Consider the following 246,418-nt stretch of genomic DNA (forward strand, 5'->3'; position numbering starts at 1 on the left):
AAGGTGAGGAAATAGTATTTCCTTTAGCACAGGATTCTTGTGAGATTAATTGAGATAATTCATATTACCTGCTGAGCATAGTGGCTGACACATTTTAAGAGAGTGATCAATATCAATGGATGATTATCCCTACTGCCTTTACTGTTGCTCAATTTACAAGACTTTCAATTGAAAGTCTTGCTCACTGATGGTTCCATCAAATGCAGATGTCACTCAGAGCAATCGGCTCTGTAAACCTCTCCCACAGTAAATTTCATTGGATTTTTTTTCACATAAAAGGTCTGTAAGAGAGAGTTTTCTTTAGTCTATTTTGTTTTCCCAAGCTCAATGGACAAACACATTTTAAAGATATTATGACACAGCTTTTAGAGAAGGAAACAGCAACACACTCCAGTACTCCTGCCTGGAGAATCCAATGGACAGAGGAGCCCGGTGGGCTACAGTCCATGGGATCACAAGAGTTGGATAAGACTTAGCAACTAAATGGGTTTCCCTGGTGGCTAAGCTGGTAAAGAATCCACCTGCAATGCAGGAGACCTGGGTTTGATCCCTGGGTTGGGAAGATCCGCTGGAGAAGGGAAAGGCCCACTCCACTATTCTGGCCTGGAAAATTCCATGGACCGTATATTCCAAGAAGTCACAAACAGTCAGACACAACTGAGTGACTTTCACTTTTGCTACTAAACCAACATCTTAAAACTTCAGGAGTGAGCCAAACTTGGAGTCAGTTATTTGTTCCGTTTCCCACTCATGTAAAAGTGTCAGCAAAATACTAACCTCTGACAACAGAGAGTCTGTCAATTCATATTCAGTTCCACCAACTCACACGGTGAGTCTCAAATGGGGTTTTTCTTAATGATCAGGCTTCATGCTGCAAATCACCTGCTTCACATCTAAAACTGCCTACCTCCAAATACACCTCATGTGGGAATCTTTATTTTTATACTCAACTCTTTCCTAAAATGCAGGACTGACTGCTTTATTTATTTCCCCCCAGTGTCTGGATGAAGAATAAGTCAGTTATCTGCCTGAACCCTCAAGCCAAATGGACACAAACACTAATGAAAGTGTTAAGGTGAGTCAGGCATATCCACGGTTTGCAGGTTTCAATTGTACCGAAGGGTTTCCTTTTTCCAGATAGTCAAAATGGGGAGCACTTTAAATTTATGAAACATTACTAAGACAAATACCTATTCTTCACTGTTATTACTTATCATATGGAGTTGAGATGGCCCATTCTGGCAGCTCAGTAAACTAAACTGGAAACCAGTGGGCACAAAATTCCTTATTTGAAATCTCCAGAGGAAAGCCATAGCTTCTGGCAAATCTAAGCCTGACTCTCTTGTTTTATTTTTATTTTCTCACAGCAAACGTATTTTGTCAACTTCACCAGCTCCAGTGGTTAAGAAAAGGAGTGCCTGATGCCAATATTCCCATCAAGGGCACCTGTGTTCCCCCGTCATTCCTGCTCTGGGTTTTAGTTTTGTGTTTGGTTGAATCTTTTCCAGAAAAAGATCTTCCCCATCTGCTTTACTTTAAAAACACAGTACCCTACAAACTCAGACTTTGGAGGAGGAGTCATTAAGGAGGAAAGTTTCTTTAAGGCTAATTCCTTCATTGTAAATGATAAAGGTTACTTTCAATAATATATCTGTTGTCGAATGCTGAATTTTCCTACAAAACAAGTGGCTTGAATTAAGGAGGAAATGATAGAATGTGTTTCAATCATTTTACACTCTAAGAATAGCAAGCTTCCATAAGAGATTTAAAACTCTGCCTGGGAAACCCATGGAATTTTAGCATTACAAGAAACAGTTCGCGTAATAGACATCCTTCGTTTAAAAGCTCACTGTTGAGAGAAAAAAGGTCCTTCTACTTTTAAAGATTTTCTTTATAAGATTTACTCTCACAGATAAAGCTAAGAACACTCAAAGACCCCCAGACTTAAATTCACAAAATTTTCAGGAAAAGCATTTAAAGGGTGATATTTAGATGTATTCTTTCATGCATTTCCTTTGATGAACTTTTTTAAAAATCACATCTTGCACGGACTTTTTTTCTTTTTTTGGTCTTCGGTGTTCAATTCTTTAATGCTTTCTATTAATCTAATGCTGTTCAATAAACTTAAACAAATGTTTTATTTAATTATGAGCAATTCGTTCTTAATGGAACATTTTTTCAGAAGTTAGCTCCTGAAACCATTTACCCCCAATTAGGACTTGAAGCCATGTGCTGGAACTCAAACTCATCCAAAACCCAGCTTGGGAGTGGAATTCACATGGCCAAGGCTTGAACCCAGACAAAATCCATAGTCTTCCAACAGAGATCACAGACCTGGTTTTAGGACCTAATGAAGTTCAGGTTCTTGATGTCTTATCGCAGAAAGAATTCTGTGAGAGACAAAGTGATAGCTAAGAAGTGGATTTATTCAGAGAGAAACACACTCCATAGACAGAGTTTCGGCCATGGCAGAGGGTGAGTCAGTGGTCCCAAAATGTGTGTTTTATGGGATGGGTAATTTCATAGGCTAATGAGTGGGAGGATTATTCCAACTGTTTTGGGGAAGGGATGGAGATTTCCAGGAATTCAGCCACTGCCCACTTTTTGGTCTTTTGATGGTGCCTTGGAACTGTCATGGTCATTTAGCTTGCTGATTGAGGATCAAGATTTAGTCGAAGTTGACTTGTCTGCCATTTTGGACCCATGTAATTCTAATTGGTTTGTGTTGTGTCCTCTGGCTATATAATTCTTTCAAAAGTTGTTCCCTGCCCCCTTCCCTGCTGTTTCACTCCCAGCATGCTCAGGTTCCAAGCTATATTTGGTTCCCTCTTTCAGTTTTTGCTTTTAATTTTTAGATTTATTTTTACTAAAGGTTTCTTGGGAGGGAGTAAAGAGTATCTATAAATGCTACATTTTCTGTTGTCCACAGTTCAGTGTTTACTTCCTTCTTTATTCCCAGCACACACACACGCACAAGGATTATAAAATGCCATCAAAATCCTGCATTCATTCTTTAGTTTGATTTTGATCTTTTTGAGAATGTAGCTAGCATTCAGGGCACTCAAAAAAAAAAACAAAACAAAACAAAAACAACTTACTCTTGCAATATTAGGTGGGTTAACACCCTGGGTTTGCATATGTAGAAGCTGAGACAAGAGGGGTTAAGTTACATGCTCAAGGCCTTACAGCTACTAAACAGCAAGTCAAAATTTGAACCCAGGCAGTCTGGTGCCAGAATCCCTGCTTCTAACACCTCCACTAAGCTGATTCCATATGGGGTAGGGTACCATCAGCTCCATTTTACAGAAGCAGGAACTAAGTCCAAGAGATATTCTTGAGTCCCAGGTCACATAATTAGTAAGAGACAAAGCCAGAATTTGAACACAGGGCCACCTGACTCCTAAGCTAATGCTCCTAATTGTGACACTACACTGCTAAAGTCTTCTTGCCCCTAAATGTATTTTTTACTCCAACTCCTCACCTCCTCCCCTCCTTTCCAGGACCAATCAAAGCCAGAAGAAGGATGGGAGTTCCAGAATGTTCAGGCCTCCACCTGAGTTGGCACATCTATTGAGCATGATCCAGGGGGATTGGACAAGTGGGAGGGCAAATGCAGAATGAAAGGCAAAAATCAGGGCCCTTGAGGACTTCTCAACTTGCTTTAAAGAAACAAAAACCGAAGCACCCATTCCTCAAAAGTCACAGTAGATTAGGGGTATTTGGCCTGATTTAGAACTCATAGTTAGATGCAGGATAACTTGTTGAGTCAGTTAACTGGGTGAGGAAAAGGGATCCTTAGCTGATCTGAATGGGTTTGGGTCTAGAAGGGAGAATGATGAAACAGTAAGGCAGAATTTAGGCCATTTATGGCTATATACATATGTTGTTGTTGTTGTTTAGTTGCTAAATCATGACCGACTCTTTTGTGACCCCATGTACTGTAGCCCACCAGGTTCCTCTGTCCATGGGATTTCCCAGGCAAGAATACTGGAGTAGGTTGTCATTTCCTTCTCCAGGGGATCACCGCAACCCAGGGATTGAACCCACATCTTCTGCATTAGCAGGTGGATTCTTTACCGCTAAGCCATCAGGGAAGCCCACACACATACATATATACACATGAATTATTTAAAATCCATATAAGATAGAATTGAAGGGAAAATACAAGCTAATCCTGACCAAAGCAGAATGTTCAACTCTGAAAAAATGGAATAAAAAGCTGTAAGGCCAAGCTACACAGGATCTTAGATGGAGAAAACAGGGAACCTTAACAAAGTGAGTTGAGCCCCACTGGCTCTGCCTACACTCCTCTGAGCAGCAGAGGCCCAAGGGTGGAATCATCCTGATTCTCCAAGGGAAGCAGAATTCTCCTTTGTTCCAACTGAAGGCGCTCAGCCCCACCTCACTGGGAAATGGGCTTCCCAAAAGTATGAGTTCTGTCCTAGGGTTTTCCTTTTTCCACTGCCTTCCTTTCTACAATTCTCCCCTCATATGACATTTTACAACTCCCAGCTCTAGGTAAGGATTGGCATACAGCCTAGGCTTTACTTGCTCTGAGATGACATTTGGAGGTACTTTGGAACAGGATAAGTGGTCGACAAAAAACCTGGTAGAACTGAGAAAAAGAGGAAGGCCGTGAATCAGAAAGGTAATATTTGAGAGACATGCCATTTTGTGACCCTCAAGGACAGACACTCTCTTGTATAGTCTCTTTGAAGAGCAGCATCTGGAAACTTTTTAAAATACATATTTCTCAAGCTCTTCTCCAAACCTAATACATAAGACACTCAGAAGTTGGGCCCAGCAATTTGTAGTTAACAAACTGTGGTATAATAAAAATTATATTTGGTCCTTGTCTCTGGTTCCTGGCTCAGAACTCCAAAAACCCTTGGAATTGCCTGACTGATATGAGTGTTTTTGTTATTCATAATAAGCCCTGTTCAAACACATCCAATTTTACCCTAGTGAGGTGACTATTGGTGAACTCCTGAATAACTTCAGGGTCAGGGATGGTTGCCAGAAGAACCAACCATGTGATTAGAGGGTTGGAACTTTCTGGTTGAGTTCAATCATCAATGGTCAATGGTTTAATCAATCATGCCCCATAATGAAACCTCTGTAAAAACTCCTAAACAACAGCATTTGGAGAGCTTCTGGGTTGGTGAACACATTGAGATGCTGGGAGGGTGGTGCACCCAAAGAGGGTATGGAAGTACATCCTCCACTACACCTTATCCTAGGCAACTCTTCTATTTGGTTATTCCTGAATTGTATTCTTTGTAATAAATCTAGAACAGTAACCAAAGCACTTTCCTAAGTTTTGTGTGTCATGCTAGCAAATTATCAAATTGGGGGCAGGGGAGAAGTCATAGGAATCTACAAATTTGTAGTTGGCAAGGCAGAAATGTGGATAGCCTGAATACCCCATTTGCAACTGGTGTCTGAATTGGGGGCAGCCTTGTCAGACTGAGCCATCAGGATGTAGGGTCTATGCTAACTGCAAATGATTAGTGTCAGAATTGAATTGTTGGACACCCAGTTAGTATCAGAGAACTGGAAAGTTGGTTGACGTCAGTAAACACTTGTAAAAAATGTTTGACACACCCTCCAGGTGGTTATGATGCCAGTAAAATTTGAAAAGCACTGTTCTAGGGTGAGCATTTCCAACATTTATAGTATATTAGAGCCATGTAGGGAGCTTTCTTTTTTTAATATTATGTTAATTGTTATAACTTACATACAGTAAAATTCACCCTCTTTAAGTTTTCAGTTCAATGGTTCAGTTTGAATAGTCCCTTAGTCAGCTTGGGCTGTTCTAAAATGTATCACACATAGATTGGATGGCTTATAAACAATAGAAATTTAATGTTCATAGTCTGGAGGTGAGAAGTCCAAGATAAGAGTGCAAGCACGACTGGATTCTGGTGAAAGCAGAGAAGAGAAGTGAGTTCTCTGGTGATCCTTGTAAGGGCACTAATCCTATTCAGGAGGGCTCTACCTTTATGACATCATTATAATACTAATACCTCTCAAAGGTCCCACATCCTAATATTATCACAATGAAAAGCAAAGTTTCAACACATGAATTTGGGATGAGACTACCTGCAATGCAGGAGACCCTGGTTCAGTCCCAGGGTTGGAAGATCTGGAGGAGGATATGGCAACCCACTCCAGTATTCTTGCCTGGTAAATTCCATGGACAGAGGAGCCTGGCGGGCTACAGTCCGTGGAGTCGCAAGAGTCAGACACAATTTAGTGACTAAACCACCACCACAAACATTCAGTTCATTTCAGGCCCAGACCCTGTTCTGTTCCTATAATCTTGTCGTTTCCAGAATGTCATACAAATGGAACCATACAATGTACAGCCTTTTGTCAATTCTCACTTTGCATAATGGTTTTGAGATTCGTCTGTTGTTGAAGGTATCAATAGTTTACTCTTTGTTGCCCCTAGCTGTCCCTGCTGCTCCAATGCATGAATATGCCACAGTGTGCTGGTTCAGTCACCAGCTGATAGCTCAGTTGTTTCCAGTTTTGATCTATTGTGGATAAAACGACTGTAAATATTCATGCACAAGTCTTTATAGAAACATATGATTTTGTTTCTTTCAAGTAAATACTGAGAAGTGAGACTGCTGGGTCATGTGGTATATGCATATTCAACTTAATTAAGAAGATGTTAAACTGTTTTTCAAAATAGAATTCCAGATAATCAATAGGCAACTTTGTGCAAAATAAAGAATATCTTGTACAAGATATCATCTGGAATATTTAGGAAATAATTGTCTTTGTCATATTAGCTGGAATACATGACTAAGAGAAAACAGGACCTAATCACCTATTTTTAACTTCCATTGTGCCCTGAACTTGCCAGTGGGTTTGAATTAACCGATAATTGTTATTAAGATTTAATGGCTTCCCAGGTTGTGCTAGAGGTAAAGAAGCTGTCTGCCAATGCAGGAGATGAAAGAGACCTAGGTTTGATTCCTGGTTCAGGAAGATCCCCTGGAGAAGGAAATGGCAACCCACTCCAGTATTCTTGCCTGGGCAATCCCATGGACAAAGGAGCCTGGCGGGCTATAGACCATGAGGTTGCAAAAAGTCAGACATGACTGACTAAGCACACAACAGCACATTAAGATTGAATATAATTTCAAATTATTAGGATTTTCAAGTTAAATTGCACTAAAATTATTTCATGATATTGATACCGTGCAGGGCCCTGTGGGGTTTCTGGGCACAGAGCCTCTCTGTTTTCCCAATTTCTTTGATTATAGGAAACAGCCTTCATTCAGCCTCCATGACCTCTCAGTCACATCCAACTCTTTGCGACCCGATGGACTGTAGCCCACCAGGCTCCTTTGTCCATGAGGATTCTTGAGGCAGGAATACTGGAGGGGGTTGCCATGCCCTCCTCCAGGGGATCTTCCCAAACCAGGAATCAAACCCAGGTCTCCTGCATTACAGGCAGATTCTTTACCATTTGAGCCACCAGGGAAGCCCTCCATGACCTTTGCTGCATCCCTGTGGGCAGATCCAAGCAGCTGTTAATTAGAGAAGGGAGGGGATGCGAGAACAACGAGAAACAGCCAAGAGCATCTTTGGGGCAAGGCCCCGTTTCCCCATCCATAGATACACACAACAATATCTGAGCTATTTTTCAGATACCAAAACCCCTCCCAGGTGGGAGAAGTGAACAGTTAATGATGGGCTTCCCTGGTGGCTCAGAGGTTAACACTTCTGCCTCCAATGCGGGAGACCCGGGTTCGATTCCTGGGTCGGGAAGATCCCCTGGAGAAGGAAACAGTAACCCACTCCAGTATTCTTGCCTGGAGAATCCCATGGACGGAGAAGCCTGGTAGGCTATACAGTCCACGGGGTCGCAAAGAGTCGGACACGACTGAGCGCCGGAACGGAACGGAATGATGGTATATTGTCCACAAGAATGTAGACCTCAGACCAGTTGGACCTGAAGGCTGATGAAGCTGACTCCTACTTAGCTCACCACCAATCCATCAGAAGAATGTCCATGAGCTGCTCACAACCTCTTTGGAAAAATTACTAAAAAACTTGTTTCTATCTTCCACACATGGCTTTGAGGGCATTACCCCACTGTGTACCCCTTTGCCTGGCAAAGCAGTAAAGCTATCCTTTTCTACTTCACCCAAAACTCTGTCTCCGAGATTTGATTTGGCAGTGGTGTATAGAGAACCTGAACTTTTGGCATCAACATTAGGGCACGAGTATATATTACTGTAAAAAGCAAAACAGGAATGTAAACATTCTCACTGGATGTTTAAGATGACCAGCATTTATTAAATTCTTACCTGTGGTATTATTTAGGGTTCCACTAGGAAACAGTGTCAGACTTTATTTTTGGGGGGCTCCAAAATCACTGCAGATGCTGATTGCAGCCATGAAATTAAAAGACGCTTACTCCTTGGAAGGAAAGTTATGACCAACCTAGATAACATATTAAAAAGCAGAGACATTACTTTGCCAACCAAGGTCCGTCTAGTCAAGGCTATGGTTTTTCCCGTGGTCATGTATGCATGTGAGAGTCGGACTGTGAAGAAAGCTGATCGCTGAAGAATTGATGCTTTTGAACTGTGGTGTTGGAGAAGACTCTTGAGAGTCCCTTGGACTGCAAGGAGATCCAACCAGTCCATTCTAAAGGAGGTCAATCCTGGGTGTTCATTGGAAGGACTGATGCTAAATCTGAAACTCCAATACTTTGGCCACCTCATGCGATGAGTTGACTCACTGGAAAAGACTGATGCTGGGAGGGACTAGGAGCAGGAGGAGAAGGGGACAACAGAGAATGAGATGGCTGGATGGCATCACCGACAGTGTGGACATGAGTTTGAGTGAACTCCGGGAGTTGGTGCTGGACAGGGAGGCCAGGCATGCTGTGATTCATGGGGTCGCAAAGAGTCAGACACGACTGAGCGACTGAACTGAACTGAACTGAGGAAAAGCACAGTCAGCTGGGACTTTGAAGAAAAGTCATGAAGGCACTGTATTAGATGTGTGAAAGGAACCAACAAGGAATGTCAAGGCACCCAAGGACTAGCAGCCATGACTACATCTGAAGGAGAAAGGGAGGAAAGGGTTATGGAAAAGTGTTTGGAGAGCTGCTGCTTGGAAGCTAAATTTCCTGAAAGGAACCTTGGCCACTGAGGGATCAACCCCAACCAGAACTGAGTATAAACAAGGTCAGGAGGGAATAAATTCTTCCATCTCTGTTTCCTCCCACCCTCTCATCTTCTCCCCCGCCCTCGCCCCCAGGACAAGGAAGTGTTTTTAAATGACTGGTTTTTATTTCTCTGCTTGTTTTTGGCCATGCCACAAGGCCAGTAAGATCTTAGTTCCCTGATGAGGGATTGAACCCGGGGCCTCAACAATGAGCACGGAGTCCTAACTGTAACAGGAGGGAAAGGAGCAGGGCACAACTTTTGAAAGAATGACATAGCCCAAGGACACAACATAAACTGATTAGAATCAAACGGGACCAAGGTGGCAGACAAGACTAGACCTTGATCCTGAATCAGCAAGTGAAATGACACATCCAGAGGTACCGTGACAGTTCCAAGCCACTGTTCAAAGACCAAGGAGGGGGCGGTGGCCCAAATCCTGGAAATCTCTGCCCCTTCCCCAAAATAGCTGGGAAAATCCTCCCACTCACCAGCCTATAAATACTAACCATGCCAAACTTCAGGCTGCACTGGCCGTCCACGATGGCCCACACTCTGTTTGTGGAGTGTGCTTCTCTCTGTATTGAATAAATCCACTTCTTACCTATCACTTTGTCTCTCACTGAATTTTTTCTGCAATGAGACATCAAGAACCTGAGCTTCATTAGGTCCAGAAACCAGGTACTGTGGGGTTTCCTGGGTTTGAGTCCCAGCCACGTGGATTCAAGTTCCAAGCAGGGTTTTGGCTGGGTTCGAGTCCCAGTGCATGGATTTGAGTCCCAATCTGTGGTAAATGGTTTCATAACCACTGAACTGTCAGGGAATTCCTAGGAAGCATTTTTTACCAGCAAAACACCTACAGCATAATTTTCTCTTCAAAACAGAGAGCCCTAAAAATACAATCTCTATTTGTATTTACCCAGGGAAATTAGCACCTGGAAGGGGGTTGGATTGGGAGAAAAGCCAAGGCTAATTCTATTTTTGTTCTGTTCCGTCGCTCAGTCATGTCTGACTCTTTGCGACCCCGTGGACTGTAGCCTACCAGGCTTCTCCGTCCATGGGATTCTCCAGGCAAGAATACTGAAGTGGGTTACCGTTTCCTTCTCCAGGGGATCTTCCCAACCCAGGGATCAAACCCAGGTCTCCCGCATTAGAGGCAGACGCTTTAACCTCTGAGCCACCAGGGAAGCCCAATTCTATTTACAACTGTGTATTCTATAGTATTTTTTCATTTGGTGAAATTTTAACTGTTAATGTTTTTGGCATTGTGCTTTGTACCATTTATTAAATAAAAATTTAAAAAATAAATAAATAAAAATAAAAGCAAGGAACTGCCTTTTAAAAGGCAACACTCCATACCCTCATTGACCAAACTCATCCAGATGGGATCAGATGAGGAAACTAAAGGTCAGACAGGTTAAGGAATTTGCCCAGAGTCACAGAGCTAGGAATGCCAACTCTGGTATTTGAATTTCAGCAGGCAAACTCCATGTACTACAGTCTCATTATTTTACTTGCCCAATGAAGGACTGTCCAAATTACAGTTCGTACAATAAAATTAAGGAAGCCTACCTATGTAAATTTTTTTCATATATTACACTATTGGGGAAAAAATAGTTCACTCCTGTGGTAGAAAATCAGTTTGATTTACAAGCATTTTTTTTCTCATCTGGATGACAAAGTCTCCGTTGGAGATCTGAAGATCAAATAAATAAACATCTTGCTATATTTCTAAATTGAGTAGGTCGAATGGCAACCCACTCCAGTGTTCTTGCCTGGAGAATCCCGGGGATGGGGGAGCCTGGTGGGCTGCCGTCTATGGGGTCGCACAGAGTCGGACAAGACTGAAGCGACTTAGCAGCAGCAGGGGCAGCAGAATCTCCAGGATGCATCCCAGATCCAGCCGTCTCTCCTGGTGAAGGAGACAATGGGACTAATATCTTTGTCACTCAAAGGTGAAAGATGAAGAGGGATGGGGACACAAATAATGCCTTCCTGGCCTGATTCTTTCTGGATATCTCTGCGCAGTGCTCCCAGCAGGGGCTCCAGCTCTGATACATCCTCTGCCTGGAGGCCCTTCTGTTTCTCATCCACTCCTGAACAACTGCCCTCGCCATCAATCCAGAGGCCAACCTAGTGCCCTCTGGTGACCTCCCGTGGCTCTGCAGCTTTCAAGGAAGCTCTTCAGCACCTCCAGGTGGCTGGTCCCCAAAAACACCACGTTCAAATTGGAGACTGGGACAATGAGGGTGGTGACATCATGCTGGGTACAAAAGCCCTGCTTCCTTCCCTATTCAGAGTAAGACCCCTAATTGCATCTTCCGGGGGTTGCACCCAAGTGTCAGTGCCCAAACTCGGGACCCTAGGTCTTGCCTCTCAAAGTAGGGTCCCCCAACCAGCAATACTGGCATCATTTGAGAACATGTTAGAAATGCAGAAGCTGAATCGGAACCTGCATTTCAATAAGATTCCTGGATGATTTCTATGCAACTAATATAAATAAGGGTTTCCCTGGTGGCTCTGTGGTAAAGAATTTGCCTGCCAATGCAGGACACCCGGGATCCATCCCTGGGTTGGGAAGATTCCCTGGAAAAGAAAATGGCACCCATTCTGGTATTCTTGCCGGGAAAATTCCATGGGCAAAGAAGCCTGGTGGGCTATAGTCCATGGAGTCACAAAAGAGTCTGACATGATTTAGCAACTAAGTAACAATATAATTAAATTCTTTGGGTCTCATTTTTCTAAGTTTTCAGATGAAAATAGTATCTACCTCTTAAGGAACTAAGAATAAAAACATTTTTCAGATCAGTTACAAATAATTTGGGGTCATTTCTATGCTGTATAAATTCCAGGAAGCTTGGATTTTCCTTCTATTTCTAATGTCACTCCACTAGCCTTCGAGAAATGGTCATGGTTAACCCTCCAAATTTAAGCCAAAGTCCTCTACTGGCATCCAGTGGTCAGTGGTATATAACGTGGCAACATCGACTAACCTCACCCAATATGAGAATCAGTAAACCCTAGAGCTGACCCAGGAAAATGGAGCCCCAAACCAGCAAGTGACTCATCATATGGCCTCCTAAAGAGGGACCAAACAGAGAAATGTGGTTAAACCCATTGTCACCTAAGACCTGTGGCAGGTTTGGACTTATTCTTATGAGCAAGAAAATATATTTTAATTTACTATCAACTGCCAGGTGCCAAGCTAAAGAAAGGTGTGCTCAATCTTCTTTTATGCAGCATCTCAAGTTAGATGTGAAATAACCAAGGAGAGTTCAGTCAAGCTGAGACCCATTAGTCAGTCAATAACATTTCTAAAGTACTTTATCAGTTCAGTTCAGTCACTCAGTCATGTCCGACTCTCTGCGACCCCATGAATCACAGCACGCCAGGCCTCCCTGTCCAGCACCAACTCCTGGAGTTCACTCAAACTCATGTCCATTGAGTCGGTGATGCCATCCAGCCATCTCATTCTCTGTCGTCCCCTTCTCCTCCCGCCCCCAACTTTTCCCAGCATCAGAGTCTTTTCCAGTGAGTCAACTTGTCGCATGAGGTGGCCAAAGTATTGGAGTTTCAGCTTTAGCATCAGTCCTTCCAATGAACACCCAGGATTGATCTCCTTTAAAATGGACTGGCTGGATCTCCTTGCAGTCCAAGGAACTTTCAAGAGTCTTCTCCAGCACCATAGTTCAAAAGCATCAATTCTTCGGCGATCAGCTTTCTTCACAGTCCAACTCTCACATCCATACATGACTATGGGAAAAACCATAGCCTTGACTAGACAGACCTTGGTTGGCAAAGTAATGTCTCTGCTTTTTAATATACTATCTAGGTTGGTCATAACTTTCCTTCCAAGGAGTAAGCGTCTTTTAATTTCATGGCTGCAATCAGCATTTGCAGTGATTTCCGAGCCCCCAAAAATAAAGTCTGACACTGTTTCCACTGTTTTTCCATTTATTTCCCATGAAGTGATGGGATCCGATGCCCTGATCTTTGTTTTCTGAATGTTGAGCTTCAAGCCAACCTTTTCACTCTCCTCTTTCACTTTCATCAAGAGGCTTTTGAGTTCCTCTTCACTTTCTGCCATAAGGGTGGTGTCATCTGCATATCTGAAGTTATTGATATTTCTCCCGGCAATCTTGATTCCAGCTTGTGCTTCTTCCAGCCCAGTGTTCCTCATGATGTACTCTGCATAGAAGTTAAATAAGCAAGGTGACAATATACAGCCTTGACGTACTCCTTTTCCTATTTGGAACCAGTCTGTTGTTCCATGTACAGTTCTGACTGTTGCCTCCTGACCTGCATACAGGTTTCTCAAGAGGCAGGTCAGGTAGTCTGGGATTCCCATCTCTTTCAGAATGCTCCACAGTTTATTGTGATCCACACAGTCAAAGACTTTGGCATGAAGCAGAGATAGATGTTTTTCTGGAACTCTCTTGCTTTCTCCATGATCCAGTGGATGTTGGCAATTTGATCTCTGGTGCCTCTGCCTTTTCTAAAACCTGCTTGAACATCTGGGAGTTCATGGTTCACATATTGCTGAAGCCTGGCTTGGAGAATTTTGAGCATCACTTTACTAGCGTGTGAGATGAGTACAATTGTGCGGTAGTTTGAGCATTCTTTGGCATTGCCTTTCTTTGGGATTGGAATGAAGACTGACCTTTTCCAGTCCTGTGGCCATTGCTGAGTTTTCCAAATTTGCTGGCATATTGAGTGCAGCACTTTCACAGCATCATCTTTCAGGATTTGAAATAGCTCAACTGGAATTCCATCACCTTCACTAGCTTTGTTCGTAGTGATGCTTTCTAAGACCCACTTGACTTCACATTCCAAGATGTCTGGCTCTAGGTCAGTGATCATGTTATCGTGACTATCTTGGTCGTGAAGATCTTTTTCATACAGTTCTTCTGTGTATTCTTGCCACCTCTTCTTAATATCTTCTGCTTCTGTTAGGTCCATACCATTTCTGTCCTTTATCGAGCCCATCTTTACATGAAAAGTTCCCTTGGAATCTCTAATTTTCTTGAAGAGATCTCTTCTTTTTCCTATTCTGTTGTTTTCCTCTATTTCTTTGCATTGATCACTGAGGAAGGCTTTCTTATCTCTCCTTGCTAAATTGTTCACTCAGCTTCCTTGCCTGATTCAGGGACTCCAGCTTTGTGTCTTTCCATTTTCTTTCTTTAGTAGAAGTATAATTGACATATAATATTATATTAGCTTCAAGTGTACAACATAATGATTTGACATTCATATACATAGCTACACATGTACAAAATAATGATTTGACATTCATATACATTGTGGAATGATCACAAGAGGTCTAATTAATTACCATCTGTCACTATACAAAGTTAATACAGTATTGTTGGCTATACTCCCCATGCTTGATTTGCATGCTCTGCCCTTTCTGCCTCCCACTTCCTTAAATTAAAAATGAAGATAAGAAAGAAAGGCACACTAGTTCTCATTTTCAATAAAGCAGGTATTCCATTTATTAGATGTCCATTATCTGTGGATGAAATTCCATAGATACTCCCCTTCTACCATGGTTGATGTCCCTAGTGGACGATCATGATGTCCATCACGACAGAGGGGATTTTTTATTTTCTCTGACATCTAGTTTTGGAGATTGCATTGGGTTTTATCAATATCATTACTTGCAACTTGTAGACTCTCTGCCCAGACGAAACTTCAAAAAATTCCATTTTGGAAATATTCAGCACTTAAAAATTTTTTTATATTGGAGTATAGTTGATTTACAATGTTGTATTAGTTTCTGCTGCACAGCAAAGTGAATCAGGCATATATATACATATATCCACTCTTTTCTAGACTCCATTCCCATATAGGTCATTACAGAGCACTGAATAGAATTCCCTGTTCTATGTAGCTTACCAGGTGGTGCTAGTGGTAAAGTACCGACCTGCCAATGCAGGAGACATAAGTGAAGTCGCTCAGTCATGTCCGACTCTTTGAGACCCCATGGACTGTAGCTTACAGTCCATGTAAATCCCCCATCCATGGGATTTACCAGGCAAGAGTACTGGAGTGGGTTGCCATTTCCTTCTCCAGAGGATCTTCCCAACCCAGAGATCAAACCTGGGTCTCCCACATTGTAGGCAGACACTTTACCATCTGAGCCACCAGGGAAGTCGATAGCTTCCCTCATAGCTCAGTTGGTAAATCTAAATCTGCCTGCAATGCAGGAGACCCTGCTTTGATTTCTGGGTCAGGAAGATCCCCTGGAGAAGGGACAGGCTACCCACTCCAGTATTCTGGCCTGGAGAATTCCATGGACTACAGAGTCCATGGGGTCTCAAAGAGTCAGACATGACTGAGAGATTTTCACCTTCAAAAACCTGTAAAATTAGGATCTCTTATGCCAGGAGACATAAGAGACACAGTTTCAATCCCTGGATCAGGAAGATACCCTGGAGGAGGACATGGCAACTCATTCCAGTACTCATGCCTAGAGAATCCCCATGGACAGAAGAGCCTGGTGAGTTATAGTCCATAGGGTCGCAAAGAGTTGGACACAACTGAAGCGACTCAGCACGCACACATGCTTTAGTTATCTATTCTATATATAGTAGTGCATATATGTCAATACCAATCTCTCAAATTTTTCCTTCCTTTCCCCTTGGTAATCATAAGTTTGTCTTCTACATCTGTGACTCAATTTCTGTTTTGTAAATAGATTCATTTGTACCATTTTTTAAAGATTCTATACATAAAGAGATATCATATGATACCTGTCTTTCTCTGTCTGATTTTAATCAGTATGATAATCTCTAGATCCATTCATGTTGTTGCAAATGGCATTATTTCATTCTTTTTATGACTGAGTAATATTCCATGGTGTATATGTACCACATCTTCTTTATCTATTCCTCCACTGATGGGCATTTAGATTGCTTCCATGTCCTGGCTGTTGTAAACAGTGCAGCAACGAAAACTGGGGTGCATGTATCCATTCAAATTAGAGTTATTGCTGGATAAATGCCCAGAAGTGAAATTGTTGGATTGTTCTGAAAGAGATGGGAATACCAGACCACCTGACATTCCTCTTGAGAAACCTGTATGCAGGTCAGGAAGCAACAGTTAGAACTGGACATGGAACAACAGACTGGTTCCAAGTAGGAAAAGGAGTACGTTAAGTTTGTATATTGTCACCCTGCTTATTTAACATATAAACAGAGTACATCATGAGGAACCCTGGGCTGGAAGTAGCCCAAGCTGGAATCAAGATTGCCAGGAGAAATATCAATAACCTCAGATATGCAGATGACACCACACTTACGGCAGAAAGTGAAGAAGAACTAAAAAGCCTCTCAATGAAAGTGAAAGAGGAGAATGAAAAAGTTGGCTTGAAGCTCAACATTCAGAAAACGAAGATCATGGCATCTGGTCCCATCACTTCATGGGAAATAGATGGGGAAACAGTGTCAGACTTTATTTTTTGGGCTCCAAAATCACTGCAGATGCTGACTGCAGCCATGAAATTAAAATACGCTTACTCCTTGGAAGGAAAGTTATGACCAACCTAGATAGCATATTAAAAAGCAGAGACATTGCTTTGCCAACCAAGGTCCGTCTAGTCAAGGCTATGGTTTTTCCCGTGGTCATGTATGGATGTGAGAGTTGGACTGTGAAGAAAGTTGATCGCCGAAGAATTGATGCTTTTGAACTGTGGTGTTGGAGAAAACTCTTGAGAGTCCCTTGGACTGCAAGGAGATCCAGCCAGTCCATTCTAAAGGAGATCAATCCTGGGTGTTCATTGGAAGGACTGATGCTAAAGCTGAAACTGCAATACTTTGGCCACCTCATGCGACAAGTTGACTCACTGGAAAAGACTGTAATGCTGGGAGGGATTGGGGGCAGGAGGAGACGGGGACGACAGAGAATGAGATAGCTGGATGATGTCACTGACTCGATGGAGGTGAGTTTGAGTGAACTCCGGGAGTTGGTGATGGACAGGGAGGACTGGCGTGCTGTGATTCATGGGGTCGCAAAGAGTCGGACACGACTAAGCAACTGAACTGAACTGATGGTAGCTCTATTTTTAGTTTTTTAAGGAATCTCCATACTGTTCTCCACAGTGGCTACACCAATTTACATTCCCATCAACAGTGTTGGGGTGTTCCCTTTTCTCCACACCCTCTCCAACATTTATTGTTTAGATTTTTTAATGATGGCCATTCTAACCAGTGTGAGGTGATACCTCATAGTTTTGATTGCATTTCTCTAACAAGCAGTGATGTTGAACATCTTTTCCTGTGCCTCTTGGCCATCTGTATGTCTTCTTTGAAGAAATGTCTATTAACGTCTTCTGCCCATTTTTTTGGAGAAGGAAATGGCAACCCACTCCAGTACTCTTGCCTGGAAAATCCCATGACTGGAGGGGCCTGGAGGGCTGCAGTCCATAGGGTCGCTAAGATTTGGACACAACTGAGTGAATTCACTTTCACTTTTCACTTTCATGCATTGGAGAAGGAAATGGCAACCCACTCCAGTGTTCTTGCCTGGAGAATCCCAGGGATGGGGGAGCCTGGTGGGCTGCCGTCTATCGGGTTGCACAGAGTTGGACACGACTGAAGTGATTTAGCAGCAGCAGCAGCCCATTTTTTGATTGGGTTGTATTTTTTGTATTGAGGGGCATGCGCTGTTTGTATACTCTGGAAATTAATCCCTTGTTAGTCACTTCGTTTGCAAATATTTTCTCCATTCAGCGAAGTTTATTTTTTTTGAGTTAAGGCATCTCCCCACCCACATTCTCCCACCTAAGATAACCGTATATGCTGATAAATTTTTCTCTAAAGTCAATGAGAATCTGACAATCTCAATCTCAATGAGGACATAAACTGAGGCTACAATTATTCTAACCTGGGTACAAGTCTTTTTCTTATTGTTAAAAGGAAAAAAAATTTAAATCTTCCTTATTCACGTCCCCTTCTTTACTATCCAACTATGCCTTTAGGATTAACAAAAGAAATTTGTTTCTAAACACTTCTTAGAGCATGTGCGTGATTTGAAATTAGTGCTATTGTGCGGTAGTTTGAGCATATTTTTAGCATTGCCTTTCTATGAGATTGGAATGAAAACTGACCTTTTCCAGTCTTGTGGCCACTGCTGAGTTTTCCAAATTTGCTGGCATATTGAGTGCAGCATTTTCACAGCATCATCTTTTCAGACTTGAAATAGTTCAACTGGAATTCCATCACCTCCACTAGCTTTATTCATAGTGATGCTTCCTAAGGCCCACTTGACTTTGCATTCCAGGATGTCTGGCTCTAGGCGAGTGATCATACCATCGTGATTATCTGGGTTGTGAAGATCTTTTTTGTATAGTTCTTCTGTGTATTCTTGCCATCTCTTCTTAATATTTTCCGCTTATTTTAGGTCCGTACAATTTTTGTCCTTTATTGAGCCCATCTTTGCATGAAATATTTCCTTTGTATCTCTAATTTTCTTGAAGAGATCTCGTCTTTCCCATTCTATTTTTTTCCTCGATTTCTTGGCACTGATCACTGAGCATTTTGAGTAATGCTCAAAATTCTCCAAGCCAAGCTTCAACAGTACGTGAACCGTGAAATTCCAGATGTTCAAGCTGGTTTTAGAAAAGGCAGAGGAACCTGAGATCAAATTGCTAACATCCGTTGGATCATTGAAAAAGCAATAGCATTCCAGAAAAACATCTACTTCTGCTTTATTGACTATGCCAAAGCCTTTGTTTGTGTGGATCACAACAAACTGTGGAAAATTCTGAAAGATATGGGAATACCAGACCACTTGACCTGCCTCCTGAGAAATCTGTATGCAGGTCAAGAAGCAACAGGTAGAACTGGACATGGAACAACAGACTGGTTTCAAATAGGGAAAGGAGTCTGTCAAGGCTGTATACTGTCACCCTGCTTATTTAACTTATATGCAGAGTACATCATGAGAAATGCTGGGCTGGATGAAGCACAAGCTGGAATCAAGATTGCCAGGAGAAATATCAATAACTTCAGATATGCAGATGACACCACCCTTATGAAAGTGAAGAAGAACTAAAAAGCCTCTTGATGAAAGTGAGAGGAGAGTGTAAAAGTTGGCTTAAAACTCAACATTCAGAAAACTAAGATCATGGCATCTGGTCCCATCATTTCATGGCAAATAGATGGGAAAACAGTGGAAACAGTGGATGACTTTATTTTGGGGGCTCCAAAATCACTGCAGTTGGTGATTGCAGCCATGAAATTAAAAGACGATTACTCCTTGGGAGAAAAGTTATGACCAACCTAGACAGCATATTAAAAAGCAGAGACATTACTTGGCCGACAAAGGTCCGTCTAGTCAAGGCTATGGTTTTTCCAGTAGTTGTGTATGGATGTGAGACTTGGACTATAAAGAAAGGTAAGCATTGAAGAATTGATGCTTTTGAACTGTGGTGCTGGAGAAGACTCTTAAGGGTCCCTTGGACTGCAAGGAGATCAAACCAGTCAATCCTAAAGGAAATCAGTCCTGAATATTCATTGGAAGGACTGACATTGAAGCTGAAACTCCAATACTTTGGCCACCTGATGCTAAGAACTGACTCATTTGAAAAGACCCTGATGCTGGGAAAGATTGAAGGCAGGAGGAGAAGAGGACGACAGAGGATGAGATGATTGGATGGCATAACCGACACGATGGACATAAGTTTGAGTACGCTCTGGGAGTTGGTGATGGACACGTAGGCCTCGCATGCTACAGTCCATGGGGTTGCAAAGAGTTGGACACAACTGAGCGACTGAACTGAACTGAACTTATTAGTATGCAATCTGTTGATTCCTCAAAGGAGCACCCCCTAGTGGCTTGTGAGGCAAGTAATTGTGTATTTATCTACCGGTGTGATCAAGGCAAAAGTATTAGTCGCTCAGTGGTGTCCAACTCTTTGGGACCCCATGGACTGTAGCTCACCAGACTCCTTTGTCCATGGAATTCTCCAGGTAGGAATACTGGAGTAGGTAGCCATTTTCTTTTCGTGGGGATCTTTCCAACCCAGGGATTGAACCGTGGTCTCCTGCACTGCAGACAGATTCTTTACCATCTGAGCCACCAGGGAAGCCCAAAAGGCAGGTAGGGGGATTCACTTTCTATAAATACCTGTGGTTCCTGGAAACTCTGGCCGGTTCTAAATCCCACTGACTGATAGGGACCTTGAAGGTCCCTCTAGGTCTCTTGTCATAGTGAGAACTAGAAAGGTGGTTTTTTCCTAGTAAAAACTAAAATTCCAAAGAAGATTGAAATTGAGGAAGTCTCCCCACTCCTTTTAGCTCCCTTCAATTGTCTGTTTGCTCCAGCTCCACACTCTTGAGTTCCTCAGAACAGAACTGGGACCTCAGGATTAGCCCATGACTAATAAGCCCATCCAAACAATTTAAAGTGAAAAGTTTGTATAACTTTGGGAAAACCTTGGCCAAAATCTGTGTTGGTTTTTGGCAGTGCTAAAGTCAACATGCATTAACCACAAAAATACTGTTTTGTGTCCTGCAACTTTGGGATTTTGACATCTAGCATTCGTGTTCATATCTAGCCCGTGAAGTTGGTGGAGTTGGCATCTAACCCAATGCAAAATAACTAGGTTGTTGTGTACCTGCCTGAGTTACAGCTTTAAAAATAAAAATCTCCTTATCTTGATCATATCATCCCAGGCTGTGAGCAAAATCATGGAAGCAATATTTCTACTCTTTGCTTTGTCTGTCAGTGTTCCAGTACTGGCAGGACAAGAACAGTGTCTCCAGGATCCTACTGCATCCTGTCTATTTTTGAGACAGATAAACTGAAAGGAAGTGAATCCAGGAAAAAAAAACATGTTTGTTATTCTCTAGCTACATACACTGGAAAAAATTTTTTTGACTGAAAAAATAAGTTGATTTCTGAGTCTTGGTCTCCTTATTTGTAAATGAGAAGAATAACAACTGCTAAGGCATCTTCCAGTCCTTAGGGTCGTGCTGCTACCCTCCCTGCAGCCTTTCCTCCTCCAACACTGCTGTTGGCACGGCTACTGTTGGCACTACTATTCATTAAAATTAAACCCAAGTGCCATTTTTGACACCTTCTCTCTGCTTAACTTCCCTCTTTCGGTTACTCAGCAAGAGCAACTTCCTTAATACCTCTGGGATCTGGCCACTCCATTTCCACCACTGTGTTTGGCCACGTGAATGAGCTTGTTCCTTGTTTGAATAAGTGACTTTGTAAGTCAGGAAGGCTTAAAATTACATTTAGAGATGATGGAATAAATCAAACTCATGCATTTGTAAAGTCTGAAAGAATTTGGCCTCTCAGAGAAATACAACTTCAATTTGACATGTAGCTATTTTAAGTCTGTGATTTTCAAGCTGAAAAGTTTAGTATCAATTTTAAGCATATTAGAGAATATAAGAAAACTTGGTATGTAAAAATTCATCATTGTATATATTTGATTACAAGATTTTCTTAAGTAGTCAGGAAGACCTGTTAAGGTTGTGATTTTTCTCAAGTATTTGAAATACCTAGAAAAAGTGGAATATGTTAATATTATATTAAGATATTCTACAATCTTAAGAGGAATTTATTCATGTTTGTAAATGAGACTATTGTTTCAGATGAGTTCTATTTATTGGACTGGAGTTGAACATTAAAATCAAGTAAAGTGGATTAATATTTATATGAACATTAGAATAAGATTTAGAGGTTAAACTTGATAAAAATGAAAATTTGAAAACCTAAACTTTAAAACAGCATTAATTTTAAACCCAAGCAACTGTTAATAATAGTCCTCTCTGCTCTCAAAATTCCCCCTCCAGACACTGACTTCACTGACAATAGTTAAAAGAGTTCTTTTATCATGGAACTGCTAATGTATAGGGATTTCATCTGAAACACCATAACATGTATCTTGTCTCAATTAAATACATGAGTGCAAAGTCAAACCAAGTTCCAGAGCAGACACCAATTTAAATACTTTGGTTCCAGTATAACTTTTTGTGATTCATGAAGAGAAAGCCACAAGGGATCTCTAGGGGTCCTACTGAATTGCTGCTCTCCAATGTATTTCAAAAACAGAGAAAATACCTTAGCCACTTGATTCTCTCCAAACTATGACACAGGCTTTACTAAAACTTGTGATTCATTCTACGAAGCTAGAGCAGCATCTAGGCTGCTGCTTTTATCTGGCTGGGACTTGCTACTGGTCAGATGGTAGTCCCTAAAGCACAGCTGTCACAGACGGATAAAATTTGTAATACAAATTTGGTTAACCTATAAGATGTTTGCCAGGTCTCTGGGCAGCATGAGGAAACTTCTCTGTATTCACTTTGCTGATATCCCCACTCTTATCATCAGCATTTTACTTTGCTTCCCCTTGAATGTGCTTTATCATTTTAAACTCAAAATAAATAAGCTGTGAGGGAGTGGGGGTGGGATGAATTGGAAGATTGCGATTGACATATATCCACTATTATGTATAGTGAAAGTCGCTCAGTCGTGTCTAACTCTTTGTGACTCCATGGGCTAACAGTCCATGGAATTCTCCATGCCAGAATACCGGAGTGAGTAGCCTTTCTTTTCTCCAGGGAATCGTCCCAACCCAGGGATCGAACCCAGGTCTCCTGCATTGCAGGTGGATTCTTTACCAGCTGAGCTATCAGGGAAGCCCAACTACTATGTATAAAATAGATTAATGAGAACTGACTGTACAGCACAGGGAACTCTATGCAATGCTCTGTGGTGACCTAGATGGGAAGGAAATCCAAAAAAAGAGGACATATATACATGTACACATATAGCTGATTTACTTTGCTGTACAGCAGAAACTAACACACAATTGCAAAGCAAGTATACTCCAATAAAAATTAATTAAAAAAATAAGCAACAAGAACTGAATGAAGGGTTCTGCTACTTTACAGATTATCTTTTCCTTCGCTTTAAGAAATTTTGGAAGAAATACAGCTTGCTACACTCTGACTCATAGCTGAGTACAACTTTATGAAGCAGGAAAGTTTGTGGGGAGAATTCCAGAGCCAAGTTTTCACAGAGTCCAGTAACCATGTGCTGACCTGAATGTGAACAAATCAAGCATGAATCTATGTAGAAAGAAATCCACAATGTGGATCAGCTCTACTTTCTTACCCCCTCACACAACCTTGCTCCACAGTCCACTGGATGCACCTTTGATACTATTCCTTTATAGAAGGTACAAAGTGAAAAGACTCAAGGATTATCTTCCTTTGGTGTTTCAACAGGAGAACAACTGGCATGTTGAGTCCTGGACTGGGTGTGTCCTGTGCATGGGAGATGCTCTCATCTCATCTCATCCCTGGCCACTAAACACTACTGCTGCTGCTGCTAAGTCGCTTCAGTTGTGTCCGACTCTGTGTGACCCCATAGACAGAAGCCCACCAGGCTCCCCTGTCCCTGGGATTCTCCAGGCAAGAACACTGGAGTGGGTTGCCATTTCTTTCTCCAATGCATGAAAGTGAAAAGTGAAAGTGAAGTCGCTCAGTCGTGTCCGACTCTTCACGACCCCATGGACTGCAGCCTACCAGGCTCCTCCATCCATGGGATTTTCCAGGCAAGACTAGTCACCTGAAATCTATGGGAGTAGACTTGTTTGCCATCAGCATCCCACCTACAAGGGCAATTTTCTTCCCCCATCTCCAAGAACCACTGACCTCAGTAGAACAGAGAAAACTTTCCACCTTATTTTTAACCCTTTGAACTCTATGTAGGGGCCAAGCTCTTTACCATGTCTCTGCTTTAACACAATGAGTAGCTTCACAAACAAAGGAAGAAGTAAGGCTCATCTGTGCAGATATCTCCTACCCCATCCTTCTGCCGCTGGGCACAGAGCCTGGGAACAAGGAGAGGAAGGAACTTACTTTGTGACATGAGCAGAAAAGGAGATGGTAGAACATTCGAATTGGAAGGGAGCTTAGTAATCATCTATTCAAACACCATCACTTTAGAGATGAAGAAAGGTTGTGATTTGTTGCCTGTAATAAATATTCCAAATGTGATTTATTACTGCAATAGCTATCTTAAAATTGTCTAGCCTCCTGCAAGGGTGTTTTAATTCAAAAGTTCTCCAATCCAAGGATTTTTGTGAAGAACAGTAGCTAGAGATGATCCAGGCAGTCAGTGCAGTGAGGGTTGGGGAAGTGATACGGGGTGTTAAGACTGTGCTGGGCTGCCAGATCCACCCTCGGGGCTGAAGCACTTACTTCCCCCAGTTGCAGCTGGCTGCAGCTGACAGTCTTGGAATTGCCTTCACCCAAGACTCCCTTCTCAAGACTGGTCAATACGAGGGCGTATATGTCCCACCCTCACCTCCCTACTCCCATCAAATCTGAATGGTGACCCAGCTTCAAAGCTGGGGTCTCCGATGCCTTTGCTGTAATTGCTACATGTTCAAATCCTCCCACTGCCTAATCTTGCTTCCTTCTCTCCCCCTACCAGGGTTAATCCTAAAACATTCCCAAATCAATGTCCTGCTTGTTAATCTCCTTATCACTATGATTAGCTGGGGAGCCTACCCTGCAAAGGTGGGTACCAGATGTTGTTAGAGAAAGCAGAGGCTAAAAAGGGATTCCCCCAGCGAGCCAGCCTGCAATAAGGACCACAGCCCTGGGAGCCTACCTGGCCCCTGCTGTAGGTACAGTTGTGAATGCTTCGACCTGTTGTGAACTGGGATGCATGGCAAGCTGGTAAAGAAATGTATTAGGAAGTGGATCTGAGAAATATTGGGGAATTATAATTCTAAGAAAAATGGAATTGGATGGCTATGCCTGTAGGCATTAGATAATTTGGAAAAAGATCACAGACGGCACGAAATGATTAATCAGCAAGTAGACTAGATATGAAAGGCAGACAGCCTCCTTGGAGCACATCAGATCTTCCTCTTCCCACTGGCAAAAGGCAGGGAAATCTAAGGCCCACGTCCAGGACTTAATCATAACAGTTGCAGAGCTCCAGAGAAGGTTGAACTCTTAGCCTAGCCAGATCTATAATCTTGGGGACCCTACAAATTGAGATGACCACATCTGGATTGAGGCACTAGAAAATATTAAACTCTCAGAATCCACAGGGGGCCCTGAGCCTGCAGAAGTGGGCAGCACTGTTGAAGGCAGCACATTCCCACTGGCTGTGCATGAGGACAGGGGCCTCCTTTGGTCTCTGCCCCACCCCACCTCCTGCCACCAGATCAGCAAATAGAGATCACAACACAAATGCAAAGGAAGCAAAGGATCAAACCCCAAAGGACCTGCAGCACCAAGAGAGGATATGGGAAAGTCAACTCCAAGATGCCAAATCAAGGGGCTGGCTGGTAGGACACAAGGCAGGGTTAGAAAGAGTTTACCAATATGGGGACACTCTCTTGGTATAAAGGATTTAACACCATGGCAAACACCCCAAGGCAGACACATTTCTGGGATGGTTTAGTCTTGGCCATCACTTTCTCAAGCTCCTAAATGAAATAGAACTACCAGATTTGCTGTAGCAGACAGTAAAACGGGGGATGAAAGGGTTCAGGAAAGTGGGTGTGCTAAAACGGATATGCTATAACACAGGAAACCTCATCACATAACTATGTTTAGTGGGAGGGCCTTCAGTTCACTGAAACAGTAAGGGATACTGCCAAGCAGGCTCCCAGCCTGAGATGCCTCCTCTGAAGGGCAGAGCATTTATAAGATAGGCCACTACACAACTAGTCTCCCTGATAAAAAATAAGGTTGAAAATATATACAGTGGAATATTACTCAGCCATAAAAAGGAATTAAATTGTGCCACTTGCAGAGTATGGATGGACCTAGAGACTCCTAGCGGAGAAGGCAATGGCACCCCACTCCAGTACTCTTGCCTGGAAAACCCCATGGACAGAGGAGCCTGGTAGGCTACAGTCCATAGGGTCGCGAAGAGTCAAGCACAACTGAGCGACTTCACTTTCACTTTTCACTTTCACACATTGGAGAAGGAAATGGCAACCCACTCCAGTGTTCTTGCCTGGAGAATCCCAGGGACGGGGGAGCCTGGTGGGCTGCCGTCTATGGGGTCACACAGAGTCGGACATGACTGAAGTGACTTAGCAGCAGCAGCAGCAGCAACAGCAGTAGGGTCTCCTAGAGTCTCTCATGCAGACTGAAGTAAGTCAGAAAGAAAACAACAAATATCATATGTTAATACATATATGTGGAATCTAGAAAAATGGTACAGATGAACCTATTTGCAAAGTACAAATAGAGAAATAGAGACATAGACATGGACAACAAATGTATGGACACCAAGGGGGTAAATGGGGGTGGGATGAATTGGGGGACTGGGATTGGGATTGACATATATAACTATTGATACTACGTTTAAAATAGATACCTGTTAATAATAAAAACCTACTCTATAGCACAGGAGAGAAAAGAAGGTACAATTTGCTTGTAGGATAAATATTGTTAAGCTTAAAAATTCATTCCAATATATATTAGGTACAGACAAATAACTGTTTGATTCCACTTATACAAGGTACTAGATCTTCCCAGCCCAGGTATTGAACCTAGATCTCCTGCATTGCGGGCGGATTCTTTACCATCTAAGCTACCAGGGAAGCCCAATCCTTGGCCTGTAGGATAAAGCTATTATATCATGAAAACTCAAGTGGAATGCCTGCTTTTTTATAATCAGTCAATATAGTAAATAAAAAAGTAATGTATCATTTGGAAAATGGCAAAGATTAGGACCACTCTTAAAGACCTAAAGGATGCAGGAGTGATGGTCCCTTGAACTCACCAGTGTGGCCTGTCTAAAAGCCAGATGGATCCTGAAAATAGCCTACTACAAGTTTTACCAAATATTTGGGGCTTCCTAGGTGGCGCTAGTGGCAAAGAACCCACCTGCCAATGCAGGAGATATGAGAGATACAGGTTTGATCCCTGGCTTGGGAAGATCCCCTGGAGAAGGAAATGGCAACCCACTCCAGTGTCCTTGCTGGAGAATCCCATGGACAGAGGAGCCTGCCTGGCTAGGCTCCAAATATTTACATTAATTGTATATTGACCAAGGTGTGGTATCTTTTAATAGAGCAGATTAGCAAATCCTCAGCTACATGGTACACAATCATTGACCTGATAAATATTTTGTTTTCCATTTTCATCAAAAAGGAAAATAAGAACAGCTTCTGTTCACTTAGAACAGACTGTAATGTACTATAAATACTATAATTTCAGTCTTGCCCCAGGACTGAATTCAAACTCCAATTCAAACTCCCTTGAGTCTGGATAAGAGGGATTCTTCATTCACAGTCTCGGTGAGGCAGTATGAATAAAACTCAGAAAGCCCGCCCTCTTCCATCTCCCTCCGTTCGCATCCCCGAAGAAATAGGACAAGGCTGTTTTTACTTTCTTGTCCTCTGTCATAATATAATCTCACCCCCCAGCCTAGAATTTCTCCCTGGCCCACACTGTCGATGACATCATGCTAACCTGACTAGATAAGTAAAAAGTGGCAAGTGTGTGAACAACCTTAGTAAGACACACGTTCTCCAGAGAGAGTAAGACAAAACCTATGAAAATTTCAGATTCCTATCAACGAAGTATTTAGGGATTCAGTGGTCTATGGCTTGTCAGGACTTCCCCTCCAGAGTAAATGATGAATTTTTACATCATGCACTTCCTACCATGAAGAAGACGTACAATGCCCAGTGGGCTTCTAGGGTTTCTTTAGGAAGAACAATCCATATCTGGAATACTACTTCAACCAGTAAATTGAGTGAACGAATGGCTGTCAGCTGAACATAAATATCTTCAACAACAGCCTCCTGCTACAGTCACATGGCTTAGATTTTTGCCCATGTGATTTAGCAGAACTTAGGTATTAGCAGTATTCCTGTAGAGTTCATAGCAAGCTTTAGTTTGAGATCATAATGTAGACCTTTAGCGTCCAGGATCAAGGTTATGTCATCTAAAGTGAAAAGTTACCCTTTTTCTGGAAAAAAAACAAAAACAGTTTCTAAATGCTAATGGGTGGCTCAGATGGTAAAGAATCTGCCTGCAATGTGGGAGACCCAGGTTCAATCCCTGGGTTGAGAAGACCCCCTGGAGAAGGGAATGGCAACCCATTCCAGTATTCTTGCCTGGAGAATTCCATGACAGAAGAGCCTGGTGGGCCACAGTCCATGGGATTGGAAAGAATCGGACACAATTGATTGACTTTCACTTCCTGTTAGCAAGGGAGCAACAAGCTATCATATGGCCAGAGCTGTCGTCATTAGTTAGGTTCCATCAGACCCATAGGTTGTAAAGTCAAGCAGCCAAGCAACAATCCACTGTGAGATGAAAGTGTCATATCCGATACTGGGCATGGGTGGGTGGGTGGCACTAGGGGTGGGGAATCAGAAAGCAGTGTGATCAGGTGTCCCAGGCCCCCTTGTCATCCATGGCTAATCCACCAGTACCTCACCCTCAGCTCACACCTATGGCCACACTCAAAGTGGGGAGCTTCCCTTACAAATAGCTCATCAGTTCAGTTGCTCAGTCATGTCTGACTCTTTACAATCCTATGGACTGCAACACGCCAGGCTTCCCTGTCCATCACCAACTCCCAGAGCTTACTCAAACTCATGCCCATCGAGTCGGTGATGCCATCCCAACCATCTCATCCTCTGTCATCCCCTTCTCCTCCTGCCTTCAATCTTTTCCAGCATCAGGGTCTTTTCCAATGAGTCAGTTCTTCGTATCAGGTGGCCAAAGTATTGGAGTTTCAGCTTCAGCATCAGTCCTTCCAATGAATATTCAGGACTGATTTCCTTTAGAATTGACTGGTTTGCTCATGGAGAAGGTCAAAAGCTGAAGTGAGTCCATACATGTGTCAACACAATACACCCAAATTGACAGCAGCTGCACTTAAGCTTGATCTTGGGTGGCTTTGAAAGACAGGAGGAAGGGGAAATCTTCTCAACATCCCAGTGAAGAGAGCTTTAAATGGTGCACTTGATAATTCACTTTGTGTGGAAAGGCAAGTGGCCTGAAGTTAAAATATACATAAACTGCTATAGATTGAATGTGCCCCCACCCTCTCCAAATAATATGCTGAGGTCCTAATCCCCAAGGTTATGGTATTTGGAGACGGGCCTTTGACAGGGATCCAGAGGTAGATTTGGCCATCATAGCTAAGCCCCGGTGTTGTTTTTTATTTTATGTAAAGCAAGTGCCTGACTTAGGCAGCACCACCAACAAGGGCTTATAGAGTATTTGTTCCACATCACATCACACCAGGATGAGTGATTCCCTTCACAGAAAAGATGTGGCGTTGAACACATGACCTCTGGATCTACTGGTACTATCCCACATCACGCCAGGCAGATGCTCCTAGTCTAATATTGTGATGAAAGGCCTTTTGAAGGTACAGCTGAGGTGTCTGCTCAGACAACAGACAGGGGGTGAGGCCCACTCAAGGATCCAGTGTACACTCTAAATCAGTGGCCACTCTACGGTGCTGTGTCCTCTACATGCGAATATGTGGTTCCAGAAACCAAGGGGTAGGAGCAGGTGGGCTGCTATTTATCATTATTTCTAGAGACCCCCTTTGGCATATTTTGCTTCCCATCACCCTGGCATCTCTAGGCCCTACGTGTTGAGGTATACTGGTTCTGGAAAAGAAAAATGTTTCCACTTGGGGATAAATCGGGAATCCCATTAAGTTTTGTGCTATAGCAGCCACCAAGAATTTTGGACTACTCATTCTGAAAGATAAGCAATCAGGAAAAGTCAATCAACCAACCACTCACTCAATCAGAGTCACTTTCCTGGCAGATCACCAGAGGGATATCAGGCTTCCTTTACATGCAGAGAGGCATACAGAAATATGTTAGGCACCCAACCAATTTACTTAGGCATCTCTTGGTGTTATTCCCTTGCCCAATTTTGCCTGTAAATTAATAAGCGCAGCAGCCACAGCTCGAGAATGGAATGGGACCAGACTAAGAGCCCTCAAGAATGAGTTAAGCAGACCTGCCAGCTGAGTGTCCGGGAAATCCACTGTGGATAGTAGAAGAGGGAGGAAATGGGCGTGAGTCACGACTTTGAGATGAGCACCAGTTATGAGGCTGCAGCTCATCCATCTAACTTTCCTCTTAGTTTACCCCCACAGTAAACCAGAGGCACACCAGAATTCTAAAGAGCTTCCCCAGAACATAGATGAAGGGAATCGGAGTGGCGCAAAGGGTACATTGTAGTGAACACTGTGATTGCTGCCCAGATCTGCCTCCATGAAGAAAGGGTCCACTCCCCAAGCTGCTCAGTTCAGTTCAGTTGCTCAGTTGCGTCCAACTCTCTGCAACCCCATGGGCTGCAGCATGCCAGGATTCCCTGTCCATCACCAACTCCCGGAGCTTACTCAAACCCATGTCCATCGAGTCGGTGATGCCATCCAACATCTCATCCTCTGTTGTCCCCTTCTCTTCCCACCTTCAGTCTTTCCCAGCAGCAAGATCTTTTCCAATGAGTCAGTTCTTCGCATCAGGTAGCCAAAGTATTGGGGTTTCAGCTTTAGCATCAGTCCTTCCAATGAATATTCAGAACTGATCTCCTTTCGGATTGACTGGTTGGATCTCCACGTTTCTAGGAGCGCTGGAAAATACCCTCCTCCTCAGCTGCCAGCACACTCCAAATACTGCCCTCAGCTAAAAGGACCTGTTTCACAACAGGTCTCTGTCTCCTAGGGACAGAGTGAATTTGGTAATAACTTGTCCATGCAGGGCTATCGTGGTCTTAGCCCTTTGACCCAACTCAGACAACTTTGAAGACTGATCTCCCTAAGGGGTCGGTGGATGCTTTTCTAAATTACATGACTATTTAACTTCTCCCTTGGCTCAACCCTCCCTCCTTCCTACCTTCCTTCACATGCACTTATCCTGAGAGCACTTTCCAGTAAATTCCCTGAATGCTAATCTCATTCTCACAGTCAGCTTGCTGGGGAGCCCAATCTGCAACAGACAGAAGGAAGGTGAAGAAGCACGTACATGCTGAGAAGTCTACTGTGAAAGCCTGGGGCTCAGACTCCCTTGAGTCCCTTCAGAGACTGTTGAACATGTCTTGGAATTTCCCCATTGAGGAATGAGGGGGTCAGAGTATCTATCCACAAGTTCCTACCCTTCACTGGCTGAGGAGTCTCTCTGGGGGCGTTTAACACTCTGACACTTCCTTCTTGCTGTGTGTGGGCTGAGGAAGCCCCAGCGGCTAGAGGACACCGTCAGGTAGACTATCTTAGGAAGCCAGTAGTCTACAAGGGGACTGTCCACAGGGTAGGTGTAGTGGTTACGAGAGGAACATTGTAACGTCATCTGCAAGAAGTCACATGAAGCCATGCAGTCTATTTCCACTGAGGCAGAAAAAAGCTAAATTATGCTTGTGAATGATGACAGAAATGGACCCAAGATGACTGCTGGAATAAAGCAGCACAGGTTGAGGCCATGAAGAGGGAAAATATGGAACGACTCTCTGTCATCATGTGTCTTCAGGATGGGGTGAGTGAGGCCGCACCAGGAAAGGGTGGGTGTAATGGGGAGGTTGGGAGGGAAAGTCACGTTATGACCACATTTTACAAATCTACAAGCATTTTACTGGCTCCTGTCTTGAAGCAGAGACAAAGCTCTTGAGAGGAACCATCATGTTCATCTTCGACGTGGAGGAATGACAAAGGTTTGGGGGCCACTCTTCCCTCACTGACAAATGTCATAATTGATGTCATAGAGAGAAAAACTGGGCTTAGATATCAGCTCTGCCACTCAACAGCTCTGTGGGCTTAACTATGCTACTGGAACTCTTGAAATCAGTATTATCTCACTTATAAAATGGAGATGATAATATCTATTTCATGGGGCTGTTGAGAGAAGTCAAGGAATATGAAACACCTGACACGACTCTCAGTGGATAAGGATGCCTAATAAATGTCCACTGCCCTTCCTTCAAAAAAATTTGGAAGTGAATGAATGAACAAACCTAAACTTACCTGAAAAGGGAACATTATACAAATCATAAGTTGTCATAAAAGGAGTAATGAAAGACTAATGTCGTGCTGATTGCTGTCATGACGACTCTCGAGTTGTCATGGAAAAGACAAATTTGTGTTAGTTCTGATTTCAGTGAAATTGTCAGAGAGAGTTTCTAAAAGACTCCAATACGGACAGTATTTAATTTTCAAACTACAGTATGTCTAAGTGAAAACAAAGTGACAGCCACAGTGGTGATTGATTAGCTCATTAGGAATCTGTTTATTAATAGAGTCTTTAAAATGCCTTTTTGAACCAAAGCCACTCTACTCAACTTGATCTTTTTATGACAGCTTGAAATTTAAGACAGTATGTTCCATTTCTCCAGAGCTGTTTTTTTAAACTATTTTTTGATGCATTATACCCTAAGTGGGAGAACAAAAAAAACACTTAATACTTAATCCCACTAATTTTTCCTCTGTAGAGTACAATTCATCTTTCTAATCATTCCCCATTCATTTTACCCACTCGTGATACTCAGCGTTACAAAGAATAAAATAACGTATTCAAGATCACTAGGTGAGAGAGTTTCAGGATAAGTTTGGGTGATTTTTATTCATCTTCCTGAAACTTCAAATCCTTACAGTTGCAGCTACATCCCAAATCCCTGAATCTGTCATCACTAGATCTTTAAAAGAGAAAATACAGAAAGATCTTATGCTTTGAGGATTGAAAGAAATAATCTCAACTGTTGGAAGTCTTCAGAAAATCATACACACACCAAAAGAAACGCAGTAGATCTGGGGAAGGATGCCAAGGAAGCCGGGGATGACAAGGCAAGCAAAGGTGATCTGTGGTAAGAACTGAGAGTGGGATTTAGGTTTTGTAATCTGCTAATCGGGCTTCCCTGGTGGCTCAGAGGTTAATGCGTCTGCCTCCAATGCGGGAGACCCGGGTTCGATCCCTGGGTCGGGAAGATCCCCTGGAGAAGGAAATGGTAACCCACTCCAGTATTCTTGCCTGGAGAATCCCATGGATGAAGAAGCCTGGTAGGCTACAGTCCACGGGGTCGCAAAGAGTCGGACACGACTGAGCGACAGAACAGAACAGAACAATCTGCTAATCACTGTTTCAAGTTAATTAACAGTCAGAAGTGGCTTAAAGCCATCTCAATTTATTTGCAAATGGCAAGCAGTAACAATGAAATAATAATAGCTAATTTTGCTGAGTCAGTAGTCAATGCTTTGTGCTAATAGTCAGTATTAATACTTTGTAACATTAATATTTTTGTATCAGTACTCAGTAAACTACTTTGTACTGTGTTGAGTTGAGTTCAGTTCAGTTCAGTCGCTCAGTTGTGTCCGACTCTTTGCGACCCCATGAATCACAGCACGCCAGGCCTCCCTGTCCATCACCAACTCCCGGAGTTCACTCAAACTCATGTCCACAGAGTCGGTGATGCCTCCTTACTAAATATTAAGTACAGTGTCTACTGTGTGTATTGGAGACTGTCAGGTGGCTCAGTGGTAAAGAATCCACCTGCCAATGCAAGAAAACCAGGAGACATGGGTTCAATCCCTGGGCTGGGAGGATCCCCTGGAGTAGTAAATGACAACCCATTCTGGTATTCTTGCCCGAAGAATCCCATGGATAGAGGAGCCTGGAGGGCTACAGTCCATAGGATTTCAAAGAGTCAGACATAACTGACCAACTGAGTGTGCGTGCGCACACACATACACACCCCCACACCCACACATATACACACATTACTGTGTAGTAAGTTCTTTACAAGTGTTATCTCAATCCTACTCTGCTGAATGAATTGAGTTATTTTATTATTGTTGCTGTTTAATTGCTAAGTCATGACCCACTCTTTGCAATCCCATGGACTGTAGCCTGCCAGGCTCTTCTGTCCATGGGACTTTTTCAGGCAAGAATACTGGAGTGGGTTGCCGTTTCCTTCTCCAGGGGATCTTCCCAACCCAGGGATCAAACCTGAGTTTCCTGCAATGGCATGCAGATTCTTTACCACTGAGCCACAGGGAAGTCCCTCTTTTATTAAACCCATATTATAACAGATGAGGAAAATGAGGCTTACAGAGGTCATGTCATTCAGGGTTCTGACAGGGAAAAAATGATCTCCTAATGGGTTTAAATAATGAAGCTTCTCTTTGGCCTTTTTATACAATTGTGTAAGAGCTGACTCTTTGGCAAAGACCTTGATGCTGGAAAAGATTGAGGGCAGGAGGAGAAGGGGATGATAGAGAATGAGCTGGTTGGATGGCATCACTGACTCAATAGACATGAGTTTGAGCAAACTCTGGGAAATAGTGAAGGACAGGGGAAGTCTAGTGCACTACAGTCCTTGGGGTTGAAAAGAGACATGACTTAGCAACTGAACAAGACCACACAATTGTGGGCAGAGCTAAACAAAATCAACAGGGGAACCAGCAAGAGCTGGAACCATGAAAGATGTCCACTGCCAAAATCCTGGCCCCACAGCAGAGGGGAGGCCCTAACTCCTGCCCTCAGATCTATCCAGTCTTCCCATTGGCTAAATCATCCAGACACCAAAGGGCAAGGTAGTCTAATTGCTGCACTTAGTGGAGGTAAGCCTCTCAGGGCACAGAGCAAGAGGGAGAAAGATGGAGAACAGATCCAGGAGGGCAAATGGTGAATAATTTTGCTACATGGCCACATAGTTTGCTCATGGTCACTTGGCAAGAGTGACTTGAAGATTCATGCCATGTGATGTATAGTAGGTCCAAAGGAACTGCTTCATAACTGTTACCAGCACAGGCCCTAGAAATGAAGTTGAATATCTTACCCAGCCATACTCTACCTGGGACAAATTCAACCTCCATTCTTTTCAGCCTGAAGAGAAAGTGGAGACCAGAGAGGGAGCCAGCTGACCCCCAGAGCCCTTAGTGGTAGATGGGCAGGCCTGGCCTATGTGGTTTACCAGCTTGGGGACCGAAGAACAAAAGCGAATATCTCCCTACGTTCTCTCAAGGCAGTGATATCTCGGGTTCAACAGACAAGACAAAGTAATTTCATTAGTGTCACCACCCTCCTAGTTTAAACTTTGTTCCTTCCTAACATCCTCAACAGATGACATAAGGCGTAAATACAACTGCCATCAGCTCCTTTAGACTTGGAAAGCATATTCAGATTAAAATAATAATAACATTACATTTCAACTAAGCCAAGGCTCCTGCAGCCTTTTTAGTTTATTTATATTCAAATGCATTAGTTCAGGGAACTTTTAAAGCAGTCCTATGAAGTGTCAAGGCAAATATTATAAGCCTCCTTTACAGGTGGCCCTTAAGTGGCAGAGATGGGGTAAGACCGATATCATCACTTTTATTGAAATAAATGAATCTCTGTCTGTTTCTGTCTCTATCTGTTCCATGCCCCGCTTAAACTTTAGAGACTCATTAAATATATGTGTACATATACCGCATTATAGAGGTATCCCCATTTTTCAAAAGCTTGCTGTATGTCACTTGGCTTTTATAACATTAGTACCTACTACATTAGTACCCATTCTCACTATCTGAAAGAAATTCAAAGAGAATTTTCACTTTTAGGAAAAATAGCAAAATGTAAAAACAGTGCTCAGCATTTGCTTTGCAGCAGCTAGTATGGAGGCAGCTTCCAGACCAGCAGAGAGGGTGCCACATCCAAGTTTTCTCTCGGGTACTACACTCAGCAACTGAGCATCAGGCTGCCAGAGCTTTGAACTGTGTCTGTGAGCATCTGTGCTTTATTTTGACTTGTTTTGAGCATCCATTAGGAAGATGTGCCTTAAGGTAACTGCTTCTTTGCTTTAACCCATTTCTGCTTACAAAGAGTTTGATACTAACCGTCTGCTTTGGCCTAGCAGGGGAAAGGGGGGTGTGTGTGTGTGTGTCTGTGTCTGTGTAACCTTAGGACTGGACTTCTGTGTGTGTGTAACCTTAGGATTGGACTTTGTCCTCTCTAAAGCTGAAGATGTAGGTACCTTCCACAACCATCAAGGCCAGAATATAGCTATCCCAGTCAGGTGAGAATTTCTATGCGTAAATCCTGGAGGAAGCAGAGAAAGCCTTGTGAGCAGAGGACACGTTTCAGAAGAGAAATGCTGCAAAAGCCACCCATTCCCGGTTCCTCACCACATATATTCCTAAGACACGCCCGAGCTAGGAAGATTTAACTTGGATCAGAGATTTAAAAATTCCAGTCCCTTCTCATACAAGCATTTCAATCTCCTAAAAAAATTCAATCTTCATTAATCCCTGAGAGTAATCAGAAACACTATGGTATCCGCCCAAGACTTTGTAAAAGTTCTGAGAAGGACAAATGGTAACAAGAAAGAAAGCTGCTTTCTGCTCACCCTACAAAGTTCTGTTTATTCCATAAAGGAGACACTGAGGTCAATGGTGACACACGCGGGGCGGGGAGCGGGGGTTGGTTGGGAGAGGTGGTCTGGTAGCAGAGCCAGCTGGACTGGGTTGAGGAATGAGAGGGACTGAGGAAATAGGGATGGTAAGAGAAGTAATGCACCTTTTCAAAAATTCCCATTTGAGAAGTTTGGTTGCAAAGGTAAGAAAAGAGATTAGGCATCAGCTGGAGGTGAATGGGAAATCAGTGAAGCTTCTTTTCTTAAGGACAGAAAAATGGAAACATGTTTAAATACCATGGGGATGACCTAATGGACAGACAAGGGTTGAAAACAGAAGATTAAAAAAAAAAAACAAGAAATAGCATACAATTCCAAATTGGGGGGTGGGGGCATGGGCGGTATCAGGGAGAAACTGACCTTGGATGGGGAGGAAGGACAATCACTCCATTTACCAGAAAGGAAGGAGGAAAGAACAGGTAAAAATAGGAGAGGTTGTATAGATCTGGAAACGGGAATGTAAGGTATTTTTCAAGAATAGTTGCCATTAACATGGATGGACCTAGAGACTGTCATATTGAGTGAAGTAAGTCAGACAGAGAAATATTGCAGACATCGTTCGCATGTGGACTCTAAAGAAAAAGACACCAATGAACTTATTTACAAACTAGAAACAGACTCACAGACTTAGAGAACTTATTGTTACTAGTAGGGTAAAGGGTGTGGGGAAGGAATAGTTAGGGAGTTTGCGATCAACATATACGCACTGCTATATTTAAAGTGGATAACCAACAAGGACCTACTGTATAGCACATGGAACTCTGCTTAATGTGGCAGCCTGGATGACAGGGGAGTTTTGGGAGGATGGATACATGTATATGAGTCCCTTTATTGTTCACTTGAAACTGACAACATTGCTAATCAGTTCAGTTCAGTTGCTCATTCATGTCCGACTCTTTGCAAATCACAGCACGCCAGGCCTCCCTGTCCATCACCAACTCCCAGAGTTCACTCAAACTCATGTCCATCGAGTTGCTAATCAGCTATACTCCAATATAAAGTGTTTTTAAAAAGAAAAGTCATTTTCCTTATGAATTTAAAAATTAGTCCATATTCTCCTCAATTCTTACATACCAGTTGCTAAAAGATATTTGAGAGGTCAATAAATGGATAAACTTGAGGATTCTTTGTGTTTGTATGATTGATTCAGTGTTTAGCAACATTGCTGCAAAGAAGGTTTTAAAAATTCCAGATGATCACTTCCAGCTAGCTTTTTGGACCACCTATAAATGCATCATTTCACAGCAGCTACAGTGAAGTTTGGAAGTCCCCTGCTCAACTGTAAACAGAACACTCTCTCCAATTCACTTTTCTCTTTTCTTTCTTTTTTTAACCTAAGTCAGGAGGGTCCAAAACTCCCTTCACTCTGAGTGTGCAAATTAAAGGGAAGCAGCGCCTATGTGTATAAAAGCCCTGATGCTAGGAAAGATTGAAGGCAAAAGGAGAAGAGGGTGGCAGAAGATGAGATGGTTAGATGGCATCACCAACTCAATGAATATGACTTTGGGCAAACTCTGGGAGAGAGTGAAGGACAGGGAAGCCTGGCCTGCTGCAGTCCATGGGGTCACCAAGTGTTGGACACAACTCAGTGACTGAACAGTGTGCCTATGTGCAGCCCCTGTGTACGGATGCTATTTCGCATTTACAGTCTCTAATCTTCACTGAGTCCATAAAATTGCTCATGATCTTTTTGCTTTTCTGAAGGAAAATAAAGTAGATACAAAAGGTATAGAGGCTAAAATGATAAATTTCCATGTACCCATCACTAGAATCAACACATCTGAACATCAACACATCTGGCATAAAACATAACTGATAAAGCTGAAATTTCCTTGAATGTGGAAACGTCTCAGTACAGCAAGAGGATAATCAGTTGACCAAAGTTCCCAGAAGGGAGATTGGTGGTTCATGGCAGTTTCGAGGAGAAAACTGTGACCGGAAGCACAGGTGAATATATGAACCTAGGACAGCAGGTGCCTCCTCTCGGCTCTAGCAGGAAGGCAGGAGCAAAGCGGGGCTGTCCACTCTGAGCTGGTGGTGGAGAGTCCAGAGAGTTTTCGTCTTACAGCTTTTATTTTTTTTCTGCGGTCGAAGCCCACTTAAGCCCATTCATTCTTTGACAGTGAAGGGAAGTTGTTGTGTTCAGGAATTTGGAAGAAATGGAGACTGGAAAGAGCCTTTGGTGCAGGAGGCAAAATGGGACTTGCAGTTCTAGGTCAGAATATTGCTTCTTCTGGGTCTTGAATCAAATGTCCAGAATTTCTCCTGCCTTGATTTCCATGTAAACTAGCAGCTTTAAAGTAAACGGTTTCTAAGGTCTCTAGGCTGGGACTCATAAGGCCCACCATCACATTGACCCGAACTGTCATTGACCTAGGTTCCTGGTGTGCCTGTGGGTGTGCTCGTGTCCGACTCTTTGCGGCCCCATGGACTGGAGCCCGCCAGGCTCCCTTGTCCATAGGATTTCCCAGGCAAGAATACTGGAGTGAGTTGCCATTTCCTCCTCCAGGGGAATCTTCCTGATCTAGGAATAGAACCCATGTCTCTTGCGTCTCCTGCATTGGCAGGCGGATTCTTTACCACTGTGCCACCTGGGAAGCCTGGACTCTTTAATTAATATAAATTGAGAGGAGGCCAGAGGAGAAATCCAGGGAAGGGTTTACTAGGACTTGTGCTGCAGCACGTGGGAGCGAGAACAGACAACAGGCTCGTTTGTTCCCTGAGACAACAGGCTTTGCTTATTCCCTGAGAAGGGGGTGAGCTGGTCCCTTAAATGGGGTAAGGGTAGGAGCAGGTTCAGGGGTCTGGCAGGAGGGGTGACTTGGGTGGTTTGCCCACCCCCTTGGTGGTGCTGTGTGCAGGGATCATTTTTGCTTTTGCTCCTGGAACCTCAGAAGTGGCAGTTGGATTTTGGTCTTTTTGTATCTTATAGTCCAGAATTTGTCCCAAGTGCACATGCATGCAGTTATTTTTAGGTCCTTATAGTTTGTATTCTGTTGATCCAGGAGAAGTTTATCCAGATGCAAGCACTGTAGTAAAAGGTCCCAAGTCCCAGGTCCCAGCCTGTCTGAAAACAACTGGAAAGGCTTCTAAAGATTTCACCCAGAATTCTGATTACGAATGTTCCAGGGCTCAATTAATCTGCGTAATATGATTGATTCTATTTCATGGGCTGGAAGGCTGGCTGGTTGAAAAATGTCAATATACATCTCTTCCTTTTGAGATAGGCCTTCGGTTAGAAAAACGGCACTTTGCCAGCATTAACTTCATTGTTCACAGAAATCATTTTTTTGAAAAGGAAATGATGACAATCAGTCCAAAGCCTTGAGTATTTTATGCCATATCAAAAAGGCATGAAATCATCAAATATCAAAACTTAAAAGGATTTTAGCAATCATATCATCCTCACATTCATCCAGAGTATAGGGTCATGTAGAATACTGCATGAACTATGTTGACCGGTTTTGCATCCTCTGTGATTTATGTGCAATGTACTGTTTTCTTAACCTATGACAAAATAGACAAAATAGACTTTACTATGACAAGTATAATCTACCAGGAATATTGTGACAATATGAACACTATTACTGTCTTTGTCAGTATGACAGCAGATAGATTTCTTATACATTTTAGAGGCAGCTTAGAACAACACCGACTTTCTTACAAACTTTAACAATGGTAAAAAACTGCTTTGCCAGTTTTCCTTTCCCCAGTTACCTTTTGGATGGCTGAAGTTTGCCCTACAATAGTCTTCTTAAGATAAGGCCCCTGGGAATATTAATTCATGATTTCTTACATGTCTAAAATTTTAATTGCCTTTATCCTTAAATGGCTGTTTGGCCAGCATTACCCAAAACCACACATGACCACAGGCAGGAGTTTCTGATCCTTGCCTCACTGCATCCTTTCTTGCTTTGAAGAAAGGTGGCATAGCCAATTTTTCATGAGGGTAGTTAATATTATTACTTGAAGAGCAAAGAGAATTTTAAATTAACACTCTGGGCAATTATATTCCACACCCTTTCTGAGTATGCCTTTGGGGAAAGTGGTATCTGTTCTTTGAGACCTGGCTGGAAATTACACCTCTAATTTGTTTTATTGTTTGAAAAACAAAATAAACTACTTTGTGAATCTTAAGATTTGACCACTACATATTCGGTTAATGTTCAGCAGTAATTATTAACATTCCACTTCTATTTGCCAGTGAATATTGACTCTAGGTTTTCTATGAAGAACATAAGAAACCCTAGAAGCCCTCTTTACACCATGAAAAAATTTATATGATAATATAGTATTGTTCTGTATTACTGAGGTGATGGTAGAATAGCTCTTTAATTGGGACATTTTTCTTTCGTTTCAGCATGAGTTAAATGAGCAACTAGCTTTGTTTTGTCCAGGCTGAGGATCTTTTTCACAGGAACCTCATATAGGAGAGAAAGTGAAAGTCAATACATTTCAGTGTGTCAAGATGTGTGACTTCAACCAAGATATCTATCATTTTTGATCTTGGGCTCACTCTAGCCTAAGAAATGCTTCCTTCCCCTTATTAACCTTTCTCAGTAGAAACTGAGATACTTAGAAGCTGATCTTAGGTGGGGTGAAGGAAGCATGATGGGATCACAGACTTTCAGAGTCGGAACAGACAGAAGTCATCCAACCAAATTATCTCATTTTCCAGATAGAAAAGAGTAACGCAAGCTAGTTAAGAGCCTTGCCAAAGTCAGGAAACTAGCAGATGTAGAACAGAGTCAAAAAGGGTCATTCAACAGTTCTGTCTGTCACCTGATCCTAAACTTGGGACAGGCAACAAAAAGACACATGACACTAATTAGTTGATTAATTAATAGGGTTTACGATCAAGTGTCTGAAGTGTCTCCATCATTACTGTGCCCACTGGTTGCCTACAGATTACAAGAGTCAGCAAAAGAGAAGTTCCAAGAAAGCTTAGTTGAAAAAATAAACATTAGAGAAAGTACATAATGAATTACATATTTCAGACACCACAGTGAATATACCACTACTACAAGGCAAAGAATTTTTTAAAATTTTGCTTGCATCCCTTTTCACAGATAATAAATAAAGCCCAAAAAAGCTAAGCCCTAAAGAATATCCTTGGCATAGCCAAAAGGAAGAACCAGCGGCACCATATTAAGCAAACCCTTTTTTAACCATTCTCTATACCTCATGCGACGAGTTGACTCACTGGAAAAGGCTCTGATGCTGGGAAAGGTTGGGGGCGGGAGGAGAAGGGGACGACAGAGAATGAGATGGCTGGATGGCATCACCGACTCTGTGGACATGAGTTTGAGTGAACTCCGGGAGTTGCTGATGGACAGGGAGGCCTGGCGTGCTGTGATTCATGGGGTCGCGGAGAGTCGGACACGACTGAGCTACTGAACTGAACTGAACTGAACTGATACCTCATCCTCCTATGAAACAGTTTTATAATAGCACTATCACCCTAAGCTTGTTAAGAGGGTCAAAGCATGAATATGTATTATATACTACTAATAATATAAAAATCCAGATATTATATCATTATATCATATATAGATTCACAAACTGTGTGGCACATAGTGAAACCATATAGGTGTTTGTTATTCTATGTTGTAAATGTATCTGAAAGGATCATTTTCAACATAACTCACTTTGGGGAATGAAAGCCCGAAAGAGAAGTTTGAACTAATACTTACCAGATAGAACTAGGAAAACCAAAAATTCCCTGAGGGTACAGAATTGCACAACTGAGTTTGAGAGTAGGAGGAGGTTAAGGGGGAAAGGCCAGAGTGTGGTTCCAGGAGATCTCAGGGCACAAAGCTTGTCTCCTAAAACTCACCACCTTAGGCACTGATATTTCCAAGAGACACCACCACCCTCTGCCACAATGGTGGCTAAGCTTTAACTGAAACTCTCGCGGTACCAAGAAGATTGAATAATCTCAGGCCTCTTTCTGAATTCTATGACTTTAAGGGACTTACCTGAGGCTACATAGCTACTTAGGAGAAGAAATAGGGTTGAAACTCACATTTCCTGACTCATTTCATTTTCATTTCTTCTCCATTCTTGCTCCTATCACACAGCTATTTTTTGTTTCTACCAGGTCACTCTTTACTCTTTTTAAAGTTGAATATTATTAAATTGGATAAATGTTTTATCCTAATTTAAAATAACACATTCAATTTCAGTCACTTGTCAAAATTTGAAAAGCAGCAGGCTGTGTGTGGTTAATAATGAGTTAAGAGAATGTGTGTACACTCAGTCACTAAGTCATATCTGACTCATTGTAATGCCATGGACTATAGCCGGCCAAGCTCCTCTGTACATGGGATTTTCCAGACAAGAATACGGGAGTGGGTTGCCATTCCCTTCTCCAGGGGATCTTCCCAACCCAGGGATTGAACCCACATCTCCAGCACTGACAGGTAGGTTCTTTACTGCTGAGCCACCAGGGAAGCCCAAGAGTTAGACAGACTTGGTTCAAATTCTGGTTCTGTTATTTAAGAGCCATGTGAGTCTAGCCCAACTACTCACCTTTCCCGATTCTCAGTTTCTTGTTCTAAGTGATGGACTAGACTAGATAATATCCTCTTCTCAGATTTGGGTGAGGATTAAGATAACGTATTTTTAAGGACAGTCTACATCTCCTCCCTTGTGTCAGCCATACTCTCAGTAATGAGTAATAAAGCTTTTTTTTTAGCTGAACTATGAAACACAATTTCATCTGTGCCATGTAACTCAAGGGTGGAAGGCAGAGGTGCGCTGTGTGGACAGGAAGCCGGGTGCAAGCCCACAAGTCAGACTGCTTGCAGGTGAAGGGAGCTGAAGTCAACGCAGAACCAGAATCAGAGACAGCTGAGGACAAGAGATGCTGACATAGGGGTTAAGAGTCCTGCGATCAACGTGGCTCCCCAGGGAGAAAGAGAGAGTAAGAAATGCCATGCAGGCGCCGCAAGTCCACTATTCCCCCCCTGAACACCGCGATCTGATTTGCATCACAGACAGTCTGTTGTGAATTCACGTCTTAGGCCAGATACACAGCATCAAACCAATCCTGGCTCATTTCAGTAATATATATTTCCAATATTATGCCTCACCCACCTTGACCTTATCATCCTAGACTCCGACTTGACTGGCCATAATCTGGCTCACCTGTCTCATTTCCAGCTATTTTTCCCTTTTTCGGTATCTCAATATTCATTGATATGGAGTTCCATTTTGGTCATGTAATCTATTTGATCTTGCCTCCAAAGTTTCATTAGCCTAGAAAAATATCATTTCTCAAAAAGTTTGCACACATGGTTCAGCTATATTTATCCACACATAAATCTTTGAGTGAGTAAACAAACGGTCAAAAACACATCTAATCATATGATTACAGCACATGAAAACAGTTATAAAAATTGCATTGTTTCTGAGAATTTGTTTGCTTAAAGTTCAGAATAGGAAACACATGTTTAACTTAACCTGTGCCAAACACACTAATATTCAGTAAACAATAGTTTACAGGTCTAGGGCATAGGAGCCAAACTTCAGGCACCATATTTGAACCTAGCTCCACCATCTCTCAGCTCTGTCTTACCTTACTCTTCTCTTTAATTCTTAACACAGTTAGAAAAAATTCTCTTCATGTCCTGTACTTGGAAGCTCTGTCTTCACTTGGATCTTCTTCAGATCTTTGTTTCTTTTCCAAATGGCTTATCAATAAATGTCTTCTGAATAAAAATAAAGTGCTCTCAATGAAAGATTCCATGTAATTTGTTCCACCTCATTTCAAACCACGTTCAAATTGACAGAGCAGTATAAAGTGTAAAGCTTTATATTCCAGATATTGATAATAATTGTCATCAGAAAAAATGTAAAATTTCAGGCATTGATCAAAGATGTAGGAAAACTTTTTGGGGGGGCCTCTAAAAAAGTCACACCACTGAGTAAGTAGAATCTACTTTCATGTAAATAACATTGGTCCAGAATTCCCCCTTCATTCATACTTTCTTCAGTGCAATGACTTGGCTCTAGAATCTTTTTCCTGAGTTTCAGATGATGAGATTGTCTTTTCTATGTATTTCCTGGAGTCAGTGGGGTTAGGACTGAAAACTGAGCAGCTTGTTATAATAGGTTTCTGTAGTTTTTAAAAACAGTTGACAGTTTCTACAAAGGATCGCCTAAACAGCATTAGCTACTCCTTCCCTACTTCTTCTGCCAAACTTCAGTGTCTCCATTTTTCCAAGATTTTGATGCACTATGCCCAAGAGTTTGACGACACCCAGCACAACTTTATTTTGCCATCTTTCCCTACTGAAGCATCAGCAGCAACTCTGACTAACCTATCGAAGGTAGCTGAGAGCGTGTCCATAAGCAACTGAGAGTCAGAAAATCATCCTCATGGTTAAAACGCATAGTTTCCTCATCTGAAATCAATGACCTTGGAGATCCCAGCCTAGCATTTCTGAGCTCCTCCTTATGGGACTATAGGAGAAATATAGATCTTAGGAAAACCCAGTCCCTACTTGTCAGTTGCTCATCACTTCACTGGGAAGTAACTATAATGCCAGGCAAAATGTAACAAGAACTGTGACAGCAGTATCAAGAGAAGAACTTGATTCTTAAGTGGACAAGGAAACATCTGCTGAGCTTTGAAGATTAAGCAGCACTTTGGTCACCAGATATGGAGAGCCAGCTCATTAGAAAAGACTCTGATGCTGAGAAAGATTGAAGGCAGGAGGAGAAGGGGAGGACAGGATGAGATGGTTGGATGGCATCACTGACCCAATGGACATGAGTCTGAGTAGGCTCCAGGAGACGGTGAAGGACAGGGAAGCCTGGTATGCTGCAGTCCATGGTGCTGCAAAGAGATGGACGTGACTGAGTGACTGAACAACAACAAATACTTGGAAATATAAGAGAAAATGACATTTCAGGCAGAGGAAAGAACTCGTGCAAGGGCATGGAGACCTACGAGTGTGTTGTAAAGAGATGGAGCTGGGAGAAGTGCCTGTCATAGAAGGGCAAGTCTCCTGGGTAGTCATGTGCTGCTGCTGCTGCTGCTGCTGCTAAGTGGCTTCAGCCGTGTCTGACTCTGTGTAACCCCATAGACGGCAGCCCACCAGGCTCCTCTGTCTCTGGGATTCTCCAGGCAAGAATACTGGAGTGGGTTTCCATTTCCTTCTCCAATGCATGCATGCTAAGGTGCTTCAGTCGTGTCCAACTCTGTGTGACCCCATGGACAGCAGCCCACCAGGCTCCTCTGTTCACAGGATTCTCTAGGCAAGAATACTGGAGTGGGTTGCCATTTCCTTCTCCAAGGTAACCACGTGGAGCCACCCAATAGGCCGTGAAGTGAGTGAAAGTTGCTCAGTTGTGCCCTACTCTTTGTGACCCCATGGACTCTACAGTTCATGGAATTCTCCAGGCAAGAATACTGGAGTGGGTAGTCTTTCTCTTCTCCAGGAGATCTTCCCAACCCAGGAATCAAGCCCAGGTCTCCCACATTGCAGGTGGATTCTTTACCAGCTGAGCCACAAGGGAAGCCCAAGAATACTGGAGTGGGTAGCCTATCCCTTCTCCGGCAGATCTTTCCAATCCAGGAATTGAACTGGGGTCTCCTGCATTGCAGGCAGATTCTTTACCAACTGAGCTATCAGGGGTCCCTGATTCCTTCATAGCACCTACCACAATTAGTATGTAAACATTCATTTATTTACTTGCTTATATTTTCTAATTTTTTTATAGCTGTATGGTTTTCTCACATAGTTAAAGCATCATGTGACGCTAAATGGTCAAAATTAATTTGTGTGTGTGTTCCCATGTGACGCTAGTGGTAAAAAAAACCTGCCTGCCAATGCAGATAGACGTAACAGACACGGATTTGACCCCTGGATTGGGAAGATTCCCTGGAGAAGGTCACAGCAACCCACTCCAGTATTCTTGCCTGGAGAATCCCATGGATGGAGGAGCCTGGTAGGCTATAATCCATAGGGTCGCAAAAGTTGGCCACGACTGAACAATAACAATGAATTCAAAACCTGAAAGAGAGAATGAACATTTATGTTGTCCCACAGGGAAATTTTTCTACAATGTTAAATAATACCCTCTTCACAGTTTCCTTCACTTTTTAAATATTTTTTAATAACTGGTTTTAATTAATGTATTTGTTTTTGGCTGTGCTGGGTCATCATTGCTGCACAGGCTTTTCTCTAACTGTTGAGAGTGGGAGCTACTCTCTAGTTGTGGTGCTCGTGCTTTTCATCACAGGGGACTCTCTTGTTGCGGAGCACTGGCTCTAGGGCACGTGGGCCTTGGTAGTTGCAGCTCCTGGGCTCTAGAGCACAGGTTCAATAGTTGGGGCGCACAGGCTTAGTGGCTCCATGGTATGTGGGATCTTCCCAGACCAGGGGTGGAACCCATGTCTCCTGTATTGGTAGGCGGGTCCTTCACCACTGAGCCACCAGGGAAGCCCAGGATTTCCTTAACTTTTAAAGAAGATTATACTTTCTCTGGTCCACCAAGTCAGTTTTCACTTTTCCACTTGTGATACAGCTTCCTTTTCCTCTCAGCATCTTTGCTCTTGGGATTTTGCCCTTTTAAAAGGTTTTTTAATGTCATTTTAGTGGAAGCTGAAGGTTTTGGCCTCTGCTGATGGATGGGCTCCAGGACAACTGGAAGGGGGTGGTGCTTGTCTTCTGGAGCCCAGACAGACTAGAGAACACCCCTCCACTCTCAGAGCCAGGCTCCCCTTGCTCTATGACTTCTAGTGAGGCCTGAGGCCTCAGAGTTCTGTGAGGCAGAACCAGGACACTCCATTTCCAGGCTGGGAGACAGCCAAGGATGCCCAAGCCAAATCAAATGTTGACTGTTCTTTAGGCATTTCCACCACAATATTGGAATTGAGCACACTGGCCAAATAAAATCGATTTTTTTAAAAGGCAGGATGAGAAAAAGAGGGACCTTGTTCAGTCTTGAAATCTCTGGGTTCAGCCCCCAAAGCGCTGGAATGCCTCTTCCTCAGAGAACTCAAGGCAGCTACAGTTTTTTCTTGGTCAGTGGATCCAAATAGTTTTGTTTCCATGGTCCCCGTTTGTTGTATATATGTCCTCTTGCCACCTGAATTTTTTGCTCCTTTTTTTTTTTTTAATGACTCCATCAGTTTTCCTTTATTTATTTAACTACTCCTCCAAAATCACTGCAGATGCTGATTGCAGCCATGAAATTAAAAGACGCTTGCTCCTTGGAAGGAAAGTTATGACCAACCTTGATAGTATATTGAAAAGCAGAGACATTACTTTGCCGACCAAGGTCCGTCTAGTCAAGGCAATGGTTTTTCCCGTGGTCATGTATGGATGTGAGAGTTGGACTGTGAAGAAAGCTGATCGCTGAAGAATCGATGCTTTTGAACTGTGGTGTTGGAGAAGACTCTTGAGAGTCCCTTATACTGCAAGGAGATCCAACCAGTCCATTCTAAAGGAGATCAATCCTGGATGTTCATTGGAGGGACTGATGCTAAAGCTGAAACTCCAATACTTTGGCCACCTCATGAGACGAGTTGACTCACTGGAAAAGACTCTGATGCTGGGAAAGGTTGGGGGTGGGAGGAGAAGGGGACGACGGAGAATGAGATGGCTGGATGGCATCACCGATTCTGTGGACATGAGTTTGAGTGTACTCCGGGAGTTGGTGATGGACAGGGAGGCCTGGCGTGCTGTGATTCATGGGGTCGCGGAGAGTCGGACACGACTGAGCGACTGAACTGAACTGAACTGAAGCAAAAACAAAAACACCCCTGTATGCTCATTACATTTTTCTATCAGTGTAATCAAACCAAGCTATTAACAAGGTGAAGAGTTGATATACAAAATAATCGATAAAAATTATACAAAGTCACTCCAAAAATACCATTAGTGCAAGTACATTTGTGATTCATATTCCAAATAACTGGTGAAACTCATCAATCAGAACTCTGCAACCATACTAAGGATAGACTAATTGGCAGCGGACTGAAGACTGCGGCGTGCACTAATAGTGGATTTCGGTGAATGGCATATTCATCAGTTTCCCCTGAAGGCTGCTTTTCCCTTGGAACTGTTCTCTCTCCCAGGACAAACGTGCTGCCTGCCTATGTACAGAGAGGGGACCTTCCCAGGTGGCTCAGTTGTAAAGAATCCACCTGCAATGCAGAAGATAGGAGTTCAGTTCCTGGGTTGGGAAGATCCCCTGGAGAAGGAAATGGCAACCCACTAAGCATTCTTGCCTGGGAAATCCCAAGGACAGAGGAGCTGGGTCCTCTGACTCACTGTCTCTCACAGGCTTCATTGAAGGTGTTAGAAAGACTACAGTCACCTGAAGACTTGACTACAGAATAGCCTTCTTTGCAGCTCATGCGTATGGTTGTGAGCAGGATTCAGGTCCTGGCAAGCTGTTGGAGTGAGGGCTGTCAACAACAAATCGGCGCTTGCCAAGAGCATTTGCCATCTGCCTCTGCGGGCATTGAATCCTGTGCTGCTGCAGCTGCTGACCTTTGACAGGCCCTGAAGGGAGCTGAGGATGGAGAACAAGGCACTTTGTGCTCCAAGAAAACTGGCAGAACAGGTCTTCTGATAGTTAGTATTTTCAGGAACCGATTTTATGAGCCCAACCCTTATATCTCCTCATATCTAGAAAAGCACTAAATCCCTTCATGGTGACATAACTCCTTGTGACTAGCAGGAAACCTTTTGTAAGATAAGAGCTTGGTTGTATGAAATCCCCCTTCACCAAAATCACATATATTGACCTTCCCCGTCTTCCTCTTTGGAAATGTTTCTCAGAGCAATCTGAGGTGCTGTCTCCTGGGCTGCAGTCCTCATTTTGCTTCAAATAAAACTTAACTTGCCACTTTCACATTGCGCATCTTTTTTAAGTTGACAGGGTTTCAGTGCCTTACTAGCTGGTGGCCAGAAGACAACCAGTTTCTTGCCATGTGGCCCTCTCTGTAGGGCAGCTCACAACGGCAGTTTGCTTTATCAAATAAACACATGAAAAGAGTCAGAGAGACAGGCAGGGCCAACCAGACAGAACTCACTCTTTTATGACCTTATCTCTGAAGTGACAGCCCATCACATTTTCCATATTCTATTAGTTATAAGTGAAACTGTTGGTAATCATTAGTTAAATCCATTTCAGCCACCTTCACTAAACAAGACTGTTTTAAGACTTGCATGTCCTCTAAGTGGCATGATAGTTAAGCCAGTATTTAAATCCCCGTAGAATGGCTCAGACAGTAAAGCGTCTGCCTGCAATGTGGGAGACCTGGGTTCGATCCCTGGGTCAGGAAGATCCTCTGGAGAAGGAAATGGCAACCCACTCTAGTACCCTTGCCTGGAAAATCCCATGGACAGAGGAGTCTGGTATGCTACAGTCCATGGGGTCGTAAAGAGTCAGATACGACTGAGCGACTTCACTCACTCAGTATGGCTCTATGGACTTCCCAGGTGACACTAGTGGTAAAGAACTCACCTGCAATGCAGGAGATGTAAGAGACACAGGTTTGATTCCTGCGTTGGGAAGATCTCCTGGAGAAGGGCATGGCAACCCACTCCAGTATTCTTGCCTGGAGAATCCCATGGACAGAGGAGTCTGGCGGGCTATAGTTCATAGGGTCACAAAGACTCGGATATGACTGAAGCGACTTAGCAAGCACACAGTATGGCTCTACAGCCTTTAACCATCACAATATTCCCCTTCTTATTAAAAAAAGGTAGGACACTAGACAGCAATAGATTTACAGTTAGATCTAGACATTGTGGAGTGCCCACTAAATAAATAACTCTAGAGAAATTTTCTTTCTTCTGGGCTTTTCATAGTGCTGTTGTAAAAGAGACAGGATAATAAATATCTCTATATTAACTTTAAATTTTCATAAACATTCTTTCCGTGGGAAAAATTATGACTGGTGAGATTTGAGTGGCTTGCCCTAAGACAGTACACTGTATGCTGCTTTTCTCATATTCATAAATATCTTTCCATGTCATCAATCATTCTTGAAAAATATGACTGCTCATATCTGTGCTTCTTGAGTTTTAATTCAATAGCCATAATACATGCTTAATTCTGAGAGTGCTTGAAACATCTGGATTAAATCCTTTAAAGTCACAGTGTGTTGCTACGTGCTATTACAAACTCTGGAGAAAAAATAATGTTCCAAGCATATTGGTAAAAAACATTAGCGTGCCAGGCAATATGGCAGTTGGCTCTTCCCTGCCCTTTGAAGTTCCCACTGCATTCCAATATCCATTAGGTGCAGACAAACACTGTTTGATCCCACAAACATTACCTAGAGGTGACTATTGAAGTACCTAGAATAGTCGAATTCATAGTCAGAAAGTACAGCGGCAGAGGCCAGGGGTAGAAGTATAGTGGAGGGGAGGGGGAATGGGAACTTAGTGTCTAATGGGGACAGAGTTTCAGTTTAAGAAGGTGAAAAATTCAGGAGATGGATGATGGTAAGAGCAGCACAATGTGAAACGTACTTAGTGTCACTGAACTGTGCGGTTAAATATGATTAAACTAGTATATTTTGTATTATGTGACTTTCACCACAATAAAAAATCATTAAAGAAAGAAATTTCCATTGAAATGGGGGGCCTATTATAAAACTAGGAGGGGCATAGTACCAAGTCTGGAACCACTGTCAACATACAGGACTCTGAGGAATTTCTGTTAGATGCTATGCGATGAAAATGGATTTTTATAGCACTGATTTCCTTTTTTAAATTATTACACAATAACATTAAATCTTGAAGAAAAATACACCTACTCAGGAGATCTGTAGTGTTGCTAGAGACATAGTTAGCCTGCAGTCATAGCTCCTCAAATTTCATTTGTTGGGCCAACCATGATTTTGGGGGGGTTGGGGCAGGGGCCACTGGAGGAGTCTAGGAGCATCTCCATCCATGTGGGGAAGGCCAGGCACAGAGGGCAATGCCTGCTAGAAGCTCTAACTCCTAGGGTACCACGTTGGAGCCAAAGGCACTGTGCCCAGCAATGAGGTACTGGAGTGCGACAACTAAAACACCTTCAGTGAAACGGGGCCCATCTTCATGGCCCGGTCAAATATGTGGCATAAGAAGCGGCAAGTGTAGGCAGCTATTCCACCATGAGCAGCTGATATCTGGTGAGGAAGATGCTACCAACAGTTATGCCGGAGGCGACTACACAGAGGGCTCCCTACGCGGCAGGGACGGGTGCTGGACTCAATCCCGAAACTGGTGAGTGGACCAAGTGCCCTTAGCCCCAGGAGGAGATCGATGCATTCTTAAACTTCCCTCCTGGTCCGAGTAGGCTGGACACTTGGGGAAGAAAGGAAACCACAGTCCTGTGGCTGCAGCTAGGGCCTGTGATGTCCATGTGGTTCCTCCAGCCTGTCACGAAGCTGTGTGTCTTGGTGTGGATCTGGGGTTAGACGCCAGCTCTGCCCTGAGTCTGTACACTCTAGGCTTCTGCCCTGCTGGGTCCTCGCTTAGCCAGGCCTGATTGTCTGATCCAAGCCTTCTTTGGATTTTTTTTTTTTTAATTTAAGGATAATTGCTTACAGAATTTTGTTTCCTGTCAAATCTCAACATGAATCAGCCATAGATATACATATATCCCCTCCCGTTTGAAACTCCCTCCCATCTCCCGCCCCATCCCACCCCTCTAGATTGATACAGAGCCTGTGTATGAGTTTCCTGAGCCACACAGCAAACTCCTGTTGGCTATCTATTTTACATGTGGTGATGTAAGTTTCCATGTTACTCTTTCCATACATCATACCCTCTTCTCCCCTCTCCCCGTGTCCGTAAGTCTATTCCCTATGTCTGTCTCTCCACTGCTGCCCTGCAGATAAATTCTTCAGTACCATTTTTCTAGATTCCATACATATGCATTCGAATATGATATTTAACTTTCTCTTTCTGCCTCACTTAACTCTGTATAATAGGTTCTAGGTTCATCCACCTCATCAGAACTGACTCAAATGCATTCCTTTTTATGGCTGAGTAATATTCCATTGTGTATATGTACCACAACTTCTTTATCCATTCATCTGTCGATGGACATCTAGGTTGCTTACATGTTCTAGCTATTGTAAATAGTGCTGCAATGAACAATGGTATACATGTGTCTTTTTCAGTTTTGGTTTCCTCAGGGTATATGCCTAAGAGTGAGATTGCTGGGGCATATGATGGTTGTATTCCTAGTTTTTTAAGGAATCTCCATACCATCTTGCATAGTGGCTGTATCAATTTAATTACCACCAACAATGCAAGAGCATTCCCTTTTCTCCACACCCTCTCTGGCATTTATTGTTTGTAGACTTTTAGATGATGGCCATCCTGACCCATCACCTCATGGCAAATAGATGGGGAAACAGTGGAAACTGTGGCTGACTTTATTTTTATGGGCTCCAAAATCATTGCAGATGGTGATTGCAGCCATGAAATTAAAAGACACTTACTCCTTGGAAGGAAAGTTATGACCAACCTAGACAGCATATTAAAAAGCAGAGACATTACTATGTCCACAAAGTCCGTCTAGTCAAGGGCTATGGTTTTTCCAGTGGTCATGTATGGATGTGAAAGTTGGATTATAACCAAAGAATTGATGCTTTTGAACTGTGGTGTTGGAGAAGACTCTCAAAAGTCCCTTAAACTGCAAGGAGATCAAACCAGTCCATCCTAAAGGAAATCAGTCCTGTAGGACTGATTTTGAAGTTGCAACTCCAATACTTTGGCCACCTGATGTGAAGAGCTGACTCATGTGAAAAGACCCTGATGCTGGGAAAAATTGAGGGCAGGAGGAGAAGGGGATGACAGAGGATGAGATGGTTGGATGGAATCACGACTCAATGGACATGGGTTTGGGTGGACTCTGGGAGTTGGTGATGGATAGGGAAGCCTGGCGTGCTGCAGTTCATGGGGTTGCAAAGAGTCGGACATGACTGAGTGACTGAACTGAACTGATTCTGACCCATCTGAGATGGTATCTCATTGTAGTTTTGATTTGCATTTCTCTAATAATGAGAGATGTTGAGCATCTTTTCACGTGTTTGTTAGCCATCTGTACGTCTTCTTCGGAGAAATGTCTATTTAGGTCTTTCCCCCACTTTTTGATTGGGTTGTTTGTTGTTCTGGCATTCAGTCAGATGAGCCACTTGTATATTTTGGAAATTAATCCTTTGTCAGTTGTTTCATTTGCTATGATTTTCTCGCATTCTGAGGACTGTCTTTTCACCTTGCTTATAGTTTCCTTTGCTGTGCAAAAGCTTTTAAGTTTAATCAGATCCCACTTGTTTACTTTTGCTTTTCTTTCCCTTACTCCAGGAGGTGGGTCATAGAGGATCTTGCTTTGATTTATGTCATCGAGTGTTTTGCCTATGTTTTCCTCTAAGAGTTTTATAGTTTCTGGTCTTACGTTTAGGTCTTTAATCCATTTTGAGTTTATCTTTGTGTATGGTGTTAGGAAGTGTTCTAATTTCATTCTTTTACATGTAGCTGTCCAGTTTTCCCAGCACCATTTATTGAAGAGACTGTCTTTGCCCTGTTGTATATTCTTGCCTCCTTTGTCAAAAATAAGGTACCCATAGGTGCATGGGTTTATTTCTGGGCTTTCTATATTGTTCCATTGGTCTATATTTCTGTTTTTGTACCGGTACCATACTGTTTTGATGACTGTAGCCTTGTAGTATAATCTGAAGTTAGGAAGGTTGATTCCTCCACCTCCATTCTTATTTCTCAAGACTGTTTTGGCTATTCAGGGTCTTTTGTGTTTCCATATGAATTGTGAAATTTTTTGTTCTAGTTCTGTGAAAAATGCCATTGGTAATTTGATAGGGATCACATTGAATCTGTAGATTACCTTTGGTAGTATAGTCATTTTCTTCCTACCCAGGAACATGGACTATCTCTCCATCTGTTTTGTCATCTTTGATTTTTCTCATCAGTGTCGTATAATTTTCTGTGTACAGTTCTTTGTCTCCTTCAGTTCAGTTCAGTTGCTCAGAAGTGTCCGACTCTTTGCGACCCCATGAATCACAGCATGCCAGGCCTCCCTGTCCATCACCAACTCCCAGAGTTCACGCAAACTCATGTCCATCGAGTTGGTGATGCCATCCAGTCATCTCATTCTCTGTCATCCCCGTCACCTCCCACCCCCAATCCCTCCCAGCATCAGAGTCTTTTCCAGTGAGTCAGCTCGTCGCATGAGGTGGCCAAAGTATTGGACTTTCAGCTTTAGCATAAGTCCTTCCAATGAACACCCAGGACTGATCTCCTTTAGAATGGACTGGTTGGATCTCCTTGCAGTCCAAGGGACTCTCAAGAGTCTTCTCCAGCACCATAGTTCAAAAGCATCAGTTCTTCAGCGATCAGCTTTCTTCACAGTCCAACTCTCACATCCATACATGACCACGGGAAAAACCGTAGCCTTGACTAGACGGACCTTTGTTGGCAAAGTAATGTCTCTGCTTTTTAATATGCTATCTAGGTTGGTCATAACTTTCCTTCCAAGGAGTAAGCGTCTTTTAATTTCCTGGCTGTAATCAGCCTCTGCAGTGATTTTGGAGCCCCAAAAAATAAAGTCTGACACTGTTTCCACTGTTACCCCATCTATTTCCCATGAAGTGATGGGACCAGATGCCATGATCTTTGTTTTCTGAATGTTGAGCTTCAAGCCAAACTTTTTACTCTCCTCTTTCACTTTCATCAAGAGGCTTTTGAGTTCCTCTTCACTTTCTGCCATAAGGGTGGTGTCATCTGCATATCTAAGGTTAATGATATTTCTCCTGGCAATCTTGATTCCAGCTTGTGCTTCTTCCAGCCCAGCGTTCCTCATGATGTACTCTGCATATAAGTTAAATAAGCAGGGTGACAATATACAACCTTGACATACTCCTTTTCCTATTTGGAACCAGTCTGTTGTTCCATGACCAGTTCTAACTGTTGCTTCCTGACCTGCATACAGGTTTCTCAAGAGGCAGGTCAGGTGGTCTGGTATTCCCATTTGTCTCCTTAGGTAAGTTTATTCCTAGATATTTAATTCTTTTTGTTGCAATGGTGAATGGGATTGATTCCTTAATTGCTCTTTCTGATTTTTCATTGTTAGTATATAGAAATGCAAGTGACTTCTGTGTATTGATTTTCTATCCTGCAAATTTGCTAAATTCACTGATTAGCTCTAGTAATTTTCTGATACTTTCTTTAGGGTTTTCTATGTACAGTATCATGTCATCTGCCAATAGTGAGAGCTTTACTTCTTCTTTTCCAATCTGAATTCCTTTTATTTCTTTTTCTTCTCTGATGGCTGTAGCTAGGACTTCCAAAACTCTGTTGAATGATAGTGGTGAAAGTGGACACCCTTGTCTTGTTCCTCCTCATCTTAGGGGGAATGCTTTCAGTTTTTCACCATTGAGAATAAGGTTTGCTTATCATATATGACCTTTTCTATGTTGAGGTAGGTTCCTTCTATGCCCATTTTTTGAAGAGTTTTAATCATAAATGGCTGCTGAATTTTGTCAAAGGCTTTTTCTGCATCTATTGAGATGATCATGTGGTTTTTGTCTTTCAGTTTGTTAATATGGTGTATCACCTTGACTGATTTGTGTATATTGAAGAATACTTGCATTCCTGGAATAAACCCAACTTGATCATGGTGTGTGAGTTTTTTGATGTGTTGCTGCATTCTGTTTTCTAGAATATCTTTGAGGATTTTTGCATCTATGTTCATCAGTGATATTGGCCTGCGGTTTTCTTTCTTGTGTTGTCTTTGTCTGGTTTTGGTATCAGGGTGATGGTGGCCTCGTAGAATGAGTTTGGAAGTGCTCCTTCCTCTGCAATTTTTTGAAAGAGTTTTAGAAGGATAGGCATTAGCTCTTCTCTAAGTGTTTGATAGAATTCTCTTGTGAAGCCATCTGGTCCTGGGCTTTTGTTTTTTGGGAAGTTTTTGATCACAGCTTCAATTTTGGTGCTTGTAATTGGGTTGTTCATAATTTCTATTTCTTCCTGGTTCAGTCTTGGAAGATTGAACTTTTCTAAGACTCTGTCCATTTCTTCCAGGTTATCCATTTTATTACCATATATTTGTTCATGATAGTCTCTTATAACCCTTTGTATTTCTGCATTGTCTGCTGTAACCTCTCCTTTTTCATTTCTAATTTTGTTGATTTTTCTCTCTTTTTTTCTTGATGAGTCTGGCTAAAGGCTTGTCAATTTTGTTTATCTTTTCAAAGAAATAGCTTTTAGTTTTATTAATCTTTGCTATTGTTTCTTTCATTTCTTTTTCATTTATTTCTGCTCGGATTTTTATGATTTCTTTCCTTCTACTAATTCTGGGGGTTTTTTTGTTCTTCTTTTTCCAGTTGTTTTAGGTGTAAAGTTACGTTGTCTATTTGATGTTTTTCTTGTTTCTTGAGGTAGGACTGCTATAAACTTCCCTCTCAGAACTGCTTTTGCTACATCACATAGGTTTTGAGTTGTCGTGTTTTCACTGTCATTTGTTTCTAGAAATTTTTTAATTTACCTTTTGATTTCTTCAGTAACCTGTTGGGTATTTAGAAATGTGTTGTTTAATCTCCGTGTGTTTGTGTTTCTTACAGTTTTCTTCTTATAATTGATATTTAATCTCATAGAATTGTGGTCAGAGAAGATGCTTGATACAGTTTTAATTTTCTTAAATTTACTGAGGCTTGATTTGTGACCCAAGATGTGGTCTATTCTGAAGAACATTCCATGTTCCATGTGCACTTGAGAAAAAGTGCATTTGGATGGAATGTCCTGAAGATATCAATGAGATCCATCTCATCTAATGTATCATTTAAGACTTGTGCTTCCTTATTAATTTTCTGTTTCATGATCTGTCCATTGGTGTGAGTGGGGTGTTAAAGTCTCCTACCGTTATTGTGCTACTGTCAATTTCTCCTTTTATGTCTGTTAGTGTTTGTCTTATGTATTGAGGTGCTCCTATGTTGGGTGCATAGATATTTATAATTGTTATGTCTTTTTCTTGGATTGATCCCTTGATCATTAGTGGCCTTCCTTATTGCTTGTAATATTCTTTATTTTAAGGTCTATTTTTCTGATATGAGGATTGCTACTCCAGCTTTCTTTTGCTTTCCGTTTGCCTGAAATATATTTTTCCATCTTCTCGCTTTCAGTCTATATGTGTCTTGAAGTCTGAAGTGGGTTTCTTGTAGATAGTATATATATGGGTCTTGTTTTTGTATCCATTCTGCCAGTCTGTGTTTGTTGGTTGGTGCATTTAATCCATTTACATTTAAAGTAATTATTGACATATATGTTCCTAATTTTCTTAATTGTTTGGGGTTGATTTTGTAGATCTTTTTTCTTCTCTTGTATTTCTTTACTATATAAGTATATAAGTCTCTTTAGAATTTGTTGTAAAGCTGGTTTGGTGGTACTGAATTCTCTTAATTTTTGCTTTTCTGAAAAGCTTTTTATTTCTCTATCAATTTTGAATGAGATCCTTGCTGGGTACAGTAATCTTGGTTATAGATTTTTCCCTTTCAGTACTTTAAAGGTATCCTGCCATTCCCTTCTGGCCTGAAGAGTTTCTGCTGAAAGATCAGCTGTTAAGCGTATGGGGTTTCCCTTGTATGCTACTTGTTGCTTCTCCCTTGCTGCTTTTAATATTCTTTCTTTGCATTTGAGTGTCCCTGGTGGCTCAGATGGTAAAGCATCCGCCTTTGTTAGTTTGATTAGTATGTGTCTTGGCACGTTTCTCCTTGTGTTTATCCTGTATGGGACTCTGTGCCTCTTGGACTTGATTATTTCCTTTTCCATGTTGGGAAAATTTTCAACTATGATCTCTTCAAAAACTTTCTCATACTCTTTTTTTCTTCTTCTTCTAGGACCCCTAAAATTAGAATGTTGGTGTGTTTGATATTGTCCCAGCGGTCTCTGAGACTATCCATAGTTCTTTTTTTTTACTTTATTCTGCTCTTCAGAAGTTATTTCCACCATTTTATCTTCCAGCTCACTGATTCGTTCTTCTGCTTCAGATATTCTGCTTCAGATAATCAATAGCAGACTATTGATTCCTTCCAGAGTATTTTTAATTTCAGTAATTGTGTTATTTGTCTCTGTATGTTTTTTCTTTAATTCTTCTTTCTAGGTCTTTGTCAATTGATTCTTGCATTTCCTCCATTTCAAGTTTCTTGATCATTTTTACTGTCATTATTCTGAATTCTTTTTCAGGTAGTTTGCCCATTTCTTCTTCATTTATTTGGACTTCTGTGTTTCTAGTTTGTTCCTTCATTTGTGTAGTATTTCTCTGCCTTTTCATTTTTTTTTAACTTATTGTGTTTGAGGTCTCCTTTTCCCAGGCTTCAAGGTTGAATTCTTTCTTCCTTTCAGTTTCTGCCCCCCCAAGGTTGATCCAGTAGTTTGTGTAAGCCTCATATGGGGTGAGATTTGTGCTGAGTTTTTGTTTGTTTTTCCTCTGGGCAAGGCTGAGTGAGGTGGTAATCCTGTCTGCTGATGATTGGGTTTGTATTTTTGTTTTGCCTATTGTTTAAATGAGACATCCTGCACAGGGTGCTACTGGTGGTTGGGTGATTCAGGGTCTCGTATTCAAGTGGTTTCCTTTGTGTGAGTTCTCACTATTTGATACTCCCTAGGGTTAGTTCTCTGGAGAAGGAAATGGCAACCCACTCCAGTGTTCTTGCCTGGAGAATCCCAGGGACAGGGGAGCCTGGTGGGCTGCCATCTATGGGGTCGCACAGAGTCGGACACAACTGAAGCAACTTAGCAGCAGCAGCAGCAGGGTTAGTTCTCTGCTGCTCTAGGGTCTTGGAGTCAGTGCTCCCACTCCAAAGGCTCAGGGCTTAATCTCTGGTCAGGAACAAAGATTCCACTAGTGGTTTGTTATGGAATTAAGTGAGATTAAAACAAATACCCAAAAATGAGAAACCAAAGATGAACCCCAGACAAATGGCAGTTACAAAATCAGGCAAATAATAATTAAAATATGGAATATACACAAATACATATACACCACAAGCAAAGTCAAAACAGTACAACAAAAATAAAGTACAATAGATTGACCTGGTGAACAAAGGAAATCAAAACTTCTATTTACCAGTTAAGAACAAAACTAACTAAAGCACAAACTGGAAAACAAAACTAAAGCAAGGTGCCAAGTGGGGAATAAAGCAATGAAAACAAACTAACAAATATGTTGAGAGGAAAGGAAAGAAAGAAAAGAAAGAAAGAATAGCTATGCAAAGATAAAGAGGATTTATATACATTAAAGATTAACTGCAAGAGGAAAAGAACAGTAGGAAAAGCAAACAATGTAAATATTTACAATATGGTAATCATTGTTTACCTTTTCCTCATCTTTCCTAGACTGTAAGTTTTTGGGCCAAGGAACACAGTTCTAATAATTAAAGATATAATGGATTTTTGATGTGTTTTTAAATCATTGAATTTTGTTTTAGTCTTTTTTAAAACAACCTCAGGCAGCTCCTGCAGCTCAATTCCAGAAAAATAAATGACCCAGTCAAAAAAATGGGCCAAAGAACTAAACAGACATTTCTCTAAAGAAGACATAAAGATGGCTAACAAACACATGAAAAAATGCTCAACATCCCTCATCATCAGAGAAATGCAAATCAAAACCACAATGAGATACCATTTCACACCAGTCAGAATGGCTACTATCCAAAAGTCTACATGCAATAAATGCTGGAGAGGGTGTGGAGAGAAGGGAACCCTCTTACACTGTTGGTGGGAATGCAAACTAGTACAGCCACTATGGAGAACAGTGTGGAGATTCCTCAGAAAACTGGAAATAGAACTGCCATATGATCCAGCAATCGCACTCCTGGGCATACACACCGAGGAAACCAGAATTGAAAGAGACACATGTACTCCAATGTTCATTGCAGCACTGTTTATAATAGCCAGGACATGGAAGCAACCTAGATGTCCATCTGCAGATGAATGGATAAGAAAGCTTTGGTACATATACACAATGGAGTATTTCTCAGCCATCAAAAAGAATGCATTTGAATCAGTTTTAATGAGGTGGATGAAATTGGAGCCAATTATACAGAGTGAAGTAAGCCAGAAAGAAGAACATCAATACTGTATATTAACGCATATATATGGAATTTAGAAAAATGGTAACCTGAACCCTGTATAAGAGACTGCAAAAGAGACATAGGCATTTAGAACAGTCTTTGGGACTCTGTGGGAGAGGGTGAAGGTGGAATGATTGGGGAGAATGGAATTGTAGCATGTATATTATCATAAGTGACCAGTCCAGGTTCGACGCATAAATTTTCCTCTGTTCATTTCTTTGCATTTGTGCTTTTTTAATAAAAATACTTTTAACTGTAAAGAAAAAAAAATTATAAAATAAATAAATAAATAAATAAATAAATTTTGAGAAAGTCACAAAAAAAAATAAAATAAAATAAAAAAAAAGGAATAAATGTAGAAAAAATAATAGGTTTAAAAAATTAAGAAAGGAGAAAAAAAAAGAGGAAAATTCCACAATACTGCAAAAGCCCAATATAGAGGCAGAGGTTTATAACAACAATAAAAAATATGACTGAGAAAAGAAAAAAAAAGCTAAAAAGTTTAACTAGATTTCATAGTGCCAATAAAATCTGTAACTACAATGGGGGTGGGGAGGGAGAGGAAAAAAAAGAAAAAATCCAAAAGAATCTACAGAACAAATCAAAACATAAGAATAACAAATGTTTTTCTTGAGTCACCGCTGTCAGAGTCCTTTTCCTCACTGGGAGTCAGAGTCTACTTCACCTCCCTAGGATGCCCTCCAACGCTGTGCTGTCTCTGGACCTGCTTTGAGGGCAGCTCAGATTCTAATCTGGTCCTACTCCTGTGCGTTCTTGCTTCCAATGTCCACAGCTATCAGAACTAGTGCATTTTCTTTTGGTTTGCTCCTGAGGCTGTCCTGGAGGACTTGGGTTTGCCCCTGTGAGGGCCAGGTGTGGAGGTGGTACAGCTGCTTGGGTTGCCAGGGTTCTGGCAGCACCAGGTACTCGGGGAAGTTGGTGGCTAGGGCAGAAGGAAATACAGTACTCCAGAAGGGTATGGCAAGCAGTATTGGCCGATACGATCCAGTATTCTTGCCTGGAGAACCCTGTCCCTGGCAGAGAAGCCTGGCAGGCCACAGTCTACAGGGTCACGAAGAGTCAGACACTACCAAAGTGACCCTGTTCCCATAGATGCAAGACTTTTTTTTGCCTGTGGCAGCTCTGCCCCAATGAGAGTTGAGTGTGCAGGTGGTGCAGCTGCTTGGCTTGCGGGGACTCTGGCGGCACCAAGTGTGCAGGGACATGACTGCCTCTGCCACAGGAGTTATGGCCCTATCAGAGTCTTTTTTCAAGCCTCTTGTAGCTGGCGATCAGAAGGCATCTTTGGCCAGTCTTTCTCCATAGCTCCGGCTGTTCAGGTACTTAAAGGACTCCCTTGCCTGGGGTCCTTTTCTGTTGTTCAGCACGTCAGGCACATAGAGGGGACCCCTGGTTGGGGTCATACTCTGTAGATCGGCACATCAGTTCACTTAACGGAGCACCCTGGATGGAGTCCTGCTCTGTAGTTCAGTGCATTAGGCATTTGCTGGGCCAGCCTCTCTTGTTCAGCTGCCAGTGCTGGCCTGTGGGGAGAGAGAGGATATGGTGATGGCTCCACCCGCTACTCGTGACTCAGCAGTATCGCCTTGCTTCTGTGGCTGCCTGGCTTTCCTCCCCAGGCATTTCTTAACCACAGTGTCCTCCCTCACATCCCCTGGATCCATCTCTCCACAGTCAACAGCAGCCCTCACTGTGGGATTGCTCCACAGTCTCTAAACTCCAGCTACAAGCTGCTGCACCTTCCAGGGGACCTGCGTCCCTGTCTGGGGTATGTATGGCTGCAGCAAGAACTGTCTGATTCTCACTCCATTTAGGTTGCCACAGATCAGCTGTTTCACTCTCAGCCTTAAATGTTTCTCTTCTGACTCAGACAATTGTCCCTTCAGTTCCTCCACCGGCCGAGGGTAGGTCCAGTCCTACTAACACTCCTGTTTTTCCCCCTAGTTCCTCTGTCCTACCGAGTTTTGCATCGTTCTATATATTCTTTCCCTCTGGTCAGGTACTCCTGTCCACTCTCAGCTGGTGTTATGCATGCATTCACGTCCACCTACTCCTGCGCCATTTTGTTCTACCTTCTTTGAACTTTGATCCATCTCTAGCCCCAGAATGTGGGAGGAAGCTGCCTGGCTGCTCAGCCTCTTTTTTTAATGTGGCTACTCCACTTATTGTTCTTAGACTCCGAAGCAGAACTGCCCAGGAGGGAGAGGCTCCTGCTCATATCTTTTAGCTACTTTGCCAGGTCACCACATCCCTTGCCCAAGAAACAGAACCAGAAGTGAGGCTGGCTAGGAGCCAGCACTTTGGAGTATTATGCTAAGTGAAATAAGTCAGAGAGAGAAAGACAAACACCATATAATCTCACCTAAATGTGGAATCTTAAAAAAGCAAAACAAATGAAGGAAAACAAACAAATAAATAAACATAACCAAATAGAATCGCAGTCATAGATTCAGAGAATAGACAAATTGTTGCCAAAGGGGAGGGTTGAGGTGAGGTGATGAGTAAAATAGGTGAGGGAAATCAAGAGGTACAAACTTCCACTTACAAAATAGAGTCGAAAGAATGGAATGTCTAGCATAGGGAATATAGTTAATAATATTGTAATACCTTTGAATGGGGAAGAAGGTGGTCAAAAAGTACAAACTTGCAGTTATAAGATAAATCAGTACCAGGGCTGTAATTTACAACATGATAAATATAATTCACACTTGTTGTTGCTGTTGTTTAGTAGCTCAGTCGTGTCTGACTTTTTGCAACCCCATGGACTGTAGTCCACCAGGGGATCTTCCCCACTCAGGGATTGAACGTGTGTTTCCTGCATTGGCAGGTGGGTTCTTCATCTTTGAGCCTCCAGGGAAGCCCAAAGTGATGATTAAGACCGGTGGTTCCCAACTGAGGTGCCCTGGGGAGTGTGTGCTATGTCACTGCAGTCGTGTATGTCTCTTTGCAATCCTATGGGCTATAGCCCTCTAGGCTCCTCTATCCATGGAGATTCTCTAGGCGAGAATACTGGAGTGGGTTGCCATGCCCTCCTCCAGGGGATCTTCCCAACCCAGGGATTTAACCCACATTTTTTATGTCTCCTGCATTGGCAGATGGGTTCTTTATCACTAGCGGCACCTGGGAAGCCCCCAACTAATCCTGCTATGTGTTATATATGAAAGTTGTGAAGAAAGTAAACCCTAAGAGTTCTCACCACAAGGAAAAATATTTACTCTTTTATTCTGTATCCACATAAGAGGATGGATGTTCACTAAATTTACTGTGGTAATCATTTCATGATGTATGTAAGGCAAATCATTATTTTGTACACCTTAAACTTCTTGTGCTGTATGTCAATTATCTCAATAAAACTAGAAGAAAAAAGTAGGAGTTCTATTGCGAGAAGGGGGAGGATGAAACTGACAAGCACTCAGTACTCTCCTCAATGATATACAGCAGCAGGACGCGTTGGGATAAGTGTCTCACCATTCAACTCTAAACAAAACAGAACAGTTCATAAGTTTTCTTTTTGGAAAAAAATCACATTAAAAATTTTTTTCTATTAATTTTCCCACCATGTAATGCCAATTTGAACAAAAGGTCATTTTCCTTGCTTTGGCATAACTTCTGTCCTTCCTCAGCCTGTTAAAAGCTTTAGAAAACGTGTGACAACTCAGCAGCCCTGTGGGGAGAGAAGCTATTTATTTAATATCCACAAGGGGAAATGACCCCAATAAGAACTTAATCTAATGAAATAAAGCATCTGAGATCATTCTTAACCTCAATTTTCCCTGAAATAGCATTTCATAAAATCTTAGAGGGATTCATACCCCAGAGTTATAGACTCTATAGAACTTTACGACAAATATATACTCCTATTCCATTTTGCTTTGTTTTGTTTTTGTTTCCTTTTCTCCCTGGGCCCTAAAAACTATTTTGAAATCTCAACTGCCGTCAAATGTTGTCCAATATGGTTGTAGACACCAAAAGTACGAGCAGCAAAGCAAAGACAGACAACCAGAACTCCATCAAACTAAAAAGCTTCCCCCAGCAAGAGAAGCAGTCAACCAAATGCAAAGACAGCCTGCAAAATAGGAGAAAATATTTCCAAGTCACACATCTGATAAGGGGTAAATATCCAAAATACGTATATTAAAAAAAACTCATACAGCCGAGTCACCAAAAAAAAAATCTGATTTAAAAAATAAACAAAGGAATTGAATAGATATTTTTCCAAAGAAGGTATATAAATGGCCAATAGTACATAAAAATGATGCTCAGCATCACTAAAGAGGGAAATCCAAATCAGAGCCATAATCTCTCTTCACACCTGTTAGAATGGCTATCACTAAAAACACAAGAGATGATAAGTGTAGGCAAGAGTATGAAGGAAAGGGAACCCCTGCACACTGCTGGTAGGCATGTAAATTGGTGCAGCCACTATGGAAAAGTATGGAGGTTCCTCAAGAAATTAAAAATAGAACTATCATATGATCTTGTGGCTCAGACTGCAATGCAGGAGACATGGGTTTGATTCATGGGTTGGGAAGATCCCCTGTAGAAGGGAATGGCAACCCACTCCAGTATTCTTGCCTGGAGAATTCCATGGACAGAGGAGCCTGGCAGGCTACAGTCCCTGGGGTTGCAAAGAGTCAGCTATAATGGAGCGACTAACACTTTTTACTTTCACACACACATATATGGGTTTCCCAGATGACTGAGTGGTAAAGAATCTGCCTGCAAATGCAAGAGCCACAGGAGACACCGGTTTGATCCCACAGTCGAACAATCTCCTGAAGGAGGGCATGGCAACCGATTCCAGTATTCTTGCCAGGAAAATCCCATGGACAGAGGAGCCTGGCAGGCTACAGTCCCTGGGGTTGCAAAGAGCCAAATGAGCGACTCACACTTTCACATGATCCAGCAATCCTACTTCTGGGTGAATAACTGAAGGAAATGAAAACAGAATCTTGAAGAGATATCTGCACCCCCATGTTTGTGCTGTGCTAAGTCACTTCAGTCGTGTCTGACTCTTTGCAACCCCATGGACTGTAGCCCGCCAGGCTCCACTGTCCATGGGAATTCTTCAAGCAAGTGGGTTGCCATTTCCTTCTCCAAGGGGATCTTTCCAACACAGGGATTGAACCCACATCTCTTGCATTGCAGGCACATTCTTTACTGCTGAGCCACCTGGGAAGCCCTTACCAGAGGCTGAGGGGTGAGGGAAACTTCCAGTTATGCAATTAACAAATTCTGGGAATCTAAGGTATAGTGTGGTGAATGTAGCTAATATTACTGTACTATATACTAGACAGTTGCTGAGAGAACTGGTATGAAATATTCTTACCACACACAAAAATGGTAATTATGTGATGGGATGGAGGTGTTAGCTAAACTATGGTGATAATCATTTTTGCAGCATGTAAGTCGATCAGACTCACATGTACAACTTAAACTTATACAATGAAAGAAAATGAAAGTGTTAGTTGCTCAGTTGTGTCTGACTCTTTGTGTCTCCATGGACTGTAGCTCACCAGGCTCCTCTGTCCATAGGATTTCTCAGGCAAGAATACTCCAGTGGGTAGCCATTTCCTTCTCTGGGGGATTTTCCCAACCCAGGGATCGAACCTGGGTCTTCCACATTACAGGCTGATTCTTTCCCGTCTGAGCCACCAGGGAAGCCCAGCTTCTACAATGCTCTATGTCAATTATATCTCAATATAGTCAGAAAAAATGCAAATATGAACGTCTAAGGAAAAGGGTCTTATAAACAATTTGTGGCAAAGACAATAATGGTTACAAATAGTACCTTAACTTCCTTCATACTCAGCCTCCTCATCTCTCGGTTCATTCCATGTTCAACACCTGGTCTGCAGATTCCACATGTGCTCAGTCCCCTTGCAGTCAGGGAGGGGCACATGACTAGTTCTGACCAAAGGGCTGTGAAGAAAGTGAATGTGTATTACTTCTGGGCCATGACAGTGAAAGCCCACATGATCTCTCCAGCGCTCTTCCTCATTCCTCTGTGAACGCAGAGGATGCTTCTTATTCAGAGAGGAAAACCAGAGGATCAAAGCAACTTAAAGGGCTGACTCATTGCTGGAAGACAGGTGCTCTGAAGAGCCATTTAGATCTACAGATGACTTTGCATTAGCAAAAAATAAACCCTTGTCTCTTAAAAAACATATTTTGCTGTTGTTCTTTGCTATAAACCTAGCTTTTCCTAGGAGAAGGAAATGGCAGCCCACTCCAGTGTTCTTGCCTGGAGAATCCCAGGGACGGGGGAGCCTGGTGGGCTTCCGTCTATGGGGTCACACAGAGTCGGACACGACTGAAGTGACTTAGCAGCAGCAGCAGCAGCTTTTCCTAATATACAACCCAACAGAGCAATACAAATGTTCAATAATGGGGGACGGGGTGATATATATAGTATGCCACCACTATTTGATGAAGTATTATTAGCCATTGAAAATAATTGTTACAAAACTACTAACAATGTATTATTAAGTGGCAAAAAGCAAAAATCAAAAATATGATCAGAAAGGTCAATGGTAATAAAAGGCAGGGCTTTCCAAATGAAATTGACAGAGTAGATGAAATTGTGATCAGAATTCTCCTTAAAATGTTTTCCAGAAAACTACTGACAGATCAGAATATGTGTGTTTGTTGGGGAGGGAGATGGAGATGAAGAATGGGGTGGTCCCAGCTGAACCTAAACTCACAGTCAGTCTTGTTCAGATACACGTTGACTATCTGCTAAAGAAGGAACTTCTAAGAAAAAACCCATTTTAAGGAAGGAAAGAGTAAAAACACATGTGTGTGTGCTTAGTCACTCAGTCGTGTTCAACTCTTCATGACCCTACGGACTGTAGCCCACCAGGCTTCTCTGTCCATGAGATTTTCCAGGCAAGAATACTGGAGTGGGTTACCATTCCCTTCTCCAGGGGATCTTCCTGACCCAAGGATCGAATCTGTGTCTCTTCCATCTCCTGCATTGGCAGCACCACCTGGGAAGCCCATAAAGACACATATTTTGTTCAGTAACAATATATCAGTCTTCGGTGTGAAGGGGAACTCATTTCTGAGCACCTGAGTTTGTTCTCTGACCCAGACTCCTTGGACTCATGTCAGCTCTTGAGAGTTGTTTGGCAACATGTCTCTGTGTGCAATGTTAGAAGCCTAAGGCTGCAGCAACTTCAGGAAGTAGGGGTGGAATTTAGAAATTCACCTGAATTCAGTGAAGAGCACACTGACCCTTGATAATGTCGAGCCAGGACATAACAGAAGACGGCCAACATCAAAGGCACAGATAACACCAACACACCCACTTCTGGGGGGCAGCAGGAGGGCTATACATGATAGGCTCAGCATGGTCCCGCATGCCCCTGTGGCTTAGAGGTGCCAGCAAACTCAGAGAGAGGCAGCTTCTGAGCACTGGGAGCACTCCTGGTGCAGACATCAGGGCCGTTGATGGCCACCCTTAGTTTTAGGATAGCAGGGACCATGGGCTTTCCTGGTGGCTCAGACAGTAAAGAATCCACCTGCAATGTGGGAGACCCAGGTTCAGTCCCTGGGTTGGGAAGATCCCCTGGAGAAGGGAGTGGCAGCTGACTCCAGTATTCTTGCCTGGAGAATCCCAAGGATGGGGGAACCTGGTGGGTTACAGTCCATCAGGTGGCAAAGAGTTGGGGCCAACTGAGTGATTAACACTTGCATTTCCAGGGACTTCAGTGGTCAGTGGGAGCTTCAAGAATTTATTCATGAGCTTTTATGAGTTGGATCCTGGAAACTCTCCGAAGAGAGGGCAGGAAATTTGCAACAGGTCAGTCTCTGCAGAAAAGGGCAAGAGATCCCGAAGTCGGTGGAGAAAGCTAAGCCAAGGACACATGGTTTATTGCTGTAGTGACCCGAATTATCTGCCCAGATTGTACAGCTTTGGGCAGGTATGCCTGCAAATGACAAACAGAAGAAAAGAGATTAACCTGGAAATGGACAAAGGAGAGTTAAAGAGGCAGCATTTCTTAGAACTTTCCCTCTAGCACCATCCACTTTGATCTGGGGAAAAGGAGGCTTTAGGTCACAGGAGAAGAGTTTGTCAGGTACACATGAATCCCCTCTACTGACACCCATTTTGACATCCCAGGTGCCCTGATACTTGAAAGATGCTGCTCAGGAGAGTAACATGAATGTTTCAATCATTGTAAGCAAACCCATTGGTAAGGAGAGTGCATGATCAGCCATAGTACAAAGTACATGGTCCTTTTCCTAATCGTTAAAACATAAAGAGGTATTCTGGTTATCAGGTCAGTCTCTTGGTGAAAAAGGACCTGCTCTCAAAAGGCTGAATGCCCTTGGGTTACAGTCTTCAGATAGTTTTTGAACATACAAAGCTGATATTTGTGGCTCCAAAATAACGTGAGTGATCTGATCACAGCTGCTGTCTAAATTGCTGATATTGTTGGCACATTCTAAAGCTGTCACAAAAACTGTCAAAAGAAAAAAAGACACAATCATCAAAATATCACCATATTAAAATTTCTATAATAATAAATTGACACATATATGTATACACATTTATAAGAACAAAGGAAAATGCAGAAAAAGAGTGTGCTAGAGGTTGTTTTTCCAAATTTAATCTCTACCCTTCCCCACCCCAACTGATGCCCTTGGTGGATGGCTCCCAGTGACTATGTGAACCTAGTCTCTTCTCTATTAACTTTGTGGTGTCCTTCTAGAACAGCTGATAAGGTCAATTCTAGCAATATTTCACCTACATTTTATGCTTGAGATCCTGAATTTAAAAGACATTTCCTACTCCAAAAATTACAAAAGTATTCTCCTATGCCTTCAACTGCTAGCTCTATGCTTTTATTTCACATTTATGTCTTTTTCTCTTTTTTTTTTTTTTTTGGCCACAACATACATTTTGCAGGATCTTAGTTCCCTGACGGGGATTAAACCCAAGCTATGGCAGTGAAAATTCTGAGTCCTAACCACTGGACCACCAGGCAAATCATGCAATTGTGTCTTTCATCCTTCTGGGGTTTACCTTTATGTGGTAGAAGGCAAACATCCAACTTTTTCTCTACATATTTCCAAATTCATTTGGAAACATATAATTTCCTCATGGTTTGTGTTGCTGTTCAGTCTCTAAGTCATGTCTGACTCTTCGTGACTCTATGGACTGCAGTGATTCCTTTAGAGAGAATTAAAATCTCTATAATACATACTAAGTGAAGTAAGTCAGAGAAAGACAAAAATCACATGATATCAGTTATATGTGAAATCTAAAAATATTATACAAATGAACTTATTTACAAAAGAGAGATGATTTAGACATGGAAAGCAAACCTGTAGTTGAAAGTGAAAGTTGCTCAGTTGTGTCCAACTCTTTGCGACTCCATAGACTATAGAGTTCATGGAATTCTCCAGGCCAGAATACTAGAGTGGGTAGCTGTTCCCTTTTCCAGAGGATCTTCCAAACCCAGGGATTGGTTACCAAAGGGGAAATGGCCTTGGAGGGGAGGAGGGATAATTAGATGTTTTACATTCAGATCAGTTCAGTTCAGTCGCTCAATCGTGTCTGACTCTTTGCGACCCCAAGGACTGCAGCACACCAGGCTTCCCTGTCCATCACCAACTCCTGGAGTTTACTCAAACTCATGTCCATTGAGTCAGTGATGCCATCCAACCATCTCATCCTCTGCCATCCCTGCTCCTCCTGCCTTCAATCTTTCCTAACATCAGGGTCTTTTCAAATGAGTCAGTTCTTAGCATCAGGTGGCCAAAGTATTGGAGTTTCAGCTTCAACATCAGTCCTTTCAATGAACACTCAGGACTGACCTCCTTTAGGATGGACTGGTTGGATCTCCTTGCAGTCCAAGGGACTCTCAAGAGTCTTCTCCAACACCACAGTTCAAAAGCAGCAATTCTTCAGTGCTTAGCTTTCTTTATAGTCCAATTCTCACATCCATACATGACTACTGGGAAAACCATAGCCTTGACTAGATGGACTTTTGTTGACAAAGTAATGTCTCTGCTTTCTAATATGGTATCTAAGTTGGTCATAACTTTCCTTCCAAGGAGTAAGTGTCTTTTAATTTCATGGCTGCAGTCACCATCTGCAGTGATTTTGGAGCCCCAAAAAATAAAGTCTGACACTGTTTCCACTGTTTCCCCATCTATTTGCCATCAAATGATGGGACCAGATGCCATGATCTTAGTTTTCTGAATGTTGAGCTTCAAGCCAACTTTTTCACTCTCCTCTTTCACTTTCATCAAGAGGCTCTTTAGTTCTTCTTCACTTTCTGCCATAAGGGTGGTGTCATCTGCATATCTGAGGTTATTGATATTTCTGCCGGCAACCTTGATTCCACCTTGTGCTTCATCCAGCCCAGGGTTTCTCATGATGTACTCTGCATAGAAGTTAAATAGGCAGGGTGACAATATACAGCCTTGACGTACTCCTTTTCCTATTTGGAACCAGTCTATTGTTCCATGTCCAGTTCTACATGTTGCTTCTTGACCTGCATACAGATTTCTCAAGAGGCAGGTCAGGTGGTCTGGTATTCCCATCTCTTTCAGAATTTTCCACACTTTATTGTGATCCACACAGTCAAAGGCTTTGGCATAGTCAATGAAGCAGAAATAGATGTTTTTCTGGAACTCTCTTGCTTTTTTGATCCAGCAGATGTTGGCAATTTGATCTCTGGTTCCTCTGCCTTTTCTAAAACCAGCTTGAACATCCGGAAGTTCGCAGTTCATGTACTGTTGAAGCCTGGCTTGGAGAATTCTCCAAGTTTCACATTAGCAGATACACATTACTATATATGAAATGATAAATTAGTCAGTTATAAAACTATAGTTTCAGCATTCTTTCATTTACTACTTTGAAATATTTTCTTGTCTCCAATATATATTTGGTGGTAAATTTTTATTCATGGTACTTAATAAGAGGCCTTTATCTTTTGAAGTTTTAAGAATTTTTTTTTTATCTTTGATTTTTAAAATTTCACAGTAATTCCCTGGTTGTCCAATGGTTAGGAATCCACACTTTCACTGCCACGGCCCAGGTTTCAATCCCTGGTCAGAAAACTAAGATCCCGTAAGCCACATGGCATGGCCAAATAAAAAGTTTTTTTCACAGTATAACGTACCTGGGGATGTTTAGTAATGAGTACTTTCAACCTGAGGTCTTTCACTTTCTTTAAATCTGGGGAAATTTTGGTAATTATCTCCTCAAATATTTCCCTTCTTTGTGTATTTATTCCTACTACCTTTCGAGTTCTACAATAAAACAGATGTTTATATTACTACAATGATTCTCTTAATTTTTTCTTCCATAATTTCCAACTCTTTGTCTGATACTTTATGGAAGAATTTCTTGATTTGATTATCTAACTCTTTCATTTTTCTTTCAAATTGCATGCATTTTGGAATTCTCTATTATTGTTTCCTTTTTCAATCATTTAGTTTGTATATACATTATATGAAGTCAGATTTAATGGCTAGGTCTCTAAGAAGTATTCTTCTTCCCCTCACATGGTCTCAGGATATAGAAGGTGAGGTCAGAGGGAGAAAATGTCCAGAGGCTGAAGGCCTGTGCATCTTTGCCATCTTGTTTTCCTTCCAATCAAACTAGAATACTGTTCTGATATCACCCTATCATTGGACTTACTCTTCCTTCCAAAACCAAGTTGGTGGAGAGAAAAGGGGATGGGTTATAAAGCTCTTCCCTGGTCTTTCTGCATCAAATGCACAAGATCCATTCTGGAGTACTACTATCTTCTACACCTTTAAAGTTTTACCTTAGTTTTTTAGCTTTATTGACTCTTCTATTTCTGTGGCTTCGGCAGAGCTAAATTTGAGTGAGGGGTCAAATCTTCTGGTTAGTTTGCCATCTTTGTTGAAGTGGAATGGGGAAATCCTTTCTAAGTTTAAATGCAGAATAGGAGCTATTTTATCTGTTTAAATCTGACAACGTTTTGCAGGCATTCCTTGGAAACTGCCTGGTTAGCAGCCCTAAATTCATTCACAGAGACTTGTTAGCACTGCTTAAAAAAGAAAAATATCTTTAGGGACAGTCAATGCAATTAGGAGTATTGTCTTTAGGAGTAGAACTCACCACTAAAAAATGCTCTTTTATAAAATTTAAGAAGAAAATCTTTGAGAGTAAAAGGGAGAAGAGAAATGTCAAGGGGCTCCCCTTATATCTCATGGAGATCAACAGAAACAAAGGCCTGGAGCTTTGGTGCTCTTCCTGTGCCTCACAGAGGACTAGTATAGTAGGCAGGTGAGGGCTGAAGTCTTGGCAGTCATTAGCTGGCAGGTGGGTTGAAAAAAGAGTGGAAAGTGAAGAAGGAAGAAGAGAGAGTTGAGCAGCAAGATGGTAGAAAAATCATGTATATGAATAGAACAGGAGAGATATTTAATGGCTGGATGTGTGTAGACATTTAGGGAACAGAAAGAATATGTAGAGGAAATCTTTGGGAAGACTTCTATGTGCTGTGCTGTGTAAAGTCTATATTCTTCTTCAAGGCACCTGGAGTCTTATTTGTGTTTTCATTTCCAGTGACTCTATGCAGAGGCTGGGCCACTTAGAGGCTTGGCTTTTATTTAAAATGTTGATAAATAAACCCTTTTTCCAGGTGCAATTTGTTTTAATTTGTTTTTCCAACTCATCAAATCCTGAATTATCTCATGTGTATCCTTTAACACAGCACTTGCCAAAGTGGGTTCAGCAACGATAAAAAAGAGGGCTCCATAGTCAAATAAGGGGCTTCCCAGGTGGCGCTAGTGGTAAAGAATCTGCCTGCCAATGCAGCAGATGTAAGAGATGCTAGTTCAATCCCTGGGTCTGAAAGATCCTCTGGGGGAGGAAATGGCAACCCACTCCAGTATTCTTGCTGGGAGAATCCCTTGGACAGAGGAGCCTGGTAGGTTACAGTCCATAGGGTTGCAAAGAGTTGGACACAACTGAACGTCTGAACACATAGTCAAATAAGTTTAGGAAGGGTGGCATTATATAGTATTAATATAAGTTCTTTGCTTGCAGGATTTCTCAGAGCCATTAATATGCAAATGTTCCTATTATTTCCCAAGAAGGAGACATAGTATGCTCTATTTCTCAAATTTGGCCATAGAATTATTTTTTTCAAGGCATCTTAAGATACTACTGATACTACTGTTCCATAGTCCCGACTATGAAATATTCTGATGGATTCCTAGCTTTGCTTGAGTTATAATGTGGACTCAGTAGACATCAGTTCAGTTCAGTTCAGTTCAGTCACTCAGTCGTGTCCGACTCTCCGCAACCCCATGAATCACACCACGCCAGCCCTCCCTGTCCGTCACCAACTCCCGGAGTTCACTCAAACTCATGTCCATCGAGTCGGTGATGCCATCCAGCCATCTCATTCTCTGTCGTCCCCATCTCCTCCTGCCCCCAATCCCTCCGAGCATCAGACTCTTAGTCAAGGGCAATTGGCAATTTTTTTTACAGTTGTTGTGAAATAGCATTTTGCAAGATGCATTTTTCATGGTATTAGCAACTACTTTAAATATTTAGCAATTGCTTTAACCATGAAAGTGTTATCTGTCATTTCTGTCAATAGGCATGATTACATTCAATTAAGTAATTTCTTTCAAAGCACTTGTATTGTTCTCTTTGTGGTACCTCATATGGTTAGTCTTGTTTTCCTAAGACTGTGTCAACACCATAAAGGTAAAAATCATGCCTATTCCTTTACTGAATGATGCATAGCACTTGGTGCAATGCTAGATGCAAGATCAAGATTCAATTAGTACACTTTGATTGGAAAAATTAAAAGTGCAACAGAAGCAAACTTTTATAAACTTCCTATGTATTTGATATCATCTAAGTGCTTTTGTGCTTTCATTATCACTCCCTGCTCCTTTTTTCTCTCTGGTCCTTTTCAGCACTAAATACACCCTGGAAGGAAAAATGGGGACAATAAATCTAAGCAAAGTCTTCCTGAAAAGTGTTTTTCTACTTGTTCCAATATTAAGAATAAATCTTGGCTAACAACTTCAAACTATTCCAACCCATCTATCTGCTTGATCCTTCACCTCCCCCTACCACCCCATCCTCGCCCAGTTTATTCATTAATTGGCTAACATTTTTGTTCCTACTTATTCACAGCTGAGTTTTCCTTAAATATAAAGTTCAGCATCTTTCAGAACATTTTCTTTGCTTTGCAAGTTAGGAAAAATTTCCCTACCATCTCATTCTGGAAGCACTTGGCAGGTAAACTTCCCTTATCATATCATTGTATATGAAGGCCCTTAGCTTAGTCTAATGGTGTTTTGCCAAGTAAACAATTTACAGTCTATTATTTCCATTGGAAAGTCCCCTTTTCAAATTGAAGAATTTCATAGTTTAAAAAAACCACTGGTCAAAGAAACCCCAAGTTCTTCTTAGCATTGGTATTTGGGGTTTCAAATTAATAGGGTCATTATTCTCATTATTCATATGACCAGGTTGATGACACCAATATATCAAATTTACAACGGAAATTTAGGATCAAGTAGTTCTGTCAACAGCTCCATTGTTCCCAGTTCCCTTGTCTGCCTGCCCCACCTCCCATCTCCTTCATCCACAAACTCATTGGCCCCTCGGCAGGGACAAAATCGTGCCCTTGCAACCCCTTAGCCTTATCTCTACCCCTGAACTTGTCTCGTACCTTTGCCTCTTCCCATTAATGACCCCTGCTAGTTTCTTTCACTGTTCCTTTCCAAACCTCATTAACTGTCCACATACTTCCTCTTTCTTCTCAAGTCTCTCAATTAGTGGCCTTCCTTTCTCGGACCCCAGTCTAACACCAAGCCAAGAGATGTGACTGACATACTCCTCACTGGAGCTTCCAGACCATAGTACCAACCATTTTATCAATAACCCCACTTACTCTCATAGCTCAGTTGGTAAAGAATCTGCCTGCAATGCAGGAGACCCCAGTTCGATTCCTGGGTCAGGAAGACCCCCTGGAGGAGGGAAAAGCTACCCATACCATTATTCTGGCCTGGAGAATACAGTACATGGGATCACAAAGAGTCGGACACAACTGAGTGACTTTTACTTTCCACTTACTCTGCTCCTACAGGATTCTCCCAACATTCCTATGACTGTCATCCATCAGCCTCCAGTGCCATCCCTCAGCTTCACTGATGTCAGGCTCACTGTTTTCATTCTTACTACGTTTCCTATCATTCTAGAAATGTGTGCAGTGTTAAAGTTGACTATCCAGTCAACATCCTGGCCTTCTACCTTCAGATTTTTACTTCCTAATCCACTCCACCATGGCACCTCCCTACTACACACAGACACATTGTCACGTCTTAGAGGTTTATATTGAGTGCTGACCAGGTCACAGATCTTGTAATTAGCCTATCAAACAAGTTTGAGTCAGTAGGGGGGACATTATAAGCTAGTTTAATGTTTATTTTTCACACAACTGCCTTTGACTCCATTGAGCTCAGGCAGATCCTACATTTTCACTGATTATTCTACTCCAAACTATTAATAAATAGCCACATCTTTGACTTAGTAAAGAATTTCAATTAAGTCTAAATCAAAGCTTCACTCTCTGGGTCCATTTAAATGTTTCCCTCCCCCTCTGTCAAGTTATTCGCCCCATTCTTCCCCATAATTGTTCCTGAAAATGTTTCTTGGTACAGCAGAACAGGCTGGAAGCTCCCCAAAAAGATGAACATAGAGTTATGTATAACTCAGCAATTCCACTCTCAGGTATACACTAAAGAGAATTGAAAACAGGCAAACAGGCATTCTAACAAAAACTTGCAACACAAATGTTCCTAGCAACATTACTTAGAATGTCCAAAAAAATGGAAATAACCCAAATGTCCCTCAACTGATGAACTGATTTAAAAATGGTAATCTATTCAGCCATAAGAAGTAATGAGGTACTGATTTATGCTACAACTTAGATGAAACTTGAAAATATTATGCTAAGAAGCCAGACTCCTCTCCCAGAAAGGCAATACATTGTGTAATCACATTTATATGAAATACCCCTAATAAACAAATCTATAGAGGCAGAAAGTAGATTAGAGGTTGACTAGGGCTAGGTGGGTAGAAGGAATGGGGAGGTGGCTGCTAATGAGTACAGGGTCTCTTATAGGAAAGATAAAGCATTCCACAATTAGAAAATGGTGATGTGCAAATCAACTATGCTTCAATAAAATTTAAAAATTAAAAAATTTCAAAAAAAGAAAATGGCAATGGCTCCACGACTCTGTGAATATACTTAAACACTTTAAAAGGGTGAACTTTATGATAAAATAAAGCTGGGAAGAAGAATGACGAGAATGGAAGAGAGGAAGGAGAGAGAACAGTTACTATATCAGGTCCATATTGTTGCTACTGTGGTCCTTTCTCCATGCTCTAACCATTCACCCTCTAAACAAGACTTACTCTTTTAGACATTTTTTTTTTCCAGAAACAACTCAGGAACCAGTCCCCGTGTCATCCAAATTTCAGGAAGCAAATGTTAAGCTCTTAAATGTGATTCTTTTGAAGCTTCCTCTCCGTCTCTTGGCTTCTGTTTGGGAATGAGAATGGGAAAAGCATCTCTCTGCTTTGCCCCATGGAGACATCGCACACACTAATTCTCTAAAGCAGTCCTTACTGTGTCTGAGCAACTGTGAATTCTTAGCCTTCTCTTAAAAAGCTGTTAATGGGCGAATGGTGGGAGAGTTGGCGTAGAACCACCCTCTTGGCAAGTCCTTCAGAAACGGTGTAGTGCGTGGCTAAATCAGGGGTCAGCACACTTTGCATCAAGAGGCAGACGGTAACAATTTTAGGCTTTGCAGTCTCTACAGTCTCTGCTGCGAATCCTCAACTCAGTCACTGCAGTGTGAAAGGACTCAAGAGACAAAACATAAACGAATGAGCGTGGCTGTGCTCCAACAAAATTTATAACAAAAATGAACGGCGGCTAGATGTGGTCCATGGACCTGAGGATGTTGACCCCTATTCTAGAGTCACTTGGAGTTTAGGTAGTGAAAGGGGATACCTGACACCTTTTGTTTTGACTGAAGCAAACGAACCCATTTTAATGTCCCGCTGTAGTTCAGCTGATGCAAACTCCTCTCTCCAAGCATATTCTCTGGTCCAGCACTCTCGATATCTTCCCAGCACCGAGCCTACACTATGCTCTCCTGTCCTTCCTGCCCGTTTACACCTTCCAGTTTACCTGACTGCTTGGTTAACCACCTCATTCCAGTCACTTCCTCACATCTGTGTCCATGACCTCAAATTTGCTCATCTTCCTCTTAGATTCGTGTACTTCCTTGACCCCCTACCAAGCCATTAGAATTCCCAAGAAAATCCAGCCATGTGGTACTTTCTGTGCTCCCGGACTTCCCAAAGCTGCCAGGGCAGTCTCACAACCACAGAGGTGGATTCATGGTTAACTCTCCAGCTACATCAAGAACTTGCCATAAACCAGCAGGCATTTCTCTAACTCTCAACCAGGACTTTTTTTAAAAGTCAAATAATAGTTGACCTATAATATCATAACATTTTCAGTTGTACAGCATAGTGATTCAGTATTTTTGCAGATTATATTCAATTAAAAGTTATGGACTATAGCCCGCCAGGCTCCTCTGTCCATGGGGATTCTCCAGGCAAGAATACTGGAGTGGGTTGCCAAGCCCTCCTCCAGGGGATCTTCTCAAATCAGGGATCGAACCAGCATCTCTTACATCTCCTGCATTGGTAGGTGGGTTCTTTACCACTAGTGCCACCTGTGAAGTTCCTATTAGAACATAATGGCTATAATATTCTGTGCTATACAATATGTCCTTATTGCTTATCTATATTTTACACAGTAGTTTGTATCTGTTAATCCTATACCACTAATTTGTCCTTCCCTCTTTCCATCTCCCCTTTGGTAACCACTAGTTTGTTTTCTCTGTGAATCTGTTTTGCTTATACATTCATTTATATTATTTTTTAGATTCCATATATGAGTAATATATTTACCTTTCTCTGTCTGACATATTTCACTAAACATAGTATTCTCTAGGTCATCTAAGTTGCTGAAAATGCAAAATTTCATTCTTTTCTATGGCTAATATAATATTGTATACACACACACACACACCCACACCCACCCCACATCTTTTTTGTCTGTTCATCTCTTGATTGGCACTTGGGCTGCTTCCATGCCTTGGTTATTGTAAATAGTGCTGCTATGAATGTTGGGATGCATGTATCTTTTTGAATTACCATTTTTGTTTCCAGATATAGACCCAGGAGTGGAATTGCTGGATTAAATGGTAGTTCTATTCTTAGTCATTTTGAGAACACGGGGTTAGGGGCACTAACCCTCCACACAGTCAAAAATTTGGATATAACTTGTAGTCAGCCCTCTGTGTGTGCAAAGTTCTTCCCTATCCATGGTTTGGCATCTGCAGATTCAACCAACCATAGATTGTGCAGCACTGTGGTATTTACTACTGAAAAAAATCCATGTATAACTGGATCCACACAGTTCAAACTCATGTTGTTCAAGGGTCAACTTACACTGAATTTCAAAGACTTAGAAAGAAAAGAAGAATATAAAAGAATTCATCAATAGTTTTATATTGATTACTTGTTAAAATGACAATACTTTAAATATTATTTCTATTGTGTAGTGCTATGCTATACTCTTCTCAGTTCTTCCTGTATCAGAAGAATAAGTCATCTCATTTTTTTTCTTTCAGAGCCATCTCCCACAGAATGTATGAATCCTAAATCCACCTGTTCTATAGAATGCCACATGTATTTTCTTCCTCAATTTTCATCAACCTTTTCCTCTCTACTAGTTCATTTGTATCAACAAAATATCCAGAAAGAAGGGAGGATGTTTGGTAGCAAGTTCTGCTGAGACTTCCAGGAAGAATGAAGAAAATTACTTGAGATAAACTCAAATAACTCAAAGGTAAGGGCTCAAAGTCCAAAGTAAATTTCTTTCATCACCCAGGTGATTAGAGACCAAGAATTGAAGGACTCATTCATAGAAAAAAATTGAGGAGACCCTCAGTACATTTGCATTAGTATTGCCTCTAGTTATATTGAGCTAACTAATAAGGGGCTTAACCCAGGACTTAAGCCAGAATGGATTCCTAAAAATTGACTAAGATAGTCTGCTAATTGGGATTTTGGAAATGTGACTACAAAAGGTCGTGTGTGTGTGTGTTAGTTTCTCAGTCATGTCTGACTCTGTGACCCTATGGACTGTAGCCTGCCAGGCTCCTCTGTCCATGGAATTCTCCCAGCAAGAATACTGGTGTGGGTAGCCACACTCTTCTCCAAGGGATTTCCCAATCCAGGGATTGAACCCATGTCTCTATGTCTCTCTTGCATTGGCAGGCAGATTCTTTACTGTCTGAGCCAGCAGGGAAGCCCACAAAAGGAGACAGCTACATCCATTTCAGTGAAGGTCAACAACTATTAGTGTTTTGGGGGGGACTTTTCAGTGCTATTTCTTATTGTTAACACTATTTTTTAGTTCTGCATGAATATTACGGAGAAGGCAATGGCACCCAACTCCAGTACTCTTGCCTGGAAAATCCCATGGATGGAGGAGCTTGGTAGGCTGCAGTCCATAGGGTCGTTAAGAGTCAGACATGACAGAGAGACTTCACTTTCACTTTTCACTTTCCTGCATTGGAGAAAGAAATGGCAACCCACTCCAGTGTTCTTGCCTGGAGAATCCCAGGGATGGGGGAGCCTGGTGGGTTGCCGACTACGGGGTCACGCGGAGTAGAACATGACTGAAATGACTTAGCAGCAGCAGCATGAATATTAACCATTAAAGGAAATAAGAAAGGATGAGTGTGTGTCCTCTTTAGAGGATGTACAGTAGGAGGAAATTATATTTCTCTCCCCCAAAGACTCACTGGGAGCTGAACCCAGCTTCCAAATGAAGATAGAGGCCAACAGATCAAATCCCTTGGGTTTCCATAAAAAAGCAACTGCTAATCTTTACAGAGGCTCAAGCAGAGCTCTTGCAGGTATTTTATTCCTTAACAAAAAAGAGTGCTGGATCCATATTTTATATAAGATTATTTTATCTAAAGTCTATCAAATCAAGAACTAGCAGCTTGTTTTATCTCTGAATTTCATTTTGAAATGTACCTACATTTAAAAAAAGTTTCCCTTTCAAACATATGCTTTCAATCTGTAGTCCCTGATGATCTTCTGGTATAGAGAATAGGTCATACACAAAGGTTCATTTGTGTATGAACACGTTTTGCATTCATGCATACCTGTGTATGACACAGAACAGAGTAATGCCACAATAAAATTAAAATAAAACTGGAATTCCGGAGAAATTCGAGCTGCTCTCAAAAGTAGGTACATCTGACTTCCTTCCAAAGTGTATAGTATGGAAATGGAGACAAAGTAAAGAAACATGATAAACACTTTCATCAAGCAAGTAGTACAGTCAACATCAATAATGATAAGCCATGTTCATGGAGGGACTAGATCTGATAGATAGAGTGCCTGATGAACTCTGGACAGAGGTTCGTGACATTGTACAGGAGACAGGGACCAAGACCATCCCCATGGAAAAGAAATGCAAAAAAGCAAAATGGTTGTCTGAGGAGGCCTTACAAATAGCTGTGAAAAGAAGAGAAGCGAAAAGCAAAGGAGAAAAGGAAAGATATAAGCATCTGAATGCAGAGTTCCAAAGAATAGGAAGGAGAGATGAGAAAACCTTCCTCAGCGATCAGTGCAAAGAAATGGAGGAAAACAACAGAATGGGAAAAACAAGAGATCTCTTCAAGAAGATTATAGATACCAAGGGAACATTTCATGCAAAGATGGGCTGGATAAAGGACAGAAATGGTGTGGACCTAACAGAAGCAGAAGATATTAGGAAGAGGTGGCAAAAATACACAGAAGAACTGTACGAAAAAGAGCTTCATGACCAAGATGATCATGATGGCATGATCACTCACCTAGAGCCAGACATCTTGGAATGTGAAGTCAAATGGGCCTTAGAAAGCATCACTACAAACAAAGCTAGTGGAGGTGATGGAATTCCAGTTGAGCTATTTCAAATCCTGAAAGATGATGCTGTGACAGTGCTGCACTCAATATGCCAGCAAATTTGGAGAACTCAGCAGTGGCCACAGGACTGGAAAAGGTCAGTCTTCATCCCAATCCCAAAGAAAGGCAATGCCAAAGAATGCTCAAACTACTGCACAATTGCACTCATCTCACATGCTAGTAAAGTCATGCTCAAAATTCTCCAAGCCAGACTTCAGCAATATGTGAACCGTGAACTTCCAGATGTTCAAGCAGGTTTTAGAAAAGGCAGAGGCACCAGAGATCAAATTGCCAACATCCGCTGGATCATGGAGAAAGCAAGAGAGTTCCAGAAAAACATCTATTTCTGCTTCATTGACTATGCCAAAGCCTTTGACTGTGTGGATCACAATAAACTGTGGAACATTCTGAAAGAGATGGGAATACCAGACCACCTGACCAGCCTCTTGAGAAACCTGTATGCAGGTCAGGAAGCTACAGTTAGAACTGGCCATGGAACAACAGACTGGTTCCATATAGGAAAAGGAGTACGTCAAGGTTGTATATTGTCACCCTGCTTATTTAACTTATATGCAGAAGAACGCTGGGCTGGAAGAAGCACAAGCTGGAATCAAGATTGCCAGGAGAAATATCAATAACCTCAGATATGCAGATGACACCACCCTTATGGCAGAAACTGAAGAGGAACTCAAAAGCCTCTTGATGAAAGTGAAAGAGGAGAGTGAAAAGGTTGGCTTGAAGCTCAACATTCAGAAAACAAAGATCATGGCATCTGGTCCCATCACTTCACGGGAAATAGATGGGGAAACAGTGGAAACCGTGTCAGACTTTATTTTTTTAGGCTCCAAAATCACTGCAGATGCTGACTGCAGCCATGAAATTAAAAGACGCTTACTCCTTGGAAGGAAAGTTATGACCAACCTAGATAGCATATTAAAAAGCAGAGACCTTACTTTGCCAACAAAGGTCCATCTAGTCAAGGCTATGGTTTTTCCCGTGGTCATGTATGGATGTGAGAGTTGGACTGTGAAGAAGGCTTGATCGCCGAAGAATTGATGCTTTTGAACTGTGGTGCTGGAGAAGACTCTTGAGAGTCTCTTGGACTGCAAGGAGATCCAACCGGTCCATTCTGAAGGTTATTGATCCTGGGTGTTCATTGGAAGGACTGATGCTAAAGCTGAAACTCCAATACTTTGGCCACCTCATGCGAAGAGTTGACTCACTGGAAAAGACTCTGATGCTTTGAAGGATTGGGGGCGGGAGGAGAGGGGGATGACAGAGAATGAGATGGTTGGATGGCATCACCTACTCGATGGACATGAGTTTAAGTGAACTCCGGGAGTTGGTGATGGACAGGGCGGCCTGGCGTGCTGTGGTTCATGGGGTCGCAAAGAGTCGGTCACAACTGAGCGACTGAACTGAACTGATGGTAGTACCCTTGGTACAATGTGAGGATGGCTTTTATCTCTGTGACTTTCCTCCTCAAAACATATAACCACAGTCTGACCATGATTTTGAAAAAATCAGAATAATCCCAAATGGGGGACCTTCTACAAAATACTTGATAAATACTCCTCAAAATTGTCAGTGTCATCAAAAACAAGGAAAGTCTGAGAAACTATCTGAGACAAGAGGAGCCTAAGTAAAATGACAACTATGTGTAATGAGATATCCTGAATGAGATTCTAGAACAGAAAAAAGATAATAGATAAAAACAAAGGAAATCTGCCTTGGCAACTCACCTATATCTTGTCTCACTCATTTCAATGTCGCTTTTGCCTCTTTTGAAGATTGTTAGGAAAAAGTAATAATAAACATAGCTACTTTAAATTTCAAAAAAAAAAAAAAACCTAAGGAAGTCTGAATAAATTATGGATTTGAGCTAATAATAATGCATCAATATTGATTCATTTATTATAGCAAATGTACCGTACTAATACAAGATGTTAACAATAGGGAAACTGGGTATGGGGTATATGGGAAATCTCTATACCCATCAGTTCAGGTCAGTCACTCAGTTGTGTCTGATTATTTGCGACCCCATGGACTGCAGCACGCAAGGCTTCCCAGTCCATCACCAACTCCTGAAGTTTGCTCAAACTCATGTCCATCAAGTTGGTGATGCCATCCAACCATCTCGTCCTCTGTCGTCCCCTTCTCCCACCTTCAATCTTTCCCAGCATTAGGATCTTTTCAGTGAGTCAATTCTTCGCATTAGGTGGGCAAAGCACTGGAGCTTCAGCTTCAGCTTCCAATGAATATTCAGGACTGATTTTCTTTAGGATGGACTAGTTTGATCTCCTTGCAGTCCAAGGGACTCTCAAGAGTCTTATCCAACACCACAGTTCAAAAGCATCAATTCTTTGACATTCAGCTTTCTTTATGGTCCAAGTCTCACATCCATACCTGACTAACTGGAAAAACCGTAGCTCTGACTAGACAGACCTTTGTCGACAAGGTAACGTATTGGCTTTTTAATATGCTGTTTAGGTTGGTCATAGCTTTTCTTCCAAGGAGCAAAGGCGTCTTTTAATTTCATGGCTGCAGTCACCATCTGCAGTGATTTTGGAGCCCATGAAAATAAGTCTGTCATTGTTTCCATTGTTTCCACATCTATTTTGCCATGAAGCTATGGTGCTGTTTCTCAGATTTAACCTGGCTGAAACAACCTCGGCTAGGACCCTGCAAGGTGGAGGCCAAGCACAGCAGAAGCCCAACTCAGCGAAAGCCCCCATGGTGGAAGCTGAACACAAAGAAAACCCAGTGCAGTGGAATTGACAAGAAGCCCAGCTTGGTGGAAACTGGGAGAGCAAAATCAATTCGGCAGAAAACTCACATGGCTCAATCTCAGATTCCAGGAGACCTCCAGTTAAGCTAGGAGGTCCTCACTCCTATGGCTGGAAGGACATATGGCTAACAAAATCTTAATTCCTTTACAATCTCTCATTTCTTGTTTCCTCAAACCCCCTTCAAACAGGCGAGCAGCAGTGGGTGCAATTGAGGGACTCTGGCAGGGGCTACTTAGTAGCTGTTGCCCAAGCGGGTGGGGTTTCTTCTGTCCTTAATCTTCTTTGTGCTAAGGATCAGGTCAATGAAAACTGTGGGCACAGGTCAGGTATTTAGCAGATTTTCTGGCAGGTTATGAAGGGGATTCCTCAGCAAGTTTTTCCCACTGTTTTTCCTCCCGTCCTTCAGCTCCTCTCTCCATCTATGACACTGCTTACAAAGTACTGGGCAGGTCATCATCTTTCCATTTCTGAAAGTTGTGTTTGAAACTATTTACCCAAGACTGGGACTCAAACCCACGTGGCAGGGACTCTGTGCTATGCTTAGTCACTCTGTCATATCTGACTGGGACTTGGGCACAGCCAAAACCCACAGTGCCTGGTTTTAGGACCTAATGAAGCTCAGGCTCTTGATGTCTCATTGCAAAAAAAAAAAAAAAAATCAGTGAGAGACACAGTGATAGGTAAGAGGTAGATTTGTTGTTCAGATTTAGAGAGAAGCACACTCCAAGAGTGTGGGCCATCACAGAGGGGAGTGTGGCGGCCATGGAATGTGGTGTGGTTAGTTTTTGTGAGCTGGGTGATTTCATATGCTAATGAGCGGGAGGATCATTCCAACCATTGGGGAACCACCAACTCCTTGGTCTTTTGATAATGGTTTGGAACAGTTCTGGCGCTTCTGGGTGTGTCATTTAGCTTGCAGATTGAGAATCAAGGTTTAGTTGAATTTGACTTGTCATCTTGGACCCATTTGATTTTAATCAGTTTATGTTATGCCCTTGGGCTATATCATTTTTTTTTCAAAAGTTGTGCCCTGCTTCCTTCCCTCCTGTTTCTTGCTCTTTTCCTAGCCCTGTCTGGGCCCACAATGTTGCCTCTACAATCTTCTGGAGGGACAACCAGAATATAGCTGGCCCTTGGGAGGGAAATACTGTTTAATATCCAGTCCCTCTAGATATTCAGGCCTTCCTCTTCCATGTTTCCTACAACATGCAACAACATATCTCTCAGTGAATCCGCTAGGGTGGGTGACAGGCACACAATGCCTGCTAGAAATCCACCTGTTAGTGGAATCCCTTCAAGGGTAATTCAGCTTCCTGGGATAATGTTTGCCACTTTGGGAGTTAGCCCTGCAGGCTATTTGAGCCCAGACCCTAACCACCCTTCTCCTAAAGTTACAAACATACCTACCCCTCGATTAAACCTCCACTCCACTTTTATGGGACATCTGGTTTGTTGCCTCTTATCAATTTGTTCTTAAGTCACTTACTAACTCCTACGAACAGGACCCTGCCCCCTGGTAGGCAACATCGCTCCACCCCGCTTATTATTAAAATACTCTTAATGCCCTTAACAAAGTGGTGGGACCAGATGCCATGATTTTAGTTTTCTGAATGTTGAGTTGTAACCTAGCCTTTTCACTCTCCTCCTTCTCTGTCATCAGGTGGCTCTTTAGTTCTTCACTTTCTGTCATAAGGGTGGTGTCATCTGCATATCTGAGGTTATTGATATTTCTCCTGGCAATCTTGATTCCAGCTTGTGCTTCAGTCCAGCATTTCACATGATGTACTCCGCATAGAAGTTAAATAAGCAGGGTGATAATATACAGCCTTGACGTACTCCTTTTCCTATTTGGAACCAGTCTGTTGTTCCATGTCCAGTTCTAACTGTTGCTTCCTGACCTGCATACAGGTTTCTCAAGAGGCAGGTCAGGTGGTCTGGTACTCCTATCTCTTGAAGAATTTTCCAGTTTGTTGTGATCGACACAGTTAAAAGTTTTAGTGTAGTCTATGAAGCAGTAGATGTTTTCCTGGAATTCTCTTGCTTTTTCTATGATCCAATGGATGTTGGTAATTTGATCTCTGGTTTCTCTGCCTTTTCTCAATCCAGCTTGAACATGTATACCCATATTGTTCTAAAATTAAAAGTTTATTAAAAGTAAAAAGAGAAATATTATGTTCATTCCAGTGTAGGTCCCTAGTAGATTATGAAATAAAATGAATATAAATGACTTGTTATGAACCTTGCTGTAATAATGTTCTTGAAAGTGAAAGTCCCCATGCTAGGCTCCTCTGTCCATGGGATTCTCCAGGCAAGAATACTGGAGTGGATTGCCATGCCCTCCTCCAGAGGATCTTCCCGACCCAGGGGTCAAACCTGCATCTCTAATGTCTCTCCTGGATTGGCAGGCAGGTTCTTTACCACTAGTGCCACCTGGGAAGCCTAGTGTCCTTGAGTTCACGCCGCAGAACTACCTTATATATGATCATTGTAGGAAGAGCTTCTGTTAGTGCCTCAGTAATTAAAAGTCTGAAATATTATTCCCGATCCCCATGAAAAAGTGAGTCGATCCCTGGTCACACAGAACTTAAACAGATAATGGTTTCATCCTGTCCCACTCATCCTGTCCCATGTATTGCCCATTCTGCTGCTGCCCTAAACCATGCCATTTATAAGTGGATTTTCTTGGAAAAAATATTTCTCAAAGAAATAAAAATACTATGAAGTTCAAACCCTGTGGAGCAACTCTTAATAACCAAATCTGCTCTCCATTGCAAAGTGAACTAATTTGGAAAGCAGCTTGTAGACATATGGAATAAAGTATTTGTTTAATTTGCTAGCCACACTTTGCTGTTCAGTTTTTCTCAATTAAGCTAATAAATTATAGATTGACTAATACTCATTTCCAATTAAAAAGCAGAATCTCTATCATTTTAACCACATCATTGGAAGACAAAGCTAAATTTTTCAAAAGCTGCTGCAAATTGAATAATGTGGTATTGTGCTTTCATGGATGATTGCTTTTAGAAAGACTTTATCATTAGGAATGTGTGCAATTTTTCTAGTTAGGACACAAAAATATGGTAATAAGAAAAACAGATCATTTAGGCTACTCATTCAGCAAATACTCAATCAAAACCCGCTCATAACAGGCCATATCCTGAGCACAGAAATGTAATGGGAGCTAAAACAGATGAAGGCCCTGACTCTTGCTACAGGATGACATTAACCAAGTAATTCATGTCAAACTATATAACTAATTTGACTGAGCAGTCTCAATAACTTGGTTATAAACATAGACCTGTTTTATTTTTCCAGTAAATATTGTCAGTTCTACTCTGTTAATCCTCCTTTTTGCTAGGCAGCAGGATGCCTAATATCATCTCAGTTCTGGCCCGTAATTCGCTGCCCCTCTCAGCTGTTAAAACAGAATGTCTTTGGTTATTAGGACTCAGTTCTATTTATTTTTAAATTTCAATCACTAGTTTGATAGAGGCGCTCCTTTCCTACTTTGCAAACTGATTTACAGCTAGGGCGAGTATAGGTGGAATATGATTGGCTCTTTCACACCACACCCCTCCTTCCTTGAAGTTTCCTACTTTCTGAGCCTCAGCATGGAGCAATGAGAGAGAGAGAAAACAAAGACATCTGGTTCTGGGACAAACTGAGCAATGCTGATGTTTCCTTTCTCCTGGTCATCTCCATTGATCATGCTTACTGCCCATAGAAATGCTGTGGAGAACCAAATTTACTCCAAGTAACTCTCCTAGGTCTAGTGGTCCCTTGGGAGATTCAGCCATATCTTCCAGCTGGTAGCCTTGTACTGTATTCCTTGGATGTGCATGCTTCCCCACCACCCTGTAACAACAAATCTGGCCCTCAAACTCTGTTCCACGGTCCCAATTCTTGAGTGCATGGGAATGGGCAAAATTCATTTTCTGTACCTATCTGGAAACACAAATTTTCTACCTGGCCTGACATTGCCACACAGTGTGTCCTCTCAGATCTCTTTACCGATCTTTACCCTTCTCTGTTGCAGGAACAAGTCAACAAGCCTAGAGGCAGAGAGTCCACTCTGATGTAAATCGTAACAATACTTTTGGAGCCTGTTTCCTATGCCAAACAAAACAAAAGCAAAAATAAACAAATGAGACCTAACTAAACTTAAATGCCAACCAAGGTCCGTCTAGTCAAGGCTATGGCTTTTCCCATGGTCATGTATGGATGTGAGAGTTGGACTGTGAAGAAAGCTGATCGCTGAAGAATTGATGCTTTTGAACTGTGGTGCTGGAGAAGACTCCTGAGAGTCCCTTGGACTGCAAGGAGGTCCAACCAGTCCATTCTAAAGGAGATCAATCCTGGGTATTCATTGGAAGGACTGATGCTAAAGCTGAAACTCCAATACTTTGGCCACCTCATGCGAAGAGTTGACTCACTGGAAAAGACTGTGATGCTGGGAGGGATTGGGGGCGGGAGGAGAAGGGGACGACAGAGAATGAGATGGCTGGATGGCATCACCAACTCGATGGACATGAGTTTGAGTGAACTCCGGGAGTTGGTGCTGGACAGGGAGGCCTGGCGTGCTGTGATTCATGGGGTCGCAAAGAGTTGGACACGACTGAGCTGAACTGTACTGAAACTTAAATGCTTTTGCACAGCAAAGAAACCTTCAGCAAAACAAGAAGAGAGCCTATTGAATGGAAGAAAATATTTGCAAATGATATGACTGATAAGGGTTTAATATCCAAAATATATAAACAGCCCGTAAAACCCAACATCAAAAAAAAAAAAAACACCTGACTTTTAAAACAGGCAAAAGACCTGAATAGACATTTTCTTCCGAAGAAGACAAACAACTGGGCAACAGACATATGAAAAAATACTCAATATCATTAATCATTCAGTTCAGTTCAGTTGCTCAGTCGTGTCCGACTCTTTGTGACCCCATGAATCACAGAATGCCAGGCCTCCCTGTCCAGCACCAACTCCCAGAGTTCACTCAAACTCATGTCCATCGAGTCGCTGATGCCATCCAGCCATCTCATTCTCTGTCATCCCCTTCTCCTCCCGCCCCCAATCCCTCCCAGCATTAGAGTCTTTTCCAGTGAGTCAACTCTTCGCATGAGGTGGCCAAAGTATTGGAGTTTCAGCTTTAGCATCAGTCCCTCCAATGAACACCCAGGATTAATCTCCTCTAGAATGAACTGGTTGGATCTCCTATACTTCAGTTTAAAAAATAGATTGTTATACTATAAAATGTTTTAGATAATCCCCATGGTAAGAAAATACCTAGAGAACAAGAACAGAATCACTGCCTACACTGTAAAAAGCCAATGAAATACAAAGGAAGACAGCAAGACCAAGACATAAAGAAAAAAATGAACAAAATGGCAATAGAGGTCCTTCCCTATGAGTAATTACTTTAAATATAAATGAATTAAACTTCCCAAATCAAAAGACATCAAATGGCTGCATGAATTATTACAAAACAGGATCCAGCTATATGCTGCCTATAAGAGACTCACCTTTTTATACTTTTTTTTAAACATTAAAGCCAGATAGCTCAGCTCAACTTTTTCTTCTCTTTTCTTTTTTCTTTTATGTCCACACCACAAGACATACAGGATCTTTGTTCCCTGTTGGGATCAAATCCACATCCCCTGCAGTAGAAGCATGGAGTCTTAACCATTGGACTGCTTGGGAAGTCCCAAGAGAATCACTTTAGATGTAAGGCCACACATAGGCTGAAAGAACAGAAAAAGACAGTCCTTGCAAATCGCAATTAAAAGAGAGCAGAGATGGTCATATTTATGTCAGCAGAGACTTTAAGTCAAAAACTGTCACACAAGATAAAGAAGGCCATTATATAATTATGAATCAGAGCACTCAAATATTTGAAGCAAACATTGACAGAAAGGAAGGAAGACACAGTTACACAGTAATAATAATAGATTCCATTTCCACTTTCAATAATGGATAGATCAACTATATGGAAGATCAGTAAGAGGAAACAGAGGACTTACACAATAATACAGACCAACTGAACATAACACATACATACAACAGTCTGCCCAACAATAGCAGAATACAAATTCTTCTCAAGTATATATGGACTATTCTACAGATACATTCTATAGCACATGTTAGGCCATAAAGCAAGTCTTCACAAATTTCAGTTCAGCTCAGTCGCTCAGTCGTGTCCGACTCTCTGCGACCCCATGAATCACAGCACACCAGGCCTCCCTGTCCATCACCAACTCCTGGAGTTCACTCAAACTCATGTCCATTGAGTCGGTGATGCCACCCAGCATTCTCCATCGTCCCCTTCTCCTCCCGCCCCCAATCCCTCCCAGCATCAGAGTCTTTTCCTGTGAGTCAACTCTTCGCATGAGGTGGCCAAAGTATTGGAGTTTCAGCTTTAGCATCAGTCCTTCCAGTGAACACCCAGGATTGATCTCCTTTAGAATGGACTGGTTGGATCTCCTTGCAGTCCAAGGGACTCTCAAGAGTCTTCCCCAGCACCACAGTTCAAAAGCATCAATTCTTCGGCGATCAGCTTTCTTCACAGTCCAACTCTCACATCCATACATGACCACGGGAAAAACCATAGCCTTGACTAGACAGACCTTGGTTGGCAAAGTAATGTCTCTGCTTTTTAATATGCTATCTAGGTTGGTCATAACTTTCCTTCCAAGGAGTAAGTGTCTTTTAATTTCATGGCTGCAATCAGCATCCGCAGTGATTTTGGAGCCCAAAAAAATAAAGTCTGACACTGTTTAAGATTTTGAAATAATACTGAGTATCTTTTCCTTTCACAGTGAATACAATCAGAATTGTATACAATTAGAACTCAACAGCAAAATAAAAACTAAAAAATTCACAAATATTTGGTAGATAAAAACCACACTCTTGAACAACAAATGGATTAAAGAAGAAATCTCAAGGGAAATTTTAAAGTATCGTGAGATACATGGAAATGATAGGGACCTTCCTGGTGTTCTAGTGGCTAAGACTGTGTGCTTCCAATACTGGAGGCCCGGGTTTGACCCCTGGTCAGAGAACTGGATCCCATGTGCTGCAACTAAGAGTTCACAGGCCACAACTAAAGATCCTGAATGCTGCGACGAAGATCAAAGATCCCATGTGAAGCAGCTAAGACCCGGTGCAGCCAAATAAATAAATAAGAATATTTTAAAAAGAAATGGTAATACAGTGAACCAAATCTTTCAGGCAGCAGCAAAAGCAACACTAAAAGAAGTTTACAGTAGTACGCCTTGGTCTTTAGCAGTGTGTCTTCTTTATGCCTATATTAAAGAAGAGATCTCAACTCAATAACATTACTTTTCACCTCAAAATTGAAAAAACAGAACAAACCAAGTCCCAAGTTAGCAAAAGGAAGGAAATAATAAAGGTCAGAGTCAAAATAAATGAAGAGTAGAGAAGGAAATGGCAGCCCACTCCAGTGTTCTTGCCTGGAGAATCCCAGGGACGGGGGAGCCTGGTGGGCTTCCGTCTGTGGGGTCACACAGAGTTGGACACGACTGAAGTGACTTAGCAGCAGCAGCAGCAGAGAATGAGAAAAATTCAATAAAACTAAGAGTTGGTTTTCTAAAAGATCAACAAAATTGACAAACTTTTAGCTGGACTAAGATAAAAGAGAGAAGACAATAAAAATCAGAAATGAGAGAGGAGATACTACAAATGCCAAAAAATAAAGGATTATGAAAGATTACTATGAGCAATTATATGTCAGTGAATTGAATAAGCTAGAAAAATTAATAAATTCTTAGAAACATACAACATACTGAGACTGAATCATCAAGAAATTTAAAAACAGACTTCTAACTAGCAAGGAGATTAAATCATTAACCCAAAACCTCCCAACAAAGAACAGCCCTGGACCTGATAGTTTTACTGAATTCTACTAAACATTTTAAAAAAGAAGAATTAAATTAATCCTCAAAGCTTCCAAAAATTGAAAAGATGGGAGTACTTCTAAACACATATTTTATGAGGCCAGCTTACCAAGGCTAGAGAAAGATACTATAAAAAAAATTTAAACCAATACCTCTGATGAATATTGACATGAAAATCTTTAACAAAGTACTAGCAAACTGAACTCAATAGCACATTAAAAGAATCATACACCACAACCAAATGAGATTTCTGGAATGCAAGGATGCTTCAATATACAAAAATCAATCAATGTAGTCCACTGCATTAATAGAATGAAGAGTGAAAGTTCACATAATCATCTCAATTGATGCAGAAAAGGTGTTTACAAAATGCAACGCCCCTTCACAATAAAAACACTCAAACTAGAAAGAAACTACCTCTATAGAATAAATGTCATATGGTCTAGTGGTAAAGAACCTGCCTGCCAATGCAGGAAACAAGAGACATGAGTTTGATCCCTGGGTCAGGAAGATCCCCTGGAGGAGGAAACGGCAACCCACTCCAGTATACTTGCCTGGAAAATTCCATGGACAGAGGAGCCTGGTGGGCTAATAGTTCAGGGGGTCACAAAAAGTTGGACATGACTGCACACCCACACACGCGCGCGTACATGAAAAATCCATAGCAAACATCTTATTTTGCTTATTTTGTGATATAAGCCAGTCACATAAAGACGAATATTACATAATTCCCTATGTAATAAAATAGTTGAAATTTTAGAAACAGAAGATAGATTGGTGGTTGCCAGGGACTACAGGGAGGAGAAATGGGGAGTTTCTGATCAGTGGGTACAGAGTTTCAGTTTTATCCAATGAACTGTACACTTAAAACTGGTTAAGAGATAAAAACAGCCTTGCAAATCACCTGTCCTCCAATAAAAAAATTTTAAATGTCTCAGAGAGTAAATTTTACTTTAAATGTTTTTACCACATTTTTTTAGTGTCCCAGTTAAGTTATATGTTATCCATAGGTTGTTATGTTACATGGTCTCACTACATACTGAGTCATTCAAGTAATCCTTTCTTCCTGAAGAAAGCCATCTCCAATGATCCTCCCAGCATACACCAGAGAATGAAACACTCAAAGCTGTGTTTTATGGCATATCTGCCTGGAGGTGGGGGTGGTAGAAACAACATTCAAATTTCCATTACTTTGCATATGCTCTTCCACATTTGAAAACGTAAGGGTAGGAACAGAGATGCAGGCTTCAGTTAGTTCAGTTCAGTCACTCAGTCATGTTCGACTCTTTGCGACCCCATGAATCACAGCACGCCAGGCCTCCCTGTCCATCACCAACTCCCGGAGTTCACTCAAACTCATGTCCATCGAGTCGGTGATGCCATCCAACCATATCATCCTCTGTCATTCCCTTCTCCTCCTGCCTTCAATCTTTACCAGTATCAGGGTCTTTTCCAGTGAGTCAGTTCTTCACATCAGGTGGCTAAAGTATTGGAGTTTCAGCTTTAGCATCAGTCCTTCCAATGAACACCCAGGATAGATCTCCTTTAGAATGGACTGGTTGGACCTCCTTGCAGTCCAAGGGACTCTCAAGAGTCTTCTCCAGCACCACAGTTCAAAAGCATCAATTCTTCAGCGATCAGGTTTCTTCACAGTCCAACTCTCACATCCATACATGACCATGGGAAAAACGATAGCCTTGACTAGACGGACCTTGGTTGGCAAAGTAATGTCTCTGCTTTTTAATATACTATCTAGGTTGGTCATAACTTTCCTTCCAAGGAGTGTCTTTTAATTTCATGGCTGCAATCACCATCTGCAGTGATTTTCGAGCCCCAAAAAATAAAGTCTGACACTATTTTTCCATCTATTTCCCATGAAGTGATGGGACCAGATGCCATGATCTTCGTTTTCTGAATGTTGAGCTTCAAGCCAACCTTTTCACTCTCCTCTTTCACTTTCATCAAGAGGCCTTTGAGTTCCTCTTCACTTTCTGCCATAAGGGTGGTGTCATCTGCATATCTGAGGTTATTGATATTTCTCCCAGCAATCTTGATTCCAGCTTGTGCTTCTTCCAGCCCAGCATTCCTCATGATGTACTCTGCATAGAAGTGAAATAAGCAGGGTGACAATATACAACCTTGACGTACTCCTTTTCCTATTTGGAACCAGTCTGTTGTTCCATGACCAGTTCTGACTGTAGCTTCCTGACCTGCATACAGGTTTCTCAAGAGGCAGGTCAGGTGGCCTGGTATTCCCATCTCTTTCAGAATGTTCTACAGTTTATTGTGATCCACACAGTCAAAGGCTTTGGCATAGTCAATGAAGCAGAAATAGATGTTTTTCTGGAACTCTCTTGCTTTCTCCATGATCCAGCGGATGTTGGAAATTTGATCTCTGGTGCCTCTGCCTTTTCTAAAACCTGCTTGAACATCTGGGAGTTCACGGTTCACATATTGCTGAAGCCTGGCTTGGAGAATTTTGAGCATGACTTTACTAGTGTGTGAGATGAGTGCAATTGTGCGGTAGTTTGAGCATTCTTTGGCATTGCCTTTCTTTGGGATTGGAATGAAGGATGACCTTTTCCAGTCCTGTGGCCATTGCTGAGTTTTCCAAACTTGCTGGCATATTGAGTACAGCACTTTCACAGCATCATCTTTCAGGATTTGAAATAGCTCAATTGGAATTCCATCACCTCCACTAGCTTTGTTCATAGTGATGCTCTCTAAGGCCCACTTGACTTCACATTCTAAGATCTGGCTCCAGGTGAGTGATCACGCCATTGTGATTATCTTCGTTGTGAAGATCTTTTTTATACAGTTCTTCTGTGTATTCTTGCCACCTTTTCTTAATATCTTCTGCTTCTGTTAGGTCCATACCATTTCTGTCCTTTATCGAGCCCATCTTTGCATGAAATGTTCCCTTGATATCTCTAATTTTCTTGAAAAGATCTCTTGTTTTTCCTATTCTGTTGTTTTCCTCTATTTCTTTGCATTGATCGCTGAGGAAGGCTTTCTTATCTCTCCTTGCTATTCTTTGGAACTCTGCATTCAGATGCTTATATCTTTCCTTTTCTTCTTTGCTTTTCGCTTCTCTTCTTTTCACAGCTATTTGTAAGGCCTCCCCAGACAGCCATTTTGCTTGTTTGCATTTCTTTTCCATGGGGATGGTCTTGGTCCCTGTCTCCTGTACAATGTCACGAACCTCTGTCCATAGTTCATCAGGCACTCTATCAATCAGATCTAGTCCCTTAAATCTATTTCTTACTTCCACTGTATAATCATAAGGGATTTGATTTAGGTCATATCTGAATGGTCAAGGGGTATGCTACTGGAGATCAGTGGAGAAATAACTCCAGAAAGAATGTATGGATGGAGCCAAAGCAAAACAAATACCCAGTTGTGGATGTGACTGGTGATAGAAGCAAGGTCTGATGCTGTGAAGAGCAATATTACATAGGAACCTGGAATGTTAGGTCCATGAATCAAGGCAAATTGGAAGTGGTCAAACAGGAGATGGCAAGAGTGAACGTGGACATTCTAGGAATCAGTGAACTAAGACGGACAGGAATGGGTGAATTTAACTCAGATGACCATTATATCTACTACTGTGGGCAGGAATCCCTTAGAAGAAATGGAGTAGCCATCATGGTCAACAAAAGAGTCCGAAATGCAGTATGTGGATGCAATCTTAAAAATGACAGAATGATTTCTGTTCCTTTCCAAGGCAAACCATTCAATATTACAGTAATCCAAGTCTATGCCCCAACCAGTAATGCTGAAGAAGCCGAAGTTGAATGGTTCTATGAAGACCTACAAGACCTTTGAGAACTAACACCCAAAAAAGATGTCCTTTTCATTACAGGGGACTGGAATGCAAACGTAGGAAGTCAAGAAACATCTGGAGTAACAGGCAAATTTGGCCTTGGAGCACGAAATGAAGCAGGGCAAAGGCTAACAGAGTTTTGCCATGAGAACGCACTGGTCATAGCAAACACCCTCTTCCAACAACACAAGAGAAGACTCTACACGTGGACATCACCAGATGGTCAACATTGAAATCAGATTGATTATATTCTTTGCATCCAAAGATGGAGAAGCTCTTTACAGTTAACAAAAACAAGGCCAGGAGCTGACTGTGGCTCAGATCATGAATCCTTATTGCCAAATTCAGACTTAAATTGAAGAAAGTAGGGCAAACCACTAGGCCATTCAGATATGACCTAAATCAAATCCCTTATGATTATACAGTGGAAGTGAGAAATAGATTTAAGGGACTAGATCTGATAGATAGACTGCCTGATGAACTATGGACAGAGGTTCATGAGATTGTACAGGAGACAGGGACCAAGACCATCCCCATGGAAAAGAAATGCAAACAAGCAAAATGGCTGTATGAGGAGGCCTTACAAATAGCTGTGAAAAGAAGAGAAGTGAAAAGCAAAGGAGAAAAGGAAAGATATACGCATCTGAATGCAGAGTTTCAAAGAGTAGCAAGGAGAGATAAGAAAGCCTTCCTCAGCGATCAATGCAAAGAAATAGAGGAAAACAACAGATAGGAAAAACAAGAGATCTTTTCAAGAAAATTAGAGATATCAAGGGAACATTTCATGCAAAGATGGACTCGATAAAAGACAGAAATGGTATGGGCCTAACAGAAGCAGAAGATATTAAGAAAAGGTGGCAAGAATACACAGAAGAACTGTATAAAAAAGATCTTCACGACGAAGATAATCACGATGGCGTGATCACTCACCTGGAGCCAGACATCTTGGAATGTGAAGACAAGTGGGCCTTAGAGAGCATCACTATGAACAAAGCTAGTGGAGGTGATGGAATTCCAATTGAGCTATTTCAAATCCTGAAAGATGATGCTGTGAAAGTGCTGCAATCAATATGCCAGCAAATTTGGAAAACTCAGCAGTGGCCACAGGCCTGGAAAAAGTCAGTCTTCATTCCAATCCCAAATAAAGGCAATGCCAAAGAATGCTCAAATTACTGCACAATTGCACTCATCTCACACGCTAGTAAAGTCATGCTCAAAATTCTCCAAGCCAGGCTTCAGCAATATGTGAACCGTGAACTTCCAGGTTGTCAAGCAGGTTTTAGAAAAGGCAGAGGAACCAGAGATCAAATTGCCAACATCCGCTGGATCATGGAGAAAGCAAGAGAGTTCCAGAAAAACATCTATTTCTGCTTCATTGACTATGCCAAAGTCTTTGACTGTGTGGATCACAATAAACTATAGAAACTTCTGAAAGAGATGGGAAAACCAGGCCACCTGACCTGCCTCTTGAGAAACCTGTATGCAGGTCAGGAAGCAACAGTTAGAACTGGTCATGGAACAACAGACTGGTTCCAAATAGGAAAAGGAATATGTCAAGGTTGTATATTGTCACCCTGCTTATTTCACTTCTATGCAGAGTATATCATGAGGAACGCTGGGCTGGAAGAAGCACAGGCTGTAATCAAGATTGCTGGGAGAAATATCAATAACCTCAAATATGCAGATGACACCACCCTTATGGTAGAAAGTGAAGAGGAACTCAAAAGCCTCTTGAAGAAAGTGAAAGAGGAGAGTGAAAAGGTTGGCTTGAAGCTCAACATTCAGAAAACGAAGATCATGGCATCTGGTCTTATCACTGCATGGGAAATAGATGGGGTAATAGTGGAAACAGTGTCAGACTTTATTTTTTGGGGCTCGAAAATCACTGCAGATGCTGATTGCAGCCAGGAAATTAAAAGATGTTTACTCCTTGGAAGCAAAGTTATGACCAACCTAGATAGTATATTAAAAAGCAGAGACATTACTTTGCCAACCAAGGTCCGTCTAGTCAAGGCTATCGTTTTTCCCATGGTCATGTATGGATGTGAGAGTTGGACTGTGAAGAAAGCTGACCACTGAAGAATTGATGCTTTTGAACTGTGGTGCTGGAGAAGACTCTTGAGAGTCCCTTGGACTGCAAGGAGATCCAACCAGTCCATTCTAAAGGAGATCAATCCTGGGTGTTCATTGGAAGGACTGATGCTAAAGCGGAAACTCCAATACTTTGGCCACCTCATGCGACGAGTTGACTCACTGGAAAAGACTCTGATGCTAGGAGGGATTGGGGGTGGGAGGAGATGGGGACGACAGAGAATGAGATGGCTGGATGGCATCACCGACTCGATGGACATGAGTTTGAGTGGACTCCGGTGGTTGGTGATGGTCAGGGAGGCCTGGTGTGCTGTGATTCATGGAGTCGCAAAGAGTAGGACACGACTGAGCGACTGAACTTAACTGAGTGGTTTTCCCTACTTTCTTCAATTTAAGTCCTAATTTTGCAATAAGGAGTTCATGATCTGAGCCACAGTCAGCTCCTGGTCTTGTTTTTGCTAACTGTATAGAGCTTCTCCATCTTTGGCTGCAAAGAATATAATCAATCTGATTTCAGTGTTGACCATCTGGTGATGTCCATGTGTAGAGTCTTCTCTTGTGTTGTTGGAAGAGGGTGTTTGCTATGACCAGTGCATTGTCTTGGCAAAACTCTATTAGCCTTAGAGAATGGATTTGTGGACACAGGGTGGGAAGCAGAAGGTGGGATGAACTGAGAGGGTAGCACTGACATATACACACTACCATCTGTAGAACAGACAGCTAGCAGGAAGCTGCTGTACAGCCCAGGGAGCTCAGCTCAGTGCTGTGATGACCTAGATGGGTGGGGCCGGTGGTGGTTGGGCGATTGGAGGGAGGCTCGAGATGGAGGGGGTGTTTGAATACATATATCTGTATATGCATATAAAAACATCACTTTTGTGATGCAAACATCACTTCTTATATGCTCTGTAAAACCAAAAAAGTGTGTGCCTTGCCTCATTGTGATGTTTGTGTCGTGGAACTGAACCTGAATTACCTCTGAGGTATGCTTGTAATATATTTTCATCCGGGGAAAATATTTTAATACAACGGACATGGAAACAACCACTTTGGAAAATTTTTGGTAATTTTTGGCAAAATTTGGTAATATTGAGTCAAGTTGAACATACTTATATCCTAAGACCTTGCAAGTCTACTTCTGCCTACAAACCTTACAGAAAGTCTCATGTTTGTGAAAACTGGGAACCAACCAAAATGTCCATAAACTGGAAAATGGATAATGAATGGTAGACTATTTATATAAAGGCATGCTGTATAGTACTTATGAAGATGGATAAATCCTAAAAACCTATTAAGCAAAACAAAAAAGTTGCAATGAGATACATATGATACCATTTAAGTTAAGGTTTAAAAGCTGTTATATAACACTATAAAATAAAGGAAGAGGCTTATAGAAAGGAAGAGTGCATCAGAGGTCTTAATTATATTTATGACCTTTAATGTCATTGAAAAAAGGACCTGCATAGGTAGCCTATAATGTTAAGATTTGATGGAGGTGCCTACACTGGCGTTCATTACCAGATTCTCTATTCGTTTTCATATACTTGAACGTTTGCAATAAAAATTCCAAAGTGAAGTAGTCAAATGTCTACTCTCCTCTAAACTCAAGAGCAACACTGTGCCCATTATTTGCTAAAGCTGCAGAACAGAAACTAGGCCATGTCTTTCTTTACCTTTGAACAGTATCTGTAGAAACAGTGACACCCCTGGTGCACCAGCCAGGGAATTCTGAGAAACTCATGCTCATTGGCTCTGATTTTGGGTGACTCAATAATTCTCTTGTGACCTTGAGCAATTCACTTTACTTTGGTCCTCAATTATTTCTTCACCTCTTCTTCAACTAATACAGCTTAAATTCCCTTGAATTTAGAGAAGAACCTGAATATCACAGTGACTCGTAAAAACTTTAACAAGGACAGCTACCATGTACTGCTACATGCCAGAGATTCTGGGAAGAACTTTAATCAGAATTAGAAGGTACAATGCATTTGTGTCCTGTTATTACTAATATCTCTAATCCATACATCAGGAAACTGAGACTTAGGTTAAATAACTTGCCAATGACACACAGACAAAGCCAGGATTTTAACCCTGATACGTCTGTCACTTTCTGACTCCAATGCCCATGCATGGTCTTATCCAGACCAAGGACCCTTGCTAGGTCAGATCCGCACTATTAGTAAGTACCCATCCTAATATTCTGAGTAAGGGGGCCACATAACTTAGGCTCCAGAACGGGACACTGAGAGGAAAAGGGGCACTACCCGTAATTCCCTTGTGGCTCAGCTGGTAAAGAACCTGCCTGCAATGTGGGAGACCTGGGTTTGGTCCCTGGGTTGGGAAGATCCCCTGAAGAGGGGAAAGGCTACCCACTCCAGTATTCTGGCCTGCAGAATTCCATGGATCTGTATAGCTCATGGGGTCGCAAAGAGTCAGACATGACTAAGCGACTTTCACTTCACTTCATGAGTAATTACTTCAGGCATAAACCAGGGCTGTCTCGGGCAAACTGGAACACATGGCCATCACAGTCCTGACTCTCTAGCAAACAAGGTCCGGTGGGCTTTTTAGAGATTCTGTCCAAGCATGGTGGATTTCTAGTAGCAATCGAGCAGGTGTGGATGCCCAGTCAACAGGTCTGCTGCTCTTGTAGCATCATTAGTCCTCCCAACCCAGCTGGCAAAAATAGACGCTGGAACCCTGCCTTCTGAGGACAGTCTGCATGCACAGCTATTGCTCACAGAGGACACAGGAGCTACTCCAAAGTCCTTCCACAGTTTATCTCTTACTGTTGTTTGTTGTTGTTCAGTTGCTAAGTCATGTTCGACTCTTTGCGACCCCATGGACTGCAGCAGGCCAGGCTACCCTGTCCTCCTCTATCTCCTGGAGATTGCTCAAATTCACGTTCATTGAGTTGGTGATGCCATCCAACCATCTCATCCTCTGCCCCCTTCTCCTTTTGCCTTCATTTGTTCCCAGCATCAGGGTATTTTCCAGTGAGTCAGCTCTTCACCTTATTCATATTCTGGAGCACAGAGTATGATTCCTCCCTTGCTGGCATTTAGAAAACTGTCTGCTGAGAAGACTCACTTCTGGAAGCCTTGGATATAAGAATGGGATGATGTCGCCCTCTAGTGTGACTGAGGAGGCTGGGAGCACAGACCTGGTCAGGACAGAATTGAAGGCAAGAAAAGCAGTTCTTACCAAGAAAATGTGTTAACACGTTTTCCTACTTAATCCTTACAACAACTATGCAATGTTCATTCTTACGATATCCATTTTTATAGATATTAGAAGTGCTCATAGTGATTGAGTAACTTATTCAAGGTCATTACAACTAGAAAATGGATTGAAATTTAAACCCCAATCTGTCTAGTATTAAAGCCCATTGTCTTTCCTTGTGTCATTCTGTAGGCTAATAGTCAAATATTCAAAACATATTTCAGAACACAGTATTTAATGTCAGAAATTGAAGTTGAGGATAGATTTATCTATTCCATAAGGAGACCTCAGAGTAGTTGAAGATGAAGTATATGTGTGCCCGGCCGTGTGTGTGTGTGTGTGTGTATGTGTGTGTGTGTGTGTGTGTGTGTGTGTGTGTGTGTGTGTGTGTGTGTGTGTGTGTTAGGGTGCTGTGGAGTAGGGGGAGGTGAGTGAAGAAGTGAAAACAGCTCCTTGGTGCCTTTTTTTATGTGATTCTTTCACTTAAACGTCTTTGTTAATATTTTTCTACATCCTTCATAAAAATTCAGCCTTCCACACTAATCTTTGTCTCTCACTTCTGAACCACTTACCACTTTCTCTGTAACAGTTTCTTAGTGAACTTAGTATTGGGTTGGCCAAAAAGATGGTTCGGGTTTTTTCCATAACAGTTTACAGAAAAATACAAATGAACTTTTTGGCCAATCCAATATTATAGCAATCATCAGCACATCCATCTCTGTTCCCTGCCCATGAATTACTTAGTAAACTGAGAGCCGAAACAAGAAGTCTTAACTTTTTTTTCCATTTCAAATCCCTAAACAACTATCACAGTGCTTCACAAAGAATAGACCCTCAAGGCGTTTGCAGAAATTGGATTGCAGTAGATGTCAATCACTGTCCTTGATGAGATTTTAATTCCAAGACATTAATAGCTTCTTCCAACTTGACAACATCCCACTGTGTCCTCTTACAGAATGAATTAGCCACATTAAATGTCCAACTGGCTAGCAAGATAAAAGCCCTTCTAACTCAAATCCACATACTGATGAAAATACAGGACGATGATCCCTGGAGTTGGGAAATGGACTAGAGGTATGACAGGCTACAGTCCATGGGGTCGCAAAGAGTCGGACACGACTGAGTGACTAAGCACAGCACGGCATGGTCTCTCTCCTCAGCTGAAGCCTGGAGGCTGAGGGGCAGTTCTCCCCCAGGTTTGTCAGTCTTCCTTCATCTCCCCCTTCTCCTCCCTCCATATCTGGTGTACTCAGTTCTATCCTAACACCATCTACCCTCTCATTCAATTGCTCCCTCCAATAGAACTCCTCCGCTTTCTCCTTTCCCTAAATGGCTTTCACTGATCCTGACTGGTGTGTCCTCTGTGTTCAGGGAAATGCGACTAACCTCCTGACCTCTAATTCTGCTGCAGACCAGCTGTCCTCCATGTATTAACCCTGTTTAAGCAAGTCTTTAAATTCCTGGGCTGCTCAGTCAGCAGCATCAAGAGCAGCAGCACCATCTGCTGGGAGTTTAACCCCTGGCTTCCTGGTTGTAATGGTGGAGGTGGATTAGAAACCCAAGTCTCAAGGGGCCCAGGCTGAGGCACATAATATCTTAATGCTCCTCTGCAATTCTGGTCATTCCAAATGTTGGCAAAGTAAGTTTTTATATTGAAAATGTAAAATTTTACTACATTTATGTTAGTTTCAGCAAAATATAATAGCAAAAGATTATAGCTATTTAATTCATTTAATAATGAATATTATATTCATTAAATAAAAAATTCAGCCCCATGAAAGCACAACCAAAGCATTTTAAATGACTCTATCATATTCTGTGGTTTCAAAATTATATTTATTAACCTGGAGAAATGCTCAAGCTATAATGCTAAGTGGAAAAGAAGTAGAATATAAAAATGAATTAAAACCTAGTAACCATTTTGATGTGTTTTCATCCATTTTTTTTCTTCACAAATATTCTTTAAAATATAAAAAGGGAACTGCTGTTAGTTTAAGAAGCACTTTTGCATGTTCATAGTAATAACAAATCAATGCAAATACATTAGCTCTGTTGTAGGTACTGCACATTAACCAGCATAAACCTACAGGTGAGCTAAACCATTTTTATTGCTTCCTCCAGGTCCTAGAATTCCTTCTTTTCTACTACCAATTCTTCAACACTACCAACATTAAAAAAAAAAAAAAATCAAGCCTTTCATTTCTCTTCTTTCTTCTCTTTTTTCCCAGAGTCATCCCAGACCCTCTTCTTTGCACCTGAGTCTCAAAGAAGGGGAACAAAACAGCAAATCAAACATTCCTCCCCATTTCATCTTTTCTCCAAGAACCTCCTCCTTGCATTCCTGAAAATACACAGGGCACTGTCACAAGAGAAAAACTGGTGGCCCATGAGTCCATAATTCCATTAGAAATGAGAGTCCCACTGCAGTTTCAGACAAGATCAGAATTTTGAATGGTAATTGTATAATTCTGGCAAATACACAAATAAATATTATATGTGCTTTTAACAACTGTACTGTAAGGCACTCTCAGACCCTTGGCATGAATGCTGAAAGGATTTCTTATTCCTCTCTCCCACATTCATTTTCAGGACAGGGCAAAAGACTCTGAGAGCTCATATGACATAACACTTGTCCCTCCGGACAGCTGAGTATTTTCCACGGATAGATAATGGCATTTACTTGGAGAAACTTCTTTAATATGTATTTAGACAGCAGGTTTTTATTAATAAAACACAGTTCAGCCGTGTCAAACCAAGAACCATTTCTAGTCGTTCCATTTGTATTCAGAAAGTAATAAGGTCAGAGGAATACACCCAGATAAGATTAGAGCAAAAGAGATGTTCTATATTGGCCAGAAACAAAATCCATCTTATGTGGCTTGCATTGAGGAGTAGGTATGCCGAGGAGAGGGATAAAGCAATATGGATTCAATCAATTCTTTGATAAGCTTTCCATTTTTATGAATCCCCACACTTGGATTATTTTTTCATTGCTCATAATCTATTATAGCAAGCATATATATATATACACCACTTCCCAACTGTAGTGATCAAGTTCCCAAATATCTACGAAATAGCAGTTAAATTTGAGAAACTTAAGAGGCTAAAGCATGAGCAGAGTTGGCAGATCAAGATCAGTATTAAACTTTCAGGATAAAAGTTTTAGAATGAAAAATTTTAGGATAAAACATAAAACTATGAAACAGCACAGCAGATTATCAATGATTTTTGGTATGACTTAATAATAAGTATTCTTGGGCTTCCCTGGTGGCTCAGACAATTAAGAATTTGTCTGCAATTCAGGAGACCTGGTTCATTCTCTGGGTTGGGAAGATCCCCTGGAGAAGGGAAAGGCTATACATTCCAGTATTCTAGCCTGGAGAATTCCATGGACTGTATAGTACATGAGGTCGCAAACAGTCGGATACGACTGAGCGACTTTCACTTCACATAATAATGGATTTGTACTTAATAAAATGGAGAAGAGAAAGATAGTGGTTATTAAGTCCTACCAGTTATACATGTGTAATGCATCTGACTGACCTCTTTCCTTCCATGGTTCCCTAAACCTTAGACGTAGTTCCTCCTGGCTGTAATCTTTCACTTACTCTACCTAAGAAACTAAGAGGAGGAATGGGGAAAGTGATGGAAAGATTCATTTAATTTGGAATACAGTGAAATTAGGTGCGTCCAAGAATTTCCAAAGAGGCAGTCAGAAATAGAGGACTAACGATAAAGAAAGACATTAGAGGTGGAGACAGACACTAGGGAGTCATCTAAGTGGAAATGATGGATGGAATAATGAAGAGGAAAGGCAGTAAATAGGGCTGATGCTTGGAATAATTCAAGGTGAGTGAGGAGAGAAAGAATAGGAAGAAATAGAGAAGAAATAATTTTCCCTGAGTCTTTTTCAATGCTTCTGAAGGTTCACAATGGCTGAGAATGGAAATTTTTAGAAGCAATGGATGTTTATCATGAGTGAATGTGACAGAAAGGCTGAGAAAGTTCAAGGTCCTTGATCTGATGTTTGGGAGTTGCCAAACCATTTCCGGGCCGGCTTCAACAATATGTGAACTGTGAACTCCCAGATATTCAAGCTGGTTTTAGAAAAGGCAGAGGAACCAGAGATCAAATTGCCAACATCCGCTGGATCATCGAAAAAGCAAGAGAGTTCCAGAAAAACATTTATTTCTGCTTCATTGACTATGCCAAAGCCTTTGACTGTGTGGATCACAACAAACCGGAAAATTCTTCAAGAGATGGGAATATCAGACCACCTGACCTGCCTATTGAGAAATCTGTATGCAGGTCAGAAAGCAACAGTTAGAACTGGACGTGGAACAACAGACTGGTTCCAAATAGGAAAAGGAGTCCATCAAGGCTGTATATTGTCACCCTGCTTATTTAACTTATATGCAGAGTTCATCATGAGAATGCTGGGCTCAATGAAGCACAGGGTGGAATCAAGGTTGCTGGGAGAAATATCAATAGCCTCAGATAGGCAGATGACACCACCCTTATGGCAGAAAGTGAAGAGGAACGAAAAAGCCTCTTGATGAAAGTGAAAGAGGAGAGTGAAAAAGTTGGCTTAAAACTCAACATTCAGAAAACTAAGATCATGGCATTTGGTCCCATCACTTGATGGGAAATAGATGGGGAAACAGTGGAAACAGTGGCAGACTTTATTTTGGGGGGCTCCAAAATCAATGCAGATGGTGACTGCAGCCATGAAATTAAAAGACGCTTACTCCTTGGAAGGAAAGTTATGACCAACCTAGACAGCATTAAAAAGCAGAGACATTACTTTGCCAACCAAGGTCCATCTAGTCAAGGCTATGGTTTTTCCAGTAGTCATGTATGGATGTGAGAGTTGGACTGTGAAGAAAGCTGAGCGCCAAAGAATTGATGCTTTTGAACTGTGCAGTTGGAGAAAATTCTTGAGAGTCCCTCAGGCTGCAAGATCCAACCAGTCCATCCTAAAGGAAATCAGTCCTGAATATTCATTAGAAGGACTGATGCTGAAGCTGAAACTCCAATACTTTGGCCACCTGATGCGAAAAACTGACTCATCTGAAAAGACCCTGATGCTGGGAAAGACTGAAGGTAGGAGTAGAAGGATTAGAGGATGAGATGGTTGGATGGCATCACTGACTCAGTGGACATAAGTCTGAGTAGACTCCAGGAGTTGGTGTTGGACAGGGAGGCCTGGCGTGCTGCAGGGGTTACAAAGAATCGGACACGACTGAGCTACTGAACCGAACTAAAACCATCTCTGTGCTTCTTGACCCACTACTCCATTAACCTGATTTTTCTGTGGGTCCAGGGGGTCTAAAGAGTGAGTGAGCAAGGAAGGAAACAAAGAATAAGAATTCTCCTTTCCTTCATTGTCAAATTTCTTAATATCCCTTTCTTTTGTTGTCCTTTCAAGATAAGAGGAACCAAGTGAACATTCTACAGAATGAAAGAGGCTTGTGTCCAGTTGGGAGTTGAACTACTTATTCAATTACTCATATACATAAATAAATTGGCCATTACATTCCCTTTAGTCCCTCTTATATTTTAATTCTTTGCATAATTTGAAGACATTTTTTATTAATGACTATGAACATAATTATCTGAATGATGATGAATATTGAAGATTCTATCATTCTAAATGCCAGAGTTGAGAGTCCAAATAGTTAGTGGTCATTTAGACTGTCTACGAAACCATATTTTCTTTTATGATGCTTCAAGAAGTGGTAGTAAGAAAATCTCTATGTGGTCAGTTTTTACATATTTTTAATAATTTTAAAGACTTCCTCAGTGGCTCAGCGAGTAAAGAATCTGCCTGAAAAGCAGGAGACATAGGTGATGAGGGTTCAATGCCTGGGTCGGGAAGATCCTTTGGAGGAGGATGGCAACCAATGGCAGTATTCTTGCCTGAAAAATCCCATGGACAGAGTAGCCTGGTGGGCCACCATCCCAAGGGTCACAAAGAGTTGGACATGACTGAGCACCTAAGCAATAATTTTAAAACTCCCCTATTTATCTTCTCTGGGTCTAAAGGGAGGAAAACTCAGAACAGAAGGTGGCTATTACAGAGTGGCTCAATAATTCCTGTCCCATATAATAATTTTCAAATACTTGAAGGGCTGTCATATTTCTAGGTCTTCTTTAATGAATTCATTTAATAAAATTTTTCTTGAGGGCACTGAGAAAAGATGATAAAAGCTGCTACATTGTCTAAAAATGGGAAGCTGCAAAAGAAACCCAGTTTTTGGTATCTTCTCACATCCCTCACTTAAGGCTACACATTTCCTAATGGCTTCATGCCTTTTTCCCCCAAAAGTATGCCTGCAAGCTGGTCTGCTTCAGGACAGTAGAAGCAGCATTCACCTTTTGCCATCTTCACACTGAAGCCAGTATTCAGTGTCACATAGTTTGTACATGGTGAGTTTGTCAGGTCAGATGTCCATGGTGATGGCCAAAGATATTTTCCTGGTTCTAATGGAAGGCATTACTATATAAAACTGAGAACCTGGTCATGTGGAGGGCATCCAAGACTCTTCAGAAACAACTGCTTGGCCAGTTGTGTTGAAGAGAAACCCAATCTGGAGGCTTAAAAGAAGTAGCACATTCTCATGATGTAAGCCTCTCTAACAAATCTTCCCTCTATCCTCTTGGTGGGGTGGGGGAAGAAAAAAATGGAAGCTGTTACCTGGATCATAGCTGTTACCGGAATCTAATTTCCTGATCACAGGGAAGAGAATTCACATAGTCAAAACATAATCTTTTTTAAACTTGATATAGAATGAAAACCTTCTAAACTTATCTGATCTTTTGCTAGATACAGTTCACAAACTGTCAAAGGCATAAGCAAAAAGTTTGGGGTGAGTATCTTCACTTAGAATAAAACTCTTACAAAAGAAAAAAGTTCCCCCTTTTCCTGCTCAGTCATGTCTGACTCTTCGCTATCCCGTGGACTGTAGCCCATCAGACTGCTCTGTTCATGGAATTCTCCAGGTAAGAATACTGGAGTGGGTTGCCATTTCCTTCTCCAGGGGATCTTCCTGACCCAGGAGTCAAACCCAGGTCTCCTGCACTGCAGGCAGATTCTTTACCAACTGAGCCACAAGGGAAGCCTGTCCCCCCACAGAATATTTTATAGATGTGGAAACACTAAAGATTAAACTTCCCACAGAAATAAATATCTCAGAGCAGGTTTCTCTATACTATTTCTTCTCCATATGTTTACTACCTCATTTTGACATGTCATCTGTGGTCTACTAAACTTAGACAAATCATCTTGGCTATGTAGTTGTAAATTACTAAAGAAAGTCAAGCTTATAGAAGGGAAGGTGTGTTGTTCTTTGGGTTTTCTTATTTTCTCTATTTACAGGTGAAATATTGAATAAAGCAGTCAAAATAAGGAAAGTATTACACTCAGAATTGCATTTAAAAGCTTGCTATTTTAATTCCACACCTCTTACAAGATGATATATACGGTAATTTCTTCTATATATTAAAAAATATGTAAGTATCCTTACCAGGAAATATTGTTAAGATTACATAAAGATCCATCTAGCATTCACGCTGTTCCTACAATGACACAAACATAGCCATGTATTAGCAGGCTTTTCTGAAACAAGGTCTGTACTGCAACATCTCTGTGAATCCACGGATAACACCAAGCATACACGTAATTACAAAAAAGGTTATATACTTCTTGTGCTGGTCATTTCCCTCCTTGCTCTCAGATTCATTCCTCTCCTTTCCTGGTTCTGCCTGTATTTCAGGATCTGCATTTCCCAGGGTCCCTTAACAAGTGGTTTCTGAGAAGGTTTGGCAAAAGGGAAGCCTTGCTGGACTATGTGGGAGTGGGAAAGAGAAGTGGTCAGGTATTTTGCCCTCTCCTCCTCTGCTTTTGGTGGCATCTCTGGCATTGGCTATGTTCCCTCCATAACACCAGTCCCATGGGATAATCATTCCTATATATTTCAGATCTCACAAGATAGCCACTGAGAGGTTCCAGCTCCCATGAGGTGGCTCATCTTGAGCCCTGGTAGCACCCTATCTTGCTTACACTCCATTCATCCAAGTGGTGATAACAGCTTACTGCTTCTCCAAATTTTAGAATTGCTTCAATACTTTCTTATCTGGCTTCCTAGTTCTTCCATTACCTGTAGCCAATCCCCTGTACTAGACTTCTTCTGTTTGCAGTGGCCAAAGTGGTTTCTATTTTTCTGAATGGCTCCTTACTGATAAAGCTCTTGGGACCAGGAATGGTGGCATAAAACTGATACCCAATATGCAGTTGTGAGATTGGGTTATCTGTTTAAGCAGGAATGCAGTGAAGACCTCCTTATAGGTGATACATGAACACTAGTGAGCAGTGGCATCATACTTACTTACTAAGCTGTGGTTTCTTGAGACATAGTACAGGGTTAAGACAAAGCTTTGGTCAAGTAACTGATGCACTTTACTGCTATGATAATAATCAGTAAGAATTGTTAGATGGTATAGATGCTTCTGATTGCCCTGAAGAGTATACACAAAGAAAAAGATAAGCCTAATGCCTAAAACTTTTAACACAAAACCTGAGGCTTCCTAGCCACATTCCATTGTCCCATAGCCATAGGGCAGACATGGCTGATAATATAGATTGAAAAGTTGCAACACTGCCTAAATGTATAGGACTATCAGGTGTTTTATGCTAAGATAAGGGCTCTGGATGCAAAGGAGTATTTCACTGAGACTTTGGATGGTAACATCTGAGCAGAGATGAATCTGCAAACTCTGAACTCCCTGGATTCTCTCAGCTAGCAGCAGTAGTCCTCCCTTTATCAAATTCTCAATTTAACATCCCATCCAAGGCAACCAGCCTTCACTCGCATAAAACCTTTACATGACTTCACTTGCGGCAGTTGCCTGAGAAGAAGAGGCTTACTCCCCACAGAACATGTTCTGACCGCCCATCCTTGTCTTCAGTCTTGTAACAAAAGTTCTTTCCCAACTGAGCCCAGAGGGAAAAGTGCAGGACCTGCTCCAGAAGACAGCAAATACACCAAAGGAGATGCAGAATTTTGTCAGTGTGCATTGAAAGAAATCTGGAAGATATGCTTGGGAATATGTCTTAATCCATTCAGGCTGCTATAACAAAATACCACAGACTGGTAGCTTATAAATGACAAAAACTGCTCACAGCTCTGGAGACTGGAAACACTAGATCAAAGTACCAGTATGATCACCTTCTGATGAGGCCCCTCTTCCATGTGCTCAGATGCTCGGTCATGTTCGATTCTTTGCGACTGCATGGACTATAGCCCGCTAGGCTCCTCTGTCCATGGTATTTTCCAGACAAGAATACTGGAGTGTGTTGCCATTTCCTCCACCAGGGGATCTTCCCAACACAGAGATCTAACCCTCATCTCTCCTGCATTGGCAGGTGGATTCTTTACCACTAGTGCCACCTGGGAAGCCTCTTTTCTAGTAAATAGCTGGTGCCTTTTTGTTGTGTCGTCACATGGTGAGGAGACAAAGGATCTCTCTGGAATCTTTTATATAATGACACATTAATCCCACTCATGAGACATCTAACCTCAAGGTTTAAGCCCCTTCCAAAGGCACTACCTCCTAATCACGAACTTCGAGGGTTAGGATTGAAACATGAATTCTAGGGTGATGCAATCACTCAGATCATAGCAGAATATATTCTAAGGCTATTCGGAAAAATGACATTCAGAAGATTTAATCATGGTGAATGTATTGACATGGGTACACCTGCCTGGGATTCAGGATTAAATGTGTTCATTGAAACACCAGAGGATGGAACTAACCACTCTGTCAGATTAGTAAAAATAATGCCAAAAACATGTGAAGTAGAGATGGCAGACCTTACCTGGCATATTGAGGAACAATCCTCTCAGTCAGAAATATAATATGAGCCACATGTCATTTCTAGCTTTCTAGTATCCATACCTTGAATCTGATATTTTTTTAAACTATCAAGTACTCAATAACCACATGAGGACAGTGGCTACCACATGGGGAAGCACGGGCCTAAGCAAAAGCATCCGGAGAATCCCAGGGATGAGAATTTGGAATGGGTTCATAATATGTGAACTGCTTAGCTACTGCCAAACATTCCCTCACCTTGAAGGGCTCAGGAGACAGTCTTTTGCCACAATATTAAAAAATAATCCGTGATGGGAACATGGCTGTGTAATGGACTGTCCGTTACATAGCAGCATCAGGTTATTTGAAGTTAAGCTGTTATTCGAAGTTAAGCTTAGATGTGGAGGAGGACTCTAGGAAGATGGCAGAGTAGGAAGCACCAGGAATCTGTCTCCCCACCTAGAGACCCATTACACTGGCACAATTGGTCTGATGGAACTCTTTGAGAACTCTGGAGTCTACTGAAGACTTGAAACTTCAGGGGAAGGCTTGGAAGGTAAATGGATTCATTTGGGTCCATGTCAGCTCTTAGCTAGTAGCTCTTAGCCACCCCCCTGCCCCCACCCCGCCTCAGCCACATGGCATGCAGCAGCTGTGCACTGTTCCTGGAGCAGCCAGCACACAGCTTGCAAGAGGCAGGGTGAGCAAAAAGAACCCAGTTCTCCAAATACTGGGCACTTGTGCTCTGATCACCCAATTGCTGCTTTTGATCACAAAGGTGCAGAGAAACAGGCAGCCAGTGCCCTTCCTCTCATTGTTGCAAACCCCTCCTCCTCTGGCTCAAGAGACTTCCAGAAAATTTAAAGGGCTACTGCCCTTTCCCCCTGCTGACATCCCAGTACAGACTGTGTAGAGCAACACACCACAAGAAAACAACTTTCCCAAAGAATTCTAAGACCTGGGCTAACATTATGACCAGGAACTGGAGATACATGTGGACTTTGGAACCGGGGGCCTGAAAGACCTGAATAAGAGCATGTAAGGAACGATTTATTGACACAGTGGCACTCTCCAGTGACTCAAGAGCTAATCTTAGCAGAGATCTGGAGGCAGTCCTAATATGCTTCTGGCAGGACTCCGTAAAACCTGGTGTGGCAGGTTCTGTTCCTTGGGAAGCATAGGACCAAGGGCGTAGCTGGGTTACAGTCTCCACCAAGCACCATGGGTAACTCTGAAGTCGCTGGCGTGTGGTTTAAGACAGGCTTCTATGCCCACATGTTGCCCAGGTGTTGGTATGTAGGCTGCCCCCAAGAAGGGGTCACATAGGGAGTAGAGGTGTACTAGGCAACAGGAGGAAGCATATCTGGAACCCAAGGGATTCACTGGGGAGCTCTTGGTTCTCTCATGCCAGGAATGAGCAAATTCAGTCACCAGTGGCCCAAGAAGCACAAAATACCTCATTGGGATGAAGGTCTGGGTCACCCAAAGATAGGGAAGCCACCTAGACCCACTGATGCAGGGGTGCAAAGCTAGATGAGGAATGCATGGTGGAAGAGGATGACATGAATTATTTGCAGCCTCAGCCACATCAACTGTTTCTCACTTTCTGGACCACCAGACCCCATTTCTCTATTATTGTACAGGACACCCGCAGGAACCTGCTTAGTGGGTTTGACAGCGGCACAAACACGGACTGAAGAAGGACATGATCACCTTTGCCTCACGGGAGACGGGAGTCCACGAGCAAACCTCTCCTTGCCCATCCCGCATGAAGACAGTTTTGAGGTGCATTCTGTTCAGCTCTTTCCAGGGTTCGTGGAAGGTTTACCCCCAGACGCTCACGGAAGTGATAAGCTCAATAATGCATCCTTGACATACATGGCTTTCCTCACTCCCTATTTCACTCTTCCTAGAGCCCCACACTGCTTTCCTAGGATCACTTCAATAAACTACCTGCATAAAGGCCTTGCTCTGGTGTCTGCTTTTTGAGAGAACCATTTCATGAGATTTACTTTCTTATATTCATTTTACCAGGGATGATGATGCTTTGCCTGAGATCACATGGTGGAATATAATAAGGTCACCTGCGAACGTCTGGATTGAATCTGCGTCTTCTTAATAAGGCAGTGTCCTGAAACCTGGTCCCTTCAAGATCCACTTCAGAGGTGAGTGACTCTACTTCTGCAAGACTTCCAAAAGGCTGGCCAACATCAAGGCCTCTGTAAAGAGAGGGTCCTCAGGGTCAGTGACAGGCTCACACTGGGTCTTTGGTAGAAAAGACCAATCAATAGGCACTGAGCATTCAGCCTAGGTATTTGTTCTTGGCTATCTGTCCCAAGTAATCTGTCAATATCTTTCCTAAACACTTGTTAAACTGGACAGTTCAGTTTTTTTTCACTCTCTTCAAGAATAATCTTATTTCGGAGAAGAAAATGCCAATCCACTTCAGCATGCTTGGCTGGGAAATCCCATGGACAGAAGAGCCTGGTGGGCTACAGTTTATGAGGTCACAAAGCCAGACACAACTACGCAACTAAACAACAAATTCTCCTTCCTTTCCAATGCTGTCTCCTTGTTAATCTTCTTTTTTACATTTATTACTAGCTAGATGTCCTTTTCATTATAGGGGACTGGAATGCAAAAGTAGGAAGTCAAGAAACACCTGGAATAACAGGCAAATTTGGCCTTGGAGCACGGAATGAAGCAGGGCAAAGGCTAATAGAGTTTTGTCAAGAGAACGCACTGGTCATAGCAAACACCCTCTTCCAACAACACAAGAGAAGACTCTATACATGGACATCACCAGATGGTCAACACCGAAATCAGACTGATTATATTCTTTGCAGCCAAAGATGGAGAAGCTCTATACAGTTAGCAGAAACAAGACCAGGAGCTGACTGTGGCTCAGATCATGAACTCCTTATTTCCAAATTCAGACTTAAATTGAAGAAAGTGGGGAAAACCACTAGACCATTCAGATATGACCTAAATCAAATCCCTTATGATTATACAGTGGAAGTGAGAAATAGATTTAAGGAACTAGATGTGATAGAGTGCCTGATGAACTCTGGACGGAGGTTCATGACATTGTACAGGAGACAGGGACCAAGACCATCCCCATGGAAAAGAAATGCAAAAAAGCAAGATGGCTGCCTGAGGAGGCCTTACAAATAGCTGTGAAAAGAGAAGCGAAAAGCAAAGGAGAAAAGGAAAGATATAAGCATCTGAATGCAGAGTTCCAAAGAATAGCAAGGAGAGATAAGAAAGCCTTCCTCAGTGATCAATGCAAAGAAATAGAGGAAAACAACAGAATAGGAAAAACAAGAGATCTCTTCAAGAAAATTAGAGATTCCAAGGGAACATTTCATGCAAAGATGGGCTCGATAAAGGACAGAAATGGTATGGACCTAACAGAAGCAGAAGATATTAAGAAGAGGTGGCAAGAATACACAGAAGAACTGTACAAAAAGATCTTCACGACCAAGATAGTCACAATAACATGATCACTGACCTAGAGGCAGACATCTTGGAATGTGAAGTCAAGTGGGCCTTAGAAAGCATCACTACGAACAAAGCTAGTGGAGGTGATGGAATTCCAGTTGAGCTATTTCAAATCTTGAAAGATGATGCTGTGAAAGTGCTGCACTCAATATGCCAGCAAATTTGGAAAACCCAGCAGTGGCCACAGGACTGGAAAACGTCAGTCTTCATTCCAATCCCAAAGAAAGGCAATGCCAAAGAATGCTCAAACTACCGCACAATTGCACTCATCTCACACACTAGTAAAGTCATGCTCAAAATTCTCCAAGCCAGGCTTCAGCAATATGTGAACCGTGAACTCCCCGATGTTCAAGCAGGTTTTAGAAAAGGCAGAGGCACCAGAGATCAAATTGCCAACATCTGCTGGATCATGGAGAAAGCAAGAGAGTTCCAGAAAAACAGCTATTTCTGCCTCATTGACTATACCAAAGCCTTTGACTGTGTGGATCACAATAAACTGTGGATCATTCTGAAAGAGATGGGAATACCAGACCACCTGACCTGCCTCTTGAGAAACCTGTATGCAGGTCAGGAAGCAACAGTCAGAACTGTACATGGAACAACAGACTGGTTCCAAATAGGAAAAGGAGTACGTCAAGGCTGTATATTGTCACCTTGCTTATTTAACTTCTATGCAGAGTACATCATGAGGAACGCTGGGCTGGAAGAAGCACAAGCCGGAATCAAGATTGCTGGAAGAAATATCAATAACCTCAAATATGCAGATGACACCACCCTTATGGCAGAAAGTGAAGAGGAACTCAAAAGCCTCTTGATGAAGTGAAAGAGGAGAGTGAAAAGGTTGGCTTGAAGCTCAACATTCCGAAAACAGAGATCATGGCATCTGGTCCCATCACTTCATGGGAAATAGATGGAAAAACAGTGGAAACAGTGTCAGACTTTATTTTTGGGGGCTCGAAAATCACTGCAGATGCTGATTGCAGCCAGGAAATTAAAAGACACTCCTTGGAAGGAAAGTTATGACCAACCTAGATAGTATATTAAAAAGCAGAGACATTACTTTGCCAACCAAGTTCCATCTAGTCAAGGCTATGGTTTTTCCCGTGGTCATGTATGGATGTGAATGTTGGACTATGAAGAAAGCTGACTGCCGAAAAATTGATGCTTTTGAACTGTGGTGCTGGAGAAGACTCTTGAGAGTCCCTTGGACTGCAAGGAGATCCAACCAGTCCATTCTAAAGGAGATCAATCCTGGGTGTCCATTAGAAGGATTGATGCTAAAGCTGAAACTCCAATACTTTGGCCACCTCATGCGACGAGTTGACTCACTGGAGAAGACTCTGATGCTGGGAAAGGTTGGGGGCGGGAGGAGAAGGGGATGACAGAGAATGAGATGGCTGGATGGCATCACTGACTCTGTGGACATGAGTTTGAGTGAACTCCGGGAGTTGGTGATGGACAGGGAGGCCTGGCGTGCTGTGATTCATGGGGTCGCACAGAGTCGGACAGGACTGAGTGACTGAACTGAACCGCAGTAGCTTTTGTTTTGGGTTTTACTAATAAATAGGAAAAGAGCTTGGCTTTATTATCCTTTTTTATCTCCTAAAACTTTTGAGTACTCAAATTTGCATTTAAATGAAAAAAAGGAATAATCTTATCTCAATCACACCATGCCTTAGTAGTATTTTTGTACTGAATATCTGTAATTTTCAGAATTTCTAATTATTTCACTGTGTGCCTTTCCCTCCCCTCTTCCAAGTTTCTAAGGTTTAAGACACATTTAACTACAACACTTAGTAGTTCATTATTCTTAGTCATAAATAGAAGAGCATCTGGAATGTGAATTCTTGGGAGGATGGGAAGCCTGTCCATCTTTATGCCGCACAAAGCATCTAGTTCATAGCAGATACTTGTTTGTTGAAAGAATTTACTGTACATCTTTGCAGGTCCGCCTGTTGAGGTTGGTCCATACTGGTAACTCAGCATATCTGGCTGATATCTGTCAGTCAGTCAGAATGGGCTAGATTATGCTTTAATAACAAACATTTATTCAAGGATGACACTGTGACTTGGCAGTTGTTTTCACTTACACTACACGTCCTATGCTGGTCAGCAGAGGAGCTCTGTTCTTCAAAGCTACAAGGATGAAAGGTTTGGTCTCAACATATATTTCTATGATCATCAAGGCAAGTAAAAGGAACACCTATGACAAATTGTATACTGGCTATTAAAGCCCCATTCAGAAATCACATGTCCCTCTGTTCAGATTTCTTCAGCCAAAATAAGTCTCATAACTACAATTATCTTACAACTCTTTTCTAAACAAAGTGTTGCTTAAGGAGTACTGTAGTTTGCTCTACGAAAAATATTACATAATATGAATTTGTAATTTGTGCCTGACCTTGGCTCCCGACTTCACTTTAGAAGAGACATGCTGATCTTAAAGCAAATCCTTACACTGCACACATAAAGAGTAAAAAACCAAGACAAAGGTATGCAGTTGCAAAATGGCCATTTATTGCCTACAGGGGAAGGATGGGAGGGAGAGAAGGGGAAGTACACAGGTGCAAGGAAACAAGCATATATTTAGCCCTATACATCATGTGTGAGCAGTACCCAATCTCCAAAATGGAAAAAAGTATTTTGTCATCTGACATAGTAGTTAAGGTTCTTAAGCACCTCCCTCCTGAGCTGCCACAAGATTTAAAAGGCAGGACTGCTTTGTTTAGTCAATGTTCACATTAATGGAAAAATACTACCACCCAACTGTGTCCTTTTGCACACACATTTTGTACAGTGTCTATTGTGAAAAACATCTCAGCTGAGCAGTTTGGTCAAAATTCAGACCGCATGAACTGTTTAACTGTAATAAATAGAAAAATAAAGCAGCTGGTGATTTTGTCAGAGAGAATGTGTTCCCTAAGTGTAGAACCACTTTCTCCAGGGATGACAGAGTGTTAAATGATTAGAACACCACAGAACCAGTCTATTAAACATTAAACACTAGTAAGCTACAATTCATGGCACTTCATTAAATCTAACTTTTTAAAAAAGAAAGGAAGGAAGTCTCAGATTTTGAACTGATTATTAGAACACAGTAACAAATTGATTTAGTGCTTGGCTTTTTCTTAGGACAAAAGCAAAGTAAACACACAATTTAAAACAGAAGAATCCATTTTGGAACAGTATCAGTAGAAACTAACCAGTATTTAGGAAAAAAAAAAAAAATCACCAAAACTTCTTGCTCAGTTTTAAACTCATGTGCTTTGCTCTTCAACCATTAGTTATAAAAACACTTGAGAGGCCACTGAATGACAAAAATGTATGCAAAACAATGAATTATTAATTTAATGCCAAGTAAGGAAAATAAATGAACCCTTCTCTATTCAAATGGTAAATTGAGTGGAAGAGTAAGTCATCTCATGGACGATTAGTTGGCACTTGCTTTATGGTTGAAAGAAATCACAATAGAAAAAAATACATATAAATTAACACGGTGAACTTGACCAACACTCTGGCCCTTTCAGAGAAAAGGTACATACATACTCTCAAAAAAAAAAAAAAATCACCTCCCTCCTTACCACCCCATTCCACTCAGAGACAACAAAACCCAGAGCTGAAACATTCACTCCCCCTCAAAATATACCAAGTACTCCAATGAACTCTACTCCTCCACTTCTCCTGGATGAAAGAATTGCTTGCATTTGGACAACTGTACGAATGCCCATAGTGCACTTCTCAGTGCTGCTGGTGTTTGAGAAATTTGCCACTCACAACACTGAACACTTCCAGATCCAGTGTGCAGTAACACAGCCATCCAAACCCTTCCCTCCCCCCAGCCCCAAAACTTGGCAGAGCACCGCTCAGGAATTTCAAAGGTAAGGAAATATATTTTAAGCAAGTTAAGCACAGAGAAAAAGGACAGTACAGTTTCTGAATAAAATACACACCCAGACTACTGCATCACTTACTGCATCGAGATTTAAACAAGGAGCAAGAAACTAAGCCTGTTCAGTAAGAAGCAAAGCCATTGTCTGACACATCAATGCTGAGCCAATTGTGTGAGTTAACTAATTAAACAAATGTGGTACATATACCATTGATAAACTGAAAGGAAATACAGTCATATATCAGTAATTAGAAATTAATACAAAACTGAAAAGAGCAATAAAGGACCACTTTTGAGAGGGCTACCATGATTCTTATGCTTAAGGGTGGAAAGTGACAGACATACAAGTAGGGACATCATCTCAATTTGGGGAGACTTTTAACAAAAATAACTACTAGGAGGCATCAAACTATGCCTTCCGAAAGTCTCTGAAAGTGGTAATATATCCAATGCTACTGTGCCAAGAGAGTCATATCACTTGGTGTTTGCATATACTCTTCATAATGTGGCTTGTTTCTGATGACACAACTTCTCATTTCAGTACAATGCTACTAAATTTTTACCACTGCAAAGAAAATGCAGAAATGTCATTTCTTATGCTTTCAAAGTAAAAATTACTTTACCTAAAAACATTCCATTTCTTCGGTGTCATGGTGTTTGTTGAACAAAACTTCAACATGCTTGTTTTCCTTTGGTTCCAAGAATAACCCAAGTCTAATCAAACAAACTTATGCCAAAAGAAATGACTAACTAGGCTTATGAAGCTTGCTTTCCCTGGAATCTTCCTGTTTCTTATAGAATTTGTGATTGCTTAACAGAGAAACTTACACAAAGAAGGTATTTGGTTAAAAACAAGAAACATGTATGTTTACTTACTACCTTCCTGAAAAGAACTGCTTTTTTTTTTTCTTTCTGTGGATCTTGTTCAAAACATCCTGCAGTACAAAGAACTTTTTTCTTTTAAGCTCAAAGGTAGACACACAATAAACATGTATCATGTTGTAAAATCCAAGATGCTTTTGGCACCATGTTCCTGAACAGATTACAATTTTGGTAAATAGGCCAGGGTAAGATGTACTAATTTACTTGTGTTAGAATTCAAATTTAGTGATCATGATACCGTTAAAAAAAATTACAATCACTCAAAGCAACCATAAGTATAAAAGTTCTCCTCTGTCTACAAATTCAAAACTTAAGTTCCTGGCTTAGAAAAATACTCTAATATCCCTAGTTAATTTATGAACTTATAATTCACAGAGTTCTAGAAACATGATACAAGTCAGAAGGGAAGAGTTAAATCTTCCACACATTAGAAAGGTGATTTTTTTTTTAAAGGGAGAGGACAGGCGGAAGAGAAAGACTACCTTACAAATGTGAGAATTTCACTTCTGTCAAACTGTAAGTATATATGAGTGCTATTTTGAAAATGTGCAATAAAGTCTTTGCCTGCTATGAAACGGTTATTCTTATGGTCTGCCAAATGTATCAGAAACTGATGATGCTGTTTGTGACTGAACCTACTATCAGTCAGTACATTTTATAAAGTGATTAAAATTCCTCAGAAACTCAGAATATAAGGCCTTAGAAACAAAGTAAGTATTGGGACACAGTTGACTTTTATTGCTAGAAAATCTAGCCTTGGATTAGGAATGCCAAACCATATGCCTCTGGTTCTCTCAAAGAACACATTTAACCTATTTTTTTCTTGTGCTTTCTCTATTCCTTGCTTTCTGATTTAAAAGTATAGTTGGCACTAGCGACTTTTAGAAGCTCTTAGAAATGCAAATACAAACTTAATTTTTCACCCACTTAAAGTATATACTTAGGAGATATAATTTTAAAATGGAACACTATGTTTGCCCGTGTTCCAGTTTTAATGTGTCACGTCCTCAGTCCTAATACAACCCACCACAGAATCAAGTGATATGAGCCTTCAGTATCTTTCAACTTTCTCCTTTGCTTCTCTGTGATTTAATATATAACTTTAACATGACTGAATATATAACTTTTATCAAAGAATAGGGACAAATAAGAAATGAAGCTTTATATTTCTGCAAACTATAACACTAAAACAGAGTGGCTTCTTTAATACATTCACACAGGATGCTTATTAGTAAAATTAAATATCTGCCTATGACCATCAGAAAAGTAATTGGAAAAGAAAGAGCTTGGAACAAGGCAAATGGGAGGGAGGAAAAGCTGGTCTCAGAACCCATTGTGCCATACCTGACTTTAACATGTGATATTCAAACGAACGTTCACACGCCTTACATCAAAGAAATTAAACAAAAATATTCAGCTACATTGTACAAAATTTTTTTTTTACATAAAACATCATAAATCTTGAACAGATTTACTATATCTGAATTCTAAAAAGTTGCCTATAGAATGGTGCTGGGATTCTGTTCTCTGCTTGCTTTTAGGCAGTGCTGTTGCTTAAAAGTTGACACCAGGCACAATATTTTAAAACAAAGTCAACAAGCAAGGAGCAGTAAGTGGATCTGAGCCTTTCTCAGATGTCAGTCCTGAGGATGCTGCAAGATTTCCCCATCAAAATATGTAAAGCTATGAGGCGGATACTGATGCCTGAGAGAGTGGGTGACGTGACATGCACTTGGTATGACTGTTGTAATGGCAAACAGTGCAGTTTTCCCTTCCTCAAACAACACTGTTTTGATAAATTTAAAGAACACTCCAGTTCTTAGATATCAGAAATCATATTTAACAGTTTAAAAAAATAAAACATTATCACAACCTAAAAATGCCCAAATTTTCTTTAACCTTCAGATAAAATACGCAGCAGTCCCATGGCATAAAGCTTATTAACTTATTCTGAGAACCATAAAGTATATGAGCAGAAATATTTCACTTTCACTGAATATATACCATATGTCATTCACCTCTTCCTTTTGGCTTCTCATGCCAAGGTTCCAAATGGCATGCATTTTTAACAAGACAATACTGAGGGGAGCAGCATTTCTGATCATCTGAATTGGCAGCTCAAAACAGATACCACTCCTTTTACAAAGGGAACAAAGGGTGAAGGGTGTGTGAAATTTGGGCAGTGGGTTCAAGGGAAACCGTGCACATCTGAAATTTGGGTTACCATGCCCCAAGTGTGTTTGCCACCCAAAGCATAACACAATTACCTACTTCAACAGAGCTACTACCAACATTTACTAAAACCACATTAAAAATACACAGGATAATGAATGGTTTGAAAGAGTGCATTTGGAAGCAGAGAGAACCCAATTACACACCTTCCTGCAACAGAGTGCCTCGATCATACACAAAATAAACTTAAGCTGTTTACAATGTTTCCCAATTTTTTTTTATTTTTCCCTCTACATTTAACTATTAAAAAAGTTTTTTTATTAATAAATGGGCTCCTCTGTGGTTCATATACAATCATAAGTGAACTTTAAATTCCATTTTATACAAACATCTCAAAAAATATTGGGAGTGAAGTATGGTAAGAAATATTGCTCACATTGCTAATTAACATGCGTATATGAGAAAAGGAAAATGTATTAGTTAGTGCATATACCTCCAGAGCAGAAAACCCACCCAAAACAAGAGATAAAAATAAAACATACAGTAGCTGATTACAAAAAAAGGTAATGTCCACAAAATTAAGTTTTTCATGCTATTCTACTTTCCAGTACTATGCTTCAGGTAATCAATTTGCATGGCTAGATGTTGAATGCTTGAGGTATATAAGAAGGGATACCTGCACACTTGAGGAAAATCTGTCATCTTAAGGGTTGTTTATTTTGTTTGTTTATTCTGGTATCTTGACATTTTTAAAAGAATATTTTATTTACATCAAACTTCACTCAACTACAATGACATTCCAATTATAATAGATGACAAACCACGCCTCTATCACTAGGCACTTTTAAAAGGGAGTTTAGGCTTTACAGAACCCTTCTGATGCAATCCTATATCTGATATCACATCGTCCCACCACCCTTGTCCCACTAAAATTGCCCTTCAGGGGAAATATTATCTTATGTAGCCTGATTAATTTACCACGGAAGAAATTAGTATAAAATGACCAAAGGAAATGCATCATTTAAGACTAATAAAACAGCCTAAGATGTCAGCTTTCAAAGAGGAGACAAATTTTATATATTTAAAACTAATTAAATAATTTAAATTTGACCTGTACTTTATATATTAGTGAGACACAAATATAGGCTATTTTCTTTTAAAATTTCATTCACATAATGGAAAATTTCTTGTTTATTAAAAATATCACATTTTGAGACTAGAAACAGTAAAGTGCATGAAAAGTTTAAAATATAAATTTCAGAAAACTCTTATAGCAGCAAAAAAGCAGAATAAAGAAAAACTTAAAAACACAGACACAACCTTTTCCTGTTACTGTGCCATAATTAACATCAAGTAGCCAACCAATTTTCCCCCCAGAAAATGGTATTGCGTTCACTGCCTCTTGAGTCACAGATTTTCAACTGGCCCCTCCTGGGCGAAAAAAGGATTCCAACGTATCTAAAGAGCATATCAATAGTTGGGAATAAACCAGTAGCTTCTTAATTCAACCCTGACAGACAACAGAAACAAAGATTAAAAGCATATAACGGCCATTTGGCAACTAGAGTCAGGAAAAATGATTCAAGGTTTTCAACTACTCCCTGTTCTCTCTCAACCCCCAAATCCTTTCCATTGTCACCTCAAAAAGCCAAAACCAACAGCCACTTGACCTACTCTGGGAAACGTGAAATATCTGTATAGCTTTCCACCTCTAAAACTTTGATCAGGGCCTTTTCATTCAGTAGTTATTTCTTTTAACATATGCCCATAACAGCAAAAGTGAAACAGGTCATATAATATCTGTTTTTCCAGCACAACCAGGCAGAAAAGGGTGGATGGAAATAATTTAAAAAAAAATACTGGACACTAATTTTAGGGGCATCCTAGACAGGCCAAATTCTGTTTTCAAGATGCGCAGCAGTAGAAATTACCCGTTGTTTTCCTATAAATAAACTGGAGAGACAAGCTTAGAATTAATATTTCTAGTAAGGTCATAACTAATAGGGGAACAAAATACAGAATGATTCCTCAAAATTCAAAACAAAACAAAAAAATCGACGAGTGCTTGCCCAACAAATTGTGTGCTGTTAAATGCTTGATTTTTAAAGCATACTGTGCAATCATCTTTAATTTCTCAATTTTTCTCATTATGGCTAGTTTATGTACAGATCTAGCAAATATAAGTGCTCTGTTAATGTGCAAATGACTGGGGAGCCAAAAATCAGTTTGTTATGGAAAACAAATTCAAGAAAGCTTCCTGCAAGGCATACCATCATTCAGTTTAAAATCTCACATTTATAATCTTTAAAAATTACCTTTCACAAAGATGAAAAATGGTTGGCTCACTTGAAAACATTCAAAACAAAGTATTTGTTTTGGAAAAACAAATACATTTGTTTTTGGGCCTTGAATAGGTGATTTACCAATTATGAATGCTGACTCCTAATATAATATGAAGACAGTCCAACTTAAAATCATGTTAAATGAAAAATTTGGAAAGAGTAATACTTTGGTTCCAGCCCTAGTGCCAAATGATACCAATATGCACAAAATTGTACAAAATCTTATAGCAAACACATAATGAAAGGAACCTGAAGAAGCAGCTTAAGGATGGCCATACTTCACTCCTACATACTTTGATTTACAACTGTACAGGTCCATAGCAACAGACCCCCGTCTTGGCGGGGTAGTACTCCACTACCTCCGGTTAGGCAAGTGAACACCGTTGACAAGAGGCAGGAGTGGAGGGTGGAGTTCAAGTTGTGTTAACAGTGAGAAGTGGTCTGAAGGGATGTGAGGGTGTGGACACCCAGTGATGTTGTTCTCAACCAGCCATTGAGGATCTAAAGGCCCCAGGACACCAAGCACGTTCATATGAGTCTTGGAATAGAAAATGTAGTCAATCACGCCCTGAAAAGAGATTGGGGGGTTTGAAAAAGAGAGAAAAATATATGCTTAGATAAAAAGAAAAACCCAAGATATGTAAAAGAACAATTCATAATTTGTAAATGACAAATACTTGAGTAACCTGTACTTCTGGTACCTGCTGTCTTCACAATGGGCCAAATAAAGCTCAAATCTTGAATAGGAATTACGTGAAATAAAGGTGGCTAAAGAGGGAAACACAGTACCTAGTAGAACCATAACACCTTGCACATGTGCTCATATAAAGTAGATTAATGAAGTAAGTCGTGTCTGACTCTTGTGATCTCATGGACTGTAGCATGCTAGGCTCCTCTGTCCATGAGATTTTCCGGGCAAGAATACTGGAGTGGTTTGCCGTTTCCTTCTCCAGGAGATCTTCCCAACCCAGGGATCGAACCCGGGTCTCCTGCACTGCAGGCAGATTCTTTACCAACTGAGCTACAGGGAAGACCTCACATGTGCACAGTGGTAAGCAAATTGAGAAGCTAAATAAGCCGACCAAATCATGTCTAAGCCTCTCCAGAATTAGCTGGCTTGGGCCAGTGAAATCTCATTTATTAGTATTAACATTATGGAAACTGCACTGACTCTTCCCGTTCCAATAAACAGAAAATAAAGATATTTATACAGACACATAGTTAATGAAAAGTTATGACAAAAATAATTCTTTTAATGAAAACTAGCATTACTTTCAGTTATTTGTACATCAACCCAACACATCTGAATGAAGCCACTGTAAAGCATGTTTCCAGACTGCTAATCCTAGCTCAGCTTTCCCAGATTTTATACACGTATACAAAATATTGCATATATTTAATCATTCTAATCTGTTCTTTAGAATACTCATTTTCACAAATCCTGGTGTACTATAAATTCTGGATTCCTTGCTGCATAAAAATACCTCAGCAAAAAACATTCAGAAGAGACCTATGTACGTATTCAGTTGTACATCTCAGAGCTAGAAGATTTGCTTTATCTGAACCGTAATTTCAAAACAAGTGTGCTTTGTTTTGCCCTGGGTTGTGTATATGCAAGACAGTAAAGTCAACTTTCTTCCTTCCCACGTCAAGAGAGCCTGAACCCAAGCATGGAGAAAGACTTTCACACTTGGAAGTACTTCTTTTATTTATAAATACTATATATAATGAGTTCCAGCTAATATTTTAAAGAGTATTACAGTGAAATGGGCTACCAAAAAAAAATAGAACTCGATAAAAAAATTATACTGTGAAATTTGTAAACAATAACCTTAGTTTTCTAATTTGGACACAGCCAAGACCAAAACAACCAAATAGTTCTTTTGAGGGAGAGGGTTTTATTCAACAATAGGTATACCTTAACCCCACTCCAGTGTTCTTGCCTGGAGAATCCCAGGGACGGCGGAGCCTGGTAGGCTGCCATCTATGGGGTCACACAGAGTCGGACATGACTGAAGAGACTTAGCAGCAGCAGCAGCAACCCTGCTTTACCACAAATTAAGGAACCTACTTGAATCCAGGGGAGTACACTCTGCCATTAACGTTCCAAGTCCAAACAGTAAAGAAAGGACATTAGTACAATGTATTTTTATGCCTTTCTTCAGGCTAATGCCTAGTTTTGCAGCACGATTTTAGGAAAAGGTCAACAAGAGTCACAGTGGCTTTCCTTTCGTTTATGAGACCACCTTTTGCTTCAGTAAACACATTTAAAACATTTATGTTTTACACAAATAAAACATTTTCAACTACTTCTGTTGAATAAAACCTCCTATATCTTATCATGTTATTATAAAGTGTCATTATGCACATTAGTTACTAGGGCCAGAGAAACCTTTATAAATACAGACCCCAATAAAGATGTTAAGCATTCTAGAAAGTAGATATATTTTAACTGGAGACATCACTTGTAACTATTTTCTTGGTTTGAAACATCCAGAGTAAAAGCTCTTATCACAAGCCTTAGAAAGACCAAGTCTGAACTGGTCCAAATATTTATACATATGTAGGTACATTGGTACACTGTATTATATTCACAAATAAGGTTACAGGCTAACAATTCTCAACCTTTTCTGATTCAAACTGTTTCTTTTTTAAAAGACACTAATGCAGGAAAATAGTCTTTGTATTAGTAAAGACTACAGGTAAATCTAGAATGGTGTATGAGAAAAAAGTAAAAAGCAAAAATAGTTTATGAGCTAGCAATATGTTAAGCTTTGTTTTGTAAAGAATGTGAGAAAATTATACACTGTAAATTTCATAATGTAACAGAAAGATTTACTATTTGACATAATAGGGAAAAAGTCCTCCCTCTTTTCATTAAATGGTTCAGACACACCCTTGGACTGATGCAAGGCGGGGTGGGTGGTAAAAGCAGCAGCCAGTTTCAATCAGCAATTTATTCAACTGATCGCATGTCAGGGACTGAACGTTTGTATTCCCCCAAATTCATGTTAAAATTCTAATCCCTAAGGTGATAGTATTAGGAGGTGGAGCATTTGGCAGATGACTAGGTCATAAAGATGAAATTCTCATGAATGGGATTAGTGCTCTATAAAAAGAAGCCCCAGAGAGCTCTCTCTCCACCATGTGAGGATGCAATGAGAAAACAGCTGCCTGCAACCCAGAGGACAAGCCTCACTACAACCTGAATATTGGCACCTGATCTTAAACTTCCAGCCTTCAGAACTGTGGGAAGTAAAGGTCTGTTGTTTTATAAGCCACACAGTATTTGGTATTCTGTCATGGCAACCTAAACTCACTAAGATACCTGGTCTACAAGTAATTCTAACTGCTTCAAGTGACTCCAAATTAGTTCCAGATTAAATGACTCAGTTCCAAGTATCACTTTTCTACATTTCTAATTTACTCAAGAACCAAGAAAGTAGACAAATGCTAGGTCAAAATGAACAAAATTAACAGTTCTCCACTGATGTAATGGCAGGATACTAGACTTGGATCTGCATTTAACGCTAAGCACATGACATTTTTATATTTGACGTTACCTATCCTTTTCTACCAACTGCTTTCAAAAGTGGTGCATCACCAGTCACATAAAATGCTTTGTATGAAACTGAAGTTTATTGTCTGCTACTTACACCAAAATTAATTCTCTTTAGTCAGGTATGCCCTTAGTTTTTTCTCTGATCATTCTTCTTTTCCACCCTCCCGTCTATCTACCAGCCAGAGATCATATTTACCTTCCCATTCATGCCTCTCTCACACATACTTATAGTCCTGTCCTTTCTCATCCTATCATATACATGCAAACATCACTCTGAGCCATGCACTAAACAGTATAAATGACTCAACAAGATTTTTTAATTCAATACTAACACATTAGATCTTTTGAAGAAATATCAATAAAAGATTTTAAAACTACTCAGATGATTGAGGAAGATGGTTTACATTAATATTCTAGATTTTATTTCCCTAATTTTTACTTTATGGACAAGGAAAAAGCAACCTTTATAAAAGCGTAGTTAAGGGAGAAATGATTTAAGTCTTTTTAAGTATACACATACCGAAACAACAGTAAGAGTTGTAGAACCACTGAACATTTACTTCAGGGAGCCTTTGTGTAGGTATTCTGGGTTGTGCTGGCAGAGATGTATTATATACCACTGTATAGGACTTAACCTATATAGTTAACTGTGTATCATTAAGTCCAGAGGTTTTCCTTTACGCTTACACAGGAGCAGTGGAGTGGTAGAGTCAGCTGGACACTTCATCCCAACTCAAAGTGTTCAATGGTATGATGTTGGGAGCCTGAAATGTCCTACAATGAGAGTACCTGTACCACAGGAATCTGCAAACTCTACAAATTCGGGTTTTTTCTCAGAAAGTTGGTTATTAAATATTCATCAGCACATTACTGCATATGAGTGATCTGAACAAAATCAATTATTTCTGCATAGTATTACCTACTCTAACAGTTAAAATACTAAAATTAGATTCAACGTATAAACAATTTGTTTCCATTTTTTTATTACAAAAAACTGATGAATAACATCAGCACATAAATTTCCTGTTTTCTTCCTACTATCTGTTTCTTGGAAACAGGCTAACAAGCACTGAAAATGGAAAAAGGTTACTGGAGATGTGCCAGAGCCCAATTCATAATTTCCTTTGGTGTTTTATTAAATTCCCTTTCGGCTTCTTACTCCTATTTTCCAACATCTGCGTTTTCACGATAGTATAAGACTTTAGGATAGATTCCTGGAATGCCAGAAAGTCAAAAGTATAAGAGAAGAGCTACAAGCAGACAAAAAGATCAGAAAACTTCCAAAGGGAAAGGGATTAACTACAGAAAAACCACTATCAATCAATGTTTCAAAAGAACACTGATCCTATAAAGCTGATCCTCTTAATTTTTTTTCTTATTTTGCAAAAAAAATCTTTCTTGTTCTTTTACTAAGCTAGAGTGGTGGTCCACTGCCTGGTCATTTATTAGTATGACAACGTGGATATAAAATAAACCCTAAGTACAAACTTTCTAACCACATCTTCCCAAAAAAAAAAAAAATGGAAAATTTTAAGATAAATATCAATGGAGAGATCTAAGAAAATTTTGAGGGAATACTCTACAATTCACTCAAGATGAGTTTAGCTTTATCAAGTTGCTTACTATTTGGATCCTTACTGAAAGTCAGAGATGGCGTGGTTTATTATTATTATATTAATAAACACAAAGCACTTTTGAACAGTACCTGGCACATGCACAGTATTTCAGAAATTTCTGCTATTATCATGGTTATTTGAAATCTGAAGAAATGAGTTTTCAAAGAGAATTCTGAGTTCCACAATAATAGCCACAAAGCCTAACAAACCTCCTTACAGATTTAGGTGCACACTTAGCCAAGACGTTTAGAGAATGTAAAAACTCCTAAAGATTATACTATTAATCTCTGGCCCTTTCTTGTCACATGTTTATATTTGACATAATTTCTATGCCAGCCCAGAGGCTTCACTCACTTTGAAATCAAAGGTGTAATTGGTGTAAGGCATCAAGTTATTTTCATAGGCGCTCTTCAGTTGGAAGCCATGTGTGATTCTCCCTTCTGAGCTTCCATTCTTCCCATTGCAGCTGAAGTTCATAAGACACTCATTGTACCTTAGTTCCTTGAAGTCTTTGTGGTTGTCAGCTACTCCTCCATTGCTTAAATATTCCACAACACCTGGCAGAATAAAGAAGAAACACTACCATTTAGCATTTAGACCTTACAGAAGACTTCATAGACAAAATCTGCTGCCAAGTACATGCACTCAAGTTCAGAGTGGAATTATTACACTGAACATTTATTTTTACTTATGAAACTGTCTTCTTTAGGTTAATGTTAAGAAATCAAATATCAGCAATTTCATATGGTTCAATCAAACTGAAGGGTATTCATTGCCTATTTCAGAGCAAAATATCTGGATCACCCTGGAACAGTTTCAGTTTTATTAATGGCTCTTCAAGATGAAGATGATTCCCAGGGTCTAGGGTAGCATTCACTAGGAAAGTCTTGACCCTATATGTTTGTAGAATATTATCCCAAAGCAACCTCTCTTTAGTATTTCACCATTCTATCCAGCCAGTTAACAATTTCTGGACTATGTTATAAAAAATTTTAAATCATTCACAACAAAAATAGACTGCATCTTCAACACTGCAATGTCTAGCTTCAGGAAGGCAACATCAATCTTTGTTTCAGGCTACAGTGAGACTTTTCAATCACACTAAATAAGACATTATATGCTAGAGAAAGAACACTTCGTCAAAAATATTGGACATGTCTAAAAAGCTAAAGAGAGTAGAAGCATTCAAAAAAAGTATACCACTTCCACTGAGTAAGTAAACATGGAAAAAAATACCGCAATCTTTCTGACGATGATGATTAGTTAACGCTGTCACACATCTCTTTCTATTTGTGAGTCGGGAAAGGCAGTAGCATACATAAAGAAAAAATGATGAGCACATCAGTACTGTGAATAGCTAAAAAGGAGTATCATTTATCTAGCAATTATTACGTGCTCTTATAATGCTGTAAGAGCCCTACACATTTAAACCTCACAAACTCCATGAAGTGGATAAAATGATTACCCCTTTATTTAAAAATGAGGAATTTAAGTCACAGATTGCATACCTCCTAAGAGGGAGAATTAGGATCCAGCCCTGAGAGTCTGGTTTGAGCCAACTCACGATGCTGTGATGCCAAATGATAGTCAAATAAGATGGGAGAAACTTGTGCTACAGGGCAATGCACTCAAAAAGGTTAAGGACATGGTTAAGGTGTCAAAGGGGTCAGGAGTTGAAAACAAACTTTTGAGAAAGGATGATTTCGGCATTTATTTGCTAAGGAGAGAAAGCAAAGGTATATTCTACATGTGAGACTTTTATTTATATTACAGTTTTAAGCGTTTGGGTTATTTTACATTTATTATTGAGTGGTTGTTTTAAACAATTGAAAGAAGCTTACTGAAAATATACAAAATTTAGAATATGCTTTGGTAACAGCACAACAACAATAATGTTTTACATTTGAATTTTAATATCTAAGTGCAGAACTGATTTTTTTTCTTATTAACAAAGATCTAAAATAATTTAAGTTAGGACATAAAGAGGTTAAAAGGATTTCAAGATGTAATGTGAAATCCTAAGACAATTCTGATCATTCTTCTGCCACCTAATATCAGAATTAAAGGACTTTAATGAACTCACTTAAAGGTTACCAACATTATTAAACTAGAAAGCTATATGTGCTAAACATTTTCTAGTTGCCCCTCAGTTCACCCTTCTCCACTGCACTCTGACAGAGGAGGCTGACCTTGACTTACATCAACTGCAAACCCCTCCCCACTCTGTTGGATTTGGTCAGTGGACAGCAGTGGTGAGAGATCAGAGGACAGAAGCAGAGAGAGGCTAAGATACATACTTCCCTGGTTCCCTTTTTGTTGGTTTGCCAGGGACTGATTGCATCCCAGTTCAAATCCGCGGCTCCTATTACATGAACCTCTCCTCATAACTACTGTTTCGAAGTTCTGATAGCAGCTCCCACCACTTTCCCTAATTCCCCCAGGAGCAGGGTACTGTGTCATTCATTGTTTTGGGTCTCTTAACCTTCGGAAATAGCTCAGCTGAATAAACTCTTCTCAATTACCCCATGTCCTATTCCTGAGATTCTTACAGATACACTCTTGAATTTAGAAGAGAAATTCTCTACTCAAAAGTTAAAAGTCAGCTGACCTTTCAACTAGAAGTAACAGCAAAATTGAACGCAAAGAGTAAATCATGTTATCAATACCTGAATCTGGCAATGAGTTAAGATCTGCACATAGCACCAGCGGGATGGAGTTAGGATCTGCGGTTGGGCTGCCAGGCCTACTTGAGGCTTTCTCCAGAATGTTTTTAACCTCTGAGACAAACATCATGGTCTGAATGAGTTTCACATCAGAATACTCTGGGTCCCAATGCATGTGGGCATTTGCCACTATAAGCAGCTGTTTGTCTGCAGCATGAATAGGCTTCATACCTAAAATTAAGCATTAGGGAAACAAAGGTTAAGATTATACTTTATTATCGAAAAAGCAGTATCGTAAAAGAGTTTTTCCCCAAAACCCATAATCACTTCTTTACTCTTTTCCATTCATTTCTATTTCTCCCCTTTAACTCTAAAGTAGTTCTCAGAAGCTAAAGTGCTGAGATTCTGATAATCCTAATATGGGGGTTGACATTCTGTAGCCCACAGCCCATCACCTGTGTTTGTACAGCCTGTATGAGCTGAAGCTGGTTTTACACTTTTAAAGGTTTCTACAAAAGAAGACTGTGATAGAGACCGTATGAGTCCCACAGAACCTAAACTATTCATTAACTGCCTGGTCCTTTATAGAAAAAGTTTGCCAACTCCTGCTCTCTATCCAAGTTAGGTCCTATCCTATCATATAACCAATATTTGATTATATTGGTTTGATTTGCTTGATTTGCTGAGTTTAGTGTAAACAAGTAGTTTAAATATCTGTCACGTAAATATCACAATAACCTAGTGAAGTAGGTTTTTAGTTATTTGAATCACCTAAACCTTAATTTAAGTCCTTCCCACTGCCCAGTACTCATTCACTTTGCATTTTCTGAGCAGATCAGTGACAAGGTCAATAGTTAAATGCAAGAGCATGATATTAATCTATACAAAATAAAGTAAGGAAGTGAATTTGCTATGAATCTGCTACCAAAATCTTCATACCATACACTCAGAAGAAGTAATTTTAAAAATGAGAATTAGGAAGTATACTCTCAAAGTCTGGCTTGGTTTTCAGATGTGGTTTTGTTATTAACTACTAACTTTTATTACTGATAACTTAACCATTCTGGTAATTCAGGCTCATTTGGGCAATGAGGTATTTAACTACAAAATTTCTGAGGTTATTTTTCCCCCTAAAACATTGTTTTATAATTCTGCCAAAATAAACATTAACATGGTGGGTGAGGATAACACATTAAAAATTTGCCCCTTGAAAGAGGCTATAAGCATCTTTGGAGGGAAAAACTAAAAATTCAACTCAGTTAAAATATACTGACAGAGAAAGATATCCATAAAATGTTTAAGGTACAAAACTCAATATGCATGGTGTGTGGGTATATGCGCACTCAGCTGTGTCTAACTCTTCGCAACCCCATGAACTGTCACCCACCAGTCTCCTCTGTCCATGGAATTTTCCAGGCAAGAATAGTGGAGCGAGTTGCCATTTCCTTCTCCAAGGGATCTTTCCAACCCAGACACTGAACCCACTTCTCATGTTTCCTGCATTGGCAGGTAGATTCATTACCAGCTGAGCCACCAGGGAAACCAATATGCATGGTATGGTGCCATTTAAATAAAAGTATACACATATACACTAGTAATGTGTAAATAATGAGTAAGAGTTACTCCTAGAGGGTATGAATAAGATGGACGCTCATGTTTTACTCTATATACTTTGGTACTGTTGGAATACTAGATACATACAAAATTAACTTTTCTATTGAAATTTCTATAACAGATTTCTTAAAAATTTTTCTATTGAAAATATAAACTCTGCAGAAAGACTGGATTTTCTCAGTCTATTATTTTGGTAAAGTTAAGTTTCCATCTTACCAAGCTATAATTATCTTTAATGTTGAGTAAACAAGTAACTGAAGTATCTTTTAAATGTGATAGAAACAGTCATTTTAAAGCAATCTGATCATAAGTCAAAAAACCTGCAGCCCAAATTCTCTAAGCTATCATCTTTTCCTGTAAGTTTTATAGTGTCATTTGTGGCTGTAGATTAAATATTCACTATATTAAATATTAAAAACTTGCCCCTTTAAAGAGGCCATAAGCACCTTCTATAATATTAAATTCCTCCTCCAGGAGTACAAGAGATATTTCAGAATATGAAAGTGTCAACTATATAATTTACAATTACTCTTCTATAGATTAAAAGGAGAGTAAAACTCCAAAAGAAATTCAATGTTTGCATTACCAGAATAAAGGTACCAAACTTTTGAGAAGAATGAGACTGGAAAGGACATAAAAGTAAGTACAAGTAACAGGCTAAAGAAGAAGGAATTTTAAATCATATATCAAAGACTGATCATCTTTGATGACAGATAAACTGAAGAACAGTGAGAAAAGGAGGTATGACAAATATGCATGGTCTGAATAATTCAAATCAATACTTAAGGCAAAAATCTTTTCTTCTACGGGTAGTAAGTAAAGAAAAACATTTTAAATAAAAGCCCTGATGGGGTCTTGACACATTCTCCCTGGTTTTACCTGAAATACAGTTAGATAAGCAATGAAATGCTCAAAGGCAGGCAGTAGGAAGGGGAGGAAAAAGGTCTGGATATGCAAAGTACATAATGAGTTTCTGACTTTGAGGGAAGCTATAAATATCTAAAATGGAAAAGAAAAGTACCAGGTAGATAAAAGATCCTGCTCTTACCCTGACAATGACTGAGATATAACAAAGAAATTAAAAGAAAACGTGCCAAGTACTTAACCTTAAAGACAAAAGATTTCACAGTCAAGAAGCTAAAAATATGGCTAAAAAGTCATCTTAATTTCCAAATTCAGCTTAAAACAATTCTTATTTCAAATAACCTTTTGGAATTAATGGCATATTAAAGACTTTCCTTTTTACAGAGTACCTGGCAAGTAATATCCCAATACATAGATGACAAAGTAGGACTATTTTCCTGCCCATCTCCTTTAACTTTCCTCAAAAGATGAGAAAAGAACCATGCAATAAATACCAGCATGACACACTGCACTTGAAATGGTGTTTATTTTTAGTAGGAAGATTTTAAACCACACTCACCTGCTCCAAATAGTTCTTTGTGGACCTCTAATACCACAGCGACACCGATATTATCTTTTGTCATCACTCTGTTCAGCATAGCTTCGGATCCATCTGAATTAGCCATTGCCACTTGGTTAAATTCCACCGTATGCTTCTGCACCAATGTAAATCTAAAAGGTCACAATGCATTAATATTATGGTATCAGCTATGAGAAGAGCACAAGATATAGACACTACTCACTGTCTCCTTAGTCATTTTCTAGCTGCAAGGGGTCCTGTGATACAGTTCTGGCCAATGAGAGGGAAAAAGTCTGATTACTGTAGAAACCTTCTTGGAAGTGCCACCTAGCAAAGATGTGTGTACTCCTTCACCCTTTTCCATCTCTACCCATGTGGTAAGAGACAGGAAGGCAAAAGACAACCAATTATGAATGGAGAAGCAGCTGAACTAGTTCTGGATTGCCATTTTTGGACTTCCTGTGTGAGAAAATTACTCTTCTCCTATTTCTTTAAGTGGCAGTTGGGATTTTCTATTATTCAAAGGTAAAACACAACCTTAACTGAGTCAGCAAGTTAATAAGACAGAAGAGAAAAAAAAAAAAATCTACCTACCCTGTTGGCAGCTTTATTCTCACCACATCAAGAAATCTGTCAAGAAAATGCAGGGACACCCTTATCCCAGCTAAGGCGAAGCCAATTTTTCCATCTGGCTTCTACTAGAAAGTTGGCATTGGGTGAATATAACTGAACAGAAGGAATGATTCTATAAGATGAGGGATGGCTCTCTCTGGGATTACAGCTTGTGCATCTGTACTAACAGTATTTCCTTTCCTTAGTGCCAAGGTAGGTATTGTAGGATTTAACAGAGTTGAGTCCAGCACTGCCATTTAATAGCAGGATGACTTTAGTCAAGCCATTTAACTTTTGTTAGTCAAGTTTTACTAAGTTTGTAAAGCATTTATAAACAGCCAAAACCTACTAAATATACTCTCTGCTTTTCACTAGGTTTTAAGAGGAGAAAAAGACATCTCTCCTTTTATAAAAGGGTCCTACCCCATCTGCCTCCTAGTTTTGAAAGTGAAGCCTACACACATTCCTTCAAAAATATTAAGACTGTACTGTGTTGCAGGACACTGTGCTAGATGAAATAACACTCCTCTCCCGATTCCAAGTCTGAATGTCTCAGATGGGCTGAGAAGAATAAAAGGTCGAGTCATGTGCCTACTCTCCAGCCAGAGTGATTAAAGGAGTGGAGTTTCCACCTTCTAAAGAGGTGATATTTAAACTGGAACATGAATGATGAGAAATTACCAAGGTGAAGAATGGAATTAAGAGCATTCCAGATAAAGGAAGAAGTGAGAGGTTCTGGCTGGCAAAGAACTTTGTATGTTTATGGGTTAGAAAAGAATGGAAGGGTATGAAATGATGTTGGAGATTAAGAGGAAGAGAAGTGACTGAAGTAGATTCTAAGCAAGGATATGATATTATTTGATTTATATTTTTTAAGATCACTGCAGCTCCACTGTAGACAATGAATTACAGGAGCCAAAGTTTGGGAACTGTGAGACGAATTAGAAAGTTTCTCAGGTTGTTTGGATGACTGATAATGGTGGCTTAGGGTAAGGCAAGAGAAATAAAGATAAGCTGCTGCTGCTGCTGCTAAGTCACTTCAGTTGTGTCCGACTCTGTGTGACCCCATAGACGGAAGCCCACCAGGCTCCCCCGTCCCTGGGATTCTCCAGGCAAGAACACTCGAGTGGGTTGCCATTTCCTTCTCCAATGTGTGAAAGTGAAAAGTGAAAGTGAAGTCGCTCAGTCGTGTCCGACCCTTAGCGACCCCACGAACTGCAGCCTACCAGGCTCCTCCATCCATGGGATTTTCTAGGCAATAGTACTGGAGTGGCTTGCCATTGCCTTCTCCGATAAAGATAAGCAGGCAGATACAAAATAAGTTCTACAGATATAATGGGTCATCCTCAATATCAGGACTTAGATTATCACATATAAAAGAGATAAAAGCAGTCTTATATCTGAATAAATCAATCATTGAAAATGATGAATCTGTTTTGATGTTTATAAAAATTTGAAATCAGAGGGTATAGATGATAATTCTGGTCTTCTATCAGTCTCAGTATCCACTTTATTTCTCTGTTCTGTTTTGGTTACACAGTATTAACAAAAACTCTGATTCACACAAACACACAGATACAAGTGGTAAATAACTGGCTTTGAACTCAGAAAAAAACAAGCAAGCAGGCAAAAACTCAATTCAGAGATCTGCAACAAGTCAACTAAGCAGTGTTTCAGGAACATGTTATGGATTTCCCAAGTGTTAAAATTTGGTGTTTGGAACATTTGAGTGTTATTTTAAAATTACTTAGTTTAATTATTTGGATTTAACTTTTGAAATATCTTGTAAATATTTACAGAGTTCTTAAGGCTTATTTATAGGAATCTAGGGTCCTGCAGGAAAGTCTGAAATTGCTGTTTAACAGCTTAATACTGTAATATTTTTCTTCTACCAGAGTCAGGATATTATTTGGTAGGGGTGGTGGAGTGAGACTATCTAATTATAGAACTGTCGTTACTAAAATGTTTCCCTGTTTCTTTCTTCAATCAAACCTAAATCTAGACCATTTCTTCAAAAGAACAAAGAATTTCTTTTCCATTTGACACTACTTTAAATATAATTCCTAAGTCTTCTCCAGAAAAGAAATCAATTCTTTGCATGATATATGGTGTAAAACAGTTGTTCATTTGAAAAACTCAAGTTTAAACTCAAAGGTGCAGTACCTAGAATTGTCTTCTTCATTTTGGACTAATTTTTGTTAATAAAAACTGAAAATGTACTTTGGGGAAAGCCATATTAATTATAAGCTAAATAAATAATAATATATCTCCACAACTTTTTGGTATTTTAGTTCTTCAGTTCCGTATTTATAGATGCTTAAAAACAGAAAAGTGAAAAAAATTATTTTATTAAGTAACATACAGAGATTGGGAAATGAGAAAAAAATAAAGAAAAAGTCAAGTCATTTGTAACCCAACAACCCCATCAACATCTCAACGTGTTTCCCCAGACTTTTCCCTCAACCATGTGTGTGCATTTTTTACACAACTAGAATAATGATCAACGTTTTACTTATTAATAATACTCTAAGTAATACTCTAATATAGACAGGGACATTTCCCTATAAAATACCATACGCCTCATTCCCTCTAAGATCAGGAACAAGAAAAGGGTGTCCACTCTCACCACTATTACTCAACACAGTTTTGAAAGTCCTAGCAATGGCAATTAAAGAATAAAAAGAAATAAAAGGAATACAGATCAGAAAAGAAGTAAAATTCTCACTGTTTGCAGATGACATGATACTATACGTAGAAAACTCAAAAGAAACTACTAGAAAATTACTAGAGCTAATCAGTAAATTCAGCAAAGTCGCAGGATATAACGTCAATACACAGAAAGCATTTGCATTTCTAAATACTAACAATGAAAAATCAGAAAGAGAAATTAAGGAATGAATCCCATACACCATCGCAACAAAAAGAATAAAATATTTAGGAATAAACCTACTTAAGGAAACAAAAGACCTGTACGTGGAAAATTATAAGACAGTCATGAAAGAAATCAAAGACGACATAAACAGATGCAGAGATATTCCATGTTCCTGGGTAGGAAGAATAAATATTGTGAAAATGACTATACTACCAAAGGCAATCTACAGATTCAATGTGATCCCTATCAAATTACCAATGGCATTTTTCACAGAACTAGAACAAAAATGTCACAATTCATATGGAAACACAAAAAGACCCTGAATAGCCAAAGCAGTCTTGAGAAAGAACAATGGAGCTGGAGGAATCAACCTTCCTGACTTCAGACCATACTATAAAGCTACAGTCATTACGACAGTATGGTACTGGCACAAAAACAGAAATACAGACCAATGGAACAAGACAGAGAACCAAGAGATTAAACCCACGCACCCATGGATACCTTATTTTTGACAAAGGAGGCAAGAATATACAATGGGGCAAAGATAGCCTCTTCAATAAGGGGTGCTGGGAAACTGGACAGCTACATGTTAAAAAAGGAAATTAGTACAATTCCTAATGCCATAGACAAACTCAAAGTGGATTAAGGATCTAAATGTAAGACCAAAAACTATAAAACTCTTAAAAGAAAACATATGCAGAACACTCGATGACATAAATCAAAGCAAGATCCTCTATGATCCAATCCTAGAGTAAGGGAAAGAAAAACAAAAGTAAACAAGTGGGACCTGATTAAACTTAAAAGCTTTTGCACAGCAAAGGAAGCTATAAGCAAGGTGAAAAGACAGCCCTCAGAATGGGAGAAAATAATATCAAATGAAACAACTGACAAAGGATTAATTTCCAAAATACATAAGCAGCTCATACAACTCATTGCCAGAAAAACAAACTCAATCAAAAAATAGGGAAAAGACCTAAACAGACATTTCTCCAAAGAAGACATACAGATGGCTAACAAACACATGAAAAGATGCTCAACAACACTCATTTTTAGAGGAATGCAAATAAAAACTACAATGAGATACCACCTCACACAGGTCAGAATGGCCTTCATCAAAAAGTCTACAAACAATAAATGCTGGAGAGGGTGTGGTGAAAAGGGAACACAAACTGATATAGCCACTATGGAAAATGGTATGGAGATTCCTTAAAAGCTAGGAATAAAATCACCATATGACCCAGCAAACCCACTCCTAGGCATATACTCTGAGGAAATCAAAACTGAAAGAAACACATGTACCCCAAAGTTCACTGCAGCACTATTTACAATAGCTAGAACATAGAAGCAACCTAGATGTCCATCAACAGATGAATGGATAAAGAAGCTGGTACACAAATACAATGGAATACTGCTCAACCATAAAAAGGAATGCATTTGAGTCAGTTCTAATGAGGTGGAAGAACCCAGAGCCTATTATACAGAGTGAAGTCAGTCAGAAAGAGAAATATAAATATTGCATACTGACACATATATATGAAATCTAAAAAGATGGCACTGATGAATTTATTTCGGTGCAGCAATGGAGAAACAGACATAGAAAACAGACCTGTGGACATGGGGGCAGGGGAGGAGGGAGAAAATGAGATGTATGGGGAAAGTAACATGGAAATTTAAAATACCATATATAAAACAGATAGCCAATGGGAATTTGCTGTGTGACTCAGGGAACTCAAACAGGGACTCTGACAGGCTGAAGGATGGGATGGGAGGGAGATGGAAGGGAGGTCCAGGAGGGTGGGGACCCGGGTATATCTATGGCTGATTTCTGTTGATGTATGACATAAAAATCACAAAATTCTGTAAAGCAATTATCCTACAATTATATATATATATATATATTTGCTTCAACAACCAATTTTATGGTTTCATTATAGTCCACTAAATAAATTCACCATGATTGAACTATTCTGTTAGGCATTTAAGGTACTTCTGATATGAGCTATTATAATTAATGAGATTAGCTATAGTAATAGATTAATTAGTGTAGTAATAAGTTGTTTTGCATATACACATTTTTCTGTGATCTCAAATAATTTTCTCTCTTCCTCTTTCTTTTAATAATTGAAGAATTGCAGACTTTATTTCTATTGAGTATCATTTTTATTTCTGCTCATTAGTTCACCCATTCAGATATTAAGGGCACTTTGAAACAACATTCTAGTTTTCCAAAGGATTAAAATATCCTTGCCTGCTTTTTGGTTTTTTTTATAAATCTTGTATGTATGCATATGTTTTCTCTTATATAAACAAAATTCTGAATAGTGCAGAACAAATTTAAAACAATAATAAGCTGTCTATTATTGAGGATCTACTCTGTATCAAGACCTGTGAAATTACTTCATATTATTCATCCTAAAACTTTGTTAAAACTTTGCAGTGTGGACATGAAGAGATGCTGGCTGGATGGCCTCATCAATCCCCAAGGAATTGCTCCAGTTGCGGGGGGCTGCCTCAACCAAGTCCAAGTACTTCTGGGAGAGGCACGTTACAGATCAAAAGCAAAAGATAAAGGTCTGGGGACTTTGGTTCCTCCTGGACTAATTCTCACAGGCCATTTCAGCTCCAAAGCTACAGATGGGGTCAACTGAGGCTGGCTGATGTGCAACACAGTTCTACTCTCTATGCTCAATTCTGCTTTCCTTGCCACAGTTTTTGATCCCTAACAAACTCCTGAACACCAAACTAACTTGGGAGTCTTGTTTCTGGAGAACTCAAATTGTGACAGACAATACTACTGGGTTGGCCAAAAAGTTCATTCAAGTAATATTTTGTGGAAAAAGCCAAATTTTTGGCCAAACCAATGCTCATTACCACTAAAAAGATGAGGAAAACTGAGGCTTGCAAATGAGGTGGTTTATTCGTCTCCAATATACTAGAACTGCTCCTATACTCCAATGCTCACTAACTCATGCCATCTACTTCTCTAATCTTACTTTGGCAAGATATTTTAATACCATGGGATATAATTATATTGATTTGGAAACCTAACTAGTTAAGGCAGTTTAGTGATCTGCTTGGCTTCCCAAGCTCCTCTTCTTGGTTTCCCAATCTCCTCCTTACCTCGTATTAGTCTTTTCAGTTTGAAAACAATTCTCCTCAATAGAGACCATGAAAGCAAAATAGAACTTGCAAGACTCTAGCTTTTTTCCTTGATCATTAATTAGTGACTGCACAATGCACATGGGTATAGTGCAGATGTTATTTACAATATTCTCCTTGTTGCCTTAATTTCCCTTTTTTCTTAATTTTCATGGCAAAGAAGATAGGTTCATAAGCTTTTTTTCTTTAATATATGCTTGGTTATTGAGTTTTTTATTGGGGGAAAAAAACACTTCTTTTAAAATGAATCCTGAACAATTACCTGGTTCATTAACTGCCTCAACTTACCCCTTCAGTTTTCTTCCTCATTGGTATGATTTATTACTGTATTGCCCTATTTCTCACTGAAACATCCCAATCTTCTTGAGGTATCTACTTTCTAATGTCTTTGGTTTCAAAAAGTTCAGAAAAATAAAATCAGTTTTCCTAAATAGAGCACATTATAACCAAACACTCCCCTTTTTAGTGCTTAGAGATACAGAAACTGTCAGAGTGATACTCTCAATCTTATTATTTCAGTTTCACCAACAGCTGAAGAATCAGAGAGATAGTTGAGAACTGAGGAACCACAGAAAATTCCTTTTTTCCAGTGAGAATTAAATAAGGGCATAGATATGCTTCTTGGGCCATAAGAACTTTTCAGGGACTCAGCTTTTAGAAAATAAGATTTCCAGCACCAGTATAGCTAGATAATCTCCTACAACTCATCTTGTTTTCGTGTTTATTTTATACTATATTTATAATACATCTATAATACAGTAAGAAACCGTTTGCCCATATTCTATCCCATACTACTTTAGAACAATACTTCCTACTTTCTCCCCTCTCACCTCAACCAAATAATCTCTACTCTGCTTCTCCTTTCTGTGAACCATGACCCTTTCTAATCCCATTAAACTCACTCTTAAACCTAAACCAAATAGAAATTTTTCTTGTATATGCAGTATAAGATGCTATAAAATGTGTTCTTGGGTCCTTTCAAGTAATCATGGGAGTTCCAAAAAATAATCTGCTAGAAAAGGTAAGCTTAGAGAGTGAGATAAGTAGGGAAGAAAAGTGGATATTCACCATTCTAGATATATTTGTACAACTCTTTTAACACTGAAAGCATTTTTACATTTTTGGTCATTTTAGCCCCATAAAAAACCTCTGAAGTCAGGCAGAACAGTTATTATTAACATCCACACTGGAAAGGTAATGAAACTGGCATAAAGGAATGTTCCAGATTAAATAAATGGGAAAGCTAATACTGGAAACTAGAAATCACAACCTCCGAATTTTAAAGTTCTAAATGCAACCACCACCTATGACAGACAAAATTAGTAATTGAGAAACTAGTAAGACAGGATTATCAGAATAGGTCATTTTTGGACAACACTATATAATCTATAAATGAATGCCCTCTTCTCAACCACAAAACAACCTGTCATAAAATGGAATGCAAAACAAGGACCTGGTCTTACCTGGTGTCTCTGAGACAGAGACCAGAGGCAATGTAACCAGCACTAAGCACCACGACAACCCAGTTGCCAACCCTGCTGGAAGAGACTGCCTCGTCACGGTGCAATGGTCACATGTTCTAAAACTGTCTCTTTCATCTTTCCCTTTCTCACCGGTTTGAAGCAAAGTATGATTACATCAGAACTGCTAACCTCAGGAACAGCAAGCACGTCTGTATCTAGGTCTCGTTTCAGCTCCATTTTTCGACATTTTTGATTTCTTCAAATCATGCACTGGGCTCTACTAACTGTTTAGTCTATAGGACAAAATACGGCAAAAAGAAACTTTTCGACTTTAAAAAATTAACCTATAATAAGTTTTCCAAACACACAGAGACAAAATATATGCCTATGTGCATATGTGTATTTTACAAAATATTTCAAAGTGAAAAAATTCACAGCATTTTAAATAATTCAAGTCTGTTTTCAAATAGTCAGTTGTCTAAAGTTTCCTAAACAACAGTTATAATTGTTAGTTCAGAATCTTAATTACCTCTAACAAACTATCAAGGCATTTTAGATTTCCCTCTCAAAACTGTAAAAGGAATGAAAACTGATAATATCATTCTTCAGAAAGAACAATGGCAAATGGAAAAACAAGCTGATGTCACATCTCATCACATCTCATCAATGTTATCAGTAATTTTTTTTAATTACGATGTTTCAAGGAAATTTGTGTGTGAATACAGGTAACAAATATGAAATTCAAGGTAATTTTTCCAAATGAGATAACCTTTTAAGAGGTACAAGTGACATCAGAAGCTGAAATAAGTCTAAACAACAAGGACCTAGTGTGCAGCACAGGGAACTATACTCAATATTTTCTAATAACTATATGAGAAAAGAATGTGAAAAAGAATATATAGATGTAAAACAATCACTCTGCTACATACCTAAAACTAACATAACACTAAATCAACTATATTTCAATAAAAAACATATATATACAAATTGTCTATATATAAAAGAAGTCTAAAGATTCAGTTTAGTACAGTGGTTAAAAGCACTGACTGTGAAGCCAGGTACTCTCCGTGTCTTGGTTTCCTCATCTGTAAGAATGAGGAAATAGATGTATTTGTAACTCTGAGGATTGCTTTAAAAATTAAGATAATCAGTGTGAATAAAAGAAAAAGGCTGACATGCAAATACTACAAAGTAATGGCTATTGTTATGCTAAAATTTGTAAAAAAAAAATATCACATCAACCCACTAGAAGAGTATATAGCATATTCTGACCTCAAATACTACAGGGCTGTGTACTAATTATTAAACAAATGAAAAATCTCTGTTAAAAATTCACAGAAAAGATATGAAAGTAGGGACAAATGAATAAGTGACTCAAACAGCTTTCAAATTCACTTAATTCATTTACCCAAAATAACAAGTCATGCTGGTCATAAATAGGCTAATATTAATAAAAACATTGAAACACTTTGTTATAACAGGAAGTCACAAGTGTTTATGTGCTTATTCTATTAGTAGATGATTTCCTATCTAATGTATTAAACCTAAGTTATTAACTATATAATACCACCTCTATCTCACTCCATACATTTCAGTCTTCTGAAAGCTGGAGGTGCTTTCAAATTTTCCACTGTAAAACTGGCAGCCTTTATCAGGCAAAAATATACTTCTCTCTTTTCCTCAAGATGATAGCCAAAAGAATCTGCCTCTAACCATCTAGTCACTCAGTCAGCTATTCAAAAGATAGCCTTCTGTGAAATAAGGTCATCTGCAGCAACACGGATGGACTCATCATCACACTAAGTCAAGTCAGTCAAAAATAGAATGAAAATATCATATGAATCACTTATATGTGGAATCTAAAATATGACAAAAACAAACCTATCTACAAAACAGAAACAGACCTATAGACACAGGGAACAGAACTGTGGTTGCCAAGGGGAAAAGAGAGGGGAGGTGGAGGGTGGATGGACTGGGAGTTTGGGGTTAGCAGATGCAAACTAATGGATAAACAACAAGGTCCTACTGTACAGTACAGGGAACTATATTCAGTATCTTGTGATAAACTACAATGACAAAGAATATTAAAAAGGAATGTATATATGTATAATGGAATCACTTTACAGCAGAAATTAACACATTGTAAATCAACTATATTTCAATAAAATAATAAATAAAAGAAGAAAACAGAGTAATATAATAATTCTTCATAATTCCAAACAAAAAAAAGAAAGGAAGACAGACATAGCCTTCTAAGCTTGTTACGGTTCTGAACCCTCAAGTCAGAAATGTAATTCCTAAATTCAATGCACACAGTATCATAAACCTAGTAATAGAGAAATACTAAAATTGCAAAGGATTACAGAAATAGAAATATGACAATAATAAAAATATTTCTGGGACAGTTAATGATTTAAAAAGTACCTCCCCATTCATTATCTCATTTAATTCTTGTAACCACCTCTGAATATATACTTTTTTCCATTTTAAACTCAAGAATATTATAGCACAGAGGCCTCTACAAGATTGTTCATATATTTTAATAAGCAGTCATAATAGGTTTATCTTTGACCGTACTTTCATCAACTACATTATAGCCCTGAAAAAACAAAAAGGTCATGTTTTCTGTTTTCCATTTCAGGTCATGACCACTTTCCATTATTTTGTCTCAATCAATCCTTTAACTCCCTATCTCTATAAGCTCTGTGCTTCTCTTCACCTTCCCTTATCTATCCAGGCATATCTCTAACACATATATACCACACTATACTATGATATTTACTCCTTCCTTTTCCTACTGGAGCTCTGAGTGGAATCAGAAACCATGTATTTTTGGGTCTATAGTGACTAGCACAGCACTCGTCATAAAGCAAATGCTCAGCAAACATTTAGTGAATAAGTGACTAAGTTTCCCTGTTGGCTCAGACAGTAAAGAATCCACCTGCAATGCGGGAGACCTGGGTTCAATCCCTGGGTTGGGAAGATCACCTGGAGAAGGGAACAGCTACCCACTACAGTAATCTTGCCTGTAGAATTCCATGGACAGAGGAGCCTGGCAGGCTGCAGTCCATGAGGTCCATAGAGGTGGACACAACTGAGCGACTCTTCATAAGACAAGAAATAAACATACACAATATTAACTGGAAAAGGTGAAAAGTTGATTAAAAATGAATGATTCTGAAAAGGGCCAACTAAAAGCTAGCTTAAAACTCAACATTCAAAAAACTAAGATCATGGCATCTGGTCCCATGACTTCATGGCAAAGAGAAGGGGAAAAAATGAAAGAAGTGACAGATTTTAATCACTGAGGATGGCAACTGCAGCCATGAAATTCAAAGACGCTTGGCTCCTTGGAAAAAAGCTATAATAAACCTAGACAGTGCATTAAAAAGCAGAGACATTACTTTGCTGACAAAGGTCCGTCTAGTCAAAGCTATGGTTTTTCCAGTAGTCATGTACAGATGTGACAGCTGAACCATAAAGAAGGCTGAGCGCTAGAGAATTGATGCTTTTGAATTGTGGTGCTGGAGAAGACGCTCTTTGAGAGTCCCTTGGACTGCAACGAGAACAAACCAGTCAATCCTAAAGGAAATCAATCCTGAATATTCATTGGAAGGGACTGATGCTGAAGCTCAAGCTCAAGCTCCAATACTTGGCTACCTGATGCTAAGAGCTGACTCACTGGAAAAGACCCTGATGCTGGGAAAGACTGAGGGCAGGAGAAGTGGGTGAGGTGATAGATGAGATGGTTGGATGGCATCACTGACTCAATGGACATGAGTCTGAGCAAACTCCAGAAGATAGTGAAGGACAGGGAAGCCTGGCATGCTGCAGTCCATGGGGTCTCAAAGAATCAGACATGATAACAGCAAATGAAAAAAAAATCACTAAAAGATACTTCAGATCACTTAGTTCCAATCTTAAATTAGGGTACTACTTTCTTTTTTACACCAAAACCAATATTTTACTTCATGGAAATAAATATAAAATTATGATAATATCATATTTAAGTATATACTCCTTTTAATATTTTTAGTGCAATTTGGCAAAAAAGCATAAAGAATATGATAAACATTCTGATTTCTAATACACAGCCTAAGAAATAAAATCTTACCAATAGTTTTAACTTTTATATTACCTGTTTTTCAGCTTTTTGTCTATTGTAGGGTCAAACCAAAGACCACTGCAAATGTGTGGTAATTAAAGAATTTATGCTTTGTTCCGTAACTCACTTTTCTGTTTTGAAGAATATTGCACAACCATCCACATGCTTTCTCTCCTGCTCAGACATGATTTTGGCACGTGACTTTGGAGAAAAAAATCCATCATATCCACGCTCCTTCAATGCTGGCAGAAAGAGAGTGAAGTATTGCTCTGTTTCCACTTCCTGAGATAGAAGATAAATTATCACCGACATGACAGAGGAAACCTAAGATGTAAAACTGTGCAACACTGTGAGTAAAGTGTGACTAAGTTAAAATACTTCATTTAACAAACATTATCTAATTACCTTACCTTATTGATAGCAGCTACCATTTGACAATGGCAGCTTTGTAAAGCCTAAAAGAATAAAAAAATAACATGCTTTTCTCAGGTTTACATAGGTAGGTAGTTGGTCCCAAATCTCCTGACTTCCAATTTAGAGTTCATCAGGGAAGCCTGACATGCTGCAGTCCATGCAGTCACAGAGTGGGACACGACTTAGTGGCTGAACAACAACTACTGTACTTCCTCAACTGGTAACTGAACAAAAGCGAAATACAAAATATGAAAGCTGGTCATATTACAGATTAAGCAGTAGGGAATTGAAATTTTTATATTAGGAGGTAATTTAAAACAATATTTTGTATTTCTCAACTGTGGTGGAAAAGAATGATAGTCAAAACTGAGAAGTTTAAGATCTATCAACAAAAAATCCTATTTAAAGAAATTTTTAGTTACCTGAATACCAATAATCCAATGGTCTGTGTTAATTTGGCAATTATCAAGTTACACTAATTTATTACTTGACCCATAACATACTTTTAAGAAATCTTTCCAAATGAAACAATCAAGTGTGAAGATAATGATTTATGTGTGCTAATGTTTATAACAACATGATATTGTAACAATGAAAACAAACAGCCTTAATGTCCAACAGCAGGGAAAATGCTAAATCAATTAGTATGTATTCATACAATTGGCTTTGAGAAAGTTTAGTAATGCAGAAAATGTATATTAAATGCAATAAGCAAGAAACAAAATACATTAATAGTGTGATCTCTATTTTGAAAACATACCTGTAAATAAATAGGCAAGTGAATGTTTTAAAAAGAATATAAGAAATACTCCAGAAGTTTTAACCCTGGAGTTAAAGCAACTTTCTTTGGGGTACAGGATGAGATGGTTTACTCTATTATTATTTATATTCTTTTCATATTTCTAACTTCTCTGGAATGAATACTTTATAACATAGTATTACTTTATAATAACATTTTTTAAATTATGATGCTTCTATGCTTCATACTATACTTACTAAGGAAGAGTGTGAGGCTATTATTACTATAAATACTGAATCAAAAGGAGGAAAATTAAATAACATAAGCCTATGCTTATTTGTCTCCATGTGTGCTAAGTAGCTTCAGTTGTGTCAGACTCTTTGCAACCCTATGGACTGTAGCCTGCCAGGCTCCTCTGTCCATAGCATTCTCCAGGCAAGAATACGGGAGTCGGTTGCCATTCCCTCCTCCAGGGGACCTTCCTGACCCACAGATCGAACCCGTGTCTCATGTCTCCTGCACTGGCATTTGGGTTCTTTACCATGAGTGCCACCTGGTAAGCCCATATTTGCCTCCTCCTCATTTTGTGTCAGTTCTCAGTGTTTAAAAGAAAATTTAACTTTTGAAGACTCCTACTACTTCCTTATTTTTCCAGAGTCAAATGAATCATGGATAATAACACAAATATAAGTAAATAATAAAGCTACTCTAACCAAAAAAATTTATCATAAAAGTAATGACTTTATTCTTAAGCTATGCAGAAAAGGAGGTGGGAAATTATAACACTAAACATTTTAAAATACCTTAAAGCATTTAATATGCCTTGAAAACTGCTAAGAAAAAAAGTACTAAAAACTATCTGTAAACCTTCTTGGTCATTCATTAGTTGAGCACTGAAAAGCAGTAAAACACATATTTCAATCAAAAGGTGCTTTGTCAGTTAAATTCAATAAAGTATCTAAATTTCTGAGGTTGCTTTTAAAAATAAGGCAAAAATGCATGATTTATAGTACAATACTTTTATATGTTTATCACTGAGGAACAATGGTAGACAAATAATTTTGTTTTACAGATCCCATTATAAGTTAAATTTATATTTCTTAAAGATTCAATCTTCAGTAGTTTTCTTTTTCGGCAATACCAATGATTTGTTCATAACATGAATTAACGTGAATGATGTGGTGAAATTATTTTCACTTAAGAAAATAGTAAATGAGTCTAAGTTTATGGCTTATACAAAACTGTTTCACTGTGGAACTATTTTAAGTGCTTATTAAAATAATCCTTTTTTCTTAAAAAGAGAAAATAATTCCTTTGGGTTTTCCTTCAAACACAAAATCTCTCCCAAAAGTAAGATCTTCTGTAATTTTTAGATTCACCTTTAAGTTACAGACAATTCAATCTCTATAGTGTTACCTGAAGACTAATGATATCTGCGTCACAGTTAACAATTTCTTCCATAATTCCCTTTTTCCTGTATTCCCAGTTTAATGCCCAGGATGGGCAATAGCCATATAGCTGCCGGGTGGCATATTTATCACATAACACATTGTAACACATAACCGTGAATGATGCTAAGAAGTGGGAGAAAAAAACAAGACAAAAGGGAGAAAATTAGGCAACCTTTCCTAAAGCAATATCACATGTACACCTATACAATCATACATGCCACACAAACATAACTCAAATATCACCACTGTGAAATGCCTTGGGCAAGATTCTGTTAAACTATATAAAAACTTTACCAGAGTCCATCCACCATACCAAAGTTCTTTTACCAGAATCAGACTTATAGCTCATATTTGAGATTTTTTTTAAAGGGTATTTTAATAAATAAAAATTCAAGTTTTAGGGAATTCGCTGGTGGCTCAGTGGTTAGGACTCTGCACTTCCACTGCTGGGCGCACAAGTTCAATCCCTGGTCAGGTAACTAAGATCCTGCCAGTCATGCAGTATGGCCAAAAATAATCTAATTTTAAATCAATACTAACTTTTTTACACATAATTTGCTGAGCAAAACTTTTCTCTATAAATGGAATAAAAGTAAATTTTAATTTTCTTCCCTTTAAAAGGCTTTCATTACCTTTCATTAACAAAATAGTCATACCTAGTACTTTTTTGAGTCTCTTACTTCTCTCACTGCTCTGAGCCAGAATAACACAGACTGACAAAGTTTAGTTATAAGAGAAACCTTTTTAACCAAATCAAATGCTCATTTTTTAAATTAAATTCTCATTTTAAAATTCCCTTGAACTGTAAAAGGACTGTGTGCATGCTCAGTTGCTAAGTTGTGTCCAACTCTGCGACACCATGGACGGTAGCCCACCAGGCTCCTCTGTCTGTGGGATTTCCCAGGCATGAATACTGCAATGGGTTGCCATTTCCTACGCCAGAGGATCGTCCTGACCCACGGATCGAACCCTCATCTCCTAGACTGGCAGGTGGGTTCTTTACCACTGAACCACCAAGGAAGCCAGTAAAAGGACTACAAGTAAATTAACAGGAAAACACAGCTTGTATCCCCTGCTACTCAAAAGTGTGCTCTAGGAACCAGCAGCATCAGTTATCACCTTGGAACTCAGAAATGCAGAAATTTCTGGCTTCACAAAGACTTACTGAACTGGAATCTACAATTTAACAAAATCCTAAGGTGATTTTATACACAAGCAGTTTGAAAATCCCTGATTTTTATCACTAATTCTCTCTCCTATCTATCCATTAGAATCATGTTAAAGAAACTTTTTTTAAAATAAAATGTTGATCACTCCAGACTAATTTAGTATGTTAGGATTTGGGCACTAATATTTTTTAAAAGCATCCCAGGTAATTACAATGGGCAGACCTGGTTGAGAATCAAATAATAAATGGTGAGGAATACAAGAAATGAAGTAATGCTCAACTGAAGCTGATTCAGAGTCAGATGATAGGAAGATACTATGAGAAACTTAGTTCAGAGATCTCCTGGGGATCTGACTGGTGGTCATTATGTATACGGTACCTCTTTCACCATCTAGGATTAATTCTTACATAGTTTAATTACCATTATAGTTTTGGGGTTATAAATCACCCTTTTAAAAATTGAACGTCCCTAAAATTAACTATCAGCATTTGGTTACTTCATATTAAAACAGTAAAATTTTCATCTTCAAAATAAAATTAGGTATCATAAAAACTATGACTTGTAAGAGGAATGTTAATAACAACTTATTTTAAACAGAATTCTGAACTATAAAATGTCTAATAAACAGTAAGAAGCCCTATAAATGTCAAATTATCATTGGTCTTCACAAAAAGATAAAGAAAAGGTATATTTTCTACATTTACTGCAGTTCAAGAAATGCTGAATCCTATAATTAAACTGCTCAAATCTTCACCCTATACCATTTCTATACCCCTGGCCTGGCATCATATTCTGTTTCCAATATAGTAAATTTGATTCAGTCTGAATTATCCCTCTACAAGAGTTATCAGTCTACCCACTGAAGAATGATAAATCTAAGTAGTTCAAAATTTTTCAGAAGAAAATTCATTACTCCTCATTTTTCTTGAATCACCAAACCTTATGTAAAGATGCTATTTGGAAAGCTCTATTACATGAAGTAATTTTCAAACCAAGAGCCCCAACATTGTGAAAGATACGAGATTCTTGTACATAAGCCTTAGGGAGGACTTTAACTCTACCCATCAGTATTTCTAAACTGATCTACTCAAGGGAGGTAAAATGAAGGCCTAATTTGAAGGTTAATTTCATCACAAAGCTCAAAGGGCATTTCAAGTATATCTGAAAAAAGTCAAGAAAGAATAAGAAAAACTATTTCACCTGATGGCAGAATTTGGTCTCGTTCTTTTAATGTAATCCATGGCCTCGGAGGAAGCTGCTCTGGATGAACTGGAAAACAAATACTTTTTTAAAATGTAATTTCCTGTATTTCTAAAATCAGTATTATTTACTAATTTATAATGTCAAATCAGCTTCTGTATTCTCTTCAGCTATAATAGCCCATGTATGTATGTGCTAAGTCACTTCAGTCCTCCCAATTCTTTGTGACCCTATGGACTGTAGCCCACCAGGCTCCTCTGTCCATGGGATTCTCCAGGCAAGAATACTGGAGTGGGTTGCCATGCCCTCCTCCAGGGGACCTTCCGGACCCAGGGACTGAACCGTTGTCTCTTATGTCTCCTGCACTGCAGGGGGTTCTTCATGACTAGCACCACCTGGGAAATCCATATGGTCTTAAAAATCTAGTACTGAAACATAATGAAGATTTAAAAGCTGAAGGAAGTTGATGAAGAGTTATGCAGAAAACACAAAACTAACATCTGAAAAGAACACGAAGAAATTCATTAATGGCATTTATACTTACACAGTATTTATTTTTAAAAGTACCTATTTAAATCCTTAAGTAAGAGGCTTATGTCTTAATTATACACGTCAACTGTACTGACTCAGTCGTGTTCCCAGCGGGAAAATGAAAGCTACATTCATCAACACAGTGATGAACAAAATTACTCAAATATTTTTAAAACAGAAAAAAACAAACATGAATATATAATAAAAACTACTGAATTTTCTAATAGGGCTTTCATTTCCTAATTTTAATCTTTCTTTTATAATGTTGATACAAAGCCAGAGATTAGAATGACATTGTACATACAGAAAAAAGGAAGGCACTGGTTAAACATTAATTGCTCAGATATGACTGTCAATACTACGGAACTAAATTCTACCAAACTATCAGATGAACGAAAATGCACTAAGTTAAGATTTAACTACCTCTTTTTTCTTCTCCCATTTAAACACAATTGCAATTTCAGGACAGTTTGATTCAAGTTTGCAGATTTACTCAACAAATTAGTGGCTAAGAAATGTATTCCATTTAAGCAGAAACACTCCATCATCACCCAGCCATAGAAATTTTGAACCAAGTATCCAAGATCTTTTAAAAAAGTGTCATTTTACTAACCATTTTAGTGTTCCATAAGTCTAGCTAAAGGATGCCTGTTTTAGCAGCCATACTGTTCACAAAGTGAAATGAATGTTATTTTGCATAGTCTGTATCTTGCCAGGAAAGTAATGAAGGTCATCATAAGATAACAAACCATCCAGCTGGTTCAACACACTGAATCCTGGAAAATAACCATGCCTCCTAGGAGTGCCGTGCCAGAACTATGGCAACTCTCTCTAAAACAGAAGCTCATTATATAAATATAATGGAGAGTAAACAAAGAACTCCTCAGCTGCTGGGATCCTTATTAGCAAATAGTTAAAAACTCAGAAAGCATGAAAATTATCAAAATAAAACAAAGTGATGTCAACATTCTGACGCTTCCCATATTTTAATACAGCACAATTTAACAGTGTAAGTAAAACATATACTATTTCCCCAAAATAAATGAAGAACAAAAACATAGGAAAGGTTACTGTACCTCACCAGTAACCAGGAAAAACTTAAAAATTAGGTAGCATGTCTTTATCTAGGTTGACAAAAAAAATTTAAGTTTAATAATATCCAGGGTTGGTGAAGGTGATAAGAAATAGATACTTGCACTTACAACTGGTGGGAATACAAACTGGTACAGCTATCTGGGTGGACAAATGGGCATCATCTTTTAAAATTTTAAAACATTCATGTCCCTCTGACCCAGCAATTCTATTTCTTGGGATCAGCCCTATCTGCTTAAAGCAGCAAACATATTCATTATGCCAATGTTTAAAATACGATAAGCAATGGTAAACGTTTACCCATTCCACAGAAGTCTATGCCATAGTTTAAAAGAAAAAAGATACATGCATGCTAAAGTGGAAAGGTATGTAAGAAATCCTGCTGGGTGAGGAAAAAGTAGAAAATATATAATAATAAAATACATTTTAAATTAGATAATAATATATTATAGTAGGACATATTTTATTAGGAAAAATTTAAAACACATATGCAAAGTAATACAATGCAAGAAAATTTCTACTGGTTTAAATTTTATATATAAATGTCTAGAAATGTCTATAAGGATACACACCCAACATCTAAGTGTGCTTACTTACACAGAAGGGACTGGAATTAAAAGGTAGTGGTCAAAGGAAATTCTAGTCTTAACCAGAATTTTAATATTTCTTTCAAAGAGAATAATATATTCATGTGTGACATGTATATACTTAACATTGGCTTTTTTCAAAGATAAAATTGCATGGCCAATGATTTGACAAAGGATCAGTTTAGTCACTCAGTCGTGTCCGACTCTTTGCAACCCTATGGACTGCAGCATGTCAGGCTTCCCTGTCCATCACCAACTCCCAGAGCTTACTCAAACTCCAAAGGATAGGACTATATTTATATAAGCCAACCATCAAATAAAGCCTGACTTTGGCCACCTCATGTGACAAGTTGACTCACTGGAAAAGACTCTGTTGCTGGGAAAGGTTGGGGGTGGGAGAAGGGGACGACAGAGAATGAGATGGCTGGATGGCATCACCGACTCTGTGGACATGAGTTTGAGTGAACTCTGGGAGTTGGTGATGGACAGGGAGGCCTGGCGTGCTATGATTCATGGGGTCGCAGAGAGTCGGACACGACTGAGCGACTAAACTGAACTGAACTGAATAGCTAAATCTGTATGGTCCTAGCAGAGTACCGAGTGTGGATCAAAATTGAAGACTACTCTCATCATGAACAGAAGAGACAGCAGTTAACATCTTTCAACATCATACCTAAAAATGTGATCTAAAACAATTCTCCCATTTTTATCTTCCATACATGCCACACTATGTGCTAGACAGTCCTGAAGCCATGAGGAATAGACCTGGAGAGGGACTGGGAAAGGGGGTAAGAAAAGTGTGATTTCCCACACCTCACAGTGATCAACAGCACTGGGCCTGGTTTCCCACAGTGAGGGTGCCAGCTGAGCCTGAAGAGCCAACAAAACCCACATGCTAAACCTAAACTGGGCAGTTGCCTGCTACTGAAGTTTTTAAAAGGTCATGAGTTTCCTAACATAGTATTAAAAAATATCCAGGGAACAAGTGAAAATCACTGGTCATACCAAAGACCAGGAAAATCACAATTTAGTTGAGAAAAGACTACCAACAGACAATAATACAGAGGTGATTCAGCTGTTGAAATTATCTGACAGAAATTTTAAAGCAGTCAACATAAAACTGCTTCATAAAGTAATTACCAATTCTCTTGACACAGATGAAAAAATACAAACCCCAGCAAATAAGTGGAAAGTGAAAGTAGCTCAGTTGTGTCGACTCTTTGCAACCCCATGGACTATACAGTCCATGGACTTCTCCGGCCAGAATACTGGAGTGGGTAGCCTTTCCCTCCTTCAGGGGATCTTCCCAAAACAGTGATCAAACCCAGGTCTCTCACATTGCAGGCAGATTCTTTACCAGCTGAGCCACAAGGGAAGCCCACAACATAAGTGTAAGGGCACAATAATATAGATAACCAAACATAACATTATTGAATGTGAGAACAAATCAAGAGAATTTACTCAATATGAACAATAAAAAGAAAACAGAAAAAAGAAATGAACAAAGCTTGAGGAACCTGTGGGTTTCTCAAAAGATCTAAGAGTCATAAAATCAAAGTTCAGAAAGAGAAGAGACAGAAAGTACACTTAGAAAATATTCAAAGAGATAATGACTAAAAATCCCCAAATTTAACAAACAACATAAATCTACACATTCAAAAAGATGTACAAACTTCAATAAAATAAACCCAAAGAAACCCACACCAACCACATCATAATGAAAATGCTAAAAACTAGACAAAGAATCACAAAAACACCAGAAAAATGACACATTACCTAAAAGGAAACAATAGGTTTCTTTCTAAAACCATGGTGCCAGAGGAAGTGATACAATATCTTTTCAAGTGCTAAAAGAAAACAACTGTCAACCTCAAATTCTGTGGCCAACAGAATTTGCCTTCATAAATCAAGGAAAAATAAAGATGTTATCAAAGAAAAACTAAAAGACTTCATTGCGAGCAGACTGGCCCCTAAAGAATGGCTAAAGGGAGCTCTTAAGACAGAAAGAAAATGTTAACAGCAGAAGAAATGGAACATCAAAATGGAAAGAACGAAGAATGAGTGAAAGGATAAACGTAACAGATTAACCTTCTCTGCATGGGCTTCTTATATAGTATCTGATGGCTGAGGCAAAAATTGTAACATCTATGTGGTATTCAGGGTAAGTAGAGGACGTATTAGAGACAGTTATATTTTTAAAGTGGAGAAGGCAAAGGGACACAAATGGAAGTAGGGCATCAATAACTGGCTTAAAATGAGAAGACACTATTATCAACAGTCCGTTCTAAGTATGTATATTGTGATATCTAAAAAGTCATCATTAAGGCAACTATGCAAGACAGTATACTCTAAAACAGCATAAATAAAACAAGATGGTATCCTAAAAAATGTTTAAGTAGCCCATAAGAAACCAAGAAATGATAAATAAAGGTGAAACAAAGGAATCAGACTACAAATAATAAAATGGCTGATTTCAAGTTCTACGTATCAATTCTTACTTTAAATATACGCAGTCTAATGAATACACAAATAAGTGGAATCTTGGCCGAACGGATAAAAAAATAACATATAACTCAAAAATACATAAGAAACTCACTTCCAATACAACTCAGTGAAGTTGAAACTAACAGGATGTAAATATTAAACAAATCAAAAAAGGTAGAGTGTTATATAATATGAGATAAAGTAGACTTGAGAGTAAAGAAGACACCAGGAACAAAGAAAGTCACTCTTTCTCTTCAGTCGCTAAGTCGTGTCCAACTCTTGCGACCCCATGGACTGTAGCCTGCCAGGATCCTCTGTCCTTGGGATTCTCCAGGCAAGAATACTGGAGTGGGTTGCCATTTCCTTCTCCAAAGAAGGCCATTACACAATGATAAAAAAGATCACCAAGAAGATGCAGCAATCCTAAGCATGTAAACAACAAACAACACAACTTCAAAATACACGAAGCAAAAACTGACAAAGCTAAAAGAATAGACAAATCCACAACTGTAGTTGATGATTTCAGCACTATAATGTCAACATCTGATAAGACTACTAGATAGACAATTACAAAACAAAAAAGAAGAATTAACCACCAGCAGCAACCAACATGATCTACTTGACATGTATAACATATTCCACTCAACAAACTGCAGAATATATAGTTTTTCAAGCACTTATGGAACATTCACCAAGACAAAAATAAAATCAACCTCAAGAAATTTAAAAGATGTCAAATAATACGGTGTTACGCAACTGATCCCAAACTGGAATGAAACCAAAAGTTAGTAACAGACAACAGGAAATTAAATAACATATTTCTAAATAATGCATGAGTCAAAGAGGAAGACTCAAAGGAAATTTTTAAGATACATTGAACAGAATGAAAATGAAAGTAAAATATATCAAAATGTATGGAATGCAGCAATTCAGTTCAGTCGCTCAGTCGTGTCCGACTCTCCGCGACCCCATGAATCACAGCATGCCAGGCCTCACTGTAGCACTATATATTTATACTGAAAAAGAGGAAAGACTTCAAATCGACAATATAAATTTTTACTTCAAACAGGAAAAAGAACAAAATAAATCCAAAGTAAGAAGACAGAAGAAACTACTAAGGTACAGAAAGGTTTAACAAAGAAAAAACAGGAAAAGATACACAGTGGAAATTCTACCCAAAATAGAACTCATGAAGCTATATTTTTTCCTTGTAGCTATATTAATAAGAACGCAACAAAAACAGCATAATGCCAAAAGTTTCAAATAACCAGAGAGGTGAAACCCATGAAAAGATACCCCTAATATATGTAATTAGAAGTTGGAAGAACTACAACAAGAAATAAATCTACAAAGGGGGAGATTTTAATACAGTTCTATCAGTAGTGAATAAAAACAAAGTAATCATTAAGTATATATAACATAGTCAAACAATTAATAAAACTTTAATATACACAGAATGCTGTACCAAACAACTTTAGAATGAACATTATTCTTAAGTACATATTTAACATTTACAAAAAGTAACTAAGCAAGTGCTGGGTAATATTATAGATATTTTAAGAATTTAAATGAATCAGAGTATGTTCTTGAACACAATGGAATTATGCTAGGAATCAATGACAAAGAAAACTAGAAAAAAAAAACCCTAAAAATAAAACACAAACGTCTAGATGACTCATCAAAGAAGAAATGAGAGCTTTTAGAAAATATGCTGAACTGAACAATAACAAAAATTATTCAAATTAAAACTTGCAGGAGCAGCTAATAGTCATGGTTAGAGGGAGATTCAATAATGAATACATGAGGGGGGAAAAAGTCTATCAGTGAATGATATAGGTGTTACAAAAATGTGGGGGGAAAAGCAGCAAATGAAACCCGAAGAAAGCAAAAGAAAGGAAAAAATAAAGATAAAAAATTACTGATAGTGAAAAAAATTACATAGTAGAATGACCAACAAAGCTAAAAATTGATTCCTTTGTTAAAGAAAATATTGATAAATCCCTGGACAAGACTATACATGAAATAAATAGAGGCAACACAAACAACTATATCTGGAGTGGAAAGAGATACCACTATACATTAAATGGACATTCAGTTCAGTTCAGTCGCTCAGTCGTGTCCAACTCTTCCGCGACCCCATGAAGCACAGCACGCCAGGCCTCCCTGTCCATCACCAACTCCTGGAGTTCACTCAAACTCATGTCCACAGAGTCGGTGATGCCATCTAGCCATCTCATTCTCTGTCGTCCCCTTCTCCTCCCACCCCCAATCCCGCCCAGCATCAGACTCTTTTCCAGTGAGTCAACTCGTCGCATGAGGTGGCCAAAGTATTGCAGTTTCAGCTTTAGCATCAATCCTTCCAATGAACACCCAGGACTGATCTCTTTTAGAATGGACTGGTTGGATCTCCTTGCAGTACAAGGGACTCTCAAGAGTCTTCTCCAACACCACAGTTCAAACGCATCAATTCTTCGGTGATCAGCTTTCTTCACAGTCCAACTCTCACATCCATACATGACCACGGGAAAAACCATAGCCTTGACTAGACGGACCTTGGTTGGCAAAGTAATGTCTCTGCTTTTTAATATACTATCAAGGTTGGTCATAACTTTCCTTCCAAGGAGTAAGCGTCTTTTAATTTCATGGCTGCAATCAGCATCTGCAGTGATTTTGGAGCCCAAAAAAATAAAGTCTGACACTCACTGTTTTTCCATCTATTTCCCATGAAGTGATGGGACCAGATGCCATGATCTTCGTTTTCTGAATGTTGAGCTTCAAGCCAACCTTTTCACTCTCCTCTTTCACTTCATCAAGAGGCTCTTGAGTTCCTCTTCAATTTCTGCCATAAGGGTGGTGTCATCTGCATATCTGACGTTATTGATATTTCTCCCAGCAATCTTGATTCCGGCTTGTGCTTCTTCCAGCCCAGCGTTCCTCATGATGTACTCTGCATAGAAGTTAAATAAGCAAGGTGACAATATACAGCCTTGACGTACTCCTTTTCCTATTTGGAACCAGTCTGTTGTTCCATGTACAGTTCTGACTATTGCTTCCTGACCTGCATACAGGTTTCTCAAGAGGCAGGTCAGGTGGTCTGCGATTCCCATCTCTTTCAGAATTTTCCACAGTTTATTGTGATCCACACAGTCAAAGGCTTTGGCATAGTCAATGAAGCAGAAAGAGATGTTTTTCTGGAACTCTCTTGCTTTCTCCATGATCCAGCGGATGTTGGCAATTTGATCTCTGGTGCCTCTGCCTTTTCTAAAACCTGCTTGAACATCTGGGAGTTCACATATTGCTGAAGCCTGGCTTGGAGAATTTTGAGCATGACTTTACTAGAGTGTGAGATGAGTGCAACTGTGCAGTAGTTTGAGCATTCTTTGGCATTGCCTTTCTTTGGGATTGGAATGAAGACTGACCTTTTCCAGTCCTGTGGCCACTGCTGAGTTTTCCAAATTTGCTGGCATATTGAGTGCAGCACTTTCACAGCATCATCTTTCAAGATTTGAAATAGCTCAACTGGAATTCCATCACCTCCACTAGCTTTGTTCGTAGTGATGCTTTCTAAGGCCCACTTGACTTCACATTCCAAGATGTCTGGCTCTAGGTCAGTGATCACGTTATCGTGACTATCCTGGTCGTGAAGATCTTTTTTGTACAGTTCTTCTGTGTATTCTTGCCACCTCTTCTTAATATCTTCTGCTTCTGTTAGGTCCATACCATTTCTGTCCTTTATCGAGCCCATCTTTGCATGAAATGTTCCCTTGGAATCTCTAATTTTCTTGAAGAGATCTCTTGTTTTTCCTATTCTGTTGTTTTCCTCTATTTCTTTGCATTGATCACTGAGGAAGGCTTTCTTATCTCTCCTTGCTATTCTTTGGAACTCTGCATTCAGATGCTTATATCTTTCCTTTTCTCCTTTGCTTTTCGCTTCTCTTCTTTTCACAGCTATTTTTAAGGCCTCCTCAGACAGCCATTTTGCTTTTTTGCATTTCTTTTCCATGGGGATGGTCTTGGTCCCTGTCTCCTGTACAATGTCACGAACTTCCGTCCAGAGTTCATCAGGCACTCTATCAGATCTAGTCCCTTAAATCTATTTCTCACTTCCACTGTATAATCATAAGGGATCTGATTTAGGTCGTATCTGAATGGTCTAGTGGTTTTCCCTACTTTCTTCAATTTCAGTCTGAATTTGGCAATAAGGAGTTCATTAAAACATCCTAAAAAGATACTGATATCTAAACAACTGTTTGTCAACAAATTTGTAGATTCAAATAAAACATGCAAATTGCCAAAAAACAAAACTTTCAGAATGACAAAAAGAGAAATGGAAAATCAGAAGAGTTATTAAAGAAATTAAATCAGTAATTCAAACTTCCTACAAAGAAACCTCAGGCTCAAATGTATTCTACCAAATATTTAACAAAGAAAATCGACCTTAAATAAACTTCCAAATAACAGAAATGAGGAAATAATCCCTAATAACTTTCATGAGGCCCGTATAACCTTTATATCAAAACTTCACAAGAAAAATCATTGGCCAGTCTCATTCAAACACACAAAAAGTCCTAAGTAAAATATTAGAAAATGGAAACAGGGATATATAAAAAAGATAATAACATATTACAACCCAAGTAGGCTTATTCCAGAAATACAAAGGTGGTAATATGGAAAGCCATCAATGCAATTACCAAATTAAAAGAATAAAGGACAAAAATTATATATTCACCTCAATAGAAAAAAGCATTTGATTACACTCAATATTTATTCATATTAAAAAATAAGAGACTCTCCTAGCAAACTAGGACCAGAAAAAATTTCCTTACTCTCATTAAAGTTATCTATATAAAAACCACAGTGAACAGCATACTTAACTGTAAATTATTAAAAGCTAATAAATTATGAAATTAGACAATAATGTGTATTATCATTACTTTTAGTTAGCATGTTACTGGTCTTAGCAAGTATAATAAAGCAAGAGAAAGAACAAAAGATATAGCAATTAGAAAACAACAAGTATTATCTGCAGATGATACGACTATATAAATTGACATTAAAATTCAGTAGGATTAAAAAGGGTTGAGCCAAGTGGTTAAATAAGTATTTAGCAAGTGTTCAGCAAGATGGCCAGGTATCAATATATATACGAACCTCAACTATACTCCACAAATCCATTAAGATAAATATTTTCAAAAAACCACCATACCCAAAAAGCCACCAAGTATCCATCTGCAGGATGTCACTTTAAAGAGGTAATGTGTGCCATTCCACCATCACAATGGTGGAGTTGGTAGGTGTGCATAGGCCAAAGAGTGGGGCTAGACAGAGGGTCGGTGGCCTAGAAAGAGTGCTGAATTTTTACTGGACACGCTCAAAAATGCAGAGAGTAATGCAGAACAGAAGGCTTTTGATACAGATTCTCTGGTCATTAGGCACAATCAGGTGAAAAAACCTACAAGATGCAATGCAGGACTTACAGAGCTCATGGTTGGATCAACCCATACATGAGCTCTCCTTGCTGCACTGATATATATGATCCTTACTGAAAACGAACTTCCCTTGGAAGGAAAGTTATGAACAACCTAGGCAGCATATTAAAAAGCAGAGACATTACTTTGCCAACAAAGGTCCATCTAGTCAAGGCTATGGTTTTTCCAGTGGTCATGTATGGATGTGAGAGTTGGACTGTGAAGAAAACTGATCACCAAAGAATTGATGTTTTTGAACTGTGGTGTTGGAGAAGACTCTTGAGAGTCCCTTGTACTGCAAGGAGATCCAACCAGTCCATTCTAAAGGAGATCAATCCTGGGTGTTCATTGGCAGGACTGATGTTGAAGCTAAAACTCCAATGCTTTGGCCACCTCATGCAAAGAGCTGACTCATTTGAAAAGACCTTGATGCTGGAAAAGACTGAAGGCAGGAGGAGAAGGGGACAACAGAGGATGAGATAGTTGGATGGCAGCACCGACTCAATGGAGATGAGTCTGAGTAGACTCCAGGAGTTGGTGATGGACAGGGAGGCCTGGTGTGCTGTGGTCCATGGGGTCGCAAAGAGTCGACAACTGAGTGACTGAACTGAACTGAAAATGAACATTGTTCCTAAACCAAAACAGGAGGTTGCACACAAGAAAAAGATATCCTTAAAGAAACTGAAGAAACAAAACCTTATAGTCGGGGGTAGGGGAGGCTGCAAAAAATAAATGCAAATTAAAGTAAAAATCAAGGAAAATTGGAAGTGGTCGAACAGGAGATGGCAAGAGTGAACATCAACATTTTAAGAATCAGCAAACTAATATGGACTGGAATGGGTGAATTTAACTCAGATGACCATTATATCTACTACTGTGGTCAAGAATCCCTTAGAAGAATTGGAGTAGACATCATAGGCAACAAGAGTCCGAAATGCAGTACTTGGATGCAATCTCAAAAATGACAGAATGATCTTTGTTCGTTTACAAGCCAAACCATTCAGTATCAAGGTAATCCAAGACTATGTCCCAACCAGTAATGCTGAAGAAGCTGAAGTTGAACGGTTCTACAAGCCCTTCGAGAACTAACACCCAAAAAAGATGTCCTGTTCATTATAGGGGACTGGAATACAAAAGTAGGAAGTCAAGAAACACCTGGAGTAACAGGCAAATTTGGCCTTGGAGTACAGAATGAAGCAGGGCAAAGGCTAATAGAGCTTTGCCAAAAGAACTCACTAGTCATAGCAAACACCCTCTTCCAACAACACAAGAGAAGACTACACATGGACATCACCAGATGGTCAATAGTGAAATCAGACTGATTATATTATTTGCAGCCAAAGATGGAGCAGCTCTGTACAGTTAGCAAAAACAAGACCAGGGGCTGACCATGGCTCACACCATGAACTCCTTATTAACAAATTCAGACTTAAATTGAAGAAAGTAGGGAAAACCACTAGACCATTCAGGTATGACCTGAATCAAATCCCTTACAATTATACAGCGGAAGTGAGAAAGAGATTCAAGGGATTAGATGTGATAGAGTGCCTGATGAACTATGGACGGAGGTTCACGACATTGTACAGGAGACAAGGATCAAGACCATCCCCAAGAAAGAGAAATGCAAAAAAGCAAAATGGTTGTCTGAGGAGGCCTTACAAATAGCTATGAAAAGAGAAGCCAAAAGCAAAAGAGAAAAGTAAAGATATACCCATTTGAATGCAGAGTTCCAAAGAATAGCAAGGATAGATAAGAAAGCCTTCCTCAGTGATCAATGCAAACAAACAGGAAAACAACAGAATGGGAAAGACTAGAGATATCTTCAAGAAAATCAGAGATACCGAGGGAACATTTCATGCAAAGATGGGCTCAATAAAAGACAGAAATGGTAGGGACCTAACAGAAACAGAAGATATTAAGAAGTGGCAAGAATACAAAGAAGAACTGTAAAAAAAGATCTTCACGACCAAGATAACCACGATGATATGATCACTCACCTAGAGCCAGACATCCAGGAATGCGAAGTCAAGTGGACTTTACGAAGCATCACTACGAATAAAGCTAGTAGAGGTGATGGAATTACAGCTGAGCTATTTCAAATCCTAAAAGATGATGCTGTGAAAGTGCTGCACTCAACATGTCAGCAAATTTGGAAAACTCAGCAGTGGCCACAGGACTGGAAAAGGTCAGTTTTCATTTCAATCCCTAAGAAAGGCAATGCCAAAGAAAGCTCAAACTACTGCACAATTGCACTAATCTCACATGCTAGTAAAGAAATGCTCAAAATTCTCCAAGCCAGGCTTCAACAGTACGTGAACTGTGAACTTCCAGATGTTCAAGCAGGTTTTAGAAAAGGCAGAGGAACCAGAGATCAAATTGCCAACATCCGCTGGAACATAGAGAAAGCAAGAGAGTTCCAGAAAAACATCTATTTCTGCTTCATTGACTATGCCAAAGCCTTTGACTGTATGGATCACAACAAACTGTGGAAAATTCTTCACAAGACAGGAATACCAGACCACCTGACCTGCCTCTTAAGAAATCTGTATGAAGGTCAGGAAGCAACAGGTAGAACTGTACATGGAACAACAGACTGGTTTCAAGTCAGGGAAGGAGTACGTCAAGGCTGTATATTGTCACCCCGCTGATTTAACTCATATGCAGAGTACATCATGAGAAACGCTGAGCTGGATGAAACACAAGCTAGAATCCAGATTGCCAGATGAAATATCAATAACGTCAGATATGCAGATGACACCACTCTTATGGCAGAAAGCGAAGAAGAACTAAAGCGCCTCTTGATGAAAGTGAAAGAGGAGAGCGAAATGTTGGCTTAAAACTCAACATTCAGAAAACTAAGATCATGGCATTTGGGCCCTTCAGTTCAGTTCAGTTCAGTCACTCAGTCATGTCCGACTCTCCGCGACCCCATGAATCACAGCATGTCAGGTCTCCCTGTCCATCACCAACTCCCAGAGTTTACTCAAACTCATGTCCATCGAGTCGGTGATGCCATCCAGCCATCTCATTCTCTGTCGTCCCCTTCTCCTCCTGCCCCCAACCCTTCCCAGCATCAGAGTCTTTTCCAGTGAGTCAACTCGTCGCATGAGGTGGCCAAAGTATTGCAGTTTCAGCTTTAGCATCAACCTTTCCAATGAACACCCAGGATTGATCTCCTTTAGAATGGACTGGTTGGATCTCCTTGCAGTCCAAGGGACTCTCAAGAGTCTTCTCCAACACCACAGTTCAGAAGCATCATTTCTTCAGCGATCAGCTTTCTTCAGTCCAACTCTCACATCCATACATGACCACGGGAAAAACCATAGCCTTGACTAGACGGACCTTGGTTGGCAAAGTAATGTCTCTGCTTTTTAATATACTATCAAGGTTGGTCATAACTTTCCTTCCAAGGAGTAAGCGTCTTTTAATTTCATGGAGGCAATTAGCATCTGCAGTGATTTTGGAGCCCCAAAAAATAAAGTCTGACACTGTTTCCACTGTTTTTCCATCTATTTCCCATGAAGTGATGGGACCAGATGCCATGATCTTTGTTTTCTGAATGCCAAATAGATGAGGAAACAATGACAGACTTTATTTTTGGGGGCTCCAAAATCACTGAAGATGGTGGACTGCAGCCATGAAATTAAAAGATGCTTACTCCTTGGAAGGAAAGTTATGAACAACCTAAATAGCATATTAAAAAGCAGAGACATTACTTTGCCAACAAAGGTCTGTCTAGTCAAAGCTATGGTTTTTCCAGTGGTCGTATGGATGTGAGATTTGGACTATAAAGAAAGCTGAGTGCCAAAGAATTGCTGCTTCTGAACTGTGGTGTTGGAGAAGACTCTTGAGAGTCCCCTGGACAGCAAGGAGATCCAACTAGTCCATCCTAAAGGAAATCAGTCCTGAATAGTCATTGTAAGTACTGATGCTGAAGCTGAAACTCCAATACTTTGGCCACTGGATGCAAAGAACTGACTCATTTGAAAAGACCCTGATGCTAGGAAAGATTGACAGCAGGAGGCAAAAGGGATGACAGAGGATGAGATGGTTGGATAGCATCACTGATTCAATGGACGTGAGTTTGAGTAAACTCCGGGAGTTGGTGATGGACAGGGAGGCCTGGCTTGCTGCTGTCTCAGGGGTCACAGAGTCATACACAACTGAGCCATTGAACTGAACTGAAAAGTTAAAAAAAAAAAAAGAATAATAAGAAAATGCAGTATTGTAAATATACTGATTCTTTCCAAAGCAAACTACAGTAGATTCTTGAACAAAAACAGGGGTAGTGACCCTGATCCCTGCACAGTCAACACCTTCACATATAACCTTACAGCCCTTTGTATCCTCTGTTCCACATCACAGATTCAACCAAATTTAGATCCCACAGTACTATTCATTGAAAAGAAATGTGCATCTAAGTGGACCTGTGCAGTTCAAATCTGTGTTGCTCAATAGTCCACTACATCCCCAATAAAAATCCCTATACTTACACTTGGGGGAGTGGAGAAACTTGAAAGGATGTTTCTAGCAATTTTAATGAAACTATAAGGCAAAATAAGCATGGGGCCAAAATAAGCCAAGGCTTTATAATCAAATCAAGCGGGAAGATTTACTCTACTGCATCTTAAAACATTTTACAAAGCTACCATAAATAACAACTTTATATTGCCATAAAAACAGAAGACAACAAAAAACAGAGGTTCTAGAAATAGATCCATACAAACATTGATGATTCATGACAAAAGGGCACAAAAAATAATACTGAAAGGACAGCTTTCTCAATAAATGGCTATGGGTTAATATACAAATGGAAAAGTTATAAAAATTGAATCCTGTGTTACACAAACATCAATTCCGGGAAGATTATAGCTCTAAATGTTGCAAGTGAAAAACAGAGCTTTTAGATAATAACACAGAATACATCCATGAGCTTGAGGTAGGGAAAAATTCTTAAAGAAGACACAAAAGTAGTATCATACTAAAAAGATCAATAAAGCAGAGTATGTTAAACTTTTGCTGTTCATCAACAGACAAATTAAGACAGTGAAAAAGCAATAAGATCATGGGAAAAGATATTCGCAACATACATAGCAACAAGCAGCTTATATCTAAAACACAAGAAAAACTTTAAAAATCACACACACACACCACATATGCCATATGGCTGGGTCAACAGGCTGTACTCATACAGACAAGACGAATACTATTTCAAAACAAGAAGAAAATAACAAAAACATGCTTTGTATACAACTTAAATGTCCACATATTCTTCTTTAATAAATTTGATGTCTCTCTCCATCAACCAACTTTGCCTTTTTAGCCAAAAAAAAAATTTTAAATAACATTAATTTGATTTCCCCTTATTGTAAATCTTACTATTTAAAAAAATTTTTCATATGTAGATGGGTGTCTTCTATGACAGAATTAAAAAGAGTACTGCAAAAATATTGTGATGACAGCCTCTATGCTTGAACTAGATTTCTCTAGCACTGTTTCAGGATTCTGTATTTTAGAAAGGCATTATTCCAAGAAAAACATTTGAATTTAGCAGCATCTTCATTATTTTACCTGTATTTTGAGTGTTTAAGCAAAAAAAAAAAAAATCAGTCAAAATACTTAAAAGCTTTCTTATATTAAAGATTTTTCATTTGGAATACAACTATATTAATCAGATAAATGTGATGTGCTTAATTAAAATCTTGCTGGCATAATTTCCACAAAGGTGAGTGAATCAAACAAACCATTTCATTCATGAAAAATGTGCACCACGTGTGGGTTCCAAGTAATCTGCATCCAGTTCAAACAACTGATAACTGTATATCTTTGTGGTTAAGAGCAAGACTATCTTGGGTTCACTGCTTTGACACTAGTCAGCCACGTATTTAAGTCAATTACTTTATTCTCTGAATCTCAGAATGCCAGTAAAAATTCCTATCTCCTAGATTCCTTAAAAGATTTGACAAGATAATGTAACTAATGCTCCTAATATATTGCTTGGTAAATATAAAGCACTGACTGTGTGCAAAGAAGAATGTCCCACTATCACGGGTTATACTAATGCCAGGAACTTCCATCCTATAAGCAATTTTAAAAACTGATCAGATGCTCTTAAGCAACATGGGATACTTAGCTAACAGTAATATCTTGTACAGCTTACTGCTTTGTAATTAACATTTACCTGCAAGATTGTCAAGCATGAAGTTCAGTAGCTTTCGGGTTCCATCTGGGTCCTGGTATAAATTGAGAATATCCTGTGATAAAGGATTGCCTAAAGAACAGAAAAATAAAATCTGTTAAGAGTTACAACTGGAAGACAAAACAAACATACACGATAAAACAAAACACTAATTTTCTAAAGTGAATTTTACTGTACTCAGTCTGTTACATAAATTGAAAGAAGTCATATGAATTAAATACTCTGGTGAGATAGTCATAAAGAAAAACTTCAAAAGATCTATTTCTTTCAGATTTCACTGTTTATATTGCATATCTATAATTTGGGTGTGTCAAAATCACATATATACATACATACACACACAAATATACATATTAATCTTGGTCAATTCTGAAGTAATATCACAAATTGGCACTTTGAAGTAACCCCATAGGTTCCACATATATCTTTGAAGACAATATTCTAAATGAAAGAAAAACAGCCTTTGTGTGAGAAAGAATGCATGATATCATAAAAAATGAGGGTCTTCCTAGTTAGCATATTTATACTACACATGGAGAAAAGGAAGATCCTTCAAATGAAAACTTATCATTACCAAGATGAGTTAGTGAAATATAGAAGGAAATAAGAATTTTTTTAATGACAGTGATCAGGGATATCTGAATACTAAGAACAAAACAAGCTACTGTTAATAGCCTAAATGTTTTCTTAAGAAATACAGACAGTATTTGTTAAGACAAGCATGTAAAAATAGTAAACAGATTTGAAAAAACAAAAAGTGTAGAACTTCCAGAAATGAAGGTTCCAACTATTAAAACAAACAAAATCTTCAATACAACACACACCAACACAAATATCTAAAATTAAATGACACCGACCAATGAAGTGGTTAGAAAGAACATGGAGAACCTGGAACTCTCAGAAGTTGCAGGATGCTGGTGGAAGTATAAAATAATACAACCACGGTGCAAACCTGGTGAGCAGTTTCCAACTGACTTAAAAGTGGAAAAGGAAACTTCCTGGATTGATGGAAATGTTCTACATCTTAAGCTAGGTAGTGGTTACACAGATGCGTGTTTTTGTCAAAATCAGCCAAGCAGCATCAAGTATTTAGGTATTTTACTGTATGCAATTGGGCATCCCTGGTGGCTCAGTGCTAAAGAATTCACCTGCAATGCAGGAGACACAAGTTCAATCCCTAGGTTGGGAAGATCCCCTAGAGGAGGGTATAGCTACCCACTCCAGTATTCTTGCCTGGAGTATCCCATGGACAGAAGAGCCTGGCTGGCTATCGTCCACAGGGTCACAGAGTTGGACACAACTGAAGCAACTGAGTGTGCACGCAAGCACGCACTGTGTGCAATCATAACTAATGAAGTTCTAGGGGGTGGGGACCATGAACAGGGACTTTTCTGGGAGTCCAGCAGTTAAGAATTCACACTTCCACTGCAGGGGCGCAGGTTAGATCCTTGGCCAGAGAACTAAGATCCCACATGCTGTGTGGTGCTGCCCAAGTATGTTAGTTGCTCAGTCATGTCCAACTCTTTGCAACCCCAGGGACTGTGGCACACCAGGATACTCTGCCCATGGAATTCTCCAGGCAGTATCACTGGAGTGGGTTGTCATTTCCTTCTCCAGGGGATCTTTCCAAACCAGGGATTGAACCCAGGTCTCCTGCACTGCAGGCTGGTTCTTTACCATCTGAGCCACCAGGGAAGCCCAAAAAACAGCAAAAACAAAATGAAACAAAACAAGAAACCATGAATGAGTCAGGTAGTAGATTACAACCAGTTGAAAATAAAACAAATGAACAGGAAAACTATATCCAAAGAAATTACCCAGAATGCACCACTGAGCATCAAAAAGATGTAAAGCATGAGACAATAAAAATATGGGACTTAGAACAAGAAATATTAATGTACGATAAACTGGAGCTATAGAGGGATCAGTACTTTGTTTTCTGCCCAAAATGTAAAGAGATAGGAAGCTGACTCTTGCCGAGAGTTAAGAGACTTCTTCCTGGAGGAGAGGGAGGAAGTTATCATTGGCAAATGTCTTAAATTTGTAGGTGCCCGAGATCAAGGAAACACCAGGAGCAAATAGACTAACCAAAAGGTTTAAAAGAAAACGCTTGGAAATGAGATGTAAATAAGGGCTCTGAAAAGCTCTGACATATTCCTGGGACTCCAGAATGTATATGGAGACCTATGCACCAACTCGATGGACATGAGTTTGAGTGAACTCCGGGAGTTGGTGATGGACAGGGAGGCCTGGTGTGCTGTGATTCATGGGGTCGCAAAGAATCGGACACAACTGAGCGACTGAACTGATGCACGTGTTTAGGAAAAAACCTAAAAACAGCCTAAGCTCTCACCTGTCTGACCTTGAGGTTATGCAATGAAAGAAGTGAAGGACAAAGAAGAATTATAAACTTCCTGGCTGATTACTGATTGTTTGCCCCCAAACACACACTGAGCCACTTGGCCAAGAGTGGGAGACTTACTGGTTACAGGCATTTATTGAAATCTCTGGCCAAGCATTCAGTTCAGTTGCTCATTCGTGTCCGACTCTCCGCGACCCCATGAATCACAGCATTAGCTGACCATAAACTGAATAAAGACTCCAATGGCCACACATGATAAAGCATACAAAATTATTTCTGAGAAATCACTAACACAACAAACAACACACACAACAAGCAGCAACAACAGACAACTCCGGGAAGGGGAAAGAGTCTAATTTCAAAGTTGCCACATTATTTTAAAAGTCCAATTCTTAACTAAAAACCTATGAAACACACAAAGAAACAACAGAGTATGTCCCAAACACAGGGAAGAGATTCATCAATAAAAACTGTCCCTAAGAACAATAAAAACTGTCCCCAAGGATTTACTAGAAAAAACTTGAAATCTACTATTTTAATATGCTTAGAGCGCTGAAGAAAACCATGCTTCAAGAATTAAAGTATGAGAATGACATCTCACCAAATAAAGACTATCAAAAAATAAACAAATTATAAAAGGAACAAAATAGAAATTATAATTTTTTTAAAAAAAATCACTAGAAAGGCTCAAGAGCAGTACTGGACGGGTAGAAGAAAAGATCTGTGACCTTGAAGAGAAGTTATTTGAAATTACACAGTCTGAGGAAAAGAAAGAAAAAAGAATGAAGAAAAATTAACAGAGCTCAGAGATCTATCAGACAACAAGTATACCAACTCATACATAACAGGAGTTCCAGAAGAGGAGGAGAAGAAAGAACAGGAAAAAAACTTAAAAGAAATAGTGGTCAAAAGCATCCCAAATTTAATGAAAAACATTAGAAGAAGCCAAATAAATTCCAAGTAAAATAAAATGTAAGAGAGACCCTGGACAAATTGTAATAAAACTGTGCAAAGTCAAAGAACCTAAGATAGAAGTGACACATGGTGTGCTGCTGCTGCTGCTAAGTCACTTCAGTTGTGTCCGACTCTGTGTGACCCCACAGACGGAAGCCCACCAGGCTCCCCCGTCCCTGGGATTCTCCAGGCAAGAACACTGGAGTGGGTTGCCATTTCCTTCTCCAATGTGTGAAAGTGAAAAGTAAAAGTGAAGTCGCTGAGTCGTGTCTGACCCTTCGCGACCCCACGGACTGCAGCCTACCAGGCTCCTCCATCCATGGGATTTTCTAGGCAAGAGTACTGGAGTGGCTTGCCATTGCCTTCTCCGGACACATGGTGTACCAAGCCTCAAAATAAGATTAACAGCTATTTCTCATCAGAAACTATAGAAGCCAAAAGGCAGTAGAATAACACATTCTAAGAACTAAAGGAAAAACAAAAAGAACCATCAACCTAGGAATTCTATATCCAGCAAAAATATCCTTCAAAAATAAAGGGGACAGTAAGATATTCCCAAATAAACAAAACCTGAGTTTCTCATTAGCATACTAACCCCTCAGGAAATACTAAACAGATTCTGTTAGCTGAACTGAAAACAGAACAGTAACTTGAATCCATATGAAAAATCAGAGTACCAGTAAAGGTATTCCACACAGTAACATATAAAAGACAGTGTAAATTTAATTTTCTAACTTTTCCCTCCTATCTAATATAAGAGATAACTGCACACAGCAATAATTACAAATCTAGTTTGACAGGCACACAACATAAAAAGATGATATTTGTAATGATAGCAGCAGAAAAGAGAAGTGAATGGAGATACAGATGCAAAGTTCTTTTATATTACTGAAATTAAATTGCTACTAATCCAAATTAAATTACTGTAAACTAAGATGTTAACTGTAGTCCTTATGGTAATCACTAAGAAAATAACTCAAAATAATACCGCAAAAGAAACAAGGGAATCAAACTGGTACACTGGAAAATATCCATCTAGCACAAAAGAAGGCATTAATTGAGGAACAGTGGAACAAAAAGAACACATACAGAAAACAAATAGCAAAATAACTGACATGATCCCACTTTATCAGCAAACACATTAGATGTAAGTGGATTAAACTCAGATTAAAAAACAGAGAACTGCAGAATGACTAATAAAACAAGGTTTACATGCTGTCTAGAAAAGGCACACTATAAAGACAAAAATAGATTGAAAGTAATCTTTTACAGAAAGAGATACACCCTACAAACAGTAACCAAAAGAGAGCAGAAGTGGCTACATTGAGATAAGGATAACCTCAAAGTGTTGTATTAATGAAAAACTGAATTAGTAGTTAATAACTTTTCAAAAAAAAAAATTTCAGGCCCATATATTTTTACTGGAAGATTCATCCCATAAGGTAAAAAAGCAATAATACAAATGGAAACTATTCAACATGTCTGAGTAACACTCTGCAATTCAATTTACAAAGTCATCAGTATCCTGGTATCAAGCCAGACAAAAGCATTGCAAAAAATATACAGAATGTCTTACTATCATAAGTGTATAAATCTTCAACAAAATACTAGCAATACAGTATTTCAACAATATATTAAAAACAGAACACATTATGGTCAAGTGGTATTTAAAATGGGACAAGAAGGTGAGTTCTATCTATTGATAGAAGGCTGATTATTACTGAAAAACCACCAATGTAATCCAGCAAATAAAGTAAAGAAGAAAAGCCATGCTCATCTCAACAGTTGCAGAGAAAGTATTTTACTAAATTTAACTCATACTAATGACAAAAATTCTCAGCAAAAGTGAAGTAATAGAAAAGTGAAAAGTGAAAGTCATGTCCAGCTCTTTGCCCTCCATGGACTCTACCGTCTGTAGAATTCTCCAGGCCAGAATACTGAAGTGAGTAGACTTTCCCTTCTCCAAAGGATCTTTCCAACCCAGGGATCAAACCCAGGCCTCCTGCATTGCAGGAGGTTGAGCCACAAGGAAAGCCCAAAATAACAGAAGGGAAATTTATTTAACCTGAAAAAGCATCTACCAGAAAACTTGCAGCTATTAATAATATAATTCACAATGAAAGTACTGAACACTTTTTCTCTGTAAAATTGAGAATGGAGCAAGAATGTGCAGTGTCACCATTTCTATTTAATACTGTCCTTGGCAGTGTGATAAAGCAAAAAAAAAAAAAAAAACAGAAAGAAAGAAATGAAAAGATCTGTATTCATAGATTAAAAGGTTGTAAAAGTTCCTAGAAGTAATAAGTTCACAAATGTTTCAAGGAATAAGGTCAATAGATATTTAAATAAACTGCATTTTAATTCTATAAAATAGCAGTGAATAATTGGACATTTAAAAGGCAACATCATTTACAATAACATCAAATAACCAGCAAATCCAGCAAAAATAAATAAATCTAGCAAAATATTTGCAAGATTTGCATGCTGCAAACTACAAAATATTGAAGGAATAAAGAAAACTTGCATAAATGAAGAGGTACAAAGTATTCATAGATTGGAAGACTCAATATTAAGTGTCAAAATTAAGATATTTATTCTCCTCCAAACTGATCCACACATTCAATACAATTCCAATAAAATTTCCAGCTGGATATTTTGCAAAAATTATAAGCTGATTCTAAAATGTATATGGAAATGCAAAGCATTTAGATGTGTCAATGCAATTTTGAAAACTACAGGGTTGGAGAACTCATACTATGTAATCTCAGAGCTTATCATAAAGCTACAGTAATCAAACATTTTGGTATTGGCACAGATCAGTGGACAGGATAATATATCTAACAGTAGACCCACACATCTTTGGGTCAAACAGTAACGTCGTCAACGTTGCAAGAAAACTCATGTAGAAAGTATAACTTTTTCAATAAACAGCTGGAATGACTGGGTGTGCATATGCAAACGAACAAACTTTGCACCATATACACAAAAATTACCTCAGACCACAGACCTATATGTAAAACCTAACTATAAAATTTCTAGAAGAAAATCTTCATGTACTTGGATAAGGCAAATAATACATCTTAGGTATGACACCAAAGACAATCCATAGACGAAAGCAAGTGATAAATGGGACTGCAACAAAATGGAAAATTGCTTTTTAAAAGTTTCTAATTGAGAAAATAAACATACAAGTCATAGACTAGAGAAAACATCTGTAAAACATACTTTAAAAAGGACTCGAATCCAGAACATTTAATGAACTCTCAAAATCTCAGTAATTAGAAAATATTAATTAGGCAAAAGTTGCCATAATTACTCATCAGAGAAATGACAAATTTAAACCATAATGAGATATTACGATATCCTACTAGGATGAAAAAAAATAGAACATACTGATAATACCAAAAAGTGCTGACAAGAAGGCACGGCCAAATAAAACCCTCTCATATATTTGGCAGGAATACAAAATGAAAAATCCACTATGCTCCATTATCAGCCAGATAAACAGTCTGGCAGTTTCTTATGAGGTTTAACATACATTTACCATACCACCTGGCAGTTCCACTCCTATCTATTTACCCAAGGAAAAGAGAAACTTACTTCACACAGAAATCTAGACAAATGTTTACAGTGCCTTTACCCCTAATCAACCATAACTGGAAACAACCCAAATGTCCTTCAACTTGTGAACAGATAAAATTTATTAGTATATCCACACAGTCAGAAACTACTCAGTAATAGAAATGCACTATTGAAATACACAACACTGACTAACCTCAAATACATTAAGCTAAATGAAAGAATCCTGACTCAAAAGTTTACACACTATGTTTCCAAATATGACATTTCTGGAAAACTACTTGCGAAGGGCTGATAGTAGGAGAAGGTGTTGACTTCAATGAACACAAATGAATTCTGGAGGGTAACAGAATAATCTTATCTCTCAACTGTACTGGTAGTTATGCAACTGCATACATCTGTCAACATTTACCAAATATGAATGTCTGTCAACAAAGAGGTCATTTTCACTCCATGCAAATAGTTTAGTAAAAAAGTTGATAAAAATTTAATTTTTTCAAAACTATATTCAATATACAATTTCAGGAGTGACCACTAAGAATCCAGAAAAAAAATGTACAAATCCCAAACCAACAGAAGTATACAGGTTGAGAAATGAGCAAGGGAAAAAAAATCTGTTTTGGAAAGGCAAAAAGAGAAAAATCACATGAAGAACGGAATCAAAATGTAGGATGGCAACAATACAAGAATATCAACAATTGGAATAGTTTAGGCAACTAGTCTGAACCCACACATTAAAAACAAAAAAAGTCAGACTAGATTAAGAACAAAGACCAATTATACACTATTTGTAAGAGACATCTAAGCATACCTACACATAAAGGCTGAAAGTAAACAAATGAAAAGATACATTCAAACAATTTCCAAAAGAAAAGTTGCATAGCTATTATATTAGATAACAAAGACTATGAGATGAAAACACTAACAAAAGGCTCACGACCTACTATCAGGTTCAATTTATCTGAAGGCAGAGCAATATTTTGGCCACCTGATGTGAACGACCAACTTACTGGAAAAGACCCTGATGCTGGGAAAGATTGAAGGCAAAAGGAGAAGATGGAGATAGAGGACGAGATGGCTGGATAGCATCACTGATTCAATGGATATGAATTTGAGCAAACTCCGGAAAATAGTGAGGAACAGGGAAAGCTAGCATGCTACAGTCCATGGGGTCACAAAAAGTCAGACATGACTTAACAAATGAACAACAACAAGAGAAATACACAGGCATAGATGGTATACCTAATAAAATAATCTTCAAGGCTATAAAGCAAAAGCTGACAAAACTGCATGGGGAAATGAACAAATCCAGAATTTAAATGGAAATGTTAGCATATATAACTTAATTATTCAAAAAGCAAACAGCCAAAAATTTATAAAGATACAGATAATCTGAGGAACACCAACAAATTTGATATAATGGAGAAATACATATAGACATGTACCTAACAATTAGAGAAACAATACTCTTTTCAGATGCAATAAAACATCTATAAAAATTGATCACATACAAGGCCATAAAGCAAGAATCAATAGATGTAAAAGAACTGATTCATACAGGCTACCTTAACTGCCTATAATGCAATTAAGTTTAAAGCTAACAATAAAAGAAAGCTAATGTAAATTCACACATACATGGAAATTTTAAATAACCGATGAGTCAAAGAAGATATGATAACCTATAATAATAAAGCTTCCCAAGTGGCATAAATGGTAAAGAACCTGCCTGCCAATGCAGGAGACATGAGAGACACATGTTCAGTCCCTGAGTCGGAAAGATCCCCTGGAGGAGGGCATTGCTACCAGTATTCTTGCCTGGAGAATCCCATAGACAGAGGAGCCTGGAGGGCTACAGTCCATAGGGTCACAAAGAGTTAGACATGACTGAAGAGACTTAGCAGGCACACATGCATAATAATAATATTTAGGTCAAAAAAATGAGAATGTTTCATATCAAAATCATGGGATGCCAAAAAACTGCCAAGTAAATTTAGTCTTGACAAAAAAATGTATGATCTTAAATACTTTTGTTTATTTTCAAAGTAGGAAATCTAAGTATGAATAAACCATATATCCAACTTAAAAAGGAAAAACCTGTAATATTGATAAATGGAACAAAAGAATAAAGAAAAACAGAAACAAATCAGTTTTTAAAAAATAAAAGGCAACACTGATTCACTGAAAAGAAAATAATTGGCAAACCTGGGGAAATAAATTTGAAAAAAAGAAGGCACAAATAATCTTACTAATGAAGAAAAGGGTACTATAAACAGAGCTTAAAAATATATCTAGAGAATATGATGAACACTTTTATGCAAACAAATATGAAAACTTTAAAAAGCTAAAAAATTTCAATATTACAGATATGGTCCAGGAAAACTGACTCATGAACAATTAGAAGGACTTGACGGTTCTTATAACTACAAATACATTGAGGTGATAGTTTCACCAGGCAATGATAGTTTTATAGCCTTGTTCCACAAAAATTTCAAGAAATGGATTAATTACATATTATACAAACTCTTTGAGAAAATTAAATAACAATAAAATACAGGTCTATCTTAATCGTGAACATACAAGAAAAATCTCTTAAAAAACTTGTTGGGAAAGGCAGTCCATCAGTGTCCCTTTGTTCCCTTCCTCATTCTTTGAGAGTGTAACTGATTCTGAGGTTTATCTATCTCATGATATGGAGCAGGTTCTGTAGCTAAATAGGCAACTATTAATAAATAGGTCAAGGCAGCCAGAGCACTACTTCCATGTAACTCTTTGCACCTCTGGGGAGGCAGGACTAGTTATTTGTAGTAAAGTTGCTAAAACAGTGTCTGATACAAAATAAGAGCTATATAAAAAGTTAGTTATTTGATTGATGAAGATGAAAATGCTGACTAGAAGGAATGTATACCAAGCCCTATTTTCAGACCTTAGCAATGAAGTTTCTGCCTTTTCTATCAGACTATACTGGATGACCAACACAGTATATTAAAAAGCAGAGACATTACTTTGCCAAAAAAGGTCCATCTAGTCAAGGCTATGGTTTTTCCCGTGGTCATGTATGGATGTGAGAGTTGGACTGTGAAGAAAGCTGAGCGCCAAAGAATTGATACTTTTGAACTGTGGTGTTGAGAAGACTCTTGAGAGTCCCTTGTACTGCAAGGAGATCCAACCAGTCCATTCTAAAGGAGATCAATCCTGGGTGTTCATTGGAAGGACTGATGCTAAAGCTGAAACTCCAATACTTTGGCCACCTCATGCAACGAGTTGACTCACTGGAAAAGACTCTGATGCTGGGAGGGACTGGGGGCCTGAAGAGAAGGGGATGGCAGAGAATGAGATGGCTGGATGGCATCACCGACTCGATGGACATGAGTTTGAGTGAACTCCGGGAGTTGGTGACGGACAGGGAGGCCTGGCGTGATGTGATTCATGGGGTCGCAAAGAGTCAGACATGACTGAGTGACTGAACTGATAATATTTGTGGCTGCTGCTAAGTCACTTCAGTCGTGTCCCTCTGTGTGACCCCATAGACAGAAGCTCACCAGGCTCCCCTTTCCCTGGGATTCTCCAGGCAAGAACGCTGGAGTGGGTTGCCATTTCCTTCTCCAATGTGTGAAAGTGAAAAGTGAAAGTGAAGTCGCTCAGTTGTGTCCGACCCTTAGTGACCCCACAGACTGCAGCCCACCAGGCTCCTCCATCCATGGGGTTTTCTAGGCAAGAGTACTGGAGTGGCTTGCCATTGCCTTCTCCGGATAATATTTGTTGCTTGCATGCAAAGTGCTGGACCTTTGGACTTGGATTACTCAACTGCAATGCAAACTGTGTGTACACAACGTGTGTCTGGGCCCATCTTGTAGTTTGAATGATAATGTTCTTTGTCTCTGACTCAAGAGTCTCATGTCTTCTACCACTATCCATGAAACAACAACTGGCTAACTTAATAGCTTGTTCAAATTACCATACAACTGAACTCATTTCACATGCTAGCAAAATCATGCTCAAATCCTTCAAGCTGGGCTTCAACAGTACGTCTAAAAAAATGTCTACTTCTGCTTCATTGACTACGCTGAAGTCTTTGTGTGAATCACAAAAAACTGGAAAACTTGTGAAGACATGGGAATACCAGACCACCTTACCTGTCTCCTGAGAAACCTGTATACAGGACAAGAAGCAACAGTTAGAACCATGGAACAACAGACTGGTTCCAAATTAGGGAAGGAGTGTGTCAAGGTTGTATATTGTCATCCTGCTTATTTAACTTATATGCAGAGTACTTCATGGGAAATGTCGGGCTAGGAGATTCACAAGCTGGAAGCAAGACTGCCAGGAGAAATACCGACAATCTCAGATATGCAGACAATACCATTCCAATGGCACAAAGTGAAGAGGAACTAAAGAGCCTATTGATGAAAGTGAAAGAGGAGAGTGACAAAGCTGGCTTAAAACTCAACATTCAGGAAACTAAGATCATGGCATCTGGCCTCATCACTTCTTGGCAAACAGATGGGGAAAAAGTAAGAATAGTGACAAATTTTATTTTCTTAGGCTCCAAAATCACTAAAGACAGTGACTGCAGCCACAAAATTAAAAGACACTCCCTGGAAGAAAAGTTATAACAAACTTAGCATATTAAAAAGCCAGAGACATCATTTTGCCAACAAAGGTCCCTATAGTCAAAGCTATGATTTTTCCAATAGTCATGTATGTTTGTGAGAGCTTGACCATAAAGAAGGCTGAGCACCAAAGAACTGATGCTTTTGAATTGTAGTGCTAGAGAAGACTCTTCAGAGTCCCTTGGACAGCAAGGAGATCAAACCAGTCAATCCTAAAGGAAATCAACCCTGAAAACACACTGGAAGGACTGATGTTGAAGCTCCAAACTTCAGCCATCTGTTGTGAAGAGCCGACTCTGGAAAAGACTCTAATGCTGGGAGAGATCGAGGGCAAGAGGTGAAGGGAGTGACAGGGGATGATATGGTTGGATGGCAACTCTGACTCAAGGGACATGAGTATGAGCAAACTCTGGGAGATAGTGAAGGACAGAGAAGCCAGGTGTGCTGCAGTTCACGGAGTCACAAACAGTCAGACACTACTTAGCGACTGAACAACAATGCTCTCTGATAGATTACCTTTCACTTATTGATTTACAGACTCTCATTAGATAATACAGAAGTAAGTACCTTGCCTCCTATATGAGTGACAACTGGATTTTTAAAATGCTACTTTTAAAAAGGTACTGAGAATGTTAGATAAACGGGTATGTAGTTATTCATTTTATTATTTTTAAATGCTACTTTTTATATTATGATAAATTTAGCAAATTTAAAAGTTCACATAGTAAAAGAATCAACTGTCACACTCCTTTATATTTTAAGGGTGATAAGCAATTCATGGGAGAAAGGTAGAAATTTTCAGTTATTGAAGTCATAAATTTTTTACTATTTGGGGACATGAATGTTTAATGCTTGAGGAACTCTTTGGCCCGTATGTCAGAGAAAGTATTGCTTTACCTTAGGACATGAATTTCAAATTATTTAAAACTTACACCTTTTCTTTCATAAAACTAATAGAGTTTGAATTTGTCTTTTAAGTGACTTAACAGAACATTTCCAAAGCTTACTGGACTGGCCATGTATGTAGTTTTTAAATTGGCCTTCTTCGTATCCTAACTCCTAAAATCCCCAACCCACTACTCATACTCAAGTCTCAAAATAGAATTTCTAAAAATTAACTTGGTGAGCCAGGATGATCAAAAATCATTATCAAAATGTCAGTATCTATGCTTCAGAAGAAGACAGGAAATGGAAGAAAGGCACTCCTTTTTCTAGTTTGAAGACAAAATGGAATCTCGGAGGCAATTCATTTTCATTGTTTCTTTCAAATATATCACAACACTATTTTAAATGCTCCATTCTACTCCCTCCCCCTTTTTTAGACACAAAATACCACTATGTGGTTATTAAAACTGATGATGAATTATTTCAAGTTTTACCTCCCAAAGAATATACAGCTACCATTCATTAGGGACACTTTATTCCTTCAAAAAGCCAACCCTGTTTATACCATCTTAAAGTTTATGAAAGAAGGCTGGAAGGGCTCTGATTTTCTTTCATTTCTAAAAGGTCCTTACTCTTCCATACTGATTACCTGAACAGAAAATAGCACTGCCAGAAAAACAAATCTTCACAGAAGAGGAAAGGGCTGCATACAGGCATTTACCATAGAACAAACTGAAGTTTACCGAGAAGGAATTTATTTGAGAGCACAGAGAAAACTAAGTTCCATCGAGTAAAGCAGAACTGGTGTCTAACTTGAAAGTCTAAAGGGAGATTTTAACAAATGTGAATTAGCAGACAAAACTCCAAAATCAAAGGCCAACCAAAGATTATAGTTTGGAAGATTAACATTTTAACCAATAAAAAAGAATGAAGGACTAAAGAGACAACAGATATTCAGGATGATTCATTCAGTTGATACACAGTATAAATTTTCTGAGAACACATCTCTACATGAGATAACATGCAATAGAGTCGTGAAACAGAAGATATATAATATTTGCTTTTTCAGGAATGTTACACAGTATAAAGGGTAAGTCCAACTGGGTTCAATAGCAAATTATTCATTTGTCACTAACATGTTCTCCATCAATATGAGAAGAAGGAAAACAGCTCTTCTGATTGATCTTGAAAGTAAGAAATAATGGTTATCCTTGGAGACAAAAAATATACAATTATTATAATCAGTATGAAATTGTGAGTTCCATATTTTGTGAAATCTAAGATTACACAAAATGATAACCATTCATGCTTATTAAGAGAAAGGAACAGAAGCCCCCACTCCAACTCTAGTTGGATAATTGTTTCAACTATAACAATAAGATTTAACATATAGAGAATAAAGTGAAATTTAACTGTCCCAACAGTTAAATTTCAAACACCTTGGGTGAATCCTCAAGAAAATATTTTAGAATGTAAGTATCCCCCTGTCTGTTTACTTCATATATGATTTAAAAAAAAAGGCAGTAAAATCCTACAAAGAAACTGAAATCACAAGTTAGACCACTCATATAATGACCCAATTTACAAAGGATTAATTGTATAAGGAAGCCTAATACCACTTTCTTCATTTCATTCAACAAATACCGTCAGCAATCCTATCACTCTTATTTGAGCTTCTGTCTTAATGCTCCATTGTATGACTTGAGCAAACACAAACAGAACATTTTCATGAGACTTAGTCTTTGAAGAAGGAAAATAAAACATACAAAAGTGTATATTTTATAAGGCTTTGACTAATGTTCATTCCTTATTAGCACAAAAAATGTTTAACCAATACAGTAAATCTGCATTTAGTACTCTGCATTCAAAATAAGCCCTTTTTCCTATGCTATGCTGAAGAGAAAAATACACAAAACAAGCATTTATGTGATTTGAGTATGACTTTCATCCCAAACTGAGATGATACCATCAGAGGATGGATTAATAGGTTTATATACAAACAACTACACTTACTATGTATAGCGCATTTTTACTGTTATGCTTTTCCCTTATATGTTAACGCTATCTACTCTATCAAAATCAGACATTCTGACTGAGGTTATAATTTATTATGTTATGTCATTGTTTTTAATTTTTTTTTTAATGGGAAAAAAAACTATAGTGCTAAGTGTTAACTTAAAATACCTCCTCTAAGAAAATTCAAAGGTTTACAGAAAATTAAAAATAAAATCAAAAAAATTTTCCTCCATACAAGCTTGTTAAAATGATGGGAACTTGCTGAAATCCTGAAGCTCAATTTGATAAAGAAGAATCACTTTTCTCTTAAGAGGAACATATGGTTATATTCTCAAAATTATACTAAAACCTGACCTAATTGTAACCAAAATGGCCTTTAAAAGGCTAGAATCTTCAATACTGAGTGTCAATGCTATCATTTAAGAAAGAAAAATCACTCACCTTTCAAACCTAGAGTTTGTAGCTGGAAGAGCCGACCAAGTTCATAAGGCAAAACCCGTAACAGATTGTTATTTAAAAGCAATTCCCTGTTTTAAAGAAAAAAAAAAAAATAAACAAATAATTTTAATATATCGAACTTTATTAACACACCACAGTTGCTGTTCTTAACCTGCCTTTTCAGATACCATGAGTGATATCTATAATCAAGGCATATTTCTCTATATTCATCCCAAAATGTTATAACTACCACATTTATTAACAGTGTTTCTATGAATTTACTCATTCTCTAACACAAATTAAAGGTATAGGAATTGTATATCACTCTCAAATCCACTCCCTTTTCTTGCTCACCCAAAATTCCTCTCAGATACAAATCAAGAGAGACAGATATTTTATGTATCCAAAGACAGCAAATATCCTCGAACCTAGCCTCAATCATAGGAAAAAAAAAATTTTTTTAAATAAACTTCAGGATTTACTACAGTAGCCAGTAACCCATTCAAATTTTATAGCATTACAACTATAATCACTTCAAGATATAACAATCACTGACAGAAAATATAAACATTAAAAATAAAGCACAGGATAGTATAAACAGGATAGCACACATGAAGATCTGAATTTATGACTGTGAAATTTGGGGCAGATTATAGAGAAAATAAATGGTCAGTGTTATTAATTAATGACTAAAAGGTATAAAACCAAACAAAAATATAACAAAAACATATAGTAAAGGGATGGTAAAGAACAAGATTTTTAAATATTAAATGTTTAAACATATCATAGCAAGTTTTTAACATCACTACTCAGCAGTAAAAAGGTAGGAAAGCAATCTTGTTTTCATTGGTTCCCCCATGCCTCAATGGGTAAAGAATCCATCTGCAATGCAGGAGACATAGGAGACGTGGGCTCAGTTCCTGGGTCAGAAAGATCCCCTGGAGGAGGAAATAGCAACCCATCCCAGTATTCTCACTCAGAGAATTCTATGGACAGAGGAACCTGGCAGGTTACAGTCCATGGAGTCACAGAGTCGGACATGACTGACTGACTAAAGACACCACATACAAGGTTTCAAGATGCCTATAAAATTTTCGCCTATGAAGAAATTCTTAAAGAATCCTGTTTTTGTCTGTGTTTGTCACTCATTTGTGTCCAATTCTTTGAGACCCCCATGGACTGTAGCCCACCAGACTCCTCGGCTGTGGAATTCTTCAGGAAAGAATACTGGAGTCAGTTGCCATCCCCTTCTCCTGACCCAAGAATCAAATCCGGGTCTCCCACATTGCAGGCAGTTTCCATCTGACCCACCATGGTTTCTGAAAGAATCCTGAAAGACTAGAAATAAATCCATTTATTATCAGGTTTTTAATGTTTAAGTATACCGTGCTTGTAAAATATGTTCCTAAAAGCTTTACTAATAAGCAAATATATTTTCCCAATTATTTCTGATCAGTCTAGACTAGTCTAGCCCCAAATAATTCTGATGAGGTTTGTCACCTGAGTGTAAAGCAAGAATAAAGTATTTCAGCCCTATCTCACATCAAGTCTGTCAAAAGAAATCGGTAATACATGCACATTTCCAGCCAGAAAACTCCAAATTTGAAGGAAGGAAGGAAAAGAAGCATTCTATGGAGGCCAACTCAAGTACTGTGCTTAGACAATTTATATCATTTAATCTTCACATACACATGGAAAGCCTACTTACTATAGATGAGTAACCTCCCATAATATTTGTATTTGGTAAATTTACAATTTTATACAGTTGAGTCACATTTATATTTTCTCACCTGAGAGACACCATGTTTCCTAGTTCTGCTGGTAAACTTCTGAGTTTATTGGATGACAGATCCAGGTAAACCAGATTATGAAGCTTGGCAATATCAGGTGGAATGCGACTAAGGTAATTGTCATTTAGGTGCAGCGCTGTCAAGTGTGTCAATGACCAAAGTGATGTACTTAAGCTCCGCACTCTACCTAAAAGGCAAAATATTGATTCATTAAACTCTAGGTCCAAGACAAAGACTGAGCTACAAGCACCAAAAAGTGGGAGAAAAACCCGCAAATGCATACAGATACTCGGACTGTGACATTTTAATTTTGCATTAAATGCTTTGTACTGCTCCCAAACACAACTGGTCCTTCTTTAATTCCATGCAACTTTTGTCTGACAACCATTCTTTCTCACGAATCTACCATGTATTAAAATAAGATGCAACATAATGAGGAGACCCTTGGATTGAGGGTGATCGCATGTCTCAAGGAGAAAGCATGGGGCTGACCTGAGCTTTTGCAGTAGAATGGTTGTGAATTTTTTTTAAGTCATGGTACTAACAAAGCTCTTCTCACATACTTTATGAAAATTAACAGTACAAGGTTTATCTATACCTAGGGCCTGAATTAGTCTACAAACTTTAAATAGACAAGACTAATTGCTATGATTTAGAACCAATCTTCGATTAGCCACCAGGAAAATCATTTTACTCCCAAAGGAGATATCTTCCCCAGCTTTGTCATATTTCAATTATACATTAATAAATCTGGTTTAAGATTCTGCATTAAGTGCAACACACTCCAGGAAATGGTCACACATTAAGCTTTTCCAATGAGTCAGCATCTGACAGCTATGGTAGAACACATACTGGAAAAAGTAGGAAGACTTGGTTCAGAGTTCTAATTTCTACCATTTGTTAGCCATATTAAGCCTAAGCAAATCACAGAGTTTCAACTTCTGCAAAACGTGATATTATCTTAACAATAAACTTATACGAAGAGACTTTAAAAACTTTTTACCAAAGTGAAATGGTAAAAGATTTTGATTAAAAGAGCAATGGGAAGGTACAGAGGGCAAAACAATCTTAATAGGGAAGTGCTACTTTTCGTATGGCTATCAAGCAGTAGACTCAAATTTAGATCTTCTGTCCAGGGTTCTTTCTATCACAGGTTCCTTGACCTTGTCTAAACTCAGGCTTAAAGTATTAACTAGGATTTTGCATTTTAATAGGAAACAAAGTTTTCAAGTGTTAGAGGTTCTAATAAATAAAACACTTAAGTGTTTAGCTAGGAGTAACCAAGGGATTATCAACCAGAGACAACACTGGGACTCCAGCAATCTGGAAACATTTTAGGCTGTCAAAACCAGAGGAGTGCTACCACTATCTAGTGGGTAGAGGCCAGGAATGCTGCTGAACATTGACGTGCACACAACCACTTCCAACCACAAAGAACTGTCTAGCCGGAAGTGTCAACAGTGCCAAGTTCAGAAATCCTGGGTTAACCTAGTAGGATTTGCTCATATTCATTATTTTAAAATTACCAATCACCTATCCACCCAGTTACCTTTTATCGAAGATACACAAAATTCCTGCTATACTCTAATGTGGGTTTAACTCTTCCAATGAAAGCCTACTGGAGAAAAAATTACATTCTATATATAGTCGGTATTTTATCAATTCATAAAAGAAAAACTGTACTTATACTTTTATTTTTAATAAATTTTTAAGTTTGTAATAATTTTAGATTTACAGAAAAGTTACCAAGACAACACAGTTCCTATATACCCCTCAGCCAGTTATCGCTACTACTCAGTTCAGTTGCTCAGTCGTGTCCGACTCTTTGCGACCCCATGAATCACCTGTCCATCACCAACTCCCGGAGTCTACCCGAACCCATGTATATCAAGTTGGTGATGCCATTCAGCCATCTCATCCTCTGTTGTCCCCTTCTCCTCCTGCCCCCAATCCTTCCCAGCATCAGGGTCTTTTTCAATGAGTCAACTCTTCACATCAGGTGGCCAAAGTATTGGAGTTTCAGCTTCAACATCAGTCCCTCCAATCAATACCCAGGACTGATCTCCTTTAGGATGGACTGGTTGGATCTCCTTGCAGTCCAATAGACTCTCAAGAGTCTTCTCCAACACCACAGTTCAAAAGCATCAATTCTTCGGCACTCAGCTTTCTTTACAGTCCAACTCTCACATCCATACACGATCACTGGAAAAACCATAGCCTTGACTAGATGGACCTTTGTTGGCAAAGTAATGTCTCTGCTTTTAAATATGCTATCTAGGTTGGTCATAACTTTCCTTTCAAGGAGTAAGCATCTTTTAATTTCATGGCTGCAATCACCATCTGCAGTCCCTACTACTAGCATATTATATTACCACTGTTCAGTAGTAAAGAACACGCCTGCCAATGTAGGAGACCGGGTTCAATCCCTGGGTGGAGAAGATCCCCTGAAGGAGGAAATGGCAACCCATTCCAGTATTCTTGCCTGGGAAATCCCTGCCTGGGAAAAGCCTGGTAGGCTACAGTCCATGGGGTCACAAAGAGTCAAACACAACTTAGCAACTAAAGGGACAGAACCCGGGTCTCCTGCATTGCAGGCAGATTCTTTACCATCTGAGCCACCAGGGAAGCCCATTAAGTGAAAAAATTAGTTACTCAGTCATGTCCACCTCTTTGTGACCCCATTGGCTGTAGCCCGCCAGACTTCTCTGTCCATGGAATTTTCCAGGCCAGAACACTGGAGTCAGTTCCCTTCTCCAGGAGATCTTCTTGACCCAGGGACTGAACCTGGGTCTCCTGGACTGCAGGCAGATTGTTTACCATCTGAGACACCAGGGAAGCCCAAAAAACAACAACATTTGTCAAAACTAGGAAACTAAGATTGCTACTTTCGTATTAACTAATTTACAGACTTTATTTGAATTTCACCAGTTTTTACACCTTTTGTTAGAAGATTTGATCCAAGATACCATTTTGCATTTAGTTGCCATATCTCTTTAGTCTTCTCTTGTCCATGACACTTTCTCATTCTTTCCTTGTTTTCAGGACCCTGACAATCACTCTGTGGAACGTCCTTCAGTTTGTCAGATGTTTTTCTCACTATTAGACTGGGGTTATGAGTTTTCAGAAATCAGATTCTATTTTAACAAATCCTAAATATGTGAACTTCCAGATGTTCAAGCAGGTTTTAGAAAAGGCAGAGGAACCAGAGATCAAATTGCCAACATCCGCTGGATCATGGAGAAAGCAAGAAAGTTCCAGAAAAACATCTATTTCTGCTTCATTGACTATGCCAAAGCCTTTGACTGTGTGGATCACAATAAACTGTGGAAAATTCTGAAAGAGATGGGAATACCAGACCACCTGACCTACCTCTTGAGAAACCTGTATGCAGGTCAGGAAGCTACAGTTAGGACTGGACATGGAACAACAGACTGGTTCCAAATAGGAAAAGGAGTACGTCAAGGCTGTATATTGTCACCCTGCTTATTTAACTTCTATGCAGAGTACATCACGAGGAACGCTGGGCTGGAAGAAGCACAAGCTGGAATCAAGATTGCCGGGAGAAATATCAATAACCTCAGATATGCAGATGACACCACCCTTATGGCAGAAAGTGAAGAGGAACTCAAAAGCCTCTTGATGAAAGTGAAAGAGGAGAGTGAAAAGGTTGGCTTGAAGCTCAACATTCAGAAAACAAAGATCATGGCATCTGGTCCCATCACTTCATGGCAAATAGATGGGGAAACAGTGGAAGCAGTGTCAGACTTTATTTTTTTGGGCTCCAAAATCACTGCGGATGCTGATTGCAGCCATGAAATTAAAAGACACTTACTCCTTGGAAGGAAAGTTATGACCAACCTAGATAGTATATTAAAAAGCAGAGACATTACTTTGCCAACCAAGGTCCGTCTAGTCAAGGCTATGGTTTTTCCCGTGGTCATGTATGGATGTGAGAGTTGGACTGTGAAGAAAGCTGATCACCGAAGAATTGATGCTTTTGAAGTGTGGTGCTGGAGAAGACTCTTGAGAGTCCCTTGGACTGCAAGGAGATCCAACCAGTCCATTCTAAAGGAGATCAATCCTGGGTGTTCATTGGAAGGACTGATGCTAAAGCTGAAACTCCAATACTTTGGCCACCTCATGCAACAAGTTGACTCACTGGAAAAGACTCTGATGCTGGCAGGGATTGGGGGCGGGAGGGGAAGGGGACGACAGAGAATGAGATGGCTGGATGGCATCACCGACTCGATGGACATGAATCTGTGTGAACTCCGGGAGCTGGTGATGGACAGGGAGGCCTGGCGTGCTGTGATTCATGGGGTCGCAAAGAGTCGGACACGACTGAGTGACTGAACTGAACTGAAACATGTAAAGTCATGTAACATAGTTATCACTTTATAAACAGATAGCTTCTAGGATTCCTACTCTGCCAACAATTGGATGATAGAATGATGGCAAAGATATCAACTTGAAAAAATGATTACTCTGTGATAGCCAAAACAAAATGTACTATATCAAAGGACCAGGTTTTACTTAGAAACTGCACTCCCAATGCCTTCAGTTCTAGATGCCACCTGTTGCCCACAGTATTAATCTCAAAAGAAAGAATGGGAACAAACACATTTAGTCACAGATAAAACAGTTAAATTGAACACTAATAAGTACCTCAGCATCTTGTATTTTTTCAATTAATTCATCTAATTAAAAATGTATAGCAACAACAAAAATGTAATACTCAACTCTTTTTCATTATTTTGATCATATCCCAGATTAAATGTTTCAGATTTCACTCACCCGAGATTTCTAATTCTGCCCAGTGAGATTTTTTCCCATTGGCTACCTCCTCTGCTGACATGATGGTATAAATTCTGCGAGGATCTGGAGGATCATATTTTTCCTTTGGCATCCCTATTAGTCTGTGAGAAAAAAGAAAAACGATGACCAATTATTACAGTCTTATACACAAAACAGAGGGAAAGAGATGGGACGGTAAGTTTGCTTCCCCCTTACCAGGCTACCCCTAAATTCTCACTAGAAGGAAAACACGCGCAAAGTAGGCTAGCATGCAGGAATTTGGTAACAGAGGCCTCGAGGAAAATGCAAAGAAGCAGGGACCCTGGACGCCACAATGAGACACGGTCATGCTTCCCACACACTCATCGCACCCCTTCTTCATTTAGCTGCTGTGCTTTCCAAGACAGACTGACCCTTTGAGAGTTTCCTCGACAGACTCAGATTGGTCTAAGAGAACCAAGGTAATGCTATCCTCCTTGCCTCATGCTATTCAAATATTCCATATCTAAGACAATAAGCACAAGATATTCTTCCTGTTGCAGAGATTAGTTCAGAAATATCTAATAATCACTAGGCTTAAGACTAATTTTACATTTATGGGAAGAGCAAGCTCCTTTCTCCTATTGGTCATACATGAAAAAGAAGATAACCCCAACTACTCTTGACAATCATTCAAGAACTAGAAGGGAAGCCAGCCATAGCAGTCAGAGACTAGAAAACAGAAAAACAAAGCCAGAGCCCTCACCAAACCACGCCTGTGAGCACTCTTCAGCACTGGGTTTTTTGAATATACAAGCCAGTCTATTTGCTTATTGTTTAAACTACCAGTGTGTGTTTTCTGTTACTTGTATCAAAAGCATTTTAATTAAGATCATATATCTTGGTTTACATGGGCCAATCTTGGTTTATATCTGTTATTCTTAGGTCACTATTAAGGTAATTCTCAGAAGTGTCCAACTGGATGATAAGTTACATGGCCGCCCTAATGAAAGTAGTATTATACAGTTTTCTTTATATAACTGCAAAAATAACTGAACAATCATCAGTGACAACCAACTAGACATAAAACTCAAGTGTGCAATGTATGAATCAGATGACAAATGGCCATAAAAGTAACCATTCAAGAGGTCTTAAACTCCTGCATGCTATCAGTTCAGTTCAGTTCATTCCCTAAGTCGTGTCTGACTCTGAGACCCCATGAACTGCAGCATACCAGGCCTCCCTGTCCATCACCAACTCCCGGAGCCCACCCAAACTCATGTCCATTGAGTCAGTGATGCCATCCAACCATCTCATCCCCTGTCGTCGCCTTCTCCGCCTGCCCTCAATCTCAGCATCAAGGTCTTTTAAAATGACTCAGCTCTTCGCATCAGGCAGCCAAAGTATTGGAGCTTCAGCTTCAACATCAGTCCTTCCAATGAACACCCAGGACTGATGTCCTTTACGATGGAATGGCTGGATTTCCTTGCAGTCCAAGGGACTCTAAAGAGTCTTCTCCAACACCACAATTCAAAAGCATCAGTATCTGCGTACTATTTATAGTTGCTTCTTTGCTCACACTTTAACACACACAGATATACATACAGACACCAAAACCAAGTGTCTAAAACTGGACTGTTTCCAAATAGTTTAGAACCTCTATCTCAATGGAAGAGTTACTTTCAGATGGTATGAAATTTGTTACATACAGAAAACAAAGAAAAACAGGAAGAATTCTATTATGTATCAAGAAATCAAAGCTAGTTTATGAGAGTACAATCAAAATTTCCCATCCCATAATTTGCTCTAGTATTTATGAAGGCAAAACCGTCATTTCTTCCCATTTACTAAAAGGAGCAAAGAGGAAGTTTTCCAGATTTTTTTCATCTGTTAACAGTAATTATCTTCCAAACCTGGTTAAGCTCTTTGGTTCTAATCTTATCACATAACTGTGTGATACTTAAACATGTTTTATTTTCCATAAATGTCCTGGATCTTCATACAGCACAAAGAGTATGATCATTTTTCACACAGGAAAAACTTGATTTTTACCCTATGTGGCCTATATAAAATATTTCTGAATGTAACATTTTTAGGTAATAAGGTTTTTAGAATTTCTACTATGCACCATAAGGCACATGTATCTCTGTGGGTACTCCTACACACTAATGTAAGATTCTACAAAAACACAAGATTAAGCAAACCAAATCAAATGGATTCAGATCCAAAGACATGCTACAAAGTCATCATCAACAATAACAATGGGTAAAACTAAGACTCTGAAATTTTCAAATTATCTTTCATTAATTTTAAATCATTTTCATAAAATATAGTGCAAAAAATTATATAGATGCACATACAGCAGGGGAAGAAAAGCGACGTAATCATAAAGAACAGACAGGTGGATACAATGGGGAAAAGAGGAGAGTGAGACAAATCAGGAGATTAGAACTGACATATATATACTACCATGTGTAAAATAGATAGCTGGTAGGAACCTGCTATATATACAGCACAGGGAGCTCAGCTCAGTGCTCTGTGATGACCTAGAGGGGAGGGATGGGGGAAATGGGATGGAGGTTCAAGAGGGAGGGGATATATGCATAGTTGATTCACTTTGCTGTATAGCAGAAACCAACACAACACTGTAAAGCAATTATACTCCAATTAAAAAAAAACAGTGCATAGGTCAACTTAATTTGGCAGTTTTAATCATGGCTACCACTGGACAGTGTGTTACTTAAGGGGATAATGAGTATGGAGGCATAACCTCTTTGTCTCTATACAGTTCCTATCACATGTGGGTGTGCTCAGTTGTATCTGACTCTTTGCAATCCATGGACTGTAGCCCGCTAGCCTCCTCTCTCCATGGGATTTCCTAGGCAAGAATACTGGAGTGGGTTGCAATTTTCCTACTCCAGGGGATCTTCCTGACCTAGGGATCAAACCCGCATCTCCAGCACTGGCAGACAGATTCTTTACCACAGAGGCACCTGCAAAACACTCCTATCACACAGTGGGCACCTAATAAGTATTTGTGGAATGATCGTGTGCTTTATAATCCTAAAAACTACCAGCTTTCTCCCACCTATTCCAATCAACAGTCAATGCTCTTCTAAAACTTAATCTCATGAAATGGTCATTAATCAATTTCCCTAAATAATTAAAAAATCTAGAGAGGAGATTAATAGTCATCATCTCTTCTGGCCCACAAATGCTAATATCTGAAATTGCTACTATATAAGAACTATATTTCTATTTAAAAATTTTTTATAAGTAAGTCTATTTACAAAATCTGTTTATCGTATCCATAAAAGGCTTACCAATGTCTATAATATGTAAAAAACCAAAGTATAATTAATACTATTATATTACACATCAAAGGTCTCTTTTGGATTTGATTAGAAAGTCAATAAAAATAAAACTCATGTAATCCTTCAAAATGAAACTAAATTCAGATAGTCTGATTGAAGTTAAAACACTTATTTGCATTAACTAATTTAGTAGAGTCTATAGTTTTGGTGATCACTACTGTCCTAAGCATCAGGTTTTCAAACATGCTACTTAAAAACTCAGCTCAAATTTAGGAAATTGGCATTACTGAATCCTCCTATTCAGCTTTATCTTCCCGCTCAGTTTCTCAGCATCAGTCTTCCATCCTGGAGACATATTACAAAAACCTATTTCAAAATAACTTAATGTATAAAATAATAATTCAAATATAATAAATCTTTAAATGTGACACTGATAATGTGCTTTCTCAACAGTCTAAAATACAGGTCAGTCCAAGGCTTAAATATTGGATAGACAGACACACTTCATCCAAGGAAATGTTTTATTTTGTAAAATCTAACAGCTGATTCCTTTCTCTAACTTTATTAAATTGATGAAAAGACAGGTTTTTCAATTGGTTTTCCCAAGAATTTCTAATTTCTGCAATATCTGACATCAGTTCCCAACCCCATTACATCAACCTAATTTACACTAGGGAGGGGATCCTGATAATGTAACAGAGTAAACTAAAAGTCCCTTCACAACACAGCCTTTTTAACTTGCACTCTGCAATCCCATTTCAATACTATGAAAAATAATCCACATAGCTCCCCAAATACTGACTACATAAGCTTCTTTGAACCTGCCATCCTCTCTCCTCCATTCCTTGAATCTTAGTATATCACCAACACAGGCTTCTCAGAATCTAGTGCAAAATTCCTGAGAGCAACTTTCAATCCTGAACAAAGAACCTGATTACTTCTTAGTTGCTACATGAATTATCCTGAAAGAAAATCACTGCTGAATGATGATTAATTACTACATACAGTGAAGATTTTCATTAGTTTATTTCTCAGAGTCTTCTGTAAAATCATGCAAAAACTTCAAGTAAACTTGTAAAATATTAACTTCATGGAAAATGTATTCCAGTGCTTTTCTGGCTGAAAGTAATACTGTACATAAGACTGGGGTACTTTGCCCTAAAAAATTTACATTTCCAAAACTGTAAATAAAATGCAAGATTCCTATATAACATGCTGTTCAATGAATAGGTTGTTGCAAGATACACATGAATTATCACCAAATACACTATTGCCAAGGAACCCCAAATCTCAGGTTTTGTATCTGGGACTAGGAAAATAATGCACCATGACTCCTCCCTGCCCCATTCTCCTCCCCCCACCCCCAAATAATAATCTGAGCCAAATCAGAGCAAAGTATTAAAGGCCAGAACTAAACTTCTGCTAATTTTGGTTATCTGGAGAAGCTTATTAAAAAAACAAAAAAATAGCAGACTCTATACTGCATATAAAGATATGTCATCATGGTGTTAAACCACAGATTCCCTCACACCACCTTCTCTAAATTTAAGGTCATTTTATCTCAGTCTATAGTTCAGCACAGTTTCAGAAATTAAACTACTTCATTTAGAATTCAGAGTAAGAAAGAACGCTCCAACCACAAAAGAGTGCTACAGAGTGAACCAGACTTCTAACTCAATGAATCCAACCCTAAAGTATAAACCAGTAGATAGGCACTTGCAGGCACAGACATATTAAGTCATCATCTCAACAGCAGTTTGCAAAGCAATCTTAGACAGAGATGTAGAGTTCTCAAAGTTAAAAGACGACAAAATTAAGCCTACGCTGCTTACATTTTAGAGCAAGATGTCTGTGACTTATTACATTTTACATATTCTCAGATAAATCTGTCTTCTGTCAGCATGTATTTCCAAAGGTTATGGAACACATTATTTGTTATTTATTGAATACCCACCTTGACTAACATCTGTCCTTGCCATCTGGTCTTAATCATTAAGACCACTTTCCTTTCTGAGAAAATATGTCTATGTTTACCATTTTTAATAAAGAAAAATAACCATTGCACTGCAGGAATGGAAGTTTCTATTTCCTCATCAATATCTATTTTTAACTATACACAAGTATTAATCATTACAACTGTCATACAAAATTTATACCTTGCCTATGAGCTCAGGAGCTCACAGCTGATACTTAAAAAACAGCTCCCAGAAAATCACACTGCATAAAGTATAATCATACTGATAAAAATAAAGATTGATGACAATCACAAAAGCTTAGAAGACACCTTGAGATAAATAACATGATCCACATTCCTACTCCTCTTCTATACCAAGGGCCTCCAGGTGACATTTGTCTTCAATGACATAGTCAACTCAAGTCTGTAGATGACAATAATGAAATATTCAAAAAGAGCCATTCAAAATCTTCATATCTCCCAATCTGTCACCACTCTAAACAAAAACAAAGCAAAATTCAAGTTTTACAATGGTAAAGCCACCCATCATTAAGGAAAAAATTACCTTCAGACTTCTGGAATTTCCTGTTTTGGACCAGTTTAACATTTATTCAACAAACATTTACTGCAGGCCTACTATCATCATGTACTGTATCAAGCACTAGGACTTCAACAGTGAACAAGACAAACGGCACCCTTGCCCTCATGTAGCTTATACCATTTTATGGCACTATGTGAAAAATAAAGTTATAAAATATTCTAATTATAAATAATTTCACAAAGAATTTTTCATTTCTTCTTGTTAGTACTTTTTTCCCCCTCATCAGGTAATTGGATTTCTCCCTATCGTCACTATGCTGAAACATACAGCTAAAAGGAGAATAAAAGATCTTTATCACAGAAGATGAGAATAATGAATGATAACCTGTAGAATGGACAAGGACAGGATTAAAGAGTAGCATACCCAGGACAAGAATGGCAAGTTTAAAATGGCTTAATTAAAATTGGGGAATCTGATCAAAGATAAAAGGATAATACACATCAGTACTGATGATAGCAAATGGTTTCCTAATCCAATTATCATATTCTTTCTATGATTTTTACTGACAAACTGAATAATGAGCTAACAGTAGTAACAAGGATTTTCCTGGTCTTTAAAAATACTAGTACTCAACATGTTTTATTTCCAGTCAGTTTATCCTTATGGATCTCCTTCATAACCAGTTATCTATCCCCCAATGCATCAGTATATGTAACAATAAAGCTCCTTGATGAAAATGAGATAGCCGTAATGATTGTTATACTTCTTTTTTAAATGGTACTCCAAAGAAAACTTTAGAGTTCCAGAAAGATAATTTATTACTCTGTAAAAGGTAAGTGTTAGGGTTAGTCTACTAAAGTACTATCACAGGGCAGGGAAAAAGTAGAAAGAATAAAAATATAACTCCTTTTCTAGATAGCTAGAAATTTTCTCCCACATGTGGCATACCAGAAAACAACAGCGCAACAACATAAAACATAATTTCTAAGAGGAAAAATAAAGACCTGGAATTACAAATCTACAAAGCACTTCAAAATTTCAAAATAATGCTGTTATTAGACAAGTTTCATTTTACTTCAACAGGAATCAATTTAGACACCCAAAGCTTATGACTCTTGCCCTATCATTCCAAATTAGGTCTTGGTCTCTGTCAAACAATCAATGTCTTTAATGCTTCTCATATTTAATGCCTCCCATTCAATCTAAGATGCAGAATACAATTAGTTATCTCAGAAAATGGGAGGTAACTAGACTAGATCAAAAATTTCAACACCAATTTTCCCAGGACTATGATATGACTTCTCCAAAACCCTATCCCCCACCCCCGCCGCTTTTTTTCTTCATGCAGCCTGTGCTTTCTACTTTCTCTAGCATGTACATTCTCATCTTTTTCAGTGATGTCAAATTCCTATCCATTCTTCATGGCTTAAGTCATCTTTTCTCTTTTCTTCAGAATATTCCCCATCTAAAAATCACTAAGTTTGATTCTAAAATTTATGTCGAAGGACCTAGAAGAACAAAAACACTTTGAAAAAGCAACATAAACTTGGATGCGCCCACTATCTGATATCAAGCCTTACTAGAGGGCAAAGATAATCCAGACCATTTGGTACTAATGGAAAGATAGACACATATAGTTCAAAGAAACAGAACTGAGAAACCAGAAATAGACCCACACACATACAGTCAACAGATTTTCCAGGAAGGTTCAAAGGTAATTCAACAGAGGAAGGATAGTGGTACTGGAAAACTGGATATCCATATGCAAAAATAAAGAAGCGTCAATCTACACCTTGCACCATACACAAAATTAACTTGCAAGGATCATAAGTTTAAGTGTAAAAGCAAAATCTATAAAACTAAAGAAAATAAAAGAGAAAATCTTTGCGTCTCTGGATTGAGCAAATATTTCTTATATAAAACACAAAAGTATGACCCATAAAAGAAAAATACTGATAAACTAGATTTCTTGAAAATTTAAAATATGCTCTTTGAAAGATAACTAAAAAGATATGCCCAGTGATTGAGAATTTTTGCAAAATACTTATTTGAAAAAGTACTCCTGAATATATAAAGGATTCTCAAAACAAAATCAAAAGAAACTCCAATTTTTAAAAAGTGGCAAAAGATTTTAACAGATGCTTCACCAAAGAAGACATACAGATATAAAATAAACACATGAAAAGATGCTCAACATTTGCCATTAGAGAAATGCAACCTAAAACTACAATGAGATATCACTACACACCTATTAGAACAATTACACTGAAAATGTAATAGTTAGGACTGACAAGGAAGCCACACACACCCCCACACATACATACATACCCCACATCCTTGTGTATATGCTTCTAAATATATGCGTTCCGTTCAGTTCAGTCACTCAGTGTGTCCGACTCTCTGCGACCCCATGAATCACAGCACGCCAGGCCTCCCCGTCCATCACCAACTCCCGGAGTTCACTCAAACTCATGTCCATTGAGTCGGTGATGCCATCCAGCCATCTCATTCTCTGTCATCCCCTTCTCCTCCCACCCCCAATCCCTCCCAGCATCAGAGTCTTTTCCAGTGAGTCAACTCGTCGCATGAGGTGGCCAAAGTATTGCAGTTTCAGCTTTAGCATCAGTCCTTCCAATGAACACCCATGATTGATCTCCTTTAGAATGGACTGGTTGGATCTCCTTGCAGTATAAGGGACTCTCAAGAGTCTTCTCCAGCACCACAGTTCAAAAGCATCAATTCTTCGGTGATCAGCTTTCTTCACAGTCCAACTCTCACATCCATCCATGACCACGGGAAAAACCATAGCCTTGACTAGACGGACCTTGGTTGGCAAAGTAATGTCTCTGCTTTTTAATATACTATCTAGGTTGGTCATAACTTTCCTTCCAAGGAGTAAGTGTCTTTTAATTTCATGGCTGCAATCAGCATCCGCAGTGATTTTGGAGCCCCAAAAAATAAAGTCTGACACTGCTTCCACTGTTTCCCCATCTATTTGCCATGAAGTGATGGGACCAGACGCCATGATCTTTGTTTTCTGAATGTTGAGCTTCAAGCCAACCTTTTCACTCTCCTCTTTCACTTTCATCAAGAGGCTTTTGAGTTCCTCTTCACTTTCTGCCATAAGGTTGGTGTCATCTGTATATCTGAGGTTATTGATATTTCTCCCGGCAATCTTGATTCCAGCTTGTGCTTCTTCCAGCCCAGCATTCCTCATGATGTACTCTGCATAGAAGTTAAATAAGCAAGGTGACAATATACAACCTTGACGTACTCCTTTTCCTATTTGGAACCAGTCTGTTGTTCCATGTACAGTTCTGACTGTTGCTTCCTGACCTGCATACAGGTTCCTCAAGAGGCAAGTCAGGTGGTCTGGGATTCCCATCTCTTTCAGAAGTTTCTACAGTTTATTGTGATCCACACAGTCAAAGGCTTTGGCATAGTCGATGAAGCAGAAATAGATGTTTTTCTGGAACTCTTTTGCTTTCTCCATGATCCAGTGGATGTTGGCAATTTGATCTCTGGTGCCTCTGCCTTTTCTAAAACCTGCTTGAACATCTGGAAGTTCACGGTTCACATATTGCTGAAGCCTGGCTTGGAGAATTTTGAGCATGACTTTACAAGCGTGTGAGATGAGTGCAACTGTGTGGTAGTTTGAGCATTCTTTGGCATTGCCTTTCTTTGGGATTAGTATATAAATACATACATACTTACACCCTCATATTTTACACAATGGTACTGCCACGAGATGGGCTCGATAAAGGACAGAAATGGTATGGACCTAACAGAAGCAGAAGATATTAAGAAGAGGTGGCAGGAATACACAGAAGAACTGTACAAAAAAGATCTTCACGACCAAGATAGTCACGATAATGTGATCACTGACCTAGAGCCAGACATCTTGGAATGTGAAGTCAAGTGGGCCTTAGAAAGCATCACTACGAACAAAGCTAGTGGTGGTGATGGAATTCCAGTTGAGCTATTTCAAGTCTTGAAAGATGATGCTGTGAAAGTGCTGCACTCAATATGCCAGCAGATTTGGAAAACTCAGCAGTGGCCACAGGACTGGAAGAGGTCAGTCTTCATTCCAATCCCAAAGAAAGGCAATGCCAAAGAATGCTCAAACTACCGCACAATTGCACTCATCTCACACGCTAGTAAAGTCATAGTCATACTCAAAATTCTCCAAGCCAGGCTTCAGCAGTATGTAAACCGTGAACTCCCAGATGTTCAAGCAGGTTTTAGAAAAGGCAGAGGCACCAGAGATCAAATTGCCAACATCCGCTGGATCATGGAGAAAGCAAGAGAGTTTCAGAAAAACATCTATTTCTGCTTCATTGACTATGCCAAAGCCTTTGACTGTGTGGATCACAATAAACTGTGGAACATTCTGAAAGAGATGGGAATCCCAGACCACCTGACCTGCCTCTTGAGAAACCTGTATGCAGGTCAGGAAGCAACAGTTAGAACCGGTCATGGAACAACAGACTGGTTCCAAATAGGAAAAGGAGTGCGTCAAGGTTGTATATTGTCACCTTGCTTATTTAACTTATATGCAGAGTACATCATGAGGAACGCTGGGCTGGAAGAAGCACAAGCTGGAATCAAGATTGCTGGGAGAAATATCAATAACCTCAGATATGCAGATGACACTACCCTTATGGCAGAAAGTGAAGAGGAACTCAAAAGCCTCTTGATGAAAGTGAAAGAGGAGAGTGAAAAGGTTGGCTTGAAGCTCAACATTCAGAAAACAAAGATCATGGCATCTGGTCCCATCACTTCATGGGAAATAGATGGAAAAACAGTGGAAACAGTGTCAGACTTTGTTTTTTTGGGCTCCAAAATCACTGCAGATGCTGATTGCAGCCATGAAATTAAAAGACGCTTGCTCCTTGGAAGGAAAGTTATGACCAACCTTGATAGTATATTAAAAAGCAGAGACATTACTTTGCCGACCAAGGTCCGTCTAGTCAAGGCAATGGTTTTTCCCGTGGTCATGTATGGATGTGAGAGTTGGACTGTGAAGAAAGCTGATCGCCGAAGAATCGATGCTTTTGAACTGTGGTGTTGGAGAAGACTCTTGAGAGTCCCTTATACTGCAAGGAGATCCAACCAGTCCATTCTAAAGGAGATCAATCCTGGATGTTCATTGGAGGGACTGATGCTAAAGCTGAAACTCCAATACTTTGGCCACCTCATGAGACGAGTTGACTCACTGGAAAAGACTGTGATGCTGGGAAAGGTTGGGGGCGGGAGGAGAAGGGGACGACGGAGAATGAGATGGCTGGATGGCATCACCGACTCTGTGGACATGAGTTTGAGTGTACTCCGGGAGTTGGTGATGGACAGGGAGGCCTGGCGTGCTGTGATTCATGGGGTCGCGGAGAGTCGGACACGACTGAGCGACTGAACTGAACTGAACTGAACTGCCACTTCAGAACACAGTCTGGTAGTTTCTCATAAAAGTAAACAGACATTTATGGGACCCAGCAATCTCATCCCTAGGCATGTGCCCAAGCAAAATTAAAACTTATGTTCACAAAAAAACCCGCATATAAATGTTTTCAGCAAAAGTTTATTGATAATCACCCAAAACTGGAAACAATACAAATGTCCTTCAACTGATGAATAAAACTGTGGTACAGCCAGACAATGAAATACTACTCAGCAATAAAAATGATTGAATTACTAACACACACAACATGGATGAATGTCAAATGCCTTATGCTAAATTAAAGATGCCAAACAAAATACAATATTCAATAAATTTCAACATAAAAGAGGCCACATATGATAAACCCACAACAAACATCATACTCAATGGTAAAAACCTAAACAATTTTCCTCAAAGATCAGGAAAAAGACAAGGATGCCCACACTCTTGTCACTTTCATTCAACGTGGTACTGGAAGTCCTGGCCAGTACAACTACATAAGAAAAATAAATAAAAAGGTATCCAAATCAGAAAGGAAGTAAAACTGTTTGCAGATAACATGATATGACACATTAAAAACTCAAAAGGATGTTAAACAAAACCAGTAAGGTGATATGATACAAAACCAATCTATACACTAATAAAAAGCTAGCAGAGAAATTAGGGGGAAACCCCATTAACATCTGCATCAAGAAGAATAAAATACTTAGCAATACTGTCACCATGGTAAAAAAAAAAAAAAAAAAGACCTGTACAGTGAAAACTGTGAGACACTGATGAAGGAAATTAAAGAAGGAAGAGATGAAAAGGTACTCTATGCTTATGGATTGGAAGAATACTGTTAAAATGTCTATACTACCCAAAGCAATCTGCACATTCAATGCATACCCTATCAAAATTCCAACGACATTTTTGACAGAAATGGAACAAACAATCCTCAAATGTACATGAAACCATAAAAGACCAGAGAAGTCAAAAATATTTAGAGAGAACATGATGCTTCTGATTTTATACTATATTACAAATCTGGTGATGGTGGTGGTTTAGTCGTTCAGTTGTGTCTGACTCTTTGCGACCCCATGGACTATAGCCCACCAGGCTCCTCTGTTCATGGGATTCTCCAGACAAGAACACTGGAGTGGGTTGCCATTTCCTTCTCTGTATTACAAAGCTACAGTAGTCAAAATAGCAGGATTTTGGCATTAAAAACAGAGATCAGTGGGACACAACAGAGAGCCCAGAAATAAACCCACAAACATATGATCAATTAATTTATAACAAAGGAGCCAAGAATATATAATGGGAAAGGATAGTCTCTTCAATAAACAGTGTTGCAAAAATTGAAGAGCCACATGGCAAAAAAAAAAGAAAAGAAACTGAATTGAATCCTTACGCCATACATAGAAGTCAACTCAAAATTAAAAGACTTGAATGTAGACTTGAAACCATAAAACCAGAAGAATACACAGGGGTAATAAACTGCTTAACAATGGTCTCAGTAATGACTTTTTGAATTTGACACAAAAGCAAAGGCTGCTGAGACTACATCAAACTAAAAAACTTCTGCTCAGTAAAGAAAACCATCAACAAAATGAAAAGACAACCTACAGAATGGGAGAAAGTATTTGCAAATCATATATGTAATAAGGGGTTCATATCCAAAATATGTAAAGAACTCACCACTCAATGGCAAAAAAAAAACAATTAAAAACAGGAAGCCCATCCTCCCAAAATGAACAAAGTATCTGAATAGACATTTTTCCAAAGAAAATATACAGATGGCCAACAGGTACGTTGATATGCATTTCCCGGATGATTAGGGGCTTAACACCACTAATCATCAGGGAAATGCAAATCAAAACCACAACGGAATATCAACTTACCCCTGTTAAAATGGCTGTTATTAAAAAGACCAGATAAATGGTGAGAAAGTGGAGGAAAAGGGTGAACCTGTGTGTACTGGTACTGAGAATGTAAACTGTTGCAGCTGCTATGGAAAATAGTAAGAAGGTTCTTCAAAAACTTACAAAACGTAACTACCATAATGAACTAGCAACTCCACTTCTGGGTATTTATCCCAAGAAAACAACATCACTATCTAGAAATGACATCTGCACCCCAAGGTTCACTGCAATGTTATTTACAACACCCAAGACACAGTATAAACAACCTATATGCCCATCAACAGACAAATGAATAAAGATTATGTGATATAAACACACAATGAAATATTACTCAGCCATAAAAAATAAGGAAATCCTGTCATTTGCCAACAGATCTGAAGACATTATGCTAAATGAAGTAAGTCAGAGAAAGAAAAACACTGTATAATCACACTTGTACACAGAAGCCAAAACAAACAAACACAGGCATAAGATACAGAGAACAGATTGGTGGCCATCAGAGGTGGTGATGCGGGGAAATAGGTGAAATGAGTGAGGGGGATCAAAAGGTAGAAACTTGAAGTTAAAAAACGAGTAAGTTCTGGGGATGGAATGTGTAGCATGGTAACTACCGTTAACAATACTGTATATTTGGAAGTTGCTAAGAGAGATCTTAAAAGTTACCATATACACACACACAAAAAATGTCTGTGGAGGTGATGGATGTTAACTAGACCTTTCTCATTGCAATTATTTCACAGTATATACATATATCAAATCATTATGTTGTACACCTAAAACTTACAATATTATGTGTCAATTACATCTCAATTTTTTAAAAGCTATGTAGTATATAAATCAATTTATATGATATTCCAGAATAATTGAACCTATGGGAACAGAAAACTGGTAAATGGTTGCCAAGGGTTAAGGGTGGAGGGACAGATGGACTATAATGAGGATAAGGGGATTTTTTTGTGTGATTATGTGAACTAGACAAACTGGTTAATCTATAATTACTCATAATATCATCATCAGAAATACACTCAGGAAACAAAACAATTTAAGCCTTCTTGTCTCTCGGTAAAGCAAAACAATCTGAGGGAAATTGCTTTCCCATTCAAAATGCCACTTAAGTGGGTATAAACCAAAAGTAAACAGAATATATGATTCCCTATCTCTAGCTTCACCTCAAGGCATTTATAAATGTTAGCCTAAAAATAGTATAAATGGACTACAGAAGTCAAATCACGAAAGTTAAGTCCGTAGCATTTTGCGAACTCTTAGTAACAATGTCAAAGAGCTATAATAAGTCAACTTCATTATTAAGTAATAAATGCTATCAGAGCTTATGTGACCTAGGCCATCTGAAAAGGAAATCCCTCCCCCGCCACTCCCCCACCAAATCTTCTAACACACGTGCGCACACACAGTACAGGGGGATTATAAGCAGTTCAGGGTTGCTAAAAATATCACTGTAGGAATGGAGAGATGGTACTATACAGGTAGGCAGAGGAAAGATCACAGAAAGTTCAAAAATCTGTTTATGCTTTCCTACAGATCATTTTCCTAACATGAAAAACTGCCAACCACGAGAGACTCTAATAATAAACATGACACTATCAATCCTGGTTGCCTCCTTCATGCATTCCGTTTTACTTTCTTCTGCTCAACAGCATTTCTTCTAGTCACACTTCCATGAGGACCTATATCCTCTACTGACTCAGCAGTCACAGTCTTAAACTATAAACTTGTTTTAGAAAATTAGAATGAATAATAAAATGCATAAATTATCTGAAAAATTTATAAAGGCCTTAAAAACCCTGTATAGTATTAGTCACTCAGTTGTGTCTGACTGTTTGCAACCTCATGGACTGCAGCCCTCCGGGCTCCTCTGTTCATGGGATTCTCCAGACAAGAAATACTGGAGAGCGCTGCCATTCCCTTCTCCAGGGGATCTTCCCAACCCAGGCATCAAACCTGGGTCTCTTGCATTGCAGGTGGATTCTTTACTGTCTGAACCATCAGGGAAGCTGTATAAGAAAAAAAGTTATAGCCCAAAGGTCAAGCAACACATAATTTAATATACATTGAGAAGAATCCAGCAGTTAATAATATAAAATTCTAGCCAGCATCTACTTTTGTGTAAGTATAAAATTACCATACAGAAAACTTCTTCTATTTAAAGTATCTTCTAGAAAAGGAAGAAACTATATAGAAACGGACTGTGTTAGAGTGCCCTAACGGACTAGTTAAGTGCCCTCCTTTTACAAATTAGAGACTGAGACTCAATTTTAATAAGTGACCTGTCGAAGACACATCTCAATGGCAGAACAAGGACTGATTCCTCAACCTGACTTCTATTCTGGGCTCTTGTTGACCATATCTGTGTTCTCTCATTTTATGACTTAATCATATTATTTATTCACTACATTTTTACTTTAAATTTGGAAAATTAACAAGTAATGAAATGTCATCTACCAATTATCTAGTTTTTCTCAAAAATGAGCATAAAAAGAACAGGATACAGTTCATAACATTAGAACACTTGCTTAACTTCATTAAGAACTTTACACAGGAAAAAGTTCACCTTACATAGAATTTAGTTTGGCCAACAAAAACCTTGCATAAAAGTCACAAACTTTAAAACCTCTTTAATCTATATCACAGTAACTTCATATGCTGCAAAATAGTTTTCTATAATCTTGACATTTTCTTCAGATAGCCAGTTTTCCTGCTTTAGCTGCCCTTGTTAAGAGCTTCCAAAGACTTCAATCTCCCTAGAGTTTGTTGTTCTTATAACTCAAGGAGAGTTATCTTTGAATGTAGTTTAAAGACTTTCTGCCAAAGATGTTCCTCATTTGCCTCATCTGTAGTAAGAATGCTCAATCTGTAAAACTTGTCTCATAGTCTACATCCTTATATGACCCATATGAAATATAAAATATTCTTATTTCTTCCCATCATAAAAGCAGACTACAGAACAATATTTGACTGTTCCCACATTTAACCCAAGTGTTTCAGAATGCACAATTATAATCACTAGTGTAGTAAACAGATTCAGTTAGTCTAAGACCCAATTCTTTTTTAATAACATACCCACATTTACTTAAGAATGCATTCCAATATCAAACAGCAAAGTTGAACAATACAAAATCAAGATCACTTTTGTATTAACCTAATAAAGACCCAATCCTAAAATGTGCACTTGTATTCTTCTTTGAAATTGAGAGAATACACTTAAATGAGACTATCTCAAAACTCAGAATTCTTTAGGGTCAGCAACTAACCTATATTCTAGTTCTAAAATAAATCCTTTTCTCAGGTTTTGAAAATAAATGTAATGTAAATCCAGACTCAGATTACTGCATCTAATGATTTTACGCCACAGAAGAAATGCAACAAAATCTCAAGCTTATGCCCCCAAGGGTTAATTTAAAATTCCCACTTAGTGACAATTGACTGTAATTTTAGAAATGCTTCATTGCTGGCTGTCCCACCAAATTTCTATTCAAAAACTTCAAAATTAACACATACTTAATGAAAAACACTATAATCTAATGTATACATAAACTGCTGCATTAAAAATACCACATGGTTTCTAAATTAATACTTATTTAATGAAAACACTGTAATTTAATTGTCTACAGAGACATATGAAATACAGGATGAAAAAGAGCTACAGCAGTCCAAGTCCACAGAACTGAGGTAGGCAAATGAATTGCCTCAGGGGAGGTTTTCTCTACAATTCAATTTCTTCATGATTCTCTTTGAAGAGGGAAAATTAAGAGTGCAAGAAATATAACAAATAATAAATTCCCATGTTCTCAGGAGTCAATTCCAAAGTGAATAATTCCAAAATGAAAATGGACTCTCCAACGACGGTTAGGAAATGATGCTAGTCATCCCAAAATGGTGACCAAAAATATGTACAATAGTAACCAAAAGATCATATATTCTATACAATTTTGGTAAAATTAACTTTAACCAACTTTCATCGTTTTTTATCCTTGTTTTTAAGAACTAGTCTCCAGTAAAACTAGTAGCTCTTTTACATTGATAACAGCCTGTTATAAGTTTCCTTTAATAAATAAATGCCTTAAAATCCCATCATTTACTTTAAAAAACACATGATATTCAAATAATGGCAAAATCCACGAAGTATAAATACTACAGAAACTGGTCTACCCAGAACTCTATCATTTGGTCCTAGCACCTAACATTTGTGCCAATCTATAATTCTATTAATAAATAATCCTAAATAATAACATTAAGTTATAATCAGTATAGAGTGGACCCTTATCTTTTGTAGCCTAACCAGAAAGTCAGTAATCTATATTTAGCAAAGAGCACCTCTAAAAATCAGAACAGTCCACTCTCCAACTGTGGAAGAGCACTAAATCAAGTTTTAAAAAATTTTTGAACATTTAAATCTTTAGGAAAACATCAAGATGTACTGCTAACTGAAAACAAAAACTGACTCCATATGGCATAATCCTATCTTAGTAACAAAACAATGTGTATATAATCTGTACCAGTGTGTAGAAAAATATCTAAAACAATAACAGGAATATAAGTAATTTAACTCTTCTTATTTAGTTATATTCTCTATGACAAATGTAAAATATATAACAAAGGGCTTCCCTGGTGGCTCCAACAGTAAAGAATCTGCCTGCAATGTGGGAGACCCAGGCCTGACCCCTGGATCAGGAAGATCCCCTGGAGAAGAAATGGCCTGGTGAGCTACAGTCCATGAGGAAGCAAAAGAGTTGGACACAACTAAGCAACTAACACATTTTCTATAACAAAAGGACTTTTTTTTATTGTTAATAAACTTTATTTTTAGGGCAAATTTAGGTTCATAATTGAGTTTCCCTTGTGGCTCAGTGATAAAGAATCTGCCAGGCAATACAGGAGAAACAGGTTCAATCCCTGGGTCAGAAGATTCCCCCAGAGACGGAAACGGCAACCCACTCCAGTATTCTTGCCTGGGAAACCCCATGGACTGCTACGGTCCATGGGGTTGCAAAGAATTGGACACAACTTAGCACACACATAGCTAGGTTCATAGTAAAAACTGAGCAGAAAGTATTGAGCTCCCATATATTCCTGTCCCCACACAGCACAACCGTCCAAACACTTGCTATAATCAATGAACCTATGCTGACACATTATCAAAGCTTATAGGTTACAACAGGGTTCGCTCTTGCTGTTTCACATTCTGACATTCTTGCTGTTTGACATGTGTAAGGTGACAAGAATCTACCAGTGTAGCTCCATGAAGAACAGTTTCACTGTCTGAACAATTCTCTGTGCTCTGCTTATTCATCCCTTCCTCTGGCAACCACTGATCTTTTTAACTGTATCCATGGTTTTGTCTTTTCCAGAATGTCATATAGCAAGGAGAGCAAACCAGTCAATGCAAACTAAAAGAAATCAATCCTGAATATTCACTGGAAGGACTGATGCTAAAGCTCCAATACTTTGGCCACCTAATGTGAAGAGCTGACTCACTGGAAAAGACCCTGAAGCTGGGGAAGACTGAAGGCATGAAGAGAAGGGGGTGGCAGAGGATGAGATAGTTGGATAGCATCAGACTCGATAGACATGACTTTGAGCAAACTCTGGGAGACACTGAAGGACAGGGAAGCCTGGTGTGCTGCAGTCCATGGGGTCGCAGAGTCAGACACGACTTAGCGACTGAACAATAATACAGTCGGAATCATAGTATACAGCCTTTCTAGACTGGCTTCTTTCACTCAATAATATGCATCTAAGGTTCCTCCATGTCTTTCGTGGCTTGACAGGCTCATTGCTTTTTAGCACTGAATAATATTTCCATTGTCTGGATGTGCCACAGTTTACTTATCCACTCACCTACTGAAGGATATCTTGGTTGCTTCCAAGTTTTGGCAATCTTGAATAAAGACTGTTATAAGTATCCGTGTGCCAGTTTTCGGGTAGCTGTTAAGTTTTTAATTCTTTTGGGTAAATATCAAACAGCATGACTCCTGGCTGGATCATATGATAATATATACTTATATAAGAAACTGGGATTCACAGGTGGCACTAGTGGTAAAGAACCGACCTGACAATGCAGGAGACATAAGAGACCTGGGAAGATCCCCTGGAGGAGGACATGGCAACCCACTCCAGTATTCTTGCCTGGAGAATCCCATGAACAGAGGAGTCTGGCGGGCTATAGTCCATGGGGTCGCAGAGTCAGACATGACTGAAATGACTTAGCATGCATGCATATAAGAAACTGGCAAATAGTCTTCTTTCCAAAGTGGCTGTACCAATTTGCATTCCCAACAGCAATGGAAGATCTTAGTTCCCGAACTAGGGATTAAACCCATGTCCCCTGCATTGAAAGGTGGAGTCTTAAGAACAGTACCATCAGGGAAGTCCTACAAAGAGTTATTTTAATTACACATTTCAAAGGCACCTGACATATATTTGAAGGTATATGTAAAACTTTCACATTTTGTAAAACAGTATTTTTCATAATTCTGATAATAACCTACCTCATACATTATCAATGCTCATAAAGTTGTATCTTACCTGAAGATATCTGCAAATATATCAAGATAATAAGTTCCTACTGTAAAATACAAAGATTAACAAAACAAGAAATAAAATTCTGCCAAATAAGAAAAGTAATTTAAGAATACTTAGGTTCACAAAATTAATGAGTCATGTAAAGAGATCACTGTCCAGCAGTATATGCAAGCCATTTCTATGCTTAACTGTTGTTTTTTATTATAAGCCTAAGATTATAGATGCATACTATGGCACATAATTTATCTAAAGTTTATTCATCCTTTGAACCCATAGTTTTCTAAATTTTTTTTCTATTTTTTGGTGAGGGAAATTGATTTTGCTTGGTATTATTTAAACCACAAATGTAAGATATTTTTCTTCCATCACTCACATATATACACAACATAATACTAATATTTTAAAAATGATTTGGCATTAAGAGAAATGTTCTAAGTCAAACCACATCTAAAAGAAATGCTAGTTGTCTTTTATAGATTCAAAACCATATTCTTCCCAGAAAATGAACACATGCCTAAGGCATAAAGATCATATTAAAATGTATGTTTAAAAACTTACTGCTAATAACACTTTACAGTGTATTTATTCTTGAGTTGTTCAATAATTTTAATTCAAATAAATTACCTTGCATTACTATTCTTTTTAAGATCCTTTTTAAAGGTCACTTATGAATACGTAAAGACAACAGACTACCTTCAAGCAAAAATTTCCTTTCTTACAGCAGGAAATACTTGTTTCCCCAACCACCTCTGAGAATAAAATAAGAAGTGAAATCTTCAAAAAGATAAGTGATTTCCTGTCTCTTCTTTTTGAAACCAAAGTACAATTACATATAAAAAAGGTTAAGGCTGGGTGTTGCTAGCCACTGAAAAATTCCCTAACACAACACTGTAAAGCAACTATATTCCAATAAAAATTAATTTTAAAAAACAGAAAGAAAAATTCCCTAAATGCCTAAATCCACTGCATCTATATGGGCAAGAAAAGATTTTTTCCAAGCCATCAGTTTGAACAGTCAGCAAAAAAAGAGAGAGAACGTACTGATCAATCCCAGTAGAAACAAATAATCAAGCAGCTATGCAAAAGTGAAAATATGAGAAAGATCTACTGAACAAAACTGGTAGCAACCTAAAAAATAAGTGCTGATTAATAAAACCATCTCAGCTATCTCCCAGAAATAATAAAATAACTACTCATAGTCTCATATCACGGGATATAACAGATGTCTGCTCTAAAAAAGGAGTTTTCAAACCAGGTGTGATCTTCTCCTTGGGAGACATATGGCAATGTCTGAACATTATCTTTGGTTGTCATGATCTGGGGGGTATGCCACTAATGGTATCTAGTAAGCAGAGTTCATGGATACTGCTGCTGCTGCTGCTAAGTCACTCCAGTCGTGTCCGACTCTGTGCGACCCCACAGACAGAAGCCCACCAGGCTCCCCCGTCCCTGGGATTCTCCAGGCAAGAACACCGGAGTGGGTTGCCATTGCCTTCTCCGTGGATACTGCTAAACATCCTATAATACTCAGGACAGGCCCTCAAAACAAGAAATATCTAACTCAAAAATGTCAGCTGTGCCAAGGTTGAGAATCCTGCACAAAAATGAGACCAGAGTATAATGTATATTGAAGAAGTGTTGAGAGAAATCAAGTACTCTTACAAAAAAAAATCACACGATAGAGAGGGAAAACTCAAAGGTTAGGAATTATATTTATTCATACGTTCTTGACTAAAAACATTCTGGCCAATTAAAGTTGTCTCAAGGTGCTAATAGAAGGAGATAGCAATCCCACCAAAGGCTGAGCATCTCAGCAATTTCCACTTTGAGACAAATATCAGATTACAGCTAGTATTCAATGAGCAACAACCATGTGAAAACATTATCTGTAGTGTTTTATGTATGTTCACTTGGTAATTATAAATAATCTATGTTGTATGTGTTTCAATTACCTCTATTTTGGAAAGGAAAGGGAATTTGCTTCTGGTCACACGGCTAGTGGGTAGCAGAGCTAAGATTTAACCCAAGCAGTCTAGGCCTACAGTCTCAGGCTTATCCAATGCACCAATAATGCTTCATATACTGGAAATGGGAAAGTCTGAGGAAAGAGCAACATAAAAGAAAGAAACTTCACCAAGAACTCAGGGTCTTGAGTACTAAGCAGAAGCCATAATCAGTTGCTGAGTGTTGGGCAGGGAAGCTGAGGAAGACAAAGCCAATATAACAAACTACAGGAATGATAAAAGAAACCTTTGAAAACATCATACTTAACAGTGAAATTTTGAATGCTTTCCAACTAAGACCATGAAAAAGGCAAGGATATCTGATCTCACTTCTATTCAACTTTGTACTGATAATTCTAGCCCATACAATCAAGACAGAGATACAAAAAGCTCCAAAATCACTAGAGATGGTAACTGCAGTCATGAAATTAAAAGACACTTGCTCCTTGGAAGGAAAGCTATGACAAACCTAGACACTGTATAGAAAAGCAGAGACATCACTTTGCCAACAAAGGTCCTTTGCCAAAAGGACTATGGTTTTTCCAGTAGTCATGTACAGATGTGACAGTTGGACCATAAAGAAGGCTGAGCACTGAAGAAATGATACTTTCAAATTGTGGTGCTAGAGAAGACTCTTTAAAGAGTCCCCTAGACAGCAAGGAAATAAAACCAGTCAATCCTAAAGGAAATCAACCCTGAATATGCATTGAAAGGGCTGTTGCTGAAGCTGAAGTTCCAATACTTTGGCCACCTGATGTAAAGAGCTAATTCACTGGAAAAGACTCTGATGCTGGGAAAAACTGAAGGCAAAAGGAGAAAGGGGTGGCACAGGATGAGATGGTTAGATAGCATCAACCACTCAGTGGACATAAACTTGGGCAAATTCTGGGAGACGGTATAGAACAGAGAAGCTGGCGTGCTACAGTCCATGGGATTGTGAAGAGTCAAACACGACCTGGTGTCTGAACAGCAATAACAACACATGCAAAAACTCAACTGAACCCAAATGTTCTTGGTACCTTTATCTATAAGAATCAAAAACTGGGGTGGGGGGGGTGGGGAAGAAAAGACTATCAACAGCTTAACAGATAAATAGAATTGGTAACTACACACACATAATGAAGTACTATTCAGCAATAAAACAAAATTATCTATACTACACAATGGTCAAAAGATAACAATCCTAAACATATATGCACCCAACAAAGGAGCACCTCAATATATAAGGCAAATGTGAATGGATATATAAGAAGAAATTGCCAAAAACACAATAAGGGGAAATTTAACACCCCACTTACATCAATGGACAGAAACTCAATAAGGAAACACAGATTTTAAATGACACATTAGACCAGACAGACTTAATTCACACTCACAGAGCATTCCATCCAAGAGCAGCAGAATACATTTAAGTCCACATGGAACATTCTCCAGGATAGATCACATAACTGGTCACAAAGCAAGCCTTGGTTAATTTAAGAAAACTGAAGTCTTATCAAGCACATTTTCCAATAATAATGCTATGAGGCTAGAAATCAACTACACATACACAGAAAAAAAAACAAAACAAAAAAACCCTACAAACTTGTGGAGGCTAAATAATACGCTATGAAACAACCAATGGATCACTGAAGAAATCAAACAGGAAATTTAAAAAATATACCTAGAGACAAATGAAAACAAAAATATGATGATCCAAAACCTATGGGCCACAGCAAAAGCAGTTCTAAAAGGGTAGTTTATAGTGATACAAGCTTACCACAGGAAAAAATAACAACATCAAATGAACAACCTAACCTTACATCTATAGCAACTACAGAAAGAGGAATAAACAAAACCTAAAGTTAGTAGAAGGAAATAAGTGAACTGAACTGAACTAAAAGTTAGTAGAAGGAAATTAATCATAAAGATAGAGCAGAAATAAATGATAGAGACTAAAAGAATTAACAGAAAAGATAAAACTAAAAGCTGATTCTTTGAAAAGATAAATAAAATTGATAAATCTTTATTTAGCCAGACTCATACAGAAAAAAGGGGACAGGGCTCAAATCAGTAAAATTACAATTTAAAAATGGAGAATTTATAACATACACCACAGAAATAAAATGAATCAAAAGAGACTACAATGAGAAACTGAACAGTAATAACATGGGACAACCTAGAAGAAATGGACAAATTCTTAGAAAGGTACTATCTGCGAAGAATGAACCAGAAAGAAATATAAAATATGAACAAACCACTTGCCAGTACTGAAATCGAATTTAGCAATTTTAAAACTCTCAATAAACAAAAGTCCAAGACCAGATGGCTGCACCGGTGAATTCCAGCAAACGTTTAGAGAGAAGAGTTAATACCTATCCCTCTGAAACTATCATTAAAAAAAAAAAAAACCTGCAGAGGAAGGAACACTTTTGAACTCATTCTATGAGGACACTATCACCCTGATCCTGAAACCAAAGAAATCACACACACACACACACACACACACAATCACAGACCAATACCACTGATGAACATAAATGAAAAGTTCCTCAATTACCAAGCCAAATCCAACAATACATTAAGAGTCACACACTAGGACTAAGTGGGGTTTATTCCAGGGATGCAAGGATATTTAAATATCTACAAATCAATCAGTGTGCTATACCACATTAACAAACGGAAGAACAAAAACCAACTAATCATCTCAATAGATGCAGAAAAAACCTTTTGATAAATTTCAATATCCATTTATGATAAAAATTCTTCAGAAATGGGGCATAGAAGGGCATACTTCAACATAAGAAATACCACATATAACAAACTCACAGCTAACATCATACTCAACAGTGAAAAGCTGAAATCATTTCCTCTAAGATCAGAAACAAGCAAGGATGCCCACTTTCACCACTTTTATTCAATATAGTTTTTTTAAGTCCTAGCCACAGCAATCAGACAAGAAAAAGAAATGAAAGGAATACAAATTGGAAAAGAGGTAGTAAAATTATTACTGTTTTCAGATGACATGATGTTATACAGAGAAAATCCTAAAAATGCTACCAGAAAACTAATAGAACTCACGAATGAATTTGGTAAAGTTGCCGGATACAAAATATACAAAAATCTGTTGCATTTCTATACACTAACAATGAAATATCACAAAAAGAAGTTAAGGAAACAATCTCATTTACCATCACATCAAAAAGGATAAAATACCTAGGAATGAACATATCTAAGATCTGTATTCAGAAAACTATATGGTACTGATCAGAGAAATCAGAGAAGACAAACAGATAGATAAGAGATACCATGTTCTTAGACTAGAAGAATCAATACTGCAAAAATGACTATAATACACAAACCAATCTACAGATTCAATACAATCTCTATCAAATTACCAAGGGTATTTTTCACAGAATTAGAACAAAAACTTCTACAATTTGTATGGAAACACAAAAGACCACAAAAAGCCAAAGAAATCGTGAGAAAGAAAAGTGAAGTTGGAGGAAACAGGCTTCCTGACTTCAGAATATACTATAAAAATACAGTCATCAAAACAGTAAGTTACTGAAACACACACACAGAAATATATATCAATGAAACAGGACAGAAAGCTCAGAAATAAACCTAAGCACCTATGGTCAAATAATCTACAACAAAAGAGGCACAATATATAATGGAGAAAAGACAGTCTCTTCAGTAAGTGGTGTTGGAAAAATCGGAGAGCTATGTGAAAGAATGCCATCAGAAATTCTCCAACACCACACATAAAAAAACTCAAAATGGATTAAAAACCTAAATGTAAGACCAGATGCTACAAAACTCAAAGGAAATATAGGAAGAACACTCTGACATAAATCACAGCAATAGTTTTTTGGATCTGCTTCCTAAAGTAATGAGAATAACAACAAAATAAAAACTAAATTAAACTCAAAAAGAGTATGCACAGCAAAGGAAACCATAAACAAAATCAAAAGACAATACAAACTGGGAAAAAACATTTGCAAACAATGTAACCGACGAGTGCTTAATTTTCAAAATACACAAACAGTTCATAGGGCTTAATATCCAAAAAGGGGGGAAGGCAGAAGACCTAAACAGACATTTCTGCAAAGACGACATAGAAATGACAAATACATGAAAAGATTCTCAACATTTCTAACTATCAGTTCAGTTCAGTTGCTCAGTCGTTTCTGACTCTCCGCGACCCCATGAATCACAGCACGCCAGGCCTCCCTGTCCATCACCAACTCCCGGAGTTCACTCAAACTCATGTCCATCGAGTCGGTGATGCCATCCAGCCATCTCATTCTCGGTCTTCCCCTTCTCCTCCTGCCCCCAATCTTTCCCAGCATCAGAGTCTTTTCCAGTGAGTCAACTCGTCGCATGAGGTGGCCAAAGTATTGCAGTTTCAGCTTTAGCATCAGTCCTTCCAATGAACACCCAGGATTGATCTCCTTTAGAATGGACTGGTTGGATCTCCTTGCAGTATAAGGGACTCTCAAGAGTCTTCTCCAACACCACAGTTCAAAAGCATCAATTCTTTGGCGATCAGCTTTCTTCACAGTCCAACTCTCACATCCATACATGACCACGGGAAAAACCACAGCCTTGACTAGACGGACCTTGGTTGGCAAAGTAATGTCTCTGCTTTTTAATATACTATCAAGGTTGGTCATAACTTTCCTTCCAAGGAGCAAGCGTCTTTTAATTTCATGGCTGCAATCAGCATCCACAGTGATTTTGGAGCCCAAAAAAATAAAGTCTGACACTGTTTCCACTGTTTTTCCATCTATTTCCCATGAAGTGATGGGACCAGATGCCATGATCTTTGTTTTCTGAATGTTGAGCTTCAAACCAATCTTTTCACTCTCCTCTTTCACTTTCACTAAGAAGCTTTTGAGTTCCTCTTCACTTTCTGCCATAAGGGTAGTGTCATCTGCATATCTGAGGTTATTGATATTTCTCCCGGCAATCTTGATTCCAGCTTGTGCTTCTTCCAGCCCAGCTTTCCTCACGATGTACTCTGCATAGAAGTTAAATAAGCAAGGTGACAATATACAACCTTGATGTACACCTTTTCCTATTTGGAACCAGTCTGTTGTTCCATGTCCAGTTCTAACTGTTGCTTCCTGACCTGCATACAGGTTTCTCAAGAGGCAGGTCAGGTGGTCTGGGATTCCCATCTCTTTCAGAAAGTTCCACAGTTTATTGTGATCCACACAGTCAAAGGCTTTGGCATAGTCAATGAAGCAGAAATAGATGTCCTTCTGAAACTCTCTTGCTTTCTCCATGATCCAGCGGATGTTGGCAATTTGATCCCTGGTGCCTCTGCCTTTTCTAAAACCTGCTTGAACATCTGGGAGTTCACGGTTTACATACTGCTGAAGCCTGGCTTGGAGAATTTTGAGCATGACTTTACTAGCGTGTGAGATGAGTGCAATTGTGCGGTAGTTTAAGCATTCTTTGGCATTGCCTTTCTTTGGGATTGGAATGAAGACTGACCTCTTCCAGTCCTGTGGCCACTGCTGAGTTTTCCAAATCTGCTGGCATATTGAGTGCAGCACTTTCACAGCATCATCTTTCAAGACTTGAAGTAGCTCAACTGGAATTCCATCAGAGAAATGGAAAACAAAACTACAATGATTTATCACCATGAAACAGTTAGAATGGCCATCACCAAAAGTCTACAAATAATAAACACTGGAGACAGAGTGGAAAAAAAGGAACCCCTCTACACCACTGGTGGGAATGTAAACTGGTACAACTACTATGGAGAACAGTACAGAGGTTCCTTAAAAAACTAAAAACAGAGTTACCACATGATCCTGCAATCTCATTCCTGGGCATATATCTGAAGAAAACCCTAATTTGAAACAATATGTGCATCTCAATATTCACTGCAGCACCATTTATTGTTGCTGCTCAGTCTCTAAGTTGTGTCCCACTGTTTGTGACTCTATAGACTACAGCACACCAGGTTTCCCTGCTCTTCACTTTCTCCTTGAGTTTGCTCAAACTTACGTCCATGATGCCATCGAACCATCTCTGTCACCTTTCTCCTCCTGCTATCTATCTTTCCCAGCATCAGGGTCTTTTCCAATGAGTAAGCTCCTCGCATCAGGTGGCCAAATATAGGAGCTTCCGCATCAGTCCTTCCAATGAATATCCAGAATTGATTTCTTCTGGGACTGACTGGTTTGATCTACTTGCTCTCCAAGGGACTTGCAGAATCTTCTCCAGCACCTGAGTTTGAAAGCATCAATTCTTCAGTGTTCAGCTTTCTTTACGGTCCAACTCACACCCGTACATAACTACAGGAACAGTCAATAAATAGAAGCAAACTAAATGTCCACCTACAGAGGAATAGATAAAGATGTGATACATACATACAATGGAATATTATTAAGCCATAAGAAGAATGAAATAATGAAATAACCAGCGAAGCCCAACAATACTGGAGTGGGTAGCCTATCCCTTCTCCAGGAATCTTCCCAATCCAGGAATCAAACTGGGATCTCCTGCATTGCAGGAAGATTCTTTACCAACTGAGCTATCAGGGAAGTCCAAGAAATAATGCCATTTGCAGCAACACAGACGGAACTAGAGATTATCATACCAAGCAAAGTCAAGTCAGAGAAAGACAAGTATCACATGTGTTCTGATTGCTCAGTTGTGTCTGACTCTTTGTGACTCCATAGACCGTAGTCCATGGAACTCTCCAGGCCAGAATACTGGAGTGGGTAGGCTTTCCCTTCTCCAGCGGATCTTCCCAACCCAGGGATTGAACCCAGGTCTCCCACATTGCAGGCAGATTCTTTACCAACTGAGCTTTTAGGGAAGCCCAAAGTCAGGGAGAGTGTTAGTTGCTCAGTTGTATCTGACTTTTTGCAACACCATGGGCTGTAGCCTGCCAGGTCCCTCTGTGAATGGGATTCTCCAGGCAAGAATACTGGAGTGTATTGCCATTCCTGTCTCCAAAATATCACATGATATCACTTAAATGTAAAATCTAACAAATGACACACATGAACTTACTTACAAAACAGACAGAAAACAAACTTATGGTACCAAGGGGGACATCAGAGGGAGAGGGGAGATAAATTAGGTGTTCTGGATTAACATACACATATACACACCACTATATATATAGTGGTGAACAACAAAGTCCTACTATATAGAGAGCGCAAGAACTATATTTAACATCTTGGAATAGTCCCATCACTTCATGGGAAATGGATGGGGAAACAGTGTCAGACTTTTTTTTTTTGGGCTCCAAAATCACAGCATGAAATTAAAAGACGCTTACTCCTTGGAAGGAAAGTTATGACCAACCTAGATAGCATAATAAAAAGCAGAGACATTACTTGGCCAACAAAGGTTCATCTAGTCAAGGCTATATTTTTTCCAGTGGTCATGTATGGATGTGAGAGTTGGATGGTGAAGAAAACTGAGCAGCAAAGAATTCATGCTTTTGAACTGTGGTGTTGGAGAGGACTCTTGAGAGTCCCTTGGACTGCAAGGAGATCCAACCAGTCCATCCTATAGGAGATCAGTCCTGGGTGTTCACTGGAAGGATTGATATTGAAGCTGAAACTCCAATACCTTAGCCACTTGATGCGAAGAGTCGACTCACTGGAAAAGACCCTGACGCTGGGAGGGATTGGGGGCAGGAGGAGAAGGGGACGACAGAGGATGAGATGGCTGGATGGCATCACCGACTCGATGGACATGAGTTTGGGTGGACTCCGGGGGTTGGTGATGGACAGGGAGGCCTGGCGTGCGGTGATTCATGGGGTCGCAAAGACTCGGACACGACTGAGTGACTGAACTGAACTGAATAAGCTATAATGGAATAGAATTTGAAAATATATATGTACACACACACACACATATATATATATATATATATATCTGAATCACTTTTCTGTATGCCTGAAAAATACACAACACTGTAAATTAACTATAATTTTTTAAAAAGGCTAAAAGAATAAAAACAAAAATAAAAGACGTTTATGGAAAATGGGAAAAAAGATCAACCAACTGATATACCCAACAGCATGAATAAATTTGAAAATAATTTTGCTGAGTGAATGGAATTAATTTTGGTAATTTCAGCAAACGGATTCTTAGGAAAATTGATTTTTCAAGAAGTTCATCTAGAAACAGAACAGTTGAGGAGTAGGAGGTCCATACAGGTCTTGACTTTAAAACTGCTCAGCACAAGGCCTGTATATTAATAAATTGCTAATTCAATTGTCATTTTTCTTCAGGTATATAGTCCCCTCAGAAACCTCAAGGACAGAGGAATGGATAAAGAAGATTTCCCCATGGATGGAGAAAGGGATAAAGATTTACGGCTGGAATATTACTCAACCATAAGAATGAAATAATGCCATTTGCAGCAACATGGATGGACCTAGAGACTATCATACTAAGTGAAGTCAGAAAATAAAGACAAATACCACATGATATCACTCTTATGTGGAATCTAATTACAAAAATAAAGATATAGATAAGCATCTTTACAAAACAAAGATTCAAAGATATCAAGAACAAGCTTATAGTTACCAAAGGGGAAATGTGTGGGGAGGGATAAATTAGGAGCTTGGGATGAACAAACACACACTACTATGCATATGACAGATGACCAACAAGGACCTACTGTACAGTACAAACAGCTCTACTCAATATTCCATGATAACCTACTTAAGAAAGGGACCTTAAAAAGAATGAACATATGTATAACTGAATCACTTCACTGTACACCTGAAACTAATACAACACAGCAAACCAACTACACTCCAATAAAATAAAAAGAAAAAAGAAACCCCAAAGAGACAAGGACAACTCTAACTAACTGGATAGATAGGCAAATGAGAGAGTACAGTCAGAGATCCAGGGCTACCCAAATCTATTGAAATCATATTCCTAACATTCCAGATCCAAGTAACCTGGAGTACACAGTAACTCAGAAACAGTTCAATTTTCTGTCACAGGCACAACAAATGTAACATCCATTACAGTATGGCTTACTATTCAACAAACTTTGAGATAACACAAGGGAAAATATTTTCCCATTTCTCTAATGAATTCTCATACTAGCAGTTCCTCTCTTTCATTTCCTACTTCAATCACAAATACAAACAATGACAAAACAAGAAAAATGGTTTGGGATTTTTATACTCTTATCTGCCAAATTCTCTGAGGGTCTAATTCCACAGACCTCACATCCCTCTTTGAAGGACAGTTGTAAGATACCCAGGTAAGCAGGAAAAAAAAAAAAATCACAGGATGAGAAAAAAATTCCCATACTGTTATATACTCAAGATGCTATTATGTAGTCAAGAGGGAACTATCCAACACATCTGGCATGTGTTCAAAAATAAACAAGCAAAGTTGTTGTTCTATTCTCCAGCACTGTCCTTAACATACTAATCATAAAAGGTCACTACATCTGATTGCTAGGAATTCTCCTTTGAATTCCTCTTCTCCACCATAGTTAACCTACCAAAGTTAAAGGGAGGGCAAAAACACAAGCAAAAGTATTCTATTCTCAAGTGAAAGTGAAAGTCACTCATCGTGTCTGACTGTTTGCAACCCAATGGACTATACAGTCCATGGAATTCTCCAGGCCAGAATACTGGAGTGGGTAGCCTTTCTCTTCTCCAGGGGATCTTCCCAACCCAGGGATTAAACCCAGGACTCCCACATTGCAGGCGGATTCTTTACCAGATGAGCCACAAGGGAAGTCCTTCTATTCTTAAAGATGCCTACAATTTAAGATTAGAAAATTTACTGCAAGCATTCTCCTAAAACTGCTAATCAGTAACAAGTATTACTCAAAGAAAACTATTCTCCTCAACCAGTTCTCTGTGCAATCTGAAAGCATACTAAGTAAGTATCCACAGCAAAGTCTTGTTTTGAACATACAAGAAATGAAAACAGCTTTGCTAGCACAAAAAAAGTGAAGAGTAAGTATGTTCAGACCCAAACTGACACAGACTACAAGGGCATTTGTAAAACGATCACAGATCATCTAGACAAGTCACACACTGTCTAAAAGTAAGCACATCAAGAATATGAGAGTTCCCATGACTTGAAATAACAAATCTACTAGAAAAATTGGACTTAGTCCAATGTGTTAAATGTGAAGTATTATGCTAATACTTCATAACAAAACAGAATACTTCATCTTTTTCTTTCTCCTATCTTCTAATTTCAGGTTCTGCCTCGCTAGCAGTATGTAAAGGCGGGTTCTTTTCACTAGCACCACCTGGTAAGCCCCATGTAAAATCAAAGAATTCAGTAATATTTTGCAAGTATAATGTCTTAAGTTGGTTTATATAAGCAAAAAAGTCATCTGTGTATTAACTATGAAAGTTGTATTACATCAAGAAAATTTAAACAACTAATTCAAGAAAATATTTGGTTTCCATTAGTAGAAAACTTCACGATAGCTGAATCAAAACTACGGATTTAACTAATGAACCCTTTTCATAATAGCTTTTCTATTTCTTTGGGGGAAATAATTTAATTAAATCTTGAATACTAAGTTTTGTTGACTAACATCAAAGTCTAAGAGTAATCATAACCGCTGTCCCATACTTTTTGACCTGAACCAAACTACACTATACTGATGCAAACAACCAAACTGATTCATTGGAAAAGGCCCTGATGTTGGAAAAGATTGAGGGCAAGAGGAAAGTAAGCAAGAGAGGACAAGATGGTTGGATGGCATCATCAATTCAATGGACATGAGTTTGAGCAAACTCCAGGAGATAGTGAAGGACAGGGAAGCCTGGAGTACTGCAGTTCATAGGGTCACAAGAGTTGGACAAGATTTATCAACTGAACAGCAACCTGCCTTAGATACACATAACCAAATATACACAGAGAGGTGTTAAAAAGTCTCACTTATCTGAGAACCAGAGTTTAGAATTTGGAAAAGCTGTATCTGAATCTACAAATCTCCATTTAAAACAGTGAATTAAAACCAAAAACCTTAGTAACTAAACTCCAGGATCAGATTCAATAAAAGAAACAAAGAAAAGCTCCATCCGGGAAAGGGTTCCAAGGTGCCAGCATCTTAACTATGAAGGAATTTAAAAGGCAAGGCCAATGCAGACTCACACTGATCCAAATGAGATAGCATTAAACAATGAAGCTAATCCACTTTTTGACAGAAATAAATGCCTAAGGAGAGTACCCCCTCCACTCATACAAAAGGCTGCCAAGAAGGTGGTGCTTTGTGTTGAGAGGCAAAGATTTGAACGGGAGGGGTGTCAGCTTTAAAACAGTTCCTAAAATAGTTGCTTAAAAGGATAAAGAATAAGAGAACTTACAAAGGCTTTGAGTGAAACTTGGTTCCAGGAAAAGGATACTCTGGCTCTATGTAAAAGCAAAACCCAGCCATTGTAAAACACAGATACCCAGATGTTGTCAGCAAAATGAAGAGTATTGTCCATTATTTCCCACAAAGGCAGTGAGGCCTTTAATTTGGATTCCTGTTTTTTTCCTGGCAGGTAGATACTCTGCAAAAGCAACAAAGTAAACTAAATATGAAACTCTTCTAAATTTCCACCCTAAGTCAAAATGCCAAATTCACAAATGCATCAAAGGTCACAGAGGAACAAATTTCCTGTTTTGTTACTTAAACTCATTACCTTCCTCCTGAGTTAACCAATACAGAATTTCCTCCTTCTTGTTTTGAGGCTGACAAAAGGAGGACAGTATACTTCCAACATTCTAGTAACAACAGTTATTCAGGATCAAGGAATAAAACTTGGTATCATTTTCTAAAACCCAGTTATATATAATCCATGTCTTTTATTTCTCATATGATGAAAGTTAAGAATTTTATTAACAAACTTTTAGAACTCTGAGGTTATTTTATTATTTTTATTGGAGGCTAATTATTTTACAATATTATATTGGTTGGTTTTGCCATACATTGACATGAATCCGCCCCGGGTGTACATGAGTTCCCCCTTCCGAAACCCCCTCCCACCTCCCTCCTCCCCTTATCCTCCCTCTGGGTCATCCCTGCATACCAGCCCCGAGCATCCTGTAACGTGCATCGACCCTGAACTGGTGATTTGTTTCACATATGATAATATACATGTCTCAGTGCCATTCTCCCAAACCATTCCACCTTCACCCTCTCCCACAGAGTCCCAAACTGGTGTATAGATGTATAGAACTGGTCCCCTGTTCTATACATCTGTGTCTCTTTTGCTGTCTCATGTACAGGGTTATCTTTCTAAATTCCATATATATGCGTTAGTATACTGTATTGGTGTTTTTCTTTCTGGCTTACTTCACTCTGTATAATAGGCTCTACTTTCATCCACCTCATTAGAACTGGTTCAAATGCATTCTTTTTAATGGCTGAGTAATACTCCATTGTGTATATATACCAAAGCTTTCTTATCCATTCGTCTGCAGATGGACATCTAGGTTGCTTCCATGTCCTGGCTATTATAAACAGTGCTGCAATGAACACTGGAGTACATGTGTCTCTTTCAATTCTGGTTTCCTCGGTGTGTATGCCCAGAAGTGCGATTGCTGGATCATATGGCAGTTCTATTTCCAGTTTTTTGAGGAATCTCCACACTGTTCTCCATAGTGGCTGTATTAGTTTGCATTCCCACCAACAGTGTAAGAGGGTTCCCTTCTCTCCACACCCTCTCCAGCATTTATTGCATGTGGACTTTTGGATAGCATCCATTCTGACTGGTGTGAAATGGTATCTCATTGTGTTTTTGATTTGCATTTCTCTGATTATGAGGGATGTTGAGCATTTTTTCATGGGTTTGTTAGCCATCTTTATGTCTTCTTTAGAGAAATGTCTGTTTAGTTCTTTGGCCCATTTTTTTGACTGGGTCATTTATTTTTCTGGAATTGAGCTGCAGGAGCTGCCTGAGGTTGTTTTAAAAAAGACTAAAACAAAATTCAATGATTTAAAAACACATCAAAAATCCATTATATCTTTAATTATTAGAACTGTGTTCCTTGGCCCAAAAACTTACAGTCTAGGAAAGATGAGGAAAAGGTAAACAATGATTACCATATTGTAAATATTTACATCTTTCCCATCTCTTTCTAAAATGTACTTAAAGTTGCTTACCACAAACAATAACTGTTTACAAAAAACGGTAGTTTAATGAAGAAATGTGTGTAAGTTCAACAATAAGCTACTAAGAAGAATAAAATTTGAATGGAGCAATAGTCTTCAGGGGTTGATGATTGTGAAATGTGCTACAAGCATTGTAATTTGTAACTAAAAGTAGTAAAAATGACCTAAGTTTGTGTTCAATTTATACACACAATATATGTTGTACTGCTAATCCTATCCTCTAACCAACCTTCTAACAATGAGGGAAAAAGGAAGAGTTACAACTATTCCTCAGAGATATACTAATGATGGATACATGCTGCATTTGTGAAAATCATCTTTCATGTGATCTATTTCTACTTCACCGACTAAAGCATCTACTTCTGCTTCATTGACTACACTAGTGCCTTTGACTGTGTATCACAACAAACTGTGGAAAATTCTGAAAGGGATGGGATTACCAGACCAACTTACCCGCCTCCTGAGAAACCTGTACGCAGGCCAAGAAGCAACAGTTAGAACCAGACATGGAACAACGGACTGGTTCCAAATTGGAAAAGGAGTACGTCAAGGCTGTATATTGTCACCCTGCTTATTTAACTTCTATGGAGAGTATATCATGAGAAATACTGGGCTGGATGAAACACAAGCTGGAATCAAGATTGCTGGGAGAAATATCAATAACCTCAGATATGCAGATGACATCATCCTTATGGCAGAAAGCAAAGGAGAACTCAAGAGCCTCTTGATGAAAGAGAAAAAGGAAGAGTGAAAAAGCAGGCTTAAAACTCAACATTCAAAAGAACGAAGATAATGGCATCTGGCCCCATCACTTCATGGAAAATAGACAGGGAAACAATGGAAACAGTGACAGCCTTTATTTTTCCGGGCTCCAAAATCACTGCTGACAGTGACTGCAATCATGCAATTAAAAGACACTTGGCTCCTTGGAAGAAAAGCCATGACCAACCTAGACAGCATATTAAAAAGCAGAGACAATACTTTGCCAACAAAGGTCTGCACAGTCAAAGCTATGGTTTTTCCAGTAGTTATGTATGGATGTGAGAGTTGGATCATAAAGAAAGCTGAATCAGAAGAACTGATGCTTTTGAACTGTGGTGTTGGAAAAGACTCTTGAAAGAGTCCCTTGAACTGCAAGGCGATCAAACCAGTCAATCCTAAAGAAAATCAGTCCTGAATATTCATTGGAAGGACTGATGCTGAAGCTGAAGCTCCAACAGTTTGGCCATCTGATATGAAGAACTGACTCATTGGAAAAGACCCTGATGCTGGGAAAGATTGAAGGCAGGAGAAGAAGCAGACAACAGAGAATGAGGTGGTTGGATGGCATCAACAACTCAATGCACATGGGTTTGACCAAGCTCTGGGAGCTGGCGATGGGACAGGGAAGCCTGGCGTGCTACAGTCCATGGGGTTGCAGAGTCGGACATGACTGAGCGACTGAACTGAACTTATCCTTCATGTACACTGTATGGCTTTATTTAGTCCTCATCCTATTAAAATATGTCTGTCTCTCTTACCACTCTAATAAAAAGTATTCTTATTAAACATATGTGGACTCAAATTACTAAATTCATTTTTCAATCCCTTTTTCAGTCAATATTCATTCTGCATGGTTCTCTGGTTTTAAAAACTGAGGACCATTCTCTTCTTGAAACTTTCCCATCTTCAGAATTAGATTTTCAGTAGGCTGAAGGAAGATAAGAGTTTATAAATGTGAGAGAAGAAAACATGTATTGAAAGCCCAGTATATGTCCAGATACTGTGCTAAATGATTTGCATGCATTATACATTTAATTTTGCCAAAATTATAAGCTACTTGTTAATTGCCATTTTACCAATGGGAAAGCTGAAATACAGAGAAGTTGTGAAACATCCAACACCTCACAGCTAGTGAGTGACTGGACTGGAATTTAAACATGGCTAAGTCCAACTGCAAAATCTAAGCTGCTTCTACTAAACCATGACAAGTTTAATTTAGAAATTTCTAGAAATGAAGAATAATAATCTTACAATTTTGGAGTAAAAAAGACTTTTCAAAGCAAGGTAAAGACTGTAAAGAAAAACAATGACAAATTAAACATCATAAAAAAATTTCAATGTCCATAAGACAAAGAGCAAAGTCATAAACTCGAGGGAAGTGTAGCAAAAGGTCTTTAATATTTTTTACAGGCAATGAGGTAATGTTTCTAAAATACAAACAGCTTTTACAAATCGACAAGAAAAAAATGTGAACCTCTCAAAGGAAAAATTAGGGTTAAAGGTCATGATCATGCAAATCACAAAAGAAGAAATACGATGACAAAAAGAAGTGAAAAAATGTACCTCCACTAATCATCAGTTGAAGACTTTTTTAAACATGTGACATTATCATCAAAATGGCAAAGATTAAGAATATCAAAGTGTAGGGAAATAGACACAACTGATAGGAGTATAAAAGTGCAACCTGACAAGATATCAAAATTTTGAATGTGCAATCATTTTAATCTAGCAAGTCCACTTTTAGAAATTTACCCTTTAAAACACAGACAAAGGTGTTTGTTAACTACAGAAAATAAGGAAATCAATTAATCACCAATCAATAGGGGACTGATCAATAAACAGCACATCAATAAAATTGACTACAATCCAGTCATTAAAAAGCATAAACAACACAATATTGTAAAGCAATTATCTTTCAATTAAAAATAAATCAAAAAAAGTTTTTTTACTTAAAAAAAACCATGCTACATGGAAATATAAAATGATGCAGCTGTTGTGGAAAAGTCTGTCAGTTCCCCAAAAAGTTAAACCCAGAAATACAGATGATCCAGTAATTCCACTCCTAGGGATATACTCAAGAAAAGAAAATTTATGTCAAAAAAAAAACACCTTTACATGAATATTTACAGGAGAATTATTCATAACAGCCAAAAAACTGGCACCAACCCAAATATTTATCAGCTGCGAACAGGTAAAATATTGTCTATCCAACTCTTTGTGACTGCATGGACTGTAACCCGTCAGGCTCCTCTGTCCATGGAATTCTCCAGGCAAGAAAACTGGAGTGGGTAGCCATTCCCTTCTCCAGGAGATCTTCCCAACCCAAGGATCAAACTTGGGTCTCCTGAATTCCAGGTTGATTCATTACCGTCTGAGTTACCAGGGAAGCCCATATCCATATAATGGCATAAAAAGGAATGAAGTCGTGTTTTTTGCTTCAACATGGCATAATCTCGAAAACAATATGATAAGTTAAAAAAGCCAAACAAAAAAGGTCACACATTATATGATTCCATTTACATCAAATGCCTTGAATAGGTAAATTTACAGAGACAGCACACTGGTAGTTGCCAGCAAATTAATGAATGGGAAAACTTGAACTGCTAATCGGTATGAGATTCCTTTGAGGGTGATAGAAACGTTCTCAAATTAATAGTGGTGGTTCACAACACAGTGAAAACACTAAAACCACCGAAGTGTACACTTGAAAATGGTGAATTTTGTGTTTGTGATATATATCTCAATTTTTTTAAGCTATAAATTTTTAATGCATATCTACTGATAGAAAAATTGTCAATAATATGCTGTTAAATCAAAAAGCAAGTTTTAGTAACAGTATCAGTTCAGTCGCTCAGTCGTGTCCGACTCTTTGTGACCTCATGAATTGCAGCACGCCTGGGCTCCCTGTCCATCACCAACTCCCAGAGTCTACCCAAACTGAGTCAGTGATGCCATCCAACCATCTTATCCTCTGTCATCCCCTTCTCCTCCTGCCCTCAATCTTTCCCAACATCAGGGTCTTTTCAAATGAGTCAGCTCTTCACATCAGGTGGCCTAAGTACTGGAGTTTCAGCTTCAACATCAGTCCTTTCAATGAACACCCAGGACTGATCTCCTTTAGGATGCACTGGTTGGTCTCCCTGCAGTCCAAGGGACCCTCAAGAGTCTTCTCCAACACCACAGTTCAAAAGCATCAATTCTTCAGTGCTCGGCTTTTATAGTCCAAATCTCACATCAATACATGACCACTGGAAAAACCATAGCCTTGACCAGACAGACCTTTGTTGACAAAGTAATGTCTTTGCTTTTTAATACGCTGTCTAGGTTGGTCATACCTTTCCTTCCAAGGAGTAAGTGTCTCTTAATTTATTATGAAAGTAAAAAAGGAGAGTGAAAAAGCTGGCCTAAAATTCAACATTCAGAAAACGAAGATCATGGCATCCAGTACCATCACTTCATGGCAAATAGACGGGGAAACAATCGAAACAGTGACCGACTTTATTTTCTTGGGCTCCAAAATCACTGCAGATGGTAACTGCAGCATAAATTAAAAGACACTTGCTTCTTGGAAGAAAAAGCTATGAATAACCTAGACAGAATATTAAGAAGCAGAGACATTACTTTGCCAACAAAGGTCTCTATAGTCAAAGCAATGGTTTTTCCAGTAGTCATGTATGGATGTGAGAGTTGGATCATAATGCTTTTGAACTGTGATGTTGGAGAAGACTTTGGGAGCATTGAGTCCCTTGGACTGCAAGGGGATCAAAACAGTCAATCCTAAAGGAAATTAAGCCTGAATTTTCATTGGAAGGTTTGATGCTGAAGCTGAAACTCCAATAGTTTGGCCACCTGATGAGAACTGACTCATTAGAAAAGATTCTGATGCTGGGAAAGACTGAAGGCAGGAAGAGAAGCGGATGACATCAACAACTCAATGGACATGAGACTGAGCAAGCTCTGTGAGATGGTGAAGGACAGGGAGGCCTGGAGTGTGCAGTCCAAGGGGTTGCGAAGAGTCGGACATGACTGAATGACTGAACAACAACAAAGTTTATGTTAATATGGTTATATAAGGTCATATTACCCCGAAATAGATAATGTATATCTATTCCTATACATATTATACTACTAACAGTCTTGATTTCCAGGACACAGGATAACCAGAAAATTATGCTGTTTAGCATCTTTTTCTTTTTTTTACACAACGAGCACATAATTATCTGCAAAAGTAAACATGAAAAAATATTACCATCTGCAAAGAAAAAGAATAATATGACAAAAATACACACAGCAAATTGAAACCAGGAGACAATACAGCAAAGATTATTAACCTGGGATCCATAAACCTCAGAGAATGTAAATTTGTAAAAGAAAAAAAATTTTATCCCTAGGTTCACTAACCTCTAATTAAAGTTTAGGACCTCTTTCAACCAGACCTAGACAATCTACCATGGTAATATTAGCAGTACCTGTGATTTTTATCACTAATACAAGTTGTATTTTCATATCACATTAGTTGTTACAGATACCTCAAAATATCACCTACATATATATTACTACTTTAAAATTATGGACGTTATTAGACTCACTGCTAGATCTTGTTTTTTAACTGCATTGATAAAGGAGCACATATATTAACATATCACATTTATTTTTATGTATTTCAATATAACACATTCCTTTTCAATCTTATTTCATTCAGTTAAAATCATTATTCTAAAAAGGCTCCACCGTCTTCTCCAGACTGCCAAAGAGTCCATACAACCAAACATCCACTCATATCCAAGCATAACACTCACACATTAGACAGAGGAAGAGAAAACCAATCATAGCATATTCCAATTATTCAGGCATAAAGTAAGCAGGGCCTAAATTCAGACAAAAATAAATAAATTCCAATTTTAATCAGTATGTCTAATACAAAATTTTCTTCCCCAAATCATATTCTCCTCCAGATTTTTCAGTTGCTTCTGACTTCTTCCTTCATTTTCAATCTCTGATGTCACTTAAAAGCTTTCTTTTCTATCCCAATTGACACAGATCTCTCTCCTGACGTATCACTTCGTATTTTAATTCTTTAAAAAAGAGCCTCCCTTCTCTCATTCTGATCTCAACTGATTCTGCATACCTCAACCAGATTAATCTTCCTAAATAATTATTTTCAAACTGCCCCAATCTCTCCAAATCACTCAATGCTCCCAATGTCTTCACTGAAATTCCAGAATTTAACCAGATATTAACTCAATGTACCTTTCCTCCTCGAATCTGGATGCATGACTTTCTGCTACTACATATTTGCTGATATAACTTCTATGATTTGCAATGCCATTTGATTCATTCATTCATTCAATAAACAGTTACTAGGGCCCTTCAGTTCAGTTCAGTCGCTTAGTTGTGTCCGACTCTTTGCGACCCCATGAATCACAGCACGCCAGGCCTCCCTGTCCATCACCAGCTCCCGGAGTTCACACAAATTCATGTCCATCGAGTCGGTGATGCTATCCAGCCATCTCATTCTCTGTCGTCCCCTTCCCCTCCCGCCCCCAATCCCTGCCAGCATCAGAGTCTTTTCCAGTGAGTCAACTTGTTGCATGAGGTGGCCAAAGTATTGCAGTTTCAGCTTTAGCATCAGTCCTTCCAATGAACACCCAGGATCGATCTCCTTTAGAATGGACTGGTTGGATCTCCTTGCAGTCCAAGGGACTCTCAAGAGTCTTCTCCAGCACCACAGTTCAAAAGCATCAATTCTTTGGCGATCAGCTTTCTTCACAGTCCAACTCTCACATCCATACATGACCACGGGAAAAACCATAGCCTTGACTAGACAGACCTTGGTTGGCAAAGTAATGTCTCTGCTTTTTAATATGCTATCTAGGTTGGTCATAACTTTCCTTCCAAGGAGTAAGTGTCTTTTAATTTCATGGCTGCAATCAGCATCCGCAGTGATTTTGGAGCCCAAAAAAATAAAGTCTGACACTGTTTCCACTGTTACCCCATCTATTTCCCATGAAGTGATGAGACCAGATGCCATGATCTTCATTTTCTGAATGCTGAGCTTCAAGCCAACCTTTTCACTCTCCTCTTTCACTTTCATCAAGAGGCCTTTGAGTTCCTCTTCACTTTCTGCCATAAGGGTGGTGTCATCTGCATATCTGAGATTATTGATATTCCCCTTGTAACAAATATTTAAATCTCAGTCTCAGAGACTCCTCTTGGCTTCCCAGGTGGCGCTAGTGGTAAAGAACCTGCCTGCAGATGTAAGAGACACTGGTTCGATCCCTGGGTTGGGAAGATCTCCTGGAAGAAGGAATGGCAACCCACTCCAGTATTCTTGTCTGGAGGATCCTACAGACAAAGGAGTCTGGTGGGCTACAGTCCATAGGGCTGCAGAGTCAAATATGACTGAATGACTCAGCACACAGACTTCCTTGGTGGTCCACTGGCTAAGACTCCATGTTCATAATGCTGGAGCCCAGGGTTCAACCCCTGGCCGGGGAAATAGATCCCAAATGCTGCAATTAAAGATCTTGTGTGCCACAACTAAGACCTGGTGCAGTCAAATAAATATGCTTTAAAAATCTGTCTAATGAGAAAGCAAAGACATAAACCACGTAAATATAAGACAGCGTGGCAAATGTCACAAAAGAGGGATGCACAGATGCTAGGGGAGCACAGAGAAAGAGCATAAAGCAAAGACTAGAAGGGGGAGGCAAGGTTTCCTGGAGTTGGAGCACCTAACGTTAATTATTAAAGAAGTCCGTGAGGTTATCAAGTATAAGGTATTATAAGCACATATAAAGCAGAAACCAGATTATATAAACCACTCATTGTGGCTAGGCTCGAGAATATGTTTGAAGAGAGAGGAGTAATAAACGATAAAACTGGAAAGGCACAAGGGGACAAAATCATAACGAACCTCACATATAATGTTATGAAAGCTCCATTTTATTCCAAAAGCAGTTAAGTAGCAGCAGGATATGCTGGAAAGCAGACAAGTTGAGGAATTCCCATGACCTAAATCTGAATTCGACCTCTTGTGTCATTTATTTGCTATGTGACTTTCATCAAATTTGCCTCTCTAAGCTTCAGTTTCCTCAAACACAAAATAGGAATTGATAATATCAATTTTGCCAAGATTCTAACAAGAAGTTAATTCATGTAAATCTCCTAGCACAGGAGTCAATAAACTACAGCTTGGCCTGCCAGCAATGAATGGTTTTACATTTTTAAAGGATTGTTTATTTAACAAAAAAGAAAGAAAGAAAGAAACCAAAGAAGAATACAAAACAGAGATCTTGCAACCCATAGAGCCAAAATGTTTACCTTATGGCCCTTCACATACAAATTTTGCCAACTCCTATCCTTAGCACAAAATAGGCAACCAAAAAATAGTAACATTATTAAGAATTTTAAATACTGAATAAACCTTTAAAGGATTTTCTGGTGATAACACATAAAAAGAAACAGAAGTTAAAACAGCAATAATGGATGTTGGGAAACAAGCAAGAATGCTGCAGTAATCCATTAACTTTTCCTTTCCTTCCTTCTAACGATACAGATCAACTTCAACCTCCTCTCTGTATCCCTGTAGGCCACACACCCATATGTACTCTGGTATATGATACAGCACTTAACACTCTTTGTTACTTAGCATACTTGCCTTCACTAGCTTACTACTTATTCAGGCTTACATCCACTATAAGTGAAAGTAGTGTTAAGAGTAAATATTTTGGAGTCAAACAGACCTTGTTTTAAATACTGGTTTTTCAATGTTTAAGGTTTGTTATTCAACTTGTATGGCTCCTAACAACAAGAAACAGTCACAGCTACCACATAAGAGTTTTCTAGTTTTGCTTTGCTTTTTTACTTCAGATGTGCCACACTGTTCTAAGAACTTTATGGGCACTATTTCATTTAACCCTCACAACAACCCTGTAAGATAAGGACTATCAATTACTATCTCCCTATTACAGATGAGGAAACTAAAGCACGGAAAAGTTAAATAAGTTTCCCAAGAACTAGAAAAGTGAAGGATCGAAGGCTCACATTCTTAAGCAGCAAGAGAATGAGAATCAAACTAATTCACAGGATTTTTATGAATACTACGGGCTTCCCTGGTGGCTCAGAGGTTAAAGCGTCTGCCTCCAATGCGGGAGACCCGGGTTCGATCCCTGGGTCGGGAAGATCCCCCTGGAGAAGGAAACGGTAACCCACTCCAGTATTCTTGCCTAGAGAATCCCATGGACGGAGAAGCCTGGTAGGCTACAGTCCACGGGGTCGCATAGAGTCGGACAGGACTGAACAACGGAACGGAATTTAGATTACATATTTAAAAGTGAAGGGGATGGCCTTCACAGTCCTTAGTATTCAGTAGTCCAATAAATACAGGTTACATTTTCTAGTATGAAAGACTATATTCTGAACATATTTCCCCAGAATCCTGAATATAACAGTACATAGCCAGTAGAAGCTTAATAAATATTTATTAATAGGTTAGATATACTCTGGTGATTCACATTCTTATTATTTCAAGGTTATCATTCTGTACATAATCACAATATATTATTTCATAAATTTGTATGTCAATTTTGCAGGAGACTACACTACATAGGAATCTATAGCACAACATATGCTGTCAGCTTTTTTGGTTTTAAATATAAACATTATGATCAGAAAGCAACGGATATATACGTAAAGATCCCAATAAAGTCTTTGTATAGAAAGAAATTAAGGTTGGTGTATCCTAAATTTATTCTATCCTCTTAGCAGTATTTGTAACTGGTATTATATAACTGATCTATTTTATTCACTTAGGGAATCTAAGTAATTTAGGAAAAGAAAAACAAAAAGATTCTAAACTATGTAAGATTACAGAGAGAGGTTCTCTCTGCAAAAGATGAATATTAAGAAAGATAAAGTGTTGTATTTTGTATCACCAATCTGGGTCACCAATTTCTACTGTTAATAAATGAAAACAATCTAAAAGCCCCAATTACCAGATGTCCATTTAGTACGAAATATTGAGCCTCACAGCAAAGTGAACTACTTATTCTTCAAAAAATCAGAAATAAAATTTTACCTGTAGAGAGATTTTAAGGTGACTAAAACATTAATGAAAAGTAATAATCCTGCTACAAAAGAGAATACAAAAGAAAAATTCTGTTACTACTTATCAGTTTTTGCCTTGTAAACTGAAGGATTCCTAGCTAGACCCAAAGTTACTTGATTTCTGAGACCTACAACATGAAGGACATAAATTTTTTAAAAAAACATTATTTAATCAGAATGCAGCTGCGTGGAAACAATTAAAATTTCAAAAAGTAAATGAAGAATAATCACATCAAGTGAAATATAACCTTACCTTGCAGAGTAAAATTTCCTTTAAAAATTTATTAAATTTCATAGAAAACTAAAGCTGAAACTCCAATACTTTGGCCACCTCATGCGACGAGTTGACTCACTGGAAAAGAGTCCGATGCTAGGAGGGATTGGGGGTAGGAGGAGACAGGGATGACAGAGAATGAGATGGCTGGATGGCATCACCTACTCGATGGACGTGAGTTTGAGTGAACTCCGGGAGGTGGTGACGGACAGGGAGGCCTGGCATGCTGTGATTCATGGGGTCGCAAAGAGTCGGACACGACTGAGCGACTGAACTGAACTGAATGCAGAAAACTTACAGAAGCAAAACAATTGATTCTGAAATGTTTTGGGAAAAAAGTCAGGTGACAGCCAGGTTCAAAGTAAACTTGAAATTCTTAATTAAACATACACTTGATATCACAAAGGTTTGTTCCCTTTTTTTCAATTGTTTTGTTGTTGTTCAGTCACTAAGTCATGTCCAACTCTTTGCGACCCCATGGGATGCAGCACACCAGGCTTTCCTGTCCTTCACCATCTCCCAGAGTTTTCACAAACTCATGTACATTGAGTCAGTAATGCCATCCAACCTTCTCATCCTTTGTCGCCCCCTTCTCTTGCCCTCAATCTTTTCCAGCATCAGGGTCTTTTCTAATGAGTCAGCTCTTCGCATCAGGTGGCCAAAGTAGGAGCTTCATCAGTCCTTCCAAAGAATACTCAAGGTTCTATGTTTAACAATTCATTTATGATTTAGTTTCTCCCTGCTTCCTGTGTCCCCCTCCAATCTATCCATCAAACTAATTTTAAAAATTCTCCACACTGATTTTAATGAATGTTTTCAAAAGAAGCAATATTCTCCACTGATCAAGAAATATGAGTTATTAAAAAAATCTTCACTAAAGGATTAAAGACCCTCCAAATGTGTATACGGATTAGTAGGAAGACAAAGAGCTTGAAAGGGATAGAGAAGAGAGAAAAGAAGGGAGAGGGAAAAAGAAGGGGGAAAAAGCTTAGCCCTCTTTCCCAAACAAGTTAAGCATCATTATCTGCCACTTATTACTGGACTTAGAATCTTTTTTTTTTTTTTTACTTATTTCATACTTCCCTCAAAACTCAACCTCAACACCCCTTCATGATAAAAACACTCAACAAACTAGAAAAGAAGGAAACTTCCTCAATCTGATAAACAGCATCTATGAAAACCCCATAACCAGTATCATAGTTAATAGTGGAAGAAAGAATGCTTTCCTACCAAGTCCAGAAACAAGACAAGAATATCTGCTCTTGACACTTCAACAAAGGACTGAAGGGTTTAGCCAGGGTAGTTAAGCAAGAAAAACAAAATAAAATGCATCCAGACTGGAAAAGAAGTACAACTTATTTACAGGTGATATGATCCTTAGTATACAGAAAACCAGAGGGAATCCATTTAAAAAACAACTATTAGAAATAATAATCAAGTTCAACAAGGCTGCAAAATACAAGATCAACACACAATAGTCAATTGTATCTTTATATATTTGCAGTGAGCAGTCCAAAAATGAAATAAAGAATTCTTTTTACAACAGCATCTAAAAGAATATTTAGGAATAATACAACAAATGAAGCTTAAAACTTATAATCTGAAAACTACAGAACACTGTCAAAACATATTGAAGATCTAAATAAATGGAAAGATTTTTTCATAAAGCATTTTCATAAACAGGAAGACTTATTTAAAATTGTCAAGATGGCAATGCTCCCCAAATCGAGCTATAGACTTACACAATTCCTATCAAAATCCCAGCTGGCTTTTTTGCAGAAATTGATACGCTAATCCTAAAATTTATATGGAAATACAAGTAGATCAGTGTTTGCCTAGAATTAAGGACACGGGAAAATGAAAGATAACTCAAAGAATACAGGATTTATATTTCAGGTGACTACAATGTTCTATAAATTTGGGGATGGCTGCACAAATGTGAATATACTAAACACTACTGAGTTATATATTTTAAATGGGCTACTTCTATAAGTGAATTATATCTCAAAAAAAGCTGTTAACCAAAGAAACTCTCAACTTTGAATAGTCCCTGGCCCACCCACCAATCCATTTTGTTACTCTCTCTCACAATGCCTGTAAAGAGTTTATATTGCAGTAACTCCCACTTGTTCATTTATTGTATTGAAATAACTAAATTATATGCCTTACTTTACTTATTCACAAGCTATAACCTTCACAACAGTCTCTTCTTTCTTTTTAGAACCAAGTACAATAATGGGTGGGCTTCCCTAGTGACTCAGTGGTAAAGAACCTGCCTTCCAATGCAGGAGACGTGGGTTCGATCCCTGGGTAGGGAAGATCCCCCTGGCAACTCACATCAGTATTCTTGCCTAGGCAATCCCTTGGACAGAGGAGTCTGGGAAATCCCGTGGACAGAGGAGTCTGGCAGGCTACAGGCCATGGGATTGCAAGAGTCAGATACAACTTAGTGACTAAACAACAACATAATAATGGGGTACAGAATAGGCCCTCAAGTAGGCTTTCTAATTTTCAAAATGCAAAACATTAAAAATTACTTAGCATATAGAAGTTAGTCAGATTTACTCTAAAATCTTCCTTTTGGGGAATAGAGAAATACACAAAACTCCCCAGATTCCTAACCAAATTCTTCAGAATAAAGACAAGGTGTACCTACAACAAGTTTTCACATTAGAACAATCCTAGACAATAAAAGAATAAACTGCAATTCACTTAAAATTAAAGTTGTCCAGAAATAAAGTTAATTTAAAGGTTCAGTATTAGTGCAGGTGGTCAAAGAAAGTTGTAGTATCTTCATCATGAAACATGAGCACAAGTTAATAATTAAGTCTTTGTTGTTTACTTGATTATTTTATTGCTCTTTCTGGGTTAAGGCTCACAAAATATTAATCACAATGACTTTAGAATTACAAAAATAGCAACAGAAAACATTAAAAAACAGTAAGGTCCATCTAAATGGTATTTCTTTAAAGTAATAATGATAATAATGCTCTATCCCAACAGAAAAAGAAAATTCAAAGAATATGTTTCCACAAAACTATACTTCAGAAACTGAAATTCAAAGTTAACAGCTTTCAAAGTACAAAGAGAAATAAACAGCCAGAACCCAGTAGACCACAACGGCAATCAATAACTGGACGGTACAGGAGAGACCCACTAAAGGTTATAAAATCCAATTGTAATGTTCTTTGTAAAATCTGTATCTTTAAATAGCTACTGACATTTACTTGTCATTCAAACCAACCTTAGAAGAGGTCCTTCTCTCCTCCTCCTCCTTCTGTGGCTCTTTCCCCTTCCCTTGTCTTCCCACTGCTCCCCAACCTCTTCACACAACTTTACTTTTTGAAGAAGGAAAGCAATGTTAAGTACTATAATTCACTTTTCAGATATAATTTCACAAATATATGCTACCATCTGAAATAACTTCATGAAATGCCCAAGCTGTTTACCACCCAGGGACTACAACCCCATCCCCCTTGCATTCAAATAAGGCTCTGTGACAAATTATTACCAATGAAATGTGGGCATATGTTTGTCTTTGGGGGTTCTTAAACGTCCTGTAGGTTACAGGCAGGGCTCCAAGGATCCAGGTAACAGTGGAGACATAAGATGTAAGGCATCTATGTCCCTCAATTACCACATGGAGAAAAGCCACAAGCTTGCTAACAAGGAACACCTGCACTAGTCTCTTAATGTGAGCAAAATACAAACTTACATGTGTTAAGCCACTGAAATTTTGGAATGTATTTATTACCCTAATTAGCATTACCCAAAGTAAAATATGCATGAATCTTAAATATTTCAATTCCCCCTAATTAAAAACATTTATAAGGGCTATTTTGGAAAGATTATCTAAAAGCCCATTTAAGTAACATTAAATTTTAAAACCTAAACAATTTTCCACCTTAATTTTCTTGCAAACTACTTTAAATGACAGCAAGAAGAGTCCCACTGTAAATAATAAAGTTCATTGTTCACTTCTCTTAATATATTATTTCATTAACATTTATTTCCATGATTATATAAAAGTCTTCCTCGATTCTCCCAATTTAAAAATTACAAATTATTTTATTACAGTAAAATTCATGTCTAATAATAATTCATAATGTCTAATGAAAATTATCAAATTTTGCCTGAGTTAAGGACAAAATTCATTTCCATTTTATTGTTTTTAAAATATTAAAAATTTTCCCTAATTTTAAATTTTTCCCTTAAATATAACCATATGGCAGATAATTTTGTCCACTGTAAGTGCACACACACCCATAATATATACACTTTAACAAAACCATGACATTTTCCATTCTAATAAAGTTCTCCCCCCATCCTTCACAAACATACTTCACAAGTGTTAAAATTTTATTGCTTTAGTTGGGTTTTTTTTAAAGCTTAACATTGCTGATATAAACAATAATGATACAAGGTCTAAAGAAACCTGGTGTTAGTAAACAGAGACATTACAAATTTAAACTAATGAAACTCCTCCCACATCATCTTCACCCTGCCTTCAGCAAATAAGAAGAAAAAAACTATTTAACCTCTCTGTTGCCTTTACCTTAAACTCCATATCACTATTTTTTCCCACCGCAATACAAAATTAAATGAACAACACATTTACCACTCCTCACAGAATTTTAAAAACTGGAAAATCACTGAAAGCTGATTTTTGATAGAAGATTTTTGAAATTACTGACAGAAAAAATTTTGCTTCCATTTAGGAAAATATTCCAAAAGTTTTTGGTTTTGAACTGAAACAACTGCATGGGAATTGTGTGGCACTTATATTTATAAATCACACTTGACTGTGTCTTAATATATATGTGCTGTATATAGCTTAAAATTTTTTTCCAGGACTACATAGCAAGAACTTAAAAAAAAAAGTAAATGAAACTGAAACATGACCTATTCAAAAATATGAACACAAATCAAGTATGACCAGATAGTCTCTAAAAATTAGGACACTAGGCTATTTTACTGACAGTCTTCGTTCTAAGAAAAAGACTTCTAAAATACAACATTTAACGTTGTTTTGATATATTCAATACCTTAAGTATATCAAAGGACTCTGAAATATTCTGTTGTCTTGATTTTTAACATACGGTGACATAATATTGCTCTCAGTAATCCAATGAGTATTTGTACTTACACATGCTTCTCAGTGCCCACAGTCAGGGCTGCAGGAGGGAAAAAAAAAACTAATATTTAAATAAGCAGCTACTATGTCCCAAAGATTTTTTTTTTTTCAATTTATCCTCAGTACCTTACTATAAATGTCTTATTTCCTTGTTACTGATGAAGAAAACAGACTTAAGAGACACTAGGTACCTTGCCTAAAGTGAAAGAACTAAAAGAGAAAGGGCACAGCCAGAGTTCTGAGGTCCGTAAAACACGTCCTCTGCCCACTAAACTACGTGTGTTGTTTTTCCAGTAGTGGTCACAGAAAACAGCTCGCCACCCTTCGTCCTCTTCCCCTTGACACTTCCCCACGAACAGCAGGAAACATTTCTTTGTGAGAGCAGGTTCAGAAAGGAGCAACCTCTGGACATGACACAGCCTGGCCGACAAGGATCGAAATCTGTATAAAGATTTCATCCACTGAGCTTTCAGCTAGATGAGCTAACTAGCCGCAATTAGAGTGGGAAAGATAAAAGTAAATAGCAAATAAGCATCCAAACACCATTGATACCTGGTTCTGAGATGCAGCGTACGCCTACTGGCAGCAGATCTACCTTTACAGCTGCGTTCTGCTTAAACTACTCTCAAAATAGCTTTCTAAGAGCACACGCTTAGAGCAGACAAAAGAGGAGGCTTGCCCTCGGTTTTGGAAACTGTGCAGGAAAACTTATTTGTATTCAATACGTGACTATCTTGATTGATAATTACGGGAACTAGAGCCAGTAGGCAGTATCCCCTGAAATACAGCCCTGCGCTTCCCCTGTGTACTAAACTCCCTCAACACAATGCATGTGAACAGCCTAAGCTCGAGAGCTGGCCGCGCTGACGAGGATGACAGCTCCAGTAACTTCCTCTTCCTCACCGACCTCCTCGGCTCGGCGCGTACACGCCTTTCCCCCTAGGAGGCAGGATGAAACAGTTTCAAACGCACAGAATCCATCCAATCCTACCACCACCACCACAGGACAGGGAAGCCAGCTTCCATTTCTTCCCCCGCCCCTCTGAGAAAAATTTTATCTTAAAAAAAAAAAAAAAACCGTAAGTATTATCACCGGGAAAGTATTCGCAACGAAAGAAAGAATAAAGGAAGTATGTACTTCGTCCCTCCACACACAGCCTTAAGGAAAGGATGAAAAGAAGGGACCTCGACACCGCGTCTTCGCGAGATTTACTGCTTAGATTCACTTTCCCTCGTGTCCCACCGCCGGCCCGGGGCAGAGCTCGCAGCTGGAACGCCGAAATCTGCCTTCGCCGCTCCTGAGGAGACGCGGGGGCGGCTGAGGAGGCAGCGATCCGCGCGTCCCGCCTCCGACCCTCACCTGCCCAGGCCTGAGGCAGGGCCCCGCGCCCCGCGAGGCGGCCGGGGAGGCCGGCGGGAGGCAGGGAGGCCGGTCGGCGGGCGGGCGGGAGCCGGGGCGGTTAGGCCGCGCCGCAGGCCGGCGCGCTTCCTGCCGCGGCCCCGGGAACAGCGGCGCGGCCCCGACCCGCGGCCCCCGGGCCCGGTTGCGGTGCGTGAGCCGCGCGCACACTCAGCCTCCCCGGTCCCCGCGGGGCAGCTCTCGGCTGCGAGGCTCTCCGGAGCCTCGGCCACAAAGCGGGGAGGGACGAGCCACTCGGGGGTCCCGGACACTTTGACTCGTCCCCCAGAGTCCCGGGCCCTGGGCGCGGACCACCCCCCAACACACGCACACACACACACACACACCGCGGCCCCTTCGCCGCCTCCGAAAGAGACGCGGGCCAGCCCCGCACCCGACACACACCCACTCGCCGTGGATCCTCCGGCCGCCTCGCCGCCCGCCGGAGTCCCAACTCGCACAACACCCCCACGCACACGCGGCCCTCTCCCACCTCATCTCCCCGGGAGTCGCGCTCGTCTGCCCAGCGCTCTCGATGCTACTCGAAGGCACGAAAACACTCTACCTCATTCTCTTCCTCCGGCCCAGAAGGAGCAACAGCAGCCATTTCCCCGCGGCAGGGGAAACACACACACAAACACGCGCGCGCGCGCGCGCACCCGGCCCCCACAGATGCTTCCCCTCCCGGGCCGCGGCCGCAGACGCAAACACAAACACCCACGGGCGGGCCTCGCTCCCGCCAGCCCGCCCCGAAGCGAAGCCGCGGCGGCGGCGGCGGGCCGGGCCCGGATCCCGGCTCGCGCGGGACGGGCGCGCACAGCGCCCGGGCCTGGGGTCCCCCGAGGGCCTGCGCCCCGCTCCTCACCTGCATTCAGCGCGCCGGGGTCCGGGCGGCGGCGGCGGCGGCGGCGGCGGGGCGGCTGCTGCTGGTGCTGCGGCGGCGGGGGAGGCGGCGGCGGCGGTGGCGGCGGGGCTGAGGGCAGCAAAGACATGCAGGCAGCCCGCCGGGGGGAGAGGCACCGGCCGGAGGGGACGCGGGGCGGGCGGGCCGGGCCGGGCCGCCTGAGGAACCGCAAAGGCGGCGGCGAGGAGGGCGGCTGAGGGGAGCAAGAAGGAGACGGATGGGGGGGCGGGGAGGGGACCGAGGGCCGCGCCGCCGGGCTTCAGGGACGGTGACCCTGGACGCGCAGGAGAGGCCCCGCAGTCGCGGCCGCCGACGCGAAGGCCCCTGCCCGAGGAAGCTGCGCCCCCGCAGTCGCTGGAGCCGCGGCTATTACTCCGAGAGCCGCGCAGAGCCTGGCCTTGGCCTTGGCCTCCTGGCGCTGGGGCTGCCGCTGCTGCGGGGGTTGCTGCTGCGCCTGCTGCTGCCGGGGCCGAGACTGCTGCACCGAGACGCCAGCTTTCGGTGCCTCCGCTCTCGCTCACAAACGTTCACACCCCCGAGAGCCGGGGGAGAGGCGTCCGCGCGATATCGGTATTGAGATTAATAACAAGGTGCGGAGAGTGCGAGGAGGAGGAGGAGGATTGATTGACGTGGAGGGGCTGGCGAGAGTCAGTCACTCCCCCGCGCGGAGGGGTGGGGTGAGGGGAGGAGGCGGAGCTTCAGCGCCGCGCCTTGGCTCCGCCCCCGGGGCGCCGCGTTTGGCCGTAGTGCGCGTGCGCGCGGGGCTGCCAGTTCCCTTGCCCGTTTTCTCCTTTACCCTTGCTGTTTTCTTACTCGTTTCTCTTGGCGTGAGTGAAGAGCCGAGCCGGGGAGGCTGGTCGGTTATCAGAAAGACACCGCCGCAAAGCCACGGCGGGTGGCGGGAAGACACTAGCGAGCCCGCCTCACCCGGTGTTCGCGCCGGACTTCGGCGCTGTTTACTGCGCGCTCGTCTGAGGCGGCCTGACCGCGAAGCCCAGCCAGCGCTGCTCAAGGCGGCGATTGGGACGCCAGGTGAGATGAAGGAAGTGACCGAAGAAAATGTTTCCCGATATCTTCTGTGGTTATTTTCTTTTTTAAAAACGTGTGACATCTGTAAATCGCATTGCGAGGGGTAAATAAAAGAACCTGTGAAGCTCTACGTTAACCCTGTCCTATTTATTTTCTGAGGCTCCCCTCTCACGGTAGAAATACATTTGCTTGGCCGTGCCAGCAACATAGTGAAAACGGCAAAGTGTAAACTAGGAATATGAATGTTTACTTGGCGTATATGGCCTTGGCATTTTAAATTTATGGGGTTTAATTTAGTTTTTGTGGGTCAGCTTCAGCTTTTACCACGAGCAGTCCAAAAACAAACCAGCTCTAGAGGCAAAATACTGCTGTTATAGAGTTTTGCATAATCTCTTTCCCAATGCATGCTCCGGGCTTGCGTACTTATCAGTGTCAAGGGTATAGCAGTGTTCAGGATTCCCCACGCACCCACCCACCCACAGGGGCGGTGTTTAGCACACTACACCCGTGGTGTTGGTTGCAATTAATCTTAGGCCCTATTATTGAATGTAAAATGTCTTCATCTCTTGGGGTAAAAGTTGCTGTAAAAATGCAAATCATCATTTAGCCACAACGGAGCAGTTATTGAAAGAGTCCACCAAGAGAAGAATTGCATTATTTTCAGTTTTGTCACCAGGAAGTGTGAGTGAGTAATTAAAGAAGCCCCTCAAGACGTAGAAGACCGCAGGCTACTTTGTTTTCCGTCTGCGTTTCCATTTCCCTGCCTAGCAACATCACCCCCAAACCAGCTTCTGTAATGGGTCTGAAGTCGTAAAAGTTCCACTCACTCCTAACGATCTTGATTCTAAGGCTTTGTAATGGACAAAGCCAAACAAGTCACTTCAGGAGCCCAGAATAGTAAACCCGCCTCAGTGGCATCTTGCCACAGCATTTCTCCTTGGCACAGAAACATTTGCCCCAAGGAGAAATACTACCAAATGGTGAAAAGAGGAAAATAAATACCTGAAAAACATAAATCAGATGATGGGATATTCTCACAGATTTAAACTTTTTCAATTACCTGTAAATATATATTCAATAGATTCCTAGCTATTCATATACAGTAAACATCTCTGGAGGGTGTGTTATATTCCAGATATTGTATTTCTCATCACAGATACAAAAATAAACATATATGGTCCCTCTTCTTAAGTAGCTTACAGCCTTTGTAGGGGAAGCCAACCCATAAACAGGAAACAGAACACACCAGAAACGAAAATGTGAAAGGTAACAAAAAATTAATACTCACAATGAGCCCCAGGAGGATAAAGCCGATGGCACTAGCAGTTTCACTGGAGCCATGTGATACCTGCCAGTCTCACGGTGGACTGACAGTAGTGACTGGAGTGAGGAAGGAGGAGAGAACCTCTGTGGATGGTAAAGAAGCACTGATAAATGTTTGGGTTTGCTGGTCCTGAAGTTCGGATTTACATAGGCCATGTTCATTGTTGGCCTTTAAATACTAAATGCATCACCATCCACTGAGTAATTAGAATTGTGATAGAGTTAAGAATAGTGAATTTTATTATGAAAAAAGGGCAATTGAATGCAAGTTAAGCTTAAATAATCTCTACTGTCAGGGTTGTTATCTTTACACCGTGGAAAATAGATTGGCTCGCCCTAAAAACAGAAAAGCCATATTTTCATATATTAATGAGTATAACTATATTGTCCAAAAAATAGGTTGTTTTTCTCATTTGCAAGAAGATTGAAATTAAAGGAATAATAATTTTCGAATAGCTGGCCCTGTACAAAAGCTGAGAAATCTTAATCTTCACTGATATTTTTAAAATTCCCTCATAAGTCTCCAAAAGACATTCCAACAACAAAAGAGGAGTACCTGAGCCATTTTTAAAAAAGCAGTTTTATAGTAGTTCAAAGTTCACAAAAGAATAGTAGCCTGATTTTGATAGCTTATTTCATGAGAATTTTCCATGTTTGACAGATGTTGCAATTTTTTAAATGAAGATTAGAAAAAGAGAGAAAGAGAACACAATTCTGTGAAAGAAAGTATAGAAAAAAGTAGACAGCTGATTTTGAAAACTGGGTTTTTAGGGAACTGAAAGAGATGGAGGCATATATTGAAAAAAAAATTTTTTTTAATCACAATAAAATATCTCTTTAAAGAAGTGATTTATCCAAGTAGAAGCTTCTGGGTTAAGTAAGGCCTTTTTGACCCAAATGGTTTAATAGTAGAACTGTGTAGGGTACAACTTGTTCTGAAAACACTTATGTTTATTTGCATTATAACAGAATTGGTTATTTCTCAAAAAAAAAAAAAATTCTGGTGCCCACCTGCATCTTTTCCAAATTAGCAATTGACATTTTATCTGAGTAAATCTGATCTCTCCATATTTTTTCTGTTGGTAGCATGGGTAGCCAAATCTATAAAATCCCTTATAACTATATTCCTTTGTTTTCTGAAATTCTGTTGAGCAGCTTGCTCAAAAGGCAAAGATTTAAATTTTGTAAGTTAAGAATGTTATTACTACTTCATAAAGAATTAAATATTATTTTATTGGTATTGGTACACATTTCTATACTAACAGCTGTGAAACTTTTCAAGTATTACATTTAAATTATTTAGTAAACTATAATTAATAAAATAATTAAATGTAATTTACCTGATATTCATTAGTATTAAAACAGGTATTAATCAAGGTGATCTTAAATTTTTAATTCCCAGGCCTCCTGACAGGGCCTCCAAACTATATTCCAGTGACATATTCTACCTTTTATTGAACTATATTCCTCTCCATCTTCCCATCTTTACTCATTTTATTTGTCTTCCTCCCTCCCCCTTTATCCCCATGTCTAATATTTTTTGAGATGCC

General features: G+C 39.5%; 2 protein-coding genes and 1 long non-coding RNA gene across 7 annotated transcripts in view; 1 reads left to right on the forward strand and 2 right to left on the reverse strand.

Annotated features, from left to right (window-relative positions):
* The window catches only part of CXCL13 (C-X-C motif chemokine ligand 13), a 5,922-nt gene extending 4,274 nt beyond the window's left edge, over positions 1-1,648 (forward strand). The window contains exons 3-4 of the mRNA XM_088836408.1: positions 998-1,075; positions 1,368-1,648. Coding sequence (XP_088692534.1) covers positions 998-1,075; positions 1,368-1,422 — 133 coding nt within the window. The 3' untranslated portion in view covers positions 1,423-1,648. The remainder of the gene's footprint in view (positions 1-997; positions 1,076-1,367) is intronic.
* Positions 1,649-60,686: 59,038 nt separating this feature from the next.
* On the reverse strand, positions 60,687-114,341 carry LOC148777890 (uncharacterized). The gene is made up of 3 exons (XR_016037464.1): positions 113,544-114,341; positions 66,529-66,659; positions 60,687-62,260 (listed from the first exon to the last, which is right to left on the reverse strand). It is a non-coding gene; the product is annotated as an uncharacterized LOC148777890 (long non-coding RNA).
* A 3,167-nt stretch (positions 114,342-117,508) lies between these two features.
* On the reverse strand, positions 117,509-242,789 carry CNOT6L (CCR4-NOT transcription complex subunit 6 like). 5 transcript variants are annotated; one of them, XM_088836411.1, is made up of 12 exons: positions 242,478-242,789; positions 190,150-190,271; positions 185,356-185,542; positions 183,569-183,654; positions 168,704-168,793; positions 152,361-152,429; positions 149,957-150,114; positions 147,515-147,669; positions 135,177-135,328; positions 132,143-132,370; positions 129,831-130,033; positions 117,509-124,866 (listed from the first exon to the last, which is right to left on the reverse strand). In XM_088836411.1, exons 2-12 carry the CDS (start codon positions 190,259-190,261, stop codon positions 124,654-124,656), a joined length of 1,653 nt encoding a protein of 550 aa, XP_088692537.1. In that variant the 5' UTR covers positions 190,262-190,271; positions 242,478-242,789; the 3' UTR covers positions 117,509-124,653. The 5 variants fall into 5 exon arrangements, with proteins under 5 accessions (XP_088692537.1, XP_088692538.1, XP_088692535.1 ...); XM_088836412.1 differs by lacking the exon at positions 242,478-242,789 and adding an exon at positions 242,178-242,303 and having other exon boundaries at positions 168,704-168,787; positions 183,632-183,654; XM_088836409.1 differs by lacking the exon at positions 242,478-242,789 and adding an exon at positions 242,178-242,303.
* Positions 242,790-246,418: the final 3,629 nt, after the last annotated feature.

This window comes from Moschus berezovskii, chromosome 5 (assembly GCF_049115385.1).
Source record: "Moschus berezovskii isolate FMDL1 chromosome 5, NW_MosBer_1.0, whole genome shotgun sequence".
Classification (NCBI taxonomy): Eukaryota; Metazoa; Chordata; class Mammalia; order Artiodactyla; family Moschidae; genus Moschus; species Moschus berezovskii.

What these genes read in the sequence shown, in the direction of transcription:
- CNOT6L (XM_088836409.1), bottom strand. An exon ending in ACAAACTCTAGGTTTGAAAG is followed by an intron (nt 168,794 to 183,568) that starts GTGAGTGATTTT and finishes TCTGTTCTTTAG; the next exon opens with GCAATCCTTTATCACAGGAT. An exon ending in CAAAGAACTATTTGGAGCAG is followed by an intron (nt 132,371 to 135,176) that starts GTGAGTGTGGTT and finishes GCTTAATTTTAG; the next exon opens with GTATGAAGCCTATTCATGCT.